Genomic DNA, 252,990 nt, shown 5'->3' with positions numbered 1-252,990 from the left:
GGCAATGTGATCCGCTACACGCTGCAGACGCCGTGCACGCCAGGTCCATCTTCTACGTTAGTCACATCGAAACCCTTCTTGAAATTTTCGAGGTACGCGTCCGAGTCTCGCTTTCTTTGCTCATCTACAGGAAGTGCGGCTGCGCCATGATCCCAGATATCGTTCAAGTCATATTCCGGAAGCGCTCCGGTGTTGCAGTCACCGTTCTTTGACTTCACATGAACAATATACAGTTCACTTCCCGGTCCGGCCTGCCCATATTAGAACTGGAAGTCGTCACCGCTCTCCTCCTCATTACGCATGCGCCACTCATCGTCCTGGTTTTCAAGCTCGAAACCGCCTTTGAGCTTCACAAAGTCAGCCTCGCTGATATTCACATCCGAAGACGCGGTAGCAGGCTCCAGCATGACGTATCTACAGACTATGGGGTTCTTTACATGTGGAGTCAATATCGCAGCTACCTAGATTGTTCTTCTGAGTCGATGGCTAGCTAGCGCTGAAGTAGATGAGATCTGCTTGGACCCAAATTGCGTCAGGCGTTGGCGGGCATTCCCGAAAACAACCTAATCTAGGTAGCGAGGCGGATAAGGCTGAGCGAAGAGGCCGCCCGCGGGCGGATATGTTCGTATATGCTGATGCTGAAACTGAATGTCTCTTCATCCCTGACCATCTGGGCATGACGTGACGGGGCGAAGATCACGGCCTGTAGGTACGCGTATAGACCTAGGTGTAAGCGCCGCGGTCCTTCGCGACAAGACCTACGTCAGCTGCGAGGCACAGCATTACACATTTCTTTCCTCTTCGAGAAGATTGTATTTCCGATACATCATCTTACGTCTTTGGCTATCGAGACATGGAGTAGGCCTGTTACTGTAGTCACATCGAGTATCTTTCAAGGCAACTTTGGGGCCATTCGCAAGAAGGGATGTTTCGCGGCTGGTGTCCGAAAATGGACGCTTCGCCGTCTTACTGTTCTTCCCCCGCGCGATTCACTTTGAAACAGCTTTTACGAAAGATGGCCGATTGACATGCCTTGGCCCCTCGGACTCTCTGCCTGATTTCACATCCTTTGTATACTTTCGTTCCAGTTTAGAGCGTTGTTGACCTCATCGCCAATTCGGCGCGGCGTTCCATAGCTGCAGGGCGTATTCGCTGACAGGAACGCAGGGCAGTCGGCAAAGGGATACACGCAAGGCACCGAAGGTCATGGAGAGCTATGGATGAAGGAAGTTGCATTACGATGTCTACGGCGATCTCCCCGCATAATCCATCGCTTGCGTCCACCGATTAGCATGAATGTGAGCTTCCACGCCCACAATTTCCACCTCAGCGCGCAAGCTCTCGCATCGGGCTTTCAAAGCTTCGTCGGCAGACCAATGGCAAGACATGCGTATTTCTTTGAGGCAAGGTAACTGCTCGTCCTTTTTCTCAGCAAAGCCGTGAAACATGGTTTCGAGGGTTTGCTTGTGCTGTTGCGGTCTCCCCTCAAATACTTGAACCCCGTCGATTGTCTCTGACACGGTTGTGGAGTTGATGTCATCATCACGGCTTTTCCACTCTTCTGATGTTAGAAACAACCGAGTGACCGAAGCGGGGACTAGGCCACACATCAGAAGATTGACATGAGACTGATCTGCAGGATCCGTTCCGAGGTGGGCAGCGGATCTAATGACGCATGTCGCAAGGTCAAGAGGGATCTCTAGCTTGTGCAGACGCGGGAAGTTCCGCATGGTCGTTGTTCCAAGCGCGATCTTGCCGCTAAATTCGCGCTTTGTGATAGACAGCTCTTCGAGATGGCTGCCAGCTTCCTTGCCGATAGTCGTAACGAGGTCGCAAATATCCCAAACTCGACTAAGTTGCTTGTCAGAGTGGGAATAAACGAGCGTTTTCAGGCGCGGCGTGTAGCGCAGGAAGTGTTGCATAGCGGGACCATCGAGGTTGCAGCCGCGCAGATAGGCTATTTCCAATGTTCCGCCCACAGGGGGCGGGATTGATTGACCTGGAGAAGAAGGCTCGGAGGCTTCGATGTCGGATATGGAGGTGGGGCCGTGGAACGTGTGGATGCGTGGAAGGGCCAGGAGCGGAGTGATCTTGTTCAGGACAAGGCCTTGCCGCATCGCAAATGAGGACCCAGTCTTCAGAGTAGTAACTAGAGCGAGACTGGCATTGGTCGAAGTGGCGTTTGGTAGACGCGCGTGGTGGACGATGGCCTCAAAAAGCTTATCGGTTTCTTTGTCGTGAGTCCAGCGAAAGGGAAGAACCACGGTCTTGACGTTGGGCAGCAGTGTTAGAAGAAACGACGAGGCAGCCTGAGTATATTGGTTGTCTTCCAGACCTCGTTCATACTTTTCGAAGTAGTCCCGCCATTCGTTGCCTGACAAGTACTTGGAACTGGCAAACAAGTCGCGAACGGTCTCAGGACGATAGCCATCCCTTTCCATGATCCAGAGGCGTCCGCCAACAGGTAGCCGAAGGTCCGCCTTGAAATCTGCATGCTCGATGTAGCGCGCAACAACTGGCTCTTCAGCGATTCGGGCTATGAGTTCAAACGGCGTCCTGATGGTGAGGGAAGGGTATTTGTCCTTGAGAAGATAATCGAAGTTGCGAAAGTGCGAGCGGAGTTCGTTGTGGTGCTTGAGCAAGGGCTTGCAAAGCGTGTGGAACTTGCGGCAGGACAGACATAGGCTCTCGAAACCCTCTGGAATCGTATGGTCGACGATGAGCGCGAGGAGTTCGTCGGCTAATTCCAGTAAAGCCATAGCGACGTTGTAGACGACTTCGTGAGAGCAAGAACCCTGGAAACAGTGGGATATGCAACGTCTAGTTACGAGGAGAATGCGACTTTGACTCAGCTTGGGGTCTGAATTTGGTCCGGGCTGGCCATTGAAGGTGTACTCTTGAGGGACGCGGTATGATTACAATAGCCTTGGGGTAAGTCTAGTTAGGCGCGCAGTATCAAGCGAGAGATTTGGGGTCCGCGATATGTATAGCAGACGTTGTCTCGGGCTGACGTCATGCCCCTGGGACAGACCCTGCTGAAGCCTTTAGCGACTAAGGAAGGGAGGCCATTGGACGGCCCTGCCCAGGCTTACTACCTCGCCAAGCCGGCCTCGCCCTACGCTTCAGGTTTGTTCTGAACTGACTCCTACTCCTCCCCAAACCAACTCAACAGACAAGAAAAAGCGCCTTTGACTCAGACGGGGCGTTCACAATCCTGCTTTGCGACTTACAGTGATTCAGACTGGGGCCTTGTCTCTCCCTCAACCGATTCCTCTTCTCCACCATCGCTTCATCTTCGCCCCCGAAATACACAACTTTCCATTGTCTTCGTCATGTCTCCTTCGTATTCTTATTTTGATCATCAGCTTCTTCTAAGCAAAAGCCTCCATTGCAACAAGATGGGGCGGCCGTCTGCCCGCACCACGCGAGCCATGAGGAAGTCATTCTCGGGGATGCTATTTCCAGCATTCAATCTCAGCATGAGGGGGCTCAATGCGATCGTCAGCATTGGTATTTATCTCCATTTCAGGGCTATAAAGAGGACATGTTTTGGCTCTCTTTTCAACACAAGTCATCACAGCCAGTTTCTCACTGCTTCATCATCACCTCTATTATCGTTAACTCCTACTTCCTTTATCCGTTATCAATTTCCCTACTCTTCGCCATGCGCGCCAAGCGAGCCTCTGCGATGCGGTTCCTACTATGTTCCTCAGTTGTCCTTACAGCGTCTGCAGCTGTGATCCGTACGCCTCTGCAACGGCGCCTAGAGGAATGCCAGCTAGACATCCAAGATGGAATGGCCGACGATCCCGACAGAGTCAATACGGATGGGACGGCCGGGATTGGTGCCGAGTTTGAGAGTCCGGACTTCCGCCTTACAAAGTCGGGATGTAGCGCAGACGATACAAACGCCGCAAAGAGAAAGGTCATTGCCGAACGAACAGGCACGAACTGGGAGCTCACTGCAGACTCTGTCAACGAACCTGGAGCACTCCAGGCTGAGTACATCATTGATGGTGTCAAGGTCAAAGTAGGCAGCACAGATGATGCGACCAACGGCGCGAAGGTCGCGGCAGCTATGGCCCAGGATCTCGTAGGTGCCACCCAGCAGACCCGTGATCAATCTTGCTAACCCCTTCAGATTGACTGGTACCCATGGAACGGAAAACTTGACGCAGATTCACGAAAGGTCAACGTAGCCGAAAACAAATGCAATAAGTGGACGATCATCACCCGCCAAGATAGGAAACCAGAGAAGATATCTTACCAGCCCCAAATCACCACGCCGATGCCATTAGAGGCACTGTACAGCCTGATGAAGGAACAATTCGATGAGAGCGATCCAAATATCCTCAATGGGCTCGATCGTTTTCAAAACAAGAAGCTTGATTTCGTAACGAAGAATCACTTCCAGTCCAGCCCAGGCGGCATCGGTCCGGAAGCGGCCACGGATGACGTGCTGGCCTTTTGCACCCTGGTCTTATCGTACGCCAAAAACGCAAAGGATCCTCTCCAACCGGGTTCAAGTCCCAAGATCTTCACATCGTTCACGCCTCGAACAAATTTTAACGTGATGCTGTCGCATGTCAGCTCCAAGTTGGCATCAAAGGGGGACAAACTTTGGGATTTGTTCAACATCCTTGCGTGCTACCAGAGTGGCGGAACCGAGTAAGTTATGGCTTGACCTATAGATGGTTTGACCAGTCTAACCAAACGTAGAATTGATACAGACGTATGTGGAGGTACCCCCGAAAGTCCCGAGCCTACCGACAACAAATTTGGCGACTACACTTTTGCTCAAGGCGATACCAAATGCAACATCCGTGACTGGATCCATGGTCTAGACCCAGAATCGGATGAAAACGATAAGCTCACCGAGTTCGACAAGGAAATCGACGGGTCCATTGGAAGACTAGGCAAAACCCAAGAAAAGATGTTCAATTCTGAGCGCTCTGTGCCCCTCTTCGAATTCCGCGATCTCAATACCCTCCAGACTGAAGGAATGGAGAAATTCATGGGCGATGTAGACCAGGCCATCCAAGACCTCCACAATAAGTTTCGAGAATCACCTACAAAGAAGGCCAGGCGTGGCGTCTGCGATGATTTTGAGCCGGAGCCGGAGCAAGAGCCAGAGCCGACTGGCCCGACCAAGCAGCTCGCAGTCCTCGGTGCCTATGTCCCAGGCGCCCCCACGATGGACTGGCTCTTCCTCGAAGCCGACTATGAGCAGGGTGTCGAGTGCCGCGAAGACTTCCTCCGGCCCTTTGAGACTGTACCGTGGGATGAGTCTGGCACAACGTACCCTGGCGGCACCAAAGAGCTCGATCTCGAGATTGACGGAGAGGTGTGCGAGTACCGCAACGACGGCGACGACCCGGGAGCGCTATGGTGTGGCGAGAGGGTCATTGGCTGCGTGAACGATCCGGCCGACAAGGATCCCAACGATGTGAACGCGGAGAAGGGCGAGTACCAGTGCGGCGATTACACGCGACAGCCTGTGTTTGTCTGCCCTTGGTAGTTGCGCATTACATGACGTTGTTCGGTGTTTCTAGATTGTTCCGCACACGCGAGATTGGGAGGAGTTCTTGGGTCTTTTGTACGGTAGTTTTGTCGCTCTCTTCGTGTTTGTGTTGTTGTTGGTGTTCCGGTGGCTCAGGTGGTGCGAGATCGGGGTCTGTGCTCGACGCTAGATTCCGGCGGCAGAAGATGGATCTCAACACCATCATGTCGGCACCACCTCACCTATGTTGTAGGATTATGTAGAACAAGAATCTTTTACCGAGGCCTGTTTCCCCAGCTTTGCGTTCATGCACTTTCTACATGACCATGCAGTCAGCTGACAAGGCTGAAAACGCCACGACGCGCGATTGCTGCACAGCCCCGCATTGCCTCAGCTGCCATAGACGATAACAAGATCTCGTCTGCCTAGAATGCATCCTCGCCTTAACACGGAACTCATCTCGATAACGACGCACTCGAAACTTCAACAGCCAAAGACAATGCGCGATGTGCGAACGGGATGCGACAATCATCGGAGAGCCTCACGAGGCATGTCTTGAGCCGCCAACGGAGCCCGCAACATACATGCACCAACCACTTAGTCGTTCTCTTGACGAGATACGCCTGCTCAAGCTTCGCAAAGAAGAACACGGCCCCGTACACTGCGAAGTTGAAGTATTCCCGCTCGAGCAGGCCCCGGAATACATCGCGCTATCCTACCGGTGGGGCCCGCCGTCGCCATCGCATGATATCTTCATCGCAGACCAGAGACTCAAGATCCGAGACATTCTGCACGCATGCTTGTTGGAGTTGCGAGAAGATGTGGATACATGGCTATGGATCGATCAAATCTGCATTGCGCAGGCGGATACAGCGGAACGAAACCACCAGGTCGGAATGATGTCGCGTATCTACAGCGACGCCACCTCTGTCATTGTCTGGCTAGGCGACATACCTATAGCGAGCCCAGAAGAGGTTGATCGTTTCAACGATAAAGACCTGCGTAGTGAGGATGTTGTATCGTTGTTGGAGAACATATACTTCACGCGACTGTGGATAGTGCAGGAAATACTGGTTGCCAGACGAATTAAGATCCGTATCAATGGGAATCGTTGCGTCACATGGAACTGTTTACACCTCAAGGGCTTACCAGCATCCCCGATATGGGACCTCTACGTTGAACCCGCGGCCAAATATCTTCTTAAGATCAGTCACGGTTATCACCGTAGTGGTCAGGATCATTCCATGCCGTTAATGGACTGCATCCAGAACTTCAGAGACAGCAAATGTCAAGACCCCAGAGACAAAGTTTACGGTTTCATGGGTGTCGTAAGAGTGGAGGATAGGATTGCAGTTGATTACAACAAGACCGTACAGGGAGTATTCCTAGATTTTATCAATGTTGTTGTCAATGAACTGACGGTCTCATCATCTTCGACGACCTTGGTGTGCGGCTACATTTATGGTTTGGGTTTGCAAATGGGGATTGAAGAGTTCTTGCTGAAACGCCTGAACCCACTACTAGAAGATCGTCTTGGGGACCATAGATACGAAATAGTGCTCACTGTAGGTCTCGAGAAGGCAAATCTTGTGCGAAGGTATGATCGTTGGTGGTTCGAGTACAAAAGTGGGAGATTCTTTTGGTTTTTTTAATCCAAGCTAGTCACATCGACACAGCTTGGGAAGGATCTTGATAACAGATTTTGTACAAACTCTTCGTTCTTTCGCAACCTTCTTCTGCGCAGATGTCGCAGTTAGGTAGGCCAACTATCCAAACGCAAGTTACCAGCACCGGCTCTATATATGGAAGGACTAGTGAACGCAGTTGAAGACTAGCTGAGGTCACCGGGATGTAGCCACTGGAGCAGGTGTGTTTAGACAGTTTCTCGAGATGCTGCGCGTAGTCACGATTTGGCTCGAGCAGTCGGTGCGACTTTGCTCATCGGCCGACTAGCCACACTTTCACGGATGGCGGCGAGAAGTCAGCATTCACGGACGAGCGTCTGCACGACGGTAACACGAGAAGGTCTCAGTGGTTGGCGTTGAGCCAGCCTGCTGTCAACAAGGACCGGAAGAGCTTTTGTCCATGTTGGCAGAGATCTCGAAGCCGTCAGTACAGCATCACAAATGATCACGCTCTCACCCGGGGCCAGTCGAGTGCACGATCAATCATTATGAAGAGCTGAATAGTGATGTGTGGGGTTAGAAAGCAAGCTTCTTCCTCAAGCAACTGGCAAGCCAGAAGTCTTAATGAAAAAGTGGTCGCGTCAGCCAGAGATAGTGCGATACTGGCGACACTGTGGTCCGGAGTATGAGCAAGCCCAGGGACCCAAGACCCGAGTACAAAAATAAGAATAATCTTGAAGTCACCGTAGTGACCTGAGAAATATTAGCGCGATGCCGAAAAGGGTAATGGGTGAGAGAAGGCTTACGTTTCAGAGATTAAACTGAAAAGAACAGATACTACACTTGATCTGAAGGGGTGAGTCAGCAGGTGTCTCAAGGGTGTTTGTAGAAGGGGGACGTACCTAAGCCAAAAGGCAAAGAGAGCTAAGGAGCGAAGGAGGGGACGGGCTGCGCGAGGTTGATATGGGCGCTGCGGGCTTGGCGCGCTAGCGGTCACATGATCGCTTGCTAGCGCTACAAGCTGCGCTTTGGCCCTGTGAAGGTGGGTGACCATGGACCCTGCACCGACGTTCTGCCGGCCGGGCACAGCGGCGATTATGGCACGGTGTTTTTGGACAAGAGAGACGGGTGCGTCTAAAGTGCACACGCACCCAATACAGCCCTAGCAGGAGACACATGCGACCGACAGCTGCACTTGCTACAAGAACTCCACCGGCACTATAGACGGGGTCCAGCTGAACTCCGTATCAACGACACACTTCCCTCAGCGACCGAACCCTTCCAAGGTTGCCTTCACACTCGAAAGCTCCAGCATCGGATCCGCTGTTTTGATAGCCTACAACATCGCTCTCCTCTCATTCGATGTCCTTCAACGTGCGCCGCCCACCACTGCAGGTGCTTCAGAGCTCTCCACGCCGCTCCAAGGGTTAGGAGCACCCTCGCATTCCACCGAGAACAGGGGGACCTACAACGATCGTCCAGCTGGTGTCCGCGAACACCAGATAAACTGCTGCTTGTCACCGTTGCAAGTTCGTACCACCGCTCCTGATTGGTACACGTCTCTGCTTATATGCATCATGCGGGAAGCTGAACGTGTCAATGGCCAAGCATCTTGCGCGCAAAGCCCCACGGCTGAGAGTTCGCGCAACTTTGCGCGTTCAAGGTAGGTGCTTGAACGTCTCAGCACATTTCTGGAAGTGATGCTCGCCTGATCAGTACAACTGTAGCCTTCTCGTCGACTTTAGGGCCTAAGATATCCGCGACTCCAACATATCGTCATCATGGAAACCTTATTTGATACATTCGACTTCCCGCGCAGCTCTACCGACGCGATAGCCCCTCCAGTTCCTGATTATTCGAAGACGACACCCTCAAATTCGACCATCTTCCGTTCCGGAGGCACACACTGGCGATGCGCGCACTGCGCAGAGAGCGTACTCTACTCGCTTGCGAACGGGCACGTCGAGCACTTGCGCATGTGGACATGTTGTCAATGCGGCTTCGCTGAGAACCGTGTTTCACTATGGGCTGCATGCTCCATGTGCGACGCTACCAGCTTTCTTGACAATTACGCCTGTCACTACCCTTCCGTCCTGGACATTGCAACGGACGGCGCAATGAACGATATCGTGACCTACGAGGCTTCAGGAATGACACGTGTACATGTGCCAAAGATGAGAAGTTCTCTAGAACTCCATACAGCTGACGATTTGGTCTCTGCGGTTCAGCAGAATTTGTCGTCATTTCCATCATTCTATGATGGCTGCCGGGAGCTGAAACCTGTGGAGGTGTTTGACAGTCACAATAACACGAGAACGCTGATGTCGATCGATGATGAGAGACTGCCTGGCCTCGGGGTTGATAGAGCGGCCCTGGCTCATGGATGTCACATCAACTTGCCGGTAACATATGGTATTGACGAGCCTCTCACCGCAAATGCCCGCAACAATGCCGAAATCAAAACGACCAGTTCATGCGGCGCGTCATCATCAATAACCTCGGCCCTAACGAAAACGAGTTTGACGTCACCCACGCTCACCACCGTGACACAGCAAGACCTCGACAGCGGCTACGGCTCTCACAGTAAGACACCTAGCGTAGACAAAGCATCACGCAAACGCGCAAACGAAGCCGACCGCCATATACCGCCCAAATCAGACACCATTACCAACGATACGAACCCACCGTCCCGCAAAAAGCCCCGACGCCGTCGTTGCGATACCACCAACCCCGGTCTCGCTTGCCCTTTCTACGTACGCAACCCACAACGCTGTGAAAACGACTCTTGCGTCGGGCCAGGCTTCCTCGGCATCCACAGACTCAAACAACATCTGGAACGTGTGCACCTATACTATACATGTGAACGATGCGGGGCTACATTTCAGGGAAACGCAAGAGGAAAACAAGACCTAGCCATGCATCAACGCAATATCCAGCCATGCCAGCTTATGCAAAAGCCGAGCCCAGAGATCTCGACTGTAAGCCATGCGACACTCGAAGTGATGCGGTCCAAGAAAGGTGCAGCGGGGAAGTCGGAAGAGGAGCGATGGCGTGAGATCTACCGGCTCATATTCGTAGACGCTGATGAGAAGGAGCTGAGAAGAGCTTGTGAGTTTTATGCCTCCCTATTATTGTATTGGCCTACTAACCGTGATTGGATGTCGGCACGCAAAGCGCAGTACCGGGATATCCAGATCGCGATGATAGGTTATCGCAATGCGAAGAGTTGCACAACACCTCTCGACAACTGCTTCGCGTGTTACCCGAACGATTGGACGCATCCATCAAGAGTCGCTTGCACGATGACAGGCTAGCCGCTATATGGCGTGAATTTGCGGATGACCAATTACACGACTTGATAGAAACTATTCTTGCCGACTTGTCTTCCCCAGGCCACACAATGGATCGATACAAAGCGTGTGACAAGACTGATGATCTGCCTTGGTTTGATTTGGTAGACTACAACAAACTGTAACGAGCATCACACCTGGCCCGCCACGATTTCGTAACTCGACCCTGCCAATTTTCCGAATCTCCCCTCCCAAATCCCTTTGGCAAAGGCGTAAAGTCTATCAAGCCGACACTGCATCATCCACCGACATCCAGTCTTCTCGAGGTTGAAACTCAGTGGCGCATTTGCGTCGCACCCGTGATCAAAGACATCATTGTAAAGGTCTTTACCCTCCCTGCTGAACGCAAGACGTAGCCTCTGCTGGAAGGCTGCAGCATAAAGGGTTTTGTAATCCTCATTGTGGTGGCAATGTGTTCGCAAAAGCCTCCTGAGTTCCACTTCGTATAGCTCCTTTTCATACGCAATAGCCTTTTCCCACGGATCTGGGTCCGGTGTGGTAGTCCTGGTGATGACACCATGCTCAGCCTTGACCAAATTCGCGCGTATACCTTCCTCCGCAATCTCGTAAAAAGAGGGACCTGGATCCTGGTGCCGCCGTACATATCTCTCCTCCATGAACAGCGCATTCATCAACGCTTTCCAGTCGCATGTGACTCGGCAGCTGAAACACCCGTCTTGCTCGAGTGCAGGAAACTTGAGGTCGAAAGCACGCGTTTCCGCACCACCGACGAAAGTATATCGTCCATCCGGCGTATCAAACCAGATGGCCTGTACAAGCTCTTCAAAGCCATAGCCAGCTGTCCACATAGCCACGTCACCGTACGCTTTGATCCACGTGGCATCGTGCTCCAACCTCCCACATGAGGCAGTATCTTGCCACAGGGTAGACAGTTCCTCCGGACGCGGCTGACCTGGTCGTAGAAGGAGAGAGAGCGTTGAAGATTGTGGGTCGATGGAATGTTCGTCTGTGGTAGCGATGAGGTTTTTCTCTATCCGACCAAATTGAATGTGGGTCCACTCGATGTGAAGGATGGGAAGAAAGGTCGCTCGGAATGTGCGCTCGGCCTCTTTTCTCCAGGCTTGCGATACTTGACGGCATGTAACCCAGAGCACGAATGGGTCGTCGACGCTTTGGAGGACTTGGATGAACAACTCGTCCGGAAGGCGGGGTAGGCAGGTGTTGGCCATCTTTGACCTGGTTGTAATAGAAGAATGATATTGCTGCGAGTCGATTTCGAGTTTCCAGGGTGGACGTCGCGTGAGCTTTAACGCGCCAATCTCGTAAATGAGGATTGCTGCCTGTTAAGCGAAATGCAACCTTGGAAGGATGCGCTTCTTGCCTTGATTCGGTCTGTAGCGTCACGCATCATCAGCGCTAAATGAGAATGTAGTTAGGCTTCTACAAATCTTCGTAAATAGGCGGAAGATATTGCGAGCTTTATCGCCAAAGTCTACGACGGATGCGGCGTTTGGCAGTCCAGGCTGTCGTGGCGGAGTGGGCGTTGTAGATAGAATAAAGAATAGAAGAACTGCGCGTAGCGCGGTAACGTTTTAAGAAACTAGGCTAAGCACTATAGAGAGTGTGTGTACGACATAGTCGCTCTAATAGACTAGACTGAGCACTATCGCTCGTATACAGAGCATAAGAGCTTACGCTACAAATGGAACTACTCTCTTCGTGTTCTTCAAGGCCGGGTCTTGCAACTGGGGACTTTTTTCCAACCCGAGTAATTCCCTGATCGCATGAGTCTGATAGACCGTGCCGTTGCTCATAGAGTAGAAGATCGCATCGTCGTAAGAGGCAGTTAAATCACGCGTCGCAAGTACAGTGCGGCTACCATCTGCTAAGAGAAATTCGCGGCGGAGATGAGGAGGGAAGTAGTCGGCTGGGTCTGCCTTGTGTAGCCCCCATCCGTCGTCCTCGGTAGCGTTTGAGTCTGCAATCTGCGTCAATAATGATCAGGCTCAAATATAGATGTAGCATGCGCCTACCTCTGCTATGAAGGTTGTAATTTCCATTGCCCTGGTACACGTACTGGTACCCATCGTTTGCACCACCTCCATCAAGACAGTATGGACTGGGCACTGGTTAGCCAAATGAAACGAGGAGACTGGGGAGCACGAAATCTTACGTGTTGCCTGTACCGGGATTTCCGAACGTAAGATCGAAAGTGCAGGGTTCGTTGCCGCAGGTGGAACTGAAGAATCCACTCAAGCGACTACCCTCTGCCGTGTTCTCCCCCGACTCGGTGCACCGAAGAAGTGCTCCACTGCCGCCTTCGACAACGGACGCGTAAGGATATTCGTCACAAGTGTCCTCGTCAGGACCCGGCGTTGCCATCTTGCCATTGCGACATGGCGTAGGGGAGACACAACCAGCCGCCCTCCGACGTGCGGCAGACTGACCATCGGGCCCATTGTAGTTAAGGATCTGAGGACAGAAGTCAGCGCCCAAATATCCTCCTGAGCTAGGCGATCCTTCCATACCCTTGGCTTGTTAGCGACATATATCGCGTAGCAGTCGTTGTTGCAAGGCCCCGGATACTCGGAACAATCCAGGTTCAGCATATACTGCTGGCCGAGGGCAAATGGGACAAGAGCAATCAATGCGAGAGCGAGCATACTGGGTGGTCTCAATCGGGAAGACCAAAAGAAACTGTACAGACACAGCTGATGAAGAACGTGGAAAGAGGTGTCGTAGAATGAAGATCTCGGAAGAAAGTGGAAGGAAAGTTTAAAGCAAGCCAGGCCACTTCTTATACGTAGCAGTGACATGATGGGGTTCAAAGTCAATTATCAGGCGTCCCGAGCTAACAGAATTGGAACGTGTGTTGTCATATGTACATGTATCATGTGCTACTAACGCATTGCCGATCGAGAGTGATAAGGTGGAGGAGGAACGTATGTCACATTTTAGCATAGAGAATGTACAGTGGCGTACGTAAGATGAACCATGCAGGCTGAAGTAAGTGAGATGAAGGATGTGGGGTAAAGTATATTTGCTGATGTGCCATGCTTTACAGACTAGAAATCTTAGTTATGAGCAGGCTGTGAAGATACGTTGTACCGCTATCCACAAGCTTTGCAAACGTTGAACGCGTCCGCGGGTAGTTGGGAGAACGCTGGATAGTAGGTACAGTATAAACCGGGTTGTATAGTATGAACTCAACCGGTCAATACGATCTGCAAATGTTGCGAGGACTAGAACGAATAGACGCTTGCGATTCGATGCGCGGGCATGAGGGATGTTTTCCAAGCGCTTACGTGCAACCACGCCTGATTGGACCCGATTACGCCCAGTTTCGCCCAGTTTCGCCCGTTTTCGCTCATTTTCGCTCAAAGTCGCTAGCTTGGTGGTGCAGGAAGCCAGATGAGGGAGAAAAGGATCGGCGCGGGAGGGGCGGGGTACCTAAGCAGGCGGCCGTGATAGCCGGAAGCTAGCGGGGAGTTACCGTAGCGTGCCCCGCACGCGGAATGATCCTTCATCAGGAAACATTAGAAACCTAAGAGGGGAATTACGTCACATTGCTAAAATCCCACATGCTGTGTTACACACGTTCTCCTTCGATCACGCCGAATGTTCATACCACTGTACTAACGTGAGAGCTTGCTGAATTCTTTCGTCCTGGTCGATACCTGATCTTTCTGATCTCCCTTCCGCCTAAACTTCGAAAAATGGGTTTAATGTACCCTGTAGTTTGCGCCGCCCGGCTACCCGAAGAGGTCAGTGGGGTGTATCCTCTCCCTAGCTTCGGCTCAGCACTGACTTCAAGCGAGGGTTGCAGACTATAGATCTTTTCATCAAGGAAACTCGCGACGAGGTCGACATGTGGCGAATTGTTTTCGTGGACAGCGTTGACGATTATTACGACGAGGCATCAGGGGTACCAGGACAAGACGGAAGCGACCCAAACTCCCCATTCATTGGAAAGACGCCCCAGGAATGTCACCAACTGCTCTTGAAGCTTCGCGAGGATACAGAGTCGGAAATCTTTACGGACCTTTTTGCCATCATGGACGAGAGATCAACAGAAGACAACACTGTACTGCTCGTGTGCGCAGAGAGGGACTCCGGCGGGGAGAACGAAGTCTTGGCCCTGGCGACTGTCCGTGCTACCTTCAAGGCTGCACCTACAGCGCTAATGCTATATGAAACGGGACACAGCAGTGTAGAGGAGGATGCGGAGCGTGCTGCACGTGAAAAAGACAATGTTTATCGTGGAAGGTAGTCTACTCACGCATAACGTGGACTAAATGGCATCGATCGTTTTGCAAGGCCGGAAGAGCTATCTTCTAGCGTCCACAGGGGATAGCGATTGAGTGTATAAAGGCCGCAGTACGTTTGGTCGTGCGGAGCGACGTGAGCCGCAACGTTGTCGCTCTGGAGCTCGTAGATCGCACAGAGGCCGCGCTAAGTAGCTTTTGTTGTTGTGTTGGAGGGCGTTGAACGTACAAATACGGTAACGTTCGATTGTGGTGCGACTTGCAACGGTATCGAAACCAAACTTTAGACTGCGTTCAGGAGGACGCATTGGTTAGGTATAGGAGGATGCGCAACAGAGGGGTAACTGACAAACCTCGTCGCGCTAAGTCACATGTCTTCGCGTTTAGCGTGACACCTCAAATTAGCGTGTAAGCTTCCCCGCGTCTTTTTACTGACACCTCAGCATCCAACTCCAAATTCGAGTATCAGGCTGAAGCAGATCTTGCTGCCATCGACAAAACCATTGTCCATATAACCTCTCTTTCTTCCAATTTACCAGGCAATTTCCCGACTTGCCGTATCCGCGATGGCTGGCCCGACGCCGTCGACCCCATTCCGCTTTCGCGACCTCCCCGGAGAGGTAGGACTCTTCGAATCTCCACAATATGATGCGTGCTGACTCCTATTTCCCGCAGATACGCAACAAGATCTATCGTATCGCATTATGCAGCTTCAGCCCACCACCAACTACCGTCACGATACAGCCCTCGTCCTTTCTCACCGCGACACTCGCAGAACATCAGGTCGAGACCGCGATACTGCTAGTGTCCAAAGAAACATACCGTGAGGCCTATAGTGTCATGGTCAAAACCAATCGCTTCGTAAAGGTCACATCGTCGCGAGGGCTTCCCATGCGCCTTGCTATGGCAGGCCAAGCGGTCCGGATGATCGCCATCGACAGAGACATTGTTGATAGATTCAAGGGATACGTGCTTGGTGTGCACATTGGTTTCAAACAACCACGATTCGCTCGTTCCCCACATGACTCCGAGAGTCTACGTGAACCTGTCACCGCGATGATCCTTTACAGCGATCTGGACCGGTTTTGCAAGGCATTAAACGATGGGGACTTACATGATCCGGGGTTCAGCGAAAAGATCAAGATCTCAATCACCATGGCGCCTGTCTTAGACGTTGCGTCAAGTAGCACACTATCACCCGACCTCAACGATTTCTTCACCAAGAAGACGCAGGAAACGCTTTTCATGCCGTTCATGGCCAATTTGTTTGGATACGGGGCCGTCGAAATTAGTGGCCATGTCGACAATGCTCTGGCAGCTACCGTTCGTCAAAGTCTTGGGCAAGACAGATGTTTCAATCCGGCGGCTGTTCTCGCCGAGTTTGCGGCCGCGAAAGATCGCGGGTCACAACAGTTTAAAGACCGCCAATTTGAGGAGGCCGTCATTGGTTGGCAGGACGCCGTTTACGATCTAGAGCAGTTACGTGATTCCAGTTCCTGGCCAAATCTAATTCGCAAGGGAGGTGATGCATTCGTTGAGGAAATCGCTCCGCTATATTTCTTGATGCAGCTCAACATCGCCCACATTCAGATCGCGAATATGCAGAAGAACGCGTTTGGCGCCGAGCTATTGGCCGATGGCGCGCTGAACTCTGCAACTCGGTCGTTGAAGCCAGGCTTCTGGAAACCTGGTTACAAGTACAGACCTTCGCTTCAGCAGTTCGCCAAGCTGCGCTATCGGTACGCAATGTTCATGAGGCTGGAAGGAAACCCACAGAATGCGAATCGCGCTTTGAGCTTCATCGACAAAGCTCTCGTGTCTCAGCCGGGTGACGGTGTACTTCTGAGAGAGCGTGAGAACATTCTGGGGTGGATACAACGGCTCTGATTCCGCATTCAACAGTCTCTGAAATGCTCTGAAATGCCTTTCACAATCTCTTATATTGGTGCCTGGGAAAGCTAGGACCTCTTGGCTCGTGCTCGAGAGCCCGCCACAGACGACCCCAAATTGATATTACCTGTCGTTCTCTCTTCCGTGCTATCATCGCTTCTCCGCCGGAATTGATATATGAAATCCCGCAAGCACGCCCGCCGTCTCAAGCGGCGCGCAAAAGCCATGGTATCCAATTCGACTCAGCCCTTCCGCTTCATGGACTTACCCGGAGAACTGCGCAATCAAGTCTACACCCTGTTGCTATGTTCGTTCGGATCTCCAGTCGAACAGACTTGGGAAAATTACCCATTGCCTATTGAATCTGCTGGCCACTGCGCAGACACAGCCATCCTCCTCACCAGTCGTCAAGTCCATCTTGAAGCCTACGACGTCATGGTGAAGGCGAATCGTTTCGTCGTTGTCCGCGCATTCCCGCCTTTACCGCTCATGGAAGTCCTCCAGGTGGGTGACGTAACGGTCATCACCCTCAATGATCTGCATATCTCTCAGTTCAAAGGCCACATGCTCGCAGTCACATTATCAACGTCAACGCCTTCGCATGAGCCGCCAATGAGTGTTATGCTCCTCGCCAGAGACATGGAACCTTTCTGTGCGACCATCAATCGAATCGGTTTTGACACGACTCTCATAATCGATGTGGACGTCGCGCCTCTGCTCGGCGAGCCCACTCCAGTCCACAAAGATTCTTTCGACGCTTTTGTCTCGGAAGAAATACAACTCAGCCTGCTCTCCCCATTCAAGACCTGCATGCGAGGCTTCAAAAATGTCCATGTACACGGTCGCGTGTCGTCCGAAATTGCGACCGCAACGGCGGCAAACATGTGCAAGGATGAATGGCCGGAGTCTGTTGAAGCTCTTCACCAAATCCAAGGACTGAAAGATCACGCTGATGTGGAGTGGGACCACGGCTCTCGTAAGGAAGCATCAGGGTTATGGGATGAGTGTTTGATGGAGATCGGCCGTATGCGCGCATCTTCGTCGTGGGGCAACCTCGTCTTGTTGGGAGGGGATTCATTCGTCGATGCAATGATTGAGCTAAGGTACTCTTGCTGCCTGAGTCTTTGCTACGCTATCATAGCGATGTTCAAGGACGAGATGGAGAACGGCAAAACTGAAAGGATTCTGGACACTCTCGACATGATCTTAAGGCGTACCATGACTGCCACGGAAGAATGCATGGAGCCAAATCTTTGGCAAGAAGGTCGCGAATGGGAGCCCTCAGATGCTCGATTCGCTAAGCTAATCTACCGACAAGCCATAATGATTCTCCTAGGCGGCAATATTCGCAACGCGAGCCTCGCACTCGATCTCATCAGAGGCGCCCTCGAACTCTCGCCTCACGATAGGGATATCATGAAAGCACATGAGGCCATGCTCAGATGGAGAGCTTCTGGCTGCAACTTCGATGCCAATGGGGATTCGATTCGCATCCATCTGTGTGAAAATGGAGACATTACAATCGATATGTAATGTAACGGTTGCGCTCACATCCAGTCTTTTCCTACGAGACGCGCTGGTACCTACGTTTCTGCGTCTCAGGCAGAACTCTTTAGCAGATACATGTACGAATAAAGTGTTTGAAGTTGATCTGATATTCTGTCGTATTCGTCTACTCCATCTGTTAATTGTGTAGCTGTGCGTACTGTTCTTCATGTCTTCTTAACTCAAGGTTGCATGCAATGGCTTGTGCAATGTGGATTGATGTCACAGCAATGACGTAAAAAATGCTCGTTCATCTCTGTCTCGCCTCCGACGTGCGCCTTAGTGAGCTGCCGCTGCGTCACCGCCACGCTCGGACTCCAATGTTTGTTTATCGAGCGCTAGACCGCCTTACACGCACGTGGGATAGCAAACCACAAACTGCCCCCACCTTCGACCTTTGCACAACAACTCCCCACTCGATTCCAATCCAATCGTCGCGAAGATGACTGCCACTGTCGACGCTGATATGGCTACCGCCGATACCGATACGCCCTTTCGCTTCATGGACCTTCCCGGAGAGCTCAGAAACAAAGTCTATACTTTGCTGCTCTGCTCGTTTGGACCCGCCCCACCTCCTGCCCGCAAGATTCCCGAGGATCTGTTTACCAAGAACAGCTATGAGTTCAAACATCTCCCCGCTCAACAGTGGAACGACTCTGCCATCCTTCGTGTGAACAGCCAGGTTCATCGTGAAGCCTACGACATCATGGTAAAAACCAACAGATTCGTTCGGATCAGCTGCCCGGGCAAGCGCACTCTCCATAACATCATCGCTGGCCAAAACGTCCCCGTCGTCGCAAGTGGACAACGCGCAGCGCAGTTCAATGAGTACGTCAAAGCAACAAGGTCTCTTATTCTGACTGAGTTTCCTAACATCTGATCGCAGACAACTTGTCGATATCACTATGTCTGCCGCAGATGAGGAGCTCACTATGCCTTCCGCAGATGGAGGCTCGAGTTCGCACGTAGGCGCCAGTCAACCAGCCAGCGTAGTCATCTTAGGTCAGCAACTTGAGAAGTTCTGTGGCAGCTTCGAGATGGCAAAAACCATTGTACCAGGGCTCGCCAAGAATGCGACTTTCATCATAACTGTGGCTCCGATGCTCGCTCATAAAGGCCCATGGTACCAAGACGACTTGACAGACTTCTTCTCCGAGGCTACCCAGAGGATCTTGCTCTGGGAATTGACCTGTCTGCGAGACTTCAAGAAAGTCGAAGTGCATGGTCATGTCTCACCTGATGTCGCAACGGAGCTGAAAAGGTTGATGATGTTGGAAAAGTGGAATGACCCACACCATATCGTCAAACTCATGAGGGAGAGCAAAGACCGCGGTGCCCAACTCTACCGCGAAGGCCGACTGATGGAGGCGTTCTCCGCTTGGGGAACAAGCATGCATGAGATCGATCGTATGCGCGAGGGCAACTCCTGGGCTAAGCTCATCAAGATTGGCGGTGAGCCTTGGATCGACCAGATGGCTGAGCTGCAGTGCTCACTTGGACTCAATTCGGCACTGGTCAACATCATGCAGTGGGGCCCGGACTCCAAGAACGAATCCATACCGCTGGCAATTCGGCAATCGTACAGGAACCTCACCCTCTCCTGCCTTGAGACGTCTGCCAAGTGTGTTGAACCAGGACATTGGAAAGAAGGGTACACATGGGTATGTCCTACGATGCTCCAGGCAAAGATCTTGTACCGCCGCGCTGTGTGCATTCGGATTTGGGGTGATAGATTGCAAGCTGTCTACGCTCTGGAGCTTATCCGTGGAGCTATATCACTTGTACCGAACGACCCCGTCGTCCGTAAGGAGGCGGAGGCGATCGTGATGTGGGCAGGCGGTATGTAGGAGAGCTGTGAGCATCTCCGGGTGCGTCCGACGGCATACAACACCCTGATTTTGGATGTTTGGAAGACGCGTATGAAAACAGGTACCACAGTCGAGGACGTGTGCGCTCAGGGCATGTTCAGTGGCCATGATGATTCATACTTCTTCTTGTACAATGTCAAAGAATCTCCTCTCAGTTCCATGCTGATTAATACACCGCATCACCCCAGTCTTCCCTAATCATCTCACTACCCTTCTCAGCCACCATATAGATACTCGCCAAGATATTAGCATCCGGAAGTACCGGTACAATACTGCAATCAACAACTCTCAGCCCATCAACCCCATACACTCTCAGCCTACTATCCACAACACCGCCATCTTCCTGCGGCAGCATCTGATTCGTACCGGTAGCATGCCAGTTGGGAATGGTATTCGCCTTGATATACTCGAGGATGGCTTCGTCGTCGTCATCAGCGACCGCGGGACCTGGGCTGACTTCACCGGAATTCGGGCCGATAGTGAAGCGCGACAGAGCCGGGTGGCGAAGGATAGCGCGGAGGTACTTGAATGAAGCGATACCGATGGCGCTGTCGGTGGGGTCGGCATAGTAGTTACTGTTGATGAGGGGGCTGTCGGACATGGAAGCGCTGCGGAGGCTGACTGTGCCGCGGGAGAGCTGGACCATGCTTGATGCGGTGACTGAGATGTAGGAGTCGTTTGATAGCGGCGCCCAGTATGGTGTTGGGATCCATGGGTACCATACACTCTCGAATAGATACTCGATGTGTGTTTGGTTCGCGAGGCCAGCGTCGATGACAGCCTGAGCGCCGATGTCGCGCAGTTGCTGCTCGCTGAGCTTTTGGAAGCCGTTAGTGACACCAGAAGGCGCGGTATATTGGCCGGTGAGGTTTTGATAGAATGCTTCCTGAGCAGCGCGCAGATTCTGGGGCGTGCGAGACATGTCCGTAGTGGAAGCATTGTCCTGGGCACGCGCCATGATACTGAAGACTGAGTGGTCATTGAGATGATGGCCAACATTCTCATTGACGACGACAGGCGTTATGCCAACCTTCTCGAGTTCGTCGGCCGGACCAATACCTGAGACCATGAGGAGCTGCGGTGAGTGGAAGGCACCCATGCTGACGATGACTTCATTGCGTGCTCTCGCTTGGCTCACGAAACCAGTGATTTGGTTGATGTAGCTGACACCAATGGCACGTGGCTTACTGGTGGAGTTCGTCGATGATGGCTTGCTCATGACGATACCGGTGACAGGAGCGTCATGCAGCACCTTGAGGTTCGTTCGATTGCGAGCTTGCTGATAGAAGCTGTCGTAGCTGGAGCTCCTCCGCAGCATGCTGTCCATCGTCGTTGTTCCATGCTTCACACCTTCGCCATCTCCGAGGTTAAGATCTTCGACGATAGGAATATCAGCGGCTTCGCTACAAGCGACGACGAATCCTTCGGTAGACGGTGGAACGTATCCTTGGAAACCTAGCTGGAGCGGCCCGTCGCTATAAGCATCTTCGTTGAACGTCTTGTACTCTTGGCTGAACGCCGAAAGCTCCGCCGTCGAGGTGGGCGCATTCAACTTCGTACTCTTCTTGAAGAGGCGGTAGACATCGTTCCAGTTCCATCCAGGGTTACCCAACTTGGCCCAATGATCGTATACACTGGCTGAGCCTCGCGCATAGTAAAGACCGTTTGTCGTGCTAGAGCCACCAAGAGTTCGTCCGCGGAGATACTGAAGGGTGCGGTTGTTCAGATGCTCTTGTGGTGTGGTAAGCAGACCCCAGTCGATTACGCTGCCTTTGATGAATTGGTTGCCGCCAGGCGATTCGTATGCCAGAACTTGTTCGGGACTGGGCCCAGCTTCGAGGACCAGCACGGAGAAGTGTCCAGACTCAGTAAGGCGATTAGCTAAGACGAGACCAGCCGTTCCTCCTGGTTGATGTTAGCAGGGTCTATGAGATGATCTAACCTAGTGGACAGTATCCACGGGTATGATCCGTTTGCCGATGATCTCATGCGGCGGGCAAAGAGTTGACGTACCACCCGCGACGATGAAGTCGTACTCTTCGTTGAAGACTGGCTCTTCAGTTTGACCTCCCTGGGAAGGAAGATCTCCTGGGCCTTGACGTTTCGCGAATTGGGAGTTGTGCAAGTTGTACGATGGCCAGGCAGAGGCGATGGACGAAAACGAAAGCAAGGCATATGTAGATGCCTTGGTGGCTGTGAGGCACCGCATGTTGAAGCCTTACTTGCTTTTCCTCTGGTGTGATTACTACAGACAGTTGCAATACTGTTAGGGAAGCTCAGCCCAGAATAGAGCAATCCGGCTATTCGGTACTGGGATGAGCAGATGGTACAATTGATACGACGAGAGTGAGTACATCTCTTTATATCATGTCCATTGTACTGCCACCGGAAGCTGAACCAAGGCAGCGGAAGCCAAGACCTTGGGTATAGACTTCCTGCGCCTTGGTAAAAGCCGTCTCATGTTGGAATGAACAAGTCAAAGTAGCCCTAGACTTGCTGTCAGCCACGCCGTGATTTCCGGCTGACTCCGAGAAAACCGGTGATGCTCGCCTTTCATGTCGTACAGAGTTTCTAGATAAGCTTGGAGCTGTTTACGATCAACCCTGGATCCTGGTCCATTGCAAGAGTGGTATAAGATCCGGTGGGTGGTGTAAGATCAAGGCTGCTTTGCTTACGCGAGCAGACGACGACGAGGTGGCGGAACAACACGTGCAGCACGGCGATGTACTTTGCCACAGTCTTGGTACTACCAAAGCTTGATAGAAGAAGGCGATATGTGGCACCGCATGAGAACGCGTGGGCATCCTCGTAAAGTGGAAGGCTATGTCTAGCCAAGGCAGAATCGTCATTGCCGAGCCTGGGGCAACACGAGATCACGGTCCAGCGTCGATCTACGTACTCCAATGTAAGCACGCCCAGCGCGTCGGGCCGAAGCTTACAGCTGATGTCGCATTTTTGACAATGCCAATGATAGGTGCCAATGCGACGGCTCGAAGAGCGCTTTCCAGAAGTGCGGGGAAGCTAAGCCACCGCGAAAACGACCGGTGGAGGACAACACGGACTTGCTCGGTACATGCGGAAGTATCTGGCCATCCAGGAGGAACTACGCGTACGAAGAAGGTTATTTGGTATCACCAAACACGTTGCGCGCTGTCATCTGCCAGAGCTGATGTTCCTGTTGAGTTTTAGGTGCCGCTGAACCCGTGTTTTGGCATGTGCATCTAGCTACTGGCTAGTGTCGTAGCAACTGGAGCCTCCTTTGCCGATGAGGTAGAATCGTAGTCATTCCATCGTGCTTGATGAAGGAGATGACGGCATGTTTTGTTGAGGTGGGGCTGTGTCGTCAGAGTATCGCCCGTTGAAGGCATACATGGATACCCAGGGAGACGCTGCTCATCGCAATATGAGGACCTTGATTTGGATAAACGCCGATCCATGACGAGGAGCTGATACGTTCGATCTGAAAATAAATCGCGAGATTTTGGTGCGCACATACTCAAGGCACATGGCATCGGTGGAAGCGGAGATGGAAGGATGAAGAGGGGTGTCGCGTCGGACGCGTCCAGCTCACAAGCAAGCCACGTGGGTTACATAAGCAGGCCCCACACAATCTGACCGGCGCTGCGTTTAATAACGTTTGCCGCGATACCAAGCAGAGTTCCATTCTGCGAGGCTTATCAAATTGCAGGTATCACTATCATCCACGAAGTGACATTCACACTTTCGTGTAGCCATAGAAGCATTCTTACACAGTTAGCCTTTTGCTTCTACACCTATTACGTTGTTATATAAAGTCTTTAAGAATATTTTAAAATACCTTATTAATTTTACTAAAAGCTAGTTTATTACTACTTTACTACTTTTAGCTACGCTACTTAACTTATATTATATAATTTATTTTTAATAATAATTTACTAATTTTATTAAATACTATATAGCTTATATAAAGCTAATAAAATTTTTATTTATAAAAATAAAAAAGTAGTAAAATACTTATATTTTTATAAAAATAAAGATACTAATAATATATAAATTTTATTATATAGTATTATAATTACTATAAGTTTAGTATTTTTTTTTATTTTTTAACTTAGCTTTTAAACTTTAGCTATTAGTATTTATTATATAATAACTAAAGTATTTTTTATATACTATAAGTACTTTTTTAGTACTAAATTCTATAGTTATACTACTAAAGTCTTTTTTTTATTAAAGTTTTTATAGTATTATTTATAACTATTATTATATAAAAGTACTTATATACTATAATTATTAGGTATATATCTTTATTAAAGTAAGATATTATATATAAGTAGATCTACCTATATAGCTAAACTTTTAATATTTCTTACTTAATTAGAGCTAGGCCTAATTAGATAGAGATTATAAGTTTAATCTATAACACTACCTTTTTCTTTAAAAAGAGTAAGTTCTATTACTTAAACTTAATTTATAAAACTATTATTAGCTTATATTATAAAAGCTATAGTAAGTCTAAATATTAAACGTAGTATAGAAATAATCTAACTATTATACTAATTATAGCCTTAATTACGTATATTATAATTCTAGCTTATTTTATTTATACTATTATATTATTATAATTATTATATATATTTATCTAACTTAAAAAGTAAAGAATAAAAAATAAAAGTAAGTAAAAGAGAATAGTAGTTACGTTATATCTACTATAAGTGCGTACTTAGTATACTAAAGTCTATTAGCTCTTAGGCGCGCTATTATAGAGGTAATATATAATAGATTAATATAGGCGTATTAAGTCTATTAACTAGGCGTAGTATAAAGCCTTTAGTTTATATCTCTAACCTCTTATCTATAGATTATATAATACACTTTATAATAATAGCTAGCTTACTATATACTATTACTTTATTCTTATACGTGTAATAAAAGTGTTCTAATAAAATAGATAGTAGAGGTATTCTTCTTACTATAGGTTAATAGATATAGTAAGATATTATATAAATACTTACTATATAACTATTAAGATGTCTATTTATTACTAACTACTAGATTTTAGAGCTATATATATTATAAGTAAGTCTTACTTATCTAAGAGTATTATAAACTATTTATATAGTCTAGGTAGTACTAGTTTTATCTTATAAAACTAGTTAATAATATTAGATAAACTAATTAGGTTTATATAAGACTTCTAGAAAGAGTTATTATTACTTTCTAGGTAGTTTATCTACTTAATAAAGTACTAGAGTAGTCTACTATAAGTGTAAAGATTTTAATAATACTTATTAATTTAGAAGTTTAATATAGCTTTAACTTTATAGTTAGTACTATCTTTATTATTAGAGTTAGTAAACTACGCTAAAGTATTATTATAAACCTATTTAAGTAAGAGAGCTTTATTATAAAAGTAAAGTAACTATAAATAGAATATATTATATAACTTACCTATTTTTAGTAGTAGTAGTAGCTTATAAGCTATATTATTAATAACTTATATAATAGTAAATAGTTTATAGTTCTTATAGTCTAGTAAAGAGCTAAACCTAGTAGTATAGAAGTTTCTTATATTTAGTATAACCTAGTTACTAACTTTAAATTTAGAAGTAGGTAGCTAGCTATTATTAGCGTACTCTACTTACTTAGCTTATAACTATTAAAGTTTAAGTTAAAAAGTATAGTAGAGTATATTAAGCTTATCTATAAACTTATCTATATTAGCTTAATTACATTAAGCTAGTATAGTAAGTCTCTAGGTAAGCTAGAAAGATTCTAGGCTATACTTAGAATTATATCTTTTTATTAGCTAAAACGCTATTATCTCTATACTAGTATTAATAGTGTTATTTACTTTAAACTCTACTATTAGTAAAAAGAGCGTCTAGTTATTTTAGTTATAGTTAATATATAAACAAAAGTACTATTTTAGCTAGGTATTTATATTTTCTATTTATTTATTAGTTTCTAGGTAATAGCTTATAAATAGTTTAAGCTTTATTTTTAATTATTAATATAACTAAGTCTAAAAGTAAAAAAGAAACTAAGCTCTATAGTTACTTATAATATTATCTAGATAGCTCTTCTTATACTATATATATTTAATAAAAGTACGTATAAAAGTATCTACCTTAAGATTAATAATAAGAATAAACTTTTTCTTCTTACTAAAATAGTCTATAATAATAAGAATATTAATATAGGTATAGCTATTATTAGTATAGAGTAGTAGATATATAATATAATTTATACTAATACTACTCTAATAGTATTTAGGTACTAGTAAGAAATATAATAAGCTATACTTACTATTTTAATATAGCTTAGAGTGTTAATAAAATAAGTAGTTCTTAATATACTAAGTAATATTATTAATTATCTAGAGCTAATAGTACTATTAGTTAATAGTGTTATAGCTTTTATATTTACTACTATAGCCTCTATAGAAGAACTAATAAACTCTTTTAATAATATAGGTTTATAGAGTACTAGAGTTAGAAATATAAATCTTTTCTTTAATATAAAGTATACTATTATATATAAAGTAGTTACCTAACTTAATCTATAATTAGTTAGTACTATATATAAGGTAATATAAGATATAATACTACTCTTAAGTCTTAGCGTTTAATACTTTTATAGTAATAGCGTTATTTTTATAAGTATTATAAACTATTTATAGTATATTAGCTTTATCTAGTATAGTGTCTTACGTATTAGTTACTAGAGAAACGTTCTTAATAGTATTACTATTTTCTAGAGTAAAAAGATACTTATTACTAAAGTTATCTATCTTAGTGTTATAATATATTATAGTAGCTAGAGTAATAAGCGTTTCTTATATATTCTCTTAGAGTATCTAAGTAAAGTAGATAGTATATTAACTTCTACTATTAGAAGTAAACTTTATAGTACTAATTCTATAAGTAGAGTTAACCTAGTTAGACTTTAGAATAACTTATACCTAATACTAATAATATTTATCTTTAGTATTAGCTAGTAAATTACTAGAGTAATAGATAAGAGTATTAGGCTTAGTACTCTACTTTCTAAGTTAATATTTAATCTTAAAGTTAAACTTAGTAAAAAACTTAGCCTATTAAGCTTATTAGTAGTTTAACTACTTATTAGTTATAAAAGTTTATAAAGCTTAATAGTCTAATAATACTTAAATTAGATTACTAGTTTCTAATAGTTTAAAACGCTATTCTTTAAAAGTATAAATAATTATAAGAAGCTTTTTATTATAAATCTTATAATTATACTTAGCTAGCGTTATCTTATATAATAGAAACGTAACTAGCTTTAATATATTATAGTATATCTAAAATAAGATAGTAGTAGTAATAAAGTTAGATATATTAGTTTCTAACTAGATCTCTAAGTCTAGATTAAAGTAGATAAAAACTCTAGCGTCTTTAAACACTTATTTAAAGTACTTAAAAGTATAAGTAGTAGCTTTATTAGAATCTAAAAAGAAGTATTATTAACTACTATCTTTAGTAAGTTCTATAAGAAGCTTTACTATATATAAGAACTCTTTTATAAAGTAATAGTAGAAGTTATAGAATCTAAGAAATAACTAAATATTCTTTACTAACCTAGAAAGCTTCTATTCTAGAATAGTAAAGACTTTATTAGAATCTATCTCTATACTCTTAGTAGTAAAGATAAGTCTAAAATACTTAATATAAGTTACTTTAAACTTATACTTTATAGAATCTAAAGATAGACTAGCGCTCTAAATTTTATAAAGAACTTTTAGAATATAAGTATAATAGTTATTTATATTTTTACTATAAATAAGAATATTATCTAAGTAAGTACTATATAAAACGTTTAAGTATTCTCTTAGTACTTTATTAATAAAGTTCTAGAACATTCTAGAAGTATTATATAAGCTAAAGAGTATAATATTATACTTATATAGTCTATATTAAGTAAGAAAAGCTATTTTTTTCTTATTATCTACTTTAATTTATATAGTATTAAAAGTAGTAATAATATCTACTAGTATTATAATCTTAACTTTTACTATTTAAGCTATAGTTTTTTTAATTACTAGTAAAGTATTCTAATTCTTCTTTATAATATTATTAAAAGTATAATAGTTTACGTACACTTATAAGCTTCTTTTAGGTTTATATATAATTAAGACTAGTAAAGTATATAAAGAGTTACTAGCTTTAATAAAACCTTTCTATAATATATTATTAATATACTTCTTAACTATCTTAGTCTTTATATATATAAGTCTATAAACGTAGAGCTTTAGCGTAGTAGTATTTAGTAGAATATCTATTAAGTAATCTACTCTAAGTCTTTACTTAGAGAGTTAGTAAGTAAAATAAAAGTTAAATAAGTCTAGTAACTTATCTAAGATCTAACTAGAAACTATCTTACTAATCTACTCTTAGGTTATTAGTAGTTACTCTATCTTATTTATATACTTCTTAAAGTTATTCTATAATATAGTAGCTACTTCTATACCTTTATAATCTTTATTAGAAGAATTTTTAGAATATATCTAATATACTAGATTAATCTAGATTACGTATTTAGAATATTTAGTAATAAGTATAGTAGTAGCTTAGGTAGAGATAAGATAGATATTAGCTATAGTTTTCTTAGAGGTATTATTTTCTTACTTATTAGTTATTATTATAGTTTTTCTAGTCTTATATTCTTCTTTAATAATATAGATATAGCTATAATATACTCTATTATTATAGACTATTTTAGATAGACTCTTATAGAGGTAGTTAAGCTTATAGTCTACTTCTAAAAAGGTAAAAGACTACTAATTACTAAAGTAGAGTAAAGATTAGTAATAGTTTATCTAATTTATTCTAAGAATAACGTTATACTTACTAATATTTATAATATAATATATAATATAGCTAGTATAAGTGCTATATTAGATAAAAAAGTTAATAGTAGTAGTAAGTTTTATAACTTTTTCTCTATCTATAAGAAATAAGTAGATAAGTTTTACTACTAGAATTATTTTAAGATAATAGTTATTAGCTTATACCTTATTAATAAAGTAAGCGCTTACTTTAGTATTAATAAAAGTAGAGATAGGCTACTAATAATCTAGTTAGATTATAGTAAACTCTAGAAACTTAAGCTACTAACTAAAGTCTTTAGAAGCTTTACTACTAATAGCTATAGTAAAGATAAAGAAAGTTTTCTTTATTACAAAAGTTTTATAAAGGCTAGCTAGTAAAGTAGTAGTAATCTTAATATAGTAAAACTAGTCTTAAGCGTAATACTAATATTAGCTTACTATATACTAGTTAAGCTCTTATACATAATTCTATATAAAAGTGTCTAGTTTAAATAACTAAGAAGCGCCTTATTATTAACGTAGAAACTCTTATTATTAACTAAGTTATTATTATCTAGCTTTACTTTATCTTTTATAGTTATATTCTTATTCTTAGTATTAAAAGTATTAATATAGATTATAGTAAGAGTAGAGATTTAACTAGAAGGTGTAAAGAGCTTTTTATAATATAGAGCTAACTAGTAATATATCTAATAGTTATTCTTACTATATTTAAAGTATAGCTTTAGTTTAGCTAAACACTTTTTATTCTTATCTAATTACTTAAAAGCTATCTTTCTATAGATATATATACTAGTAGTGTTATTATATTAACTAGTGTTAGGTACCTAGAAAAATACTAACTTTACTATCTATTTAGTTATAGAGGTAGCTAACTTTATTACTAAAGTAGTAGTTTTATAGCTAGCGTTAATTTATTAATATTTCTAATTAATATACTAGGTATAAAGAAGAAATAAGTAAATAGTTTTATTCTTATAAAACTTTATAGTAGTAGTAATAGCTAAACTAGGTTATATAAATTTATAAGCATAGTAAATCTAAGTAGTATTCTTATACTTAAGAATACGCATATAAGATATAAACTTTAACTTCTACTTAGTAAACTTTTAGCTAGGCTTATACTATAGTAATTTATTAGTAATTATTATCTTAGCGTCTACCTCTTAGTTATATATTAAGTACTAACTATCTAGAACTTTAAAGTAATCTAGAAAGTACTTAGCCTTAATATTATAGATATATTTATATACTTTCTATTAAATATAAAACTTTAAGTAATCTATAGCTTACTAATTCTCTAAGTATATTTTATACTTAGTAATAGCTATTTTACGCTAGCGTTTATAATTATTATTAGTCTTACTCTTAAAGAGCTTAAGCTTAGATAGCTTATAGATATATTTACTACTACTAATAGTAGACGTAGAAACTAGTAGAGAATAAAATAGTATAGTAGTAGTACCTATATAAAGGTTTATAAGCGCTAGAGAAGAAGTATTTAGTAGAGAGAAAGGTAGCTATAAGAACTTTTATATTAGCGTATATCTACTTTATTAATAGTTAATGCTTAGGTAGTTAAGTATAGATATAGGCTATTATTATAGCTACTATCTAATAAGTTTATATAAGTATTTATAATAGAATAGAGTATATAGCTTATAGTTAGATTTATAATAAAGAAAATAATTAGTAATAGCTTTAGTTTTATAATAAGCTTTAGTAAAGATATTATTAAGCTTATTATACGCCTTATTCTTATTCTTAATTATATTAGTATAGTTAATATTATAGTTATAAAGCTTTACGCTATAATAGTCTACTTAACTTTTATACTTATCTTAAAGTTTAGATATAGCTTTAGCTTTATCTATCTACTAGTTTATACTCTTAACTTTCTTTTAAAGATTCTCTTTAAGTTATATATAAGTAAGTCTATCTTTAGACTTATTACTATAGTAACTAAGATTCTTAATCTATTACTTAAGGTTATTACGCTTAGTATATATAGTATTACGTTTCTAAATAAAGGCCTTATAAGTAGAGTTACTATAAATATTAGTTATAGTAAAAGTAAGCTTCTTAAGTTAGCTTACTTTAGAAGTAAGATAATAAATCTTAGTAAGCTTTTTATAATAAATAGTACTAGTTATAGATCTAGTAGGCTATAACTATAAAGTATTATTAAAAGTAAATTTAACTTTCTATAGTTATACGCGTATATTATTAATAGTTTATTTATTACTTTTATTCTTAAAAAGGTAAGTGTAGATAGTATTAGTGTAATTACGTAAGTTAATAAAAAAAGTAATAATAAATATCTACTAAAAGTCTAGACACTAAATAATATTCTTTTAGAGATTAGAGATATTAGTAATAGTAACGTTTATTACGTTATATTAGATATTACTTTTAGTATAAAGTTAGCCTATACTTATAAAGTAGAAGTATTTACTATATTTATTAGTATTAAAGTTCTTTTAGAGCTTATACTACTTATTATTAGTAGTCTAGCGTAAGTATATATAGTTAGTATTCTTAAGATATTCTAAAAGAGCGTTACTAATATTAATACTAATAAGTTCTTACTTATATATAGTTATAAACTCTTAGCCTTTACTATCTAGATTTAAAAACGTAGATAAATAGGCTATCTAAAGTATACTCTTCTAGCGCTAGAAAATACGCGCTTATACTTAGTAGAGAAGTAGTAGTAGGTCTATTAATAATAATTAGTCTTAAGTATATTTAAAAGTTATACTAGTAATAGTAGTATTCTAAGTTCTAGTTACTATTATAATAGTCTTAGTTACGTTTATATAGAGCTTACTATAGAGTTATACTTATATAAGCTAGCCTTTACTCTTTACTTACTTATCTATTATTAGATAGACTTATTCTCTACTAGTATTAGTAATTACTCTTATAAGTAATAGTAATATTTACTTACTAAGTCTAGCGTTTCTCTACTTATAGACTTCTAGTATAATACTTATATAATTCTTATTATTATAATATAATACGTTATAAACTATTCTAATAAGTTACTTACTAACTTACCTAACTATTACGCGTAGGTATAGTACTTATAGCTATTATAAGTATTAGTAATAATAATCTTAGATATTCTACTTAATATAGTAAGTAGTTACTTAATTAGTAGTAGTAGTAATAATAGACTATTATTACGCGTAAGCGTATTTCTAATTTTTTTTTTTTTTTTTTTTTTTTTTTTTTTTTTTTTTTTTTTATTTAGAGTCTTAAGCTTTTACTCGTTAGAGTATACTACTATTCTGTTATAAATCCTGTGTTTTTAGTAATAATAAAAGCGTATTTCTAATAACTAAGTCTAATATAAAGTATTCTAAAGATATAAGTTAATATAATATAGTATAAAGATACTTATATACTATAATTATTAGGTATATACCTTTATTAAAGTAAGATATTATATATAGGTAAATTTACTTATATAGCTAAACTTTTAATATTTTTTACTTAATTAAAGCTAGGCCTAATTAAGTAGAGATTATAAGTTTAATTTATAATAATTATTTTAAGTTTAGTATTATTAGCTTTTAGCTTTAAAAGTACTAGCTTAAGTATAATTATATTAAAGTTAATACTTAATAAAGTTATTAAAGCTAGTATTTTAAAAGTTATAGCTATTATAGTTTTAGTATTATATAAAAAAAAAATATTACTAGTATACTACTTTATATACTATTATACTTAAAATTTTTTAACTTATTATATTTACTTAAAACTAAAAAATACTATTTTTAAAGTTACTAGTATTTTTTTTAACTAATAGTATTTCTTTAAATTATTAAAAGCTTTTATATATACTTATAGTACTATAGTAATATACTAAATACTTTAATAAATAATATTAAAGCTATTATAATTATACTATATACTAAAGTATAATTTTAAAAACTAAGCTTAATTTAGAACTAGACTATAGTCTAAGTTAAAGGCGCACTTTATTCTTTCCTGTCGCGTTGTTGCGAATGCCGAATGCAATTATTACAACTGACAGCACTAATCCCAAATCGCAAAGAGTGGTTTCATGTAATAAAGGTTATGATGTTCAACATTGCATCCTCTCAAGAAGGATATCTATGCATGACCTGGCTTTTGCGCTGCTACCTTGGCACGCGCATCCGCACTCTTTTCCCTTTCTCTAAGCATCTTCTCCAAATACTGGAACAAGATATTCTCCTTCCTGATTGGGTCTTTGAGCTTCTTCCAGTCCTGAGTCATGGCGCGCTCTGCTTTATAAACATCTCTACGATCCTGCCATTCCAATCGGTTCCAATCACCGAAATCGCTCTTCTCTCGACCCCGCCAGGCAATCCTTTGGTTGGCTTTGAACGCGTTCTCGTTTCGCGCAAAGTCTTGCTTTAGCCTCTTGAACTGTCGTTGCTGTCCTTCTCGCTCCACGCGTTTCGCCTCAGCTCCTTTGTCCTGTTCCGCGGGACGTTTGCGTTGAGGGGGCGCACAAGCGGCATGCGACTTTACATATCGGTCTAGCAGCCATGGGCTGAGTGCAACGTCCGTGATGGACTTGCTGAGCTGTTCTCCATCATTGGAGGCTGCAAGCGCGCGGCGAAGTCGTGTTGATGATAGTGGTTCCTCTTTGTAGCCGAGAAACCAGACACCGCCTGTCATACCGAAGAAGCGTGTGGGCACATAACGCAGCCATTCTGTAGGTGGTCCTGTAGAGCGGTGACACATTCGCGTATGTCCAAGGCGCCAGATACCTGTACGTAGTCGATCCTTGATCGTCTGGAGCCGCTCGTCGCCTGGATCAAGATTAGCTGTGGTTGTGCAAGACATGGCATCGTACGTACGGTCGCCCGGAAGATTCGTCATTGCGCGCGGAAAAAGCATTGATAACTTCTGCTCCAGCCACGTCAAGTTACCGCCAGCTCCCAACTGCTGGATAAAAAGTTCTTCGAGTGTTTCGGTGCGCCAGTCGTTGTAAGCTGTCAATTTTCGTAGTCCCGTTTCCGTCTCCGTGCGTAGACTGGTGCGTTCTGGATCCCCAGTACCAACGACTATAGTAGGCCCCCAGTATCCGGGGGACCCATATTCTTGATCAACGTGATCAGGTCCAATTAAAGTGATGAACCGTACGTTGAAGCCATCTGTTGCGGCCTCTGATATGAGTCGGTCCTTGAATGCTTCGGAGCCTGGCTCACCACGTGGGTGACACCAGTGCCAGCCACCATGGATACCACTATTGTCGATGAGGTTAAGACGCTCTTGGAGGGTAAGAACTAGGTCCTTTGAACCCGATTTTCCGCGGCTGTACTTCGAGGCTACGGAATAGTCGTCCAAAGGGAAGATGATGGCGGCTATCAGGTGTATACCCTCCCCACCTCGAAAGAAGGCGTGGCATAATGTTTCCTTGTGTCCTTGATGAGGCGGATTGAAGCAGCCCCGGAAGGTCAAGATGTAGTTGAACCTCCCCTTGATCAAATATGGCGGTGGCATGTGAATGCTGGGCCTGAATATAGTGGCAGTGGGATCTCCTAAGGCTCGCTTGATGTACACCTCCAAGGGAGCAGTTGAGCTCATGACTACGGGTGAGTGCTTGGATCAAGTCGGTGGAGGTTGCCCATTCCTGTAGTGGGCAGTACTTCTATCCTCTCAGGGTTGCTGTGAATAATATTGATTGCTCCATCGAGTCTCCGCCGTGGACAGCCATGGCCCGAGAGCCATCTGCGACAAGCACTTTCATCCATATAGTTCTACACATTCATTCATCCTAGGTTTGAAGCGAATGCGGGTACGCGCTGCTGACGGTCGAGCGAAGTCGTGGTCGCCTGCGACATGAACGGTCGTTCAACGGATAGGACTGTTGTAGATACATGCGAGACTATGTCGCATCTTTCCATCATACCTATCGCGCAGGTGAGCGCGGAAGAACTCGTACTCATTGAATCCCCGTGCCGCCTGTTCAAAGAGCATGGCACAAGCCATCTCGGTACCAACACTTGAGCTCATCAGTCTTTGGTGCTCTACGTGCTGTTGGCGGTTTCATTGAATATGCGACCGAAATTTCACAGGTCCTCAGTCCCTAGCTAGGCCTCCGATCTCGTGATCCATGCTCTAGATCTTTGCTTCCTGGTGAAAGTCAGATTCCGCGCCGGTCATAAGCCGTTGTACAAGGCATGCCAGCTTTCACCAGAACGTACCGACGGCAGGTCCGCGATCACCAAACGGAATGACGCGCTTCCACGAGGCAGTGGGGCTGGGCTAGCTTGAAGACTTCGGGTGCGAAACTATATCTCGATGCTGCAGTTGCCCGTGGAAAGTTTCGAACGTGCTCTTTTTAGAATGCACTGCTGACGTGAACCCGGTAGCACACGTCATCGCGAGGCCAGAATCTTTCTCTTGCGTACTGTTACTGTAGTGACCCAGTGGTACAGATCTGCGCACGTAGTAGAACCCTCGCGAGTACTCGTGGTGAGTGAAGTAGGGGTTGGCGGTGCATTGCGACCTGCTGGAGAGTGCTGCCGAGTTTGACAAGATCTGTAAATGCGTCGTTGATCTGAGGGCACCATGCCACGAAGAGGACAGCTTCCTTAGGGCTGAACGCACAAGATCCATCGAAGACGGATTCTCGATGGTGGGAAGCCGAGGCTGGACGCATCGTGTAGCAAACTATGTTGCGCCTTCCACGAGGTTGGGAGGCGGCTCTTTCGGATTCTGCGGGGCTGCGCTAAGCGTTTCTGAACTAGCGCATGTGTCCAAAGGGGTGAGGCTTGTCGCGGAAAGGCTTCCGTGCATCATCATCGGCATCCACCAAATATCTGAGCTTCGCGCTCGAGGCTGAAGTCTTTTCGCGAGCTACCTTTGGTGTGCATATTGGGCATCTACGAGGTGACTGATAATAATTTCGACCACAGCTCGCCACAGTCAAAGCTTAGAGTCAGCTTGCATACCTAGGCAGGTGGCCTTGGGCTGAAGGCTGAAGGCTCATGCAAGTTCAGCACAGTGGCAAGACCGTTCGGGCTGGCATAGAGAAGCGCAGTGGCAGTAGCTCATTTGTAAGACGCAGTAGTTTGTATTATGTTGAAGCCAGCTTCATCGGCGAAGGTATTGTACAGGCAGAGTGTTTGTAAATATCCGTATTCCTATTCATTGTTCTGCAGTGGGGTATTACAATGTCGTAAGGACAAAAAGGAAATCAGGCTGGTGTGGGTGTGGGTATGCGCAATAACAACAACGCTATCATCATTCGACCGTATGCTCCGCTGCCAACCTCGGTAGAGTTCCTCGTGAATGGATCGTCTCGCTCAATCCCATGGGTCTTTCATCCAGCAGCCTCCCATCGTTCTCTTCATCGACCTTTTTGAAGCTGTCGTGGACCAACCCCCTTCGAGGGTCTTCATGTTTGCCGCTGAGCTTGCTCTTTGTACGGCCAGAGATTGGAGATGGGAATGTAGTACCGTCGCTCAGCACCATGGCGGAGGGGGGTGCAGCAGGCATCTGGCGCGGTAGGTCGAGGGAGCTACTGTCCAGAGAAACGTGGTCTTGCGTGCGTCGGACGATTGGGTTCTGTGATGTCGCGGTCGGTGCGTCGCTTTCTCCACGAGAGTGCCGTTGGCCGTTTGCGTTGTTCTTACGTCTGCGCAACCACCAGACCAGAGCGACAATTAGAAGTGCACCGACGATGCCCCCGATCGCTGCTCCAACTATGGGGCCGATCTGAGTCTTTGCCTTTGCGCCTGGCAAGACGCGACACACTTGCTTGACCTTCGCATCGGCGCCTTTGGGGTCGGCTGCCGTGACAACTGCAGGTGCGAGCTGGAAGTTTTGCGCATCGGGATCGACGATGAGGTAGTTTTGCGTGAAGAAGGGTAAGCCTAAAGTTCCGATAGTCATAGTGCTAGGACCGGTTTGGTTCGTCACAGCCATGTTGAAGACTGTTGCATTATCCACTTCGTACAGGCCAGCGGCGTTGTATGCTCGGGGCCGACTGTAGAGCTCAGTTGCAGGAATGACCGACTTGTAAGTTGCGACTGAGGGTTTGGATGCGTCGCCGCCGGGGGTGCCCATATCCGACAGCGTGACGGTGATAGTGCCTGCAGGAGCTGGGTCGGTAGGAAGCTCGAAGTGACGCGAGGTTTCGTTCCAAAAGGCAGTAGTCTCCGCCGCAGCAAGGTTGTCCAGCATCGCAGCTGGTAGCCTAATATCAGATGAGAAAGGGTCTAGATGTACTACAAGAGTGTCCTTTGCGTCCGCGAAGAGCGTGGTGCTCTTACCGCCAACATCGTACGTGATGGCCGTAAGGATAGCGCATGTTGGACAGTCGGAAAACATAGGAAAGGTAGTGGCGGCACTTTTGAGACGGCTTTCGTCGTAGCCACCAACGACTATCAAGCCATCTTGAGGTGCTTCCTCAGATTCTGATCCAGCCCATAGTCCATACGTTCGGGAAGATGCTTGGCCGGCATCCACGAGGTAGTTCAAGAAGCTCGAGTCCATTCCTAGAGGCAGAGTTGCTCGATAGCTTGGCTCGTTCTTCATGAGCGCGTCTGCGCTTGCTACAACGCGTCAGTGCTGTAACGACCCAATTTTCTCATGGACTTACTATCAGTGGAACCATTGGTATACATGGGAAAGGTCGCAAACTTGTTTGCGTCCGGTTTGAGACCAAAAGCCGCAGCATCGTCGAAAAAGATGTAAGAGCTCGCGTATGCTAGATCGACGGACTCTCTGCTGCCAGTCCATGTCGCGTAGTCTACCTCTTTGAACGTAGTCGAAGTTGCACTATCGTAGATGCCACCGAGCTGGCCAATGCAGCTGGTGTTCGTAGCTGCCACGCACTCCGCTGCATTGTTGATGAAGAGATTGTCGGAAAGCGTCGATGGCGTCAAGGAAAAGGGTTGCGGAGGAGTGCCGATAGCGAAAGAAATGCCTCTAGTGAGGACAGTGCCGTCAGCGGAGACAGTGTTGTTTGCCCAGGGCAGGAGCAACGGCTTGGAGCCGTTTGCGCAGGCCATCGTCCCTTGGTAACGATGGATGTCCCCCAAAAATGTAAGATCTGGTGTTGTGTATTTGTGACAGCGTCAGCCTCGCACGGGTATTTTTGGGGACAGCCATGACTGTCCCTGATATGGATTGCAGGGACGCATTAACAAGGGGATGATCTGCTAAGCTTGGGCATGGGCACCTAGGCTATGGGGATCGGGCGTTGACGACACCTGCAGACCTGAAAACTCGGGTAAGGAAAAGAACCCTATTGGATTGGTCCGTCATGATGTACTTCGGGTACATACTACCTAGAGTCTCAGAATGGTCGGTACCTGGGCGACGAGACACATGCGCTTTTCCACAGCTTCAACTCGTTCTTTTACTCCAAGGTACGCAACGAACACCCTCATCTCCATCTCCAAAGTAATCCGGCGACCGCCGATGCTCTGCGTAGAGTGGTGACGTCACAGCGTAGGTGCAGGCGCAGGCCTTGGTTTGTTGACATCCGCGAGTCGCCCTCATCTTAGATTCAAGGAATCTTGCTGTTCGTGTCGCAATTCTCCTGACAGGACGGGCCTTTTGCGGCGAAGGAAAATGTTAATTCGGACCGTTGACGTCGGAACGTTGTTCAGCCACGCGCTGTCCCGTCCATCGAGCCAATCAGCACTTGCCGACTCACTAGCGTCTTTCGGGGACATGTTTCGCGTACGCAAATCTCGCTCGCTTCTCTGATAACTCCGTCGATCGTGTGCCCAACCTCATAGTCGGGGTACATGCCCAAGTTCGCCTCTCCCTGTCTTTGCGTGTTCGAGCCTCGATGGATTTTCGATGAGACCGGAGGTGGTGGGTACCGTGGTCGCGCATCATTTTTTGACAACGCACTGTGATTGGAAGGCAATAATTTCCAGTCCGATAAGATGAGGTCTCGTAACCTACGTTCACCGACCTTTGGCGTTACGAGAGTCCGCATCACGCATGAAGGCCTGACCTTGAGTAGGTGCATGGAGATTTTAGCAAGCTCAGCTCCCTACATGATTACTGATGTGTGTCATAAACCGCCACTCGACCTCAGCTCTCAGTCCTCAATGTCCTGAAGTGCATCTTGGGCATCTGCTCGTGATTTGAAGACATTTGACTTTACGTCTCTCCTTTTCGTATTCTCCAATTCACCCGTGACACCTCGGAGTTGCCGATCAGCAAACGGAGGTCTGCTCGTTGTGTCGCATTGGATGCGTCGTGCTGTAGTTTGTAGTCTTGTCGCCGAAAGGTTGTGGCCTTTTCACTTGGTCATTTAGCCCAAATGAGAACGCAGGCTTTGATCTACTGAGGCTCGGGATCAGGCTCGAAGTACCTGACTCAGTAGATGTACCTGAACCTTCCGTGTCATTGCGGCTTTTTTTGTGAACTTTTGCTCGCGGGATGTCTAAATCAGGTGTATTGTTTGTAAACTGCATCTTCTGTCCACCAAGTTGATAGTATGGGACCGTATGCGCAGCCCGGACATGGTAAGTCGGGGGAGAGTCATGATGAGACGAAATTCTTGAGAGTGTCACAATGCCTCCACCGACACGGTTCGGCGTGGAGAATTTCGGTGATCAGGGGAGATGGAAACGAAGATGGGTTTCGATAGCATGACTCAGTGCTTTGCCGATACAGATAACTGGTTCGTGAAGGCGAAGGTGCCGGGTGATGTGCTTGCCCAATGTAAATGGCTGCAGCGCCCAGTGCCGTCTTCATTGGGGTCGCGTTGTTGCTAATTTCTGTAGATCAATCCTTCGTCGTGAAAGAGCAAGATCAACAAAAATTATAGTAATACTGATACTGACCAACTCGTGACATCGAAAAGTCTCTTCTCGGCCAAGAAGCCTGGTGACAAGATCTTCAATTGAAGATTTGCGCAGAGCGATGAACTCGAGACAAAAGTCTAAATGAAGGACGACTGTGGAGTTGGATGAGTAAAATACTGCACACGAAGACACTTAGAGCAATGCGACCGATCATGTCATTCACAGTCGCTGCAGCCGAGTTTCGCCGGCTGTGTGCAGCAGTACGGTAGACGTGAATACCATCTTCCTGGATTATTAGCACCCATCGGTACTGTGGCCGGTGTAGAGCCCGCTATAAATTCATGTCCGTGTCGGTAGCCGTCAGCATGAACAATTTGTTCCCTCCCGTCGTCTTTGGGGCGGCTCCCGCAATTTATGCGATACGTCTGCTGATACTTGGAACTCAAAGTGTACGTCGTGTCCGGATCTTTGAAGCTTCATGGAAGTGAACAGCGACGTGATCCAGATCATAGAGCAGACGTGTTCTGATCGCAGAGGATTCCAACACTTCTCATAACGGGTATCCGAGAAGGCGTTGTAGACATGGGATGTTTGGATAAGGACACCAGCTGGATAGATCAAGGTAGAAGAACTCGTCGACCGTAGGCTCTCTAAATATCGTACAACGCGGAATGCTTAGCTGGAAACCATATATAAACGAACTGAGAGGTGATGAGATGGATGGTGTTGATGAGCATTCTGCCCGCATTGTCACGAGGGAACGCGCGTCGAGTCATGGCACTGATCTCGGCCCCATTACTCCGGTTGCCACTTCTACGGACTCTTCCGCACCTGGCACTCGACCAAGTTCCCTTGACTGAGGCAAACTCAATGTCATCGGTGTCATTTTACTGAAGAGACGCCCAGAATGCGATCTGAGGAAGTTGATGCGGCGCCGGTTAAAATGGCTAAAGTGCGATCTTGGTCATTGGGGCGGGACACGCACAAGTAAACATTCGCGCTAAAAAAGGAAACGATGCCCAGGTGGTTCGTGGCTTTACGGGTGGGCTAAATCTCCACGGCTTCTCCTGTCGTCATCGAGTTTAATGAGATCTGCCGGAGGACTGGAGTGTAAGGTTGGGGGACAGAGAATGCAATGAGTGATGCGACGTGAGAGAAGAAGGATAATAATAAACAGAATGTTGGATTGACGTAGATTGAATGCGCGATATATTGATGTGCATGTTGATCGCAGTTTACGGTGTTGTGGGTCGTCAATCAACCGTGAGCGCGGACCCTGAGCGGCCAAACCCAGCAACCAGGCATCTTCCCCTCATTTCTTCCATCTCTTCCACCATCATCACCACCGCCGCCGACAAGTGCATCAGATTCTCGGATGGATGGAGTGAGCGCTTGAGGCTGAGGATTACTTGACATTAACCGGCCAGTCTCCATTAACGCAGCCGTATCTGCACCTGCGTTGTCGACATGAGTGGGACCTGCATCTCACGTGCCTGTCTACCCCGGATGTGCATTTCGCTTAGGCAATGGCCAGCGGCGCCCAGAACGTCTACCCCAGAAGTAGGACCAGACCCCGATGATCCCGAGGTCCAAGCCGGTTGATTTGTGGATTAGTCTGGAGAAACTCCGCAACCCGCAAGCAGGTGGCGCCATGCAGCCAGGTCAAAGGACTTACAGCGGCGAAGGACAAGTTCGCACATGAGCCACGAGCCCGGTTAAACAAAACTACTGGGGTGAAGATGAACCGCGAGAGCGGATAGATTGATTGAGCATGCATACGCTAGACTTCTAGAATAACCGTCGAAGAATATATAGGATGACAGGCTCGCCGTGTCTTTAAGGGTATCCGTGGCAGACAACCTCGAATCAGTCAACACTCTAAGTCTCAATCACCATGCGTTTCTCCAGCATTGTCGCCAGTCTGGCGATTGCCAGCTCCGCTGTTGCCAGCCCGTAAGTCACCCGCATTCTCGCCACTATTGTAGCTGGCTAACATTGAGATAGTACCTACGGTCATGGCAAGCCCAAGGAGGACAGTCTCTACAAGGCCATGAAGAAGGCAGGACGGGAGTTCATCGGCACAGCTCTGACCCTCCGCAACGAGACCCGCGAAGGCGAGATCATCAAGGCCGACTTCAACTCCTTCACTCCCGAGAACGCCATGAAGTTTGAGTCTGTTCACCCAAACCAGGGCAACTACACCTTTGCGGATGCCGACCGTTATGCGGCATACGCCAAAGCGAACAAGCTTGAGGTCCACTGCCACACCTTGGTTTGGCACTCTCAGCTGCCCGCCTGGGTATCTGAGGGCGGATTCGACAACAAGACCCTCATTGGCATTATGGAGGACCATATCAAGACCGTCATGACCCGCTACAAGAGCGTCTGCACACGCTGGGACGTAGTCAACGAGGCCTTGAACGAGAACGGTACCTACCGCTCCAGCGTCTGGTACGACACCATCGGCGATGCCTTCCTTCCCATCGCTTTCCGCTTCGCCAACAAGTACCGCGGCAAGGCTGAGCTCTTCTACAACGACTACAACCTCGAGTACAACGCGGAGAAGACCCAGGGTGCGCAGCGTATCGTCAAGCTCATCAAGTCCTACGGCGTCCGCATCGACGGTGTTGGCTACCAGGCCCATCTTGCCAGCGAGCCCACCCCTTCCGCTCCTGGCGCCGCTCCCGATCAAGCAACACTCGAGGCTGCCCTCCGTGCGACTGCTGACCTCGGCGTTGACGTCGTCTACACCGAAATCGACCTCCGCATGCTCACACCCGCCACTCCCGAGAAGCTCCAGGTCCAGGCCGATGCTTTCGAGCGTGTCGCCAAGTCGTGCATGAACGTCAAGCGATGCATTGGTATGACTGTCTGGGGTATCTCCGACAAGTACTCTTGGATCCCTGGTGTCTTTGAGAACGAGGGTGCTGCCCTTCTCTGGGACGACAACTACATGAAGAAGCCTGCCTATGCTGGCTTCCTCAAGGGCATCAAGGCCAAGAAGGGTCACTACTAGACGAAAAAGAGAAAGACTGTATGACTTTGTAGATATTGAGTAATGTATACAATGTATGAAGAGCATTTACATCAAAACGAACATCACATGACCCTTTCGTTCAAGTGCCTCGAAAATCTCTTATTGCATCTATGCTGGAGGTCGTTGCTACTGCTACGGTTTGGTAACGCGCTATCAGCACGCGAGATAACCTGCGTTCACAACGAGACCTAGCGCGAATCATCACAATGTCGTATCAGCGCTGTTGAATCACCGAGCAAATGCGGTATAATATGTGGTCCCAACTCTAGATTCACGATTCACGATTCACGCCTCCCTCGATCACGAGATCTGTCTCGGGTATCTTCCACGCTCTTTACCATGGAAGACACAGGGTCTCTCAAAGAACTGCGTCGCGCAGTCGCAGAACACGAGAGAACGCTAGAGAAAGACCATCGGCGTTCTAACTTGACGACGCTCTGCATAAGCATACAGGATCGTACCGAGCCTTGCTATAGTGGCGCATCACACTTGCATTGCCTAGCATGTGGCCATACCGTTCACACTAAGCAGGTGTCATTATGCGGACGGAACTGTTCGACGCCCATCACGAACTCCACAGCTTTCGCGTGTACTTTATGCGAACGTCAAAAGATGATCCAATATGGCCGGATCAGATATCGTAGTTCAAGAGTGAGTGAGCTCATCTTACCGAACTTTCCGCCTTTCCATCAATCGCACGTGCCGGTGATGATGCGCGCTCGTGAGTGCGAGATCGCAGTGGTGACGTCTTCGAAGCACTTCTTCGTACCTAGCACGCCCGAAGATATTGCTGCGTACAGGGTCAGCGATGACCGACGATTGGAAGGTCTTCTCGAAGATGTAATCGATGTTGCGAAAGATATGGGCTTCTCTCAGACCACTACTAAAGGCATCACAGACGGATTGACTACATGCGTTGATCATCAGCATCTGTGGGTGAACGCGACATATGAACAGCTCGCTACCGTTGTGTTGTACCTGAGCGCCGTACGGGCCGGCATCGAACAGCCTGGTATATTGAACCAGCTGTCAATGTGCTTCGGTGCGTCGATGAAAGGTATCAAGCAGTTACTTCCAGCAGTATTGAAACTGCTCATCAATACCAGCGCAAGTTTCGCCATTGCTGACTTCATGCAAACATTCGCAAAGACATATCCTGCCTATCAAAAGCACTCAAAAGATCTTGCTCGGCTACAGTTGAAGCTATGGCGTCTGGTACTAGACCGCTGCCTTTTCCCGTTTGAGGTTATCACGACGAACTGGCGACACGTCGTGACATCGTGCATCTATGCAGTGACTACAGTGAACGACGTCTTCCTGGATACTGAAGAGATTAGCGCAGCGGTAGGTGCGAGTAGCCCTAGCATTGGTGGCGAGGACATGAATACATACCTGCTCTCCGCTATTGTGGACAACAAAGCCTACCAAATGAAGACTACGACTACCAAAGCACGGCGCCAACGTAAGCTCGAAGCCCGCTCAGGGAGACGGTTCGCACTTGATGTCGTTGCCGCCTATCTCACACCAGACTCGGTCATCGGTTTAGATCGGAGCTTTGAGACGATCTCAATCAATGAGTCTAGGAGATGGCTCGATAACAGCTCGCCCGGCTTTTGCAAGTTTAGCATCCTCCTCTAGCAGGTTCATGAGATGGGGAGTCATGCTCTCAAGGCGGTGTCGAGCCGCGAGGCAAGGTTGGGCAGAGCTTCCCCGACCCAGGATATATCGCATTCACTCTTGTTTTACGAACTTTTGGATACTGGTAGAGGCCTACATCAGACTTAGCATCTCGACTTGTGATACACATGCGCCTATGTATTCATCCCGGGACTCCCAGTACTTCGTGCATCATGATAGATTGGATAGCGGAAGAAGCGTTTATTTGGGAAGACTTTTATGACTAGTGCAGGCAAGTGGCCATTTACCACGTTTCCAAAGCGATATGCGCTCGCCTTTCCCATCCTGTCTATGCTGCCGGGCCGTGTACCAAATCCATGTCGCTGATGTGTCCCGCGATCATACCAGCAACCCAAGAGGATCACGACTTAGAGGTCGACCCTGTAGCCTTCACCGTGATGCTCGCGTTCGTAAGCTTGGGCAGCCTGGAACTCCGCTTTGTAGTCATGGGTCTTAACGTGAGCGCGGATCGCGACATTCATGGTCTGTAGTAGCTCTGAGCTAGCCTGCTCATACGTCTCTTTGTTGAGGTCAAGGAGAGCCGCGAGTGACAAGCCGCTTTTAGCTTTCCACCCGTGCACGACTTCGTCAAGATGGTCTGCTACCATCCTCATCAGTCTGTGTTCCAGACCTGGGTTACCGGGGTTCTTGGCAAGCTTCTCGAACATAGCTTTGTTGTCGCCGATAGGATCCACGTCGTGCGTCTTCGTAAGATACTTGTTCGTATATTCTTCCCAACTCCAGAAGGTCTGATAAATCCCAAATTGAGCGCCGGTGATGTCCATGATCCACTGCTTCTTGGTCTTTGTCGCGGTAACGCGGATGATCTTGTGGTCGCAATAGGGCCAGGTCAGGTTGTCGATTTTACCAAGTCTATCGTGAAAGATGATCTTTCGCGGGACAGTTCCTAGCGTGGCGAGAACCTCATCGACCTTGATGTTCAGTCCTGTGATAGTTTAGTCAGCGTGGGAAAACAAGTTAGATTTAGGACATATCTTACCTTCGAGTAGACCAACAAGAGTATCATGTAACCAAGCCGTCGGCTCATTACATGACCATGCGCAAAGCAGTGCCTTCTTACAACGAACGTTTGTAACAAGATGATGCGGAAAGTCGACGAAGAACTTCTTCTTCTCGCTCTTGGACTCGTCGTAAATGACTAGAGCGTCGTTACGATCGTGGATCTTGATCACAGGTTGAACCCAAGTGTTCTCGCGGAAGTCGTAGTAGGCCTGCTGAACGATCTCGGCTACACGCGCAAGCTTCTTCTCGAGGTTGGCGTTCTGAACGTCTTTGCATGCTTTCTTGTGGGTCGGCCAATCTTTCACCTAATTTGACGACATATGAAGTCAGTGTATAACTCACATGCAGTCCGTACATGGGAGGGTTTACCTGGCAGGCCTTGCCGCAGTATTGGCGCGATGAGATATCTGAACTGCAGGCGCCGCATTTGCTGTGAGCCGGCTCGCCACAGACGGCGCACGCTGCTTGTACTTCTGGAGCCATAGTTTTCTTTGTTGTCGTAAACAGCGCAAAGGAGTTGTGGGTGCAGCAAAGTAATCAGCGAAGCCGGGCAATATTTGTTCCGATCTCACGAGTTGAGCTATGACGCTTTTGGCTTGCAGCCTAGATGAATAGATTGGATAGGTCTGCAGACTACACCAAGATTAAAACATGCAAAGTGGGTGACGCGACGTCGATGTAGGCTCTAGGGTGTTCAGCATTTTTCTAGATTGACGCGAAGGGGACCATATCGTGGCTACCAACCCCCAAGCGAAGCGATTCAAGATTGGATGTGTGAAGGACGACAGCTATCGTATAATTCTGATTGAGAGGTGAATTACAACTCGCATCAATTGTTCGCCACTCGTGGCCATGCACCGTGAGCATCTCTAACTAAAGAGACTTAAACTCCCTATCACCATATCCACGCCAGGGCCCTTGTGTTGTTGCTCGAACCTCGCCAGATCCAAAGCTACGCTAGGGCGGTTCGCTTTCTCCTCGTCCGTCATAGCATCGCCAAGAATGCTAGCGTGATGAAAATGCCTCCTCGTCATTTCTTGCGTCAGACTCAATGGCTCATGGATGATCTGAGACATGAGTCCACCGACGTTGTAGTTGGAGATGTACCCATGAACAGCCTGAGACAAAGCCTCAACCAACGGTTGTGTCCAGCTCGTCGAGTCTGCGAAGCTCCTCTTGCGAAGATTTCTCAAGTCATTTCCAGGCTGCTGCAAGAAGGTCAGTAGTGCTGTTTCCATCCGTGATGAGGCCTGAAAGCCAATGCGCTCTGTGTGCGCAAACCAGCCTGGCATAGTTGAGCAAGTCCAGATGTATTCTCTACATTTACCGAACTCGAAGACTGCACAAAGCCTCTGCATGTGCTTGGATTCGAAGTCGGCAGCGGTAAAGAATGCTTGCGTGAGCCCGAGCTCAGCACCGGATAGGTTGATGTACCATTGCTTTCGACTCCCAATGGCGGTAATTCGTAACAGTGAAATATTGTGCTCAGGCCAATTCTCGCTCTCTGTACCGTCATCTGCGAGGACAAGAACGGTCCGTGATGCTGTCTTGATCTTTACCATGACTTCGTGGATGTCAACATGTTTGGCTGGTCAAATGTCAGCTGATCGTTAAATCGCGCGCAGATATATGCCGGGCCACTTACTCTTGATGAGCTTTTTGAGCAATAGATGTATATATGCTAGGGGTAAGAAACGCGCATTGCAGCACAGCACCGCGTGTTTGGTGGCTGTATCAGGGAACACATTGTCAGTGAGCTTCGGGAACGGGTTGTTGCTAAAGTTAACACCCTTGTAGGCGACGATCTTCTGATTGTCCAGTTCAATTTTCGTAATCAGCATCATGTTTGTAGCTTCGAGGAGCGCAAGAGAAGCCGACTGAATGACGTTGGCGACTTGTGGCAGAAAGGCTTCAAGCCGGATGTCGTGGCAGGTGTGCTTGTGATTTGTCCAATCAGCCTTTTGGTGATCCTGGTTGCAGTAGTAGCGTTGTTTGCAGCCGCATCTTAGTGTTGCTGGCCCGTGGCAATAAGAGCAGAATGTAGAAGCCATGGGCAGAGAATTGCAGAAGACTTTTTGAGAGATGATGTGAGAAGCCAGAAAATGCGGCCACTTCCAAGCTACATGTACTTCCATCTTCTCGTCATGTGTCGACTTGTTAGCAGCTGACCGCAGTCACGATCATAACGAAAGCAACAAATATCGACTCACACAAACAACGAGACTATCCTTATGTTAGCAGATACGGGATTCTGTAAAATTTAGAGTGGTGAGAAATGCGAAATTGAGGTCATTGGATGTATGGAAGCTTGCAAGGGTGTGTGAGCGCGCCACGTCAAAAGTGCCGTGCTGGCTAGCTGTCGGAGGCAGGAGCAGAGAGAAAGGCGAAGACCAGGCCAATGAAGCGTATTGACGCGCCGATTGCACCCCGGTGATGATGGAATCGTGTAAAAAGGTATAAGTTCGGCCTGACAGTGTAGCTGATGATAGCTGCGATGAAGAAGACGCGATGGAAGGGAAGACGCGACTTCCGGAAGGTTGACGGCAGCCAGGGTCCACGCTAAACCATATACGCACTAGTCCTTTGTCTCACCCGCGGAGCTTTCTCGTGACATCGGAGCGGACACCTTATGCATCTTGAGGAGATAATGAGTACCGCAATGTTTGGGTCGGCATGTCAATTAGAATCCAGCAGTTCAGTCCAAACTATGTGTGGGAGGCTCTACCATCTAAGCCTGGTACATTGGCGCTCCAAGTAACAACCCATGTAGACTACCACCCCCAATGAAACGGGTATTCAACACCTGATGTAACTCCATCGCAGATACACGATTAACAGGTAGGAATTCGAGACATTTCTTCAAGATATCGTTGAGCATAGGTGTGTAAGTTGCCCCAGCTGGGCTACTTTGAAACGACTGCGAGTAAAGGCTTGGCATCGTGGTCAGTCTACACAGCGCAACGATAACCAATCCTACCTGAAATACATCACTTCTTTTGTTGTTCGGCGGTTCGAATGGCGGTGGGCTAAAGTCCCGTTGCTGTCGCAGCTCAATGGTTTGCCAGTCGTCGGTGCGCGATATGCTTGAGCCAAAGTCCCCGAGGACGACCTTCGGCCATGATGGTTCGTGGGAAGCAGGGAGGCCGAGGAAGATGTTGCGTGGATAGATATCTCGATGGATTATCCAGTCATATGTATCGCTCAGAGCCGGAGGATCGCCCCGTTGCATATGTCGGAGAGCCCGGGCTAGCGACCTGAAGACGTGCCAGATGAAGCTCTCGGAAAAGGGCTTGCGTTGTCTGACATGCTTTTCGAGCAAAGCCCATAGATCGCCATATGCATACACATCCATGACAAGTGCACCAATTCCTTTCGCTAAGTTTAGTTCATGCTCGCGGTAGGTGCAGATATTAGCGCAGTTCGATAGACGTATGAGATGGCTTATCTCGCGCGCAGCAAAACCCGATGCAACGTCTCCAGGAGTGAATTCCTTGCGCACAGCAAGCTGGCCAGTTGTTTTGTTCCTGAGGAGCCATATCGCTTTGTTGAAATTGCCAACGGCCTGTATTTGGCGTACGCGGTCATATTGGTTGCGCGTCGGGACGCTGGCACGTTGTAAATCCATTATGTCGCTGCTCACCCCATATAAAACCGGTCTCTCAGCGTGAGATGGTTAATAAATACTGGTCCGGTGTGTTGGCGACGCGTTTGTTGCCTGTTGGCGCTGCGTTTTCCTGATGCAATGGCAGCTCGCGATCATCATAAGTGCCACATCTCGTGGGCATGACGAACGAGATCCGATGGTGAGTCTGCAGTGCTCTCGTGGCGTGGCCACCTCTTCGTCTCCGCCCGCTCATCCGGGCGCGCTATCGCCTGGATGGTCTCTGAACGCGCTCTCACCTCCGCTCTCTCACCTCACAACAGCCGCCACGCGACCGCACCAACGCGTCTCTCTCACCTGCTCCTAAATTCCCTGTTCCTACCTCCACGTCCACATACCCCGCAGTTATAACCCACCCAATCCCCGAATCCACCATCGAAACCACCTTTACCTGCCAACAAAAGGGTGGCGGCTAGCACACAGAAAAAACATTCAGCACTCCAGCCGGTTATAGCCGAAGCCAGAGGAAGCTCAAGGCCACAAACAAGAATCGAACAAGAAGCCAATCAGAAAAAACATCAAGCTAGTCGTGATAAACTGCCATCAAAGAAGCAAGTTTCGTACCTGGATAGAATACAAGGTTCCATGGTATCTTTTTGCTGGTGGAGGGTGAGGGTTCGAGGCTGATGAGAGGAGGAATGGGAAGTTCTCTTTTTGCTTAGTTTTTTTTTAACAAATGAAAAGTTGAAATGCGCATAGTCTGATGCGGGCGAGCGTCTGTAACAGTGCATTGCGCGAGCAAAGGTTTGGTAGATTCGAGCTCGTTTACAGACGCGGAATATCAACGCAGACATCGATAGGGTCTTTTAGCCCTTTCTCGAAGGTAGCTCTCTCAGCGTCTTGAAACTATGAAGCGCAAAGTACGCGGAAGAAAGCGAGGAGTCCTTGAGAAGACTGCTGCGCCCGATATGGTTGCAGGCAAAGGTGATGAAAGCATAGGGTAAGACGGCAACTGGAAATGACGACAGAGTGAATAACGTTACATTCAAATACCGACTGCGCATGCGAACAGCATAGGAATGTTGCGAGCGACGTAGATAGAAGTAAGGTGGATGGAAGTATGACGGAAGAACGTCTGTGGTGGTGCGCGCTACGAACTAGCCAATCAGGCTTGGCATAGCTCCGAGTGGGGCAGGCACTCCTCGAAGCCCGCGTCTTTCTCGTCCGCGACTTGAACATCTGCAGAAGCGTTGCTTTCATGCAGGCTGAACCGCTTCGCATATGTGCATACTCCTTAAACGTCGAAGGATCGGCTGATTTGTTGTTCCCGTGCAATGCGTCAAAGTTGGGGCACTGGAAGCGCATAGCACAATGACCTCTGGGATGAAATGCACAACGCGGAGAGCCGGACATGGCAAAAGCAAAACAAGAGCATGAAGGAACGGCAAACTTGACATTGCAATGATGATTAGTGGGCCGAGGCGACGTCTTCACATGACGATCAGGCACAAGACAAGGATTCTAGCGCGCTCGCTAGCCCCTACGTCATCATTCTCCGCAACCCAGCAACATAACACGACATCTTTTCGTCCACTTGACACCATCACACAACCATTGCAAAATCAATTCCCACACTCTCAACTCAACTATAACCCCTCTTCACCCACCACAAACCACCTCAAATCAATCACAATGGGTTGGTTCAGCTCCGACGAGAAGTCCTCCCTCGCGACTCACCCCGTCAACGTCGATGTCACCACAAAGCACGGCTCCGCCGCTGAGCAAGATCGCTTCGGCGAGCACTTCGGCGCTTCCACAGATGCCATCCGCCGCGGCGTCGACAAGGGCCTCAACAAGCTGCAACAAGCTGCCCTGGCCAAGGGCGATGGCGCTGAGCAGGACCGCTACGGCGACCACATGAGCATCGGCGACCGTGGCTACAACGCCATGAAGTCAGCGGCCAAGTACAAGGGCGATGGTGCCGAACAAGACCGATACAACGCACACTTCAGCCCTGCGCTGCACAGCATCGATGCTGCCAAGGCGATACAAGCTGCGGGAAGCGTGGCTGCCAACGGAGAGAAGAACGCCAAGTACTTTGGCCTTGGATACGATGGTCAGCAGAGGGCGAAGCTGATGGCCGGTAGCGGCATGGGCGCTGAGCAGGTAAGCTACTAGCTATATCCGCTGCCTTGGACACAATACTAACACTCTCGCAGGACCGTCTCGGTCAGCATTTCCACCTCACCAGGGACGCCGTCGCCGATGCCGCACAACGGGTCAAGGACGGTGCAAAGGATGTTCTCCCCAGGAGGTAGATGGATAACTTCATGACGCGAGCATGACTATAGCGATGACCTTGGCTAAGACTGCGACGGCCGTATACGTGGACAAACCAGTATCTGCCTACGATGTATCAATACAAAACAATAATTTCATATCAGAGTTCAATGTGTTTGGTTTGATCCACGTGAATGGGATGCGACACAGCTGCTCCAGTGGTGACTGTCGTCAGCCATATAGTAACGCAAGGATGGATGTTCTCGGCCAATGCTGACAAAGAAATTGACTAGTTTGCACATCTTCCTGGCATGCAGCAACCAGGCCTGGGATGCGGCCCAAAGCTGCAAACGATCTATTCTATCCTTTGTTGATCCCCTTGGTCATTGTGTGCGCATCGGCTGCACGCCACGCCGCTGCATCGCTATGCAGGTCGTGGCATCACATCCTTGCATCATGGTGGCACACTCCAGAGCTGCACATGTACTACACACTCAACGCATCCCTTGGCTCCGTACCACGTTGTGGTTTTAGGCACATACCTAGATACGGCTCCTCATGTTCACATGCCCCGCCTTACGTACCCCACATCTACCACTTGTGGTCTGACATCAGCCGTCTTAACAACTAACGCGTCCCATCCCAGAATAGTGCAAACAATGACCAAATTAATATCCAGGGTTCCAAATCTGCCCACGTTGACATGGTTGTCATCACGTACGTAGTACAGAGTTATTAACCAAGTCTCAACAGCAGATGTTTCTTACGAAAACGTAGGATTGCGCGTTGCGCGAATTGATGCGGGTGATGTTGTTGGTGCTTGGACAAGTTGGGCAGGTGAGTAAGAATAGTTGTGTTAGCAACAGTGCCCAGGTAGGCTGAGCAGAGACAGCCGGATAGGAAGTCTAAGAAAAGAACGGAACGAGAGCTCACCGTGTACGAATGTACGGTAGCGGTATGCAAAGAAGATATAAAATCGACATACCATCTTCTCCTCTTCTTCTCGCCCACATCATATCCAACACGCCCTTCTACATCATCCATATCCTCTACACCACACCACACTCACCAACCAACTCTACCACACCCTTTCCACCACCCTAAACATGCAGCTCACCTTCCTCCTCGCCCCTCTCCTCGCGGTCTCCGCTCTCGCAGCCCCGACCGACATATCCACGCGCCAAACCCGCACCCTGCGCGTCCAACTCTCTAACGACGCCACCGACACCGCTGTCCAGCGTGAAATCCCCGCAAATGGCAAGTATCATCCGTGTACGAACCGTTGTGACACATCCGCTGACTTCCCACACCATCTTCTAGGCTTGCGCATCTCCATCCGCGCCAATTTCGCTAATCTGGGGACGCCCATTCGCGCGAACCGCGCACTGATTGTGGGGAGCGGGAGTGGGAGTTGTAGCATCTTTACTGATGCTGCGGCTACGAAGAGGATTGCTACTATTGTGTAAGTGTGCTTCTCCCTACACCTCAGTTCTTAGATTAGGTCGCAGTAATAATGTTGGAATGTGAGCAAGAGCTAATTCAATGATAGACCTGGTGGCGCTGATGCGGAGTTTGGTAACACGAACCTGGATAATGGGGTAATTATTTGCCAGTAAGCTATAATTGCATCTTGGCTTTTTGAATTGGAGGTGTGATGGACTCATTCTGGGAGAGACGTGCTGAACAGCGATGGGACTGAGTTACGAGCTCTTGTTTACTCGCGTGTAATGGTTATGGTATTGATATTTTCTTCGCAGTCTTTCATTAATTTTGTCTTAGACATTTGATTTAGATGATTCCTTGCACGTACAAAAACGTATCCCTTTCGATAGTGTACCATATGCGCTGCATCTACTACATGCACACATGGCCACCGTCTTGGCATAGCTGAGTGATCTCACTAACGGTGTCGTCGAGCAACCGTGACACAAGTGGTATCCAATGTGCCAGAAGAGTCGCACCCTCCATGCTTCCAAGTCAATCCTTCCACGACGTGCTTTCAAACCTCTGAGGTTTACTTCGCCCACATCGACGAGAACCTCCTACTAATGCGCCGACCGAGCGACTTCTTTGGCTTCTCTTTCGCTTCTACCGCCGCAGACTCCGGGCCCTTCTTGCCGAAAGCACCAAGCAACTTCCCAAAAGATTTACGACGCGCATGTTTCTTTGCCTGAGTACCTGCAGCAGAAGGTGGAGGAAATATGGGCATGCTGACACCGCGCTGCTGCTGGAGACTTCGAGCCGGAAACTGGAAGTCGAGGTTCAGAACACCAGTGTTGGTTGGGGGTGGAGGGTTCAGAACATGGCTAATGGTTGGGAGTGGGCGACGGGTGATCGAGCCAAAAGGTGCGGGTTCTTTGATAACATCTGCATTTGAGCACGGCTCAATGAACTTGCCGACAGAGTTCGCGGTTTGCTCATGTGTGGTCCTCAAGCCATTGCGTTTGTGCCTCTTCTCGATGTGGATTGGCTCCATGTCAGCGTCGCGGTCATCCAACTCATCGCGGTGGTGACGGCCCGAGGCTCCCGTATTCGTCGGAACGCCGCTGCAGGGTTTCGTCCAGAGATCCTCCTCGCTATCGTTCCCATCATGCACCACCCAGTTTGAAGAGCTGGGAGACGGGGCAGGAGATTGAGGCGACTCCTCTTTGGCCTTTCGCAGTATCGGCTTCCGCTTAATTGCCGACGCGTTTTCCAGTGCGTTCCCAGAATTCGCATCATAAGTCAGTGGGAGAAGACGCATAAGTTCATCGCTACCAGTCGCATTGTATGTGCGTGAAGGAAGAGTCATCCTATCGTCGTCGGAATTCGCATTGTACGTCCGCGGAAGAAGGATGGTCATCTCTGATCCAGCATCCGGGTAGTAGGAAACTGGTGCGAGGGTCGTCAGCCCATCATCTTGTGCCTGAGGGTGAGCGTTGACAGCACGGAGCGGACTCGTTCGTGGCTCAGGACCATGCTCGTCCAGATCGAGGAGATTCTGCAGAGAAGGATAGTCATCTGATTCTGACTCGTAGTGCATGGAGGGTGCAAAGTCTGGTCGGGAAGCAAAGCGGAGGAGTTTCTTCACAGGCTGCTCCGAAGGCCACGGGGATGCCCAGTCATGGACGGCGCAACCATCTTGAGCGCTTGCTTGGGTAAAAGCTTCCAATGGGTAGAGTTCGCGAACATCATCGCTATCCATGTCCGAGAGCGAGAGCGCATATTCGTATTGTGAGAAGGGGCTTGTGTGGGTGTTGAAGCTTTCGGTGTCATTGAACTTCTCGACCCTACGAAGCGGCAAATGTGGCTCAGCCGCTGGGGATGTTGCTCTAACTCCCGTAGAAGATTTGGCGGAGCTAGGGGTGTATGATTGAATGGACTGTGTGCGCTCGTTCTCTTTGGTTTCGTCCGCTGTCGTGCTCGGTGATAGAGTGCAATCGTGGAGCTCTTCCAACCTGCCTGACTCCATAGTGGGGGTTGTACTGCTGTAGCCTGACAGCGACTTTCGTTTCGTAGTACGCACCTCAGTAGACGTGTCGCAGCTGAACACGTCCATACCTGAGTAGTCGTCTGGGGAGGAAGTATGGTGTGGATCTGTCGGCCAATGGCTATACTGTCCTGCTGTCGCGCGAAACGATTCCGTACCGTATGTAGCTCCCTTTAGCGGGTCACTGCGTGAGACTACCTGTGATAAGCTTGTCTTGTTTCGTCGATGGCCACGGTGGAATGGTGTACTACCCGCTGTTGAGTCCTCTGATTCTGTGAAGGGTTCATCGGTAGAGGCCTCGCTCTTGACAATGCCTTTGTTACTAGACGGGGCGAGGTTCAATGCAGCTAGTATAGCGTCCTGATCAGCTTCGTTTGCGGACACGGTCGGCGGGGGCGGCGGAAGAGCGAAGTCGTCGATCTTGCATTTGCTCTTCCGCGGGGAGCTATGAGCCGAGCGTGCACCGGGGCGATTTTGAGGCGTTGACGTCGGTGAAGAGGGCTTTGCCTGAGATGGCAGTGTGTCGGGGTCACTGTGTGCGGGAACGACTACATCAGTCAGTGGGCTAACCATGTTGATGGTATTGACCCGTGATGCGACGAGACCACGTGGGGGAAGACCGCTCGATAGTGATCGGGCACGATGTCGCAGAATCGGTGAACGTGATACGGGGCCAGCTTTCCTACGCATTTGGTTCTTGGTGCTGGCAAACGGTGTGTCGGGCGGAGACATAGTCATAAGCTTAGTGTTGGTGGGAGTGCTTGAAGGTGAGCTGGTAGCCGGCTCATCCTTCATTCTCGGCGGTGACGCGGTGTCGTCAGATGGACCGACGATTCCTAAATCGCGATAATGTTAAATAGCAAGACCCGGCCCACGATATGCGAAGTCGAGGTCGGTGGAATAGATCTGTTGAGATGCGTAAGGCGCTGTAGTCCTGGTAGATAGGCGCCGCCAGCGAAGGGGTGAGCCGCGCCAAAAGGACGAGTAGCTGCTGTTATATCGTATAAGCGTGGGAGCCACACGTGCTCAGGTGTCTGTGCGCCTTGCGCAGGTGTATATACAAGTGGGGAGTGAAATCAATCCGCAAGCACACCATCTCGGCGGTCATTCCGCGGCGGTGTCGTCTGGTGAATCAACCTCATGCTGAAGGGTTGCGCGATTAGGCTCTCATTTGGCCCCAATCAAATCTCCTTTATTGCAAACGATTCTTGCACACCAAACCACCTCGCACCGCAACTGTAGCAATCTTTCCAATGCAACCCTTCAGGAGCCAACGACCACAATTTGCAACCTTACAACCCAAAATGCAAGCCCACGAAGATGCCTTGGCACTACTCACGGGTAGTGCGGTAAAGACCACTGAGACGGGAATGGAGCATCTTTTGAGTGTATACGGCGCCCAAGAGATCTGCGAGCTAGCAAACGAGACGTGCCCTACAACCCAGCGTAAAACGATACTGGATGAACTCGCGGAGATTCTACATCTGCGTGGTCGGTTACAACAGATGGGTGCTGCTTTCTCTGACAATGGAGAGCTTCTCACTTACGGCAACCCATACGCGTCCACGGAGTTCCAGACCATGCTACGTCTCGGTCCGATGTACGAAGAGCAATGGAACGGTTTCTTCATCGACAACTATGAGCCTCCTGAGCACGGAGGTGCCGACAGACAACTATGGTCTGGCCTGCGCACTCTGAAAAGAGCTCTCCGAAATGAGGGCATCGTATTTGGCCGCGAGCATCAGCGCTATTCGTTTGGTAACTCCAGCACAAAGCTTCGAAGACTGTGCTGTGCGTATGACGAACTGCGAATTCAATGGTTGACAATGATGCGATCGAGCCTCCCAGCACTCGGAGACAGACAACTGTACACCCTTCTTGGGGATTCGTCTGGTGATGACGATTCGGAATCTGGCGACGATGCGAAGCGAAGTAGAGATGGTATCGTCGTTATAGACGGCGACCAGTCACGCGACAAGGCTGGCCGGCCTCGAATGCTGCGGCACCGAAGCAGCGGCGTTCCGCAAGCCCTTGGCTGGCGTTTCAGTGACGATTCGAAGTCACCGCGCCACAAAAATGACTGGTGGAGGTTCAGCGACGACCTGGAGTCTGTACCGGTGTGGGGAAACATCGAACGTGCTGACGCAGAGGATACCCAAGTCGTACCGCAGGCTGTTCCGATGACAGTAGATCGCGACGCCAAAGAGGCCACCAACGTTCAACTTGTGTCCAAAGCAGCGGCTTTGCGACCACCAACTCCCCAACCTCTGATGCTATACAGCCCATCGCCATTGCAAGTGAGTAACACGGCCTCTCAAACTGCTCGGCTTCATTTACCAACACCCTCGCAGCACATGAACACCCAGCGCACGATACCTCGAGCGGAACCTATGCCAAGCCAGAGAGAAGAGAATGTTGTCAACACCAACGCAAAGCCGATTTGGGCCCGAGAACTGAGCAAAGATGATAGGAAGACTAAGAAGTGGGGCAAAGTTCGCCATTGGTTCCGACATGCATTCAGTCGCAAGTAGGTCAAGGTAAGGTAGTAGAACCTCATCGCGTGCCGTAGAGTAGATTCAGAACAGTTCGCTTCCCTTTTGATCTGTTCCCTGTTGTTCCTTCTTGGAGTGAACCGTGTTGCGGATGATGAAGTGAATGTGAATGCTTGCGTTGCCGGCCCGGATGGTGATGCAGACTTCGTGAACTCAATGATTGTGTGTCTGCTTCCGAGTCGCGAATGGCCCAGTTGCTTCTTCACTGTGAGCTTCCATGTGAGGTATTGAATATAGAAATCTACACCAGCACACCAGCAAGACCGTGATTGTGTACATCAACCAGGAAACCTGCTTCTACTTCAACTCGCCCGCCACTTCCAGTATAGCGATCGCGTCGACATCCAAGATGAACGAAGAACGTAGACATACGAGCCGTCAGCCCAGGGATCCGTCTCGGCCATCAATGACAAAGGAAGACATTGGACAAGCCGAGCGTATGGTTGCAGACGCCGTCCAGATGGTTGACGCAGCCAAGTCCAGACATGCTACCAAAGCTCTTGCAAAGGAGAAGAAGGCGTCAAGCGACGTTTGCAAATCTGCGGAGTTCAAATCTGGAGTGGCGGCTTTTCGGCGAGACATTGTAGGCTTCACACCAAAGGTGAAGAAGCTTCGTCGCTAACAAATTCTAGCTTGCCAAAGAAGCTTTTCTGCCTCCAGACTCCGAGCTGGCCAGGGAGATCGCGCGCGAACGTATCGATAAACGGGTGCACGACTTCGAGAAAAAGCTGCAACGGGATATGCTTGATGAGCAGGCCCGACGGCCCGCTGAAACTTCGAACAAGCCTCCTCACAGCCACAAGCCGAAAATGCCGAGGTCTCATCGAAAGGCTCCATTATCCGGGAACTTGCAAAGCGAGAAGTGTGAAGGGTTTCACCACAGTATCGATGGTATGGCACCCATTGAGGTGAGTTCTACCGGCTTCGTCCACTTCCCACGGCATCCTGACGACGAGAATGACTGGGAACGTGTATCCCGCCATTCGACACCGGAGCCAGAAGAGAAGAAAAAGGTCGGAGGCGACGTCAGCGGATCGAAGGCATTATTGCAGTGCTGGTTTGGCAAGTAAGCTCCCGGAGATGATGAGCGCCTTGCCACGAAACGGGTTGGATCCATGTAGCGCAGTTGCACCCTTGAGTTGAAGAGAATCTAGTCAGACCATATGCGGCATCGTTTGTGATGAGTCGTGAACTGTTGAAGTCGTCTGAGTCCATCATCTTTCGTATGCGGGTGTCGGCCTTCCAATCCGCAGCTGAGCAAAGCTGGGCAATGTACTACGGAACGCGCTATTGCCTCAAGATGCGTTATGCTAGATACTGGCAGGCGTTTCGAACGCATTCTCGAAGACTTGCATTGTGCGCCGGGCTTGCCGTTATGGCGTGTGTGTAAGTGTTCCATGGCTCTGAACGTGGTGCATGGCATGAGAACTTAACAGAGAATCTCAGTAGTGGACGTAGAGTGAAGGGCTCTGGGGTCGCGTGGCTCGAGACGGCGAGCTGCGGCACGCGTGACGTAATCGCGCGATTTAGCGTGTTGCTAGCGTCGCTCCCTCTTTTCCCCTAGCTGCATCATGACCACCCAACATAGCACGACTTCGCTGCCAGCATCAGAACAGGTGTCGCATTCTTGGGCATAACGTCGTTGGGTCTACTACATATGTTTTCATCAAACCATTCGGATCACCCTGGCTTCCGCGACGACATCGTCTCCACGCCCTAAAGCTCGCTGTCATACGCGTTCGACCGCTTATACCAGGTCATGGGTCGCAACATTCATCCAAGCATGAATTCCGTATACAGCCAACGTCGACATGACGCTCCATCAATACGTGTCAGCTGTTCCGGTCGTCTCTGCTAGAAGTTTGGACTTCGCTGCCGCATCTGGTGGTCACGAAGCGCCTTGTGCACGACCATCAGCTTGCGGCTACGAAGAATGAGCACCGTACGGCTCCCATTTCGAAGCTAGATCCTTTGTCAGACTTTCCATGGCGCTATTCTTGCTGATGTCGATCTTGACGTCTGTGAGTCGCTCGCTCAGATCCCTGACGCTGGAATCGTTGGCTTTTTGCCCTTTCTGGGCTGTTGATGAAGCGGCGGGATTGGTATTCGGTTGTTTCAATGACATGCTGTCCAGCTGCCGGAGTGACTCGAAGGGGTAGCGATTCGGATCGTGTATGCCGGATGTGAAAACCAGCAGACCAAGTCACTAAGATGTATCATGCGGAGTTGTTGGTTGCTTCAGTCATGTGCGACGGGGTGAAGGTTTGTTCAGGTAGCCTGCATGTGCTTAGGTATACCGTGGGCTGGAGAAAGATTTGGGAAATATTCACTGCGATGCCGCGTGAGTCGGAGTAGAAGTACTCTTGTTTCATTGACAAAGATCGGCGCACGGAGGTAGCCTGGGTAATACTCTCAGACCTCGCGATACAAATTCGCCACGCTCGAACGTATCGTTATCCTTTTCAGCACCCGACAAACAACGGTGCGACAATCAACACGGTTTGCTGCCACGTTTGCGATCCACCTCAAAGCAAACGGAAGCAATTCTACGCCAGCGGCAGCTGCGCTGCTTCATCTGCACCTGGCTTGTTGTTCGAGATCGCGATCTCTCGCATCGACAGCCATGAATCCATCTAGGCAAAGCGCGGTCTTTTCCGTCGGTTCAGATTCGTCGTCTGTGTATAGCGACGATGAGCACAAGTCGGACTCTAATCCGGTGGACGTGCAGACCCCCAACGAGTCGGATTCGAGAACCAACATTCAGTGTACTCGCCCGGAAAGTGCGAAAACCTGCGAAGGATCATCAACTGTGTCACTTCCAAGACACATCACCACTCTGCCCTTAGGCAACGAACGGAGCTCTAGCCGAGATGAATCGAGTAGTCTTACCGCTGCATACCGCTTTGAGACATCGGAAGAAGCTGAAGAGCGCCGTCGACGAATCGCAGCTCAGGCAAGGTTGGGGCAGCCCAACTGGTGTGACACTACCTTGAACGAGCCCAGGACATATATGCAGCAGGTTCTCGCCGAACATGATGCTGCCACTGCAAAAGATCACATCGATGAATGTCGGTCAGAACACAAGAATGATGAAGAACCTATCGCTCGACACCTGATGCCTTCTCATCGGCACTTCCGTGTGGTTAGTGCTGACGACGTCTCACCGCGACATACGCGCATCGTGCCCACATCGAAGACACCATTAGCCTCGTCTAATTCCGGATGGAGAATAGAAGAATTAGATCGCGACACTGAGCCGGAAGAATGCATTTCACAAGGAAATATGGATAGTCCAGAAGCTACCCGTGTTCGTTCTACACCTATCACGCCTAGGCCACGAGCGAAGTCACTTCCGAACTCCCCACCAGCGCTGCGCTTAGATGAGCATAATTCATTCGCACTGGATCACGATAAATATCAATCCGCCACATTCTCGGCTCTAGCTGGAGGTAACAGGGAGCCTGGTGAGGCCTTCTCTCGCGAATCATCTGGTCAGTGGCTCGGAGGACCAGCTCGCCGATCATTGCTCGCTGCGCGGCCTCGCGGACGGGCGGACTGGCAGAAGAGCGGGTTCTTTTCATCGACAGGCCCAGCAATATGGGCTTGGGGTTCGTGACGAAGGTTACTTGGCCGGCAAGTATGTGACATCCCTTAGAGATGATGTATCGCCGGAGAAAGGAAATCGGAAACGTGACGCATGGAGGCGTGTGTTGTGCTTCTCATGATGGTAGGGTATAGTGAGAAATGAAAGTATCTCCCGGATATGTATGTCCCTCAACAATACTTGTGAAGTCTAGTAATGCGCTGCAGTGAGGTTCTGGAGAACCCATGTTGTGGCCACAGGCGTTCGAAGGGTCATTGTTCGATGCTGGATGCATTTCGACTGCATGAGACATTTTTTCGTTGCATTGACGTTATATTCCTTACGATTTGTGAGTCGCAGATGCTCCATAGTATGCATGAGCGTTGAGTGTGTGTCTATCCGTCTGTCTAGGTAACCTCTGGATACCACACGTGATAGTGTCTTGGCGCGGTGTTTCACCTAAGTTCCGGTAAGTGTAGCCGAATCAGGTATAGACGCGGGCTTGGCACAAGCGACCTGCAGCATCGACTATCCTTCACCCTTTCACTCCACGTCCCTCCATCAACAACACTGTTCCGCAACACCGCCGTCGCATTGTCAATAATCATTAATAATTCACAGTAGCCCTGTCGCTTCACGCTGCTATGTGTTCTCTCGCTATAGACTACATAGCGGGCGCACAACCCGCCTCTCGCATCCAGCACACTCACAATCAAGACAGTTCGACTGGTTCGGTGGCAAACTCGATATTTGAATTTGCTCCAAGCCGCAGAAGTTCTTTCGACTCCGTCACCTCTACCCTCTGTTTCGACAGTCAGCCATCACCCACATCGCGAAACCAGAAGGGAGCAACATCACCCAAAATGACGACGTACTATCATTATGACTCTGACGGTACCATCACGGCATCGAAGTTGCATCCTAAGGCTGCGGTCTTTACGCCTGGTCACCCAGATGCGGAAGCGTATGAGCGGAATGGAGACGTCGTTGGAGCCTATCTTGCACGTCGTGACAAAGGCTACCCCGCACATGGCACCTCAGAAGCACAGCAGAGTTGCAGTCCTACTCTTTACCCGCTAGTAAAACCTTTCAACGGCAGTATAGATGGGCAAATGGCCAACCAAAGCTACCGGCCCGGCGATGAAGATGAACTGTCAGGGTATAACACCTCTCCAGTCGAGGCGTTCAGTACACTTGGGTGGGTAGGCTGGGCGGCGTATTCAGGTATGGAGCGCCCGTACCCGAATCCTGAGGACATACGCCACCTACACACCCTGCAAAGTCTGCTGCCTTATCTCCAGCCTGAGCGGAAGATGAACGCGCTCAACGGCCCGGTATTGGACATCGTAGAACAGGACACAGGAGTCACGCTCGCTTATCAGGTGCCAAAGAAGATGCTTGTGCTGTTCCTGGGTCGTAAGGTGGTCAACAAGTTCATCCGCACAACACACCGCGAGGACGATGTAAACTGGAAGGGCGCGCCAGTATGTCAAGAGATGGATTTACCCCGAGGAGTGGCTAGCAAGGCCGCTATGAAAGCCCTCATAGCTTGGATGCTGCGAGCTTGCAACTACCAGACGATGAGCTCGATGAAGCAGATCCGCGTCCCAAAGAACACGTTTGTCGCATGCTCGTTGGCTCGCACGATGGAGCTCTTCGATCTACACAAAGATGCGTTGAGGGTAGATCATTACATCGCCGAGTGCCATCTGGCTCGACCAATCTTTGCGGTAGAGTTGAAGACGCTCTGGAACTGCCTCGGCAAGAATAGCCGGTACACCTACGCAGCGATCAAGGCGGTGGGTCAACGACTCCGCGAGTTTGAGGCCGATAGCAAAGGTCAGGAGGTACCGGGAATCGATGAAGATATGCTAGCTCTGCTAAAGGAGTATCCGAATCTTGAAGCGCGCGTACGCGATCCGGAGGTGAATGAACAGCACCGCCCAGTATTTAACACCAACTGGATGAAGCGATTGGGCGATAAGCACGACCATAACCGGGAGGGATGTGGCAAGCAGTTGAAGAAGAAGTCCTTTAAGCCAGCTGCAAGGCGCTTACAGGAACGTCAGCCAATAGCAGAACCGACTGTGGAGCCACAGCTACCGGCTAGTCCAGGAGGCATGGTACGCAAGTTCGCAGTCTTGCGGATCGTAGCGGAAGATACGAAAGCAACGGAAAGCGATACGCAAAGCAGCGCCGAGCCGGATGAACATGTCAAGAAGCCCTAATGGCGGACAGAGGGGCTGTCGCAGGACGATAGTAGTCACATCCACGACAATGCGGTGTTAAGAACCGCTGAGCTTCTACGATGCCGAAGCCAAGAGTGACGAGGTTATTAGCTTACTTGTTGAGTAGCGAGGCATGATTGGAGGCGTATTGGCATGTTCAGGAGCGGGTTTTCCTTTGTACACATTGCATAGCGTGGCGTTTGAAAGGCAGAGATGACATCTGGTCTGGCGCATTCGATGATGATCGCCAACGAACTGCGCCGAGCTTGGGAGGACACAGCGACGAGAATACACAGCATTTATGGCACTTTGTCAAATTGGAAAATATATGGCGTGTACGCCAAATGAATTGAAATAGAAGTATTTACACAAGAATCGTCTCTTTCAGACCTTGACATCGTCTCCCATCCGCAGTATTATTGCCCATTCGTCTTCCATATTATCGATGCGTCCAACGCTTAAAAGTAGCGTCCAAGCGCGCGACGGAACTTGGAAGAGCTGTTGATGCACTGAGAGTACCAGTCATTGCTCTTCACACATGTAGCGGGAGCCTCGCACTCAGTAGGGCCAGTGAAACCCTGACCACCGCACTGAGCGTAGAGCTTGGCAGCGCCAGTAGAGGACCCAGATCCAGTGGAAGCAGCAGGTGCTGGCGCAGCAGCAGCGGTAGTGGTAGCCGCCGGCTTGGGCTTGGTAGCGCTGCTAGTGGCAACGGTAGGCTTGGTGACTTTGGCTGGGGCATCAGCATCGACGACCTTTTCCGCAGCGGGGGCAGATGAAGACGAAGCACCGAGGTTTGCGGGACCAGCGTTGGCCTTGACGTAGGCGGCGACCTTGCTGGCTTCCATGGGCTCGGGAACGTCGATCTTTCCGAGCTTCGCAATGAAGCCGGAGGATGAGCCTGGGGAGAGCTCGCCGCTGGAAGAGTCGACGCTGTTCTCGAGACACGCGCGGCCGAAGACGGATGAGCAGGCATCGCCACCCTTGCTAACAAAGGTGGTAACACCGGCAGCGTGCTCGGTATTGGGCTGGTCAACGGCGACAAAAGCGTTGCCCTCTACAAGGGCGCTAACGCCATCGTAAGCATCAAAGGCATGGCCCTTCATGTTCTCGAAGTAGTTGTTGACGGCGTGGAAGTAGCTGTTGACACCATCCTGACCAAGCTTGGGAGCGCGACCAGAAACGTCGTGGAAGTAGTTCTTGTCGAGAGTAAACTTCTCGGTCTTTCCAATCATCATCATCGTCCAGTAGTGGTTGTCGTTGCAGGTAGCAGATGTGGTAGTGACACCATCGAATTCGTTGTTGGAAAGGGTAGCCTCGGAGCCGTCGTAGTGGCTGACGACGAACATGCGGCCGACGAGCGAGAACTTGCAGTGGTCTACCCAGATCTTGGTGTTTCCTCCCTGCATGTCGAGAGCATCGCCACCCCATACAACGCCGGGGTTGATGGTGGTGAATTCAACGCCCTGGATGATGACGTTGCTGGCATCTTTGGCGATGGAGAGACCTTTGCCCTTGATCACACCCTTTCCGCCAACACCAAGAATGGACTTGTTCGATCCAACCTTCAAGGCGGATGAACCGCCTGCGTCGTAGGTGATGGAGCTGACGGGCGTCATATCCGAGCCACCGCAAGAGAGGTCGCCCAAGTAGTACTGTCCACCGCCGCTCTTAGCTGAGCAAGTGGTCTTGTCGCAACCGGCACCAGAGGTGGTTTTGCCAGTGAAGTCGAACTGCTGAGTGAGAAGAATGACGCGCTCGGTGTCGTCGGACAGGTACTTCTCCAGCTCCTCGTTTGACGTTGGGGTGACAGCAGCAGCCTTTCCTCCACCAGTCGCGCCAGCACCGTAGCCATAAGCTGTACCGACGACCGATTGAGCGGACGAGGTGGCAGCTGCTGCCAGGAGTGCGATAATTTCGAAACGCATGTTGTAGTCTTGTCAAAGGGGTTTGAAAGAGGCAAATGTAGTATGGGCGAGAAGGTAAAGAACGTCACTCAGACCAGCCGAAGATTCCGCTCAAGATGTTCAACGAGAGAAAATGAGAGGATATCCGGAAGGTAATCGAAAGAATGAGTGTAGCGGATGACAACAGTTCACATCTCGAGCAGCCCAAATCCTAATATACCTACCGCTCTGTAACCGCATACACCTGCTTCGTATCCATATTGGTTACGATCCTTCCCGCAACGGTCATGTTGCCAAATACGTGATGGCATGAACCAATGTCAAGGGCGTCACGATGCTAGTGCCCGTCTGGCAGCGGCTTTGTTTCAATCGTCTTGCCACGCGTGCGCCAAGCCGGACATTGTTTCCATCAGCGCGCTTCTCAGTGCCAGATCAAGCGTTCGTAGGACGTTGTGGTATGGCGCAAGGATGCGTTGGGTCGCGAACGATGAGTCGTTGGTGGAAACAGCGGAGATGTGGGAAGGATGAAACATCAGATAGGGCGTCTCGCGTACCTAGCTAGCGCACCACGTGATTTTCGCGGGCTAGGGGTGTTCATCACCACGCAACCGGTAGACACGCATGAGCACGATGTGTAAGGTAAACTTTGCGATGGTGTTCTTGGCTCACCAAGGGTTGCGCAGTGTAGCAAACAAGTTCCACGATGGCGCGGACGAAGTTGACCCGCTCAGTTTGCCTGGGTGTGGCGCGCGCCACAACACCCCCTCCTGCAATTTACACGTCTCCACCTCTCCACGCATTTGAGGTGACCGATGGATGAGCTCTCTTCCTGTATAGTAATCATATTCGCCCCTTACCTTTGCTTGAGAATCACCGAGGTATACTGCGTAATTCGGTCGCCATTGCGCTGAGTGACACACAATTGTCCTCCAGGCGCGCTACATTGGAAGAAACATTCACAAACCGCGACATCACAGCAGCGCATGGCGATATCATGGCAAAGATTCAACTCCGGTGGGATTTGCATCGATACAGATTCACTGCAAGGGCCACGCTATCGATAGCGATTGTCACGCACGACGATGTCAATGAAATGGCTACGCAAGCGCGTTGTCTGAGTTGGCCGTGTCGTAGCTTTGCCAAAACATCGCTGGAGCAGGACTGCCAGCAACACCGCGCCTCATCTATTTGAGAGCTTACATCTTCAGTCGAAAATTTTGCGCATTCCATCTTGCTCAGCGATACAGTACCTTTGCTCACTTCTCAACATGTCGCAAGATCAGTCACATCCCAGTCGGCAGGACTCGCTTTCTGCTACGGCTCGCGCCCGCCACAGGCAGCTCATTCGCCTCGCCATGTTCCCGTCCGTACCTCACCCGAGCGCTGTAGCGCCCGATGTAACGCAAGCACCAATAGATCGGCATAGCCTGCGCTCGAGGATATACTACGGCACACAAGAGTTGCGGCCAAACGCAGTAAATCCTCAGCCCAGTGCTGAAGATATAGCACGCAGATCACGGAAATCTGGAGTTCGGTTTGGTACACACGACACACCCATACGTGATGCATCGGGAAGACGCCAATCTAAGATCGGGGACATGGAAGACATCACTTCCGGCCTCAATACTGCGCTGACGTCAAGGAGCAAAGGCGTTGGTCAGATCCGTGGGCCACGTGAGCCCCTTCAAGGTATCGATAAATTTGGCCAGGTATTTACTTACTCACAATGTGACGAACAAGCTATGAACGCCAATGAGACGCAGAACGGGACCACGGAAGAGCCGAAATTGCCGGACGCGCCACGCACAAGAATGAAGACATGTCATGATGAAGAACAAGGCTTAGGTGAGAGCTTTGAGATGGTACAGTATGAGGACGAATTGACTGAAGACTTTGAAGAGGTCGACCGAGACATTCCGACGGCCTTCAATGGCAAGGTGCCACGTTGACACTGGCGGTATGAAGAGAAGCTGTTCTGAGTAATTAGGGGTTGATGGAAAGACCTTGTTGTAAGATTGATTGATCGGTATGACAGGATGATTGCTGAAGTGATCACTAGAAGAACAGCTATGTGCTATTACTGATGGCCTTCTGCGGCGCTGACTTCCAATCTTATGACGTGACATCTCTTAGCTTCAAGACCTGCGCACATTCTCCAACACTATCTTTCATCAGTGATCAAAATCACCAGAGCAACAGGCGGCCAGCACAACGCACAACAACCCCCATTCATTCACTCACACAATACTCACATACGGCGCGCCCATCCGTCTACCTCGCCGCAGGGGAACCTCGTTCCTCTTTCGTACTCCACACTCTACTCACCACCTCCTGCAAGCAAGTCAAAAGACCCATTACCCTTACATTGTGAAACTACTGCACTTGGCTGTCCCCTCAACCCGCGCACCCTAGATATATCCTTCCAACCTCCAAAAATGACACAGCCAGACCCGAACTGGAACCCGCCTCGCGGACCCAGAAACCGATATCCACACCGCCGAGGCCACGTTCAAGCATCAAGTGATCCAAACCCCGCCCCGCAGATCTCGCAACCTCAAAGTCAGCATACTGAGTCGACTCGGAATCCGCAGCAGCGGAATAGCGATCCCTTCCAATATGACACGCAGACGATGCCATACTGGGATGATGCAAGCGGCGCAATCCACGAGATGTCTAATGCAACACCCCGGAATCTAGATCGAGCATACGCGAAGGACGTTGGTGGTGAGACTGGAGCTACGCAGGACCAGCAACAGCAACAGCAGGATCAAGTTGCGGGTCTTCAAACGTATGGTCAACATCAGTGGCATAATCCTTATGCAGAGATCGTTGGCGGTGGACCGTATGCACAAGATCAAGCAACCCATCCAACATCTCCACCACCGAAGAACACATCTAGGACCGCTGCTACCAAAGAAAACAAGGGCAATAAGAGGAATTTTACGCCCTACTTCGACGCCGCAGACCCGCGGAACCACACCGATCTGAAAAGTCCAGAGAAATACAACTTCCTCGGCACAAAAGACGTGAATCAGAAGCTGCGCCAGGACAGCACTGATGCGATCAAACTAGCAACAGAGAAGCGTGGAAAGGTCAAGGCAGATCAGGCATTACCTTCGCTACCTGAACATGAGCCAAAGACAACACTAGTAAAGAGGAAGAGCGCGCCTCTTCCCCCGATTCTACCTAGATTCGCTTTCGAGAACCCGGCAATGATATCGGCGAAGCAGGTGAAGTCTAGGACAGCTTCGTTTGGGAAGAGTGCAGAAACTCCAACCCAACAACACCGCACACCTCTTTCTGCAATCGTCGAAGCGCCGTCTCCGCTCACCACTCCAAACAAGCGACAAAGCGTCGACCGCACACCCACACTCGACCGCGTCCTCGCCCTCCGCGCAGAAGAACAAGCGAAAGCGCTTGCGCAACTCGAGGGCGATGTGGTAGAAGATAAGTCCGTGGATGACAGCGAACGACATGTCCCCCGCGAGTTGGTCAAGAGGATAAGCGACGAGGAAAGTCGGTGTATTCCTAGAGTTACGTCGCGGGAAGAGAAGAGGCATGCGTCTGAGTTTATTCCGGGTATGAAGATGCCGGGGCTGGATGGACGGGAGGGGGGTTGTGTGATGGATGATCCGGACGTTCGAGCCAAGGGGGAGAATGATGATGCTCAAGAAGACGAGATTGAGAAGTTGACGAAAGCGATAGCGGGGTTGAAGCCGTTCCAGGATCTACCGCCTCCGTCGTCGTCGCCGAAGAAGAAAGCGTTCGAGCGGCAGAGCGCTGTGCCGGTGGGGTTGGATGTAGGGAAGATTGGAAAGGGGAAAGAGGGGCCAAAAGACGGAGCAGAATCGAAGCAAAAGCCGGAAGAACTAGGCGGACGGACGCAAGCTGAAGCAGAAGCGGAGCTTCTAACGGTACTCAATGCGACGGATAAAGGTACTGGTAGGGGTAGCGCGGGCGTGGGAACGTCGCAGGAGAACTCATCGGCGGAGTCTTTTGCGACGGTGTCGTCGGATGACTACGAACAGATTCGGGCGGAGGATGAGCTGGCGTCGGAGCAGAATGGCGTGAAGAGGCGGTGGTATAAAGGCTTTCGGAAGGTTTGAGTGTTGACGCGCGGGGTAGTAGGAGTATACGAGATGAGTGAAGTTGACGTTGTTTGAGTTCAGATTTCAGACTGAAGCCATACATGATATTGTGTCTTGGTATTTTGCTGGTGTGATACCCCATCAGTACATTCAGAGCGAGCTTCTTGTCGCCGAGCTGTAGATAGACTGCATTTACTGGTATTTCCAGTCAGTGTCGTTTATGCACTATTGGGTATCCGCCGCTGCTATTCCACCTCCCGAATTCTTTGCGCTGGCATCGGATGACACGATGTTGTTACTATGCAGAGACCTCAGTCTTGAGGTTCTTCCTTATACGTCAGCTCACCATCGTAGTGAAGCAGTTTCTTGAATTCCTGACAATGGTCTCTGTAATCTGCGTATCGAAGTTAGTGGAAACCCTAGAGGAGCATAACGATAGGTACTTACAAACCCTCATACGTTCCACAGCATCTTCAATATCAGCGTTAGTCTTGATAGACTTATCAAGCGTAATGGCCGCAGCAATATACCAGTTTGGCTTGTGCCACGGGAGGCCTTGTGGTTGCTGCTCATCTTCAACAGGGCGGGGTAGCAATCCAGTATGGAGAGCCTGCCAGGCAGCGATGCACCTAACCTGAGCCGTCGCTGACATGCGCTTCTCGAAGTTGTCTTTATCGAAGTCGAATATGTCCAAGCCTTTGGGCTGAGGAATGTTGGTGGCGTCCAGTAGGTGCATTGCTAGCCTTGCTAAGTTGTTGCGATAGCTGATCATATCGTGAATGGCGTCAAGGTTCTCTTCTGTTGGCTCAACCGTTCCACTGATAAATCCCCTGATAGCCGGATGAAATGTGTGATTGCCAGATATACTGTCTCTGCCCGGGAAGCCGTTCATATAGAGCTCGCACTCTCGCACAATGCTGCTTGCCCTGAGCTCGATAGTGCCTTGATGGTCTCGAAGAGAGGTAGATTTTTGCGCAGTGTCAGTGTCTTTGGCGTCATGTTCCAGGCCGGCATTTCCAGTAGATGACTCGACTGGTGACTGGGGGGTCACAACTGGATCCAGTGGTTCGGACATAGCGGGAAGGCGAGAATTCATGGCAGGCTAGATCTCAGTGCAGTTGATAAAAGAAGAAGTAAATCTAGTACGAGCCGATTTATATGCGTACGGGTTATTGCCGAAGCCCATACGTTGGTAGCGAAAGCAGGATGAGTGGAAGAAATCCGTGCTGAACCGTGGTTGAAAAGGTAGCAAACTATGTACCACGAGGATATCTGATGCGTTTTTGTTTGTGATACATACAGTACGAATGAAATTATATGCGGGTTGGCGTAGAATGACTACTGGATGCAGTTCAAGATGAACCGATGTTTTCGCCGCAAGAGACTTAGCTATGGCGTGTCAGACGATGCGAGATGTCGACCACCCAGCTTTTCTAAATTTCCGATTCTCAGTTTGCTGACAGTGGTGTATATCGCAGGAAGACTGTGGCGTATTGTAAAGTTTGCGGTGTCTGATCGGACGCAATCTGCGCCCGTCTCGTCTCAGGGCTCTCATGGCTTGCAAGGTCATTGCTGCGGGTTGGGAGATGGTATATCGGCAGCCGCAAGGGCGGGACAGAAGTCTGCTCTCGGACGCGACCCTGGCGACTAGACACGGTGTTCATGATTGGGGATGTCGTGCCTGCGTTACTCGCGTTCTGGGTGATGGGTTGAGGCGCGCCCGCGAAGGCCGAGGTCAACTCCGCCTGGCCTGTGCTTCTTTCCCCGCAAAGCAGCGCTCCTGGAACAGCAACTCCACGACTGAGAGCAAGCGAGTCATCAAGATGCGCGTCCCGAAGCTTGCCCTTATACCGCGAGCTTCTAGCTTGAAGCCCCCACTCGACAAATATCCAGAACGCTGATAGAGCGTCGGCGCCATCAATCCCATCCTCCACGAATTGTACCCATCGAGACCCACCACTATGTCGCTGTCGCACACGATGAACTTCTCCATCCCCGATGATCTGAAGCAATACCTCGCCGATCTCGACAAGTTCATCGACGAGAAGATCACTCCGCTCCAACACAAAGACGACAATAACCGCTTCTTCGACCACCGCCGCGAGCACGCTCGAACGGATTGGGACAACGGCGGCCTGCCGCGCAAGGAATGGGAGGAGCTATTGGCGGAGTCAAGGAGGCTGGCCGATGAAGCCGGCTTCTACAGACTGTCGCTTCCAAAGCAATACGGCGGTCAGAACAGTGCCGATGGACGAGGGAGCAACCTCTGGATGGCCGTCATCCGAGAGCATCTCGCTGCAAAGGGACTGGGCCTGTTCAACGACCTGCAGACGGAGCACTCGATGGTTGGCAACTTCCCCGACGTCATCATGCTCATGAACTTTGGCAACGAGCAGCAGAAGAAGGAGTTCATACCGCTGCGGCTGCAGGGCAAGTTCAGGATGACGTTCGGCTTGACGGAGCCCGGTCATGGCTCGGATGCGACACACATGGCGACAAAGGGGCGGCCGGAGACGAGAGATGGTGTGAAGGGATGGGTGTTGAATGGATACAAGCGGTGGCAGACTGGCATGCATCACGCTACACACTGCTCGGTCTTTGCGAGGACGTCTGGAAAGGACGGGGAGATCAAGGGCATCTCGTGCTTCGTCGTACCGGTAGAGACACCAGGCCTCAGGGCAGAGTCGTATGAGTGGTACGTCGTTTGTCCCATAGCGCTCGATACTGTTTGTTAACAACGCCCAGGACACTGAACATGCCCACCGACCACGCCACCGTCTCAATCAAAGACGTCTGGGTCCCCGAGACCGCCTTACTAGGCCCCATCCACAACGGCCTCGGCGTCGCCCAAGCCTTCGTCCACGAAAACCGCATCCGCCAAGCCGCCTCCTCGCTCGGCGCCGCCGTATACTGCGTCCAACAATCCGTCGAATACGCCAACGAGCGCGCGCCCTTCGGAACCCCTCTCTCCCACAACCAAGGCATCCAATTCCCGCTCGTCGAACTCGCCACGCAATGCGAGATGCTGCGACAGCTGATCCGGAAAACGGCGCTGGAGATGGACTCTATGCCGCACAGCGAGATTGAGAAGAAGATTGGCGATAAGGTGTCCATGTGTAATTACTACGCGAATAGGCTGTGTACGCAGGCGGCGGACCGCGCGATCCAGGTCCATGGTGGGAATGGGTATTCGCGACATTATCCGTTTGAGCATATTTGGAGACACCATCGCCGGTATAGGATTACTGAGGGGAGTGAGGAGATTCAGATGCGGAAGGTTGCTGCGTATTTGTTTGGGTTTGGGGGGAGGAAGAGTTTGGTGGATGCTACGAAGGCGGAGTCGAAGTTGTAGACCTTTCTTGTGGGGTCATGGAGGGTTTTAAAAGGCTATCCTGGCCACGTAGCTTTGTTCATAGCAGCGTACGAAGCCATTTGTTGAAACCGGGCATTGCGTCTTTCTCTGTAATCACAGGTAGTAATACCACGATTAGGAGAAACCACACGCAGAAGGCTGCGACCCAGAGCAAGGTCAATCGCAATGTGGCGCTCTTTGGTGGTGCCGGGAGCGGCTTTATTTGTTGTTTCTTCGTGACTGAAGCCGCTACTGGCGAACGAGGCACTGACGAAAGCGGTTTGGTGAGCTTGTACAAGTTCAAGGGACTGGGTGCGGCGACACGTTTGATGGATGTGCTGAGAGTCTTTGGTGGCACGGGCGGGCCTTGGTTCTGTATGCGTGGTTTTCGGTTTCGTACGTGTTGATCGCCACATCGGTTGTCAGACATTGTCGACTTGTTTGAGAGGAGAAACAGTAGAGTACACGTCTCAGGTGCTTAATGCTCATGGTATCCTCCGGTGCTGCCCAGGTGGGCTGGTGAGACGCGCGACGCTACACCGAATGCCGTTAGTAGGTGACGTAGCGGCCCAGCTGGAGAAAGAGCTGCCGACATCATCTCAACTCTCACACTTCGATGATATGCACGACAGTATGCAGTCGTATTGAAAAGCGCGTTCTTCAGTTCTGTTTCGTGTTCTTGATACTACCTTACTATATCTTCTTCAACAGACTGCATAAAGCAGCAATGTCAACGAAAAAAAGGTGGGTGTTGGTTCCGCCGTTCGATCGTCAGTAAAGGCCCCAATAAGCCTCTACCTTAGGTCTCGAGACTTTCGTTGTGGTAACCGGGCTCACGTTCCCGCATCTTCAACTATCCACTCGACGAGCCGGTTTCCCGTAGGTACCTGTCACTCAGAAGCTGGACCGGAGTCCATTGCTGGAGACGAGCTCCGCCTGCTTCCTGCCGTGTGAGATGAGCAATCCCGAAGGATATCGTTGCTCACCACCTCCCGGCGAGACCACAAACGGGCAAAGGGTAGACGCGAAGTCGCACTTCCCTTTGGCGGAGTGTGGAGAAGGTGCATGGATGTCGCCGTTCCGTCGATCGTAGGTAGCACTGCAAAAACCACAGATCGAATTCGAGCGTTGAGGTGCCGACACATAATGCTCGTCAGCGCAACGACACCTCGTGAGACCAGGGTCGTAAGCGTCCGTCAACGTCTCCACCCCAGTCCTTAACGCTTGTGAGCCGAGGTATCAGGAAGTATTGGAGAAGCTGTGTGAAAAGAGTGGAAGAAGACTTGTTAGCGAGGACGGCTGGAGCCCGCCTGCGGCTCCAGATAATGTGAACGAGGGGCTCTCGTGAAGATGACGTTACCTTGTCGGACTCTCCGATATCGTTGAGCTCGGGTCGAGCTCTTCTCGACTTCTCTCAGTCCACAGCCGAAGACGGTGTGAGGTGGAGGGTGGTGAGCAGAGTAGTTGGAAGACGGTGGGCAGACTCTTATAGACAGAAGAGCTACGGCGCGCAAGGCTGCCGCCTCCGGGCTTGGCCTTCTCCCGTCGTTCCATTGGCTGTCGCGTCTGTTTGCATTCACCTGCGCACAGACCACGCGACTGGCTAGATCCCACCAAGGGATATTCGCCAGGCTCTGAGCCCATTCTTCAACGCGAGCAGTTGTATTTTCAATTCTTTGCGACAATGGCGCCGCGAAAGTCTTCCGCAGATCCCGGAGATGGCGCGACCAAAGGCGCACTGAGCAAGCGACGATGGCAGTTCATTGAGAGCAAGCCTACCTCTGCGGGTGCCACCACTTCGACACCTGTTTCCAAGAGGCTGAAGCGACCGCCGAAATCTAAGGGAAGGAACAAAACTCAGCTCCTTGACCTCGACACCGCCTTGGTCCTCCAGATCGCCAAAGCAGTAAGTCTGATGATTATAACATGGCGTGGAGGCTGGACTACCCACATCTCTGCTCATTCAAGCTTGAGATAGCTCTGTAGTCTGCGAGCACCGATGAGAACTGGAGCTAACATTGTTCAGGTTGGTCAACACGATCTGCCCAACTTCATGCGCAGTTGTCAAGCCCTTTGGACGATCGGTCTCGAAGCCCTATACAAGAGCGCCATTCGGGTCCGCCTAGGCCCTAATTTCCCCTCAGCTAGCAGCCTCATAGGCCACGAACCGACGTTCATGTACATCGATCGCTTTACCCGAGATCTGACAATCGACATCACAGCATCTCCTTACGCGCAGGCCTATTTCCAGCTCCTGGCGCGATGCCTACAACACCTCCCATTGACTTCGTTGGTATTCACACAGCCCGGGTTATCACATGGACAACAAGACCCGATCATATCCATATTGAACGGGCTATCTTGGCTGATGCTGGAAAGCCTTCTGTGTCACCCAGCCCGTGGGAAGACTCTCCGAGCATCCTTGAGAAAGATTGACCTTCCGGAGATGTGCAATCCAATCAAGTGCCCCGGTCAATACAACGATGAAACTGTCATGGACAGCCGACTCATCCTCAAGTTCGTGTCTACCTTACTGCAGCCTGGGAAGCTTTTTGAATTTGCTTCCGCGGGTAGGAGGGGATCAGTTCATCACAACGTGGCTGGTACGCTTAGGAGAGTCGCTCGCCGTCTACTTGAGTACATCGGTGTAGGAAATCATATCGATTACTTCTACATGCGAGCTACCTTCGGCTTCCCCGACGGAGTTACCGGGACATATCGCAATCCCTTCTGGGACTTGGGATTAGAACAGACGTTCGCTGTCACTAAGCTCGTTTTTCACGATGTCAATTTCAGACATTTTCCCTTGGGCGTCTTTGGTATGTCTATCGACATATCCAGTGTGCGCTCACTTCATCTCATCCAGTCGCTATTCCTCTCGGACCTTTTCGGGCTCCTCATGACATCAAATCCCGAATCGAAGATCAACATTGAAGATCTGTGTATCCAGATAATTTGCTGGGACGAGCCCTTCCTTTGGGAAACCCACGACTCGGGGTTTACGAACTTCATCACCAGCTTTCATAGCCTACAGTCAGTTAGGATGAAAGTATGCAATAGTTGGGGTGCGCCCAGGTCCGAATACCCCAGGTTGATCGACATCTGGAGCTACCATTCCGGGCTGCGCGTTTACGACGTCGATCTCGGTAATGACAACGATCTTTCGCTTCGCTACATGGATAGCCTTGCGTCCTACTGCCCTGGGATTGAGGTCTATGGCTCTCGCGACGTTGTGCTCGGTGCTCCGATTCACGATGGAGATTGGAGCGAATTCGATGATGAAGCTCCTTATATCACCGAAACTCTCGCCGCCGGATTCCCAGAACTGAAGACGTGGAAAGTCTACTACAACACAGGACCCCTCTTCAAAAATGAAGAGGGAGATGACTTTCACCACCTTGTGGCAACCTGCCTCTTCGACTTCTTCCGCGAGGCTTGCGTGGAGTACAAGGCCGAGTGCAAGCTCAAAACCATCATCTTGATCGCACAAGATGACGTCATCCCTGAGCACATCTTCCTCCGTGAAGGCCTGTCACAGGGTCTCACGTTCAAATTTTGAGGTATACGTTGGACACAGGTGTTGTGGGCGGTCTGGAGGTTTGGGGGTTGAGGCTTACATGATGGAAATGCTTTGTATATAACTGTTCTAGAGAGGTTTGTAGGCATCTGGGTGGTTTGTTCGCGTCTTCTCGGAAGCTGGCGATGAGGTTGTAGGGTGTAACTACATATATAAACTTCAACTTCACGATATCCTGGGTTGATGTAGACGTCTCGGGTGGCCGTACTACCCGAAACTCTGGCGACCATGTGGGGGTGATCAGGTCGCTAATCTGCCAAGACGGCAAGCGCGATGACGTACCCCGCGTCGCAGGCGCAGCCGCGTCAACCATCTCTCACGTAGCCAACTATGGAGCCATTCCAAGATTCTGGTCCTACCATACTTCACTCTCCACCACAATGTCGACCCCCAAACCGCTTACGCCCGCGCAGACGCACGCCCTCTTCGATATCCTGATCCACCACCAAGTCTACTCCGAAATCGAAGCCTTCAAATACCCCCACACCATCGATCAGTATGGCTACCCCTTCCGGAAGGCAGACGGCGTCCAGTCGACGAGCCCCTTGCTACAGAACATGCTCAACAAGTTTGCGCTATGCAACCCCGCCATAAGAAACTTTGGCGAGAGCTGGTGGTCGGACAAAATCCAGACGCTAGTCGCGAGAATGGCCGAGGCGGAACTGAGTGAGAGTTACGATAAAGGCGCTATTGGAAGTCGGAAGGCCCTTGCGACGGCGGCGAGTAGCATCGCCGAGTACGTCGCAAGAGGCATGCTGGGTGGATACTCAGCAACGAAGAAGAAGGAAAGCAAGAAGGAATACGACACAAGCAAGCCGGAAGACGTCATACAAGGCTTTGAGGAATTAGTCAAGGATGCGATATACGGGGATGCTTTGGATGATCTGTATGAGAAAGTCAAGGCGACGCCAAGGCTGGAGGACCATTCCAGCAGTCTGCAGGCAGCGCACGAGTATATGCTGCTGAAGTGAGTACTCTAGATGGGTCTTCTATTCGCAAACTGACAGCCTCAGTGCCGCATCTTTCCTCCACCACGTCTTCGTCATGTCGCCCGACGGCCAATACCTCGTTCGCCTCCTCGAGAACCTGCACCGCCTCATCCCATACACCGTCGTCAAGCAGACGTTGCGCGTTGGAAATGCAGCGACGATGATCAATGGCATGGTCAGATTAGTACTGGCAAAGCTATCAGTGACGGCCATGACCAACTGGATAGGCCTTACCAACAACACCAACGACGGCATGAATCTTCTACAGCAAATTCTGTCGACAGTACTAGCATGGGACACATCCGAATTCCAAAAGCGAGCGACAAAGTTAGAGTCATCGCGTAATGCGCCCGACAAGAAGGTCTTCAAGGCACTCAAGACATACGTCTACTCTTCACGAGAGAAGCATGAGGCGGCGCGAAGCCAGTCAATATCTGAATCGAAGTCCATCGCAGCCGTCATCCTCGAAACATCCGACCCTCCATACAAGATCGATGCCGAGACCCTGAGCGAACACCAACATAGCGTAGCCATGGAATACCTCAGCACATACCTTTCGATTCGCGACCGCGAGGAACTCACCAAGGTTCTCTGCAAATCCAACCCCGATGTCTTGACTTCCACCATACGCGACGCGGTCACCGGCATGGATCCCGTCATCCGAGCCATACACAACGCTGTCGATCTTTCGGGCACTATAACCGACGCGGAAGCTTTCATCACCGACCTAATCAAGACTGCCAAGCCAAAGAAGAAGGGCACAAGGAGCCGCGAAACTTCTAAGTCAAGACCGAGCTCACCAGACCCAGCAAGCATTCTCGATCAAGAGGCAAGCGACGCCCCTACCGTGGAAGACTTCGTCCAACTACTCAAAAAGCACGCCCCTTCTATGCACAAGTTCCTACATCAAGTTACGAAGAACGCACCCGACCTCGCGCAAGATTACCTCGTCTACGCCAAACGCATATTCTCTGAATTCCGTGTCGACGAGCGCGCCAAAGAAGCCGAAGAAAGAGGCGAAGGCGGCGCAGGCAACATGACAGCACCCCTCCACTCACTCTTCGAAACTCTCAGCAAAGACAAACAAGAAGAACTAAAAACACTCCTTGACCAACACGAAAAGCATCTCACCACCCTAAAGTCCACATCACAAACCCGCCTTGAGTCAATCATGAAGCCCGCCCCCTCATCCCAAAACGGAAAAGGCACAACGCACGGCCCCGGCATGTACCTCTCGCGCTGGAACGCACTCCTCGACAGCACGCTCATCTCCCCTGCCACCATCCACGGCCCCGTGCGCAAGGGCTGGGAAGTAAAAGGCGAGCTCGACGGCAAGGGTCTCAAGACAAATAGCTCGTTACTGGATAAGGACAAGAAACGGGATCGCGTTACCGCTATGATGGCGGATGGGACGGGGGACAAGGTCGAGCGGAAAGAAAGGAAGAGAGATGGGTTAGAGGAAGAGAGTATGGAGGTTGTTTGGGAGGGCATGAGGGATGGGTGGGTGGGTGTTTGTAGGGGGTTGGAGGTTATGGGGCCGGAGTAGGGGGGGTTTCTTGATGGGAAGGGAGGGGGTTGTTGTTGTTGGGTATGGTGAGGTGGGTTACGAGGGTGCTTGCTTGTATAGACACAGACAGACGGGGAAGGGTATACGGTATACGCTACATACATCGATGGTCAAAGGCTGTAATTACTACAATTGGATAAATCGTCTCGACTGCACACACCCGTCTTCCTTGCCAAAGTTCACGCGTAACCCAACAACGGGGCATCAGCCCGTACTTCGTTAGCCAAGCCGCGACATCCTGCATCTCGTGCGTAATGGCGCTCGGGAAGACTGTCTTACCGCAGGAACCCACGGATCCGCCGGCTGGGTGCTTCGACGTCGTTCGTGCAGATCACCGGATGCCGGGTGAAGCCGAGAACCGAGCCAGGAGATTGCCTTTGTCTCGTGACTTTAGCTACTGATATCGTTTTGGTCATGGTACTTGTGGTTTACGGGATGTGTTGAATCATGGTGCTTGTGGTTTACAGGATTTGTGGTCTTGTGATTGTGTTGGTTTTGTGATGGCGGGTGACGTGTGCTCGAGCACATCATAGGGATGGGTGCGGGACGTTGCGGATCTGAGCTTTGAGCGTTAACGCCTTTGTTCTGCATATGAGAGTTCAAACATCGTTTTTGAGAAGAAAATGCTGTGTATGTGTGTAGAAGTATCATATTCATATCCTTTACTAGTCTAAATCATAAAAGTGTGAATGGTATCTCGTTAAACATGCATACAACCCAACCCCGTCGTCTAAAACAAGAAGAGAAAATAACGCCTCGAACCTCCCTATTGGTAGCTATATGAGGTAAATGTTTAAACCAGGACCATCTTTCCCAAAGCGTCCAGATCAGGTACTCGGAACCCGGACTCACCCTCACCCCAAGCTACCACTCCTACACTGACTGTCCACGCCACAACCACCATACGCGCAACAAAAGCAATGGTACCAACGTCCAGCGGCAGGTCGGATTTGAGCACATGCTCTATCTGCTTCGCTAGACTCCTCTCTTTCTCATCCATCGATGTTGTGAGCGCTGGGCTCGCCTCCGTGATATCAGATGAAAAGGTGCTGGAACGGTTCGAATAACGAGTACTGCGACGTGATGATGTGGATTGGCGCTTGCGCTGTTGCTGTTGTGGGTCAGATGGCGATGCTGATACCGGCGAACACACTGTCTCTGCGCTTTTACTAGCAGGAGTGGAGGAAGTGTGCGCCGCGACGGCTTGTTGGTACGCCCGTCGCAATTCTTGCTTCGTTGCTTCCTGGACTGCAGCGAGTGCGTCTTGCGCCTTCAGGTCTGGAACAAGGGCCATGAGGCGCTCTAGGAGGGTGGTGTAGCGTGACATGCGGGCTGTCTTGTCGGCGAGAGAGTCAGGTGTTGTTGGGTCGCTGGCGAGTCTACCGAGGCGTTCGCGCTCGCGGAAGAGGAGACCCGCGTTTTGAGGTTCGTAGAGAGGCCCGAAGATGTTGAGGTGGGGTGTGTGGCGGTGCACTTTGTCCACGAGCTGCTCGAGGCGCTGGAGTAGCCGGGCGTGAGGGAGGCCAGCGGAAGCGATGAACTGAACGGTCTTGATCAGTGGTGAGGACGCTAGGGGTGCAAGGCCGCCGGAGAACGGTAGTGATGCTATGGCGTCTAGTAAGGTGTTTGAGGTATGGACTTCGGTCGATGTGGCGAGGATGTGGAATCGTGCTTCGCGGGAACTGGGTAGCGAAGCGAGGAACTTGGATTGTGGCGTTCTTGCGACATATGGGTGTGTGTATAGAGACGCTCCTGCTTGTAATGCCTCAAAAGATTCATCTGTAATGAGAATGCTGTGAACGCCGATCTTGTCTTGCGAGTATGGAAGAGAGCCAGCTGCAAGGTGCTTTGCGAAGAGTGGTGAAGTGCCTGAGCCTTGGGCGTGCCGTTGCGATCTGCTGCGCTTTTGTTGTGTGAGCGTGACCTGGTGTTTGGCGTCTGTCGTTGGCGAAAGAGCCATCGAGATGCCGAAGGCACCAGTCTCCGATGACGCGTCTTGTTGGTCAGCGCTGTTGATCAACTGGCTTCCCAGTATTACTGAGAGTGCCGCAAGTTCGGCAGCTGAGACCTTGATGCTCAATTTTCCATCTTCGTACTTTGCAGTCTGACCATCTTTCACCCAAGCCCGCTGTATAGCCTTCTGATCATCGTCTCGCAGTCCATTGTGCATCGATACCAAGGCAGACGCCGGCTTCTTAACGGATAAGCCCCTAGCCAAACCCATCTCAACCACCGATAAATCTAAGCTCTTTCTCGCAGTCTTTGGGCTAGGGTCCGCTCGCCGAACATTGGACATCGACTTTGACCGCCCCACGCCGCCCGCAGGTTTCTTTGCTCGAGCAAGGAACTTCGTCATGTCTCCGGGGTATGACGATCGCTCTGAGATTGGTCTGTTTCGAACTTCGTTCGCGAACGCATCGTACAAGGTTTCGAGTGGTATCCGTCCGGGATGTCCTTGGAGGTTGGTAAACAATGCGGAGGAAAACAAACCCTCATCGCCAGCCTTGATGATGCCCGACAATGTTGGCACCCAATGTCCTTTGCTATGGCTTTGCTTTGGGGTCAAGAATCTCTTCCACGAGCTGGAGATTTGCGTGAGCTGAACCTGTCGTTCAGTCTTGCCGTCCGTAGTGAACATTTCGTCTGTTGTTGTAGTCTTGGGCTGCTTGTGCAGGAGGAAGCGTGTAACGAGTGCCATGGCAGCGACAAAGCAGAGTCCAAGTACGACGCTCGCTGCGACTATTTCTTTCGTGTGCATTCTAGATTTGGCGGGTGTTGTCTCTTATACAAAATGTCGCTTGTTGTTAGTAGGCCGTTAGACCCTGGCAGGTCTGACAGGAGGTAACCTTGTCGCCCAATCGGAATGCAGGGAAGCGGCAACTAATCCCTGGGTCGCTGTCTCGGACATGCTGGCAGCCGCTTCCTTCGTGAAGATGGTGCCAGGCGGCCAGGAGTCATCCATCATTCGTCAGCGCATCGTCCTGTCCCGTGGTTCGCTTCATTTGTCAGATAGTCATCGAAGCGGTCCTCTTCCTGCAGAGACAGCACGCTGACCGTCAAGTCAAATAGCGAGCACGTGTATCGCGGGTACTGTAAGCTTCAGGAATGCCTGCAATAGCCACGTCTGGATGTTTGCATATCCAAAACAACGTGCGCCTTTGGCTGCTGTCTCAAACAGTCCGGCAGCCAGACCTGTGAGATCAGAACATGATTTCCAACGACGCAGATCCTGATATCCACGCGACCCCACACGTCAAATCAGAGTTTGGCTCCACGGTTGCAACTGTTTCTGCCCTACAGGATCATCGTGGCCAGCGGAGCGTCGGACAAGGAAGGGACGAAAAGAGGCTCGACGCACGGGCCCTCTATGATGGCATCCCCACGAGGTTTGGGTTGGAGAAGCGCCGAAATCGCCAAAGCGAATTACCGTTTCCTAGGTTTCAATGCGATGTAAACAACCGTGCCTGATGGAATAGGAGACAGGCATAGTTGCGACGTCATAAGAGGTCGGGATAAGATGGGAGCCGCGAAGCTTAGCAGGTGAGTTGCAACCCCTCAGATCCAGGGTGCAAAATGCTCCGCCGGCCCACATCGGTACGCAGCGAAGATCTCCGAACACCACCAATAAAATTCAGTGCAAGGAACAGATTTTTTGTCCGCAACTGCGATCGTCTGTTCTGGAACTGCAGAACACATCGCGACCGGATCTTGCGGATGGTCGCGACCCGAGACGCCCGGGAACTTCAGCTCGGCCTCTCGTGATGCGCGCGGAGTAGGAAAGTCAGAGTATTCGGCCAACCGCACATCACGCAACAAGAACTTCCTGGACGTTCCTTCCAAAGCCGGATATGCAGTGACTGACTGAACGGTGAAAGAACTAACCGGAGTTGGCCGCGTGGATAAGTGCGTTCCTCTGATTCATACGGCTTTCGGTGTTTACGGGAGCGCAACCATCTTCGTCAGCAGCCCGCTTCTGACTCTAGCTTAGATCGCTTTGCTATGAATGTTTATCACAAGAGATGGATGCACCGCTCGGCTTGAATTCCACCCTCTTTAGGTGCAGATGTCGTCGCATTAGAGGCCTGTGGAATCCAGAGAGGTTCCAGGTGACTGCTTAGTGTTGCGACCTTGGCGATATGTTCCAATAAGCTCTTGTACCCTGAGGAGTTTCTTCTGAGATAGCAGGATGGGTATGGGATGGTTGAAGATCAAGATGACATGTGCGCGGACGGAAAACATGGTCAGACACTGTCGAACCCGGAACTTGCATGTCGTGCTATACGGGAGTCGCTGTGACAGGCCGGACAAGCGGGGCGAACGAGCTGCAGCAGCGCCAACGGTACATATCCAATATAGCACTCCAACCATACCATTCCACACGTTTGCGAGGTCGGTACGTTCTAGAGTCTGCATCAACTCTTCGCAGATGTGGGTTGTAAGTGAGATCTGGCTGCTATGTGGCTCAGCTCCAGTTTGGACACAAAACGGGTAGCGACTTGATGTCGCAGCAACAGAGAAAGGCAAGCGGCGTACGATAGAAGTCGTGTAGATCGTGGCAGCGAGACGACACGCCTCATAGACCCAATCGCAGGAGTTTGGGTGATCTGGAGTGTAAGCCGGGGGTAGATTTGCTAATCGATCGCAAATTCCAGCCACTCTTGTCTTATATTCGACTTCTTTGGAAGGCGGATAGGCTAGATGAACGTCTTTAGCATCGCCAGCGGGCTCAAGTGCTGTGTTTTGCGCCAGGAATAGGTCGGTCAAGTCGCGCATATCTCGAAGTAGGCCATATGTGGTAGATGAGCAACGCTCTTCGTTGAGAAGATTTCGGAACTCAGGCCCTGGGCAGAATAATGGGGATTCTGGTATTGCGACATCTGCGTTATCGTTGACCGATTCATACTTTGCAGGCTCACACAACGCAAAGGTCGGCAGGGGTTGGGCTTCGTAAATTAGGTCGCAGTGGAAACAACACCTGAAAGCATTATTAGTCTGCACTCTTTATCAGGAGGTCATGAAGCTTACGCAGTAGTAAATTGCGCGATCATCGCCCTACCGGTCTTTTCCAGGTCGCCGCACAGGAGTATCATTTGTTCGATGCCTCGTTCGTGACACCGGATCGTGGGCTCATCACAGCTCCACATGTCGCCTCCCAGCAAGTGAAGCATCACCAGGAGGGTTGACACGGTGTCCTCCCGGGTGAACGACTGAAGCCGAAGCCTGATCATGACCAGGGTTTCATCCCTGACAAGCCTAGTCCTTGTACTTTCGCCTGGAATCTTTGCGAGCATATCGAGCCAAGTACATGTCACGGACCCGATACCACTGAGCATTACATGGGGATGAACATTCATTTCGGGTGCCCATGCCTTGACAAATGCTTCTGTCCCGAACGCCCGCATGACTGTAAGTGTCAGCCATTGAACCAGAGCATATGACGTGAAAAGTCTGGAAGATTTTGTACACCTACATGCACGCAAGATGAAACCGCTGTTCAAACTAGGGTTCTCGAATTGGGGCAACACCTTGAAAGGGTCAAACCCGTCTCCGATCTGAGAGAAAGTGGTCGTGAATAACCGAATCTTGCGTTCTTCTTGGCTCTCAGTGTACTCGTATCCAACAACCTTTTGGAAGCTTATACTCTGCCTTCGGCCTGAGCGAGTTTGCCGACAGCGTTCAAACGCAGCATCACAAGCCTCAGCACCGCTCGCTTCCTTTGGGGACCTCGTAGTCGGTACATGAGTTTGCTGATCATATTCATAAGGAACAAGCGCTCTCAGTGTTCTTTCTGGGGAAAGTAATTGAGCTTGAGTCGTCGTGAGCTCGACCTGCTCGCCGACTATTGGTTCAGTGTAAAGAGGTGGTACTATTTTGTGCTGTTCCCGAGGTGCTGCGTGGCTGTTGTTCATCTTGTTCCTATGATACCTCATCGCCTGCGAACGGACGCTTCGTCTTGTCTCCCCGTCCTTGAATTGAGTAGGGTCTGTCGCGGTAAGGAAGCGAAGTTGAAAAGGTCCATCGAGCTTTCCACGGCGACGCGCCGCTCTCGTTGTGGCGCGAACAGTCTTTGGCCAAGCATCGTTTCCAGACTGGCGATTTGTGACAGCGGGTAAAGCGATATCAAGCTGGGAGGTCGCGATGTCACTTTTGCTGGTCGGGGTTATGCTGGAAGCCATGGATATTGGCGTGGTGTGGTGCCCCAGAATGCCAAGAGAAAGCGGGGTCTGGCTCAGCGAGGGAAGTAGCCACGATGCCACGCAGCATCCAGCGCCCACAATACCTCTACACCTATGTGTTCGTCGCCGAAGAAGGAACCGCGCTTTTATATGAAGCTGGGGCCGGGGTTTGTATCAGCCGAGGCTGGCATGTCGGTGAGCCGCCCATGCAAGGCACTACATGCGTTCACGGGTAGTACGCCACCGCATCGCTTGCGTCGGGGGACCACGCCGCGATATGATAGAGCAATAAGCGTACAGCCTCGCACTAGCCAAGACAATGGTGGCCTGACGATACTAGAGTTCCGACCAATCCAATGGATTAAGAGAAAAGCTTCCAGGATCACCGACATCCTTTTAACACGCGCATTGGGACGTCAACAACTTAGCCAAGATCTTCCGCACAGCCCTCCCAAAGTCAATGAGCAACTGCCACAATATAACACCATCGCTCTGATCAGTAATCCGACTCTGGTCCGCTGTCAATAGAGGCGAATCCTCCGCTATCGACACAGCCGCGTCCCCATGCCATGCGACACCAGCTGGCCGTATCGTCTCGTTGCTACCAAACGACTCCACCATCCTGCGTTCATCAACGAACATGTAGTCACAAGGCAGGATAACTCCTAGAATCTCGTGAGCTTCTCAATTTTCCTCCCTCCGGTCCTGTACAACACACCTTCACGCCTCAGCTTCACTCGAGCTTCGTGCCACCGCTCCTCGTCGATCAAGCTCGGCGCATCGTACAAGCTTGGCGACAGCGAATTGGGGCTGAACGGCGCAGGTATGAACCGGCGCACGTGCTCCAGAGCTTGCGATGCGGTTTCGCCTTTGTAGAACATGCGCCGCTTAACTTGTGGCGCAACATAACGGCCGTCTGGCAAGTCGTATAGCAGGCGATACTGCTCTTCGAGATTGAAATTGTCGAGGTCGTCGATATAATAGTTCGCGACGTAGCCGTGGGTAGTCATGGTGCTTCGGCTCATGGCGCAAGCGGTATACGCGTGGAATTTGAGAACTCACCCAGAAAGTCGAAGAAAGAGCCGTGGCTCAATAGCATCTTCCGATTGCGTTTATTGAAGTAGACATGTCGTCGAAGCATCTTCGTTGGTCCTCTGACGGCGTCAAACGGCACCCTTGCAAACCGCGCGCTGCGACGAACGGAAGACGAACGAGAGAAAGAAAGAAGGAGATGGTCTAAGTGCATCCGCAAACCTACGCGACTATTACTACCTCATACACAAAACAAACTGAACAGGTCTGCGGACTACATTAAGACAAAAACCTATAAAGTAGGTAATCTAAGGTTAACGTAGGCTCAAGGGTGTTTATTTTTTACTAGGTTAACGTGTTACTATACTGTTGTTCCCCAGAACGTCGCCCTCACACCTCCAACGCACTACCATCCAGCGTCACCCCCATCACCCCGACTCTCCTCCCAAACCTCACTAACCGCCGACCTATCTGGATGTGACTGCATCCTCGGCATTCCAACCGATTCTGTCTCAACATAATACCCCTCTTCCTCCTTGAACTCAAGGAGGTATCTCCCATTAACAGGCCCAAATTGCTGGACTATCCGTATCTTGTTGAAGAAAGTTTGATTTGGTCTTCGGTGTGGGAATTCGCCTAGAGGGAGGCATGTCTGATCAGAGACATTCGATAGCCATTTTTCGATTCGGGGGCTCGTGGCCATTGCTTTGTATGCGACGAGCGTGCGGAAGCTGTTTGCTGGTTCGAGGATTTGTGTTGTGGTAGTTTGCTGGCTATCGGAGGTTGTTGAGTAGCTTGTTTCTGACGCCATCTTGGGGGTTGATGAGTACAGAGAGTTTGCGCGGCGTGGGTGGTGCGGTGTTCGAATACACCTAGCTGCTACGTAGGGTTTGTAGTAGTGTACGCTATGCAGTGCGCGACCTTTGTATGCTCTTGGAGGTGCTGAACGTGTTCGATTCAAATTTGGTGAAGTGTTTGTAGTTGTGGGAAGGGTTTTGGTATCTGAGTGTGGAACGGCGAGAGAAGACCATACTTATGAAATTCCTGTCTCTCATTCTTTGGTTACCACGCGACCCACCCATACGCAACGAGCCACTCACAACTTTCCTAAAGCTTTGAATGCGAGCCGAATTTCCTTCCTATAGAAATCCTCGGCAATGTAATATCTCTCCCCTCTCAAAATCTCCTTCACTCGCTTAGGCTTTGCTCGTAGTTCCACGCGCCTCTCTACTGGCTCGTATTTCTCAACTTTCTCTCCGCCTGCGCCAGAGCTATCGGTGACGATAGCGAAGATCTTGATCACTGCAACTCTATCCTGGAATACGATTTCTTCCGCCTCAATACCAATTTGAGTATTTCGCAAGATATCCGCACCGGTATACTCGATCACGCCGGGCGCGGATGTGAAGTAGTTACCAATGCAGGTGCCGAAGTAGTTGATAGCCTTGTTGAAGAGGGAGGAGAGACGACTCGGAGGTACCGGGACTGATTCCGCATGCGTTCGCGAGGAAGGGCTGTTCGCTGCTTCCCGAGATGGTGTTGAGTCCAGATGAAAGTCAGGTGGGCCGGCAAGGCCTGCGAGGGCATTCGGGCTGGGTAGCGTTGGTGCAGCCCAGGGTGCGCGTTCGTGCCATACACCTTCATCGATATCTGCACCTGCAGCTCCACTAGTCTCAAACTTTTCCATGTCGTTCAATGGTGTGCGATCGTTGTCTTTAGCCTCGACGGCATCAGAATACGGCGTGATAACTTCTCTGTCCGTCATCAGGTCAACCAAGTGTTTTGTGCGATCCATGAATGGTGATTGTGGAGAAAGCGCGCCCATTCTTGACTGTGCCTCGGGTTCTATGACTCGCTGCTCTTTTGGCGGTGACTGGTCTGCTTCATCCATGGTTGAGATGGCTGAATGCCAATGAAACGCGGCTCATACGTTTAGGAAAAGCTCGAGGCAGCCGCGCTATGGCGTTGTAGGGCTATGCTGCGCAGTTGCAAGTAGTGAATGAGACTCAATGGAAGTTAAAACTCGAAGTTCTAAGAGTGAAGATCGCACATGAAGAAAGCGGTGGCATTGAAATGAACACAGCGTGTGAGCGATGAGTGGTGAATGTCTCATAGCTAGAGACACATCGAGAGTGTGTACACTCAATTCTGCTATCCACATGTCGTGGCAGATGCGTCACAACACCTATTCCTGAGTTAACATACACACAACTACTAAATTGCTGGCAGACAGTGACATGTACACTATATTTGCCCGCTAATTCATACCCAGGTAGTGGTCGATAAATAAGTCTCGAAGTCTCTTCTTACCAAATGTCTCAACCGCTACGACTACACCTCACGACGCCAATATGTCAGACTCGCCAAAAACTCCAGATGCACTCAAAAAAGCACTCCCCAGTAATCCTCGGTTAGAGATCCCTCGCCCCTTGTTTCAACGCGAGACTACCGCCGTTGACCCCTCGGAATGGCAAGCTTACACACCGAAGACTTCGCATGGGTTCATAGCCATGCATACCTCCACACCCGAGGACATGCATGAGAACAGGGGTAATGGAACGCCTACAGCAGTCAAGGATTACTTCTCAGTGCCAAAAAAGAAGCATAATCCTATTCTTTCTCCTAACCCTGCGCCGTACGAACCGCATGGTTTCTTGCCACTTTGTTCTGTTGCGGCCGTTGAAGTGGATACGACCGATTACTTCGGGCCCTCAGACATGACTGGTAAAAGTGATATTGGAAGTGCAAGCTGCGCTGCTCCGGGTATGGCCAAGGATGTCGAGTGTAACGATGCTCGTCTACTAGAAAGTCATTATAGCGAGCGCGATGTCGCGCCTAAGCCAGAAGAAGAACAAGGTGCTGCAAAGGAACCTGAGGTCGGATTGCGCGGTGGCAGTGGCGAAGAACTTTGCGACGGAGACAAAGAGACGGTCGATCATCCACCTGCAGGCGACGTGCCCGACCCGAGACACCATCAACGCACAGTCGAAGCTAATTCCGCGATCGCTTTATCGCCCACCGAAATAGCCCAGAAAGATTATACCGAAGAATGGAATCCTGTTCCGGCGCTCAATAGAGCGCTCGAACAGATGTTACAAGAGGTCGCAACCGTTTGTAATCTGGCATTAGAGATGAACGTGGCCGCCAACGTTCCTCCCAGCACAGAAGACGCGGTCGACAACACTTCGGAATGTGACGACGCTGAAACGCCATCACAGCTGCCAACAGATCGATCTGATGATTCTGACAGCGCTCATGTGGCATGACTACATGATAGCCCAGAATACGACGAGATCAAGCCAGTATCCACAGAGATGAGCGCTGCGAACATGGACGAGACCACTCTTCCAGAAACCGAGAAACCATCTCCAGTGATCCGCCGAAAGCTCAGAAAGAACTGGAAGAGGCTGGCGCCGCTCGAAGGCCACACTGGAAGACTCTTTGACACGATGCAGCATACAGACAATCGAACACTCATCGCATTGAAGTCCGGGTTCACAGTCGACATCGTGAATGCCGACACTAAGAAACCATACGTTCGCAACGTTCCGCTTCGCATGCTATGGCATTTCTGCGGCACCTCCGTCCTCGATCGCTTCATACCAGACCGGGACGGGCGCCCTGATCAGTTGAAGATACCCGTGGAAGAAGCCGAGAAAGCTGGAGTCGCAAGAGTAATGCGATACATGCGTCGCGCGTGCAAAGCAGCTAGCGTACGGCCCACAGGTGAGCTACGCGTACCACCCAGCCTGGCCGCCGGTATCGAGACCATCCGCGCATGCCGTGTATTTAGTTTGCACGCTGATGCCGACCGGCTCGAAGACGTGATGATCGACGAGTGGATAGGCAACGAAGCTTGGTACATGACGGACGAGCATGTCGAGCTGATCTGGGATGGGTATCACGGTAGTCTTCGCGACACCGTTTTCGGGGATGTAATTGTCTGGTTCGTATTAACAGAAGTGCAAGATAAGTCGCATCCTCTCGCGGAGGAGATACGGTGGATGCTGGAGCAAGACGAGTACGAGACGTTGAAGGCAAGGGTTACGGAGGAGGTGCAGAGGAAGATATGGAGACTGGAGGATCATGACCAGTTCTTGGGACGATGCCAGTGGGAGCGGGCGGAGCAGGTGCGGAAGGAGGAAGAGCGTGCCAATCGGTTATTGCGAGGTCATCATCAAGGCCCGCTTTCGATGTCTGACGAAGAGCAGGCGGATTTCCATCATGGAACCAGCGCGAAAGCTCTTGGTATCGAGATGATGCAAGCGGGATCATGGGATGGCGGAGGCATAGGGGTCCTTCCAGATGTTCCAGTCCAATCTCCTGATCTGACGAGGGCTGGAGCTGACACCCCTGTCCCGCATTCGCTTGGTCGATATTGATGTGAGCTTTTGGTATCATGGGCGGGCCAAAACTTTGGGACTCGCTGGTAGTTTTGTGTTTTGTGTTTGACCGACGTTAGTTTCTTAGCTAGTATCAATATGCTCGTGTTACATCTGCAATGCCAACTACTGGAACGGTGCGATCGTGAGAAGATGCGGTCCAAGAGAAATCCTCCACATTTTGAGGTGCAAGATGACATGAGAAAGAGACGAATTGCGAGGTTGCTGCGCGCGTGGCAATTCAGTCACCGTGGTTTTGTGAGGGTCGAGCTGATGTTCGCAGCCGCGGAAACATGCGGAAGGTAGGTAGCATCAATTGAGGTGCGAGCGGTGACGTCACATGTGTGCGAAACCACCAACCGGGCAACACCCAACCCGTCAATGTCACCGTAATGTGATCCCACATAGACGACCCATCAAGACATCGCTAGAAACCTACAGCTATTACATCCTGATCTCAATCCTTGCGCCCTTCAAACCCCTTGTCCATTTCTCTCCTCATCCATATACTTCTGCAACACCTCCAAAGCTCTTGCTTCAAACAGCCTCCGCAGATGTCGGCGGCCTGTCTCCATTATCAAAGGAGTATCCCGCTTTAAATCTTCAGCGTCAACATCCACAGCAATAGTCATGGTTGCACGCGCAGTGGGCACCAGTGAGTCAGGCAGTCGTCCAAATCCGCAACCACTTACATCGAGCATATAGCTACTGTTCCACGGGTCGCCGCTTCGATGCAATTGTCCGTCTTGGCCACGTCGGTAGAACGTTCGCTCTGAGGAAGAGTTTGCGAAGGTGTTAACGAGAGGGTTGTAATCATCGTATGCAGGCCCATTGAGCGGAGCTGGCAGCAGACCATCGTTTGAAATTGCAGGAGTCGCGTTGAGTTCGGCGTTGTTGGTTGGTTGCTGCGTCGGGAAAGCTGTGTTGCTTGTATCCATCTCTGATATTTTGTCAAGTTGGCAAATAGGACGCAGTCGTTGGAGGTGTAGGCTTATGTTTGGATAATGAGCGCAGGTCTGCGTCTTATACATGATGTACGATGTGAGTGATCACGCATGATGGTCTCTTAGTCATGAGAGTCCGGGGTGTTGTGATATGTCTTGTGGATACGGCAGATAAAGCATATGACCCCTTGAAAATGTAGGAGTGTACTGATGTCATCTATTAGTAACTGAGAAAGTATCGTCGGTGTCGAGCTCCGGTAGATACTGAAAGTTCGATGTTCGTATGAATCGGCGGCGTTCTATGGGGGTATGTTTGTTAACAGATGCGGACGCCTCGGAACCTTTGCCAGGTCATGTAAAATCGTAGACAACCAACGCCTGACTGCCCTCGCTCTTCTCTCTCAGCACTATGACGTTCTGTTCGTCGAAGCCGACCCAACCACGACTGACGGAAGAGTCGTCAAAGCCTTGGTCAAGCGCAAACCGTAGGCCCACTTGCTGCCCCGAGTCGTCGTCCTGGGTGTACTCTTCACTGGTTTTGGATGGCTGTACGCGAACGCTTAATTGTCCATTTCTTGAGCGCTTGCGGTTCGCGGAGGAGTTCATACCGCCCTCTAGATCCCATACCCGTAGCTCGTCCCCTCGTCTGCTCACGGACACAGCCTTGCCGCGCATGCCGACATGGGCGCCGGATATCGAAGACGTGTGACCCCAGAGGCGGTTGCCGGAGCTGATCGATAGTGCTTGTGATGTCGATCGGACGAGGTAGAGCGATAGTGTGTTATCGGGATGCGCGACGAGAAGATACGGATGGGAGTACGACATGGAGGTAGGTTTCGATCTGCTCGGCCCGCTCGGTGCTAGGGCTTCATCGGCGCGATCTGGTAAAGGTGACGACGAGCGTGCTGATGAAGAGGCCGCGCGGTATGTAGAGAGTGTAAATGAGTGTTCGTCCGCCGCAGTAGCCAGCCGTGACTCGATTAGGTCGCCTTTGTGTGACAGTATGAGCTCCTGCACACCAACAGTCCAGCCGGACAAGTACGTCGGCAAAGAGTATGCGATCGCGGCGGTCATGGTATGTGCTGTTGTGCGCAGCGATAACGAGACAGGTGGCCATGCGGTGTTCGATCGTAGGGAGTATAGCAGCTTCGGTGCCTCTAATAGCCCGAACGTGCCAGGCACCTCTTCAAAAGCGTATAATGAGAGGAGGTGGTCTTCGGTCATCGTAAGGAGATAAGGCGACGAGTATGCGAGGGCCGACAGCATTCCGTTTGTTGACGGCGGATGGGTGAAGACATTCGTGAACTTCTTGCGATTCGTCCTAAGTGCGTAAATGGAGAAGGAGCCGTCTTCGAAGCCTATGACAACTCGCTCCGTGCCATCGTCCGTATTCGAGGCATCTATGGCCATGGATATCGGTAACCGAGCCATATCTGTTTCACCAGATAGTTCCGTGGATGCCAGTAGCTCCCTATCATTCTTCGACTTCCATGCTCGCAAGCCCGACATGGAGTCGGCAGCATAGATGATGCTGTTAGACATCATGACGAGCAGCGGTGGGTCTGGAGGCCTTTCAGCGACCACAATCTCACTGACGGCGCATTGTCCCTGAGTCCAGTTATGCCGCAACCGATATTGCTGCTTCCAGTTCGTCTGTGTCCCATCTTTGACTAAGTAGCCGTCTTCTAGCCATTTCGATAGCCGCGAGGAGTAGTGTAGCCGATTCGGGTTGGCAGGGCCTCTGATGCCTGGTATGCGCGACGCTCGAGGGAGGACGAATGTGCGGTAGTAAGCGGCTTTCCATAATTCCGAATCGACCGAAAGGCGACTGAACTTCTTCGACACCCTGTAACAGTTAGCGAATGTCGCCATGTAGCGAAGATGACGTTACCTACCTTTGGCATACTAGCAGCGAGGGTACGGGCACGAAAGACAGTATGCGCACAAGCAACTCCTCGCTCAATCGAGAGAGTTTGTCGGGATGTAAAAGCCGCTGTACTTTGGCTGGATGCTCGCCGTCATCATCGCCATCGTATGCGCGCTTCATAATACCGGGCTATGGCTGTCGTGTCGGCGGCGAATGCGCCTCGGGATGTCGGAATGGCACCATGTCTTATCGCTATCGCAGAGTGTCTGTGCGTACGCGTGACTGCGCGCTCCACTAGCGCGTATCTTTCGTAGTTGCCGCCTAATGCTGCAACCTGTTCAGGACACACGCGAACATCGAGTCATCTCTTGTCACACCTGTCGTTTTCATGCCTTGTCGGACCGGTCCAATATGGCGGAGTTTTCAGCCTGGGTAGAGCAGAACAAAGGGCTCTGGACACGCGTATACGATGAGGTCATCAAGCCTGACCTCGAGAAGGAATGGAAGACGAGTACGTATGGTCATTTAACGCGTCGACCTTTGCTAAGAATGAATCAGGAGAAGAGAAACATCATAAGGAGCTAGATCAAAGTACGCGTTTTGTCTTAGTCACAGAGTTACATACTGACCTGCTGCAGAGGAGGAGAACCAACAAATACTGTTCCAACATCTGAATGACGAGATTCTGAAATCAGCGCGTCTTGCCAAGGAGAACGAGCACCTGAAAGAACAGCTCGAAATTAGGGGGCCAGTCGACCAGCATGTCTCTGAACTTGATGCACCAAGTGCGTCCGACGACTATCGCCACCTCGCTACCGAGAATGAGGAGTTGAAGCAACGACTCGCGGCTTTACAAGAGGCCGCTGCACCATTACCAGATCACGGGGTTGCGAACGAGGCTACCGAAGAAGAGTATCACGACCTTGCTGCCCGGTTTACCGACTTGACTAAGAAGTACCGGGACATGTCTCAACAAGTGAAGTATCTCCAGAAGAAGAATGCGAACGTCATGCAAAAGAACAGGGACATGAAAGAGAGCGTGCGCGCATGGCAAGAGTACGCAGATCGGCAAGCAGTGAAACAAAAGTCGAAGAGCGAGGCCAGAGACGGGGCCGACAAGTCACATATGGCGACAGCTCACCTTCTTCCCGAAGAACGGCCTCATCTACCTTCCAGTCCAGTTTCATTGGCCACCGTGCGAACCCCCGGATCCATCGCTAATCCAGATCGCTCCTCTCCCGCTCCCATAGCCCCGCTTCCGCGTTCAGTTCTAGGGATGACGAGTCGGTTGGCGTCTCCGACTACGGTCAGCGGCGAGGAACCTCGGAGCCCCACCACAACTGTCACTCCAAAGGCCAGCACTCGGTCAGGGAACGTTGAGTTACAACAGCATCAAGAACACAACGGCGGTGTCTCTTCGCACGTCCAGCGCATCATCTCAGAGGACGAAGGCCATCGTTCAGCGATTCCAAGCTCTAGTCAAACAACAGTGGATGAGCAGGTCGAGCCGCGGAGCATATTTGAACAGGTTATGGAAGCTGAAGACGACGATGATTTCCCCGAATTTGTTTCCGAGAGGTCACTAAAACGCAAACGAGGTCAGCCGTCAAAATCCAGATTCGAGATATACGCAGATCATTCTTCAGATGGTACGCCGATAAAGCCCCATCGTGTGAAAGAGGAGCCGCACAGTAGTCCTCCGCTCCCCGCCTTCAACATGACTCGGAACGAGACGATGGATCTGGACGATCCTGCGCCCCATGGGATCAAGACTCCTCGTCAAGCCCGGACGCGTATCTTACATGACACAGATCCTGTGGAAACGCCTCATCAGCAGAGACGTAACAGCGCGCCACTTACGCAGGCCGTTAAGAACGAAAATCTGGATGACACTGATCTGCACGATCTATACGATCAGATGGGCGAGCCTCAAGCCACCGCGAGTATCGAAGCACGAGCCTTTAGTGAGCCGAATGAACCCACGCAAGCAGGAGACGGTGTGTTGAGACCCCTTGATCCCAACGTGGTGAGCAGTGCGTCTGAGGAACCTCCTACGAAGCGTTCACGGCAAGCCCAAGCGTATCAACAAGACAAGCATTCTTTCCTCGCAGAGTCGGGCGAAGCATTACCCGCGAATAATCGTAGGTCGAGGCTGCCGCCCCACCTTGCTCGAGCGCAGATGAACCAAAGATTACAAGCTTTGAAGAGTCCTCAGACACCAAGGAAGACATCGCCGAAAACTCCCAAATCAGGTTCGGTAAAGATCAAAACCGAGCAGAACCCAACCCCTCCCGCAAGCTCCTCACGTACTACCGAGACACGTTCCGTCAGTAAGGGTGCGCGCAGCGCAAAGTCAAAGACCCGCGCGAGCCCTCGTGAGGATCCGACACCCGACGGCCCTATATGGACCATGAGAGCTCCCGAGACCCGCTCTGGTACTCGCAGAAGTCGTGCATCACCATTGAAAGATCAGGTTCGCCTCCGAGATAAGCCGGTCGGCGAGCTCAGCGTCAAGGACTTCAAGCCAAACCCCGAATACAACCAAGGCTTCAGCTACGCATTCTCCGAGACTGTACGCAAGCGAGGAGATCGCATGTGTCTTCCAGGCTGCACTAACCCGCAATGTTGTGGCTCCACTTTTCGAGCTTTTGCGGAGGCGCAAGGCCCTCTCAGCCCCTCGGAAGAAGAGGCTTTACTCGAGGACTATCTGGGCGATGCATACAGCAACATGCAGCTCACGCAGATGTCATCCGAAGAGCGGCAAGAGCTCGTTCTGCAAGCTCGGACGAAGAAGATGGCGAAAGAGTCAGGGAAGCATCGCGAAGCCTACGAGCGACGAAGAACACCGCCAGGGTTCTGGCGAGTGGACTTTCCGACGACACAGGAACAGCAGGAAGATAGGGAACGTGCAAAGGAACAAGAGAAGGCGATTGTGCAAGAGCGCTGGTTGGATGCACATAGGAGAGGTGGGAAGTGGATCTTCAGAGATGAGTAGGTCGTTAGTAAGGCGCGTTCTGAGTGGATGTGGGAAGGACCTCCGCGCTACGAGATCCGTGGTACGGGGCCATTGCAACCAGAGGTGTTGCAAGCACCATAGTATTATACGAAGTATTATCCATGGGTAGGAGCAGCCGCAAAATGCAGTGATTCTAAGCATTGTGAGTATAAAACATATCCCTTCTCTGAACTATCTTCCTAGTCTAAACCAACTCTTTACGACTTTCACCTCTACTCCAAACCAAACCTTCAAGACTTTCACCTACTCCACCACAATCCACCACCACAGTCAAAACTCACCCACCAGGAGAAACCCTCCTCATATCCATCACAATGTCCCTCCCCACACGCTCGCACTTCCTCGCCCACAACATCACACCCACCACTCCCTCTCCCTCCTCCGACACCGACACCTCCTGCGCAATCTGCAAAGAAGACTACAACACCACCACCGGCCACCCCGCCGTAACCTTCTCCAACACCACAAGCTGCAACCACGTCTTCTGCGAACCCTGCATCGTTGCATGGTTGAGCGCTAAAGGGACAAATACGTGCCCGTTGTGCAGACAAGAGCTTTTTGTTTTGGATGACGGGGAGGGGGAGGTGGAGTATGAGGGGGGTGTTGAGTTTGGGGGGTTTGGTGAGGAAGATGATGGGGATGGGGATGTTGAGTATTATTTTGCGGGGGGAGGGGTGTGGGATGGTGAGGAAGGGGAGGATGAGGATGAGGATGAGGAAGAAGACGATGAATTTCCATTTGAAGAGGAAGACGAAGTCGAAGGTGGAGATGGATTGGAAGACATCCCACTATCCTACCTCTACCGCAACACCCTCCTTCCTCTCCAAACCACCCCCTTGGAGACAACAGCCCTCCACCAAACAATCTGGCACAAAATCTGGAACCTATCATCTACATACCGCACCGCAGTCACACAAGCGGTCGAGCAAGCGAAGCGGGACGACAAGCCGCTTCCTAATTGGGACCATGCCAGTTTCAGCAGGCACCTCCCCACAACAACTACCATGGTGGCTTCTCTTGTTGAAGCTGTTTTGGCTCATACGGGGACAGATCTGTCGGGTAGGCTGACAGCGGAGATGCTGGGAAGGTTGGAGGGGGTGTTGAAGATTGCGCTGGAGGAGCAGCTTGAGCGGGTTCATGAAGCTGGGGGGTGGGAGGATGAGATGCGCGTGCCGGATTTTGAGGGGGGGTGGAAGGCTGAGTGGTGTAGAGAGAGGTTGTGTTTGCTTTTGGGGTTGGCGTTGCCGCGTGAGACGGCGGTGGAATAGGTATATCGGGGTATGTAGTCAAGGCAGCGTATACTCCAGCATCCTTTTTCGTACTTGAACTTGTGATTAAAACGCTGCTATGTAGACTGTAACCTCTGTGATACGACTTGGTTTGTAAAAGGTTGAGCGATTTATATACTCCAGCCTTAGCTATGTTTATTAAAGTAACAAACAACGAGCTTGTTGTAGTCGTTATAACAAATTTCATTTTTGCTAGCTTTTGACTATCTAGTTGGTGTTTTGGGGGAAGAGATAGTAGCAAGCAGCTACTGTGACGGCGGTAGACGATCACGGTACAAGGCCGGTCTCGTCTGTGTATTCGGAGGCGGAGTCAGCTTGAAGTTACATGTGTAGGTTGAAGTCAATTCCATTCCACCACCCAAGCTGCCACGTGGCTGCTTACCCTGATCTCCCCTCTCGACCAACGTGGTTCTCCGATATACCTGTCCTGTCATCCCCCTATTCGGAGTTCCGATCACAGCTCCTCCAGATCCTCATCCCCCATGTCGAGGGCGGGGAAATCGCCGGCCTCGCAGCGTTCAGGTCGCACAAAGGCGCCGTAATTGCTGCCGCACTCAAAGTATCGCTTGCCCTTGACGCTGCCATCGTTCTTGCCTGTCGGTTCGTCGAGAGTGACGCCGATCCAGACGCCTATACCCGGTATCTCAGGGACAAGGCCAATATAGGAGATGGTTCCCCGACGCGCATCTGACTCGGGTTGGAGGCGAACACGACCGTTTAGAGAAAGACCTAATAAGGGTTTTGCGTTAGTTGAATCGATTCGCTTCGCAAGTATACATGCGGTAAAGGGGACCAAAGTGTAAGTATGAATGCAGCCAGGATAATCGTACGAGATCAGCTCCGTTCGCTGTTCAGTGGAGCCCAACCTATCGAACCCTCGTATTCGTCCATGGTTTGGGCAAAGACAGGAGGTATACGCGAAAGCGAGCAAAAGAAGCAAACCTATGCCCAGGCGGAACGGAACAGGTAAGTGGACAACAACGTCCCGACGGCCGGGCGGGCAGTTTGGCAACTAGCATCGCGTATGCGCGGAAACCCAAGATCATTGCACGCCTAATCGGTCCCTCATGCACACCGATCACATCTTACTCGAGATGTGGTGGCGACGGCGAGGCTCAAGCGGGGAAGGCGGCCTGATTGTTCGAGACAGATGCAGGCGCTGCCCAATGCAATGCTATAGCGAGGCAGTGATGCGCGAATATCGAGGCGTGGTGCGGCGTTGGATCCATCAACACAAATCTCCAACACATCCTTCGGGGATAATGGCATTCAGCGGAGCAAACGATGCGTAACGTGCTGATGTGTTTTGGAAAGCAAGGAAAAATGCGGGCCGCGCCATCCGAGGATCTGGTGCCCTAAACCACCCTGACGATCTCGCTCGGGCGAGCAGGAAGAGGGAGATTTCAGGAAATGGACCATGTCGTAGTCGAAGTGTATTACCGAGAGACTTGGTCGACGAATGAAGCTGGAGAATGGGGAGAAGAATGAGGCTGGGTGGCAAGGAAGGCGTCGATCGCTTATTTTGAGAATTGAGTTTAGGGTTTCGGCGACTTGCACCCTTTGCCGCTGCCCGGTCCCTGCCAGAAACGGGTAACCTAGCGGAGCGACGACAGTCGTTGGAGGACGGCAACACTCGAAGCGATTTCCGAGTGTTAATCGGTTTACTATGGCATTTTGCCTAACGGATGTGCTTCCAGCGCCATACGCTCGGCTGTGGAGGTCTGGGCCAAGGGTTGGATGCAGGGGGCCGAAAAGGGTAGTCGTGTATGACGGGTTTGGTCAGAGGATACTCGATATGCGAGATTGCCTTGCCTGTCGCTCAGATGTCCTTGTCGGAGGGTAATGACAGGCTGAGACATAGTGAATCCTGTTATGATGAGGCGGCAACCTTGGAGGTATGCAGCAGTCCGGTTTGGGAAGAGTTTGAAGCATCTCCGTTTTGCACGTTGGAACGACATGGATGACTACAAGGCTGCAATGCGATGGTTGATGTCCGGGTTCCGGCGTTCGCTCTGCCGCGCAAACGTACGGCTCAACGGTGTGGGTGAAACATGCGGGAGATATACGGCTTACCTCGTTCCTCTACCTCCCGTTCTGAGGCGCGGATCTTTTGCTGCTCGATGCTGGGAGCCTCGGGGTCAAAACGACCCAGCTTTTGCGCCTTCTTCCATGCAAGCACGCTGTCGGTCCGATGCTCGTACTCAGCAGCGGGCATTTCGTACTTCTCAACGGACGACAGGTCGGTGAAGTCCGTCCTCGCACCCGGCGGACGAGTGTCGACGACCTAGACGTGGCTGTCAGCTCGGGAGCATGTTTGCGAGCATTCATTTGCTCGGGGATGTCAGTTGAGATTGCTCTAGCAAGGTGGCCGGTACAAGGGGTGATTCATGAGGCCATGTAAGGCATTGGAGTAGGGCCGAAGCGCCGAAAAAGAAATGGCAAGACAGCAGCGAAAGGCTATCCGGTATTGCGAAAGTTTATGTTGTCGGTATTGAATGCCGAGTGCCAGCAGCGTCCCGGCGTGCCCAACGCTTGCAGACGATCTGGTAACTCAGATGAAACGAAGGATGGCTTCCGCGCGGATCGCGTGCCAAGGCGCAGCAATTGGGAAGAGAGGGGCAGTGCGGGGCATGCAAATATGCAGGCATGACCTGACTGGAGCGCGCAGCCTCAACGTCGGACCTGACAACGAATGGGGCAGTCGAGCAGAGCGACGCATGAAACTGCTAGGCGTGGGTGTAGAGTAGATACAAGGAAGTAGAGAGGCGAGCCGGGGTGGCAGAGATGTGGCAGCTCGCGAGAGGACGGCAGCGTCGACACAGCCAGGACAGGGCTGCGGCGCGCGTGCAATGAGAAAGCAGAAGAAGCACTTACGGTTATCTCCGCATACGGCTGCAGCGGGAAGGCAGCAAGACGCGTCTGTTCCTCGTCGGCGGCCGTGAGGGCAACGGCATCCTGAGAGCCCACGCGCAGCGACAGCTGTTGACTGCTGGCGGGCACACCGGTGATGGGCTCCAGGCGGGCCTTGAGCTGCGCAAGCGACCACGACGGCGATATACGGCGCTCTGAGGACGAATTGGGAGAGCTAATGAGAAGCGGCACGTCTGCCGCGCTCTGGAGTGACATGGCGAGCGAGGGGCAGAGCCGAGGTGCACTAGAGGGGTAATGTATGTATATAGAAGGACTCTGCGCTGTTGGTGGTGGTGATGGTGTACGGTTGACAGGTGACCCGCTCCGTATGCGGGATGGTTACGAGTGGTGTAGGGCCGAAGAAAAGCATTGGAGAGGGTTGCGCAGGGCCGTATCGAGTATCCTAAGCGATGCCAAGGCCGTGGTTGTCAACCACAGTGAATGTCTCAGGACACGGCGAACCGCGACGAACGGCAACACCCACGCACCCCACGCCTCGAACGATGTGAGATGCGTGGGACAGTATTTACCCACGCCGTGCGCTGGCATCGTTCGCGCGTGGGCGGTTATTTCTGATGATCTTCGTCGAGGGAAGGCCTGCTCCGGGTCGAGCTGCCTCATCCAACTAATGCAAAACCATGCGCTCGTCAGCCAAGACGTGGTGATTGCACTTGATCAGATGCAGATGTCGGTACTCGACGGCTGTCTGCGGGCGCCTGCCAGCACCCCATCATAGCAGCCAGCGTCAACGAGACAAGTCATTTCCTCCAATGCCTCCAATACCTCCAACTAACTCCAACTGGGGCCTTCACCGCTCTTGTATGCGATGTATGCAATGCACGCGTCTGTAAATATAGAGTGCTGCGCCTTATAGATTCATGTAGAGGCTGTGGCACCTGCAAGACACCTGCAAGGCGACCGAGAGGACCAAGCAGACAAAGACCCCCCAAAGCGGCAGATAGAGGCGATAGAGGCAGACTCGACCAGACCGACCAGACTGACCAGGGCTGCGGAAGTGCAGTTCGCATGCCGTCGGCGCGGTGAGATTGTGTGCTCGTCTGGTCTGTGGGGAGTCTTTTGATCCTTCAATCACTCAGCAGGCCGTGGGCGCCGCCGAGGAAAGGCCCTTTGCCCTAGCGCTGGCCAGCGCACGGGGATGGTTCATGGCTAATGCACCTGCATGTCGGCTCCCACTGGCCCAAGGGCCTGCTATATCCAACCTCATTCAAAACATCCATCCAGTTCGGCCTCTCCTCACCGCCTCATGCGCATCATCGCGCGCCCTGGTCCCGTGATGCAATCTGCCACGCCGATGACATGGCAGGGCGGCGCCTCCTCGTAGCAAAACACAACGTGGCTCGCGAACACGAAGACAACACAGCAGCACCGCCCCTCACGTGCGCGCACAACATCGTCGCATAAACACCAGCGGGCCAACATCGTGTCCATCGTGCTAATCGTGCCATTCGTGTTGATGCCATGGCGCGCGCTAGACGTCACGCCCACGGCCGCCGGCAGTTCACCGCAGTTCACCGCTCCTCCTGCGCATGCTGCGACGCTGCTAGATCGCCGCCCACAGTGGGGTTCTTGACCGGACACATGAACGCAGGAATTGCACAGGTGGAGCCCGTCTTGAACGTTGTCGACGTTGGCGTGAACACATCACCACCTGCACCGCCTTAATGAAGTCAGCCGTTCGCAAGGCTTCGGTAGCGACGCTTCTGGCGTCAGATAGCCGGAGCAGGGCGAGCATGCTGCAGATCTTCCATGTCATCGCGCTTGTGCTCTTCCGAACCATCAGCGAATCCCTGAGACTGTTCACCGCTCATCACAATCCTTGATTCGTTGCCTCAAGCACTGAAAACACGCTCCAGCCGCTTCCTCGACGATCGTGAACGCGGCCCTGCTACCTGCAAACGCCGCAGCCCCGTCTTGGGCGCATTGAGGCCTGACGGAAAGGAGGGCAGCAAATGACGCCCAGTACACCACGCCGGCGAAGCCAATATCAAACCGCAGTAATGCAAATGCACCGGAGTCGTCTCCCACGTCAAAGACTGCGAGTAGGTTGCTGATAGCTACCACCACCTTCGTGACCTCCGTGACCTCCCAAGTGGGGGACACGTCATCGCAGTACTCACCACGCAAGAACGGGTGTCGTGCTTTTTGTGTCAAGCTAACGCTGCCAATTTGGCCTGTCCTTTTCTTTTTGGTCTCGCTAAAATCTCCGGCAGACATGCTTCCTTAGATCGGATCAGCTGTGGTACGCAAGTGGTCTGTGGGTCGTTAATGTGGCGCGCCGCCAGCACGAGTCGCCAAAGCGTTAAGCGCAGAGGTAGTGGGTGTCAAGTCAGAAACGCAAAGGGTACATCCTGATCCCAAGCCCCCGGATCCCTACCGCGGCGGACGATGAGGCGGCGCCAGCCCAGGGCTTCAAGGGATGCCTGCTATTAGTATTACAGTCGCACGCTAACTCTCTCTACTGACACATCCATGCTCACTCCCTCAGACCCTACCTACCTTTGCTCCTACCAGTCTGTATCCACCACTCCCCTACGCTACTCCTCTACCTTCTCGACCTGAAAAGTCAGTGGCTAAGCACGCCCGTCATTCATCAGACCGAGTGGTTGGCCTGTTTCACCCCCTGCTCCGAAAGCCCCGGCCCATAGCCCAAATAGCTCGAGTCGATCGACCACTTAGAGCGTGAATCATCCAAAGTACCTCGCAACTGGCTACTTGGGTCATCGTCGGCACATTTAGTCTATCCGAACCTCATCACCTTACCACTGTCCTCTCCTGTTCATCCTCATACACAGCTACCCATAACACGTTTCGCCTCCCTGTTGTTGTTTACCAACTTCACCTGCACATCAACACCCACACGACACGGATACAACCTCAGTTTCTGCCTTGCCTTTGCCCAACGCCACACCTGGGCTGATCAAACGACGGTTTCCTGTCAATCATCTGCGAGGCTACCTTACGACAACGCCCGACCTGATCGGTACACATTCGACTTATAGATAGCCATCTATCTGCTGTACTCCACACCCTACAGCCGTCTACCCCAACACCGCTACTGACTGACCGACTGTACATCTTTCGGTAACTTGAGCTTTCCAAGGACGCAGGTCTCTTGACAACCTTCTCCATTTTATGGGCTGGCTAGAAGCTAGTCCCTCACCGTCATCCTGGATATCAACCTCCTCCTTGAGCCTCGCGCTCGGGGCTCAGAGTCACCTGCGAGCAAGAAGAGCACCATATCAAATGTGTCCCACTCGACAGGAGCGACCAGAGGATACACAACCGCACCTTCAGCATACACACAGTCACCATCGCAAAGAGCGTCGCCGGCGTATGCCTCTGGACCACCCGCGTACCCAGGCCCCCCGCACTACGCGCCAATGTCTGCATACCAACAGGCACCGACATCAGCACCCCAAGGACCCGGATCAATGCTAGGAGGACCTGTTCTACCTGCCATCTCCGAACTTCACCGCCACGCTGAACCCGCACCACTCCCACACTTTCGCCCGCTTTACTCCGGCCCACATGGACCTTCCCCACCCCGTCACCCGCAAAATACTAATGGCTCCCCTCCTTCAACACTCAAGCGACAGGCATCTCAAACCCCGCTACCCGACGAAAGCCCGGCCAAGAAACAGTCCAAATGGACACCAGAGGAGGACAACCTGACCATCGAGCTGCGGGGTCAGGGAATGAAGTGGGACGACATTGCGAAACGACTACCCGGAAGAAGCTCCATTTCCTGCCGACTACGATACCAGAACTACCTCGAGAAGCGAGCCATTTGGGACGAGGAGAAGAAAAACAAGCTCGCAAGACTCTACGCTCGGTATGTACCACTCGACAAATCCGGATGGCCAGACTTCTCCATCTTGGTCATCCGTTCCTTCGTTTTGAGCCCACCTCTTTGGTTTCAGATCTACCCCAGCCCACTCTGCCGCACGCGTATGCGACGCATTTCCGCGCACTCTACCCAAAATCAATACTGACTCTTCTTAGATTCAAGGACCAAATGTGGCAGAAGGTCGCTACCGAGATGGGCATTCCCTGGCGGTCCGCCGAATCGATGCACTGGCAGCTGGGTGAGCAGGAGATGAGCGCGCGTGCGAATGCGCCGGTGTTTCAGCTCCACCCATCTGCAACCGGCACAGGCATGAGCTCGCCATCGCAAGTGCCCGTTATACCAGCCTCTGCCCCGCATGGCTTCACGCCTGCCAACGCCCCTCAACTGATGCCAAACCCGCCGCCGATGCCGCCGCAGCTGCATCAGGTGCCCCCGCCCATGCCCCAAGGTCCGATGCACGGCTACCACCAGCGGACCGACAGCGGTTCCAGCGCGGGCGGACGAAGGAGGAGGAACAGCTCATTCAGTCGCAGGCGCGCAGACCCTCGCAACCGGTCCAGCGTGCCCCCTCAACTAGGCCAACCTCTTCCCCAGATTCAACCCCAGTCGGAAGAAGACCTGATCAGCGGAGCCAGGACAGCACCTGTACCAGGCATGCAGTCGATTATCAAGCAAGAGGGCAGCATCCCCAGCTACATGGAGGCGTACCACCAGAGGAGAAGGGAAGAAGAGGCTGCAGGCCCGTCACGAGCAGAGCACCACACACGGAGTGAGGGCATGAGGAGTCCCGACCGCATGTCGCAGCGCAGCGGCACCGGCAGCATCAAGAGCATGAAGCGCGAGGAAAGCGACCGACCATCGCCACCCCAACCGTCGACACCTTACGAGCGACCCGCATCGGCAGTCGCATAGACACGTCTCGCACTCGCATTATTCAACGATTTCTTTACTTGTAGTAGATGGGATATAGACATATTTCGGGACGCATGCATACACAAACATTCGGGCAGGAACCGTAATGAAGCGTGGGTATACCCAGGGGTTTCGGCGCAAACAAAGAGAGAAGGGTTCAGGAGTCACACGGGGTATACCACGAAAGCTTAGAATAGGGAACACCGCGCTGCAGAGCCTGGATGAAGATCAACGCAGGGGCATTGTTCCGCACGACTGTGGCATTTAGCGTGGGTTGGTTGTCAACATCTTTTTCCGCATGGATATCAATCTCGTCTGGCATTCTGTTTTTCTCGCATTTTGCTGAACATCATAGCGTTTGTTTCTCCCTCTAGACTCGCATTCTGTTCCATTATCATGGTTGTTTTTTCCATGAACCTGTTTGTCACAGCACTGTTTTGGTGTGGTTCATTCGCATTTCTCTATATTCAATCATCCATCTCAACACAAGCACACCCAGCGGCATAGCGTGGCGAGTATACCTTTACACCGATGTTTTCCCCCCTCTTAGATATTACGTGTCGAACTACGTGTTCAACCAGCTAGTTTACGGCCTCGAAGTGTATCAAAGACTACGTTGGAAAGACTTTTTTTCGCGCTCGCCACCTGTACCCTGCCAGCCAGCATGGCCAGCACATCGTAGCAAGATTATAATACAACATGAACCAAACGGTTCCGTTCATCTCCGAGAAGCAAAACCCGCCCTCCATCCCTCCATCCCTCCCTAATTACGTTTCTTTCGGACCCTCCAAAGTTACCGTGTCCCTCAACATAGCAACAGGCCGTCCGGCATGACCCTGCACGTACGAGGTGTGTGGCGTGGCGGTGAACAGCAAACGAGATTCCCACCGCCGGGAAAACAACGTTCGTCTACCCCGGATCATCGTATGATGACGTAGCGGCCATGGGTGCCACACTTGCTCATGCCTGAGCAAAAGGTCGGTCAAACAGGTACCTACGTGGCCGACTCAGCGTGCGCGGAGCGCTGCGCTGTCACCGCTTCAGGGTGTGTTCAGCAAAGCTTAGCTCCAGTCGGAAATTTTTCGCCTCCTGGGTGGGTGGGGGAGTGTGGTGGCTGTCTCACGCAGTGTCTGTCTACTACACGTTCGCCAGGAGGGTGTGGTAAAGGTGCGTTGTTCACGATCATCACGTCTGTCTCCACTAGCACAGCCTCGTAGCCTCACTTTTGGGCCACGCGATTGGGCAACACGGGGGCTGCTTTGCATGAACTTGTCTTTAGAACGGTTCGCTGTCCTTGCATGGCGCTGCAATGCGTAAGTGTGTATGCAAACTATTTTAGGGCTTGGGCTGCTGGGTGTCGTGTCATCGGTTCTGCTGTGCAGGCAAAGAGGGTGTTGCGCCCCGCAAAAAGCAGGCGGCGCACGTGATTGGCGGGCTGGCGTGTTTGAGGATGCCGTAGGGCTGCGTGGCTGCTAATCGATAAGCCTGGCCAAATTCCATCATTCCCATGGTTGCCGCCTTTGCCTGCAGTTGCCAAAGCTAATCGGCCTCGACAAAGTTTGGTTTACGCCCAAGGCACCAATTCATGTGCGCGCGCTCTCCGCTCCCGTCCCACTCGGAGCACAAGGCTGAGATGGTGCTCGCACGTGCCCCAGCCCTCACGAACCGCTTTGAAACAGCCTAGTTCAACCCGCCCAAGGCACGCCCTTTCAGTGCTTTCACCACCCAACCTGCCCAGTGCGTGCCTTTGCAGAAAAAAACCTTCCATGATGCTTCTAGAAGGCCACGCCTAGTCCAAAGTCTATGCCCATGACATATTCCCCTTGCCGTCGCCGCCACGCCCACCCACCTACCCGCCAGTTCGTTCGCGCCAATATCCACGACATCGCATTCAGGCAGATTGTGTCATTCATCTACGTGCCGTCAGGCGAGTCGGCATAAAAAACCAAAACACGGCGCAATGCCGAACTAAAGCCAAAGCAGCGTGACCTGGCGCATGGGACGACAAAACTCGAACCATGCAACATGACACAAACGGAACGGTAATGGGCAGACGAACCAAGACGGCGACCATGGGCACCGCTCCTTACGTTACTTTTTTCCCCGGGGCTCGGCCATGCGACGCAATAGGTGTTCGCATGATCGGGGAACGGATGGGTGAACTATTGTCAAACGGCCGAGCCGCTCCTCGGCGCTGCTCGTGTTGCGTTGCATAAACAAATCACGGCGCAAAAGAGGTTATGCATGAACAGTGTCGTTATTCTCGCGGGCACTGACCGGCGATCGCAGCCCTTCGAGAAGCCTTCCCGATGCGGCATGGAGGGCATGGGTAGTCGAGGGCCAAATCTCCCACCTGTTCGCCAAACGCGAATCATGGGCGCTGACATGCCACCATTCACAGAATGACTGTGCACATGACGACACCCTTTCACTTGACACATACACAGATCCACCCCAGGGCCTGCCACCACCCATCCCTTTCTGCGTTCAGTGCACACCAGGAGTGTGCGGCTAGGAGTGCCTGGCGTCGCCTTACCCGCGCGAACCTTCTCATCGGCTTTGCCACATCGTACGACAATTATGACATGTTGGTTCACATATCGTTGTCGCAAGATTACGACCCTCCTGCATGCTGGTTCTCTGATCGCCCGGGATCGCTGCCTTAGGCCGAAACAACTGACAAGGGCGAGCATGGCAATTGAATGGGTCAATCGCAGGAGCGAGAAAAAACCGTTCCGTGACATGTGTGTGGGCCAGGCACGTCCGCCGCTTGCATCAGGGCTGTTCCATGGAAACAGTGTCGAGGGCGCTGTCCCTTACTTCTTGCTGCCCACGCGTTTGGCGGCGAACTGGCTCCGCGTTCCATGTCATGCGACATGGGGGCTGGTCCTGAAGCAGGCTAAGCCGTGCGGGCGGGAAGACCAAATCGAACGTCTCAAGAATGTTCTTTGCATCATCCCTCCCCACGTGCCATCTAATTTCGGCCTTTGGCTTGAGCTTGCGAGCAGCGCGCGAACAGATGAGATTAAGCCGATCGGAGCCTTCTCCGTCGCCCGCCATGCGCACATTGACATTGCGATGTGGTCATGTCGTTATTTTGGGGATCGGAACCTTTCGCTCAATGTCATCATCCCTCGACGAGGCAGCTGAACAGACCTCGGGCTGCTGAGACAGGCGTCCGTCTGTTCGCGCAAAGCTGCATGGGGCTTTGGCCAAAAGTAAATGGGAAATCGGCTCACATCAGCTCATACAGCAAGCCACCAGCCAGCGCTCGTCGCCTCCTGCGTCAAAGAAGCAGCCCAATGCAAATAAACGTGCAAACACTCGCCAATCCATACAACCCAACAAGCAAGTATTGCACTAGGTGTACAGTAACAGTATTGTACATGCAGTAGTAGATCTATAGTTTGGTTCAGCATCCGAAACCCACACATCGGCATCCGACACATGCCCAACGGCTTTCCCACGGTGTATCCCGCAACCGCATTCCTCATCCGCAATGACAATGGAAATTATCACCGCCGAAATCGCGATACCATGACGATCGCAAACCTGAGACATAGCGCCCAAGTGGGACGACGTGACACTCCACACACCGCAGAATTTCGGTGCGATTTCGAGTCAGAAAGGGAAAGGACAGACGAGTGCGAGATTAGTGGCGCCGATCGAATAGTTCACGCCCTGTTCACCCAGACATGCTCGCCCGCCCCTCCATCCCCCCAAAGGGGAGAATGAACGAACCGTAGCCCGCTAAAGGACCCGAGACCAGGCACCAAGACTAAACAAGACCGAGATGCCTTTTGCTTTTTTGACAAAGCACGCGACAGGTGAGCGACTACACGATTCATGTTTTGCATCTTGCTGGTTTACTAAGTAGCTTACCTACGCAAGACAGTAAACCTTGGTCCTTCGACCTCGGGCAGTCCTCCATCGCGCAATTCGCTCCGGCATTCAAAGCCGACCGCATACCGCGCGAGTTTGGTACTTTTGGCGTCGGTTTTCGCCGGTCCCACACCGTTCTTGTGAGAGAATCGCGACTTGCACTAGGTTAATCCCTCGTCACGAGTTCCAACCATTATGATGAGACACCAGGAATCAGCGCATCATTTCACCCACTCATCAAATCTGGAGTACCTATGGATGGAGTAAAGTCCATGAATGCCAGATTGGCAGGATAATGGAATGCCTTAAAACTTGGGTTTCCGTTTTGAATTACCCCGCTTAGTTACGGTCCCAGTCCTGGGAATTAAGGCTCTCCGAACTTCTGCGACAAGTGACAGCTGGATCTGTGTGTGACTGGCCTATGGCACGACAGCGGACGAGGCGCATGTGAGGCTGAACACAATATCATGTGATTGTGATTGTTTTAGGTATGCCGATTGGCTGTCGGTTGCGCGTTTGGAAATTGTTTTGAAACGTGGTGTCTCGTGGTTAACATTTCGATGACCCAAAGCTTAGTGGGGTTGATGAGGTATGATGAGGTAGTTGGTGGGGTGATGATGGAGGAAAGAGATGGCAGGACAGCTTACAACCCATACTGCCAAACTGCCAAACACGACACAGATGCCATGGAGGCCTCAGGCTGGTCTGGGTCTGGTATTCAATTGCGCAAAGGAGCGGTGTCACGGACTTTTCTTCCACACCTTCAATCTCTGTCAACGTCTTGGTTCGAGGCGAGGTAACGGCGAGCTAGGCTTGCATCTTCATCCTTACTAACATCGTTGCCCTTGCATTGCTCCTCCACCGTCTAGAACGGCATGAAACTCCATGGTTTCTTTCGTTACCGGCCGAGATATTTCCCTCCGGCGGGAAGGAAACAGAACGCAAATACTCTCTACTGTTAGCGAGATAAGTAGTGCAAGGTACCACACCCGTGGTGTGTGTGTATCCATCTTCACCGGACGTCACAAAGTCGTTTAGTTCGAAGTTCGGATCAAGGCTGGTGGCGGCGCAAGGGTCTAGTCGGGACTGACTACACTATTACAGTGTTCTACACCGCTCCACACCGCTACAACAACAATAACTCGACTATACCAGGGCGAGAACTGGGCGAGAACTGTTGTTGGATAAGTGGCTTTCTGTAGGTTTCCGGTATGTATCCTCCACCGGATTGTGGCAATGTACATTATCTCGGAGGCTGCGAAATCTTATTTTAGACATGCAGATTGCAGATGGATGTTTTTACACCGCTTCTCACCGCTCGATATCGCCATGGGAGAGGCTGTGTAGGAGTAGTGTGTGCAGGTGGAGATTACGGTAGTGGTAATGGTAGTGGTACTGTATCTTGGATGCAGGTCTCGGTACTTCTATCATGGTAGCCGTAATGTACGAGGTGTAGGGGAGGCATACATCTGAACTACCCATGAACGTTTCGCTTGTGGACTACACTACACTGTGTCCAGGGCGGATGGAGAGTGAAATGGAGATAGGCAAGGTGGAGGGCGTACAACACATGGCTGGCACACCGCTTCCACACGCAGTTGGAGTTAGGTTTGAACGTGGCGAATGTGTACTTCGATGAGATTCTATGCGTTACTGTGGATGTAGGAAGTTAGGCCGTAGAGGCAGTGATGACAACGCGTGATAAACTGGCATAGGTGTACTGCGTAGCCTCACTACGCGTAATATTGTAATGTTCTACTTCATCATGATGTCTCCAAGAACTACATCCCCTGAACATCAGCTCGGGTGTGGTTTTCTCCTCGTTCTCGTGTGCTAATTTCACATGCAGCGATAGGTAAGTACCTCAAAACGAGGCTGAAAGCTGATCACTTGCTCACGGCGTGACACGAAGTGCAATGGAACCCACATAGATGCATGGTGATATATACATTGGGGAAAGCTGACAGCCAGTCAATCTTGTGTAACAGCTGACTGATTGGATGACATGATTTCGGCATACAAGCCGCAGGCTGAGTGATACAAGACGCGGATGCAGACGTAGATGCAGTGATAGGTGCAGCTGCAAGATGTACAGAATAGACCCGGTGAATGTAACGATGGAAGAGCTACATTAACGATATGAGTGTATGAGAACGAGGCTGAGGATGTTGGAGTGACTGGGGGAATGCCGACGTAGATTGCCGTCGAGATACCGAAGGGTCACTCCAACTCCACTGCAATTGGTCGCGGTGTCTCTGCCAGACGAGAGTGACTGAGACTGGTGACGTAGGAGCCAGTCGATGAAAACACTTCTCCTTCGCCATACGACATGTACCTTGCTAGCCTCCATCTAACGTCCTCCAAGTTATGGACGCCCAGGTTCCATGTTCTCAAGATTTTTCGCAGAGTCAGTATGTAGTCCGTCACTGTCACGTCGTTGTACCACAACTCGCATCTACCCATCATCCGACACCTTCCCCATCTCATACTGATCTCCCTGACCATGCCTTCCCGCGCAACGGCAGCTCGCAGCTCGCAGCACATCAAACCGCCAAAAACAAAGCACGAGAACCCGGTAAATGAGCGGTGAACCTGCGTTCTCTTCTCTCATCTGTAGCGATAGATTATGCGTACGGGAAGCCGCAGTCCCTCCCGCGGAAGCAAATAATTCCGAATCGAGCGAACACGCATAATCAGATCCGCTGGAAGCATAGTTTGCAAGGACAAATCGACATATGTCATCATCCACATCCCTGACTATATCTCGACGCGTACTCGTATCTATTCCCTATTCCTCTAGCTTAGCCTATCCCAATCGGGCCACGATATTCTACAAGACTATCGTGTCGATAGTAGAGAGAGAGGCAACCGCGCTTCACCCGCTTCCCAAACCCTCACTAAAAGCGAGAAAGAAACCCCGGCGCTTAGCCTTTCTCAAGTATCACCGGGCCAAAACACCTGCAGCATGCGCCCCACCCACACCATCTCCACCTCAGCGCGAACACGTCGACAAGCGCGCGAACAATGCAGGGAAATCGGAAGAAGAACACAGAAGAACGACAGACCATCAAGGTGTCCTTTTTCGCATTTGTGAGAGCCAAAAAAGAAGCTTCGAAAAACCCATGATGCTGCACACATACGAACGTTGACCGCTACATGGGGAGCATCTCCAATGTTCTACACCGCTACTGAATTCAAACATGTGTATGCAAAGATGATTTCCTGCCTGTCTGTCTGTCGTCAAAGGCAACATGTAACTCGACACCATCCATCATCATCATTATTCCGCCTCTTCGACATGCAGTTCCCTCGCCTGAGCGAAGAACACACGAGCCGTCCCGCTGCCGATGTTCTTGATACTATAAGTATTGCCTGTTGTGATTGAACACTTCGTTAGCTGCGTGTGCTTTTTGACCAATGAGAGCGCGAGAAAGGGTTTGAGCAAGGAAACAGCGGCAAAGTGAGCGCCACGCGAAGCGATGGTTGGCTGACAGCTTTGAGGGCGGGGGAATTTGCGAAACGAAAAGAAAAGACTGGGGTTGGAGAGCGCAAGCGGATCGGAGAGGCGCCGGTTTGTTGTGCTCAGTGTTTGTGGCGCGCCGTAACCGCGCTCTTCTCTCTCTCTTTGCCTGATGGCTTAGAGCAAGTTTGGTAACCGCCACAAGAGCAAGCGAACGACAATGCTGTGCACCGTCGGTTGGGCGAGGCTTCAGCGTCAATGGTTACACAGCATGCTGCAGTCAGCGCCACGCCCATGCGGGTGACGAGAATCGGGTTCGCTTCGCCAGTGTGCTCGCTTGCCCTGGTTGCTTGTCGGACGCGCCCCTGGTCCCCCCAATGTCGTGCCATGTTGCAGAGCAGGACCGTACAACGCGGGCATGCAAGTGTGGTGTGAGATGGGGATATGCAAACACCCGGATGGCGTCGAGCATAATGCAACGGCTGTCGTACAGAGACGGGGGAAGTAAGGGAAGTGGGATGGGGGCTGTTGTAGCGGGGGGCATGCATGGAAGGAAGTGAAGGAGCACGGCGACAGGTCTTTTCATGCTGCCGTGCGTCTTCGAGAATGTGCTGAAGTGACGGAGAATAATGGTGAGAAAGAACGTACCTCGAGGGACTTGCCAAACACCTTGCTTGTGGACTGTGAACTCGTTCTCATGCACACGTACTTCCACAGTACCAGACTGTACGTTGAAGATCATGTGCATGTACCGTGAATTCTTCGTGCGCTTCATCTGATCCGGACCGAGTTCGATGAGACCCCAGTTGAAGAAGTTGCCGATGGATCCAATCTTTGCGTATTTGAAGCCGCCATCTCCGACGGCTACGGGCTCGACACCCCTTTCGTTCCATGCGATGGCTGTGATATGGTTAGTGACAATTGATCGTTCTTGAGGTTTGAGGCCACTTACTGTCCTCGATGATGTCGTTGGAGGGAACATCACCAACAGTGTCGAAACCTCTAAAGTTGCCAACAAGAGTGCCTTGCTCTTCCCAGGGGTCGAGCTCGATTTCCTCTTCTTCGACAACAGTGAGCGCCCTCTTTTTGCTCTTGTAGCTGGACTTCTTGGTGGGTCTCCTCTCTTCTTCCACTGCTTGACTCTTCACAATCGACGACATGCTGCCGTCGGGGTCGTAGGAGATGTGGTCGTTCTTCCAGAAGTCGATGGGCGCAACACGATGTCTGCCTGTCCGTCCTATGCGAGCGACATTGTCGGGATCCATCTCGCGGAATACTGAAAGATGTCGTCCCCGTCCGAAGCGTGAGCCAGCTGATGTCGCAGATATTTGGTCGATATCCTTTCTGCTGAGAGGATTTCCGTACGCATCTACCAGCTTACCGGCCTCCTCACTCTCCGCCTGTGGAGTCTTGGATTTTGATACTCCATTGGACCTTGGCTCTGCACTTGCCGATTTCGCTTTGGACTCTGCGTTTGCTTTCGGTCTGCCTACAGGTTTCGCGGGCTTTGTGAATTCTGCATTGGGCTTCGCTGGTTTGGCTGATGCTGATGCCGATGCTGAAGATGTTGCTTTGTCGCCATTTGGCTGCGCTTTAGCTGGCCGTCCGCGCTTCTTTTGTGCAGGCGCTTCCTCGACTTGTTCCGACTGATCTACTGGGTCGTCGGCCGGCGCTTCAACGATACTGTCGTCCTGTTCCCCATTTGGCTGCGCTTTCGCGGGTCGGCCGCGCTTCTTCGGTGCAGGCGCTTCCTCGACCTGTTCCGATTGATCTACTGAGTCGTCGACTGGCGCTTCAACGATGCTGTTCTCTTGTTCGCTAACCGGTTGCACCTTGGGTGGCCGTCCTCGTCGTTTCGGCGCAACGGGTGCTTCCTCAACCTGCTCAGATTGATCGATCGAGTCATCCACGGGCGCGTCCAGTTCGCTGACGTCGGATACACGTTGTGAGCGTCGGCGCTCGGCTGGCGCAGTCTTCTTGCTCTTCTGTGACTCCAAAGCTTGCGCTGCGGTAGGGCGGCCCCGTTTGCGCGGCTTCTCTGCTGGTTCCTGCTCCCCTTCTGAAATCTCCACCACATCGCTCTTTCGTTTTCTACCCCTCTTGGCCTTCTCTTTTGGTGGGTCTGGAACAATTTCAGACTCCTCCTCACGATCCAGCTCCTCAAGGTCCTCAACGACCTGGTCATCGGCCATGCTCTCGTCGCCTCCGATTTGCGCAACGAAACTCTCCTCAGCGGCTATCCCCAACTCGTTGGCAGTGATTTCTTCCTGCACAATGCTCTCTTCAAATATCGCACTCTCTGCCGGGCCCGGCGATTCTTCTTCCGGTATATCGTACACATCTGATCGTTTTCCTCGTCGCGCGCCTGAGCCGCTCAGCGCTGGCGTCTCTTGTAGGCTTGATTCGTCCTGTTCGAAGTCGAGGCGTCGCGCAATCGGCTGTGCGGAGTCGCGGATGGGGCTGGATGGGGGAGGAGAGCTTCCCCTCGGCGCCATGGAGGATTGCCGTCGCGGCGAGGAGCCGAGGTTGGTCTTCTTGGGCGATCGCGATCGGGGTGGAGGGAGGAGCGTTCGGTTGTTGCGCAAGATCTGGTGGGATGTGGTGAGTTCTGGCATTGAACCTGGCGGGCCTGTTAGTGACATCCCTCGCGATTGCGTCGACATCTGCGCACTCTCTTGTATTTCCATCGAGCCTGATCCTGTCGCATCATTCCCTTGTTTGGGTGGGGATCTCTCTGGCGACGAGAAGATGCCGGAAATTGGTTCGAGGCCATGTTCGTCGTATACGCCTTTGTCTGCGAGTGTGATGCCAGTCTTCCTGCGCAATGTCAGTTATTGTTTACGCGCATACATCAGAGCGTCTCTCTGCCTACCTTCCCTGCACGCCAACGTTGTAGTAATTGTTTTCGCGCGCTTCGCGTTTCTTTGTGGGCGCCATCTTCAGAGTCGTGTCCGCAAGGAATGAATGCGCGTGTGGGTGCGGGTGACGCGTCGGTGGTGTCGCGGTTGGATCGCGAGGGCGCTGTCGATAAGTTGTTTGGGTTTAGGCGGGATGTAAACTAACCGTTAACGGCGGGAAGGCACAGGGTCTTGGCGCCTTCCCCTCCAACTCCAATCCGCCATCGCCATCACACAGGCCATCACGAGATGTAGTACAGCGTCTATATTTACTTCTTAGTCTAATGCAATCTGCTCCTTGTGACTTTTAACATCACTGTCAGGAATTCGGTTGCCAAGTCTGACATCACGGAGCCACCCAAGAGTACATGCATGGCAGCATCCCACCCACCGTGACAAACTAGTTTAGCGCACATCCATCACGGTGCATGAAAACGGCGCAGTATAAGTTGAGGAGCCCACCCAATCGTGGGGACTTTTCCGGTTTCTTCATTCAACCTCAGCCGGCTCTCAGTTGCTAATTCGCATCCCAGACACCAGTCATCCGCCAAAACGAGAGAACACTCGCTCTCCTACAGCCACAGTCGTCGTGCAGACCACGCACTGCTTCATTCATTGCTCGCATCAAGCATCCGCTCTCCCATCCACCCACATTGTATCTCCCACCAAACGCTCTTCCTGGATCAAGACTTTTTCCCATAACCAACTCTCTTGACGTACAGCCAAAACAGGAAAAGGCCGTCCAATCATGCCCGGGCGACGATGTGCTTTTCGTGAAGCGTCGAAAAACGGCAGCGAGCCGCTGAATGAAAATATACAAGAAAAGAAATCGTAAGCATGTCGATGATTCGTCACATCGTGGGCGCAATCTCCAACGTCGCTCATGCTATCAGAGCGACTTGGAAGTTCGAAACTCGTTCCAGATCAAAACATCGACGGCATCTGGAACACCCTACTGGGGGCAGGCGCTCTGGACGTGGCCGGGCTGCTTGCAGCGGTAGCACACGCGCTCAGATGAAGTCTCCTGGGGGCAGTCGCGCGACAGATGGCCAACCTCGCCGCCTACAAAAGGTTAGTCATGCTCTTCCAAGTTCATCGCCGTGTACTTACAGTTGTAGCACTTCTGTCCCTGGGTGCAGTCACGGCTCATGTGACCGAAACCACCGCACGAATAACACGTGGTTTGGCGAGCACCTCCGTAGCCACCGGCACCACCGCCGTAGCCTCCACGACCGCCGCCGTAGCCGCCAGCAGCACCGCCGTAGCCACCGCCCTGGGAGCAGTTGCGGGCAATGTGACCGACCTGGCCGCACTTGTAGCACTCTTGGCTGGGGGCGCCACGGCCACCCATCTGGGCACCGCCGTCCTTGGTGCACTCGCGCGAGATGTGGCCGGTGCCACCGCAGCGGTAGCAGGTCTTCTCAGCCTGGGGAGAAGTGCACTCGCGGCTCACGTGGCCCTTCTCGCCGCAGTTGTAGCAGGTTGGGGTACCCTTGGTGGGGCACTCGGCAGCGCGGTGAGAGGAGTCTCCGCCTGGACATGGTCAGCGCGTGTTCAGAGATGCAGTTCTGAGTCAGGAATGGTCGTCTCCGCGCTTGAATACCGATCTGGACCTGTCGCTGGACCCTGAGGCGTGACGCTCTCGCGATCTGATATTCAAAGCGGGGCCGCATTCGGACCGTGTCACCGCATCGTGGGTATAGAATCAACTTACAGTTGTAGCAGCCACGGCCACCGGCAGCGGGAGCAGGTGCTTGGTAATCCATTTTGTAGAGTTGGAAGACTGGTGAGTGTTAGCTGTAGTCCGCACGCGCCATGCCATGATGTTGGGCTTTGTTCTTACCGGAGTATCGAAAGGGTAAGGGAGTGACGTTAGAAGATGATTGTCTTCTAAAAAGGTATTGAAATAGTCGTTCAAAAGTCGAACACCACCAATTGTTTGATTATCGGAAGCTGAGGGGTTGGATCGTTGGAGAGAGAGAGCGAGGGGCACAAAGTCGACTGCTGAAAATATCTGTTCGGGCTGGGTTGTGCTTGCCGCTAGTCTAAGCGAAATACGGTCTAGCTTCACCGTTCATTCTTGCCTTCAAGGTGGGTCTGGTGTTTGCGCAAAATCAGGGACGGCGTCGCTGTGGTTTGTGTTCCTGTGGGGGTCCGGAACAATAAGGCTTTGACTTCACGCACATTGCAGATATGCGCGTGATTGGAACTGCTGTTCATGGTACCTAAGTCGGCTTCGACGTCATTGGAAGGGGAAGCATCGCTTGACAGGCCTCGTGCAGATCTCGGGATGCATATGCAGCTAACCTGGCGTGGAAAGATTGAGTAACCGAACGATCGCACACGTGGCTGCATGTAATATTGATGCCGAGGCACGAACAGGTGGTCAGAGAGATGAATATTCAACACCGCAGATACAAAGGAGTGATCGGAATGTGCTGTGTTTGGAGGTATTCTCGTGCTGACCTCCGAGACCATCCGTGTGCGCATTGAACAGACTCGCGCACGCAACAGTGCGTCAAGCAGCGTTCGCAAAATCATCTTCATGTTCCTGAGGTAGACCCTGAGATCTCGGAAAGATATTTCGATGTTCTAGACCCGCGCAAAAAATTAGGTGGTGTCGTGACGTCCCCACTTCCGCCCAAGACCGAAAAAAAACCTCCCATCTCTCCACCACCCACATCAGCACCACAACGAGAACAAAAAAAAGTTGCTCATGCAGCGACGTGAGCAAAAGGATGGACGATCAGGGAATCGAACCCTGGACCACTCCCATGCTAAGGGAGTATTATACCACTAAACCAATCGCCCGATTTTGCACTTGGGGCTGTTGACGCAACTCGAGGAGCTGCTTGTTGATGGAGGATTTGAAAATAGGTTCGTACATAATTCAAGGCAATCGAGGTACAGAGCAGGTTGTTGGATTCGTGTTGGTAGGTTGGGAGGTCTAGTAAGATTGTGGAATAGTGTCAGACATCGCGAAGGGGTATTCACGAACAAGCCCCACTTCCAAGGTAAATGCCCTTCTATTCCGATTCAAGAAAGGCTTCATTGCGTATCTGTTCATGATTAAGAAGCCTACGTGTCCACAATTCTTATTCGCAGAGGACATGGCAGTCCCGCAGTTCACTTCCAACGAGGCAAGCATTGCGACTTCTTCATGAAAGAACTTGACCTCGTGCATGTAAATTACGCAGAAGTCCGCAATACTCTTTGATAAATCGAGATGAGATCTTGAAGGATGGATAAGATGTTGCGTTAACTATGGAACATATGAGCAAGTGGGTAGGTATCGTCGAAAAGATCGTAAGAAGTTGCATCTAACGACTACAATGATCTTGCTGCTCGTGATTGTGATGGGACTGCGGAGGCAGGCGTATACATACTAGTGCCTAGTGTACAAACTAAGTGGCATGTTTAGAGTTGAAGCATGCACAGTACCGAGACTTTTACGGATTGAATTGTACTACGAGTGTTGGAGTATATATGGTCTTCTGTCGTGCTGGTTTCTCTAGGGTTGATACCGCGAATGCTTCTACGGCAGATCGTACGGAGTTCTGTCCAAGTAAAGGCAAAGTGATTCTAAGCAGTGTGATTCTGGAGAGTGTAAAAATGGTATCAACATGTCTTGTGGGGGATGTAAGCAGCGTTAAAGAATCTGACTACCGTCACTATATGCTTAATAGCAGGAAATAATGTAAAGTAGAAGACTACCTTAAACAGCTTTGGCAAGAAGTGTTGGGCTATGCGCTCGAAGACTCTTGAGTAGCGAAAGAGTTAACTGCAGCAGTCTCCCTGCTAGGCATGCATGTCTGTGATAGCATAGAAGTAAGCCGCACTTAAGAGACTCTAAAAAACAGTCGTGCAATGCGAGTAGAGCTCACATCTGTAAGTAGACTATAGTGCTAGGTCTAGCCAACCGGCGCGAAACGATTGCCGTTCGTGTCATATGTGGCAACTCCTTCTAATACTAGAACACGTCTAACAGTAAGAAGGTAAAGGTACGGTAGTGTACAAAAAGCTAGAGAGTGTTTTGTAGTATAGTAGCAGCGCCGATACTTAAAATTCAGCCTAACGCCTAGTCATGATAAAGACAGGCGACGAAGAGACCGTGCTAAGTGTCTTCATACCAATCAGCGCGCCATACCGCAGGCTTTAGTGCGAAGGATGTCTGTTGCCTATGTCTTCCCAGACATGTTCCAGGGCGTATAACTATGCTTGCGCATGCGATCTTGCTTTGCAATAGCATACGCGCTACGTTGTTCTACTTTCGCACGGAGAATGTATACTACGCGTTTGTGAAAAGACTGACTAAAAGACACATCTCTACGCTCCATCTTCATAACATAGGAAGCGCGCTATGCTTAGTTATTCCAATGCGGAGAAGACTTGCGCACGAGTTCATGAAAAATGAACACAAGCAATTCCGAGAGGCTAATAACGCAGATTACGACTTAGTCTAGCTTCGAAGTAGGAATTTATGTTTCTCGTTGCCTCCGGAACAAGTAGAACAGTGATTCAACATCAATCCATTTGTCGACGGCCGCGGTGTTTTGTCCCAGCGCTATACCTTGCAGACCTTGAATACACAGACAATCTACAGATTGAGAAGATGTATATGTTAAGAGATATACTTACTGCGCGAGTATACGAACGCGCCCGGCTGAATGATTTCAGCGCGAAGTGGAGCAGCAGCCAGGCAGAACATGGAAGGAAATCGCAGATCAGCACGAAACCTTGGTTATACAGACAAATCGGGGCGCCGAACGTGGTAACTTCAGCACAGGAATATGCGAACTGTGTCAATGTGGATGAAGAGAGAGAAGACAGCAGCAGGTGGCAGAATATGGTAAGCGATATCGTAAATGTACTGCGCTCGTTCTGATGATTTGACCGAGCAGTAGGGCCGTCGCATTCGCAGATAACATATTGTATCTTGTGACCATACGATCTTCATTCGACATACTACTGACTAGAACACTCTCACAAGTTCTCAAAGTCAGAATCTTTATCGCCATCGTTCTCTACCTCCTCCTCCCACCCTCCTCCTTCAACCAAAGCTCCTCGCGGTGATGACGCTCAAGGTGAATCAGCGACTTGGCTGCAGTCGTGTACGACCAGTCTAGGCACAGGGGACATGACGCGCTACCTGTGCATCCGACAATCTTCAACTCGTTGAACGCCCTCATAAGCTCTTCACGGCGCGTGTGTACCTTTCCCTTCATGAGTTTCTCGAGTTGCGCACGGTTCCCTTTCTTGTCTTTGGCGGCCTGCGAAATCGTTTGATCAAACTGGCAGAGCCAACACTTCAACCCAGAGATGGTCGGACTTGTATGCGCACTGATGGCCCGAAGGAATGCTGCACGTTCTTCTTTTGTAGCCGCATCGCATTCCTCAACCCCATCAGCAATGTTCACCCGAATGTCCTCTTATGGTAAACCTCGCCGATGCAACGGCTCACCCCGTGGGTGTTGCTTGCCGTCATTTTCCTCGAGTGAATCGGCGTCCAGACCCTCTTCCTGGTCAACATCCTGTTCGGTTGTCTCATCCTGTTCGTTGCGCCGCTTCAAGGCCTCAATAGCGCTCAAGCGCTCAATGTAGAGACCCTCAAGCTCGGTTTGGGCATCTTTAGCCTCTTTACGGATCGATTTTGGTGCAACACCTTAACCGGCGGTCAGTCCTGTAGTTGTTGATTTGGTGGAAGTGTTCAGCAAAGATCGCATCTCTTCGGTAAGATCTTCTAGTATAGTGTTCCGTTTACTTTTGTGGATCTTGTTCAGTACCAGCCTTCGCTTGTAGAAGACAGCCTCAAGCCTCTTGAGGACAACTCCAGCTGCAGAGTCTCCATCCCTCAACATAACCTTGTAAGCGCCAGTGACACTGCCGGTATAGCCTCACGATCTGGGTGTATCATCGCCGCTGTTTCCGTATCAGAAACTCGCGCATGTCGTCGATCGTTGTCTTGAAGGATTGGACTATCTCGACTAACTTGGAGTCTGCTCGCTCGCGTTCGCGAAACCGCTCTTCGACCTCAGCGCGAAGCGTGATCTCGTAGTTCTCGTGCTGTACGTATCCTGTCTGAGCTGCCTGCTCAAACATCTTTCTTGCTTCTCGCCGACTCATCTGCAAATCTGAAGTCAGTATACCTAGATGCTTTCGCAGCGCAAAGCCTTGACTCACCCTCTCTCTGCCTAGTATGTAGGACTGAATATCGATGTCACCGACGCCGACCGCATCGTAGTATTCGTGGGCGTTCGAGTCGTCGGCATGTGCTGCAATTGCCCGCGCCGCCGCCTCTCCGTGTTCATGTTTGGTTTCGATGATACGTGTTCGACGAAAGCAATACATTGTATTGCGTTGTGGAAAGCCTAAGTCGATGCATACCTCGCGCAGGCGAGAATTCAGCGCAGTAGACTTCATCGGCTCCCCAGACGTGATGGTCGAGTGGCGGTTAGCTGCCAGGAACACCGCTTGGTTCGAAGCGATGAACTCAATCTCGAGCCAGACGTCGTCCGTGCGAAGAATAGAAGAAGCCAGTCATATCAGGGGGTCCCCAGGTAGCATTGCTACCTTCATTACATCATCAATCGCTAGAGGTTTCTTGCTGAAGTAGCTAGGAGGTCGTCAGCCATGAACGGAGCAACGCGGCTCTTCCGTCCACACATGTGTAGTTGGCACACTAGTCTTAGGATAGTGAACTCATCGTCGTCAGAGTTACATGTAGTCAATATAGTGCTCTATTGAAGTGTTTTTATCGATGATGGGAGTTGATGTAGTCAGCACGCGGGTTCCACAATTGCAAGGATTTCCAATATAACGTCGATGTAGCAGCCTGCGGATTGTATTTTTATCATCATTAAGCTAGATCTGCGGTCTTGGCTGCCATGGCGACAAGAAAGGGTATCTTCCTGTATTCGCGCGTGTAGACCTCGCCTGGCATCCATGCTGAGGTCAAGCCGACGAAGTCCTTGACATATTTGGCGACATTCAACCCAACTTTGACGCCATCTGTCCACTCACCCTCTTTGTTCTTGTCCTGCTTGTAGACGTCGCCCTCCTCTTTGATTGTACTGTTCACGGCCATGTTCATGATGACGCTCGATTTTGGGATAAAGCAATCTGTGGCCAGCCTTTTTGTGTTTTTCCGGCAAAGAATGCACGTCGGGTAGCCATAACCATGTAGGGGACGAGATTGGCAAGCGTGGTCAGCTGTACAAATCCAGGCGGTGACGGAGTGATCATCATCTAGTGGTTTCGCATCCGACGGATAGATGACGTTGTATTGTGTGAAATGGGAGCGGCCGGTAGCGAAGCTTAGCTAAAAGATCAAGGTCAGTATACATGCTCGTGTTATGAATTAGGGATTACTCACTGTGCGTTGGATATCCTCAGTTGTGACGTCCAATACCCAATACGTGTCGGCCCTTTCGATCATTCTCTTCAGCTCTGTCTCGGCAACTTCGGGACCCAGTTTTCCTTTTTTCTTCTCATCTTTAGGCGCCGAAATGACCTGATCGTGCGCCGGTTCGGTCAAAGATTCGCGCTTCGGATCGGTCAACGGAAGCCAGATTGCGCCGCATCGAGAGGGTTCTCGCGCGCCATGAGTAGATCGAACATGGCATTCGATGCGTCGTTTGGAAATGATACGGGGACGTCCCAGAGTGAGGGTAGACGAGCACACATGGTTTCGGTTTCTTGATCTTTTGACACAAGACCAAGGTCTGGAGACCGCGCCACATGTTTTCAATTTTTCTTCTTTTTGGAAAATCCTCGTTTTGAGAAGGTGAGTGTGTAAGAAGGAAGAAAGAGTCGTAGGCAAGTTGCTTTTATACGTCGGCAGACCGAGAAGCTAAGAGTGATGTCGGCAGGGTACTACGGCCTTTCGTACGCGCCGGCAGGAAGCTCATTTGGCGCCGGGGTGGGGTTTCCTCAATAATGGTGAGAGTCATGCTGCTGTCCACCAGTACATCTCTGGCAGCGTCCCTCCAGTGGTCACTGATCTTCTCAAACCACGATCTATCGCCAGGTAGATCGTACGCCTGCGTAACGATGGTCTCGTCGATGCCGAATTCTTCGAGGTTCGCGCCGGTAGCCGCCAGTGTGGCGCCTTTCAAGTCTTTGATACAGTCGTCCTTGTGCAGATTGAGGATATGCTGTGCCTCTTGTGGTGTGAATGATCCTGGTGCTTTCCCGGTGTACTGTGTCTGTGTCTGCGGGTCAGTCCAGATCGATGGTTGACAAACCCTTCCTGCGATCGCCCTCGAAGCTTCGAACGCCGCTTCAGAATTTCACAATAGCATCTGCGCTCCATTGGCGAGGGATTGGCGCGAGTCGACTACTTGGCGGCGTGCGTTCTTCTCCTTGCTGTCTTGATCGACAAGGATGGAGATGTGTTCATGTCTCAAAGCCATATACGCTCCTGTCAGCCTGTCATATTCTTTCGCCGACTCTTCTTTTGTCCAGGACTTGATGGAAGATTTCGCAAAGAACATGTCGTGGGGATCGTATGCCTGCATGGCGACTGGGTACTTGATATCGATTCCGCGTTTCACCTACGAAGTCAGTATATGTTTACGGGTATTGCGCCAAAACTTACCTCTGCTTCATGCTTCTTGTTTCCTCTATCCGCGTTCTCAGGTGTGGGGTAAGGTCCGGATGGTGTAAGGGCTGTCGCTTGCGCTACTCCAAGGGGAGCAGGCGCGGTAGGCTTTGTGGGCCTGTTTTGTCGTGAACTGCATGTCGTGTAAGACAGCTTCAAAGCTCTCTACAAACAGTGCCGTTCTCAACATCCATGCTTGGGTGTGGAAGGCGCGTGATCATCAATGGAATGTGGTGAGCTTATTGTCGGCGTTGGAAATGGCGCGCTGACTTGCGCGCCATTTCCGGCCATGGCGGCGTCTGGGGAGATCGTCACCGCTTGTGATAGGAATTGTCTGGTGTTTTAGGTTGCTGAAGTGGTTTCACTTGGGCAGTGGTCTTGCAATACTACCTAGGTAGTCAGAGCTTGTGCAGATGATGCCCGGGTGGTGCAGAAGAAGAAGTTGGAAGTAGTGGGTTGAAGGAGTGATGGAGGAGATGTGCGAGAGTTATTGTATTTGTATGCGCTGCTTGATGCTGTTGCAGGTTGCAGGTGAGAGAGCTCCGGTATCGCGGTGCAGCCCGGCACGTGGCGGTGGAGTCCGCGCTATCACGTGCGGGCACTCGCAAGATAGCCACCACGTCCACTTACATATATGAGGTCTGCTAGTCTTATCAGTTTCTTCACATATGTGTATGTTCCCCCGATGGTGTATATATCTAGCCTTGTCTTGTTTGTTCAGTCCAGGTTCCCGGGGGCTGGGTATGACTTCAATGCTGCCGTTGATGATTTTGAGCGAATGCTAATGGTTGGCCTCGGGCCTGCTGTAATATGTGCGAATATCAATCATCTTGGATGTGGTCTTAATGCTCCCTTCACGATCGTGTGGTACCAAAGTAGCTGCAGATCATGGTGATAGTGCCCGGAAGAAGCTGCGCACCGTCGCTCATCACATCATGTATCCGTGGATATTGGCTACAGACGTGGCGCATTTGGATGACACCCAATGCAGTATGATACTTTCGCACTAAAAAAGCTCAGTCGTAGGAATCTCACAATGTAAGATCTTGGGTACATGATTTTAGGTAATGTCTGGACTGCGCAGGCAATTTCTGCGTATGTACTAATCGTGACTTTGTGGTAACAGTGTTCTGATCGTCAGGTGTAGTAACAACATAAGTTCGTGCTGCTTCCGATCGCGGAGCGGCTGGCTGTGAATACCTAGGTAAAGGTAAAGGTAAAGGCAGATGGGGCAGGGTGGCGAAAAGACAGCAAAACGACAGCGAAAGGAGGCAAAACTTGACACTAGGTGGGGCAAGGGGGGAAAGGACGTCGCGGTATGTGCGTGATAGCTGGACTAGCGGTGTAGCACGTGGTAGCTCTGTTGCGCTGGTTGACTTTCCAGTTTCGGCACGGCTGTCCCTTGCGAAGATGTATGTTAGATGACAGCAGTGCTTACTCTTTAGTAGTGTACGATTGCAAAGGCCTTGCATGTTTGCTTTCGTGAGCTTTACTGTAGTGATCCGCCAAAGGCCCTGACCCATGTATACCTAGGTACCCCTCAAGTCTTCGCGCCGATACCTATCAGCTACGGCGCTACTCGCGTCCACTCGACTGCTTTGGCCACGCCCGGGTGGTAAGTTGCCCTTGATAACGATCCTGCGACGGTTTGTACTTGTGGAAAAACCAGGTAACAGGGCAGTATCCAGGTATTGAACGAGGAATCTGGCCTTATCGGCGTTTGCGGCAGTAGTAGTAGTAGACAGAGCCTGTGATGGATCAGTCGTGATCATCAAAACTTCTGTAACTCGAATAGCGTTTCCAATCATCACTGTAACGCCATCGCGACCTTGCTATTGTTGGTGGTAGATCCACTCGGTAGACGACTAAAGCTTTCGGAATCAACCAGTCGGCAGCATCTATTCCCTGTCCTATGTCTTGATGAAAAGATCGGATTCCTAGTTTGTAACCATTTCAGATATAAGCACGAGATCTTGCAGCACCTGAACGAAGCCGGCTCCGAACGAGTGGATGCCACGCGCGGTCGATGACCGCATCAATGTAATCGACCGGAAACGACGAACAGCGATGCAGAGAGGCCATACTGCTCGTGCCATAGTGGAGGTGGTCGAGAATGGAGTGTTTTACTTGTGGAATCCGTGAATACTATTGCTCGTAATGCGAGCACAGCATTATGCTATTATGTTTCATCGGAGACACCATCAGACGACGAGTTCGATAATTACCTGTGGATTGCTCGATCAGAGGTGCAAAATGCGAGCAAAGTGGCAACAGGAGTGGCTGAATATCGTGTCACATTTTATCTTGCTGCATACGCACTATTAAACGTGAGCAAATGAGTTCTTCTTAGGACAATGTATACCTCAGTATTGATGAAATTTTGGCGGAATGCGATACGAATTGCAGTCACCCCTGATCTCAGCTGGCGGAGCGTTGAGAGTCGAGATTGCTCCGTCGTAGAAGTGATCGCATTGGGCCGATGTCAATGGGCTTGCCAAGTATTCCTTCCAGGCGTCGATCTTTCAAGTCATGTGTTGTTGAGAATGTAAGACTGCGCCGTGGTCTTGGTGCGTTGGCATGTTGTCGCGTCCTGATCACTATTGTTCATCAATACCGAACGAGCCGCTCGAACGACATGACGAGACTGCTGCGGATCCGGGGAAAGTGAGTCTTCGCGGGGTAGTCTGTCGCGGGGTATCGTCCGATTTACGTTCATGGTGTATCTTGATATCGAACTTGGGTATCGGACTGGGTTACATCTTCGAGATGGCGTTGCGTGTCTGTCGAGACCGTGTCCAACCAAGACCCTAACCCTGAGCAAGATTACGTGGTCCTTGGGAATTTGTTCTGGAGTGCGTCTGTAGTAACCCAAGCTCCAATAGAACTACCAGACGACGTGCTGTAGCGACCAATCGTTGAAGACGCAGAAAAACGCGCTCTCCGCGGGATATTGACGGGTACGAAACGTGGAGGAAGGCGTAGGTAACGTGAACACGCGAGGCTATCTGTGTCAACGTCCGTGCTGTTGAGCACAGTGTCACGGCAGCCCCGAAGCTTAACGAGAACAATGGCTTTTGTCGATAGTCTGGAAGCGAAGGAAGGAAGTCACATCATCTCCACAAGATGAGAGTGCGAGTGTGGTTCAGCTGCACCTGACATTCTCGGCTATCGTTTCGTTATTGCGTAATGACATCAGAGCTGCCCATGGATTGCCTTGCGCAACATCGCTAGGTAATCACCTTTATCGCCGCGCAATACGGTAAATACGACAGAGTTCAGGTCGCGACAGAGTTCAAGAAACAAACCGTTGGCCCCGCGCCTAAAGCTGCACGCCTATGCTTTTTGCCTTTTCGCCAGACATTCTTGGGAAGCTGTGGCAACTCAGTTACTGATCAGTAGTGCTGGGTAAACCGCGGGAACTCTGCATCAGTTCATCCGAACCCAACACCGTGTTTCGAGACAACGGCGCCGAAGTATTGACCGCTGCAGATGTGCCCAGAGAAAATTATCGCACCGAGGCCGCACATGTCAGCATCACGGCGTCGATCTGAATTCGCTCAGGAAATTCGGTGGAGAACCACGTTACATACAGAGAGTTCAGAAAGAGCTACACGTGCGAGCAAGGCCATCCACGTACCATATGTCTCTTGTTAGGCAACCCGCCGGGTTATTTAAAGAGTCTGGAGTAGAGCGACGGAATCTGGGCCGTCCCCAAAGGCCAGGACCACGGATCTATCTACGCGAAATCTCGGGCGCTAACGTGATCTACACGCCCGATTTGGCAACGACCCAGGGGTATGTCTTGGCTTATGACCGCCACAAAGCCTCCGAGGCGAAGACAGCACCTGCATGCTCCTTCGCGACATTGTGCCATACGCGCGTTGCGAGCTGGAATCATGTCCGGATTCCGAGAAAGCCAGAAGCCGTGGAAGCCCGCATGCGCTTGAGTGTCTGTCGTAGACTTGATCAAAGACCTCATCTTACTCATCTTCCTACACAGCACACTCCCTGTCAAGACTTACATTATTAACTCTCCGCTAGCGGGCTACCTCCTGTATCGCAGTCTCAGTGTCAGCCTCGACCAAATCTGACACGCGCGGCGGCTGACCCGTCCCATAGCCAAGCACACTACACGCTCCACGGGCGTCGTGGGCATCTTTTTCTAATGTCTGGGCATGCGGTAGTTCAGTTCGCCTCTTATATGGAATTCGCACCCACATCCCTTTGTTGCTTTCTCTTGGTCTATCTTTTTTTCCTTGCTCACTTTGTGAAAAGGTCAAAAGGCGTCTGTTCACTCTTTACAGTGTCGTCTTTACCTTTTGTTCGGACTTAATATCGGTCGATCTATTTGATCTTACACTCGTTTATTCCTACGATTAGGAGTTTTATTTTAGGTGGAGAGATAAACACGTTATCATAATGCGCTACACTGGACTATACGCTGCGGCTCTGGTCGCACCCCTCGTGGCTGCTCACGGCGGCGGCGACTTCCCTGTACCGAAGATTGTCGGTCTAGGACCCCGAGAGATTGGTCAACTTAGGAGCAGGAACATTCTTGGTGGACATGCGGCGCACGTTGCAGGGCCCAATCTACGTTTGACGGCACGTCAAGGTGGTATTGATGGCCGGTGCGGACCGAACAACGGCGGTGCAAGCTGCGCTGAGGGCTACTGCTGCTCTGTGGAGGGCTACTGTGGTCAGGGAGGTAAGGTATTCGGGTACAACTTGAGAGACCAATGCTAATCTTCATAGGCGACTACTGTGAAGCACCCGACTGCCAGTTCCAGTACGGCCCTGCTTGTGATGCCAACAAACTCCCTACTGGCGGCAGCACTCGCAACATTGCTCGTCCCAAGCTCGGCAACCAGCCATACGGTGGAGAGGGCATCTACGACTGCACTGAGCCGAACACGATTGCCATCACATACGATGACGGTCCTTACATCTACACTGAGGGTGTGTTGGATCAGTTCAAAGCTGCCGGAGCAAAGGCCACTTTCTTCGTCACCGGTGTCAACATCAACAAGGGCGCAATTGACGACACAAGCAAGCCGTGGGCTGCTACCATCAAGCGCATGATCGCCGAGGGACATCAAGTTGCCAGTCACACATGGTCGCATCAAGATCTGAGCGCAATCACCAGTCAACAGCGATACGACCAGATGGTCAGGAACGAGGTACGATTTAATAATCTGAATCATCCATGAGAAGTACTAATCAATTCGTAGATGGCGTTCGCCAACATCATGGGCAAATTCCCCACATACATGCGCCCCCCATACTCCTCTTGCACCGCAGCCTCAGGATGCCAAAAGGACCTCGCTGATCTAGGATACGTCGTGTCGTACTTCGACCTCGACACCGACGACTACAACAACGTGACCCCGGACAAGATCCAGAATGCCAAGGACAACGTCAAGAAGGCCATCGACCCCAGCAACCCCCAGACGGACGCTTTCCAGGCCATCGCACACGACATCCACGAGCAGACCGCCAAGAACCTGACTGGCTACATGATCCAAACCATGCAGGCGAAGGGATACAAGCTGGTGACTCTCGGCGAGTGCTTGGGCGAGCCTCAGACCAACTGGTACCGAGACGCTTCTTCCGGTCGCGTAGCCACCACCTCTGTCTTCACACCACCTGTCGCGGGTCCTACATCATCTGGAAGTGTCAGCTCCGCTGCACCTGCTGCCACCCCTACGGGCGTTTCCACGGATGCCACCTGCGGAGGCACATCTGGCTTCACCTGCCTTGGTACGACTTCTTGATTTGGACATACAATCTCCCCCAACTGACATCCACGCAGGCTTCGCCCAAGGCGAATGCTGCTCTCGTTACGGCTTCTGTGGAAACACCGACGGTCACTGCGGAGTAGGCTGCCAGGCCGGTTTCGGAAAATGCGGTAACAATGGCACTGCTCCTTCATCTGGAAGTGGCAGTGCTTCTCAGCCAGCCGCTACTGGTGCTTCTTCATCTGCGTCGGCTCCTACCTCTGCTCCCAGCGGTCTCGTCACTACAACTGATGGATCCTGCGGAGGTACATCTGGCTTCACGTGTGTTGGCTTCGCAGACGGCGAGTGCTGCTCTCAGTACGGCTTCTGCGGTAAGACGACTGACTACTGTGGAACGGGCTGCAACGCGCTCTTTGGAAACTGCGCTGGTTCTTCTGGGTCCCCGGTACCTTCGAGCGCTGCTCCTTCCACGGCGGCTCCTTCGACCGCCGCACCTACTACCGTATCCACATCTACCCGTCCCGTCACCACGAGCACCAGTACCAGCACTCGCGCGACTACCACCAGCACACGCACTTCCACTGCTGCGGCCGCTACTTCCTCCCCCGCGGGCCTCAAGGTCAGCAAGAACCGCCTGTGCGGTGCGCGCACCCAGCAGACGTGCAAGGGCTCTGCTTATGGTAACTGCTGCAGCCCCGCTGGCATTTGCGGAAACAGCCTGCTGTCCTGCATGAAGATGTTTGGATGCCAGCCTGGGTTTGGTGACTGCCGGTAGATGTGTTTGGTGGGGTTGTTGTTCACTTCTTATGTATTCTAGTTTTGGGGTGTAGGTGGTCTTTCAAAATGCATCGGGGCTTTAATGTTTTCTGAATATATCCTTTTCATAATTTCTTCCAAATAATTCGGACTAAGGCACATGTGATGATATGCAGGGTATAAGATGGCAAAAGTAAAGGTGGTAAAAGAAATGAAGTTTGGCATGTGCCGGGTACGTTGAACCTGCGTCGCTCTTTCCAGTCCAGTCTGCTCGCATTCCAGTCAATGCGGAAACTCATGCGATATCGACGTGAGTGATGCATCGACGCCAGGTAATAGACGTGACGATTGATGTGACTCGACGATGAGCTGTCACTTCTGGATGATGTGGTGAGTGCAGGCCAAGTGAGTGGCGCCGTCTCCACAAGTTCCCAATACGCTAGCCTAGCTCGTCTGCGGCGCCAGCGATATCACGTCGAGCTGTCGCCCTTCCTCTTGCATCGCCAATTGACCTCTGCGCATCACCGCAGCCCGTCACCACTCTCCCCCGTCTGCTCGTCAGCGTTCTCTTCGTCCCTTGTCTGTTTGTCACCGGCAGCTTCGCGCTTTCCTCATCTGGGCTTCGGCCGCGCACTCGAATTTTGGGTCCTGAGTAAAGTACGTCGGTTTGTCCATGGCGTCACTGTGCTGGCCATCGCGGCGGTGACAGCGCGCCTGTATCCACTCGCATTCATTAACGTCGCCCAGATCTGCCCTAGTCTCCTTCACCATGTCGGACCTGCAGGAGCTGCTTGCCCGTCTCAACGGCGGCGCATCTGGCAACCAGCAACAAGCACACGGCTACCAGCACCCGTCTGTCTCGTCGCCTCTCTTCTCCCCCCAGCCCGGCGGCCCGCAGCCTCATCACCAGTCTGCTGTCATGTCGCCCAACTCGTCCATGGCCAACACGCCCGCGCCCGAGCCCGTGTCGCAGCCCACGCCGCAGCAGCAGTCGACCAACCTGCTCAACCTCCTCCGCTTCAACTCGCAGGGCGGCGGCCCGTCTCGACGTGTCTCGCAGCAGTCGCAGGCGCCCGACATCGCGACCAGCATGGCCAGTGTCATGGGCAGTAGGACGCCCTCTCACAGCGCCGCCGCCCCAGCGCAGTCGCCTGCCGCCGCCCAGCAGAACCCCCAGGACCTGCTCCTGCGCCTGCTGAACCACCCCAAGCCCGCCCAGACCAGCGGCCGCTCGTCTCGCGCTGCCTCCGTGCTCTCTCCGCGTGCGTCCAACAAGCCTGAAACGGTTGTGGACGACCTCGCGCAGGACCTCGCAGACGCCGAGCTCGAGCACGTCTCGTCTGACCCCACTGTACACACCCCGGGAGCCTCTTCCCCCATGAGGATGTTCGGCTCCGACAGCAAGGAGCAGTCGTCTCGCTTCCAGCCCGACGCCGCCTCGCTGGCCCCCAAGTTCACCTACGTCAACCCCTTCGACCAGCTCGAAGCTGCCAGCCCCCGCAAGCACACCCCGATCCAGCAGGGCTCCAAGCCTCCTGCCCCCAAGATGGAGATCCTCAAGAAGAGGGCAGTCGATGCTTCCTCGCCCGCTCTCCAAGACGACGCTCCTGCCCATACACACGAAACTGTGGCTGAGGCCGTGAGCGACCTGGGCGAGCAGGTCGGTCAGCAGATCGAGGACGCGCTTGCTGAAGCCGAAGCCGAGGCTTCTGCTCTGCCCCAACCTGAGGAGCTTGCAGAGGTCCAGGAGGTCATGGCTGAGATTGCAACCGAAATCAAGGACGAGTTTGCCGACCCAAGCACAGCCAAGGACATCGAGGCCAGCTTGCCCAAGCCCATCGCAGCTGCCTTGAAGGAAGTTGCTACCGAAATCGCTCAAGACAACGTGGCGGAAGACTGGGAGACTGCCGAAGCCGAGGAGAGCCTCGCAAAGGGTGAGGACCAGACGGTAATAGTCTACAGGTTCCCCATGCGCGCCTTTGCCTCCATCCAGGTCAACCAGATGCCGCCTCGTCGTCTCTACTTCGCCAACGAGCTCTTTATGGACATTGCTCGCTTGAAGAAGGACTTTGACCAGATCGACCGCTCCCTGGTTTCCGCCAGCAAGAACTTCATCGTATACGCACTCGTCAAGAAGGGCGGCTTCCGCATCATCCGCCAGGAGAACGGCCAATACCGCCAGGTCTTTGAGAACCACCAAGAGCGCATCTTCAACATCGCCCTGTGCACCTCCGCAGACGACTCACAACAACCGCTCGAGAGCATCCTGGGTATCGGTGTCAACGGCACTGTCTTCTGGACCTCTCTCGACCCCGCTCGTGAGGACCAATTTGGCGAGAACCTCGATTCGCAGGGTTTGATGCTTCCCCCGTCGCCATCTCAAGATGATAACACATCTGGAGGCCAGCTCAAGACTCGCGCGAAACCATCTTCGCGTCACCCAGAGTTCTTTGCTGTTGGCAGGGGCAAGTCCATCCACATCGTCTTTCCCAAGGTCGCCGCTGAGTATGCTCGGTCTAAGAGCCGCATCTGCCACACGGAAAAGTACCTCAAGGAGCGCTCCCTCAAGATCCTCACTGGCAAGGCTGGTAAGGACTTCACTTTCAGTGAGGACGACACCATCATCGTCTCACTCGACAAGGCCGGCCGCATGCGCTTCTGGGACATCCGTACCCTCACCGAGCCAGACCTAGGCAACCCCCACAGCCCTCCCCGCCAGGTCGAGGTCTCCGAGACTCTGCTTGAGTTCCACACGACCACACCCAATGCCAAGTCGTGGCCCACTTCCGTCTTCTTCTTTGACAAAGACAAGCCATATACTAAGGGTATTGCGCTGCGTTATGTCATGGTCGGCATGAAGCAAAACCACGCCTTCCAGCTGTGGGACCTGGGTCTCAACAAGGCGGTGCAGGAGATTCACCTGCCTCACGAGAACGAATCGGACGCCATCTGCAGCGTATCGTTCCATCCCCGCACTGGCATCATGGCTGTCGCCCACCCTACCAGAAACTCGATCTTCTTCGTCCACGTCTCCTGCCCGAGGTACAACCTTCCTGCTCTTAGCCAGGCTGCCTACATCTCCCGTCTGGCAAACAAGGGCGACAGGGGCCAGAACAATCTGCCTCCAGTCAACGCTACTGCCATCATGACTAGCATCACGGAGTACTCTTTCGCCTCCAAGGGACAGATTAGGAGCCTGCACATGCTCAACGAGCCCGCTGGACCTTCTGATGTCGACGACCCCGACAACGCCGCTCTCTTCGAGCTGTACGTCATGCACTCCAAGGGTGTCTGCGTCTTGCGCATCCGCCGAAGCGATCTTGGCTGGAAGAAGGAGGGCGAGCCCATTCACCCCAAGGAAGCTGAGGAAGAAGGCGTCATCACCATCTCGCAGCTCAAGCCACCTCAACCTGTCACCGATGAGTCATCTACTGCTGGTGACACTCCTGCGCCCAAGTCTGTCTCTGACCGATCTGCGCGTGAGCCATTGAAGAGGGAGAGTAGCACCGCGTCCAAGCAGTCCATCAACCCCGAAGCAGCGATGCGCGCATCTACTCTCGCTAAGGTCGAGAGCAAGCAAGACGCAGCTCGTGCAGCTATCATCAACGGTGGTGACAAGTCGGAAAAGAAGAAGAAGAAGCGCGCGGCCGCCACAGAGACATCTTCCCAAGTCTCTACAGCGCCTTCAGCTGTGGCTTCCACTGCTCCTTCCGCTCGTATGCCTGCACCTGCACCCGCGGCTCTGCCCCCGTCTTACGCGCAAGCTGCTCAAGCGACTGCGCAGTCCAAGTCTCCGGCACCACCTGAGCCAGCCGTTGCGCAGGAGCCTGCCAAGTCCAAGGCTGCTGACACCACCGAAGCGCCGGAGTGGGCCAAGCAGCTCATCAGCAAGCACCTCCAACGCCCAAGTGCCGCACCTACCGCTGCTCATCCCGCAGAGGTTGATGCTAAGAAGCTTGAGGAGGTCGTACAGGCTGAGATCACCAAGGGGTTCTCGCGCGAGCTGGACATCATGTACAAGCGCTTCGACGAGGACAAGCGCGTTATGAACGCAGCCAACGGTGCCCATCAGCAGGCTATCCTGCGCCAGGTGTCTAGCACACTCAACGAGAACGTCGAGGGTGTCATTGGCAAGATGGTCAATGACAACATCCGCAACGTTGTGCTTCCTGAGGTGCTGGCTAAGACCACTGCTACCGTTGAGCAGGGTCTGAGCGCCAACCTCAAGCCCATCCTGGCTCAGCAGTTGTCCAAGGAAGTTCCTGATGCCGTATCTCGATCCCTGAAGCAGCCCCAGATGTTCCAGTCACTCTCTGACCAGGTCGCGAAGAAGGTTGCTGGTAACTTCGAGCCTATGATCGCTGCCTCAGTTGCCACCGTCGTCAACCCCGCCATGTCGAACTTGACCAACATGATCGAGCGTCAGATCGGTGGTGAGCTCCGACAAGCCCATGCTCAACGCCGTGAAGATGCTATCAAGATCTCCGCGTTGACCGAGACTGTGCAGACATGCCTAGAGACTATTCAGACTATGGCTGCCAACCAGATTGAACTTCAATCCCAGGTCGCAAAGCTCCTCGAGGCCCGCCAGGCTCCAGCTCCTCGACAGGTACAAGACTCGCCTGCTGCTCCACGTACCCCTCCCAAGAAGTCACAGGAGGAGCTTGAGATCGAGTCTATCCACCGTCTCATGTCCGAAGGCAACTATGAGATGGGTACCATGCAGTGGTTGCAGTCGCCCCGCAGCGCTGCGCTCTTCGACTCTGTTTTCGTCCGCTACGATCCTGCCTACCTCAGCCAGGTGAGCCCGCTGCTCGCGCTGTCCACTGGTGCGGTCGTATCTGAGCATTTGGGACGCAACCTGACGGAGCGCCTTGTCTGGCTCAACGCTGTATTCCAGAGCGTCAACCCCAACGTAAGTACACCGCTGCAAAGCCATCGTGCTCCTACTAATGAGACATCACAGGACCAGGAAATTCGCGACATCATCCCAAAGATCATGGACGTCGTCATCCAGCGCTTGACTGCCGCATACATACAGCTCAACGAGAGCACCCCTGGCAGCCCGCTCCTTCGCGCCATCTCTCAGCTGGTCAACAAGTGCAACGAGATGACTCGCGCCGCTCAGCCCTTCAGCCCCCGTGGTTGAAGACCGAGGTGATAGGGCAGCAATCTATTCGTACAGTAATGAGCGTCATGTGCTGAGAATGCCTTGACATGTATCATTGCTCAAGGTGTTTGGGCTTTTGCTTGCGCCTTCAGTATCGTTTGATCATCACCTCTTTGCAAGTCTTCGTTGCCTTGTCTTCGACGTCATGATCACAGGCATACACGGAGTGCGCATATACCGCGGCAGGCCTACTACACCCGATACTTTACACTCTCCTTTTTAGTTCGATTTTTCTTTTCTTTCCTTTCCAAATGTACACATAGATTCATTTCCTTTCCCTTCAGATACCCACTGTCTTTACCTTTCCAGTGATCCACTCACCGAGCGCCTTGTCAGTAAACAGTCTAGTGGTGCTGGAATGCTCACGTCTTTTGACTGTTTCTGCACTTGTGTTCTCACGACGAAACCGCTGGATTTGGGGTTGATGGGGTGTGTGGGCGGCCTATGATCTTTCTCACGATCTGGCATGCTATGAGTGAAGTATCGGTTTGACGACTCTTTTTTGACGAGATGTCGGCCTTTGAGCTCAAGCGTTAGGGAGGATGAAGGCATGTGTACGATATTTTCTTGCGATGGTGGATGGGTATAGTAACGGCATGGGTAATGGCTGGAGTAATACACCGGTTACTGGAATTGTGTTTTTGATGATGTTGAGGTGTGGCGTGAACCACAACCTGCACGGGGTGAACTTGCACAATAATAGCCATCGATCTGCGCACACGCATCCTTCCCGCTCACGCTGCTCGCGTGCTCACGTGCTCCTTGTGGGTGTTCGGCAGAGCAAATGCAGACAATGGGGCGATCACGATGAGACATGCCCCGCGATCCTCCGTCCGTCGCATGAATCGTCGCAGATTGCCCACCCTATCCACTTTAAGCATGCCTGAAACACCACATGAAGCCAGTCACAGCTGCGTATCGGCGTGCCGCATAGAGTTTTGTGAGCTGGGTGTTCGCTGTTCCGTGGGCTGGCACAACGGCAGATGGGCGCATTTTGCATTGTGCCGCAACGTGGGTGTCAAGAAATAGTATGCGCGTTGCGTGGTATGGGCGAGCAGATGGTGGGTGCGCGTAATGGGTGATGCTTACTGATACTGCTATGACTGAGGAATCCATAGATGAGAGATGCCTGGCTTGGTTTTACTCGGCTTGTTGGTGTTGTGGAACTGGTTTCCTCCATTCTCCGTTTTTCGCTTCCTTTCCTTCTTTCCTCGTGTCCTCAGTTTCTCTTCTTCCTTACCCAGGTACATACTGTTCTTATCTTTCTTGACACTCTTTTAATAGCGAATTATACGAACGAGGCTTTCAACGCACTACGCCGCACATTATAGACGGGAACTAGGTGTGGCACGACACGATACCATACGTTCGCTATACTATACACATACGCCTCCGCCACTTCCTTCTGAAGAGATCGAGACCAGGACGGAAGCGGAAAGAACGTAGTAGGAAAAAGGAAAGAAGAGAGGCACAGTCACAGTCACAATGGCGATCAACTGGATCCTACCCGTTCGCGCGGCTCAAGCTGTACTTTCCATCGTTGTACTCGGATTGATGGCTTATGGTACGTCTCCCACCATCCCTCTCCCTTATCGCATCCCTCCCCATCCTCACCATCCACGCGCACCAACTAACACTCTCCAGTATCATCATGGTGGTCAACGCACTGGCGCCAATCCTCCCCGCTGGAGATAAACTACCTCATCTTCGCGCCCTCCTGGACCATCCTCAGTCTCATTCCCCTCCTACTCACCTCCCTGCCTAAATTCTCTCACTTGACTGAGAAAGGCAGTGTGAAATGGGCGTTGTTGGGGCTGGAGGGACTGACCATGTTGTTCTGGTTCAGTGGGTTTGTGGCGCTGGCGGTGTTTTTGAGTGGGAGGATTTGCTTTGGTATGGTGAGTACACGCCGAAGAAGAATCGTCACAAGGCAGAGGATTGAGATGCTAACATGTGGGACGAATAGGTCTGTGACGTAGCCCGCGCGAGTACGGCTATCAGCGCGGTTTCATGGCTTGCTTGGGCTGTCACTTTTGCTTTTGGTGTTGTTGGTGTTGTTAAGGGACGACGTGGTGGTATGGGTATGACGTTCGGTGGCAAGGCGCCGAAGAGCAAGGAGGTGGATATGCATCAGGGTGTATAGAGATGTGATAGTGGTAGTGGGGCAGAGGTGATGTGTATATGACTTGGGAACTTGCGATCATCAGGTATGATTGCGGCGCTTGGTGGCTTTTTGGATATCCTGCTTTGCTTTGAGCATTGGTTTAGTCGTAATGCATACTTCTTTTGAGTATGATGTCTTGTCACCTAGTGCTGTGTGTGACGTAATGCTCATGATCGTTGGGGAAATTTATCTTTTTAGCTAGGCTAATCATTCTAGAATTCTCTTGGGCGAAGGTATAGAAAGAACCTGAGAAGCTGTGAGCTGGCTGCCCGCGACTGCTTATTGTAGTGAGGTTGGAACTCGTGGATGTTTGTCTCGGTGCTACCATCATCGTCTCGTACATCGCGGAGCATACATCTGGGCACAAGTTTAATGACCAGCGCGGACCAAGTCAAGGCCCAGTGCCGAGTCAAAGATGCGTTCTTTTCTTCGCAGGGCCTCACGACCATACCTTCGTCACCGGTGCGGAGACAGCCAATATTAACATCTAAGCGTTAAGAGCAGGAAAGCTCTCGGCAGATGTGTCGCCATCTGTCACTTTGTAAGTATTCCAGATAATTCTGATGGACCCTAGATTATCAGTACTGTACATGACTGCATTAACGGCACATTTGTCATAGAAGCATGCGATGCCTTGGTTATAAGGAATTGAGGATGTCGACATCCGGCCCGGGTGGTCGATGGCGAATTCTAGCCTCGTTTCGAAACGCTTGGTATGTAGCAGTGTGCCGAGGAGGAGATTTTGTGGATGCCTTATAACATGCGTTGTATGCCTGATGAAGCCATGCTGAAACGTAACAGAGACGCAAACCGCCTGGAACGGCAGCCTCGTCCGCGACGTTCGATGCGGACGGCAACAAGACACTTCATTCTTCGATAGATGAGATTGACGTCGTGCAGTAGGAATTCGATACGTCGAAATGCTGGCTGTTGTAATTGATGACCGCGTTGGTAGATGCGTTCACGAAGATAACTGTCAGCAACCCCTCAATAGTTCATCGGCACTGCTTGATTGGTCATAGCGCGAGCGCTAGCGTCTAACGTACCTGCGGCGGATCTGCTCCAGGATTCTGAGACCTGCAACACCACGCCACTGATTCTCGTCACAGGACAAGAACTTCTGCATCTCGGCTGACACCATCTGACAGCGTTCTACTCGCGTTTCTCGGTTCTCGGCAACGCGTTTTCCACGACGATGCCAGTAAGAGCATGCTCTGTCCACCGGGGCCCGCATAGAAACAAAGCGGCCAGATGCCATCCGACTGAATATAGCAACGATGGCAGGGAACACAATTCCAATGATTGCCACAAACGGCAATGATGCCGCTCTCGACTTGTTGGCGGGGAGCTTGGCGGGGAGCTGTCAGTTCCCAAACCTTCCGCAAATCTGGATGCAGGGGCTTTTTTCAAGCTGCGCTCGAGCGCTCGCCTGATACGTGTGCGAAGCGTGTCAGCGGCCATGGCTGGATGGATCTGATGGCCTGCGAAACAAGTACATCTTCTCTCGCTGCTTCGCTGTCCAAACATTCTTCTTTCCACTTCTCCAGCTTCACGCGCGCGTAAACATTGATCGTATCCGCAGCGGTTTTCTTGAAACATCAGTCCGGAGAAGAACGACTCGTACCTCGAGAGAAAGCAATCATGCCGAAGACCGCTGTCTTCACCACCATCACGCCGTTGCCGGCGGGCATCACAAGGAAGAGTGTGCTCGACATGTACCGCGATCATCTAGCTATGATTGACCTGAATCCATTGGTTGTGGAACGGTTCAAGTGCAGACCACCTAGCTATGCGCCGACTGACGAGTACTGGTCGATGTGGTACACTATCAAAGGTGAGTACTTTTCAACATATCCACCATGCAGCCGCTAACATCTCCTAGACAAGGTCTCATATCTACCGGGTGGCCTGGCGACAGGTTCTGTGTCATACCACGCCTGCTTCAACGATACGGCGGAAGGTCTCAACACACATGTGTACGCACCGCTTGGTCTCGATATCCAAGGAAAGTGGACCGTAGGAGGACGGCTGCCTGGCGAGCCAAAGCCTCCGGCCGAGCCTGGCCTAAAGACTCCAAGACACGGACTGTATATCCGGGAAGATGTCAAGATGACCTGTTCATCGCTACTGTTGAGCTTCGTCAAGAGGACATTCAAGGACTCGCACGGCAAGCTTGTGGACAAACTGGTCGAGAGAGCGCACATCCTGGAGTCAAACTTTGCGAACGAGAGATTGCAAGCACTTCGGAATGTTGCGCCTGGCGAGCGAATGGGACACGGTGACATCTTCATCGCACCACCACCAGACTACGACTACCAGCCTTCCCCCAGATACCTGCAGGTCCCCTCCCCTCGCTTCGTATCACATACGCGAAGCCAAAGCGACCCGGTACTCTCTCCTGGCTTTTCTTCTTCCTCGACGCTCAACGGTTCCAACGACAACTCCCCTAACCCAAAAGACCGTCCGATGTCCTTCACCTTCGTACGCGAAGAGAGGGAGGTAGCTTCCTCTGCACCCGAGCAAGGCTCCTTCCTGCTACCAGCGACAACATACGATGGCGGCTTTGCACAAGTGCGCGAGCGATCGCAATCTTTGTTCCCTGGTAACGCCCCAGACGAAGATCTCGAGCGCATCTACTCAGAGCGCATGATCTCTCTGGCCCCATTGAGCCCAACACAATCCCCAAAAGACTGGACACCGGAATACGCACCGAGAGTGTCGTACACACCTAACGAGCGACCCATTTCTTTCACATTTCCCTTCGACCCAAAGCATCCCTTTGACCGCAAGTCGACATCCGAGACGTCGCAATCGGACCAACAAAACCTTCTCGACGACATCGACGACGCGATTGACGAATTCATGTACACTTTACCCGCAACCACATACAAGACGCTTCCTGCGACTACGTACGACCCCAAGCCGACTGCCGAACCCACACTCTCCAGCGCAACATACAACCCAGAGCCAACGCTTTCGAACGCTACCTACAAGCCCGAGCCGATATTGTCAAGCGCAACCTACGACCCAAGGCACGCGCGGAAGGACTCCGTCATGCCGTCGCAGTCCTACGCCGACGAACCACCACCAGTGCCGCTCAAGGACGACAAGTACAGGAAGGGTAGCATTAGGGGATAGTACGGTATAACGCAGCTGGTGATGCTTTGATGATCTTTTCTGTAACAAAATTTCTTCTGTCTCGATATTTTTCGATTTGGGAAAAAGCGGGTTTGGTGTTTGAGCGTTTGGATCTTTTATATATACCCTCTTGTATCAGGCTACCGGATAGGCTGGATGGAGTACCTTGTACTGTTTTGTACAACAATGGATTATGACGGCGGAAACGCTACGATACTATACTGCTCTTACAATCAAGTTGATTTGAAAAACCTGTTTAAGCTACACCAAGGCCCATCGTTGCAGCGACATGTACTACTCACACAACGGCACCCGACGCTTCACCACCACACTCCAAATCCGGAGTCTTCCTACCCGGAAACGTGGCTTCCCAAAGCCTCGCAACATCCAAAAGCAACGCCTCCTTGTACTTCACCCCAACAACAAGCAACCCAAACGGCCGTCCATTCCAATCCAGATAACCCAGCGGCAGAGTCACCGAAGGATATCCTGTGCACGTGGTCAGAAACGCTCGTTTAACATACACGGCAGTACCTACTAGCTAAAGCAACAACATCGGGTAGACGGCTATCTGCTGGCCCTATTATCACGTTGACATTGTGCTCACGAAGCATCTTATCGATCGCATCATCAGCGGCCGACGCGGTCGCCTTTACATCAAGACGGTGATACTCTGCATCCGTGAGCGAGTTGGCATCTTCCAGACTTTGGGTGAGCTTGTCTTGTCGAGGGGAGTCTGGCGATAGCTGGCTTCAGTGATGGGCAGGAGATGAGGATGGCATTGCTGGGTTGTTCTTACAGTCTGGTAACTCGATGTCGCGATTTGTTTCGTTGAAATTGATTAGTTCCGCGAGGGTCTTGACTTTGGGGGTGACCAGGCCGTTTGTGTAGGCTTCGAAGAGGGTGGAGAAATCGTTTTCTGGGATGTGCTTAGTGTGGATTTTGCACCTTGGTGTTCTTGAGCTCACTGATTGTGGCTAGGACGTCGTTCATGCTTTCGTCTAATGTTTCATCAGAGACCAAGCTGACTAGGCCGACGACGAGTTTGGCTAGGGTTGATATCTTCTTGTAGGCTGCAAGTGTCTCTCGTATCTGTTCGCTGAGTAAGGCATGGTTCTGTTTCATTAGGAATGCACTTACAATTTGATCCAAAGCTCCAGGTTGCGGCTTCTGAACGGCTTCTGGTAGACGCCAGTGGCTTGGATTCAAGGTGCCGAAAGAGATATCTTTCCAGTCGCGAGAAAGAGACGTGTTATACCCTCGGTCGGGCACTTCCGAGTGTGAAAGATCCACGACGACATTAAGCAAACCAACAAGATCCTCCACACTCTTCGCCATAGGCCCAACACTATCCCTGTTCTTCGAGAACGGGAATGCCCCATGTTCCGATACTATACCGGGCGTAGTGCGTATAGTAAACAGGGCAGCACGGGTAGCTGGGTTCGTGAGAGAACCGTTAAAGTCAGCACCGATGGATACAGGCGCAAAGCCTGCACTCACGGCTACAGCCGATCCTGTTGATGAGCCGGATGGGTTCTGTTGGGGTAGTGAGCACCATGATACGCGTCAATCGCGGAGAAGCTTTACCGAATGGCCGTAGATACCGTCGTTGACTACACCGCCGCGTACATATGCGGATTGTGTCTGGCCTCCACGTGCAGACCAGCCGCCGCTCATGCCGGATGCCCTGGAGAGATTAATCAATAATGTTTCGCGTCTCCGTGCTTTACTCACTTCCAGTTTCCGAATTGCTGTCGGGGTTAGATCGGAACCTCCAGAAACCAACCACAAACATACAGAAAGATTCGCCTTCCCCATCAAGATCATCCCAGCATCCACCGTCATCCTAACAACCCTAGCAGTCTCTCTCGGCTGAGACCCCACAAACGCCCACCCACCATTCGTGGATTCGAGCTGGAACTCGCTTGACGTATCCATAGCATCCTTGTAATTCGGTCAATTTAGCCAATAATCCCTTGCTATGTACTTACCTTAACGATGAATGGTATACCATGCAGCGCACTCCTCACAACCCCCCTCCTTCTTTCATCATCCAGCTTAACCGCAATCATCTCTAGATGTGGAAGCGGCGAGATCGATATCATAGCCTTGAGTCTGTCGTTGTGTTTGAAGATCTGGTTGTGGTATTGGCGTACAAGATCGAGGCTGGTGATGCGTCCGTCGGTCAGTAGGCGCTGCAGCTCACTCGCTGTGACGTTCAACAGGTCGGGTTTCATGTTGAACATGACTTAGATAAAGGAAAGCGCAAGGAGACTCGTCTTGAGACGGTAATGAAACCCAGAGTAGAAAGCGGACGGAGGATGTGCACCAGTGAGCTTATCGGTGGAGGAGCGGCTACTACCTAGGCTGGGGACATGTGGTTCGAACGCAAAGGGCCGCCCTTGCTTAAATTTCACGAAGGCTACGTTGAGTTGGCTCAAGCAATGCGAGATATATCAACAGACATCGGGTTATCATAAACTTCCACCACCACCCCTCCTTTACCCCACCCACCCATCACTCTTACTCTAACCCCACGGCAGTTACTTCCAGTTGGCTTAGCCAGCGCGCGATAACAGCAGCACGATAGAAAAGACTGACTAAGCAAATGATCAAACTCTGAGCGCCTGCAGTCCTTGCTATGGTGATCTGTATTGCTCTTACTATGCAAATACTAGGACATTTCTCATTCCATCACAACTTCACCCCACTGAGTCACGCATACCCATTCGCACCCAACCACTCCCTAACAACCCCCGCATCCCTCTCAGCATAAGCCGCATAACTCCTAATAGTATCATCCACAACCTCAAGCCCCTTATTATACCCCCTCGTATCCTTCCCCTTAAAGAACTCCTGAATCTCATCCGCCACCTTACTATCCGTAAACTTATTCAGACCAAACCTGAGGAACCTCTCTAGGACAACCGGGTTACCAGCAAGCGCAGGATGCACCTTGGAGTCCCAGTTATCGCGAATGTAGTGCCAGACCTCCGGGCGGACTTTGGAGTTGTTGGCGAGGGCAATGGTGGAGCTGTGCTTGTCTTGCATGGCGACGGCGTCGGAGAAGACAAAGTCCATGACTTGCTTTGCGAGGTCGGGGGTTTGGACGCGGCCGAGGGAGCCGAGGCAGATTTCTTTGCCGTCGATGGACGTAGTGTGGAGGTATTCGTTTTGGACGGCTTTGAGGGCTGGCTCGCCGCGATTCTTGATGGCGGTGGCGAAGACGGCGCGGCGGAGGGAGGGGTGGATGGCCTTGTTGTCTCCATTGATGTAGGCGTCGAAACGCTTGAGGGCCTCGTCGACGGTGGCTTTGTGGCCGACGATGCCGGCGGAGAGGATGAGGCTGGCGCGAAGTTGGCCGACGAGGTAGTTCTCGCCATCCTTGAACTCCCAGCCGACCTTATCGACTGCTGGGGTGATGAGCTTGAGGTGGTACTTCCTCAGTCCCTCGCTGATATCTTCGCTGCCGGAGAAGACGCTGCGGACGTTGCCAATGTTGGTCAGAATCTGAGACCATACAAGGTAGTCAGACTCGTCCTGGAAGCGCTCTGCCAGTGCGAGGAGACCAGCGGTGGAGCCGTAACCTGCTACTGCGTTGGCGTAGGCGTCACCTACGAGGCCAATCTTGTCTTGCACGGTGAGCTGATCGCGGTCCTCTCCGAGCTTCTTCAAGCGGTCCGCAGGGTAGTTGGTGCGGTAGAAGCCAGTGAGATCCTTGTTGAGAAGGTAGAAGCTGTCGCTAACATTGCGGATTGTGTCTTCCTTCTGTGTCATAGCAGTGGTCTCGTGAACAGACGCGCTGGAAGCTGACTCGCCAGAGTGAAGGCCAAGCGGAATCCACCAGGTAGTTTGGTCCTCTTCGGGCTTGACGTTACCCGCAAGAAGGAAGCGCTGTTGACGCAGTCCAATTTGACCAGGCTCTTCAGCTACGGTGACTACTGGGAAACCGATCCTGCGAACCCAGAGGTCCATGAAGGTGTTGACGTTTTGACCAGACGCCTTGCTCAGGGCAGACCACAGGTCGTTGGTAGTGGCGTTGGAGTACTGGTGGGCCTTGAGATAGTCGGCAACACCCTGCAAGAAGACCTTCTCGCCAAGGTGAGCGCTCAGCATGCGGATGACTGAGGAACCCTTGAGGTAGGAGATGTGGTCAAAGATCTGGTCGACCTCAAGACCGTCATATACGGGTACTTCGATGGGATGCGATGTTCGTAGCGCGTCAAGGGCGAAAGCTTGTTGGACGGATTCAGTCTAGAGAAACAGTCAATAGGCTGGTAGTAGATACCTCGAGATTTGTGACGTACGACAAACTGTCCCCAGACGTTCCATTCTAATGAGAGTTAGCAGAGTTCTGCCGTGGTAGTGATTTGACGTACCTGGGTAGAGATGATCAATTGCAAGCCATCCGACCCATGTCGCGAAACCCTCGTTGAGCCAAAGCTCACTCCACCAGTCCATGGTGACAAGGTTACCGAACCACTGATGGGCAAGTTCGTGGGCGACAACGTAGGCAACCCTGTTGCGGTAGCTGTCGGCAGATGTAGCGGGATCGAAGAGCACGGCAGTAGTCCTAGGTACGTTAACATAAAATCCAGTTTGTTCAAGCACTTGACGCACCTGTAGGTAATGAGGCCCCAGTTCTCCATAGCACCGTGCGAGAACTCGTGAACAGCCAGCAGATCGACCTTGGGAAGCGGGTAGTCAATCTGGAAGACCTCGGAGAAGTAGTCGACAATCTTGTGGCAGTTGTCCAGAGCAAAACGACCCTGCTCCTTCAGACCACGGGTAGTGTAGACCCTGACGGGAATGTTCTTTCCGTTGTACTTGCGCTCGGTGAAAGCCTCGACGTACTCAAAGTCACCAATCGCCCACGCCAGCAGGTATGTGGACATGATGGGCGATCGCTCGAAGACGACAGTGTGGAAGCCGTCCCGCTTGCTGGGCTTGATCTCCTTCTCGGGCATGTTGCTAAGGGCGACCTGGTCCTTGGGCACTTCGAGCTCGACATCGAAGGTAGCCTTCAGGTTGGGCTCGTCGAAGCAGGGGAAGGCGCGGCGGGCGTCGCAGGCCTCGAACTGGGTGCTGAACATGTAGTGGAACTCGTCGTCCTTTGCGACGGAAGCGGGGACGTCGCCCTTGGGCTTGTACTTGGAGCGGTAGAAGCCGGCCATGATGTTGTTGACGAAGCCCTCGAACTTGATCTCCAGCTGTGCTTCGCCTGAGTAGCTGATCTTCTCGCCAAAGTCGAGTGTGACCTGTTGCCTCTTCTCATCGTATGAGATGTCCTTTGCTGACAGTGTCTTGTCGCCAGCCTTCAACTCGGCGGTTTGCAGCTTCAGCTGATGTGCGTTGAGGACGAGGGTGTTGAAGCCATCGTCCTTGGTGATCTTGGTGGTGATGTTGACGGTGCCCTTGTAGGCAAACTTGCCGCCGAATTCGAGGTCGTGGAGGGAGAGGGCGTAGTGCGATGGTTTGGCCCTGGATGTGTCAGCGTAGCTATATTAGAGAGAAATTAACTAACCACGCGGGGAGGACATCGCGATCTGAAGCCATGTTGACGAAACTGCTGGTGACTTCGCTCTGGCAGAACCTCTTTTGTGCTGCAAAGGTGTTTGTGTTTGCTACGGCAAGCCTCGGTCTTAGGCGTAGTTGGGTACGTGGGGCAGAATCAAGCTCTCTAGCTGCAGAAGAGAAGCTTCTAGAGCGGGTGAGGTGGGTCGGGGAAAGTGAATAGCGTTGAGCAGACTGCGTGGTAGATACAGCAGAATACAGACGCGTCGAAGAACTAGCTCTACACCTCGTCAATTGTCGAGAGCAGAGTCTCGCAGAGGCAGATAGAGCAGCCAGGGTGAAGGTCCGCGGGGTAGATAACCTCAAGCGAAAGAGGAAAGAGGGGTGTCTATGTTTCAATTGGACTGGTATGAGATGATGCGTGTAGGCTTAGAGGGGAAGGTGCGCGTGCGGCACGCCGAAGCGCCCCACCTAGGCTGAATCCCTGCGTTCGGCTTTCCAAGGTTAGCGCGGGGTCTTGGGTGCATTTATCTAGATCCAGATGGGAGGATGCTGGAACAGCATTCCATCTTGCTGTTCTTTTATGTATGCGTTGTGATGGTTGAAGCGCGTTGTCCCCCGAGGTCTGCAGTGCCTTCCTCTCTCCATCTGCTCGAAGCATGTGTATCACGCACAAGCTGATGAATATCAATCCTGAAAGTGGCATGCCATTGACGCCTGCAAATGCTTCAGTATACGCCCCAGCCATGCGATAGTATCCTTTCCACCACGCCTAACAGCCACAAACGCCTCGCACACCTCTACATTGCAGACCCGCACCCCCATCTCCCAATGCCCTCCCCCCATTCAAACCCTAATCAAAACATCCAAACATTGTATCCTCCACTCCTTCTTCCCCAACAACCCCTTAACCCACTCATAACTCTGCCCTTCACTCTGGCCCAATCCAACCCTCCCCCTAACCCCCTCAACCGCCCCCCTCACCACCGCCTTGGCCGTATGATTCGCCGCCTGCGCCAACACACCCGCTGTCTCTGCAACAGTGCCGTTCAGCGCCAGCTCCGCGCTATCAGACAGCGGCGCATCGAACCACGGGGTGTGGAAGTCGAAGAGGGCGACGACGAGGATGAAGAGGAGGAGCGAGCAGTACACGCATGGCCGGTTTAGGAAGTAGGTTGCTGAGATGAAGAGGACGAGGTAGACGGGGGAGGCGTGCGTTCGTAATCTGTGGGGGAGATGTTAAGGAGGGAATGCGCGTGGAGTGGGAGGGAGATGGGGGTGGGTGGGTGCTTACAAGAAGAACAGGACGGGGATCCAGCTGCGGAGGCAGAACATGGCGGGTTGGTGGGTTGTGGGTGTGACTGTGGGTGTAGGTAGGTAGGGAGCCTCGCGTGCGCACGCTGCAGCCCTAATGGCCCTGACGTATCTCGGTCGGTCGGTCGTGTGAGGCGCGCACTTTACGGCGATAACTGAGGCGGAGGCGATAATCGTCGACGGCGGACGTGGATGCGCTGACTAATGCGATAAGTCGGCGAGGCGAACGGGCAAAGTGAAAACAGCGAGCGGACGAAGAAATAGCAAGTGGGTTTATTAGGATAACAAAGTATCAAAGGTAAGAGGGCTGACGGCTGCGAGATCCATGGATGGTGCGGAGTCCTGGCCGCCGAATTAGCGTCCGCTGATTGGCAGTGCGCCTCCAGGTAAGCATTCGGCTCCCCTTGATGCCTCGAGCCTGCAGTCGGTGGCGCACATGCATGCGCTGCTTTTCTCCTGTCTCAGCCTTATCGCTTGCATGTTCAGTACACTCCTCTGACCATCTCACGTCTATTCATTTCAAGGTATCTTCCTACATGCCCATTCACCCGTCGTGTGATGTCGTCCAACTCGTCCAACGCCCAACCAGCCAACTATCAGAGGCTACCTCCTTCCATAAAAATGCCACAAAACGCCCACCTAACACAAATATGCCCAGATACGAAGCAGAGTAGGACCGAACTCGGCCGCCAACAGCAGAAGGGAGCAGCGTCCATGCGCGCGCGGTCTATACGGGCAGGTTGAACTTCTTGCCTTGGATGACCCTAAACATTCAATTAGCATGTCGATGCGCCTTCAATGGCGGTTGGAGACGTACTTGGTGTAGTAAATGTAGAAGAAATCAGAGTACAGGATCGTCTGGATGATGCCGGCAATCACCGCTATCGGGTCGTAGAACTTGGGCACCTCGAAGAAGTAGCGGTAGATCCAGTTGGGGATGTACAGCGCCCGGTACGCACCCAGCGCGAACAGGTAGTGTGTCGTGATTGTTTCCGCCTCGCCGGTCCTTTGCAGCATGAAGAGCTGGGGCAGAATGGCGACGGATTCCAGCCAGATGGAGAAAGCCCAGAGGATCTACTTCAGTCAGCACCTTCCTCTTCCAGTACAAGTCCTGCTGCTACCCACCTCAGAAAACGTGTATTTGTACGGAAACAGTATCGCCAGCACCGCGCTCGCTCCCAGCAGATATTGCACCTTGAACGTGTCGAGATTGGGGTCGTGCGTCGGCTTGTAGTCGTTGAGCATGAGGTAGACGGTGTAGGCGGATGTGCTGATGAAGATGATTTTGAAAATGGTATTGTAGAGCGACTTGGGTTCGTAGAAGGTCCACAGCAGGTCGACGTAACGCGTGAGATAGACCATCAGATAGAGGAATTGTGACTTGAACGAGATGCCGGACGCGCTCTATGCCGTGTCAGTATATGCGGCGCATTACGTGTGCACCTCGGATATACATACGCTCGACACCTTCATCTTATGCAGCAGAATCAGGATGGATAGCAGGTGGGATAAATCCCCTAGACGTGTTAGCCCATCATACACAAAGCATCATTTGGTGTCGCGAGGCCTACCCAGCAGTCGGAAGAGATTCATCATGGCGGTGCGTGGGTCGCTGGTCGCGGCGAAAGGAGCGGCAGAGGTTTGGCGACGTGAGGCGTGGTGGGAGGTGGTGGTTGAGTGCCTGACATAAAAGACACGTTCCGCCAGCTGCTTCACGTAGGGATGGAGCTGTGGAGCCTTGCACGCCAAGACATGCCCCTGCCGCCAACGTCATCCCGATCGCCGCTACTTCCCGCAGCAGTTCGCACCACTGTCGCCATACACTCACCACTTGCACCACCAGTCAGACATGGCCAATCTTCTCGGGTGGAAAGACATCCTCAGGCCGATTCGTGATGGTTACCGCCATCTGTTTCCCACCCCGGACACGGGACCTACACCGGAAGAGAGACGCCATCAGCGCGCATTAGATCGACTAAAGGGCTTCGCCTACTTCGATACCTTTGAGCAATTGGAATCGTGGATCGAGGCTGACTCTGACCCTCTGCAAAGAGCCAATACACCGTTATTGCGAGCCACCGGTGGAGTCCAGACCGAAGACCACAAAACTGGTGTTCTGCTGATTCATGACTATTCTGGCAACTACCACGACTATGAAAGCGTACAGGCCGTCGGTGTAGACAAGGAACTCCACTCGTTTGAATATCTCCAGTTTGTTGATGCTTTTGTCTACTTCTCTCATAAGCTAGTCTGTGTGCCACCACCCACATGGACGAATACGCTGCACAGAAACGGTGTGGAATCGCTGGGCACCTTCTTGATTGAACCACAAACTGAAGGCTCGGAACGTTTGCTGAAGCATATGACAGAAGAGTCTGGGGAGATGAACTTCCCCATGGCGAAGAAATTGGCCTCCATTGCAACACACTTCGGCTTTGACGGCTGGCTCATCAACATCGAGAAGCCGTTCCCAAGCGATGTGTGGAATCCAGAGGTCCTTGAAAGGTTTCTACGCCAGCTGAAGGCTGAACTAGGGGTCGATAAACGGCTCATATGGTAATAACCTCACATCCACTATCACGCATGACTGACGCATGACTCTAACCCAGGTACGATGCGCTCACCACTTCCAACAAAATATCATACCAGAACGCGCTGACCAGCTCCAACCTCAAATTTGCCGACGCGTGCGAAAACCTACTCACCAATTATTGCTGGACGGATATCCATGTTTCTGAATCAATGAAGCTCGCACAGTACGCTGGCTTTCATGGCCCTTTCGCCAAAGGCAAGAAGAAGAGTATCTACTTTGGCGTGGACGTCTGGGCACAGAACAAGTCTAGTTTTACCCACCCTCGCGTCACATATCCTGAATATGGGGGCGGTGGTACAAACACTGGAGTCGCATTGGCCAGACTCTCGGATACGGGTCAATCGGTTGGCATCTTTGCACCAGCATGGTCGTTCGAGCATTTTCCAGGCCATGAGCGGGACGTCGAACGCACCGTCTGGGAAGGTACTCCACTACCGGAGGGCATCGAGTGCACCTGCGGAGATTGCACATCGCGTCACCCACCAAACAAAGACTCTCCAATTCTACATACAGCCAAAGAGCGCGTGGCAGGTTCAGAACACTTCTTCTACACCGACTTCACCCGCGCATTCTCTCCACATGATGACGACGCAAAACACCTATTCAACAACAGCAACACACACTCACAACTAGGTTCGCAATCCATCCTCCCTCGTCCAGCAAGCCTCTTCCCCGAAGGCGAAGACGTCGCGCTCTCCCATCACATAGAACACTCTCACAACCGCAACGTCCTAGTCATCTCCTTCATCTCCCTAGTCCCACAACAGCCAACCGAAGACTTTGACGTAGAAGTCTTCCTTCCCCTCTACAAACTCGACATGCCAGCCGATGGATCCCTGCAACTCTCAATGGTACTAGACAGCTACGAGGATCCTAGACCACCGGAAATGGAGGACATGACGGTTTTTCTGTACTTCAAGTCGGGTAGAACGATGCATTATCACACGTTGCATCTATCGCGGAAGCCGATCGTGTTGCTGGATGATGTGCCGGGAGCGAGGATACAAGAGCTGGGTGTGCAGGTTAAAGGCCCGTTGAGGGGGACTGTGAAAGGGCTTGTGCGGTTGATGGGTATTAAGGAGATTTGTGTCTCGCCGGTAGCTGATTTGCCGAAGAATTCTTCTCTTAGGATAAAGGAAGTACGGGTTGAAAAGCGCGGTGAAGGGGGCGGTAAGCATGTTAGGCTGTGCTGGGAGTACGAGGATGACATGGACCCTGAGCGGTGGAAAAAGGCGGGTATGCCATGGAGTCATATCACCGGCTCTTTTGCGCACTTTACGATTCGAAGTCAAGGGCTGTTGGAGGCGAGAGCGTATGCGCTGGAGCATGTTATCAACGATAAGTTTGTGGAACGGTATGCTGGCCGAGAGATCGAGTTTGAAATTTTGGGAATTGGATTCGATGGGCGTACACTCGCGGAGACTAAAGTCACGTTGGAGCTGTAACGTGGTTGAATCCACTTCCTTCCACGGTACTGCGGTGACGCAGAGCAGACGAACCACTCACGATAGGGTGGGTGGTGGATGTCATCACAATGCTAACTTTTAGTTTATTGGGAGTTAGGGTGGTGGGTTACAAAGCTACCCAACGCGTTGGTTGATGTCAATTTCATTCACATCTTCCCATGGTACTGTCGCGACGCGGAGCAGACCAACCACTTACGACTTCTGAAATTCACATGACACCTGCTGAAAATCAGGAATCCGGTTCAGACGCGCCAACCTAGCACGAAGGCCGAGGTAGCGCACTAGAGGTATATAAACCTCTGTTCGCTACCCTCCCCTCTCGACCCCAAAACTCCTCCACCATGCAGTCTCCACAGAAAGACCAACCATCTCCTTCCGAGCCAATTTGGGAGACTCACCAAGAACGCCCCTGTCCTTCAACGATAGATATAGATGCCCTTAAGTGCGAGTGCGAATTCTACCTCAACAGCTTCCCAGGTAGAGATAGCCTAGCCCCAAACACAGCGTTCAACGGTCGTATAAGAAAATGTCTCAACGGAGCCTACGACGACCACGCCCATGCCCCAGAGATCCTAGCGGGGATCACCAAAATGGTTTCATACCGCAACAACTTGACTCGGTTAGCAACACAACTATTAACCCACGCGGGCATATTCAAGCCCAACGGACTAGACTGCGCACAATTCGACTTTGAGACTTTCCAAGAATCGCAGGCATACAAGAATAAGAGGGGCAAATACGAACATGCCTTCAGACAGGTCGCTCGATTCGACTTGATCTTTTTTCCTGCTCCGGATGACGAGGAGGGGAGGCCGTGGGCTAAGCCTGTCAAGTATGTTGCTGCGGCTTTGACGCTGGATGATAATATCGACTCGAGCGAGGAGATTGCGGATGCGGTGCAACGGATTACATCGAGTATGTACATGAGCCTCTTCATTCTGCAATGGCGCTAACGACAATATGTACATAGGCTACCTGAAGTCTCTTCTTCATAAAGATGAAAAGGAAGCCAACAACTCTACGGCCCAAAACGAGGTGCCCAAAAGCCTCCCAGCACCAAAGTACGCGCACTCTCAACCCGAGTAAACCGCCGGTCCCGGACTAACATACTTGAAGCTAGAATCATAAATCGCCTTCGTAAAGACCGGATCACTAGTCTTGTAACCCCCCGGAAAGCTAACACCACTCGGCGTCGCACTGCCACCCCCAGTAACCTTAACCTGGAAGCAACTAACATACGGCTGCGGGTTATTCGCACCAGCATGCAGCGCAATCGCCTCGGCGCGGACCAGATAATCCCCGCTCGCAATGTTCTTGGGCACAGTAAAGGCGCGCTTTCCGCAGTTCGCATTAAGGATCTCGGTGCCCCAGGAGGCTGTTGTGCCCGTGTACCCGTCTTCGGCGACTTTGAAGAAGGAACCCGAGGTGGCGGTTTTGGCGTCGGCGACTTTGGCCATGTAGACGAAGACGGGGCCGTAGTGGTTGCCGCCGATGGCGGGTTGGGAGCAGGAGCGTGCGTTGGGTTGGGCGTGCATTTCGACGGTTAGGGAACTGCCGGCTGTGGGGGTTTTGTTAGTATTTCATACAGTTCCACATAATATCCCTATCACATATTGCCTTGCTGGGCAAAGGATTGTGAAATGAACTTGGGGAGCTTACCAGCGACTTCGCAAACCCCAGATGTGGAAGCTGGGCCACGTCCGCAGAACATGTCGGGAGAGGTCAGACTGGTGATGGGGCTGTTGTCCTTGACAGTTCGCACACAGGTGCCCGCTTTGTCTTCACTGCCGACCCAAAGTTCTTGCCAGGTCGAGTGAGCGGAGACGGTGGCCGCCGCAGCGAGGAAAACGGTGGCGTACTTCATCTTCGGATAGTTAACGGGATGAGATGGCAGAAAGCGCAAAGAGGGTAGGATGATTCGTACTGAGTCTTTTTTTCGACCACTGGCACCACTCTCAGTATTTATTCACCACTTTCGATTCTTTTGGTCATGCATACACCGTAGTACACTTCACCACAGCAATCTAACAGCGACGTTTAACATCCACCCGGGCCGCTGTACCAGTCTTTCCCTCGTCATCTCCGCACCTAGTCGTGGCTTCCGACCACCTATCTTCTTCCATGTTCGCCCCGACCACTTAGATAGATTAACATCGCCAGCATCAAGCTTTCCTTGGCACCTGTCGGGTAGCGCGTGCCCCGTCAGGCCGTCAGCACTCAATTTGCACGACACGCGCTCATTCGCCGGGATAGGGGAAAACGGAGGCGCAAGTGTAGATGGAGGAGATTTTGAACTTGCATGCGGGCCATGTCGCCCCCAGGTTTCAGCGTTTTACCTGATTGGGCACGGCATTGGTGGTTTGGTACCGATGTCACATGGCGCAATGGGGGCGGGTTTTGGGTGCAGGTTTGCAACGGTGAGGCTTGGCTATATGGAGGTTGTATATTATGTGCGTCATGGTGGTCACTGGGGCGGCTGCGTTTGGGCGGCGCGAGGCCCTCGTGTAAGCGTTGGTATCTAACCTGTTCCAAGGTGTGGTGGCTTTGGGCTCTGGCGTAAAGCTCTCGATTTTTTGTGCCTGAGCTATCAGGTGCGTCTCGAAAGGTCGTTGTGATGATCCTCTCATGTTCCTGATCGAGAATGCCGATCTTTCGGCAATTTGGGCCTGGAGCCGCTCGCCAGGCTAGTCGGTATTTAATTCGAAACGGTGTAAAAACGCTAGAACATCCATCATTGGTTTGAGCGTGTCAATACCCACAGCTGTTTTTTTTCTTTTCGCCTTGAGTTTGTCTAGAGAAATGAGTAACGAAGGCCACTGGCGGAGAAAGAGTGTGGACGGGCATGGGCCTGAACGCCATCGACTCCTCCCTGCAAGTTCCTCTCGATTCCGATCTTCGATAGATGGAGTATTGTTTAATCTTGGTCTGAGCGTATGATAGTGTAGTGCATGCGAGGCGGTCCCAACCCGGATTCCTTCACGCCTCTTCCGTAGTGGCATAATCGAGATTGCTTCAGATTGGCAACGTAGGAAGTGTTTGGCATCGCACCCCTATCGGAATTGACGCCAGTGGTATCCTCATCACGCACAGCGCAGAGTTTACCAGGCTTGCCTCGGCGCCTTTCCCGTGTGTAGTCGTAGATGCCGATCCGTTGGTTGTTCTCGAAGGAAGGAAGACGTCTGGTGTGCTATCGCCGCTCAGAGTCTAAGCACCTTCCACCTTGACGCTCTTATCCTTCTTCCCGAAGTAGTTCGCCAAAGTATTCTTCTGCGTCGGCTTCTCCTCCTTCTTTCCATCCGCCTTCTTCTTCGCTTCCCCTACACCCATCAACTTCTTAAACTCTTGCCATTCGGTCTTCCCCACAATCCCCCCACTGGCCTCTTTGTGACCCCTCGCAAAGCTCTCTCCAAGGCGGTTCCTCAGCTCCTCGTCGCCTGCGACTATGCCCTCAAGCTTCTTGATGATGTCGACCTTCTCCTCTCCTTCGCGCGCTCTCGCACATTTCGCAACGCGGCATGAGAAGTTGACTTTGTCGGGGAGATAGCCTTCGTTTGCGCACATGACGATCTCTAATTTGTTGGACTTGAGGGTGCCAGACCAGCGTGTCGCGATGACGGGATGTATTTGCGCGGCGCTTGATATAGTCAGAACGGCAATCGTCGCGTCAGCAGAGAACTTCGGGGCTGTGTGGGTGCAGCGTTCGGTCTCCCGTCTGACCTCCATGCTTGCATCTTTCAGCTTGTCGACTTTCGAGATGTCTCCGGGACTGCTCGCGGAAACGACGGCGTCCCAGGCGTCGTGCACGTTGTATGCTGCTGATCTACGTGGTGCATTGGCTAAAGCTACGGCATCGTTGATGGACTTCTTCGGGTGTTGCTTGAATGTTGCCACCATGTCTGGAAAGGGGGGTTCCCACTTTATGCTGCTTCCGAGATCACCGTGGGTTCCTAGTGCTGCTAACCATGATATCTTGTCGTGAAGGTCTGGATGGAGTGGGAGGCAGATTGTGTATGTCAGTAGTGCGCTGGTTGCCACAGGTGGGCAGTCGTGTGCAGTCACATAATCACTTCCTTCTGGGAATCCGCCCTCATCTGCAAAGTGATGGTCTACCACGAGGCATGTATGTGGTGAGTCGATGACAGGCGGTGTTTTCCGACTGCCTTGGTCTAGAATGAAGATATAGGACGGCTTCATGGCTGTGAGAGCTTGCCTTGTGCTTTCATCATGTACATTAGAGCCTTTTGGTGGGAAGTAAACGGATATTAGATTAGGTGAGAGACCTAGAGCGGTGAGAGTATGATGAAGTATGGCACCAGAGGAAAGTCCGTCTGCATCCTTGTCGGGTAAGATGACTGTTGGCTTTTGCGCTTCAGCACTGTGGCAGATTAGCACCTAAAATCTCATCCGTCGACTGCGTCTTGATTTACCATTCTCTGATGATCTCTCGCGCGCGTTCAATTTGCTCCTTCCTGGCCGGCCAGACATTCTCTCCTGACTCGTCCTGTCTTGATGGTGTAAGATGATACGCGGGAATCTCAGTCTTGGCCTTCGTCGCTGTCTTAGTCTTCTTTGGTTTTGGTGGCGATATATCCTTCTCAGCTTTCCGTTTCGCTGGACTTGACATGATAGTAGATGCGTGGAATTGCCGGGGTTGGATGAGATTGGCGAGTAGTGGCGATAATCGTGGCGAATACAGACTTAGTGAAGAGATGTTCGATAATTGCGCCAATCGACAGACGGGAAATCTCATTGTACAGGTTCGACAAGATGGTTTGCAGAGCGAAACGACTGGATGCAAGGGTGAAAGGTAGGAGTATCGATGACGTCGTTGACACGCTAGTCTCTTTTTCGCCCAACCTCCCCATCATACCCCAGCACCGCATCAAGCAAAACCTGCGCTCCCAACGCGCAATGCTCAGGACTCGTGTACTCCTCCGGATTGTGACTTATCCCACCTCTGCTCGGCACGAAGATCATACTCGTCGGACACACTCTGCTCGTCCACGCACTATCATGTCCTGCTCTACTCTTCATCTGCATAACCTGACGTTCACCCACTAATTCAACCGCTGCCTTCCTCACAGCCTCGATACAATCCGGATGGAACTTCGATTCGGGTAATCCCCACGTACGCTCCACGGAATACTTGGTCCCGTTGTCTTCTTCCTTGATGACTTGATCGAATGCGCGTAAGATGGACTCGGAAAGCTGATCGACGAGATCATCAGTGTCGCATCTAACATCCACCACGAATCCTACGCCAGCGGGTATAGTAGCTTGCGAACTTGTATCACTGCTGATGACACCCACGGTAGCTACACCCAGGCCAGTCTGCACGGCGGTGTCTCTTACGGCGGTGATGAGCCGTGCAGCTGTGACTAGAGCGTCTGCTCTTCCTTCCATGGGCGTTGTGCCTGAATGGCCTTCTCGTCCTGTAACGCGAATGGCGAACCATTTCATCCCTTGTACGCTAGTCACAACACCGACTTCCTTTCCCTCACGCTCAAGGATTGGGCCTTGCTCGATGTGCAGTTCGAAATGGGCGGACAGTTTGTTCTCGCGGTAATCGCACGGCGTTGGACCAAGGTATCCGGTTTCCTGTAAAGCAGTTGCCATGGATATTCTGTCTGTATCGCGAAGAGCGTGGCATGCAGATAGATCCGTGCTACTATGCGTGCTCCACACACCGGACGCCATCATTGCACCAGGGAAACGCGCGCCTTCTTCGTTCGTCCAGTTTATCAGGGCGATGGGATGGTGGGTTTGGATGTTGTTTTCGTGCAGGGTACGGAGGACTTCTAGGGCTGATTGAACGCCTAGAATGCCGTCGTATCTATGTTCCAATCAGACTTTGATCAGTTTGTTAGTCGCTGTGGTGTCGGTGCGCGTACCTCCCGCCTGCTGGCTGTGTATCCATGTGACTACCCATGCCAATTGGCGCTTTATCGATAGCGGTACCGGGGCGTATGGCGAAGACGTTTCCCATTTGATCAATTTTGATGTCGCATCCTAGACTCTTGCATTCGCTGACTAGCCAGTCTCGAGCCGCTTTGTCGTAGGGAGTTAAGGTGAGGCGGCACATGCCTGTTGATGGCGCTGGGAGAGCGCCGTAGGAGGTGCATGTTTCCTGTAGTGTGCTGTTTAGCCTCCCGCCGTTGATTTTGAGAGTCTTGGAAGACATAGTGGTACAGGCGTATGTTGGTAGGTCGAAGACTGATCCCGAGGGCTACGCATGATAGACGATAGCGCCAAAGTCGCAGTAGTTACATCCGACGCGTCCGCGTGCGAAGAACGCGTCTTCATCATCTATGACCAATGTCTATGACTGTGCAGAATATCTATATCCTTCTCGAGCGCGTTTATACCGCGAATAGGCGTCGTGGTTGATAAGAACGAAGACGGGAGGAAGGTGGGGCTGCGCGAAAGAGGGGTCGAGATACGCACCTCACAAACCTGGACTAGCTTTCTTTCCACTACCATGATAACCGCTGAGATGTATCCTCCCGTGATCGTGTATGACTGGGAAGTATATTCCGTGTTATTGTTCTGCTCGGAAAAAGGTTGAAAAGAAAAGTTGCAATGGAGTACGATCTAATCATCATCAATGGGGTGGTAGTGTCTGAGACTGAAGTTCAAGAGCGGGATATTGCTATCAAAGACGAAAAGATCGCAAAGGTAGTTCCAAGAGGAGGTCTGAAAGATGCACAAGCAACGAGAACAATAGACGCCGAAGGTGGCTATGTAATGCCAGGAGGTGTGGACGCTCATGTTCATCTGCAAGAACCTCCATTGTTTGGAAACGGCTCAACGGCAGACAACTACGAGACTGGCAGTCGATCGGCGGTATGCGGTGGTACCACTACCATGGTGACCTTTGCGCCTCAAAAGAAGACCGAGGATACTCTTCTCGACATTCTGGCGGCCACTCATGAACGAGCGAAGGACAACTGCTACATCGACTACTCATTCCATATAATCGTCGGCAACCCGTCAGAAAAGGCGCTCTCAGAGTTCAAGACCCTGCGAGAGGAAGGCATATCCTCACTCAAGATCTACATGACCTACGAGGCCCTTCAACTGCACGATGGCCAGATCCTAGACATCCTCCTCGAGGCCCGGAAACAGGGCATAACGACCATGATCCACGCGGAGAACGGACAGGTAATCGACTGGATGACCGCGCAACTCGAAAAGAAGAAGCTGTTCGCGCCAAAATACCACGGCTCATCCCATCCGCCCATGGCAGAGACAGAAGCCACCTACCGTGCCATTAGCTTATCAGAGTTCATGGACACACCCATCCTCATCGTTCACGTATCCACACCCGCAGCAGCCGCACACATAAAAGCAGCGCAAGACCGCGGTCTACCCATCTACGCGGAGACCTGCCCGCAATACCTCTTCCTCACGAAGCTAGATCTTGATCAGCCTGGTTTCGAAGGCGCGAAATGTGTATGCTCGCCCCCACCCCGCGAAAGCGAAGCAGACTGCGATGTAATCTGGGAGGGCCTGGCGAACGGCACTTTTACCATCCTCTCTTCAGACCACTGTCCCTTCCGCTATGACGACCCTGAGATGGGCAAGAAGTCTAGCATCAGCGCAGAGTACCCACTCGGCCACTTCAAATACATCCCGAACGGCTGTCCAGGAATCGAGACACGCCTCTCCCTCACGCTCAGCGCAAACCGGCTCAAGCTCACCAAATTCGTCGAAGTCACATCTGCGAACCCTGCGAAACTATACGGTCTCTACCCAAAGAAAGGCGCGCTGATAGAGGGCGAGTCGGATGCTGATATCAATATTTGGTATCCGGATGGCAAGATGGAGGAGTTTGAACTGACGAACAGTATGTTGCATCACGATGTTGATTATACGCCTTTTGAGGGGAGGAAGTTGAAGCAGTGGCCGAGGTGGACGTTGCTGAGGGGGAAGGTGGTCTGGGATAGGGACAATGGCGGGTTGTTGGGGGAGAAGGGGTATGGCAGGTTTACGAAGAGGGATACGAGTAGTCTCGCGAAGCCGATGAGGGAGGGGGAGTGGGTGTTGCCGCTGTAGGTGTGATGCGCGTGCGTTGTCATCGGACTCGTAGATTGATCATCGACGCGTTAAATGTTCTTCATTCTATCGTGAGGTGAGATGACTTGGTATCTCCATAATGTATTCCGTGTTGTTGCCTTGGACGAACGGCTGGGCTTACAGCTTGAGGTTTGCCACGGTTGCATCCTTATCTTATCAGCCCCCCTGTTCACCTCGCGCCACCTCGCGTCCCACCCCATTCTTGCTTCCACCTTCCTTTGCGACAGCGCGTGTATTGCGCACATCTCCATCATGTCACATTGAGCATGCATGACTAATGCCATGCTATCGTCTTATCAACGCGGCAGCTTCTGTTTGCCGTTCCTGATGCAGCTATCAGGCCCATTAGGCTTAGAGCTGGCCAACATGGGTGTACATGGGCTTGAGGAAGCTTCTCATGCGCCCAAGCTGAACATGTCCATTTCCTAGGGAAGATGACGACCTCAGATTTACCGGTAGAGAATGTAGATGTACTTGTGGTAGGTGGAGGGCCAGTAGGTACACAACCCCAGCATCTATCTTTTAGACCATCATACTGACAAGTCATTCTAGGCCTCGTAACCGCCTACCAACTCGCGCGCAACCTCCCTCGCTCTACGCATCGCATCAAGACCATAGAACAACATCCTAAGTCGTCCCAAGACAACTATGGACGCGCCATTACCCTCTTCCCAAGAACGACTGAGATGCTCGATCAGCTTTCTCTGGCTGATTCCCTTGCTCAGCAGTGTTTTGCTTGTCGCGAAACCGTGAACTACGATAAGCATGGCAACGAGGTCGAAGGAAGAGGTTGGGCGTTCATGGAGAACATGAAGGATACCAAGTGGGACTTCGCGTTGGTGCTACGTCAGAAGTACCAGGAAGAAGTGTTTAGGAAAGCATTGGCGAAGGAGGGGGTACAACTTGATGCGCCGTATACCCTGGTGGGCATCGAGATTATAGACGGGGTGGAGATGGGTGGATATCGCACACTGGCTACTATCGAACATGGCGAGAGCAAGGTGAAGAGCGTAGTCAGATGTCGATATCTGGTCGGCGCGGACGGTGGGCGGTCTTTCGTACGACGAGCGATGAAGATTCCCTTCGATGGCTCCTCTAGCGAAGACAAGTGGGTACGCGTCGACGGTGTCATCGAAACTGACCTCCCCAAACCGCGAACGTACTGCGCCATCGAATCGCCGACACACGGAAACGTCCTCTGGGCCGCATTGGACCGAGGGGCAACACGGATAGGATTCGCGTTCACAGCGGAGCGTCAGAAAGCATACAAGGTGTTCAACGAAGAAGCCGCCGTCAAGGAAGCCATCGCATCCGTCAAGCCGTTCAACCTCAAGTTCAAGCAGGTGGATTGGTGGACCATCTACGTTGTCGGGCAGCGAATCGCGCGCTCATTCTTCGTGAATGACTGCATCTTCCTCGCCGGCGACGCATGCCACACGCATAGTTCAGGTGCAGCACAAGGCATGAATACCGGCATGCATGATGCCGTCAACCTCGGTTGGAAGCTTTCGCTCGTGCTCCAAGGTCTCGCCAAACCCGATCTGCTACACTCGTACGAAGCAGAGCGACTCCCCAACGTCCAGCGATTGATCAAATACGACAAAGACATCTCCCGCCTCATGACAATGCAGTTACCCGAGGGCTGGACTGGCGATCCAAACGCCGACCCAAACGAGGTACTAGGAGTTGTCATGGCCGAAGCAGCGACATTCAGTAGCGGACTGGGTATCTACTACGAGCCAGACTCCTACCTCAACCTCGCCCAGTGTTCGGGTGTGTCATCCGTGCAGCCTGGTCGACGCGCACCAGATGTTACCTTACAGAAACCGGCAACCTTCGAAGCTACGCGACTCCAGAGCGAGACGCCGAATAAGGCTACCTTTTACATTGCGCTGTTTGCTGGGGAAGTGTCGCGCACGAAGCTCGCTTTGGCGTCGTTCACTGCTGCGATGTCTGCAGTGCCTTGGCTTAATGATGAGGATGTCCCGGTATCGTGTCTTTCCATTATCGCAGGACCGGGTGGACCGTCAGCGTATGAGACACTGGGTGGTATGCCATTCGGTCGTGTGTTTTACGATAGGGATTGTAGTGCGCATATGCGCTATGGTGTTGCGACTGAGAAGGGGGCCATCGTGGTGCTGAGACCTGATGGGTGGGTTGGCACGGTTGTTGAGCTGGATGGGGATGCGGGGCCGAAGCTGGAGAGGTACTTTGGACGGTTTCTGCTTGCTGCAGCGGAAGGCAACAAGGCTGAGGCGAAACTGTAAAGACGTGACGGGATCACCAAGCTCTGCCGGTGGACTCATGCGCGTCGTGTCGCTCGTTTAACAAGCTCACCTGAGTGCTTTCCATAACAGGGTTCTCTCACTTGTCATGCTTCGGTGGATAGCCGGTTGCGCGGGCGAATGCACAGGGCTGAGATGGTCCCCCGCTTTGCGATGTACACAATTATGCGATTGGGATGGGGTTCTCGATTAGTAGGCGACAAGGCTGGCCCCCATTCATCGCAAGCCATCTCGCAGTGGCTGCTTATCTGCACGAGCTTCTTCAACTCGCTCACAGCCAATCTTTTAGCGCCTGAGGCATTTTCTTGATAGCAGTGTATGGTTTTGTTACACCGCGGGATGGAGTTGTTGTCATGCAGATCCTGGGCCTTGCATACATGTGGTACTCTTGGCAGCTGAGCTGGAGTCATATATTCTCTCATGTGGTCCAGCCCCGTATCGTCCAATTTTTCCATGGTCTTAGTTGCCCAAGACACCGACAAAGAGATGCGACGATGTCGACAACAAACTCTTCAACATCGCCCGATCGTGAAGAGCTTGAGGCTCGCAGAAGCGTATTTATCTACGACGGTAACGTGAAACGCTTTGTCTTAAAGTCCTCTGAGAGTGTCACCTTCAGGAACTTGACAAAGATTCTCGATCTCTTTTCCACATCCACGTCTGCCACCCAGACCAGCGAAGCAATGCCATCAATTCAAACACAAGCCTCTGCCTTTTCCAACAGCGTTACATTTCTTGAGCTACCTTTCTTGGAAAAAATATCGGGAGGCTTTATCGCAGAGGTTGCAAGACAGAATGTCTACCCTTCGTTATACGATCCGCGACATCCTCCTACCACAACTACCGGTCGCCTTGTCTCGCAAGACGATAGTATTCTGCTCGAGACACCCAAAGACTCTGTGCCCTACATACAATTCTCGGTCAAGAAAATTCACGCTAGAGGTCTCGAAGGAAGATGGCTGGCAGTACTCTCCTATGATAAAGAGAGTGGGTTGGGAGCACATGGCTTTGAGACGTTCAAACAGCGGATAAAGATGCACAGATACACCGATGATACGCACCCAAAAATAGCGAAAGCACCCATCTACGCTTTCACTCATGTTGCTCATGCGCTTGTGCGCCTGTACATACAAACGGTTGGGGGGCAGTTGAAGGCATTCATGACAGCGATACAAGGTGTAGAAGACTCTCTGGAATTGGAAAGACGTCCAAGCAAATTGCTTCGCCAGCTTAATACTATCGGCCGCGAGGTTAGGGCTGCAAGCCTAAATGAAAAGTTTGTGTTCAGTATGGACGTTGCAAAGTGGGGAGATACTGTCTTGGAGCCGACAATATACGCGGCTTCGAAGAGAGACTTGCTACTGTTGGCTCGAGGGATGGAGCAGTACGATCCACGTAATCTAAGAGTGGTCATAGGGGAGGTTCACCAAATCATTGAGGATACTATTGCAGAAAGGCAGCAGAAAAGACAGGAGCAGCTTGAACTACGCGAATGGGAACTTCTGGAACAAAACCTCAACATTGCGAGAGCAACGCAAAGAGACAGTCGCCTGATGAGTGGAGTCGCGTGGGTCACCATGGCGTTCCTCCCAGCCACCTTCGTGTCTTCGTTCTTTGGCATGAACTTCTTCAACGGCATCGCCGGGAATGTCCCATTCGATGAAGCGAGTCGTAGCGTCTGGTTGTTCTTTGCGATAGCAATACCTACCAGTGCTTTTGTTTTACTTACATTCCACTTCTGGAATGTGCAACACACGAAGAAGGATAACCACGCATTAGAGTTGCCAGAGCTGCTATGATGGCAGACCAAAACGACGCTTCAACAGCAAAATCTTCAAACAATGATTTGGAACTATCAGCATTTCCAAGGAGATCATCGCGCTTTTAGAAGCCCACCACAACCCCGAACCTCCACCGAGCCACCAACCCCCTCCCTGCACCTCCCTTAGCCTCACACAGTGGGGCCTGATCTACCGAGCCGGTGCGGGTCTCACAACCCGCCCCACCCAAACTTCCTACGCTGGCGCAATGTCACGATTCAAGAACCGCCGTAGCTGCCTTGTTTTCCTGGCTGGTGTTGTTGGTGCGGCAAGTGGGCGAGGCGTGCCGGCACGCGTCAGGCCGCTGCGCTGGTGCTTGGGTCGTTGGCTTTCGTTATGAGGTTGGCAGGCTTGGCTTTTCTGCTTACCTGAGAGTATGGTATTTGTAACTTTTCGATAGGTGAGGATGGCTGTTTGGGGGTGCGGCGGGTTGGCGAGCTGCGGTGTAGTGACCGAATGAAGATGCTTGTGTGTTGGTAGAGCGCCTTTTGAGGGGTGCGCAAAGCGCAAGAACAGTGTACGGGGGCTATAGCACATTGAGGGTTGAAAGTCGTACTTTGATGCATTAATATGTATTATTGGGTATCTGCTAAAGTTCATAGATCGTAGAAAGTCGCTTTACTACACCATCGCGTTTCAAAGCCACCTCCTCGCATCCAATGACTTCTCCTTCTTATGCTGAATCGGTGGTAAAGCCTGCAAACTCGGATGCGAGCTCCCCCGATCAACACTGTACTCCGACTGCACCATAATACCTCCCATTGGCGAGCCAACCACCGGCGCCGGCGCCGCAACATCGGCCAACGGCTGCACATCCTCATTCGACTTGAACGACCGATCCAGCGACCCTTCCGAGGAGTTTTCTGGCGAATTCCTATCTGTGAGGACGTCGTCTTTTCCGCCCATGCCAACGCCCATCTCGTACTCGTCTAGACGGACAAAGTCGTCTTTGTCCATCTTGCTCCGGCCCAGAGTGCTCAGTTGAGAGCGATCGGTCTTTGGTAGCCAGATGCGAGACTTGAGGTCTCTGCTGCCGTTGTTCTTCTTGCTGCTGTTTCCCGAGTTCTCTGCGTAGTAGTATTGGCTTGGTGTCTTCTCTTTGGGCCAGATGCGTTCGCGGATGGAGCGCTGCAGCTGGCGGATAGCGGGTGCGCAGGCGACGATGGCGCCGACGTGGGCTTCGATGGCGGACCAGTATCCGATGGGTAGGTAGTCCCAGGTCACATTGGTGGTTTGGGCGAATTGGATCATGTATTTGAGGCGGAGGATGCTGACGATGGTGACACTGAGGAGGTATTAGCAGAGATAAGATTGAGATATGGGGACTGGACTTACAAGCCTCCACCGAGGAACATGCACATGATGCCGAACTTGCGCCGGCGGGTCATGGCAAGCTTGCTGAGCTCTCTCATAGGGATAACAATGACAACTAGATCGAGAAGGATGTTGACGGCGGCAGAAGCCCAGGCATCGGCGTTGAGATTGATGCATTTTCCGTGATGCTCGCCGTCCCAGTGTTCCCACGCAATGCGTATCGGAATGCATTGCAGCGCGGTTGCTGTGACGAATGCGATGATGTACATGATGCAGATTACAATCGTGACGTGGATGACGCGTCGGAGTCCCTGGTGAGGGAAGATGCGCAGGTAAAAGAGCAAGACTGCTATCTTGGTCAATGCGATTGACGCGAGGTAGAGAAGTTCCGTGTAGTAGAAGATCTATCATCGAACATTGGTTAGCGCAGGACATCATGGCTTGCATAACTCATCACATACCTCGAGAATCTTGGTGATATTTTCGAAAGACACCATCCACATATCCGTACCCAACCCCAAAAGGTTCAGTAGGTACGCGCATATGGTGAGTGGGATGATGAGTATGATGGCCGCAGTCATAACCCAATCGTCAATGCCCCAGTTTCCGCCGAACCAGGGAAGGCGTGCGATGACGCGTAGGATGTAGGCTCCCAAGGATAGTACTCCAAAGACTATTGTAGTGACTGTTCCTTGTTCCGTCTTGTTGCGGATAGGCGCATCCATCAGCTCAGTAAGAAACCTCTTCGCCACTGCAGAGGCAATTAGCAGAAAGCTCAATAAGTGAATAAGAGGGAGGACCTACTCAGTGCTTCTTTTGGCTTACAGCTAGCCAAGACACATTTGCTCAAGTCATCGAGAAGCTTCTCGTTGCCTTTGATGCAGTCGATGTCTGTGAGCTGACATGTTGATGACGAGATTATTGTGAGGGTGCAATCTAACTATATGACCGAAATTAGTATGGAGTCTTCTATGTTGACATGTATACATACCGCGCATGGAGGCAGATTCTTGACTGCAGACGCGAGCACATCGTTCCCGCTCTGACTTTGCGCAAACGACAAAGGTGCAAAGGCAAGGAGCAGTACTGCGGAGAGAAACTTCATGTCGGAAGCCGCATGTGACGAGGCTGTACCCCAGATTGTTTCCGACAGTACGTATCGAGACAACGCCGTACGAGAAGCCCTGCGCGAGAAAACAAAAGAGGAAGGAGTATTATGTTAAGCGACGGATTGCGGATCAAACAGGGTAAAACAAAAAGCCATATGAACCAGGATAAGAACAGGGGCTTATACACGGCAGGTACAGGTTACGCAGAGGCGGCAATGGACGTCAGAATCCTAGCCTCCCGAACATCAAAGCACCGTTAGTATGTTACAAGCACCACGTAGTGCAGCTGCCATCCTCGTCACGGAGTGTCTTCCACAAGGCGCGCCACACAAAACGTGCTCGGCCGCAATCGGCAGTCTATGAGCTAGACGGTGCCCTGACTTTAGTTCGCTGCTGTGCCGCTGTTACGGCGAATTCCACGTGGATCTTGAGCCCAACGAGCGACAAACCCTCCGATGTCTTGCCTTTACCTTTGCTGGCTTCACACGTTGAACGTGTCGGAAACTCACATACTTTGTGTATGAGGTATGACGTTTGTAAGTGAGGAAGATTGTGCCAAGATATGTATGACGCGCTCAAGCGAGATTATCGGGGTCGGTAGCTGTATGAGCACCCATGCTCTCACAGTACTGAATGTCGGCCTGTTAGGCATCACGAGGAGGTGAACATGATGCGAACCTGATCGGCGTTTGACGTGGCAATCATTCTGGCGTTCTGCCAATTGCCACAAGGCTTGCCTAGTGTATACAGTTATAAGGCTTCGCTAGTGGAAAAGCCCTCGAACAGTTCCAACACCAGCAGCGTCGATCATCGGAGGTACATGAACCCGGTGAAGAACGGTATTCCACTGCTCCCAAGTAATGGCAATCGTCTTTGCGAAAACGTGGTTCGGCCCTGCATGTGAGTTTTAGAGTTTAGCTCCGCATGTAGATCTAGTCTAGCACGGTCTTTAATAAAGCTCGGAAACACTAGGCTAGTCAGTCACCCATGGTCGCTGTGATAAAACCGAATGTTCTTTGGACACGGCAGATGCAAGCGCCGTGGACAGAAAGATTGGCGAGTTTTGGCGAATCCTTCGTTCTGCAGCGATTCTAGGGGAATGTGGTATATGCTCAAGTGATCTGTAATAGCTGCAGCGACTTATAGATTCGTCGTTCGGCCATGATTCACGTGGTGGAGAGGATGACCGCAAGCCGCCCTGCCGGTCTGCAATGTGGGGCCTTAGAGCTCCATCGTTTCTTGTTGACCATACTTCCTATTCGACCCCCTCTTCTGATCCACTCTTGTGAGATTCACGCGGAAAGCCGGTAGCTCTAGTGTTTCGAAATGACCGTCTTTTTGCTCGTCCCAGAACACCGCTGTGTTCAAAGGTATGCCGGCGTAACTGGACATTTCCCAGTCCTCCACGCAGAAGTCGTCCCAAATAGAGCCCAGCCCTTCTGCGCGCTCTTCGAAGATCAATGCACGCCACTCCTCCCCCTGCCGTTCTTCCTCGTTGCGATAGAGAAGCGTTGGGCTAAGCTGCGCATAACGGGGCGTAGTCGTCACGTCTTTCGTGATCGGTGCTTCGAAGACAACCGTCCCATTAGAAACAAAGGATGTAACAACAAGACCGCGGTAATCAGCTTTCAGTGTGGCTGTAGAGTTCACTTCTGGATCTGAAGCGCTGTAGGTGCCCGCATAGCGATTACGCATTTGCTGTATGGCAAGCTTTTCGGCTGTTTGCACTATCGTTACTGTAACAATGTCCCTGATCTTGGATAACATCGCGTTGGGGCCCGCGACTAGAATAGTGATACCCAAGTCGTACTCCGGCACTGTTATGATGATGGAGGTATAGCCTGGCAGCCCTCCACTCTTAGTGACAAAGCGTACTGTACGTTTCGACTGCTCAAGTATGCGGTCTGTTTGGTAGATCTCCCACGGCATGCCATAGAAGGAGTTCAATCCGCGAGACGAAGAGACGGGATGCAGCCAGTTTACTGCGTGGGTAATGGCATTGTAGTGGGTGAGGATATATCGGAGGTACTTCGAAAGGTCGCTCGACGAACTGTAGATGCCGCCGGTAGGATTTTGGATGCCTTCGTCCACACCCCAGAATTGTGGACCGGCCGGAATGACGCCAGCAGAATCGGCAGGCTTGGAGAGAGTGCTGGTAGACATGTTCAAGGGCTTGAAGATGGCTTCATCGATGTAGGTCTCATAGGTCTGGTTTGTCACCCGCGAGAGAACGAGACCAAGCAGTTCGAAAGCGACGTTGGAATATGACGATTCTTGGTTTGGCGCGAATAACGGTGCGAACTTCTTGAGCTGTCGAAACATATCTAAGCACAATCAGATCAACACTCTACTCTCACGATCAATTAGTGAAATGCGAACCTTTCGCTGTGCAGGGTGTCTCATAATTTGGTGAGTACTCGTCACAGGTTGGCAACCCTTCCCGTGACACATCAGGAGGCAGACCCAGGGAGCTTCGATCCAACTCAGGGTAGTTGTTATTGATCAGATCACCTTGAGCCCCTGTAAAGGAAATTAGCACGCGTACCTTCTTCTGTGTGGCACACTCCGAACAGATTCTGCTTCTTTCCAAGAGGCATCTTACATTCGGGGGGAAGGCCGCTCAGTTGACTGGCCAGACTGCGCAATGTAATGTCTTTCCACGGTATACCACCATTCGACTTGTCTCCTAACTCCTTGAGGTATGTATTCACTGTAGCGTCCAAGCTCAAATTGCCTGCTGCATGCTGATACAGTATACCGAGTACGGTGAAGGTCTTGGTGATGCTAGCGATGCGGTACAGCGCGTCGCCGTTGACTTCGGGGATATCTGGGCGAGAGGCATTACGTTCGCGCGCCGTATGATGACGCGACCATAGCGTGTCTTTCGACGAGGTTATCTCTACAGAGAAGGAGGTTCGGTCGAACTCCGGCGCTGCGACGGCTGCCGTGAGTGCCGTGTTGATAGACTTGAACGCGTCTTGAAGCAGAGGATCGCCAACATTGTACCGAGGCGGCGGATGCGCGATGGTAGGTTCGAAGCATTTGGCACTGGCCAAAGCAACTAGCAGGAAAGAAGACAGCGGCACCATTTCGGCGTTGAGCTGGGAGAACTACATGATAGAGTTTGACATGAGGTTGCCTAGATGTGCGACATGTCGCTCCCCGCACTGAGGGGAGCTTGGACCTCGCGGCTTATCATGATCGCCGATGCAACCTCAACTCCCTTACTCCAGACCAACATTGATGTTCATCAAAGGGCTTGAACACGTGGAATCCTCCTGACCGAAAATTCTAGTCTCAAGGTTGGGCTGTGCCAGCTTCTCGAAGAGTGGCGTTTCGACGCGTTGTCGTGCAGTCACGTGCGAGAGTAAGGCTGCCCAGGTGGCACCTGGGCACAGCAATACGACAGGTGCAATTACCTCTACTAGCACGCTCATCTCCATCATCTCGGGATGAATACTTCCGCAAGAGCGAAATCTCGGGTTATTTTTGATTGCCTTACTTCGCCCCGTTGATGCGACGTCTGGGTCGACCCTTTATCCGTCGATATGGCTATATGAGAGCCCCACAAACAGCTTGACAGCATCAAGCCGTGTCGATTTAGGACAGTTTGGCTTCATTAACTCCACTAGGACTCACAATCGCCAAGGATCATCGTAATATGGGCTCAGGATGACCTCCATCACTCTGGGGCGTGTATTCCTTAGTCCGGAAGCATATATGCTACTTCAGTTTCTTCTCGGAATTCAGTCACCTTACCCCGTAGTTCCAATTCCGTCTAGTTTTGGAAATTGAAAGCGTCTAGGAACATGCGCACCAGCCTTATCACTACTGTGGCCCTGGCGGCCATGAGCGGCAGCACGCCGCTGGGAGCCCACAGCGAGCATTTTGCGGACATCATTGCTCGCCAGACCAATGTAACCTGTCCAGTAACACCGAGCCCCATGCCCAAAGCGGCGGTATTCCCCCCCATAAAGACAATGCCGGACCCATTCCTCTATCTCGATGGCAAAACACGTGTTCAAAGCAAAGACGAATGGATCCAATGCCGTCAGCCTGAGATCCTCAAACTCCTCCAGGAATATCAATATGGCTACTATCCTGATCACTCGCAAGAGACTGTCTCCGCAACTCGAAGTGGTAACACCTTGACTGTCACTGTCACCGCAGGAGGGAAGACCGCTAGCATTGCAGCTTCTATGAACTTGCCGAGTGGAGGCGGGCCGTTCCCAGTAGTCATCTCGATCGGCGGCATGGACGTCAAGAGTTATGTAAACGCGGGGATTGCGGTAGTCACGTTCGATTATAGCAAAGTTGCAGCAGACAGCAACAGTAAGACTGGCTCGTTTTGGACGCTGTATAGTGGTAGAGACATTGGTAAGTAGACATTCTTGCTTACTGCAATGCACGCTCACAGTCAACAGGAGTACTTACTGCATGGGCGTGGGGCTTCCATCGCGTTCTTGACGGCATCGAACTTAAGGTCCCAGAAATCGATGCAAGCAAATCTGGCGTCACCGGTTGCTCTCGTCTGGGAAAAGCTGCTCTGGCCGCTGGGCTATTCGACAAGCGTATCGCTGTCACTATGCCCATGTGCTCTGGCGTTCAGGGTGCGGGGCCCTACCGATACAGCTTGAGTGGGCAAGGAGAGAACCTGGAGAATGCTGTAAGTACTAGGTCTCATCGAGAACTTCACAATCTTTTGAGATGTGCGCACTGACGATTATCCAGAAATCTGGAGCAGGATGGTGGACTTCCTCAGGTATCTCGCAGTTCGTCGGCAAATCCTCCCAGCTCCCTTATGACGCCCACACGATCGTTGCAGCCATCGCTCCACGCGCGGTTATCCTATCTCAGAACGTAAACGATCAGTTCACGGACTCCAAAGGGACCGCTCAGGTCACCTTCCCTGCGGCCAAGGTCGTGTACAATTGGTTAGGCGTGGACGAGAAGCTGGGTATGAGTGTACCGTCTGGTGGACACTGCGACATGAGTGGGTACGCGGATATTTTGCCTTTTGTGCAAAAGGTACTGCAGAATAAGAGCACGACGCGGAATTATGACGATTTGAAGACGTGGAAGGCTATGCCTGAGGCTTACCCTTGGGGCAGCGATGTACCGAAGGCAACCTGAGCAACAGGCTTATCTATGTCTACCACTGTAAGAAACGAATCTGAACACGTCTTTTTCACGATAGACAGCCCGTGGTCATGGGTACATGAGTCATCATCGAAGTCATGTATGCGCTTCTAATGTTGCTATTTCTTTACCGAAGTAATGCTATGCTATATAGTAGACCAGGCATTATCGATCGGTATCATTGCGCCGTTGATCATAGTCGACTCTTCTGAAGCGAGGAAAGCAATGCCACGCGCGACATTGTCTACTCCGATATAGGGAACCGGTGTACCCTCACTGTCTTTTGACACGTGCATTTGCACAATGGGGCTGTTTGAGTAAGCAAAGAACAAGACGTACAGGTAAAGCCCATCAGAACTTACAAGAACGCGTTGAAGCCGGCGGAATCGAAATGTTCCATCTGCACCGACGAGGCGATGTTAGTTGCAACACCGCCGGGCAGCACACCATTGCACCGAATGCCTTCCTTGTGGAAGCGCCAGGCCACATTCTTCGTAGCGCCGACCTATCAATTCTCAGCATTGACGGAATCTCACTTGAGAAGGGTGTTTCTTACCAGACCGTGTTTGCTAGCAGTATACGCGATTCCCGCACTCGCCCCCGAAGTCCCCGCTTTGCTACCCACGTTGACAATCGCACCACCCTTCTGCTCCTTCATAGCCGGCAGAACCGCCTTCATCATGCGAATAGGTACTGTCAGGTTGATCGACATCACCCTCTCCCACTCTTCCTCGTGAATCGTGTCCGCACTACTCCAGCCATCGCTCACGCCTGCGCAGTTGACCAAGACATCAATGCGGTTGTGCTTGCCGACGCACTTCGCCACCGCATGTTCCGCAGCTTGGGACTCGGTGAGATCAGTCTGGTAGAATGTGAATGTCGAATAGTCTTCCGCGAGCTTCTGCGGCTGTGCGCCAATGTCTATGCCGAAAACTGAGGCGCCTCGCTCGAGGAACAGACGCGTTGTTGCTAGGCCGATACCGGAGCTGCAGCCGGTCACTATTGCGACTTTGTCTTGGAGGGTGGAAATGGACATGTTGGATTGGGGTTGATATTAATTAATGTATGAATGCGGATTGATAGATGAATCATACGCTATTGGCGTTGCCCGCTGGTGGAAAACTTGGGATGACGTCAACGGTTAGCGCGAAGACGAGACCCACTTTTGGCGGTACCCTTTTGAGCGCGTCCTCTTCGGCGCCACCTCATCTCCATCATCGACATCTCATTGCACAACAGACCGCAAAGGGAAAGGAATACAGAATTAACAAAAGAAATGGGTATATTGTGACCTATTATGACAGCCATGGCACACGACCACGCCTTCCAAAAGCCTTGCAAACGCAGCTTCTCCCCACGCATCAACGCGTCAACGCGCTGCCACTGACCATCTAGATCACTTCTTCCATGCGATGGACATCACTGTCCTTCGTCCATCGCCTAATCCTCTTGCCCAACCCGAAGTACAACGGGAATACGAACAGCGCAGGTCCCATTGCACAAGCGAAAATGACCATGGCGGGGGTAATCCACCCATTCTTGCTCACGTGCGCAAGGTCGAAAACCCAGTAACTGTACGAGAAACCGATGAAGTTCTTGCAAACTGTAGCGACGACCATGATCTCTCCGGAGATGGGCTTGTAGCAGTCGATCGCGTAGGCGATGGCAATAGTGGGCACTGTGGTGACGCTGAGGCCAGCCAGCCCGTAGCCCCAAACCACGATGTGACCCCATGCCCACTGCTGCTGGTATGCAACACCACCGAGGATTATTGAGAGCATCATGATTACCACGTAGATGAACAATGCCGGAAGGCGCATCTCCGCTTCGCGCACGCCGCCATTCCTACGTGCTGCGCGGGCAGATACCCAGTCGGAGTATGGACCAGCTGTTGCCAGCCCGAACAAAGCGCCAATTGCAAATGCGAAGTTTGTGTATCCGACCTGGTCTGGTCTGAAGAGATAAGGAGGTGCAGCGAGGACAGGCGACTCGGTAAGATTGAAGAAGAGGAGGATGTCGGCTGGGCCAGCAAGCATCAAACCTGCCCATAGGATGATCGGGTTGAAGAAGACCTTGATGGGCGTCCAGGTGTCGCGCACGACAAACATCTTCCACCTCGCATCTGGCTTCATGAACGGCATGAACTGGGCGCGAGATGGGCGCCCCTGCACAGTGATGGGCTGCTCGAGTGAGCTCCGCTCCGAGTCTTGAATTCCGGCCTCCGTTGCTTGTTTTTCGAGCTTGGTCTGGTCCTCGTTGCTGGCGTTGCTGCTGGTGGATTGGATGATTGTTGTGTTGCCGCGATGGTATTTGGTCTCGGGGAAGGTGAGTGCGATCAGAATGACTGAAACACCAGACAATGCGGTCTCTAGCCAGAAGAACGACTGCCAGCCATAATGAGCTGCCATGGAACCAGCCATGATCGGACCCAGGAAAGCTCCCATGAAGTAGCCGGTGCTGCAGTATCTGTTAGATGGAGCTCGACCGCGCGAAGGAGCATCGCTTACAAGTATACACCCGTCCAGAGACCCCTCTCGTGCTGGTAGAAGACATCGGCAATCATCTGCACAGGGATACTCTCGCTCGTCGCACAGGCCAAACCATTGACAGCACGCGCCGCCAGCAGACTGCTATGACTGGTCACCATCGCCTGCCATACGCAAGACAAGAGAATGAACACGGAAAAGGTCAAGCTGATAGCGCGTCGACCGAAGATGTTGGAGAGCGGCACGATGATGAAGTTGGCGAAACCGAGTGTGATGACAGTTATGCCAGTCAGCATAGCCAACTGATTGTTGTTAAGGTGGAACTGGGCGCCCAGAAGAGGGAACATTGGCGCAATGGATAGTGCGCCGGTAACGGAGATCCAGGTGAAGAGCCATTGTGAGGCCATCACCATGACTGTGGTATCTGTCAGCGAAGACTCAGGCGTTGGTGAAGGGTCAATATACGCTTCCATTTCCGGGTCCAATTCAAAGGGTCGCGAGGATCAGAAGAGGGCCTGGGTATGAGCGTCGTCTGCGCGGAGCTATCCTCATTGATAATCTCCGTACCAGGGATAAGTTCAACATCGCTGTGGTTAGTCGCCATCTTGAAGTCGTTCGTCGCGATCTATCTTTCGTGTCTTGATCCTTCCAGCACGAACGCGCGGCGAGCCTCTTAACTTATAAGCCCCCTCCATGCTCGGCAATGTTGCACTCCACGGTTCATGGTAGTCTAGTTTCCCGCGGATGATGCATCACTCGGCTTCCAGTGCCCATGTAGTGAGACACCATTTGCTGCGACGATCAGCAGTCACCGTTGATCCATGTATTGAACTAGTGGGTGTCAGCTAACGCAATATCTGGCTATAGTAGCGAATGATGGTGTCGTGAAACCAACGACATTCGTGCCTGCAAGACGATTATTGGACCTGTTCGCACTTCCGTAGCGCATTCACATATCCTTGCTGCACGATCATTGGGGAACCGCTGGCTGGTTGATACAGGGACTGCATATGCTTTTCGAGCTATAAAGTTCATGCGCTGGGTCCGCGAGGAAGGGAAAGTTGCTTGTCGTGCAGTTGCTAAATCCGCCAATCCTATTCCTCCACCTGCATCATGCGAGGTACAAGGCTGACGTCCCGAAAAACCTTATCAATAAGCTTGTGCATGGCGCATTTTACCCTGTCTTCAGCCGAACCATAGCATACTGTTGCAATGACTTGGAGTAGTCTTCCTCTCCGACGCAATTTGTTTTGCATCCGCTCTAGCGTGTTATTTGCTTCGTCTTCAACCCAGGAGGCGCAACTCGACGTTGAAGGTCTTCCAGGGCATTGCTGAAAGTACACGACTTCCAAGTATCCCACCGATATCACCTGCAAGGTTGTCTAGTAATCACGAAGCTTTACTCTTCTCGGCATTGCAAGTGGAGACCCATCGTGCTGATGGCGGGCGCGCCATTCGGGAGGTCGCATCCTGGGACCACCGGAGAATGTGGGGATGCGCGCTGACGGACTCCCGCTTTACGGGGACGCCACTAGGCAAAACATCTTGTCAAAGTTATTAGGGCTACTCGAACAACAGCTGTCTGGTCTGAACCTTGGAGCTGGACTGTTGCGGAAGACTTGGCGGGAATGTTTCGTTTTGCAGATTGCGGGTCGTGCCGAATGCGTCGCGGAAGTGCCGTTTCGAGCGCACTGTCGCATCCTGCGTATCTGGTATCTACGGTACTGCAGGGCGCATGGGAAAAGGTACGATCGGATTATCGTGGTCTATTTAATGCACGTTTGCGAAACAGATGATAACGATTAGCACCGGTAAGACGCAACGCTGCAATCCCGATAAGAAGTTGCGATAATCGAGGACACGCCTCGCCTCCAGTTCTACCTTGCAGGAAAGTTGTGCCGCAACATCTGGTACATCGATAGCTGACAGCAAAAGTAACCACGCTTCAATAGTTTCACAAGATGAAGCATCGGATAATTTAACTCCGCGGTCTATGAAGCGCGGTTTTGTTTTGGCATCCTACCAATAGTAGCTGGATGTTTCCAGGGCTTTGTTGCGCAACCAATCGCATCCCTCGCAACTACGCTTGCCTCAGAGCTTTGCTGAAACACTGACGGCTGCTTCCGTTGTTCCAAGGAAGATGCGCTTGTCCATTCTCGACAGTTTTTTCCAATCTCGAGAGCGCGGATGCGTTTGTGGCGAAAGTGCCTTCAGGTGGATCCATCGTACTGCGATCTCTTGTGCAACAGCGTCTGGGTTTGCTTGCGCATCGTACATCAGCGCGACGCTGCTGGCGATGACCTCGAGATGCTGTAGAACTTCTCGTCCACGATATAACAGCTCTTCTTTCTGTGCATTACGAACAACGTCGTTGAGCGCCTGAAGTCTTTCTTCGACAATCGAGACTTGATCTTGGAAGATGGGAGCACATCGACCGAGCACGTCCCTGACCCACGGCGTGAAGATGTTCTTCATGATATCGCCGCCGCCCATTCGCTTGTCAGTGAGTACCCGAACGGCATCTTCTGCCATGACGCTGACGGTGCCTTCCCATATCGGATTGACGAGGTTGTCGCGATAGATCTTCGCGATGTTCATCAGCCCGCCGTCCTCGTTGTTCTCGCAGTACCCGACACCACCGAGGCATTCCATGCACTGTCGCAAGCCATCAACGGATGCGACGCTCACTTGAGCTTTCATCGCCGGCAGCAACAATCTCAGTAAAGCCGCTACCGTGGTCTTGTCGTTCGGTAACAGATACACGGCTTTTGTATTCGCGACCATCTCGTCCCAATCTTGTTCCAAAGCGCCCTGCAGAGCAACACCCAGATAGGTGAAGTGCGCACTGGCCCAGTACTTGACTGTTTCTTCAGCCATCCATGCGAGATGCGCTGGGTTGTCTTGGAGTAGTCCGCCGCGCACTTTGCGTACTTTGCTGTAGGCGCGGGAAATTGCCAGACCTCGCGCCCAACTCCCTACACTACCAGCTGCGGTGTATAGGCGCGTGATGTTAAGAATGGCGGAAATTTCTTTCACACCCTGGCCTTCCTTACCAATGAGCCAACCGCGTGCGCCGTTGAGCTCGAGCTCCGCAGTTGGTAGTGACTTGGTTCCGAGTTTGTTCTTCAGACGCTGGATGCGAACGCCGTTGAGTTCGGTTAGAGGCGGGGCTTCTTCGTTTAGGGTATGACTCTCCAGCGATTGACTGCCCACGCGTCGTCGCATGGGCATGTAGAAGGCAGACAGAGCGCCTTTGTCTGTTCGCGCGAGGAGTACAGCCATCTCTGAGTCCGTTGCGCTGCTGAACCACTTGAAACCATGTATCTTCCAGGGGCCCAGTTGCATACCAACTGCATCGCGATCTTTCCCTTGTTTTGCCTCCTCGTCCAGCTCCCCCGGTGTCATGCGTCGAGCAAGTGTCTCCGTGCCAGATACATCGCTTCCGCCCGATCGCTCAGTCATCCATTGTCCACTTGTCCAAGCCACATCAGGGTCGCGACTACATACTCGCCGATACGCTTCCCGTAGCACTTCGCCTCGACCCGGCTGATCGCCATCTTCGTCGTTCTTGTGTTTGTTCAACAATGTCGCGGCGCCGTCGGTCATGCTTTGAGGGCATGCGGTCATAGTTCCGGTGGGGCCCCATACATGGCCTCCGACAAATTGTCCCACGCGTCTATTGAAGCGGCGATGAGACTTTTCGTAAGCTACCGAGACGACACCTTCACGATAGCCGATCTCCTTTAGCTTCTGCCATCCTGTCGTCGTCCACAAGGGATCATTCTTGTTTTCCGCGCCGAAGGTAGAGAGCGGACGCAGTACCGGGTGGTTGGTCTCCGCATCCGTGGCGTACTTCAAACTAGATGGATTAAGTGATAGACGTGCTAGGTGATGGACACGCTTGGTAGCCTCCGTTGCATCCTGTGGCAGGTAGAGATCCAATATTCGCGCGATGACTTTGTCATCGGAAGCTTGTGTTGACTCCGAGTGCGGACTACGGAAAGCCTTTGGTAGCAAAGTCGGACTGGTATATTGTGGCGGAAGTACCGGAAGGGCTTGGAAGAAGCCTGATGTTGAGGAGGAAGCCTGAGGCGGCTGTTGCGTCATGCTGGCATGCAAAGCAATTACGCAATTGAGGTAGAGACGTAAAGAAGTACCTGTCTCCAGAGAAGAGACGATACTTCCCCGACGCACATGGTGCCCAGCTTCATGGTGTAGAAGTATTGGCGCTCGGATGTCGCAGACATCCTCGGTTCACCCCCGCAAACCGCCCAATGGGGCAGTCGCAGCCGGACTGCAGCAAATCCGCCGAAAGCAACACGATACTTTGACAACCCTATGTCTCCTCAGACCTTGGAGTCCATGGCATTAGTTGGAAGGATGGGAGAGCGAAGACAGAGGCCGCTGCCGTACGGCTTCCACTCGCGGTACCAACTCCCGAGATCCTCTACCGGATTATCTTGCCCTGGACTTGTTCTCCCATGCTTCACACATGCCGATAGCTGCAGCAATCAATATCAGACCTGTACAATGACCGACTGTACACAACAACATCCCTGTCGGCAGTCTCGGAAGCGAAAGCTTGTCGTGATTTGCCTTCGGTATTGTAGCTGCAACTGCCGGTAAGTTGTGTTAATTAACGACTTCATCCAAATGATCGAGTCGAACAATCGCCACAGCTTCGTTCTGGAATGAACGTCACAAGATGTACGACTAGGGACTCTGTCGCGTTCCTATTGGTATGACTGGGAGGAGAAGTACTACTGCCGTCATACCGCAATATACTCACTGATAGCAAGCCTCCACCTTGGATGGACGTCGTGAAGGCTCCTTGGCTTAAGAAGCCTCGTAACTTCGACCTGATGGCTTTCGCAACTCACCAGTAGCTAGTCATACCATTTTCGTCATGATCTGGTCCACCGTTTTCGCCAGCGCGCTCTTGACGCAATGCGTCTCTGCGCAGAACATGCTGCGCTTCGCATGCTCGCAGCTCACCGTCGAGAGGGCCGATCCGTTGGTGAACCCCGGCCAGCGACCCTCACCACACACGCATCAGATTATCGGAGGAAACTCCTTCAATCTTACCGTAATGCTCTACCCGACCCATGAGCGATACGTGTACTGACAGTCCATAGATGGAGCCTGGTGTCTTTGATCCTCCGACACGTTCGACTTGTACGTCTTGCACATACAGCGAGGACTTCAGCAATTACTGGACTGCCTCGCTATACTTCAAATCGCCGGAGAATGGCACATTCCAACGTGTGCCCCAGTTCGCCAACGTAGGGCTCCAGCAAGACGGTGGTATGACAGTGTACTACATGCCGTACTCCGCGAAGAACAACAAGATGACAGCCTTCAAGCCTGGGTTCCGCATGATCGCGGGTGATCCCATGGCCAAGAAGCCTAATCGCGCAAGCATCTGCCATCGTTGCTTGCAAAATGGAGAAGGCTTTGCACCATGTGACGCGAAAGACACCGCAGAACTGCCCAACAAGTACTGTCCTGGTGGCATCAGAGCGACTGTCATCTTTCCGTCTTGCTGGGATGGGAAGAACCTCGATTCGCCAGATCACAAGAGCCACGTCGCATACTCCAACGGCGGAGGTCTAGGCACCCCAAATTGTCCCAGTACACACCCGGTAGCTATCCCGCAGGTGATGTACGAGATTATGTGGGACACCGGCCGGTACAAGAACAACGCATGGTACGGCAACAACAAGCAGCCGTTCGTGTACAGCTTTGGCGATGGGTAAGCCTCCTCTTTGTGCTTCTTTGAAGATAACTGACCAGAGACAGGACGGGCTACGGACAGCATGGTGACTACCTCTTTGGCTGGAAAGACGACTCGCTCCAGAAAGCCATAGATGCTTTGCCTAGCGGCAAGTGTGCGAACGCCAACTGTCAGGTGTTGAAGATCCAGTCTGCGCAAGACTCAATGAAATGCAAGAAGCCGCAACAGGCAGTCGAAGATGTCGGAGTAAGCGGTGACTAGCTGACAGAGCTTCCTAGTGGTATAGCAGTCACCTATTAAGGATGTGTTACATAACTGCTAAGCATAGCACATGCTAGGTATATAGAGCTTAACTCTTTCTAGTTTAGTCTATTAGACTTATTACACTATTTATATTAAACCTACCTATCTATAATAGTTAGTAGCTAATCTTAGGTTTACAAGTTCTAGTCTTATACTCTCTATTTCTAGCGTTGCAATTCTTCTTGCGCGCCTCCCGCTTATCTCTATTAAGTACACCTACTATATTACTAGATTACTATAAAGAACTAGTATTCTTACTAAGGCGCTTTATAGAGGTTAAAGTAACTAATATATCTACTAGGTACCTAGCAACCTATATTTTATAATATAGTAATTTTGTATAGATAGCTCTTTTTGCAAATAGGCTAACGTCTAGATAGCTATAGTAATAGGTATCTTTAGTTAAATAAACATAAGTGCAACGCTTCTACTAGATTTCTCTACTTTTAATAATAGTTAGTAGTGTCTACTTCTCTTGTTAAGCTCTTTAGAAAGAACTCTTTCTAATACACCTAATTAGCTCTTTTTACTTTTATTACTAGTTTATAAGTCTATAGTAACTAACTAGTGTAGTTAGTAGAACTACTCTACCTCTTCTCTTAATTTACAGTTTCTATTTACTAGCGCTATACCTTCTATAGTTCTAATAAATAACTACTAGATTTACAAGAGCTACTTCTAATTTAATAATACTCTCTAAACACTTCTTCTCTTCTTATATATCTAGTATATATACGTTATATATACGCTACTTAGGTTTCTACTAGCTAGCTAATAGGTATAAGAACACTTGTATTATTCCTCTTTTTCTTTTCTTCTCTTTCTTTATACACTACTACACCTCTATTATAGGCTCTACTACTATAGTAGTATTTCTTACTACGCTCTTATTACTATTACGTTTTCTCTAAAAACTACTTTATATTAGTACTAAGGTGTATACAAAGTACACTTACTACTTTAGTTTCTTCGCTACTACTATTAGTCTAGCTCTAGCTATAACTAACTAGCTCTATTCTCTTTATAATACCTAACTCTCTATCTATTACTATAATTAATGTAGTATGCGCTTATAATCTTATAGTATATTTAAATAGCGCTTCTAAGCACTAAGAGCTTATCTCTTATAGTAAGCTTAAAGTTACTTAGGCTATTCTTAAACTATATAAAACTTCTACACCTTTTAAAGGTTATAGTTAGGCTAGTATAACTCTTCTTATCTATAGTACTTAGTCTCTTTCTTCTCTAAGACGCGCTTCTTTTAAAGATAACCTAGAATAAGGCTACTCTTAGCACTAGGTACTAGCTATTAAAGAACTTAGAGCTGCTAGATAAGTTATTAATAAGAAGATTACTAACTTTAGAGCTCTAACTAGTAGTTTTCGCACATCTACTACTTTTACTACCTAGAAGGTACTCTAATAAAATTCTTCTGCGCTATAAGCTACAGAACTTACACCTTTACTAGTTTTTTCTCTCTAGCTAGTTACTTCTACTATTAAACTAGAAGTTTTCTTACTACCTATTGCCTAGCTATTTGTCTTACCTCTACTATAGCTTCTATTACTAGAGTTACTTCTAGTTTATAGATTACCTTATAACTTATAGTATTTACGCGCGTCTATACTTAACTCTTTTATTAAGGCTCTCTCTTTATTAATATACTATAAGACTACTTAGAATAATAGTAAATTAGACACTTCTATTTAATAGTTACCTGCCTAATAATAGGTCTAAAGCTTCTTACTATCTATTACTAATATAGTATAACTTTAGCTACTATACTTCTCTCTTCTAGATGTTCTGCTAATAGTTAAGCGCTTATCTAAGAATTAATAATAGAAGCGTAACCTTAGAGCCTAGTAGAAAGATTAGGTTTAATACTTTTTAGAAAGAATAGACTATACTTTTAATATAAGTAATTGTAGTAATAGGCCTTAGAAAGCTTAGCCTTAGACTACTCTATACGCATCTTAGGTTCTAATAGTATAGAAAGTGTTTCTATAAGAGCTTACTTACACTAACTCTACTCTTTATCTTAATATTATAGCACTACTTACTAGAAACTCTACTTATCTACTACTCTCTCTATAGTCTTATAACTCTACTCTACTAGAAAACTTTAAGAATATACTATTAAGGCTGCCTATTACTTAAGACTCTTTCTAAAGTACCTACTAGAATTCTTCTCTACGTGTCTCTAACTAGCTCTTTCTTCTATATAATTAAGGTAACTTTATAGAACGTTTTCTATATTATACACTATAAAATATCTATTTTAAAACTTTATAACATTATACTATATAGCTAAGACCTAACTAGATACTCTATATTATAGCTTCTCTATAAGCTTCTATACCTATTTCTTCTAGACTTTCTTAAGAATAGAATAGTCTAGCTCTTAAGCTCTCTAACTAGCTTGCTAAGAGGCTTCTAAACCTAGTAGCTTTATTGCGTAGATATTACCTATACATTCTAACCTAGCTAGCCTCTTCTATAGTATATTATTCTACTAGAGATAACTATAATAGTTTTATAACTAGTAGCGCTAGCCTAGCTCTCTGCTAATAGTCTTAGTAGAATATTCTACTCTACTATAAATACGTTAATAGGCCTTTTAACTACCTTAGAAATAGTAGTTTCTTCTAGCCTAGTTTCTCTACCTACTCTCTACATTAAGACTCTAGAGTAACTATATTCTAACCTGCTTAGTAAGGTAAGAGTAATAACTACACTTAGCGCGCGCTAGCTATATTATAATAGAACGCTAATAACTAGAGTTTAACGCCTAAGTAGTCTAAGATTATAGATAATAATGCTTACATTAAGTCTATAAAAGAGTTACTTAAGTTTACACCTAAGTAAGTTAGTTTCTTTTAGCCTAATATACTAAAGGCCTAGTACCTAGATAATGTAGTAGAAGTCTCTAGTAAGATACACTACTATAACGTCTGTAACTTTCTAGACTCTGCAAGAGTAACTATTACTATAGAATCTATAGCTAAATATACTATACGCTACTACCTACACTAATACTTTAAGAGCACTACGCTTCTATAGTACTAGTTAAATCTTAAGGTTAATTAGCGCTTAGACGTTATTAGTAGTAAGAGTCTTAAGCGCTAGAAGTAGGTTCTTAAGCTATTTTATATTTAACCTACTCTAGTAATAAAGAAACTCTAGAAGAAGCGTTTTATGCCTAAGAATCTTCTTAATAGTTACTTACTAGCTAAGTAGTATCTTAAGGTTAAGCGCCTTTACTAGAACGCTAGCTATAGATATAATAATAATAACTACTACGTTATATAAGCATAGAATCTTCTTAATACGCGTATTTAAGTCTATCTACGTAATAACGTTACCTATATAATATCTAATACTTTTCTCTTTATACTTAAAAAGCGTAAGTACGTTTTAAAAGTAGTCTTCTACGTAGATAATACTATAGGTAAGTAGAATAATTCTTATTAGAATAATAATTGCGGTTTTAGTAGAGTAGGTAACCTAGCTTAGAGCAACGCTAGCAGTTCTAACTATTAGTAGCTCTATAGTTCTACTTCTCTAAGTAATAGTTTTTATAATAATAACTTCTAGCGCGCCTATAGTAGACTCTCTAACACGTATATATAGTAAAGTAGAAATAAAACGTAATAGTAGTTCTGTCTATAGAATATAAGCTACTTAAATAGGTATAGATTACAGCTCTAATAAAACTAAAGTAGTAGAACTTATAGTAATAGTAATCTATAAAGTAATATATATTAATAAAGTAATAGCTAACCTAGTATAGAGTTATAAATATACTCTTAGCTATAAGGCGCGTACTATAACTAGAATCTTAGATATATTAAAGCTAGCAGAGACTTCTATCTTACACTCTTAGGTATAAACACTACTATAGATTTAAGTATAATATTACAGAACGCTACTTTACTACTATATTATAAAGGCGTTTTATTCTATAATCTTGCAGAATAAGCTAACGCCTTTATTACTTCTAGCTAACTAGTAAGTAACTAGAATTACTTCTTAAATAATTCTAATAATTATAATTCTATATTCTAGGCCTCTTATAAGCCTTAGATCTACTCTAATAATAAAGATAATAGTAGCTACGCTTACTTTATTAGTTATGTTCTATAAGATCTCTAAGTAAATAAGTAAGTTTATAACTAGCCTTTTATTTATACTTAGTGCTACTTATTATTTACTTTAAATAATAAACTTTATAAGTATATCTACTATAATTACAGCTTCTACGCCTTAGAGTACTAACTAAGTAACGTGTTTGCTAATACTCTAGTTTCTATAGAAGGTACGCAGCTTTTTTAGTAGCCTAAGGTTACTCTAGTAAAGCTAAATAAGCTTCTAGCACTACGCTCTTAGATTATAAAGTTTACAGCTTTGCTACTAGTTAATAGAGCTACTATAGTTTGTAATTAGTATAAGATAAAGCTTATAGTGCGCGCTAGTAAGAATAGACCTAACCTTACTATTATACCTAATATAGGTACTACTATTAGCCTTATAAACAAGGCCTTCTTAGATAAATATTTTAAGACTACTATATAGAAGAATCTGCAAGAGCCTATCTAATACGTAGGTATAAAACTAGAAAAGATATAAGCCTCTTAGGTTGCTTACCTAACACTTTACGTACTTTCTAGAACTAAGTCTAGTAAATAGGTTTTTGCGCTGTAGCAGATCTAAGTATTTATTATAGAATATCTTAGCTCTAACCTTCTCTTAGAAATAGATACGTTAGTTCTATAGAACGTTACTCTTAATATTAAGAAGTATATAATAACATAGCCTTTATGTAAAGAAGTTATTACTAGATTAATTATTAAAGCTAAAGATAGTAACGCCTAGAAAAAGCAAAAGGTTACTATTGCTAACGTAGTTATAATTCTACTCTACTCTGCAATTAAGGTTTAGGCGCTTACTTTACACCTACTCTTAGACTTATATAACTATCTTTTTAAGCCTCTTAATACTATAAGTTAGAATTTCTGCGCCTATAGTATACTAATAAAGAGTAGCTCTTTTAACGTTATTTTATAGAATAATATAAATAAGCTAGTACGTCTCTAACGCTAAGCTTCTATTAGTTACGCTGCGCTACTATATACTAATACTATTTACTCTATTAACTCTAGTAATTATACACTTATAGCCTTACTAGATTTATAGAACTTTTTCTCTACTAAGTCTAAGATAGCGCTTAGCGTTACTATATATAAAACTCTAGTAACTAAGAAACTTCTTAGCTAGGTAGTTATATAATACCTCTATATCTAAACAAACTAAGAATCTATTACTAATATTCTACTAGAGTACGCTATGCTAATTAAGCTTTATAAGAGTTAGTAGAGTATTAAGGTTTTCTTAAAGGTATATAATAGTAGTTCTTAAGACTAGAAAGTTATTAACAAGGTATTTAACAAGCTTACCTACAACTAAAAAATAGAGTTAGCTTATCTACTAGTACCTTTTTCTATTTTAGTGTTTATAGTCTAGAAGAAAGTATATACTAATAAAGCTAATAGCACTACTACTAATATTAAGTAGAAAGGTTAGCCTATACTTAATATGCGTAAGATTAATTACTAGGTAATTTACAACACTTACTCTCTTATAACCTAAGTAGATATTCTTACTAGACTATAGAAAGTAAACTATATTATAGTAGTTAATAGGTTGTTTTATTTCTACTAATTTGCTATATAACCTAAGAACTACTATATATTTACTATTAACACGCACTAAGGCGCTAAGATCTTAAATATATGCGTAATAGGTTTTAAAAACTTAGTCTTCTATATTTAACGCTGCAGCAATCTCTTCTTATATAATATAGTAGTATTTGCAAAAGCCTATATTAATAACTTTGTTATCTTCTCTAAGACACTTAAGAATTACGCAATTTACCTTAAGTAATTCTTTTACTAGATTTATAATATAAACATTTCTCTAGCTTCTAGTAAGGCGTTTATAGGCTACCTAACTATAAAGCTGCTAGGTTACTACGTTAATGCTTTTAGCGTTGCATCTACTAATAAGCAAATCTAAGCGCTTTAGAGAATATAGTTTCTCTAGTACGCTAAGAATATAGAGATGTATTATAGAGCTATTAACTTTCTTAATAAGTAAACTCTATACCTAGCGTAGATCTTAGAGCCTCTTATAATACTTAAGATAGAGCTTTTACACTTTATACCTAAGGTAAAGAGTAGAGCATAGATAGCTATAATAACTAGAGTAATAATTCTAGTAGACAGCCTTATCTACAAAGCTTTTAACAACGTTTAGTTATTATAGAATAGCACTATTTGTCTATTATACTAGAATTACGCTTAGCCTCTCTATATAGATGTTAACTTATCTAAATAACATAGTATAGTAGCTATAGTCTACTATATAGTAAAAGACTCTAAGCTAAAGATAGTTAATTCTAACGTCTCTACTAGGTATAATAATAATAGTTCTTTACCTACTGCCTAGCTAAAGAAGTCTGTTAACTTTAAGAAGTACTCTATTAAATCTTTTACTTTCTTATTAAAGTATTTATTAGCTATAGAGAAATGCTATTTTCTAACTAAGCTTAAGATAGTAGGCTTATATTAGATAATTAAGAAACTCTAGTATATAGTTAAAGCTACTCTAAAGATCTTTATTTTTATAGATTACGCTATAGTAACTACTATTACCTACTAACGTTACCTTACTATAATAGAGTCTTTAGAGAGTCTTAATCTAAGATTAGCTAAAGCCTCTATCTACCTATAGTAGTTTAACCTAGACGTTTACTACAAACCTAGAAAGCTATATCTTGTTTCTAACGCTCTCTTAAGGCTCTAGCCTATCTTAGTGCTAGAGTCTAACCTAGATATAGATATTCTAAATAACGTTGCGCACGTCTTCTACGCTCTTATTATAGATATAGATAATAACCTTAAGGCCTAGCTTAAGCAGGCATATAAGAATAATACACTATAGTAATAAGTACTTATAGTTATCTCTAGTAAGTAACCTAATAAGAATAACTCTAAGTAATCTATACGTAGGCTTTATTTTCTCTTTAAGAACAACCTTATCTATTACTAGAATTAATAAGATAGCGCTAAGTAGCTCTATATGCTAAAAGCTCTTATATATAAGGTTTTCTACTAGGCTTATAATAGCTTTTACTACTAAGAGCTAAACTAGACTTATAACTATATTAAAGCTTTATTTTTTATTTAAAAGCTTACAAAGTACCTTAAGATATATCTTAAGTACTACCTCTAATATAAGGTTAATTAAACCTAGCAGCATAAAAGCTATAGTTTTCTAGAACCTATTAATTAATTAGCCTAGCTATTTAAGGTTGTCTATATTAATATTATTATATATTTACTAAAAACAGAGAATAGCTTTAATATAATACTTATAGAGATATATTAGGCCTTAAAGATAGTAATTATAGTACCTAGTAAAGATTATTAGTCTAGTAAATAGTAGTCTATTGCCTTAATAAAGACTAACTACCTTTATAATTAGAGTAACTAGCGCGTTATTATTAGTAACTACGCACCTACCTTTATCTAAGAAATGTTTAGCTACTAATACCTTATAATAGGTATAAGATTTTAGACTATATCTATCTAGTACCTCTAAGCTAATAGTTAGTTAGAGCGTACTAACTAGACAGTAGAAATTACCTTACGTTTTTTTATTACCGCAAACTAGAATAAGAACTAGACTAAAGCACTTCTATACTTATAGTTCTCTTTAAATATAAGCAAGAATACCTCTTTAGAATATATACCTTATAAGTACGTTATAGGTTTTAATCTCTATTATAGTTTTAATCTTATTTACGCGTAACGTACACTTTTAAAAGAGAATTACTAGAGTCTCTAACTATATTACTAGAAAGAAGTAGAAGAAGCTCTTGCGTTTGCAAGAGTTACTTAGAAAGTATACTATAACGCTTACTACTAACTACTTAATCTCTAGCCTAGTAATTACGTTACTCTTCTTCTTATAAAAGATTATAAGTTAAAAAAGAATTTTCTATAGAAGATTAGCTTCTAACGTTATAGTCTACTTAGAGTTCTTAAAAAGATTAGCTATAATACCTATTATATTAAGTAACTACCTAGATTCTATATTTATAACGTTGTAAACGCCTTATAGTTAGAACTCTACTATACTACTAATAAAGACTCTTTCTATTATTTATTTCTAGCGCTGTCTTTTACTATTACTAATAAACCTAGTAAGAGAGAGCTTAAGCTAATTAAATATATTCTAAAGCGTTAAGTAAACACTATAACTAGTAGGCTAGAGTATTTTGTTAAATAGATAAATAGAGGCGCAGCTTATAATTAGTAGCTTACTTTATTATAACTTAGAACTATCTATAAGATATAAAGTAATTTTAATACGTAATATCTACTTACTAACTAAGACTAGTGTAAGTTATAATAATACTAAAAGTAAAAGTCTAAATAGATAGCGTAGAACTAAAAAGCTGTAATAGCGCTACTAGGTATAGCTACTACACTAAAGCTTTCTTAACTAGCTATAAAAGTATTACTTCTATAGCTTAATATAGAGGCTCGCCTACTATAGCTATCTATAGCTTTACCTTAGAATAATAATAAGGTTAGCGTTTCTATATATACGCTATCTTCTCTACGTTACTAGAAGAACTCTTGCCTCTATAATAGGCTTAACTAATATAGTATTAATACCTTCTATAACTCTAGTAATTAGAACTCTATAGTAGTTAGTAAGACTCTAACTTAGCTTTCTAAGCCTAGCAAAGTGTATTATAACGCCTATAGCCTTAATACTAGTAATAAGGCTCTCTAGGCTAAGAATCTAGTAGTTCTCTAGCTAGTTGCGTATTGCTATAGGCTAAGAGCTTACTCTTAGTAAGAACACTAGTTCTTAAATATTATTTTACAATATTAGTACTATTATATTATTACTACTTATTACTACTCTTAATAGTTTCTTTTTCTTTTAGTAATTTTTAATTTAGCGTTTTTTAAGCTTTTGTTTTAGTGTTTCTAACTTTTCTTTTTAGCGTATCTCTAAACTACTAGACTATATAACTTAGGCTTACTTATATTTTATTTTCTCTATAGATTTAATAGTAATAGTGTTTTGCTATTATATTGTCTACTAGGTTTGTTAGGCTCTATATATTTCTATAAATATTATACTCTATAACTTAAATCTAGTAAACTATATCTAGCACTTTCTATAATAAGCTTTTTAGAAATACATCTTACTATAGCACCTTACTACTAAAATATCTTACTACTATTAAATATTTATTATAAACTACATTACTATATATAGTTTTTAATATCTTATTTACCTAATAGGTAAGAGAGTAGCTAGCTCTCTTACCTATATATCTTAATACCTACTACTATACCTCTATATATAAAGTAAACCTTACGCTTATAATCTTTGTTTTTTCTACACTATACTTCTATTATTATAACTTATTTATTACTTTTTACTACTAATATTCTAGCTCTTACGTAGTCTACTATATTACGCGTTCTTACGCTTTAAGAGTAAGCTTTTAGTATAGATATAATATTACTCTTACCTACCTATAAGGCTCTTACTAGAGAGCCTAACTTATATTTAATATCTATTAATATTCTCTCTTTAGATATAGACATTATCTTATCTCTTACTATAAAGTTCTTCTTAATTAATGCTCTTATTAATATTAGTTAGAATAATACTTTATAGCCTTAACCTAAGAAGAAGAAGTATAAGAGAAATAGAAGCTATAAGAGAAGCAAGCGCTATAGCTCTACTACATTATAGTCTACCTAGCGTAACTCTTCTCTATTAGCTAAGCGCATTAAGAATAAACTATAGGTTACTAACACTTCTAATATTAAGCCTTATAGTTATCTATATATATAGAACCTAGAATATAATAAGATACCTTGCTGCTTAACGTTATAACTAATATTAACTCTTAGTATAAATAATATTATTAAGACACACTAGCTTATAAGTGCTATTACTACTTTTTCTATATAAACACTTTATTATAATCTTCTTTCTATTAATAATAATACGTAAGAATATCTATAAGATATAAATAAGGCTATTTATTTTTACCTTACTACTATATAAAAGTACCTACAGAACATTACTACTACTACTAGAGGTACTTCTACTAAGGTCTCTATCTAGAATTCTAAGAAGGTAGAGAGTTAGAGTTTTAACGCTAGAGCACTAACTACTATAGACATACTTCTTAACTAACTTAGCTAGCGCAACGCTTAACGTAGTATTCTTAAAGTTAATAACTTCTTTGCTTTATCTTTATATAGTAAGCTTACCTATAATAATTTAGAGGTTACTTTAGACGCTTCTTACATTATTACTAAGAACACCTAGTAAGATATCTATAATAAGTAGTTAACTAGAGAGCTTACTATATAAGAACACTAAGTTATTTAACTAGGCTAGTCTATAGATACTACTCTTAAGAAGCTTACTAATAAGAATTAGGCGTACGCACAGGTTGTTAATTAACTCTCTATCTATATTACTCTTCTAGCTTATCTTAACTAGAAAGATCTAGAGAATATTTAGCTAGCTTCTAAGAAATAGTAGATTATTTACAATACGTTTAGAATTAATAGTAAGAGCAAAGTAAAGCTGTACTATTACCTAAAAGAAGACTCTAAGATAACTAAGCTAAAGAGAAAGTCTACTAAGCTTATTTCTAAGAATTATTAAACGCCGCTAATAGCTATCTTTCTAGATAAGAGTGTTAAGTAGAAAGACTCTTAATGCGCATAGGTTTGCAAATCTTACTATACTAAGAGTATTATTATAGAAGGCTGCTACTATAACCTATCTAGTGTTAACTTCTATTTTAGTTACTAGTTATAATAGTATAAGTTTAAAATAGTTAAAGACTCTAATAGTAAGCTCTATAAGAAGGCTAAGAATAATAGTAAGTTTAAAGTTCTTAAGAATTATAGAGTTACTATAGATTTTAACATCTCTAATAACGTAAGAATCTAGTAAATTAATAATAAGTTCTTTATAGATACTTATAGAATAATTTAGCTTAGCTATAAGTTTCTTAAGGTATAAGGTAATAAATAGAATATATTTAAGAAGTATAACCTAGTCTAGACTAGAATGTAAAAGATACCTAAGAACTATTTTTTTAGTATTATCTACTAGTCTATAGTAGACATTAACGCTTAATATCTAAAACTTAAAGCTATATATAATAAGAAAGTTGCTAAGAGAAAGGCTAAATAAGTAGTGCGCTTCTCTCTAGCATTCTAGCAGCGCAAGAGAAAGGCTATTATTCTTAATAATAATACTAGAGATAAATTCTAATTATAGAAATCTTTTAGTATTACTTATAAGAATAATACTAAGTTAGAGGATCTTTGCAATAGCTCTATTAAAGAAGAGAACCTTAACTTTCTTAACCTTAGTAAGAGTAATAAGAACTTTATTTCTCTAGTCTATAAGCCTACCTAGCCTGTAAACTCTACTCTATCTCTGCTTTAGTAGACTCTTCTTAATTCTTTAGAAAATAGTAGCTACTTTAACTTATCTTATTACTATAGTTATATTACTACTATTTCTAAGTTAGAGAAAGTAACTACTAAGCGTTCTTCTTTCTATACTAACACTACTAAGTCTACACTAAAGAAACCTACTACTAAAGCAAAGTTAACTACTAAAGCAAAGCTAAGCGCTAAGGCAAAGCCTACTACTAAAACAAAGAATGCTAGAAACATATCTCTAAAGAAGAAGCTTAAGACATCTCTAACGCTAAAGCTTATAGTAGTAGCTTCTTAAAAAGAAGTTACTAATAAGGCTACTATAGAGAACATTAACTCTACTCTAGTATCTCTAACTTCTACTTAGACAGCTATAATTACTTCTACTAAAGATAATATACTTATAGAGAAAGCAGGCTCTATTACAAATACACTACTTTCTACGCCTTTAGAATCTATATATAATAGTAATAACTTTTCTACTCTAGTAACTAGAGAAGACAATAGCGCTTCTAATAGTATAACTTTCTAAGAGAGGTATATAATTACACTCTAAATATACTATTATTCTAGTATAATATTTAAAGTGTAACTAGAACTACTTTAAAGAAAGTTTACTTATCTAGCGTACTTTCTCTAACTTTCTAGTAGTTTATAGGTTAGGCTACCTAGCAGAACTTTCTATTAATAGATATAGCTACTTACAAAAGTTTCTTTCTTACTATATATTACTATTAGTTTCTTTTATAAGTTGCATTTATAGTTTATAACTCTTTTCTACTTTATAGTTTCTATCTTTATAGCTCTATAGTATCTATACTATATTTTCTTAGTATACAAAAGTTATCTCTGTAACTTTACAAATTCTAATTACTACCTACTATAGATAATAGTTACTTCTACTGTAGTTTTCTAGTATTATTTTATTTCTCTCTTAGCTACTTTTAGCGCTATACCTTTTCTTAAGCTTTTTAGTTATACTTACTAAAGTAAGAATATAGTACCTTCTCTATATTAGAATAGCGCTGCTTTTATTACTAGACTTATAGACCTATAGATAGAGTAGAAGAATAACTATAAAATAATATTTTTACTATCTATCTCTACAGAGTAACTCTACCTTTATTACTATTTACTTTATAAGCCTTATTTTTTGTTTCTGCTATTTTGCGTAGAAAAGAAAAAAGTTTTATTAAAGAATGTATTCTTTACTAGGCTGTAATAGTAGATAAGGCTCTCTAGAGAATAGTAGAAAACATGTTTATTAAGAATAGACTTCTAGCTTCTTAACTAATAAGAGGAAGCTATTACATAACTACTAAGTATAGCACATACTAAGTATATAGAGCTTAACTCTTTCTAGTTTAGCCTGTTAGACTTATTACACTATTTATATTAAACCTACCTATCTATAATAGAATGTTTTATTAGCATAACTAAGTAGATGTGAGCGCGCCTAGGAATGTAAGCGCTACCTATTGTGTCGCGATCACAAAGCGCATATTTGGCATACTCGCTTCTATGTAAACATGATGTGTTTGGATAAGTGCAGAGGCAGTGCTAGCTGCCGCGTGTGTTGCGAGACGGGCGTGTTGTTTTGTTGGGAGACCCGAGATTTGCCCGTGAAGGAACGCCTTGGCCCCGCCAAGCCTTACCCCTCAATCCTCCATCTCCCCCGTGTTTCTCTCACGATAGCTCCTCGGGAGGCCTGGAACATCACGGGATACATCCACACATATTGTGATTCGAGGAAAAACGCGCGACCGTACTTTTACGCGATTGGGCTCCCACTCGTCGGCCGTCAAAATGGTCTCAGCCTCATCCGCAGACGCGGCATGCGGCTCACAGCGGAAGATGGCAGCCGCGGTGCAATTGGCGTATATACTCAAGCCTTTGAGCCTCATCCCACATTGAATTCCCCCAAACCAAAATTCGGGTAGCAACTTTCGCCATGACTGCTTTTACCAACCCAGTTCTCCCTGGCTTCAACCCAGACCCGTCCGTCATTCGCGTGGGTAGCGACTACTTCTGTGTCACCTCGTCATTCGAATACTTTCCTGGCGCGCCCATATATCACAGCAAGGATCTCATCAAATGGAAGCTAATCGGCCATGCTCTCACGCGCAAGTCACAACTGGATATCAAGACTCCTGAGCCGGGAGGCGGTATCTGGGCAACAACGATTCGTTATCATAAGGGTACATTCTATATCATTACCAACTCTTTCGACCGATACAGACCGCAAAACGACGATCGAGTATGGCCCCGAGGCTTCTACGTCAAAACCACCAACATCTGGAACGACAGTACGTGGTCCGAACCTGTGTACTTCGACCAGATTGGCTTCGACTTCGACCTGTTCTGGGACGACGATGGTCAGGTATACTTGTCTTCTACCTACAGAAAGCTTGATCGGACTCCTGGGGGCAAATTGAAAGACTTTGCGATACACATATCTACTGTCGATCTGGAAACTGGCACTTTGAAGTCTACGCCTAAGATGGTTCGGGAGTCGGAGTCTGGTATATCAGAGGGGTCGCATCTTTTCAAGTTGAACGGCTACTACTATCTCTTCACGGCGGAAGGAGGCACAGAGTCTGGGCACTGCGAATATGTGAGCCGGAGTCGGGAAAGCCCCTTCGGACCTTGGGAGCAAGCACCGCACAACCCGCTTTGGCGCAACACAACAGACGACGAGATCCAAAATACTGGTCATTGCGATATTGTTGAGGACACCCAAGGCCAATGGTGGGCCATGTGTTTAGGCGTGCGACCAAGGAAGGAAGAGGGAGGTGACGAATGGCGAACTTCGGTTTTCGGGCGCGAGTCAATGTTACTCCCAATTCGTTGGGAAAACGACTGGCCAATCTTTAACGAAGGGAAACCGGTCACACTGCAGATGAACGGGCCGAAAGAGTCCACTCTTGATGACAACAAGGCTTGGAGGGACGATTTCAGTGGGGTCAGGCTCGGCCTTGGCTGGTACAGGAAGAGTAAGCAATGCAAGAAGCTTGTGTACGGTACAAAGCTAATGCACGCCTAGATACACCCGTGAAGAAGGACTACTCGATGACAGCGCGACACGATTCTCTTACCCTAAATGGCGGTCCATACACCCTCTCGATGCCAGCATGTCCGACGCTATTCCTGCGAAAGCAAAGACATTGGCCGGTGACTTGGGAGACTCAACTAGACTTCCAACCGAACGTTTCACGCGTCGAGGCTGGAACTGTATTGTACTGGAATCACACTTGCTACTCTAGCATTGGCATTGCTTTTGCAGATCGCAACGGTCAGCCTCAACGAATCATTCGACTTACCCGTCCGGACATGGAGACTTTGGAGCAACCCATCTCAGAGAAGGGTGAGATAAAACTCGCCATCGACAGTACGGCTACGTCCTACCGGTTTGGCTATCGGGAAGTCGGCGGTGAGGCACAGCAGAGCGCTGAATGGACATGGCTGGGCGAGATCGATACCCAGATCATGACGCGTAACCCAGACATTGGGCAGCCTTTCACTGGCATAATGATGGGCCTGTATTCCTATGGCGAACTGCAGCCTGTACTGACCCCGGCGCATTTCGCTTATGCCGAATTTCGGTAGTTTTACGGGGTCATTGCCTTGTCTGAGCATGACTTATCTCACAACCTGCACCGCGATTCAGGCATACATCACGTCACTCGTGAGGTACTCTAATCAACATCTTATTACAACACGCTATTTGAAATGATAATGCTGAAAGGCTACATGGTCTAGTTGATAGAGATGTGTCCCACACTACTACCCCAAGTGGCTACGCCTCTTCAATGGTGGACGCACTCATTTCTCTTCCTCAGTTTTGCTGCATTCACGGCTCCCCTCATCGACACCTGCTTGCGGTCCAAGCCGCCGATTGCCTTGCGATCCAGAGCGACACTCGCTTCGTCATCGTTAGGATACTTGGCTGTGATATTTCCAAACTTCTGATCAGCTTCGTTGGCAATATACACCACCTCACCCCCCACCATCGTGAGCTGAACACGTTGACGACCAATCATCTCTTCCGGCACAGTGAAGTAGTCGTTCTCCAAGACGATCAAATCGGCAAATTTGCCAACCTCCAGGGATCCAATGTACTTGTCGGCCCTCAGGAACTTGGCGCCGTTGATGGTAATGGCGCGAAGAGCAGCTTCGCGGGAGATGCCTTCACCAGGAAACGTGCCATTGTAAGGGGCGCCCTGAGATGCCGAGGAATGTGGATTACCAGGATCACCTGACCGCGTGACTGCTATCTTCAGAGCGAGGAACTCGTCGAGAGGATCGACTGGCCAGTCACTCCCGTAGGTAACGGGTCGACCGGCTTTCTCAATCTCGGCATAGGCTTGCAGGTTCTGGCGGCGGTATTCGGCTAGCGATGGGAACGTGTTTGGGAGGTATGAAGGGGCGAGCTGAGACCACTGGAAGCTCATGATGGCGTCGACTTCAAGTTCTTTGAACCGGCGCCAGTCGTCCTGGTGAGAGAGCTCGTCGTGCGCTAGACCAAGGCGGAAGTCGTGTCCGGGATGCGCTTTACGGAACGATTCGGCGGCGTCAAGACCAACGCGGACAGCAAGGTCGCCGTCGGCATGGAGTTGTGCGTCTATACCTGCGAGGAAGAAGCCCGAGAGAGTACGTGCAAGGATCTCAGGTTCCCAGTATGTCTTCCTGAGTGTGCTTGGATCTGGTGCCCATGTCGTGTTAGACCCATTGACCAGACTCCAGTATGGCTCGATGAGAGCTGCCGTCCTTGCCGGATACGTGATGACTCCATCCAAGAACGCTTTCACAGCCTGCCATTTGAGGGATGGAGTAGGTTGCATGGTAGAGTTGTTGTCGAAACCGCGAATGACCTCGACAGTCTTGGCCACTAGATCAGGTACTTCGGCGACAGAGCTTGGGGCGTCGACACGGTAGTCGAAGAACGCTCGTGCGCTCAAGCCTCCTCCCTGCTGGACAGCCTGGAACACCTGGTCGAACTCATCCAAAGCCATTGCCTCCTGGAAGGTAGTGATACCCGATTGCCGTAGCAGCTGCATCGCAGCCAGGGCGGCCTTGACGGCCTCTTCTGGTGAAGGCAGTGGTATATCGAGTAGATCAGACGCATTGTCCTGAAGTACACCTGAAGGCTCCTGGCTTCCGGGTAGTCGTTCGATAACGCCATTGGATGGGCTTGGAGTCGCAGCGGTGATGTTGGATATCTCCAAAGCCCGAGAATTCACCAGGACGCTGTGGTAGTCGCTCGAGCGGACGACTACGGGTCGCTTCGTCTTGAGCGCATCGATGCTTGTTTTGTCGACTGATCCACTCCGAGATGTGAGAGTGGAATAGTCCACGTTCACCGCTTCCATCCAAGCGTCGTCCGGTTTATCCGGTTCGTCGTCAATGCAGCGTTGGATGTGCTGAAGAACTCCAGGTAGGTCGAGAGGTTGGTAGTTGAGATCGCATTTCAGAAGAAAAATGCCACCACCGAGGACGTGCATGTGAGAGTCGATCAAGCCTGGAATAGCAGCGTGGCCTTGAAGGTTGACCACCTGGGTCGTATTGCCAATACGTACTTTGGCATCTTCGTTCGATCCGACAAAGGTGATGACGCCGTCCTTGATTGCCAGCGCTTCGACCTTTGACGAATACGCGTCCAGCGTGTAGATGGAGCCGTTGTGGAATACGGTGTCCGCGAAGGATGGCTGTCGTGCTGGTATGGCGGCCGTTGCGGCATACAGCGCTGCCGTAGTGAGTATTCGCATGAGCATAGTGGTTCCAGAGGCAGACATAGAGAAGCTGGTATGTAGAACTTGATGGTGAGAATGCTCATCCTTGGTCTCGATACCATATATAAGAAATCACCCATCATACCGGTGATTCCAGAGTCCGCAACGCGCGAAGCGTATGCTTGCAGTATATTCTCTCGGCCGTAAGTGATGTTGTATCTCTTGCCTAGACAGGAAAGTACACGCGTTTCTGGAGTGGCTGATTGCTACGAAGTATCGCCGACAGCCTCATGTTCGGATATCTTGGCACGCCGAACCCTCAGCGACAACACGATGGGATGACACGGAACATAAGCAAACTTCGTACGAATTTATGTACGAGGACATTCGGGGTTTCGGAGTCCGGAGGAGAGATCGTTCATGCAATTTGAGGATAATAAGTATTTCTTGAAGAGTGGAGGAGCGGCCAAAAACAGCGAACGGAGTCTACACACCAACGCGTCTCAGTACATCGCGCATCAATGAGATGTGTACACCGATGGCCCGAGAATGTGTCAGCATCGCGTCCTCTTGGTAAAACGTAGACATTGATTGTCCAGGCATATCAGCCTTTGATGGCATCCGCCAATGGCTGAAACCACGCTTTGGCCAGCTTCTTATTACCCGCATCATTCGGATGAACGCCATCGCCCGTCATAGTCTTCGTGTCGAACCCAGTCCACGCGTCTACGACCATGATGGGGCTGTCTGCACTCGTCTTGGTTGCCGCCCAAGCTTGAATCGCAGTGTTCAGGGCAACGACACGTTGTCCACACTCAGCGCAGTTCGAAGGGCTCATGGGAATGATCTTCGCGGCGAGAACCTTCATCGTGGGCTTCGAGGCGCGCATCTGGTCCACGAGCTTGCTGAATGCGGTGGTGATCTCTTGAGGCGAGCGGTTGCTCCACACGTCGTTCGTACCGAGGTGCATCATGACGATGTCGGGTTTGGCGGATGAGAGCCAACCGGGAAGCTGGTTCTGGTTCGCGATGTTTACTGCTAGAAAGCCGCCCTGCCGTTCCGGATTAGCCATGCAATGGGCGCGTGACGATAAGCTTACATGTCCCTCGTTCTCTCCGTCGTATGGAAAGCCACAGCCCTGGCCAGCCAGACTGCCAACAAAGTCGGTGTTCTTGATACCGGCTTCTTGAAGGTTTTGCCAGAGGTAAGCCCGCCAGCAGCCCTGTGTAGTGTTTAAGTACGTATTGCAGTAGTATTGGTGCAAGGTACATACTGGGCTACCGGTGATCGAATCGCCGAGAGTCATGATCTTCACCGTCGATTGGCGATTTGTCAGTTCCATTGGAGTTGCTGATGCTGCTACTGCCAAGGCTGCGATAGCCAGCCATGCCGAGCGGATAGTGACGCGCATGTTGGTAGGGTGTATACTTTTCGTACCGTGTTGGGCGGAGCGCAACTTCTAGATTGTTATCGAACGCCTATGTAGTGCAATCTTTGTGTCCTTCGAAATCATCAAGATATACCTAGGTATACACCGAAGGGCTCAGCTCCGCTTATCCCAAGAATAAGCCGGCTGGTCCAGCTGAAGGTCTTGGTATAGTGTCTAGTTGGCGGTAATGACACTTTCTCCGATGATCATGGGGTGCTCACTTCCAGTTTTCATACCTCGCCTTGCCAAAGAAACACGTAAAATGGCCTCAAAGAAGTCGCTCCATGGATCCACAGTTCATCTCGAAATGACGCACCCCGCAATATGTTAATCAATCTTGCACGAGAAGACCCACCAATGGTAATCGTTAAAGACAAGGTCTTCCGTATTTTGTGTACCCGCGATCCAACTGGAATGCATCTCTCTTTGCAGATGCGACGGCCAAGGCGAGGTGAATAAACAGGTGCTATATGCGATGCAACCAGCGCGGCCCACCGAGCTCCGCGCCGAAGTGGGATGACAACTACACGATCACGTCGGAAGGCGTGACAGGGGAGACACGCACACTCCTAATGGCGATGGTGTTGTCGCAGACGATATTGATGTTGATGAGAGTGGGTGTGAGTGATGCGAAGAAAGGAAGTAGACGACCAGGTGGGACGATGCTGCGGCGCTCAAGGCCCCTGGGGCCGGAGCGGGTCGCGCACTTCCCCGCTGCCCAGGCCGTCATCGACACTAACGGCAAAGGATTCTAGCGAACTGTTGTTACATGCCCAGGTACCTACAAGGAAGCAACTGTGCAAAGATTAGTCATTTTTGATTTATCGTGTTCCTCAACCCCAAGACAAGCGTTCTACCACGTCGGACGGTCGGATGATAGCCCCCGAGCCGTACCTGGGTACCTACCTAGGTAGTCTTGCTGGATGATGCAAAACTCAACGCCACGATAGATCGCGATGTTCGACCAGTCACCTTATTTACATCTCACGAGGAGCGGTCCAGCAAATGATGAAACACGAGCTCTTGCTCAATTGCAAGTCCCTCAGCGCAATACCTAGGCACTTTGCATTGCCTAGTTAGTGTAGAAGGTGAGGTATATACCAGCCTGCTGTTTCCTCGGTCTCGACATCAAGGAGACTAAAGAGAAGAAGCTTGATAGTGGTACACCTATTCCCCTGCGTGTTCAGGATAGATTCTAGTGGTTATGCTAGACGCCTGCTTCTTGTCGATCGCAATGTTGCGACAACCGCAAAACCAGCACGTAGTGACCGAGATAGAGTTTAGACAGATCATGAAGGTTTATTATACGCGATCTAAATAAAAGCTCCGTTGATATTCACATTCCGCTAGACGCTACAGGTGTTTTCGCCGTGCCATGACATGTCAGATCTGCGATCGGGCTGGGTTTGAGTTCGCAACCAGGAGGACGGCTCGGAGGTCTGGGTATAATGGGGATTGAGAGCCGTTGCAAGGAAGCCCTGGGCGGAGTGAATGTACGTGATTCTTTCCGCGGCCATGGGTACATGTTCACGGAATCTTTCGCCATAGGACGCGGTGCAGAAGTCCGATCAGATTCGCATCCCGGGTATGAGATTGTCCCATCCATGACATAGCGTATTGGAGATTCCCATTGATGAGTAAACATCGTACGATTGAAGTCGATGATCTCGTGAATTGTCACCGTTGGGGCGTGATGGGAAGCGTCACAGAACATTAGCGCATAAGCGAACGTACTCGGATGTCCTCGAGATAGTGTCCTCCGATAGTATTCTCCTGGAAACACTAGAAGCTGCCCCTTTGGCACGTCGAACATTGCTGTCCTTCCATTCTGATCTGCTAAGGCACGTCAGTCGTCAGGGTCAATGAAACCCGGTACACTGGTGAGATCCAGTGTCACCGGCCCTTCTTCTGCCGGTTTCCGATCTATGTATATGAGAGATGCGATTCGTCTAACACAAGGTGTTTTGCTACTGTACTCAACTACGCGAGGACGCCCGGGAGGCAGAGCGCCGATCGTTCGGAACACTCTCCGACAGGTATGGAAACGACCAGCGATCCGGTTCGCGGACCGATTGAGATTGCTATAAGTACATACGCGATTCACGTTCGCGAAAGGGAGGCAACGGATATAAGAAGCGACCGGCATGCTGGTGCGCAATCGGGCCGTTACCGAGGTGCCAGGCTCGAACGGGCTAGCGAGAGATGCCTGTGGAGATGCCGGAGGGTGATCGACAGCTCCGTCGGCATCGTCGACGTTGCGTGCCACAGGGAGCATCTCCGTCAGACGCGTGGCTCACGTGTCATGCAGATGACGGCGGCAGGTCGGTTCAAAGCGTCCGTCGATGTTGAGGCCTCATGCTTGGCCGTGTTAGGCAGGCGGCATGTTGTAGCCCAGCGCTCAGGTACGTACCTTGGTGCGCTATCCACGAACCCCTTAGGCACTGGGGCTGGGGCTATACTCGAAGGATATCAAATTCAAGCCTTCCGGCGGGTGGCGCTGCATTCTCGCCCGAGTCCATGATCGCGGCTAATAGTGGAGGCCAAGACTGGCATTAGCCATTCAGCGCGCGGCGGAGTTCGACTGTATGAACGAGTGGTGGGTATAGGAAAGAGGCGTTTTGCGCACTGCGCCCTCGGGCTCAGGAGATGGTAACCGAGATGCGTTCCCTGGCAGGCGGCACGTCGCGAGGTACCGTGCGCTGTTCCGTTGGGAGCTTTCAACATCAGACCGGGAAGTGGAGAGGAGAGGAGACGGGTTCATGCATGAGCAGGTTTCGGAAGAAAAATGTCAAATTCTATGTTACAATCGCTCAGTGAAGTACCGAGTTTGGCTCAGCGACGAGATCCTTCTGGCTCTCGCTGTCGCTGATACGCGAGCTCTGCTCGAAATGCTGCTCGAAATGTCGCGAAACGTATATGTTCTTGCCATACATGCCTCCTTCTTCAGAAGTTGTCTGGTATGGTGTCGTGCTACCTGGTCGACCCAATTCGAAATCATCGTCCATGCGCCTTGCTGTGCTCCTGACACCAATTTGCTTCGTGCTGGCTCCAGTTCCCGTGCCATTTCCGTAGATTGCTCTGCTGGCGTTGAGCGATGAAGAGAATCCGGGAATGATTTTGACGACCAGTGGCTTAAGTGCAGGAAGTGATGCGCACACGATAGCAAGGTTCATCTCGATCGCGGACCAGTAGGCTGTTGGTGCACTGTAATAAGTGTTGTCATCGGGATGTGCAACCAGGACGACGAGGGCGTGGAGCCGAAGGATCGACACGACACACACGAACCAACCGATAGTAAGGATGGCGAGGAGAGCAACCTTCTGACGCATGGCGATTTGCAGGGTCCAGATGACTCGAACGGGAAGGAAGGCGACGAGAAGATCGGTTACGATGTTGATGCTAGCGTTCACATACCAAATCCTATTGTCAAATTAGCATTGCGCATCGTAAGGCTGAGCAAGTTGGTAGCACTCACGTCTTGTTGTCGATACACTTCGAAGTCGGCTGCTCAAGGATCTTCCAGTAAGCGTGGATAGGGACGCATGTGAAGATCGAAGTGATGATCGTAGATACACCCCAAAGAATGCAAATGGCCATAACGATGTGGAGAGGGATGCGCATTTCTCGCACAGTGAAGATTCGGCCGTACTGCAGAAGGATAGACACTTTGGTGAACATGAGGCTGGCGTTGTAGCAAATGATACTCCAGAAGAGGTACTGGGATATATTAGCTTGATACTATGAAGAAAGGATAGTTCCTCACCTTCAAGATGATTTCAACTCCGGTAGGGAACTCGATGAGGGGAGCGTGTTTGCCGTTGCCAGCGTTGGCTTGCATGACCTGAAGTATACCGGTCGCGATGGAGAGAGCCATAGAGACTACGATGGTGTAGTCTTCCCATCCTAATGCTCGTCCCAGGTATCGAAGCCGAGTGAAGAGACGTAGGCCAACGCATATCACCGCGATGCATGTAAAGGCAACGACGATAGACTTGGTGAGTGGACCTCGATCGTCCTTGGCCAAGGCAGCCGACTGTTCGGGTGTTAAAGGATCCATGGCGGTTGCAAAAAGGTACAGACGATGCCACACGTAGCTTGTCGATGTGTCGGACAGGTACGATGAGGCGACCAAGGCAATCCTTTACATATGTATTCGCGGTTCCCTGTGTGTGGAAGAGTACATGTGTCAGGCACTGCGCCCAGAGGTACCTGCACTGCAGGCTGCACGGGCTAGTGCGCCAGTTCACACAGAACCGGGATGCTACGTCGTTTGAGGAGGTATCCGAAACTCAAAACCGATGGATAAACATGACCCTGGAAGCAGCGGTAGGGAAGATCTGGGGAGATGCTGTGCCTAACGAAGGAGCTAGACTTAGCGGACGGCAAGAAGTTGGCTCGGGCCAATGAGACTATGGACTCCTCACTAAACACGCAAATAGTCTAGATTTGAGGGGCGTGTTCTCATGGCGAACCGCTGCAGTCAGCAAGACGACATACGAGGCCACTTGCATGATGCAGTCTATGCGTTTCTCATGGCGGATGCTGATCTTTGCCGTCAACCGAATGAACTTCTCCCAAGCCAGGAACTCGTCCCTCGGTTCACCGGGTGAAGATCATGCAGGTGCTTTGACGAACGAGCTTTCGCGTGGCGCACCCGATGTTACACAAGAAATCGTCTTGGTCGAATACGCGACGTCCGTTGCTGAATGACCAGGCTGGCTAAGTCCGTACGGAATGGCTTTCATGATCAGGCGAGAGCCCAGCACGAAGCTGTCGGCGCGAGCATACTGCGATTGTTTCTTGTACGGTCGAGCAGCATTGTTGTTCATTGGCCGTATCCTCAGCAAATCTTTCCGCCTCCGGTCTTGGCTGGTGAAGTTGTGCGTCCGCGTCAAGATAATATCTTCACATGCTGAGGGGTACACCAGCACGGAATACCGACCAGGGTACCACTCGAAGTTGGTAGCGTCATGCACGAAAGCCACCAAATACCGGCTAATTTGTGTGGTGTAATCTGCCCGTAGTCCTAGTGCGACACTAAAGTAGAAGATGGCGAGTCTTGATGTTCGGAAGCATCCCTGCGGATCGGACTTCAAACTCTATGATCGTTAGCTGCCTTACCGCGTACCAACCTGGTGCGCTCTGGTCCGCCGTTCAAGACAGGCCCTGCAAAATAACTGATTAGAAGGATACATCGTATAGTGCTTGTAAGGCGGGCCGCCTTTGTCCGTGTTGTAGACCGCGGGTTGAAAGAAACTCCAGTGTATTGATGAGGCGCAACGCCACGCCATGATTCCACCGTGTCCGCAGTTGTCTCAACAGGCGCGGAAGGCCTCGCAGCTGTACGCACACTCTTGTGCGTCGCAAACACCGTGCGAGATCATCTCGCCTAACAAAGCCCTGTTGAGTGTACTGCTGAGTCTTGTTACCGATCAGGCGTCACACAACATCGTGACGCATATGCAATTTTGGCATACCAAGCAATGCAGCATGTGTCGTTCGCGTGGGAAAGATTTGCTGAAGGATCATCCATGAGGTAACGTCCGTTTCAAACTCGAGTACTGCCTCAGGAACCGTGATCTCGTGCAGATATTGTGCTGGCAGCGACATAACGCGGGGTGCGGCAGGAATCCTACAGCTGAGGTGTGCCCGGACAGGGTCGGTTACAAAGTTTGCGCTACGTCAGCGATGCAGCCAGACGAACGCCCATGCAACATCAGTTGATTTGTGATCTGTCGCGCAGTACGAAAAAAGTTTTGTAGAAGTGCGTCATGATCTTGCCATGTAGAGTGCGTGCAAGCAAGTGGATGCCTGAGAACCTTGGAAGGGAGAAGATACCGGAACCTCGGAAGCATCTCGTGAAACGTGATCTCAGCCGGAACGGGTCGGTAGCGCCAAATTGTCTCCTTGGCGCACTAGTCTAGTTCGAGACCGCAGCAATGATTCTTTGAGAGCTGACCCGAACACCAGCCATAGACTGTGGTGTCTTTACTAGCCACGCAGATCTCCGAACCTCCTCAACGATGCAGGATTAGCGTGCGTATCTGAGTTGTAACGTGTGCTGCGTTGTGGCACGCATGTCGATTGCTGTTCTTATCCTACAGTACCGCGCCTCTGGCACCTTCACGTTTCGATAGCTTGAGTATGTATAGCCAGGGTCTTTCGAGATCCTGCACGAAGATGGGTTCGCCGTTGGATCGACATATGGCATGGCATCTTCGCGATTGACATAAGTAAGCGAAAACGGCGTAAGGCGCCCCGCAGTAGGTGTGAGCTGACCCGGACGAACAGTTCAAGCACAAGCCAACGTCTTCTCAGCAGTCTCGGAGCTCCAGTTCAGCGATCGTCGGCCCCTGATCTGCGGTCACTGGTCACTACCCAGAGAGTCACAGACCTTCGAACCAACATGTCACCTCGCATTAACACACCATTCCACGTCTGCCAGAACTTTATCTTCTTGATGTCATCTGCATGTCGCCGTTTCGGTCTCAATGGCGTTTGAGAATGCTGTGAACGAGCACAACTGTGCTCCACATGAACCGCGCCACTCGAATGACGTTGCTGAGAGGACATGTGAAGAACGAACTGATGCGGTGGGCGCTGCATGACACCCCTTTGGATACTAACAACATAGTCGATGATCCGGGAATGAACAACGATACAATTGTCATGGACGCAAGGCGGTCTACAAACGCCGGGAGAATACCATCAACACTTAGCTCGGTATCCAAACGTCGGTGGCCGGCTACCGGAACTCAAGGCTCTCCTGTGCTGGCTAGCTTCACGCCTTGCACCCGGTCCATCGTTCTTCGGAATCCGGATAAGCAAGCTGCGGGCGCATCCCGCTTGTCGGATGAGTCTCCGCTGGCGTACACTGAGATGGACGATCATTCAATAACACTGAACGTTCGTACGACTGCGTGCATCTGTGTGATTACTATACACATGTAAAGTTTCTTACTCACTGAGGTAAAACCGCATAGTGTAGAAGGACAGAAACAAATTGGTGTTGAGTTCACGCTGTCCACACACTCACATTCGCTGGACCCAGACTAAGCTACGAACGAAAAGCTTAATGAACAACAAATACCCTTTCTGCTTTCCTCTTTGCCACCATAGTCCTGTTGTGCAATGTCTCTCACTTTCAAGGGGAGAGAGTCTGAAAACGGGAGGAACCATTTTCACGACGCTCGAACCCAAGCCAATCAATGCCGCGTAGACCTATGGACTGGTCATCCAACGATGGCGACAGGATACTTACAAGACGATCTATCTGGTCTTGATTAAAGGACGCATCCCTCAGTTCGAAACCAAGCTTCAAGTAACCTCGTCCAGGGCGCCTACGGTGCTGCTGGAGTACGCTCGTATCATTTTCTGATTGCGCTATCGGTGTCAGAAGGATATTGCGCTTGTTCGGCAGCAAAGCCCACATCTTGGAGCTTATGCTTGAGCGTATTGGGTTCATCGCAATGCACCGGTAAAGGTCCTGAGTCGAGAACGAGGAGTGCCCATTCTGTTCGTGGAGCTCTTTCAATCCGTCAATCAATGCGCGCGTGAGCGACTCGGAGCCAGGAACTATTCTGTCACAGCTGCTTATCAACTCAAAACGCCTAGTAGTCTCTCGATCCCTGTAATTGGAGTCGCCTTCGTCATTGGACACATGACGTGTATCGCTGTTAGTCGCATACGTCGTGTCTAGTATCGCAAGAACGTCTCCATCGACTTCGTCCGAACAAAGAAAGTCTTCTGTCTTGTACCAGTTTATCTGACCACTGGTAGAAGTGCCAGCCGCTGATGGTTCCGAGGACGGTAAGAGCTCGAGTCGACCGGCATTCTTGTAGTGGATAGCATGGCCCGCATAGTACACGATCAACAAGGTATGAGGTTGATCGTAAGTCTCGACAAAGGTGGTCACAACTCGGTCCATCTGGTGTTGTGGTTTGCTTCGATAGCCAAGTTCAACAACGTCAATCTTAAAATGGAATCGGTCCTGGAAGACATTCCCGAGCTCTTCTACCTGTGATCAAATCAGAACACTTGCGTGAAGATTTTGGATGGTGCTAAAGTCCAACTTGAATCTAGAATCACTTACTTCGTTGCTAGTTCGGAGCTCATCCAATTCATCTTCCCATTTCAACAACAACACAGCCACTTTTGCATAGCCGCTGGGTGCCCCCATATTCCTGGCGATTGCTTCAGCCCACCAGTCCTGCATTTCCACTGAATGCTCTTGCGCCCTGTCGCCTGCAGACTGTTTCAGCCTTGAATTGCTTTTGTCTGGAAGAAACGTCTTAAAAGCTTCATCGGCGCTTCGTTTGCGTGAACCATCAAGTGCCAGCTTTCGCTGCATCTCCAATTCGAGGCGATCGAATGCATTTGCTTTGCCTTCTCCGTAGATAGGTGGCATGTGTACGTCGAAGAGGCCAAGTAGAGAGTAAATCGCGTCCTCCTCCCGTTTGGTTTCCCGCCCAGCTGCCCAGGACATGCGCTCTCCTATACTAAACTCTGAGAGATGCAGCGAGGAGGTCCCCAAAGCTCGCGAAGGAATAGTCGTTGCTTGACCGATGGCCTGCGACAGTGTTCGCTTATCACCTAGGCGATCACCATCAACAGTGAAGAACTCAACGGAAGATGGTGCGAGTAGTTCCTGTAGCGTCCAGCCTCTGGTGAACCATTTGCTCTTCTGGAAGGCAGCCTTCCAAGGCGTTCGCGGCGGGGCTGTCACATCGGAAAGATAGACGTAGCATCGGGTTGAGTGTTGATACCATGAGAACATGGAGTTTATCGCTTTCGAGAGTTCTACGCTATCTTTCTTATCAATGCAGCACGTATCCACCTAACGGGTATTAGCCGATGCGCAGAGGAACAAAACTATCGTCAGATTACCCAGGAAAACTCCAGACCATCATCGGCAGCTTGGTTAGCACAGAAGTGTAGTTTGGCATAGCCCTGCTTTTCTTTGCCCCTGCCTTTCACGATATCTTTGAACGACACTTCATCGTTATCGGAACCCCAGGTGTGTGATAGTATAGCGTAAGGCGGCAGCTGTCTGTCGTCATAGTCAGCAAGGCTGAACTCGCCGTCAGTGTCACGCCGCAGAAGGTGCATGTTGTAACAGCAGCGGAAGGAAACTGATCGAGTCGCCACCTAAGGTGGTCGCAATGGAAATTCGCAGATCGTGCGCTGACAGCAGCGAAGGAGTGGAAGATAACATGATCATGTCAGCAGTGGCGTGGCTATTCCGTTGAGGGATCGAGGTGCATCCTTCTGAAAGACATGGGTTGGCGTCGCGCGAAGCTGAAGTGGGGCGGGGCAGATTGGCAGGGTCTCCACCGGCGCTTTGCCCGCCTGGAAATATCTAACATTCCATCCACCGGACTTTAAAAACGAGAATGAATGGCGACCACCCCTCAAGCCTTGCAAATTCAGGATGTCTGCTCAGCAAGGCTGAGCTGAGCTGTGTTACCACACCCATGCGGTTATTGGCCAGCATGGTGAGCTGAGATGTGCGGCTGCGCCCCAGCCGCAGATTTCAGCCTTCCTACAACTGCCTCTCACGAACTCGTGTCTCTGGCCTCTTCTTTCGTCTGAACAATGTTGGATTCATCTATCTACTGACCAAACGCGATCGTTGATTCAAGCGCACTTGATGGCGGATCCCCTCAGTATTGCAGGGTCAGTGGTGGGGATCACTGCAGCCGGTGTACAAGCCTCAATCAGACTGTACGCAATCGCCGAGAAGGTCGTCACAGCCAGCCAGCGGGTCAGGAGTATTGCGGACGATATCAGCAGCACATGCGCCATTCTGAACCAGGTGCGCGAACTCATTATTCCTCAGCCTGATGCGCAAGGTACACTTAAGTCGGTCTTCAACTCCATCGCGCTGGGCGACATCTCACATGCTCTGCGTCGCTGCAGAGCAGTATTCACCGAAACCGAAGCTCTGTTGAGTAATGCATTTGAGCAAGTCAGAACCCGCTCTACTCCGCATTCAAAGATCGAGCTATCCAAATTCGAAAAGGCGAAATGGCCTTTTCTGCAGCCACAATTCGATGACTTACGAAACGATCTACGCGGAGCCAAAGGGGACCTCGTACTTATGATAGCCGTCGCCAGTCTTGCCCTTGCACAGAGAAATGGGCGTCAGCGACCAGTTCATGATAGGGAGAGACTGGAACTCGGATCTACGATTGTACAGCTGCAGCGAGCCCGTACCATCAAGCCGCAAGACCGGAGTACTGCAGAGACGTCTCAAAATCAGAGGCGCAGCCTGCGAAAGCTGTTTGGAATGCGTAAGAATGATGATACGGATGAACACATGATGCTCGAACGTAATCGGGGCATGGACAGCACACGAGTGTCGGTGTCTGGCAGTCTGAAACCCACGACGGCTTCTCCCCGCGAACTACGGCAAGATGCAAGATCTTCAACCCTGATCAACGACTGGGCACATGGTGTCCCTCCGAACGACGTCAATATAAGTCCCGAAGACACGTCGTCACCATCCACTGCAGGAGGAACGATCCTGGCCACGTTAGCATCGACTTCACGGCCCTTGGAACTGATGAGACGAAACGTGCCCGTTGCGCCGGACTCGCTACGGGAGCTGGATTCAGAAGAGCCAGATCCTCGAGACCAAAATTCTTTGCCAGCGACAGCAGCTTCGCCATCACCTTTCGTGCCGACTGCAATGACTCAACCAGCCCAGGAACAGCCGGAAGCGACAGTTACTTCAAGCACGCTTGCGGCCACTCCATCAATCGCAAGCGCGAGTAACGAAACGCGATACTATCAAGGCTGGGTCACCAACTACCTTGAAGGGCTGAGTACTGGTCAAGGGGATTCTCTTTCACCAGACCTGATGAAATTACCGGATCGATCGCTGGAGAAACTGGTCAAAATTTACACTGAGGAGGGTCGCGACCCACACATTGCAATATCGGAGCTCACCAAACAGCAGCAATGGCTCATTCAGCACAGCTGCTCAAAACGCCCTGACGCAGAAGTAGCATATGTGAATGTGCAGCATAACATCACTGTGCCCAGCGTATTTGGCCTACTGAAAATCGACACGCTAAAGTGGATTGTGGTGTCAAGATCACGTTTGCCGCCGATAGACTTTCATGGATATGAAACCGCATGGAGGCCTAAGAACGAGCCTATTGACTCACCCTCCAAAGTACCATTCAGCATAAGGTACTCCAGCAGGAGGAATGAGTTGGATCACGGATACATTGCCCATGGGCCATCATCTCCAGCGCCACCACTACGTGCTTACACTATCGATCATGATACGGAAGAGAAAGAGGATGATCTCAGTCGTTGGCTGTTGTCAAGGAATGGGCTACCGCAAACGAATGCGCCATCATCATCTGATAGGTTGCCGTCAACAGACGTGTTACCTGGGTGGATGAGGAGCCCGAAGCCCTATGAAGTCCCGATGCAACATGGAGGTGGGTGTGCCTATGACCCAACTCTCACGTATGGCTGTATGCAAGAAGAGCAGCAGGTATCTCCACCATCTCCGACGAATCCGACAACTCCTACTACTTCAACATACTTGGCCCAAACGCGTCGTCCGTCTGGCAGTGGAAGCCGTCCCGCCACTCGAGACGGCCAACGACCAATCAGCAATGAGATGGTCATAAAGATTGGCCAACGGCCCCGACACCCTAGAGTGGCACCTAATGACAGCAGCGGTAATTTACCGTACGTACCTACTGTAACATCAATTCTCCCTGCTCCTGGAGTCGATCGGCCGCGAAGAGTTCCTAGCAGGTTCCATCAGAACAGACCAAGCACAAGTTGGTTGTCTCCCTTCCGACGTAACAGAAACAATGCGCTGCCTCCTGTTCCGTCCACGGAACCCGTTCTGTACGCGGAGAACAAGGATGATAAAGAGGACGAAGAGGATGAGATAGTCAATGAGCTTCTTGCTCGATGGACGACATCGTGATCCAAGCTCTTTCTTTCATCTTCATTCACAGCAGGAGTAGTATATATAGGTAGCGAGACGACATTGATTGAGCAGATACAAAGAAATTCTCGTAGTGTGATTGTAGACTTTGGTCATTTCCTGGACTCTGGCTACGCAATGAAGTGGGTGCGGGGCACGTTGGAAAAGCAGAGTCTACAACTGAGCTTGGCACTGCTCGAATAACCTGACACTCTAGACAATAGACCTGAACAACGAGAGATCTCTACGTGCAAGCAAATGTCTCTCTTTTGTGCTTACTCCAGTCTATCATATCATCCACACTAATCCATCTACACACCTTTCATCGCCATCTCAGCGTCCATAAACGACCATCACCCTCAATTCCATCTCCACCACCTCAATCCTTGACCACTTTCCCAACAATCCACCCCTCAGCATACCTCTTCCCCGCCCCCGCCTCCGGAATCTCAACTTTGAACCCTCCACCCACATCACCCCTCCCCTCCTCCTCCTTACCACCACCCTCTCCAACCACCACAAAATCCTTAATCTCCTTAACCGCCAACCCCAAACTCACACAACTCGCCACCATCCTCTTAACCTCGTCCTCCCAACTCGTCTTCACACCCTCCGCCTTCGCCGTCGCAACACCCAATCTCTTGTATTCGGAAAACGCTGCTTTCGCCGCCTTGATACGGTCGTCTACTTCTTGCCAGAGCACACTATCCTTATCTTGAACGTCCTGAACGAACGCCTCGGGCGGGGGTTCTGGACTGGATGGAACCGGTCCATAAGGCTGGCTATACGCTTTGAAGTCATCGAACGGCGGTGCTTCGGGTGGTTGCAAAGCGAGGAAAGGTTTCATTCTGAGTTCATACCGTAGTTTCTCTGTGGAAAACGGAGTGCGGCGGGGCATGGGTAGTTTACCCAAGTAGCCGCAGATGACGTAGAAGCGGGCGAGAGCCAAGGCCAAGGATGCGGTTCCCTCCGTCTCGACGAGCAGGGAGTCGAGGAAGGGTGACGCTTCTTCCACGTCCTGAACCTCTCTGAAGCGTCGCGATTTAAGAAGCTCGGTGGAGATACTGAGGTAGTGTGCTTCCACCCTCTTCAGCAACTCTTTCCGTCGTGTAGCGATGAGCGAGAGGAAGAGGTACATGCCCGCGTACTCATCTGGCAGGTAGATGTCCTGTTCGAAACCGAGTAAGATGACCTTTTCAATCATCCACAGCTTCTTGTGGTAGACCCAGGTGGAGAGGGAGAATTCCATGACTTGGGCACCCTGACCAAGGGTGGCCGCCGCGGAGGAAATGTCCATGTCGATTGAGCTTGCGTCGGCTTGCAGGAGGTCCCAGCCTGTGATGACGTGCGTCAACATGCGTCTCAGTCGACAGCGGTTCTGGCCCATGGCGACCCAGAGATCGAGGTAGGCCTGACCGGCGCGGTCTACGAATTCGTCGATGAGCATGGCGAATTGGAGGCGTGGGGGTTTGGGGATGAGAGCATTGCGCGGGGGTGACATTGTCCAGTTGATGGGGTCTATGACGGGTGAAGACGGAAAGACGAGTGTCTTTACGTCGACGAGAGGGAGGGAGACGGAGGCGTTGAGGACGTCGGGGTGGAAGAGTAGAGTTGCTAGGTAGGAGCGGGCGTATGTCAGTGGCGGTGGTGAGCGAGCGGAGAAGTGCCATAAGAAGGACTGGTATTCGAGGGGGTCTTGCGGAAGAGCTGGGAAGCGCGTGGCTTCTGCGCAGTCGGTGGCTATCTGGTGTAGCTTTTCCAACGCATCCTTGAAGTCGAGTTCTACGACAGGCCGTGGGGGTACTGTGGACGCGAGACGGCGTTGCATCTTCGGACTGAAAGCACCAGGCACGGCCTTCCCAAGCTGATGCGTATTCTTCAGCGAATCGATACCTTGAAGTATTGGTGGCCATGAGTAGGATATCTGGTCGAGCGATAAATCCAAGTCGAGAGCGCGGAGGAAGTCTTTCCGGAGTTCTAGCCTGGAGGTAATAGCCTTCCGAAGCGCGTCGTTGATCTCAAAGTCGGGACTACGATGTGTTAGCAGGTCATCAACTATCCAGTCCGCGGTAAAGCATACTCCTCAATCGTCTCCATTGCCGCATCCAACTCCCTCAAAAACACATCCATCGGCACACTAACAAACAACACCCGATTATACGTATGCGTGCAAAAGTCCTCCTCTTCAAAGTAATCCCTGCCCGTAATCTTGGCAATCACGAAGTCGCATCCTTTGATCAACGCTAGACAATACGCTCTCAGTACTTCCAGCAATGGTCCAGGTCGTCTTTCATGCAGGATCTCTCCACGGTAGAACTGAGCCTGCTCGAGAATCTTAGTCTCGGGCCAGAGCAGCTTATCGATGTGCAAAGACGTGAAGAGGGTCTGGGATAACGGGTAGCCGGTATGCCAGGCCATTTCGTAGCAGAGTAGTTGGTCCATGATGCCTATTAGTTCCTCGGGTAGAAGGGGGGCCAGAGTGTCGTAGTCGTCTTCTAGGGTTTCTCCGGGCTGGAGGAAGCCGCTGTCCATTTTGGGGTCCATGATCTGTTGCATGTGAGAAAGAGAATCTGATTCTCGAAACAAGAGCGATGTACCTCGATGGCCCCGATCGACTCAAACAGCGTAAAGTATTCATCTTTGACGAGTTGACCGACTTCGAGAGCTGAATGATGTTAGTCTTTGTTGCCTGAACACATCGTCGCTACCACCGTAGTGCGACATGACGAGGCAGCCCCGCCATGCCCCTCCATGTACCTGAGATGGCAACTCACCATTACAAGCCCTCGTAAACTTGTCCGTCACATCATGAATCTTTGGCTGCGTCCCCGTGACCGGGTGTCTTGATTGTCTCAAGGGTAAATTAGCGGAAGTAGAGGCCGAGATGGTAGGCGCAGACTCTTGCGCATGCGAGGGGCCTGTGCATCATCAGTATCGACTGCTCTAACGCAGAAGTAAAAGAAACAATTACCAGCCCCGTCAACGGCTACACCTGTGTCATGATCCGGGGTGGGGGCTGTGCTGTGGCTGCTAGACGCATCTGCCATGTTGTGGTGGAGTCGATGCCGATGCGGGAAGATTTGTGACAGCCGAGTTGGACAGGCGCGCGTCCGAGGCAAGCGGCAACATTACTGGTAGTCACGACCGTGATATCACTTCTACTTCACGAGCGCATTGGATTATTGGGGAGAGTGAATGTCGGCTCAATTGTTGGTGTGCATCGGCTTTGATTCCGCTCCAGCTTGATAGTACAGCTTATACGTCTATCCTCCCCAAGCGTCATCTCTCCTCCGTTGCCCATGCCACTCCATCGTGTCTATGCCATGTCCCTTGCTCTCAATTGCTTTACGAGGTCTTGGCGGCATCGGCCTGTGCCTGGAGCGCCGCAGCGTTGAGCTCCTTCAGCTCGCCCTGCTTGCCGTTCTGCCCATTTCGTTAGCCCAGCCCAACTTCCTCATTCCATCCCATCCCCATCATCCTGACTCACCTCCCACTTGGCGAAGCGGAGTTCGCTCTCGCCCCTTCGCTCGGCAGCGATGCGCTTGTCCTCCTTGAGCGAGCGGCGCACGACGCGCGATGCGACGGCGATGTAGCGGTTGTAGCTGTTCAACAGTCAATGGCGGGTCCAAATCTGAGGCTGCAGCGGCTGCAGAGGTGGGCGGGCGTACGTGAGACCGGCGGCTTTCCACGCGAATGCCATTGTGATGGTAGGATGCGGGTTCGTGGGTGTGGACGGGGTTTGGGTTGCGGGTGCAGGTGTTGAAGTTGCTGAGCTCCGGCGAGATTTCGCGCATGCGGCTCGGAGCTGCAGATCACGTGCACATATGAGGTACGGGAAGCGTTTTGGGTAAACTGTACCCTGGCGTATACGTAACATTTTACTTGATGGAAAGCAATTACAAAAGACACTGAGTACCTCCAAGCTGTCACTGGAGCACTCCTAAGACAAACAGAAATTCGTAATCGTGTTCATTATATTTTCATAGCCAGGCAGCTACATCATGATCTACATCTCTCGTCAAGCGGGCATACTGAGTCTTGCAGGTTGCACGCTTCCCTACAACTCCATGGCCTCTCCGCCCTCGGCGTTATCATCGCCGCCTTCCCTGTTCTCAAAGGTAGCGTCCAGCCACTCAGCGACATCCTGGCCTTCGTGGTGCACAAAGTCCTCGCCAATACCGCTGATGCCGACGCTGGTGTTGTCGACAGTCAGCTCCTTGTCTTGTGACAGCGACTCCTTCAGCGCCCTCAGTGCGTGCTTGATCAACTCCTCCCTGCTAGCGCCCTCGAAGTCGTCCAGATGCCTCTCAAGGTATGTCCTCGCCATTTGACTCCTAGCACCGATACCACATGCAACCATCTCCTGTGTGACACCGCTGGGCTGGAACTCGAACAGATGCGGGCCCTTTGCGTCGACACCGGCAATCAGCAGTCCTACACCGTAAGGTCTCCGTCCGTACTGTTGGGTGTTGGTCTGGGCGCGGTCGGCGATGCGAGAGGTGATCTCAGAGAGGGGGATGGCGCGGTCGTATGTGAGGCGGGATGCCAGTGATTGTTGCTTCATGAAGTTGGAAAGCACGCGGGCGTCCGAGGCGAGACCGGCGAGCGCGACACCGAAGTGCGAATCGATGGTGATGATCTTTTTCTGGTAGGAAGAGAGTTCTTCGGCGTTTCGCTAATAGTCTGTTAGGGATCGTTGGCATAGTTGAGAGAGCGTGGGTAATTACCTTGATCGCGGCGAGTACTGCATGGGTCTTGCTGACGATTCCGACGACGACGGAACCCTGCTTGACAGCCTCTTGTGCATACTCCACTTGGAAGATGCGGCCTTGTGGTGAGAATGTGACCGAATCGTTGTCGTAGTTGTTGCGGAACATGTTGAAGGCGGGATCGTGGGGTGTGGGGTGGTTTGTGGAAAGCTAAAAGAAGGAAGTCGAGACGCAGTATGTTATACGGTGGTGCTGCAGTCTAGTGGCGAAGACGGTAGTCGTGTGGTGTGCGGCGTGGGACGAGTACCGAGAGAGTGTGGTGTTGCAGCTGGAGGCACCCGCTGTTGACGACGATGAGCTCCAGAAGCTCCAAGCTTGGCAAGGCCCTTAGCGCGTGCGACGCAACCTCACCACCAGGCGTCTAGCAGCCAGACCCCCATCACAGCAACCGAACATCTTCGCCGGACCGAGGATCGAACCGAAGGAGACGTCGGCGCATACTTTGCAACACACAATCGTCACGTGCACCCCTCTACGAATCCACCATGGCCGGCATCAAGACCATCATAGGGTTGTCCTTCGTACGTCAGCCTGTCGCATGCACGCGCGCTCGCTATGCCACTATGCACTTGCTAATGTTGTTCGACTAGGTCCTGGCGATCGGCTTCCTCCTTGTCATCCTCTCCGCTGCGCTCTTCAAGAACTACCTCACGCTTCTCGTCGTCGCAACCTACGTTATCGCGCCCCTGCCCAACTGGCTCTGCGGCCGCGCAGCAAACCGCGATGACTTTATGGAAAGCACCGGAAATGGTGTCGTGGACTTTGGACGGTTCTTGACGGGCTTCTTTGTGGTCATGGGTATCGGTGAGTACACCCGGGTGGCACAGGGACGATTCTGGGGGTATCTTGGCAGATTGCTAACACGTTGACAGCCCTCCCGACACTACTGTGGCATTCGGCAGAGATCGCGGGCGGCGCGGCGGCCATGTCCATCTTCGGCGGTCTTTTGATATACGCGACCATCATTAGCTTCACCCTGTTCTTCCAGGAGCAAGAAGACTTCTGACTCGCCGGCGGGACTCAGCAATGAGGAACCGCACACACAATCTGGTCCAGCGCGACCACTGGAGGAATGTCGAGGGCGTTGAAGGCAAATGCTGACAGCCGGAGGATTCGGATCGGTGCTGCCCATGTTTATGTTGTACCCATAGTTTGCTGAGCGTTTTTGTACAAGTATATCGAACATAATGCATAGGATGACTTTGGTTGTCCGTATTGAACATGATAACTCGAAATCGCTGAATGACTGGCATGAAACAACAAGCTGCCTATGACGAGCAGTCCCGACCCTTCAAATACTCGTACATAATTATATCCATTCCACGCGCGCGTCCAGATACAGAACGCGCGATATCCGTCCTCGATCACAGCCTTCGATCCAGCAATAGCCTACAACGCCAGGTTGTAGGTGTATTCGTCTTCCATGTTCTGCGCGATCCAGAGCACAGCGGAACTACGCAACATTAGCAGCCATCCCAAATCCTCACATATCGTACTCACCTCAGCATAAGAAGCGCATTAGCAACGACGTTTCCAACGCCCAGCCAAAGAGTCGGCCAAGTATGCCCGACAACAACAAACTTCATAACCATAACCACAACACTGCCCGCAAGACCACCAGCCAACAGCGCAAAGCCCAAGAACAACACCAGCCTCGCCTTCCACGCGACGCCGTTTCCAGAGTAGGAGAAGCTGTCGGCAGACAGACGCGACTTGTCGATGCTGTTGATGACGAGCATGCCGAGGGCGCTGCAGATGCCGGGGATCCAGTCGACGAAGGTGATGTGGACGGTTGGTTCGGAGCCGTTCATGGCCGACTTGGACCAGACCGAGATGTCGATGAGCGTGTAGAAGCCCATGGCGAACTGCGCGGCATTGTTAGTGACTGTGTTGGTGTAAGGTGAGGCATGCGAGAGGCGCGCACCAAGGCTCCCGCGATGTAGACGCCGGCAGTCCGCGTGTTGGCGCTGTTCATCCACGCGGGCTTGGGGAAGCGGAAGAGGCGATTCGAGTCCTCCATCATGCCGTGCGTATGCGTGTGCGACTCGGTGGGGAGTGGGATTGTGGTGGTGTGGGTGTGATGCAAGGAGCTAGCTAGCAGCTGGAGATGCGGTTGCGCCAGTCGAGGTTGCGGTCCACCCGGTCGCGCCTGCCCTTGGCACTTACGTGCCTGGTCGCTCGGCATCTGCAGCTCGCCAACCGCCGACGAAAAGTTCCAGACTTCCAGACTGCTTTACCACCAACACCAACTTTTGCGCCAACTTCACCCACGCACCACGTCCTTCGCTAAAATGGGTCTCTCCAAGCCCTCCACCAAGGGCAAGACCTCCTCAAAAGGCAAATCCGGCCCTGCGAAGTCCGGCGCCAATAAACCGAAAGCGAAGTCTGCGAAACCGACTGGTAGCGCGCCCGAGGGCATATCGAAGCGCAAGCAAAAGTCCATGTCCTTGGCTAAACCGGGTGGCCAGCAAAAGACCAAGAGTGTTGTTTCGAGGGATGGCAGGAAGAAGAAGCGCGTGTATACGGAGAAGGAACTGGATATCCCGGCGCTGAACGGCATTATACCTGCTGGTATTGCGAAACCGAAGGGTGTGAAGAAGGGGAAGAAGTTTGTTGATGATCCGGCTAGTATGGTATGTCAATCTAATCCTCCGTTAAATTCCTCTCTCTTTCACCTAACACTAACGTCTTCAAGATGGCCATCATGTCCGTCGTCAACGCCGAGAAGGAAGGCCACCTCGAGTCCAAGATCGCCAAAGCACGCCAGCTGGAAGAGATACGCGAGGCCAAGCGGAAAGAAGCCGAGGCGAGGAAATCAGACAAGGACCAGGCTTTCGAGGAGAGGAAACAGGATCTCAAGAAGAAGAGGAAGAGGCATAGTGAGCCTGGTGCGGGTGGAAACAAGGACGAGGGCGATAAGATCAAGGAGAAGGATCGCAAGTTCAAGCAGAGGAAGAGGGTCAGCTTTGGTTGAAGGGATGAACTGTGGGCGTGAGTTCGGTTTTGATGGGGAGGTACAAGGCAGACGGTCAGACATTGCGACGAGGCAGATGCACACCGTGTACGATATCGAGAAGGCCACTGTCGATAGGCAGCGCATGCAGCAAACGCGAGCGTAAAAGCACGGCAGAGAAGAGGAGCGTCATATGTCGCGCAACACCACAGGTCTACAAGCGATCTACGACATCTAAAAGTCTATGATACCCAAACAAATTTACAATCCAATCCAATATCGAACTCCCAACTCAATATTCTAAGCATCAGGCAATATCAACCTTCGATGATTCGGATCGAAGATCGGATACTTCTTCCCTTGCAACCCTCCCATATTCACATCTGCTCCCTCGTCCACATCTTTGGTAGCCTCAAGATCCACTTCTGCGTGCATCTTCTCCAGAAATGCCGCCGCAGCACTCGCGAACCACCGCCCCCCACCCAACTGAAAAGACCCCAAATGACCACCCCAATCCGTCGTACACAACAGCGTATTCGGATTCTGCAACACCTCCTGATACGGCAATCCCGCTTTATTGCTAATCGGATCGTCCTCCGCATTGATCCCCAAGAACGGGATCCGAATCGCCAACACCGCATCCACAGACTGCGAGTCCCTGTAGTATGCGCCTTCAGTCGGATACCCCCACGTCGGACACTGGACATGACGATCAAACTCATGGAGGTATTTACTCGCTAACAGCGCTGTCTCGTTGATACCGGGGTTCTTTAGTATCTGCGAGCGGTGCCGGTGGAAGAGATTCATGAGGTTCTTGCCCATGGTGCGGGAGTAGATGTGGAGGCCTAGGTAGGTTGATTGGAGAGTTGTGTTACAGACTTCTAGGTTCCAGGGGTTTGAACAGGATACCGCGGCTTTGAGGGTGCAGCGGGGGCCTTCTTCGCCGCAGTAGTTAGTGAGGATGTTGGCGCCGAGACTGAAGCCTATGGCGTAGAGGGGGCGGTTGGGGAAGAGGGCGTGCAGCGTTTTGATGGTCTGACGTAGGTCCCAGGTTGCGCGTGAGTTGAAGAGTTGGGGTGTGGAGATCGCGGAGAGGGCGCAGCCACGGCCGTTTACGACGCACGCGGCCCAGGGTTGGGATGTGGATGTGAGGAGCGGTTGGAGGGTTTCGCGCAGGTAGACTTCGTGGGAGCCGCCGGTTAGGCCGTGGAGGGCTATTAGCATGGGCGTGCTGTCTGAGCTGCCTATTGCGTCCCATTCTTTGGACGTGAAGTTTGTGGTTCGCTCGGGGAGTTCGGTGGTGTCCTTTTCTTCGGCCATTCGTGAAGCGGAGGCGAGTCCTTCTTCTTTTGGTACTACGAAGTCTACGGCAAAGGTGCCGGGGTAGACGGAGTGGTCGGAGTCGAAGATTTGGCGCTTGTAGTAGATTTCTGGGCCGGGGTCCTTGACGGCTGTGTACATTGTCTGGAGGTGGCCGTTGAAGAGAAAGGGGTTTAGACGGCATGGCGGGATTGAGGACTCGGCGATTTCTTTCAGGTTTGTTTTTGAGCCAGTCTTGGTCTGGAGGGGTGTTGGCGAGGCATGTGAGGTGTAGGTCGTTTTGCTGTGGCCTAGGAGCCAAGACATGATGGGTTCAGTGGGAGTGGTGTCCGGTCTAAATTCGAGAAGACGATGCGATTTTGTAGGAGTTCTCAAGACACCACTGATTAAAATCCCACCTCAGCACTATTACACGCCCTCGGTCCTGTTCGTAGCTCTTTCACGATACCCCCACTCGGTCAATCAATGGCTGGAATGTTTGGTGTACTTGTTGAATCTAGATTCTGGGAGGGCCTTCGGTGTGAATCGACCTTGACAAAGAGATGGTGAAAGTCTTATCTAGAACCACATACGTACGTAAGGTTGAAAGAATTGGGCCTCGGTCTGGCTACGACTAGGCTGCATGTGTTGGTGCAGCAAGCGCGCGTCTGTGGGCCAATGGCGCTCAACGGCGCTGGCGCGTTCGCGATTGCCCAAGTTCGCGACTGCCCATTACACGTCCTCACGTCGACACCCCGCTTTCGCCCACGATGCACCGCCTGTACCTCGTCTCCCGGTGACGATCTCCCTCCTGAGTATCCTCCGCCATGGATCCGCGATATGGCTGGCAGCCCCAGGGCTATCCCAACGGCCAGTACAATCCGTATGCGCCGCCTCCGCAACAACCGCAACAGCAGCAGCCAAATGTCTACCAACAGCATGGCTATCCGCAGTACCCTCCGATGCAGATGCAGGCGCCACAAGGATATCCTCAGTCACAGCCACAGCAGTACCAACTGCCGCCCCAGCCCAGCATGCCCCGACCCATGAGCCAGCAGTATGCGCCAATGCCTCCCCAGATGCAGCCACCACAGCAACCACAGCAACCCCAGTACCAACGACAGCCTCAAGTTGTCATTCCCCCGAGGACACAGCAATATGCCCCCATGCCGCAGATGCAGCCCCCAAGGATCCGACATGTCCAGGTGCCGGTCCAGCGAACAGGCAGCACGGGCATCGCGCAAACAGACGGCTCGGGTGACCAACAGCGGCGGTATAGCGCACAGCAGGCACCCAACACGCCCAGCTCCAAGCCAGTGCAGCGGTCGCCGTCATTTCAAGAGAATGGGCCCAGGCCACAGCAGCGACCAGTCGTCACTCCTTCGCACAGTCAAGCCCAGTCTCGCGCGCCTCTACAACCGCAGACGACGCCTCAGCAACAACGGGTACCTTCGCAGTCGACGCCTCAGCAGCAGTACATGTCCTCTCAGACCACGCCGCAACAGCAGCGACCTCCGCAATCGACGCCCCAACAACATCGTCCTCCACAGCCGACACCCCAGCAACAGCGACCCCCACAGTCACAGTCAACGCCTCAGCAGCAACGTATGCCCTCACAACCAACGCTCCAAGAACAACGTCCTCCCTCGCAATCTACGCCTCAACAACCGCGACCCCCACAGTCTACCCCTCAGCAACAGCGACCCCCTCAATCAACGCCCCAACAACAGCGCGTACCCCCACAGTCTCGGACGCCGTCGAGCCAGTATGGCAGTCCGTTCCCACAACCGCCCTCGTCCAAACCACGCATGCACCCCCAAGTCGTCATACCGAAAGCGTCGTCTTTGCACCAGCTTACGCCCACGAAGCGCGCACATCTTCCCCAGAAGGCCCTTCCTGCCGAGCTCTCCGAACTACTGCTCACGGCTGCGGACGAATACATTTCAGTCGCACGAGGCATGGGATCGCTGCTTATAAGGGAAAGGAGGGAGGCCGATGTTCGACAATACTACAAGCTAATGTCCACTGCCATGGGGTGCATGGATACTGTGCTGAAGGACTTCAATATGCCGCCTAGGGACGAAGCCAAGCTGCGGTTGAGGTACGCCAGCTTGATGATTGAAGAGACGGATATCGAGGCCGCGGACATCTCCAGTCGAATCGAGGAGATTCTGTCGAAGCAGATATCCCTCTGTGGACGCCATCGCCTGCAAGACCTCAAGTTTGCTGCCCTCCATCTTCAGGCACGATATCAGTTCAAGACCAACCACCGCGCCGGTCTCAAGTCACTCGACCAGCCTATTAAGGAGGCCGAGACCTTTCAACACATTGCCTGGGTGTATGCGCTGCGGTTTCTCAAAGTCACGCTCGCACTGCAGATACCGGGTCGTGTCGAGGTGGCATTGGCTCTACAGCAACTCCATGCTATACAAGATCACGCGGACCGGCGGGGTGATCGAGCCATCTACGTCGCTTGTCATGTACTCGAAGCGATGGTGCATCTACGCTCGGGTGCAAGCGATCGACTCGAACAAGCCCAACGTGCCATCGCAGCAGCCAGAAGCCTGCAGCTTCAAGTGTCAGCCAAACAACTAGGATCGTTTGGCACTCTCATCGACATCATTGACATTGCTAGCGGTATCCAAAAAGGCAGCCCCAACCCACAGAAGTCTACTGCGCTTCTGGAATCCATACTAGGCGACAAGAACGAACAGGGCAGCTCCCAAAGCGGCGTCTTCACTGTTCTCATTGAGCGGAGCTTTGGGGGTCACTTGACGTTTGACACTGCTGGCATCTTCCGAAAGAACGCGGAGCAAAAGGACGAACTGGTGTTTGCATGGCTTCCGAAGGAGGATCTTCAAGCGTTGTGCTTCCATATCTGCGCTCTGGACCAACATGTTCATGAGAAGGGTCTGAACTTCATGAAAGAAGCACATCAGCGCTTTCGAGAGACGGCGAAGCGACGCGTTTACAATGGCGTCCCTATATCTCTCGCGTTTGCACGTATCGAGTGGAACATGGTACTGGATTGGTATTCCATGTTCGCCATCGGCCTCATGGCGCAGACTAGGAACGATCATGCAACCGCCAACGATGCGCTAGGTTTCCTCAAGAAGAAAATCTCGACGACCCCATACAACAACCGGGAAGCATTTGCTCGTACGCTCGCCTACTTCTCCGCCATCACCGACCAGATTAACGGATCCCACAACTCCGCACTAGCAGCATTGTCCTCGGACGTCCTCGCAATACCAGAGAAGGGCCATGCAACCCCCGCCAAGACAGACATTGCAATAATGGCAGCCCTGAATCGTCTCCTCATCCTCCGCGATGCCTCACATCCACAGCACTTCCAAGCAGCCCTCCTTCTAGCCCAAATCAAACCCCTCTGTGACGACCACCCGAATCAATACATCCGCATGGCCTTCCGCCTAGTACAAGCCTACCACAGCGAAGACGCGCCCATCCTCCAACAGAAAAAGACTGTCCAGTCCGCCGTAGGCATGGCCCAAGAGATCTCGAAGCGAACGCAGAACTTTGAGTTCGTCGCCATGATGATGTGTTACTTTGTTGCGCGCTTCTTCGCGGAGACCGTCGGCGAGAAGAGTATTCAGGCTATTCGTGCGGCGAGGTCACAGGCGGTTAAGGTTCATAGACCGTTGTGGGCGGCTGTCGTCGCGGGTTTGTGTATCAACACGTATAGACGGAATGGGCTCATGGTGGAGGCGGAGATGGCGGCGAGGGAGTTTGAGAAGGTGAGGGAACAGTTGCCGCTTGCGTTGAAGGGCGCGGATGATGTGGATGCGGATGCGGATGGCGATGTTGATGCTGAGGGAGAGGAGGACGTCGATGCTGATGGCGATATTGATGTTGTGGGTTAGTTAGGTGGAGGTGATGTGTTGTGCTGGCTTCTTTTTCCTTCGACAATTCTTTTTCGAAGCATTATCTCTTGCATTTGTTGGCGCAATATGCCGAGGCTTCCATCATGTACTGTAAGGGTTCGAGATACCATGTCAGTCTATGCGCGACCATGCGCGGCGTTCAATGCACCTGTGTCACCCATGAGATGGAGAAGAGTGGCTTTTGATAGGTGAGTACGCGAAGAAAGATGTCACGCCTTACAATACGGTTTCGTGTCTACATGTATTCCTCAAAAGGCGAAATCGTGTCTCCTCACAGTCAACATTTTAGTCTCCTAGGCTGTTACGTACTTCTCCTGCAGGAGCGAAATCATAAAGAGAAAGGGCGCAGATTACGTCGTCATATGTGTACCAGTGCTACTGGCTATACCACAATGAGCTGCTACGAGGTACCCGATTACAGCACCGAGGTATACACAGTCCTTCTAATAATGTCTCTTACCGAGGAGGATAGAGAGCACACCGGGAGAGAGGTCGTTGCTCGCTGGATAACCTCTTTGCATCAGAACGTACTGGACGTATACATGCGTTCCTTCGGCTCGAGACAATGTAAGCTTTGACCGTACGAAGTGCAGATGGGACATACATTGATTCTATGCCTTCGCAGTTTCAAGCTCAAGTTAATAGCGTTGCCTCCGTGCGAGAGGACCTCGGAAGTTGCAAGGGCAGTTCAACGATGTCACTTACAAGCGAAACAATTTACAGCGGCAATTGGACGACGACAAGAGATGAGTTCATGATGCCACCACCAAGAAAGACGAGTAACAAGGTCAATCCGACGAGGGCAAGAGAGGTGGCGGCGATACTATCTCCGGGCGAGACTATTTGCAGCGGCATGTTGATGTCGACACAACACAAGGTTAAGGAGGTTATCTCTAGGCAAGACAAGTTGCAGCATCACCTGGACAGGGTTACGGCGACACAGCACAAGTCAACAAGCTCATCTCCGAGCGAGATAGGTGCAAAAGGCCAACGATAGACTTCTTCAGCAAGTTGCTGAGCTCGATAATAAGTGCGGTACCACTTGCGACAGTCGCGACCAGTCTAAGAAGTAAGTTCGGCAGCTGGAAGAGTAAGTTGAACGCTTGAAGAAAGGAGACGACTAGTCACTCTCACAAGTAATGTCTCTCGAGTTCGTTTCGACAAGCTGTGCAGATATCTTACGTGTTTGAATGAAGTAGCTGGTTCTTTAAGAATGTTGCTTCACGGAGACTACAAAGACGTTGGCGTGCTTGCATAAACCTTGGAATGATTGATAAGATGTTTCAGACATAGCAGAGCCCTAAGGACTAACATCTCCATAACTGCAAAGCCAGAGAATATGCAAAGACACGCGCGCGGTCACCGCGACTGCCCAAATCAGACTTACCTTGAGTACGATATTCACGCTAAGACGCGACTGCCTATTAAGCAATCTATCGCTCTCTCACCTCTGCTCCTCAACCCACACACAACATCGAATTGCAACTCTACTTAGCTACCTCCCAACCTCTGCATACTACCTTCATTGCCCACATTACCTCACCTCGACCGAACCATGGCGCCTTTGCCCAATGCCGTCGCTGCGTACAAGCAGAAGCGATTTGACCATGCGGCGCTCGAAGCTATGCAAGCATACGACACAGGAACTTTCAATATGCCCTACCAAGCTCAGCTCAACGCCAGCGACAAAGCAATCATTGCGCAGAACCCTCGTCAATTCAGTGTAAGTTAATCACCACAGTCTTACAGTGGATCTATCACTAAAGCATCTTTAGTTCAGCCTCTGGAGTGGACTGCCAAACCGGTGCATCGACCAATGCTTCGGAGAAGAGCTCGCCAAGCAACTTGTTGCAATCAAGTTGATCAAAAGGGAGCCCCGTCCGGTGGAGAAGCCTCCAGTTGCCCAGCATCCAGCCGAGCCGTGTCTAGAAGGGCAGCGTCTAGTCGCGCAGCGTCGCGACTTGGATATTCAGGTAGCGGAAGCAGCTGGCTTCCATCGAGCCATGAACATCTGGAACCAAGTGCTTAGTCACAAGACATTCTTTGCCCAGGAGGAACTGCGCTGTCAGGCCGCCCTGCTAGCCCACCTACTCGCTCCTTACAACATAGAGGACTCTAGTTCCCTGCCTGGCAAGTTCAGCGGTTTCTACTGTGGACTCAGGTGTCCGAACCGGCTTCAAGCAGGTGATCCCAGAGATACTGTGCCACAGTCATGTTACTACGATGAGTTCTTGAACGTTTTGAACAAGCGTCAGTTGTATTTGTCTCAATTTTCTATTGTCTAAGGAGACGAATATTCCTCGAGTTCTGGGAGAGGTGAATACTTCAAAGTCGGCGGAGGACCTCCAGGCCAAGATTGACGACTTACTGGCGGCATTGTCGGAGGGAAGTACCGGTTCCAGTCTTGGCGCCCGTGCGAAAGAACTCTCAAGTTCTGTAAGAGGTGAATACCCCTTGCGAGTTCATGCTATAGCTAGTTTCCATCCACGTCGTTTGATAACCTCCACTGCGATCTTCACCTGCAGTCAGTTTGATGGATGATCACTCATAATGTGGTGTCGAAGACGCTCATTCGCCATCTAGACCGGACCGCATCGAAGATAAATCAGTTCCATTACACCATGAGCACATACCCGGGTATCACAAACACCAAACCAAAGCCCCCAAAACGCCTGTACAATGGACCTGCCAACCTGACGGCGTCATGCCTACTCTCCGCAGTCCCATCTTCCACAGTCAATGTATCCACCCGCAAGCGCCTCGCCCATGCCCTCAAACCCACCACACTCAACCCTTGTACTTCCTCAACACATCCTCGCTAACCCTCTTGACGCTCTTGGCTGACAGTCCCCGCTCGCCGCGTTGTTTGCTCTTAATGCTTGCTTCGTTGACGAGTCTGTGGGTATTGTCAGCTCCCGTTCTCATCTTTTATCCCCTGCCTCCACCTCCATCCATCACCTGCACGAACGCGGCTCCTGGCTCTGTGCCCTTTCCCAATATCCGACCTTCGTCGCACCGTGTCGTGATGTGAATCGAGGAGGGTAGTGCATCGCATCGCATAGCATCATATCGTAGAGTGTATAACATCGTAGGTACGTACTCTTGCATAAACAGCACATAGTTCAAGTATATCTGTGCTACATGTCAGTCTCCCATCTCCACTCCAACTCCTACTCATCGAATCAAACGTACCAGTATATCCACGTTCTTGCTCAATGGCCTGTTGGAATGTGCCTTGACGATCTTCTTGACGGTGCCGCGGGGGTAGAGGGTCGGCGCCATGGTGTGCGTTTGTTGTTTGCGAGACTTGCGCAATGAATGAGGAAGGTGTTTGTGAGAGAGCTTGGGGGGTAGTCGGTGCGATGTGCGGGGTTGTTGAGCACAGTATGGGATGGATGCGTGGGTGGACGTGTCTGTTGACGTCGATGCGTGCAGCCGGGTCTGTGCGTTGACGCGCTGGCACGTGGAAGGCTAACACTGAACGCCACACTCATGAACACAGGCCTTGCACAGGGGCTATGAAATGATTGAAAACCTGATGATTGTCTCATAGAAAGACATCACATATTTGGGTCAATTGAAATGAGTCTGAACAAAAGAATTCTCATACGAGATGCATCTATCAGGGACTATCACAAGATAATGTTACACAAACGAGATTCCACATCTACTGCGCTACATAATCACTGTATTTACACCTTCAGGCCGAGATCCGCAGCGTAGGGGAGTACGAAAAGGTCACCGACGGATGATACTGAGGCGTTGTTCTCAAGTAGTTCCTTAGCAGCCTGGCGTATTTGTCAGCACATAGCACGTGGGTAATGATAGTGTAAAGACTCACCTTCTTGACGGACTCTTCTGTTACGCCGTCAATCTTCTGGGCAACCTCGTCGATCTGGTACGGTTGGGTGTTGTGGATCAGACCGTTGCCAGTAAGCTCAAGACCAGCGCGGATGTCCTGGCCGTGCTCGAGCTCCTTGAACTTGGCGGCGGCCTTTGCCTTGGAGACCTCTTCGCTCGAGATCTCGCCGGAAGCAATCTTCTTGATGGCATCAACGGCGGCCTGGGCGGTTTGGGCGACAGCCTTGGCGGATCCGGTGATGGTGGTGTAGAGGAGACCGGCGTCGGAGTAGATGGCGCTGGTGGTCTTGACCTTGGCACCCTGAGCAGCGGCCTGGCCGAGCTTGGTGAAGCCTTGCGACCACTTGACGGCGGACTCGCCTCCAAGGAGAGAGCTGAGGACGGCAATCTCGGGCTTGTAGAACTTGCCGGTGAAGGAGCTGGAGCCGGGGAAAGCAATGACCATGGCGTTGCCGCTGTCGTGGGCGATGCGCTCCTCACCACCGTAGTACTTGGACTGGTCGGCACCGGTGTTGGACTCCTGGAAAGGGGTGCTGGGGACGTTCTCGAAGAACTCGCCAACCCACTTGGAGAACTCGCCGTGGTCGGCACCGTTGGCTACGACGGCGAAGTTGGGCTTCGCGTAGGCGATCTTGGAGTACCACTCAATGGTCTCGGCGTCGAGGTACTTGGTGTAGGGCGTGGGGGCAGCGGAGGCGGTGGGGACGCCGAGGCCGCGGTGGAAGGCAAGGCTGTGGGCGGACTGGGTGGCCATGTCGGTGACGCTGGCGAGGAACTTCTTGTGGGCGAAGTGAATCATGGGGAGCACCTCCTCGGCGTAGACGTGGGCTGCACAGTGTCAATTCCATCCATCTCGTGATATCAATTGTGCCTACGCTGGTACTTGGTGGAGCTGGCGACCTCGCCGAGCAGCTCGACGAAGTAGGGCAGGTCATCGCGGAGGAACTTGGCCTCGAGCACCAGGTTCTCGCGCGAGTGGTGGGCGTTGAGGCTGGCGCCCAGGAGCTCGGATTCGCGGACAATGCGCAGCGTCGACCGTCTTTCGGTGCCCTAGAGGTCCGGAGCGTCAGTCTCGCTCTCCATAGCATCGGCAGTCTCAATTCAGCGTACCCGGAAAGCGAAGTTGGCAAGGCCCTCGGTCAGGCCGGGCAGCGGCTGGAAGCGCGTGCCGGCCTTTGCGACCAGGGCCAGCGTCGTCGTGGGGCCGGCAAAGTCTCTGCTGGCGTACTTGACGCCCTTGGCCTCGCCAGATTGGTAGTTGAAGGAGCCTGAAGCTGGGGCAGCCAGGCCGCGGCGCTGGCAGCGGGCGACGGGCTGCTGGCGGGCTGCACGCTGCGCGCCCCGGCAGGCGGTCGTTCGGGAGAGCATCGTGGTGTAGGCGCCGGGCGGAGGGCTGGGTGGTGTGCGGGGGACGGCAATGGATGGAATGCGTCTGGTGGTGCGGCTGTCGAAGATGCCCGTCACAAAGTTCGTAGGCCGCCAAGCCCCGTAATGCCATCGACCGCCGCTCCATTGGCCGGAGCTCGACTGGGAACGGTCACCCACCCCACCCAGTATCATTTTCTAGGCCGCTAAGACTGTCGCTGCTCATTCCTCGCCCTCTCTGCTCCAGCTTTGTTCTCCCCGTGCGTCGCCAATGTCTCCCCGGTAGCATTACCCCACCCTAGATATCTGGCAAATATCTAGGCTCCATCATGTCTTACAACCAGCGAGAGACTCCGGTAAGACGCGCCGCCCTTGCGCCTCGCCCATGTCACATGAATCATAACCAACCACGCTCCAGGTCCTTGCTGAACTCTGCACCTCCCTGGTGAACGATGTCTACGGCGAACTCGCGGCAGTATGTCTTGTCGAACCAAGTCCCTGCGCATCGTCGCGCGCGGGCGCAGTACTCTTCTGCATCCAGGCATGCGACGGGCGCATTCAAGAGCACTGTTCTAACTCCTTGTAGCGGGTCTTTTCGATCCTCGCGCGCCACGGACGCCAGAGTCTCGCATCTATCGCACGCGTCTCCTACCTGAACCCGCGCCAGATCAAGTACGGCCTCGTCATCCTCCTCCAGCAGCACCTCATCTTCCACTCCGGCAGCGATGCGCCCTTGACCTACTACGAGATCGACTGGCAAAACTCGTACGCAATCGTCCGCTTCGGCAAGATCGTCAAGCTCGTCCAAGACCGCGACGGCAAAAAGGCCGCCAACGTCATGTCCAACCTGCTCGCGCTCGGCCACACACGCATCGCCGACTTGAAAGAAGCCTACTTCCCCTCCGAAACCGAGAGCGACTATGACTCAGACGACGGCGCGGCCAACGGAGCCGGCTCAAAGCGGAAACGGACCAACGGCACTCACATCAACGGAACAGCCAAGACGAACGGCGTTACGAACGGCGTTACGAACGGCACACCCTCTGAGTTGGACGACGCGAAACCAGACCCTACCGAACTCACCAACGGCCACGGCAAGACCAACGGCGTGCATAAGCCCTCCAAGGTGGACAGCGTGACCCACAACAGCGCTCCAGAAGAGCCCGGACAAGAACAGGATGACAACGACATTGGCTCTGTCGAGGAGCTGTACGAAATCATTCAGCGGCTGATGGAGCGCGGCTGGATCAGGACAGTCACCGAAACACAATACCTCTCCCCCGGCGATATGCACGACATGCTCTACCAGGAGTCCATCGAGCAAGACAACAATGGCGTCACACCCACGGGCACCAAAGACAAGGACATTGTCCACAGAGGGACCTTGCAGCGTAAACGGGCAATGCGCGACGAATGGCTGACGGTCCCAAAGTTCGCCCGAAACGGACAGATGAATGGTTCCAACAAGCGAGTGAAGATCAACGGTGCGAACGGCACAAATGGATGGGCGGCACCATCATCGGACGACGACCTCGTTATTCGCGTTAACCCGGAGAAGATTGCAGTCGCCATGCGGACGGAGCAGCTGGTGAGTCTGGTACAACAACGTCTTGGTTCTATTACTGCGCGCGTTTACCAGACCATGTTGCGCATGCTCGAGTCCAAGACACCCCGCTGTTGGGAAGAGTGGCCTGATCCACCGCTACCTGCCGGCGAAGCTGGAGAGAACTCGATCGACCCCCGCTTCCTCGTAACCGCCCGCGACGTGGCCACGAAGCTCAGCCGTGAGCGTGATCTGGACATCTTCGAGGGCCTCGATCCGAACGCAGCGGCGCAAATGACTCGCAAAGGGCACATTAATCGAGCCACAATCTGGACACAGCCGGTTGACCCCGCAACCCTCAATATGGAAGACAGGACCAAGGTCGTAGACAAGCACATACAGATGCTGGCCGAAGACCCATTTCACTTTGTCACCTGGCACTCTCGCGCCGGATTTTCGCAGTGGCACATTGAGTTCGACGAGATCGCGCGGCAGATGATACAGACCGAGATCGAGAACACCATCTCTGCAAGGAAGGGATCCTTGGGCGTGAAACTGGTTCGCGCGTTGAAGAAGAAGGGCAAGCTCGACGAGCGCGCCATGTGCAACGTCATGATGATGCCCGCCGCCGACGTTCGCGGCATAGTCAACGACCTCACCATCCAGGGCTTTGTCCAGACGCAGGAGATTCCCAAAGTCGACCGACGCGAAGCGAAACACTCCCTTCATCTTGTTTGGTACGATCGGCAGCGCGCCCGCGAAAAGCTACTCCACGACACTTACAAGGGTATGGTCCGCATCCTCCAACGTATAGAATACGAACGAGAAAAGATTGAGTTTACCCTTACCAAAGCCGAGCGCTCTGACGTGGTCGGCAACGAAGAGAAGTGGTTGAGCCCACGCGAGTTGGACGACCTTCGCAAATGGAAAGAGGTACAAGAGAAGTTGTTGCTACAGCTATCCCGCGAAGATGACCTGGTCGCTACATTGAGAGATTTCCACGGGCCGCTGGTCTCCGCTTAGAGGAGACGAATATCACGGCCTGTCGTTACGTGAGGAGAACGATGGATTTGGCGTTTCATGGGGGCATGCATAGGTCTGGTTCCGTCCAGCCATCAAAAGCATTCGGTACAAACGATACCCTTCGAGCATATGGGCGGCGTTTATTTCTTGCATTGCATTTAGGTATTCTTTTCGTACCAGCTTACGCGATCTGAAAGGAAGATTTTGACAAGTTGATCTTTGCTGTAGATCACAATCTGTAGTATATACTTCAATGACATCGGAAACATTATCGCACCTTGTGCTTCTTTGACTCGTTGGCTAGAGTATTTGATGCAGGCGTATAGCCTGACACGTTTGAGACTGCTTCCCCGACGTGACCCGGACTGGGAGAAGGCTTCTCTCTTGCGGGTTGACCTTACGCGCGATGAGAAGCAGACATCACATCTATAGCCTCCAGGAGTTCATGAAGGAAGTCAATGTATGCCTTTGGGCTTTCGTGATCATGCGCACAAGAGATTGTATTCGATCGAAGCCGACTAAGCACTGATGTTCCAGCCGTTCTGGCCTCAATATTCGAGTATTCGGGCTATTTTGGACTATTATTTTCCTACGAAGTGGACCTGTGGTTTGGTTGATGATACCTTGGGTGTGTCTTTGCGAACCATGGTGCCCCTCTGGCCATGGTGCCAGTCTACGAATACTGCCGTTACCCACTCCTGAATGGCGAACATTACGCTCAAAGTTGATTAATAACTTGCTCGCCCCAAGTATCCGGAGTCGCAGGCGATTAGTCGTGAGACGTCATATGACCCCTTGGTTGGCAGCGCGAGCAATATACATGCCGCAGCAGATTAGATTAATGTGGCCGAGGTGAACCGGGAAACAAAACCTCGCCAGGCAGCACTGAGCCCTGTCTTCATATACTGAACCGGGTTGCAGGTAGGCGCCTATTTGAGGCGCATCTGACGTCGCGACGTCGAGCAACGATGAAGGCATATCGTTGCATCGCGATGGATGTTGAGGAAGGACGGCTAGGTGTAGGGCAACGTGAGTTTGGTGTCGAAGCGCGCTAGTGGCTCAAAGCAGCCGAGCTCCGCCTTCGCTCGACTGTGCCCAACCACATCACCAATCCCTTCACATCTACAGCCACGCTAAGTACCGTTGTGTCTGCAACGACCGACCGCCATGAACGCGACAACCTTCCGATATGAAGTCAAGGCGATCTAGTACCCAGACGTCTCTAGTCAGCCTCAGTCCTGCGTTCGCTCTGGCAGACGACAAGTCATTCCAAGTATCCATCCCACGAGCCACCGGTTGACAGACCTGGGACCCTGCTCGGCAGCCGGAGTGCATTGCCTAGTACCCGTTGTAGGACCCCCGCAGCAATACACCTTCATCAAATGTGGAGGCGGGCCGAGTCATGAGCATGGACGTTCTTCGCGGGCTTCGAGAAGATCCGGGGGCGCAGGTACCACTTGATCATATCAAATGACCGAGCGTTGTCTGGAGAAGACTTGAAACATATCAGCGGCGGCATCACGGACATTCACACCGGCTGAAGTAATTTGGATATTGATGAAGACTTCATGATCGCCAGCACCGGGGTTGAGCTCCAGCATACAAATATGTGTGCCCGCCAGATGTTTCATTCTTCACGCACTCCTCATCACACTCTCTTCTCTAGTCACGATGCTGTCTAACCTTCTCTTCACTGCTGCGCTCGCAGCTGGCGTGGCTCAGGCCCTGCCTCAAGCGACCACGTCGCGGGCTACCACTACCACTCGCGCCACGACGACAACAGCCGCTCCGGCAGCGACTGGAAACCCCTTCGCTGGCAAAGACTTCTACGCCAACCCATACTACTCTTCCGAAGTCTACACCCTGGCCATGCCATCTCTTGCCGCATCTCTGAAGCCCGCTGCTTCCGCCGTGGCCAAGGTCGGCTCGTTCGTGTGGATGGACACGATGGCCAAGGTTCCTCTTATGGACACCTACCTGGCAGACATCAAGGCCAAGAACGCCGCTGGTGCGAAGCTGATGGGTACCTTTGTCGTCTACGATCTGCCCGACCGTGACTGCGCGGCCCTTGCCTCCAACGGCGAGCTCAAGATTGACGATGGTGGTGTAGAGAAGTACAAGACGCAGTACATTGACAAGATTGCCGCCATCATCAAGAAGTACCCCGATGTCAAGATCAACCTTGCCATCGAGCCCGACTCCCTGGCCAACATGATCACCAACATGGGCGTCCAAAAGTGCTCGCGCGCTGCCCCCTACTACAAGGAACTCACCGCCTACGCCCTCAAGAGCCTCAACTTCGCCAACGTCGACATGTACCTCGACGGAGGCCATGCTGGCTGGCTCGGCTGGGACGCCAACATTGGCCCGGCCGCAAAGCTCTACGCCGAGGTCTACAAGGCGGCTGGCTCGCCCCGCGCTGTCCGTGGTATCGTCACCAACGTCAGCAACTACAACGCTTTCCGCATTGCTACCTGCCCTTCCATCACCCAGGGCAGCAAGAACTGCGACGAGGAGCGCTACATCAACGCCTTCGCTCCCCTGCTCAAGGCCGAGGGCTTCCCAGCTCACTTCATTGTCGACACTGGCCGCAGCGGCAAGCAGCCTACTGGCCAGCAGGCTTGGGGAGATTGGTGCAACGTCAAGGGTGCTGGCTTCGGTATCCGTCCTACTACCAACACCGACAACGCGCTTGTCGATGCTTTTGTCTGGGTTAAGCCCGGTGGCGAGGTATGTAACCTATTCTTGAATGATTGAGAAGGAGAATGCTAACGAGGATACAGTCTGACGGTACATCCGACCAATCTGCTGCCCGCTACGATGGCTTCTGCGGCAAGGACTCGGCGTTCAAGCCTGCGCCTGAGGCTGGTACTTGGTTCCAGGACTACTTTGCGATGTTGCTTCAGAACGCTAGCCCCGCTCTTGCATAGATGGCTGACTAGTAGGAAACACGGTACCTGCATCCAAGCTTTTGTCAGGAGGGAGGTTGTCAAGAAGATGCACTGTATATAGCCGCGATCGCATCTCGCTCGTTCCAGGTTAGTGAGAACTGTATATATCAATCAACGTGTACATGACCATTGTGCATGTATGCAATAAGTGATTCCGTGTCCGACATGGTGATGGGTGGTGTAACGGTGATGCTGCCCGCGTGGGGGCTGGACTCGGGAAGGCACATGTCTTGGCAGGGCGCAGGCGAGCAAAGGATCAGCCGTTGCGCGAGTACTACCACGCCCCGCCAAACCTTCTTTGCCCTTAGACCTCCCGACCTACATCATCCTTTGCGCGCATCGCTCTCTTTACACGTGCGACCACCCGACGCTCGTTCCCCTCCCAGCGCAACCTCTGCGCCCACCACCCACCCATGCGGCCCCGGTTCTATCGATAAGGCAGCGGAGAGGGCAATGCAACGCCCCAGGCTTTTACCTCTGCAGTCGCGACTGCTCGCATACCTCGTCGCTACCGGCGCCTGTATCGCGCTATGGACGCCTTCCTTACCTCTTGTCCACGCCGCCGAAGTTCTCGTGACGCCCGATCACGACGCCCTTGACAGCCTCGCGCTGCACGCCTTCACCAGCGGAGATATACCACACATTGGAGATGAAGCATTCGATCGCGAAGAGAGCGATGGCTACGAGCCGGAGTTCAGCTATCTCGACCGGAGTCTGATTGGACGGCAGACAGATGCGCCGGAGCCGCTGAAGAACAACGAGAAGACGGAAAAGGACATCGATCCCGAAACGACGTTACACTTTGTGTTTGAGAAGGGTCAATTGCGGCTGAGGAGCGTGGTTGATGTTCCCTTGGATGCTCTGGAAGCACGGGGAATAGACAACGCCTCTGATGAAGCTGGCTTGGGAGATACAACACTAGTACCCGGAAAAGAAGGCGATGTTGGTGACGATGAGATGGGAGAGCTGGCAAAGCGACAGGCTGGCAGTAGTCGCGTCTGGCTGACCGCCAACACCTGCCGCCAACCTATGCCGAACGGAGACGCGAAGGAGGCAAGGAAGAACCACCCGCAGCTGGTCATGTACGTCTCTACATCGCCGCGCAACAAGCAACCAGGCCCGGATGCGACACAAGATACCCTCACCAACATTACGGGCGTGCTCTTCGATGGCGGCTACGCAAGCTTCGAGCTCAACACCACATCGGATGTTTACATTGGTATCGGGGCGCCCAAGCTCGAGGAAGACTGGTTTGGTAGCTGGCATTTTGAACTCGCCGCAAGCACAGACGGACCGTACCATAGCTACGACGACGCTACACCTTTCCTCTACATGATCGACACCGACAGCGAGTCCACCCTCTTCATATCACAAAACCTGAGCAGTTCGAACGACACAGTGGAAGTCGATAGATGGAGGGCGCAAAACCCCTTCCATATGTACGCCTTTCCGGACGGCGAATGGACTCCAGTTACGGGCTTGGAACGCTCTTACTGTGCGCTTAAGGAGCAGTTCAACGTCAACGCGACAAGGAACTTCACCATCGACACAAGCATCACTACTAAGTTCAATAAGATTGGCGGTGACGACAACATGCCCAAGAGCCAATTCCATGTCAGGAATCTGCAGAGTGCGAAGACATATAACGGGTTCGTCGTCATTGAAGGGAGCCAACAGCCACTCACCATTCCTGGCACGGGCACCACGAGAGGCGGAGGCAGGGTCTTCCAGGCTTTCAACTGGACGACCAAAGCTGGTGAGTGTTCCACGATACGTTCTACAAAATCATGCTAACAACATGCAAAGACGACTCCTGCCAAGTCCTCTTCGACCTCGAATTCTGCGACATGGTCGCCTACGCCGTCCCCTCCAACACCAAATTCAAGCTCAACGACTCCGCCCTCGCCGAGATCTACGAAAACCAAGCTCGCACATACTACGACAATTTCAACAAGTCCCTGGCCCAGGTTGCCTGCGACACAGTCTCCGAAGCCCAATACTCCCTCGCCGTAACCTGCGAAGACTGCGCAAAGACATACAAAAACTGGCTTTGCATGGTCCTCATGCCCCGCTGCGAAGACTGGACCGCTACAGACCCGTCTCTCGTACCGCGGAATATTAAGACGCCCTTTGCCAACGGCTCTCTGCCCGAGATGATTCCTGGGTTTAACGATAGCGCGGCTTTTAGCCAGTCGAGAAATCCGAAGATCGATAGTGAGATTGAGCCGGGTCCGTATAAAGAGCTCAAGCCGTGTGAGGATATGTGCTTCGATATTGTGAGGACTTGTCCGGCGCAGATGGGGTTTGCGTGCCCGAATGGGGTGCAGAGGATGGGCATGTATGGGCAGAGAGACGAGAACCCGGATCGGTTGACGTGTAGTTTTCCGGGGGCGGTTGTTAAGTTGAATGCGAAGGGTGGCTCAGGTATGTTAGGTGTGCATCTGCCCACCATTACGAGTATTGCTGGATTGGTCGCAGTAATGTTATTGGGCTAAGACGGCGCATTCTTCATCGCGCAGTAGCTTCATAGTTATTTTTTCCAGCAGCATTCTCGTGGCGTTAAAAGCGAAAGTCAATTCCCATTCCATTCTTCCTTCCTCCCTCACAAACTGAACTCCAGTCTGTTCCCTGCAAAGTCCCTCGCAAAAAACCTCGTCGGATACTCCACTCCCTCCGCCCCACTATTCTTCGCACCAGGTCTATCTGCTTCCAACGGTGCCGCCTCTCCACCCCTCTCATAATGTTCCCATACCTTTGCTCTCAGCTCATCCAGCGCTTTTACACTGCCAACCCGGAAACATGGATGCCGGGATGATGAGTGTGTGAAATCTTCAGGCTTGCCGATCGCGATGTGCACTTGTTGACCTGAGCTGCCAATGTCGAACCACGCGAGCGTTTCGCGTTGTAGGTGTGGTACTGGCCGTGGTGAAAGCCCGAGGGTTGAAGCGTAGAAGGAGGTGGCTAGGTGGAGCGTATTTGGTGGGACTACGAGGTTGATGTGGTGGATGCCGGTTATCATGGTGGTTGTAGAATGGATGCACGTTGGTTTTGTTTGGGAGGGGAGTTGGTGATGGGGTGGTATGCGACTTGGCGCGGAGGGATGGGGTGAAGGCTAATTGCGGGGTGAGGTTGGTGCGGGCATGCGAGGCGGGGGCTGATTGACTGAGCTAGCGGGCCGTTGAAGACGACATCTTGTTCCACGTCGAACGTCGTTTTTTCACGCGCAGTCTCATCACGCTTGCGGACACATGTACTTACGATTAGACATCAAGAGCAGTTTCCAGGCTTACGCGCGCGCGAGAGAAGCAAACATATTGCAATGTCATTGTTCTCATCGCTCAGCCTTCGCTATCTAACGTTACAGCAGGCACAGTCGACGTGATGGCGCGATAGCATCTCAAAAAGAGAAGGTTTACCAGACTTTGCGACGCATGTAAGCCAGCCTCGGATGTAAGGTAGACAACATTCATCTGATTGGGTTGATGGGAGTACTCGTACGATTCATGGTTGATGTTGCACCAGCATCATCGTGAAACGGCCCACATGGTGGCTGCCGAGGCCCGGATCGCAACGTCGCAATGTCGCATCGTCGACATGGATGGGACAGCCTTACGGGATTCTGATTAATTACCTGGCGTTCTCTGCTTCGAGAAGACTATGGCTGGTAAATGAAGGATGCTTGGTCTTTTTAGCGGATGATGCCATCTTGCACATTTCGATCGCTGGCGAGTTCCAGAACATGCAAGGCATTGATAGCCGAGCCGACTTGGCCTGCTGAGAAACAGCGACGCAAAGGTTCTGTCTGCGGACATGTTTGACAGCGGAGTCTTTCGCGTGAACTGCTCCGAAAGACTGTGTGTAGCTCAAATCATACATTCAGCTTCCAACAAGTAAACGAAGTACTGTCGCATGTCTGGACGCGATACGAGATGTCGAAGAGGATATTGCGCACAACATCCAAAACTCATGACATGTACTACCTGTCGCGATTGCTACAGCCTGCACCCTAGCATCCTATCCGCCGCTAACGCAACGAGAATCCTGCTCGACGATCGAAACCGTTACTAGAGTCATGCGCCCACATCTATCCTTGATCGCAGAAACGCGCGCTCTACTCCTCCCAATCGCATGCCAGCAAAACACGAAACATGCAAAGATCACCCGACCAATTCAGTAATCAGACATGGCATGATGGTGAAAACCATGGGCACGCTTCCCTGTACACATCAGCCTCTTCCCGCAAAACGGGGCCACGACTCCACAATAACGTCCCGAGGTCGCGTTGATGGATAACGCCATGGCATTCCTTTCATCACACTCCGCCGCAGAAGCAATGTTTCGAGACTTCGCTGCGATGGTGCTCCGAGGAAGGCAGCCGTAGACTTTTGTATAAGATGGAGGGCTCCAACAGAAGTTTGATGGGGCATCGACTTCGATCCGCACTTTCGCTTCCATCTTTACTACATTCGCTTTCCGCGCCGCTCTTGTTCTTTGTTGTGCTGTGCACCTACATTCTTTTTTTCAAACGACTTGCTCTATACATACGCGGACGACTTATCCAACGATATATCGCAAGATGAAGTTCTACGCCGCTCAAGCTTTCGCTCTTGCTAGCATTGCAACTGCTTTCCCGCATCCCCAGCTTCCCTCGCTACCATCCTTCTCGCTACCGACTGGTGGATCGGGCTCTGGTCTCGGTGGCCTTGGTGGACTTGGTGGAGGCTCGGGACTGGGTGGCCTTGGTGGAGGATCGGGAATTAGCCTCCCAACCAACATCCCCTCTCTCGGAGGTGGAGGCTCAGGACTTGGTGGACTTGGTGGAGGCTCGGGGCTTGGTGGCCTTGGTGGCCTTGGAGGAGGATCAGGATTCAGCTTGCCAACCGGTATCCCCTCCCTCGGAGGTGGAGGTTTCTCACTTCCGACCAGCCCTCCCAGCCTAGGTGGAGGCAGCACCGGTACGGGTGGCTCGGGGTTGAGCAGCTGGCTCAGCGGCCTAGGTGGAGGTTCCAGCGGAAGTTCCAGTGGAGGTCTCGGGGGTCTCAGTGGCCTCGGAGGTCTTGGAGGTCTTGGAGGCCTCGGAGGCGGTGCTGGTGGTGCTACGACAACAGCTGACGCCGCTGTTCCCGTACCTTCCAAGACTGGTGCCGCTGAAGCACCTGCAGCAACGAGCGGAGGCAACACTGGTGGCGCCGGCACGATTGGCACAGATTGCAAGCCCCAATCTGGATCGTCCAACGCCTTCGGAGGAAGCGAAAACGGTATCGTGGACAAGAACTGCTGCACCGATATGACCATCGTCTTCGCACGTGGTACCGGAGAGATGGGCAACGTCGGATCCGTGTCCGGACCACCCATGTTCAAGGCTATCCGCCAGAAGCTGGGTAATGACCGTGTTACCGTTCAGGGTGTTGACTACGCTGCCTCTGCTGCTGGTAACGCCAACCTCGGTGGCGACGGTGGTCAGAAGATGGCCGATCTGGTCAAGCAGGCCAAGTCTCAATGTCCCGACACCAAGGTCATCGTATCAGGCTACTCTCAAGGTGCCATGGTCGTTCACAATGCTTTCAGCAAGGGCATGTCTGCTACTGATGTTAGCGGCGCTGTCATGTTCGGAGACCCATTGAAGCGCCAGGCTATCAGCGGTCTTTCAGCCGACAAGATCAAGCAGTTCTGCGGTACTGCTGATCAGATCTGCGGTGGTGGTGGTGATGGCGGTGCTACTGGAAGCCATCTCAGCTACGGCAGCAGTGCAGATGCGGCGGCTTCTTTCGCTATCCAGGCCGCTGGGCTTGCTTAGGCGGATCGAGGTTGTCTTGTAAACTCGTATTGCTGGTCCGTGTGAGCTACAAGACGAGACATACGCGATTGTTGAGGTTAGAGCGACAGAAAGCTGGTGTACATTCAAATGTAGATACTTGACCACTCGTTGTCACTCTATCAATTCTTTGACTTATCCTTCACCACCATACTTCGTGACAAGATCTCGCATGATACTGACCGCGCCGCTCCGATAACTTCCCCCGAACATTGCATAGTGGTTGAGATGATGGTAGAGCTCATATAGCTTCACTCTGTCTTCGTATTCCTCCACGGGCTCCGTCTTTGGACACAGCTGATGGTACTCTTCCAGGAAACTTCCACCGAAGCCACCAAACATCTTCATGGCGCCTAGCTCAAACTCGCTGTGCGCGTAGCATGCCGACGAGTCGTATACCACGTCTTCAACCTCGCCCTTCTTATTACCAATGACGCCTGCGCTTGCATTGCCGCTCCATAAGTCGCCATGCACAACGACAGGTGTAACTCCCTTGCCGTTATTGAGATGTTCATCGCCGATCAAGCGGGGTACTACCATGGCCGCGGTCTGCTCAACCAGCTTCTTGACGTCGCCGTCCCTGCGCCCGTTCTGCTCCGCGCATCGCAGTATAGATCTGAGACGGTTTTCCGCATAAAAGTCTGCCCAGCTCCCCTTGTAGCTATTATCTTGTGGTGTATCGCCGCAACACGTTGTCACTGGAAACCCAAACACAGGCTTGTCACAGCCTTCTGGTATGGGCGCGGGCGTGGTATGTAGCTTTGCGAGCTTAGCTGCCAGCGATGGCGCTTTCGACTTTGAACTCGATCGACCCGTGAGGTGAAGGAACTCAGTCACGAGGAAAGATGTGGATGGTTGCGATTCGCATCGTCCGTGACCGAGGGGTTGAGGACATAGAGATGGTACGGCATCGTGGATGGCTTGGAGGGATGCGTACTCGCCTTCATCGCGCTGTCAGTTGATTAGCCAGCCCGGAGGTGCTAGAGGTTGCGCTTACCTTGGAACATGACCTCGGCCTCTTCCCCGCTCCCAGTCTTCATGAAGAATGTCTGATCTGTGCCATCGTCGAGTTGTGACGTGATCTTCAACGTCGATGCTGAGCTCGAGCCGCCTCCGCCTGCGGAAGAGACGTGCGTCTTGTCAAGGTTCAGGCCGAGGAGCCTGATGACTGCCGGATCGAGCTTCATGGTGGATGTTGTCATAAGAGAGCGCGCGATCTTGGATAGAAACATGACATTGTGACGATGGCGCCTGTGGTGTTTTGAGGTGGGTTGGTGGTGACGTCAGCCTTACCATCCCGCGCGGTGGAAGCTCGAGTCGCGCCGACGCGTCCTTAGCGTTACGACCACGACCTCCGGCACTCACAATATCAGATCGTGCTGTTGGAAGACACCTACGCGCCTGATATCAAACGCGTACCCGACGCGCGCCGCTGCCGCCACCATCATTGCATGACGTGACAGCCTTGCGTCCATGCATCTGCGACTCGACTTCGCTACGCAACCTTGGCGGTGCTTAGAAATGCGACAACTATCGGAAGGCTGTTGGCGATGAATCCTACACATGCAGGTACGAAGTTCGTACATGGCTTACAACCGTTCGTACGCCGATATGTCATCTTCGCGTTGGACGCCTTGTCCTTTTGGCACGTTCCTGATGTTCGTATAGCCTATCTGGCCCAAGGTCCTAAAGCTACAAATATCTTCCCACCCACCGAGAAAGAGATGTATATTCTACCGTGGAGCCAGAGATCTACCTCTTGTCCCTTTGAGCCGACTTCATCTCAATTGTAACTCACCAGCAACTCGCGGAAACGCCAACTGCAAACCCGTCTCACCAACATGTCCTCCACCATAGTCCTCATCACAGGCGCCAATCGAGGCATCGGTCTCGGTCTTACCGAGCGCTTCCTGGCAAAGCCCTCGCACACCGTCATTGCCGCAGTACGCAACCCGGAGCACGCGACCGCGCATGCGCTACAAGACCTGCCCAAGGGTTCCGACAGCCAGCTCATTGTTGTGAAGCTCGACGCAAGCATCGAGCAGGACGCGCATGATGCCGTCGCCGAGCTACAGCAAAAGCACCAAATCTATCGCCTCGACATTGTGATTGCGAACGCCGGCATCAGCTACATCTTGCCCACTGTCGCAGAGGTCAAGATTGCGGACATCAGGGCGCACATGGAGCCCAACGTCTATGGCGTGATAGCGCTATACCAAGCGACGCGCCAACTCCTGAAGAAGTCGACGCGCGAGCCAATCTTTCTGCCCATGGGCTCATCGGCGGGATTGTTGGTGTAAGTACATTCGACATCTCTCTCGCGCACCCATTTGACCATGCCCTAGCAACCACCTGCCCATTCCCAACGCGGCGTATGCGCCAACCAAGACAGCGCTCAATTGGTACACGATTCGTATCAACGCCGAGGAGGACTGGCTCAACTGCTTTGCGTTCGACCCGGGTCATGTTGCGACGGACATGGGCAACGGCGCGTCCCTAGCTTTGGGTATAGGCGAGACGGCGCCGGTTTCGGTGAAGGATTCCTGTGAAGGCATGATGCGGGTGTTTGCGAAGGCTTCGAAGAAGGAGCACGGCGGCAAGTTGGTTGTGTATACTGGGGAGATATCGGGGTGGTGAGGTAGTTCGGAGATTCACCACCTGTCGTACGAGCCCGGCGCAAACAATTGCATATCACATCTAACATTGCTCTTCTTACAACGTCTTTGCCTAACGTATACGCAACACTGCTAACAGCTACCTCGCTTTACAAGGTAAAGCTCGGCATATATCTTTACTTAATAGCTAGTACGCGTAAGAAGCTATCACTATAGTAGTTAGACTTCTAGCACAGCTTATCTAAGGTAGTCTACCTACCTAGAATAAAAATTATATAATAACGTTATATTACGTAATATAGTATTACGTAAGTAGTATTACTACTAGTTTATATAGTAATAATAGTATAAAAACCTAGTCTTAGACTACTAGACTAATACAATCTAAAAAGGTAAGAATAACTAAGATAGTATTCTTAGTCTAAGATAATATATATATAAATAGTAAGATCTAAGCCTAATAAGTTCTAGTATATTCTACTAAGCTCTATTAGGCTTTAGATCTTATACTATTCTCTCTCTTAAATTCTAGCTAAACCTCTAGCTAGATATATATATACTAGTCTTAAAGTAGTTTTATATATATAAATAGAAGCTTATTTATTAGCTAAAACTACTAATCTAGTTCTAGATAGCCTTTACTCTAGACTATATATAAATCTCTAAAAGAGATACTAAGCTTTCTCTTCTAGAGTAAAGATTTAAACTCTAGATCTAGAAAAGGTTATCTTAGTTATTATATAAGAATCTAGTTTTAGACTACTAAACTAATATAATCTAAAAAGATAAAAATAACTAAGATAGTATTCTTAGTCTAAGATAATATATATAGATAGTAAAATCTAAGTCTAATAAGCTTTAGTATATTTTACTAAGCTTTATTAGGCCTTAAGCTTTATAAATAGCTAGCTATTCTAAGAAATAAACTTACTACTTAATAAGTTTAAACTTACTTTAGAGTTAATACTATATATACTATATATATATTATATTTATAATTAGATTTATTATACTAGCTCTAGAAGCTATAATATTAAGTTAAAAGCTAATTATATATCTATATATATCTTCTACTTCTATTATAATAACTTACTCTAAATTCTATATATTTCTTTATATATTTTATATAAAGTATACTTTACTAATAATACTTATATTACTAATAATACTATTTTTTTATAGATTACTTATAATTAGAAATAGAATTTTATACTTATAACTATTTTTACTTTATACTAAAAGTAATAGATTTTATAAATTTATAAAGATAAACTAATACTATAAAAGTTTATTTATTTTCTTTTTATAATTATTCTACTAGTTAATATATATTATCTTAGTATATAAAAGCTACTTACTTTTATATATATCTACTAGATAGCGCTCTAAAATAGTATATATTTAGTAGCTTAGTATTAGTACTTTTAAATAAAATATACTATAAAAACTACTATTTAGAGCTATTAGAGCTATTAAGTAGAATAAGTAATATATAGTTAACTTTTTAACTATATTCTCTACTAATATCTTATATAGTTTATAGTTTTATACTACTCTAAGTAGATATTTTATAAATATATTACTAATATAACTAATTATAGATATAGTATAATATATATATAGAATAATATTAGTATACTACTAAACTAGCGCTTATTCTAACTATACTATAGTATAGTTTAGTAACTTAAACTCTAAAAGCTATATTTAAAAATCTTTTTACTTTATTAGCTATATTTTATTTTACTACTTTTATAATATACTTTATATAAATAAAACTAAAATATAAGTATATATAAAAGTTATATTAATTAATTACTACTAGTAATAATAGTAATAGTTCTAGATATTATAAAAAGTTTATAAACTCTATTTAGAAAATAAACTAAGTTAAAACTAGTATTATTATAGTTTATAGTAAAAGATCTATAGTAAAAACTAGATTATTTATTAAAGTAGTACTTAGATCTATACTATTTATAGTACTTTTATAACTTTACTCTACTATAGTTATATTTACTAAAGTTATAACTAGTTTTAAAGTAGTATTTATTTAGAATTAAACTATAAACTTTATATAATAAATACTACTTATCTATAGCTATAGTAGTGTAGAAAGTATATATAAATAAGTTTAATATATAAGATTCTATGTATAGGTTTATATATAAAAGTAAGTAAACTTTAATATTTTTTACTTAATTAGTACTAGATCTAATTAGAATAGAGTTATAAGTTTAATTTATAATACTACTTCTCTCTTAAAAGAAAGTAAGTTCTAATACTTATAATATTCTTTTTACTTTAGTATAATATATAAGTTATATATAATTATAAATATAAATATATAAAAAAGATACTTATATTATAAAAGCTATATAAACTAAATATAAGTTCTATACTAGTAATAGCCTTTCTATAATTTTTATTAGTCTATTATTATATTCTTCTATATATATATTATAGTACTAATATACTATCTAATAGCTTATTTATAAAGAATATAGTAGTTATATATAATAATAAAAGATATAGTAGCTAATAGTAAGCTAATTACTATAAAAAAACTTCTAGTTTAGTAGTTAGTAAGTAAATAAGCTATTACTTTCTTTATTATATTATTTAAGATTCTAGCTAGATCTAGTATAGTAAGTATAATTAGTAACTCTCTAAAAGCTAAATTACTTTCTTAAGTTATATTACTAAACTTCTAGTTTCTCTAGTAATAGTAGTATTAGTAGTAATATTTACTCTAGATTTCTATATATATTAGTTAACTAACTTATAGTAGATATTCTTATTATATATTAAGATAAAGAATATAGAAGTACTTTTTTTAATTATAAGATAAGCGTATTAAGGTAGAACGTAGATACTTATACTAAGCTATTAGTAATAATTATTTCTATAGTATAAAGATTAAGTATTATTATTATAAAATTTTATTAGCTTACTAAGATTTTAAACTTAGAGTATAGTTTTAGTTTTATAAAATAGTAATAGTAATAGTTAATAACTATTTTAGTACTTTTTATTAGTAAACTAATAATTCTATAGTAGAAGCTAGTCTAAAAAGAGTAAGATCTATTACTAGTATATAAAAAGATATATTTCTAAAAAGATTAAAATCTTACGTTTAGAGGTATAGATATTAGATAGACTAAAGCTTAGATTCTTAGCGCTACTACTTCTAACTCTATTATATAAAGAATTAGAGTTAAATTCTTTACTTTTACTAATAAATCGCTAGCGCCTACACTAGCTACCTACTATATTTCTTTATTCTTTATAGCTATAATTATTTATACTTAACTATTAAAATATATTTTTAGATTTTAATAGTAGTATTATAATTATATATACTCTCTTTCTTAATACTTACTATACTTTATATACTATTATATATTATTATTAGAGTTATACTAATATAAAGAGTTAAAGTTTATATATAACTCTAAGTAGGCTATATAGGCGTTTTATAGTATATTAAGAATACTAAGTCTATATATATTATCTTTCTACTTACTCTTTAGTATTAGTACTTTTATATTTACTTTATAATAGATAGACTTACTATATAATATCTAGCGCTTCTATTTACTAATTACTAGTTTTAGTATTATTATTACTATAGCGCACGCTTACGTTATACTTACTACCTACTATAGTAAGCTTATACTAGGTATTATAGGTTACCTCTATTTACTTAAGATATATCTTATCTTAGTATAATAAATTAATACTTATAATACTTTATAGTTTACTTATATATAGCGTATCTATTATTTTTCTTATTAACGCTACTATATTAAATAAGTAGATTTTATTTTTTAGGTTTATATAACACTACGTAAGTTACTCTATTTATATTATTATAATATCTATATAAATTACTTTATTTATATTATTATAACGCTTATACTAGTTACTTTATTTATACTCTTACTACATCTACACTATTACTTTACTTAAGTTTCTACGCTATCTTTACTAGTTCTTTAATCTATACTTTTATAATACTTATAAAGTTTATATCTTTTTAGTTTCTACTTTACTAGTGTAGATTATCTAATCTTTATTACTATATTATTATATATATTAGTATACCTCTTTTACTTTATTTTAACTATAAGTATTTCTATCTATATTATTAAAGTATATATATTAATCTTTTATTTATATTATCTAATACTAGTTTATCTAGCGTATAAGATTAGAGAACGCTAATAGTTTTACTAAGATAATTATATTACGTCTTACTTTATAAAAGACTAAAAGTAAGTATACTATATTTCTAAAGAATAACTTAATCTACTATAATAGAGTATTAGAAAAATAATATATATAGTTTTTTTTTATAAGTTATCTTAACTATATAAGTTATTATATTTATTTTATCTAACTATATATATAAAGTACTTTTATACTATCTTCTCTTCTATTAGAGTTAACTCTATTACGTATAAGCTAATATTATATATAAGCTAACACTACGTATAAGCTAACGCTGCGTATAAGATAATATTATATATAATATAATATTATATATAATACTAGAATACTCTATAACTCTATTATAGCTTCTAGAGCTATAGCTTTTTATATTATATAGCGTAAAGTATATAGGTTTTACCTTAAGTCTAATATATTTTTCTTTTTCTAGCCTATCTATTAAACTACACCTTGTCTATATTATAATATAAACTAGTAACGCTAATATTAGCGTAAATTCTACTCTTCTATAGATACCTAGGTATTAGAAATAATACTCTACACTTATAGCTCTCTTTACTCTACGCTAAGAATAATATATTCTATAAACTTATAAAGATTAAGTAGTAGTGTAGAAGTATATTATTCTTAGTAGTACTATTATTCTACTACTAGATCTATATTATCTTTACGTGCGTAAGCTACCTTTTCTTTCTTATATCTACTAAGTATTAATCTAGAATTAAGTATATTCTATAACCCTCTACTAGCTTCTTTAAATAGAATATATAGCGTAGATTACTATTTAGAGTAGTAAGAGCTAATAATTAGAAAAGGTAATAAATACATAATTCTCTTAGCGCGTTCTTAATAACTACTTATTCTAGCTTATAGTCTTAAATTACGCTAAATAGCTACTTAGTAAATATATTACTAATATAGCTAATTATTAAAGTACTATTATATATATATAGAATAAGGTATATATACTATTTTACTAGCGTAAGTCTAAGACTTACTATAGCGCGTCTTAGTAATTTAAACCTAGATAGAGCTACTCTTAGACTCTTTAATAGTTATTAGCTAGAACTAATACTTATAGTAGTAGAATATACTTTATATATATAAAACTAAAGTGCGCGTATACGCTAAAGTTATATTAATTAATAGCTACTAGTAATAATAGCTAAATCTAAAGGTATTATAGAAAATTCTAAAACTTAATTTAAAAGTTAGACTAAGTTAACACTACTACTATTATAGTCTATAAGAGAAGGTCTACTATAAAGGCTATATTATTTATTAAAGTAGAAGCCTTCTCTCTACTATCTACGTAACTTTTATAACTCTACTTCTAAGAAGTTAAATTTACTAAAGTAATAATAACTTATAAAGTTCTATTCTTTCTAAAAGAAATAAAAAACTTTATATAATACGTACTATACTACTAGAGGTAAAATAGATAATAGATTATTCTATTTCTACACTTATAAAGCTCTCTAGTTAGTTCTTATACTATAGGCTAGCTTTTAATACTTCTAGAATCTATAATCTACGTAGACTTAATAAAGCTAAGTTATATTATCTCTATTAACTATATTAGATGCTACGTATAGAAGTATAAAACTACTTTATTTATAAACTTAATATTAAGAAGCTTATCTAATATAATATTCTTATACTAAGAGTTATCTAATAACTAAATAGTATACACGCCTAGTAAGAAAAATAACTTAGGTATAAAGAAATACCTTTTAGAGTACCTTAGTAGAGTATTTAGGCGCTATTATTATAAATATAGAAAAGATAAGGTATTCTCTTTATAGAGGCGTTTATTAAAGTAGACGTAAGCTAGCTTATACACTAGTAGACTTAGTAGTATTAAGAGTATATAATAATATTATAGAGAGTTATTATCTTAAGTAAGATTAATATAAACTACGTACTATATTTTATTAGAAGTCTTTAGTAAAGAGGTGCTTACTTTAGTTATATTCTTAAAAGTAGTTAGTAGATATAATATAAAGTCTAACACTTACTATATTTATAATAGCGTATATTCTTTTTATAATACTAGTGTATAATATTTACTATAGTATATAGATTAGCTATCTATTCTAGCGTACGTAGTATACTACTACGCCTTTTTTACTACTTATACGCTATAGTAGTATAGAGATTAGTTTTTAATTATACTATATACTATACGCTAAAGCGCTACTCTTACTATATATAAACTATATTATATAAGTACTCTACATGCGTATGCTAATAGTACGTAGGTACTATACTTATAATTTTCTACTATTCTATTTCTACTACTTTCTAACTTATATAGTTACTACTTAGTTATAAATATTATTTCTACTTCTAAAGCTATAATATTATAAAAGAGTCTATACCTATAAGTTTAGTAGTAAACTATAGAGTTACTTTTCTATAAGAAGCTACTATACAGAAGTTAAATAAGTATACCTCTATCTACCTAGTAGTATAGTAGCTAGTAACTATAGCTACTTAGTAATAAGTAATCTTATACGCTAGACTAAGCTACTACTTAACTAGTACCTATTAAAGATCTAGTGCGTTACCTTTAGAGAAGAGCTATTAGCGTTAGTAGTATTATTATTATTAGACATATTTAATTTTTAAAGTATACTTAAATATTAGTTATATTATATTAGCTTCTCTTAATAGTTATAAGATATTTATATTCTAATACTTAACTATACTAGATTAGTATAAAAATATAAAAGGTTTACTAGTTTACTAACACTTAGATAGTTACTAATATTTATAAGCTATAGCTCTACCTAGTAAGAAAGAAAACTAATAAAATAAAATATACTATAAGAAAGAAGTAAGTATATTCTAATAAATAAGTTTAGCGATAAAAAGTCTAAGTTTAACTTACTATTACCTTAACCTATCTAAGATATAAAGCGCCTAATACTAAGAAAAACTTATTAGAAAAAGAATTTCTAGAATAAGTTTAATAAGAAAACTATTAACCTAAGTATTAAGAGTAAAAAAGATAATTCTAATTTACTATTTATATAATATATTAACTCTCTAGTAAGTATCTTATTACTTTATTATAATACTTTAGCTTACTTTCTTAAGCTTAATATACGCCTACTCTAAGAGAAATACACTAATAGCTATAACATCTTTTATAAAATAGCTAGTAGTATTATACACTATATATATATATATAATATATTTTATATTTATATTATAATAATATATTTATAGGTAACTTACGTAAAGAAGTAAGTATATACTATATTTCTCTTAGTAATAAGGCGTAGCTACTCTATACATAGAATATATATATACTTTTACTTCTTACTCTAGATATATATATAACACTATATAGTACACAAAATATTTCTTCTATATACTTATAATCTCTAGAGTATATAATAGCGCTTAATCTTAATAATAGGCCTTACTAGCTCTATTATGTTATAGTATACTATATATCTATAGAATGTCTAAGAAAATACTCTATATACTCTAAACTAAGACCTTTATATATAAAGCCTTCTACTAGTAGATATAATTAGAATATTTATATCTATAAGTAGCTTCTTCTTTTTAATAGCTATTCTCTTTTTTATTTAATATTAGTATTTTTATAGCTTAGATAGTCTCTATAATAACTTTATTCTAGTTAGCTAGTATAGATTTACTAGTAACTTAAGCTCTATCTACCTAGTTATCTATACTATTACTATCTAACGTATTATCTTCTATAATAATTAAATTATTAGCTAAACTCTATTTACTAAGCGTTATAGCTTACTTTTCTCTAGATACTAAAGCTTTAGATACTATAATTAAGATAGAATAGATAGTATAGGTAGTATAGATAGCGTAAGTAGCGTAAGTAGCGTAAGTAGCGTAAGTAGCGTAGATAGTGTAGATAGTATAGAGTTAGAAGTTAAGCGTAGAAAAGTAAACTCTAAATTATAAAAAACCTAATTTTATAGTACTTTCTATCTTATCTACTAGTAGTTAAATTATAGAGTAGGCTAGATACTCTTACTCTTAGATTTAAAGATAGAAGTAATAGAATTAGACTAATATCTTTACTATTATATTAGTACTATTACTCTTAGGTTTAAAAATAGAAGTAATAGTTTTAGGCTATTATCTTTACTAGTGTCTAGATATTATTACTCTCTCTTAGTGCTATTACCTTTAGCTTTAAAAATAGAAGTAATAGTATTAGACTATTATCTTTATCTATACGCCTATTAAACTCTAAATAAGAAACCTTAATATTTATTCTTACTATAAGTTAGTAATAAAGCTATATATAAAAAGAAAAAGTACTATAGTATAAGAGAAGAGAATATCTATATTTATATAGTTAGTAAAAGTAAAGATAAAAGAAAAAAGCTTTATATACTACTACTCTTAGCTTCTCTAGAAGCTTTTAGTATAGTAAGAATAACTTACTACTAGCGCTAAGCCTCTAAGTAGATACTAGAAAAGCATCTACCTTTTTAAGAATAGAAGTAATAGAATTAGACTATTATTCTACTTTCTCTTTTATTAGCTAAATAGCGCGCTTTAATAAGAATCTCTTACTTTCTCTTTTTTTTTTATATTCTCTATACTTAGAAAAACTATCTTCTAATAGTATAATATAGTACTTAACCTATACTAGTTATACTTCTTTTCTAACCTATACGCTAGGTTCTATTATTATTAAGGTATCTTTACACTTTCTAGGCTTATATTCTAGAAAGTAATATACTTAAGCTATATAGATATAAAAGATAAAAGTAGACACTTTTTATTATTTATACACTAGGCTAGCTATTTAGAAAGACTAGTAGCTTTAAGATAAGTTTAGAGTATTTAGAAAAGAGTATTTATTAGAAAGAAATAGAAGATAGGTAGAAGATAAAATTACTTAAGAATAAATCTCTATATTAATCTAAGTAGTAAGTATATATTAATAGAACTTTAATTATATCTATTATATAGTACTTATACTTACTACTAATTTTAAATAAAGTCTATTTAAATACTAAGGTCTATAATAGATTAGAGGTATATAATTTATAAAGAGAAAATATAAGGTAGATAAAAGAAATCTCTATTTTTATATAGTTAGTAATAGTAAAGATAAAAAAAGCTTTAGAAAAGAGTAGAGTATAGAAAGACTTACTATAAGATAAGTAGAGAAAATAAAAAAAACTTTAGTTTCTATTTACTTTTGTAAGCTTTCTAGAGTAGAAGAGTTAGTAGTATTCTAGACGTAATTACGCAAGAGAAGAAAAGTCTTATAATATCTATAGCCTAAATACTTAACCTTACGTTTTCTTACTCTAAGCTATTTTTTTCTTTCTAGAAGTCTTCTTCTATATCTATTTTATACCTCTAGCCTTTTTACTTACCTAAAGATATTTAAAGAAGAAGATATTATTTATAAAGTATTTCTAATTCTAAGTAACCTACTTATAATAAAGTTATCTAACTTTTTTTTTATTATTATTAAAGCTATAAGCTATATTTAGCTTATATACTATATAGTTATCTTCTAGAAATAGTGTTTAGTTAATTAGTCTTCTATAATAGTTATATAACACTTATATACTATATAGTTATCTTTTAGAAATAGCGCCTAGTTAATTAGTCTTCTATAATAGTTATATAATACTTATATCTAGATACTAAACTTTATATAGTTAGTGTAATAGTATAAGTAGTATATTAATTTACTAATACGTAGATAATCTCTTTTCTTCTAAGTAGGTTCTTCTTCTTAAGAGACATTCTCTTTCTTATCTAATATTAGTACTTTTATAGCTTATATAGTTTCTATATCTACTCTATCTTAGTTTCTAGCTATTAACTTACTTATAAATCTATTCTTTAGAGGCTTATTATTATCTTAAAAAGAGTAACGCTAAACCTATTAGACTTAAAGTTACTAATAATATACTTAATAATATTAGCTAATATCTTTATTATTATAAACACTACTAGTCTTACTAGCTAGAGTCTCTAGTGTAAATAAGATCTGTATAAGAGCTAGTTCTTTAATACCTACTATAGTAAAGTTATAATAGATACTAAAGCTATATATTATAAA

General features: G+C 49.5%; 81 protein-coding genes and 1 non-coding gene across 82 annotated transcripts; 40 read left to right on the top strand and 42 right to left on the bottom strand.

Annotated features, from left to right (window-relative positions):
• Positions 1–1,244: 1,244 nt before the first annotated feature.
• On the bottom strand, positions 1,245–2,759 carry J4E85_008041 (uncharacterized protein; the record flags this gene model as incomplete). Its single annotated transcript, XM_051472270.1, has 1 exon — positions 1,245–2,759. One exon carries the CDS (start codon positions 2,757–2,759, stop codon positions 1,245–1,247), a length of 1,515 nt encoding a protein of 504 aa, XP_051323735.1.
• A 905-nt stretch (positions 2,760–3,664) lies between these two features.
• J4E85_008040 (uncharacterized protein) lies at positions 3,665–5,518 on the top strand (the record flags this gene model as incomplete). The annotated part of the gene is made up of 3 exons (XM_051472269.1): positions 3,665–4,093; positions 4,142–4,668; positions 4,720–5,518. 3 exons carry the CDS (start codon positions 3,665–3,667, stop codon positions 5,516–5,518), a joined length of 1,755 nt encoding a protein of 584 aa, XP_051323734.1.
• A 488-nt stretch (positions 5,519–6,006) lies between these two features.
• On the top strand, positions 6,007–7,152 carry J4E85_008039 (uncharacterized protein; the record flags this gene model as incomplete). Its single annotated transcript, XM_051472268.1, has 1 exon — positions 6,007–7,152. One exon carries the CDS (start codon positions 6,007–6,009, stop codon positions 7,150–7,152), a length of 1,146 nt encoding a protein of 381 aa, XP_051323733.1.
• Positions 7,153–10,606: 3,454 nt separating this feature from the next.
• On the bottom strand, positions 10,607–11,665 carry J4E85_008038 (uncharacterized protein; the record flags this gene model as incomplete). The annotated part of the gene is made up of 1 exon (XM_051472267.1): positions 10,607–11,665. One exon carries the CDS (start codon positions 11,663–11,665, stop codon positions 10,607–10,609), a length of 1,059 nt encoding a protein of 352 aa, XP_051323732.1.
• Positions 11,666–15,267: 3,602 nt separating this feature from the next.
• Positions 15,268–16,588, top strand: J4E85_008037 (uncharacterized protein; the record flags this gene model as incomplete). The annotated part of the gene is made up of 2 exons (XM_051472266.1): positions 15,268–15,321; positions 15,377–16,588. The coding sequence occupies 2 exons, from the start codon at positions 15,268–15,270 to the stop codon at positions 16,586–16,588; spliced, it is 1,266 nt and encodes a 421-aa protein (XP_051323731.1).
• Positions 16,589–16,816: 228 nt separating this feature from the next.
• Positions 16,817–18,124, top strand: J4E85_008036 (uncharacterized protein; the record flags this gene model as incomplete). The annotated part of the gene is made up of 1 exon (XM_051472265.1): positions 16,817–18,124. The coding sequence occupies one exon, from the start codon at positions 16,817–16,819 to the stop codon at positions 18,122–18,124; it is 1,308 nt and encodes a 435-aa protein (XP_051323730.1).
• Positions 18,125–18,578: 454 nt separating this feature from the next.
• On the top strand, positions 18,579–19,983 carry J4E85_008035 (uncharacterized protein; the record flags this gene model as incomplete). The annotated part of the gene is made up of 2 exons (XM_051472264.1): positions 18,579–18,964; positions 19,023–19,983. 2 exons carry the CDS (start codon positions 18,579–18,581, stop codon positions 19,981–19,983), a joined length of 1,347 nt encoding a protein of 448 aa, XP_051323729.1.
• A 187-nt stretch (positions 19,984–20,170) lies between these two features.
• J4E85_008034 (uncharacterized protein) lies at positions 20,171–22,213 on the bottom strand (the record flags this gene model as incomplete). The annotated part of the gene is made up of 2 exons (XM_051472263.1): positions 20,171–21,909; positions 22,018–22,213. 2 exons carry the CDS (start codon positions 22,211–22,213, stop codon positions 20,171–20,173), a joined length of 1,935 nt encoding a protein of 644 aa, XP_051323728.1.
• A 10,743-nt stretch (positions 22,214–32,956) lies between these two features.
• J4E85_008033 (uncharacterized protein) lies at positions 32,957–34,420 on the bottom strand (the record flags this gene model as incomplete). Its single annotated transcript, XM_051472262.1, has 3 exons — positions 32,957–33,555; positions 33,601–33,642; positions 33,691–34,420. The coding sequence occupies 3 exons, from the start codon at positions 34,418–34,420 to the stop codon at positions 32,957–32,959; spliced, it is 1,371 nt and encodes a 456-aa protein (XP_051323727.1).
• A 1,662-nt stretch (positions 34,421–36,082) lies between these two features.
• On the bottom strand, positions 36,083–37,854 carry J4E85_008032 (uncharacterized protein; the record flags this gene model as incomplete). The annotated part of the gene is made up of 2 exons (XM_051472261.1): positions 36,083–37,395; positions 37,443–37,854. 2 exons carry the CDS (start codon positions 37,852–37,854, stop codon positions 36,083–36,085), a joined length of 1,725 nt encoding a protein of 574 aa, XP_051323726.1.
• Positions 37,855–41,506: 3,652 nt separating this feature from the next.
• On the top strand, positions 41,507–42,628 carry J4E85_008031 (uncharacterized protein; the record flags this gene model as incomplete). Its single annotated transcript, XM_051472260.1, has 2 exons — positions 41,507–41,565; positions 41,617–42,628. 2 exons carry the CDS (start codon positions 41,507–41,509, stop codon positions 42,626–42,628), a joined length of 1,071 nt encoding a protein of 356 aa, XP_051323725.1.
• Positions 42,629–43,357: 729 nt separating this feature from the next.
• J4E85_008030 (uncharacterized protein) lies at positions 43,358–44,287 on the top strand (the record flags this gene model as incomplete). The annotated part of the gene is made up of 1 exon (XM_051472259.1): positions 43,358–44,287. The coding sequence occupies one exon, from the start codon at positions 43,358–43,360 to the stop codon at positions 44,285–44,287; it is 930 nt and encodes a 309-aa protein (XP_051323724.1).
• A 407-nt stretch (positions 44,288–44,694) lies between these two features.
• Positions 44,695–45,706, bottom strand: J4E85_008029 (uncharacterized protein; the record flags this gene model as incomplete). The annotated part of the gene is made up of 3 exons (XM_051472258.1): positions 44,695–45,272; positions 45,327–45,609; positions 45,692–45,706. The coding sequence occupies 3 exons, from the start codon at positions 45,704–45,706 to the stop codon at positions 44,695–44,697; spliced, it is 876 nt and encodes a 291-aa protein (XP_051323723.1).
• Positions 45,707–46,218: 512 nt separating this feature from the next.
• Positions 46,219–47,193, bottom strand: J4E85_008028 (uncharacterized protein; the record flags this gene model as incomplete). The annotated part of the gene is made up of 2 exons (XM_051472257.1): positions 46,219–46,937; positions 46,995–47,193. The coding sequence occupies 2 exons, from the start codon at positions 47,191–47,193 to the stop codon at positions 46,219–46,221; spliced, it is 918 nt and encodes a 305-aa protein (XP_051323722.1).
• Positions 47,194–50,642: 3,449 nt separating this feature from the next.
• J4E85_008027 (uncharacterized protein) lies at positions 50,643–51,268 on the top strand (the record flags this gene model as incomplete). Its single annotated transcript, XM_051472256.1, has 2 exons — positions 50,643–51,116; positions 51,170–51,268. The coding sequence occupies 2 exons, from the start codon at positions 50,643–50,645 to the stop codon at positions 51,266–51,268; spliced, it is 573 nt and encodes a 190-aa protein (XP_051323721.1).
• A 1,976-nt stretch (positions 51,269–53,244) lies between these two features.
• J4E85_008026 (uncharacterized protein) lies at positions 53,245–55,494 on the bottom strand (the record flags this gene model as incomplete). The annotated part of the gene is made up of 1 exon (XM_051472255.1): positions 53,245–55,494. One exon carries the CDS (start codon positions 55,492–55,494, stop codon positions 53,245–53,247), a length of 2,250 nt encoding a protein of 749 aa, XP_051323720.1.
• A 509-nt stretch (positions 55,495–56,003) lies between these two features.
• J4E85_008025 (uncharacterized protein) lies at positions 56,004–57,230 on the top strand (the record flags this gene model as incomplete). The annotated part of the gene is made up of 2 exons (XM_051472254.1): positions 56,004–56,996; positions 57,051–57,230. The coding sequence occupies 2 exons, from the start codon at positions 56,004–56,006 to the stop codon at positions 57,228–57,230; spliced, it is 1,173 nt and encodes a 390-aa protein (XP_051323719.1).
• A 370-nt stretch (positions 57,231–57,600) lies between these two features.
• On the top strand, positions 57,601–58,321 carry J4E85_008024 (uncharacterized protein; the record flags this gene model as incomplete). The annotated part of the gene is made up of 2 exons (XM_051472253.1): positions 57,601–57,834; positions 57,884–58,321. The coding sequence occupies 2 exons, from the start codon at positions 57,601–57,603 to the stop codon at positions 58,319–58,321; spliced, it is 672 nt and encodes a 223-aa protein (XP_051323718.1).
• A 3,376-nt stretch (positions 58,322–61,697) lies between these two features.
• On the top strand, positions 61,698–63,062 carry J4E85_008023 (uncharacterized protein; the record flags this gene model as incomplete). The annotated part of the gene is made up of 1 exon (XM_051472252.1): positions 61,698–63,062. The coding sequence occupies one exon, from the start codon at positions 61,698–61,700 to the stop codon at positions 63,060–63,062; it is 1,365 nt and encodes a 454-aa protein (XP_051323717.1).
• A 458-nt stretch (positions 63,063–63,520) lies between these two features.
• On the bottom strand, positions 63,521–64,990 carry J4E85_008022 (uncharacterized protein; the record flags this gene model as incomplete). The annotated part of the gene is made up of 1 exon (XM_051472251.1): positions 63,521–64,990. One exon carries the CDS (start codon positions 64,988–64,990, stop codon positions 63,521–63,523), a length of 1,470 nt encoding a protein of 489 aa, XP_051323716.1.
• A 1,247-nt stretch (positions 64,991–66,237) lies between these two features.
• Positions 66,238–66,918, top strand: J4E85_008021 (uncharacterized protein; the record flags this gene model as incomplete). Its single annotated transcript, XM_051472250.1, has 2 exons — positions 66,238–66,621; positions 66,679–66,918. The coding sequence occupies 2 exons, from the start codon at positions 66,238–66,240 to the stop codon at positions 66,916–66,918; spliced, it is 624 nt and encodes a 207-aa protein (XP_051323715.1).
• A 486-nt stretch (positions 66,919–67,404) lies between these two features.
• Positions 67,405–69,075, top strand: J4E85_008020 (uncharacterized protein; the record flags this gene model as incomplete). The annotated part of the gene is made up of 2 exons (XM_051472249.1): positions 67,405–67,811; positions 67,869–69,075. 2 exons carry the CDS (start codon positions 67,405–67,407, stop codon positions 69,073–69,075), a joined length of 1,614 nt encoding a protein of 537 aa, XP_051323714.1.
• A 293-nt stretch (positions 69,076–69,368) lies between these two features.
• J4E85_008019 (uncharacterized protein) lies at positions 69,369–70,132 on the bottom strand (the record flags this gene model as incomplete). Its single annotated transcript, XM_051472248.1, has 2 exons — positions 69,369–69,451; positions 69,505–70,132. 2 exons carry the CDS (start codon positions 70,130–70,132, stop codon positions 69,369–69,371), a joined length of 711 nt encoding a protein of 236 aa, XP_051323713.1.
• An 886-nt stretch (positions 70,133–71,018) lies between these two features.
• J4E85_008018 (uncharacterized protein) lies at positions 71,019–72,409 on the top strand (the record flags this gene model as incomplete). The annotated part of the gene is made up of 2 exons (XM_051472247.1): positions 71,019–71,752; positions 71,803–72,409. The coding sequence occupies 2 exons, from the start codon at positions 71,019–71,021 to the stop codon at positions 72,407–72,409; spliced, it is 1,341 nt and encodes a 446-aa protein (XP_051323712.1).
• Positions 72,410–74,093: 1,684 nt separating this feature from the next.
• J4E85_008017 (uncharacterized protein) lies at positions 74,094–75,968 on the top strand (the record flags this gene model as incomplete). The annotated part of the gene is made up of 2 exons (XM_051472246.1): positions 74,094–74,315; positions 74,436–75,968. The coding sequence occupies 2 exons, from the start codon at positions 74,094–74,096 to the stop codon at positions 75,966–75,968; spliced, it is 1,755 nt and encodes a 584-aa protein (XP_051323711.1).
• Positions 75,969–76,366: 398 nt separating this feature from the next.
• Positions 76,367–78,521, top strand: J4E85_008016 (uncharacterized protein; the record flags this gene model as incomplete). Its single annotated transcript, XM_051472245.1, has 2 exons — positions 76,367–76,953; positions 77,000–78,521. The coding sequence occupies 2 exons, from the start codon at positions 76,367–76,369 to the stop codon at positions 78,519–78,521; spliced, it is 2,109 nt and encodes a 702-aa protein (XP_051323710.1).
• An 814-nt stretch (positions 78,522–79,335) lies between these two features.
• Positions 79,336–81,300, bottom strand: J4E85_008015 (uncharacterized protein; the record flags this gene model as incomplete). The annotated part of the gene is made up of 1 exon (XM_051472244.1): positions 79,336–81,300. One exon carries the CDS (start codon positions 81,298–81,300, stop codon positions 79,336–79,338), a length of 1,965 nt encoding a protein of 654 aa, XP_051323709.1.
• A 4,138-nt stretch (positions 81,301–85,438) lies between these two features.
• Positions 85,439–85,728, bottom strand: J4E85_008014 (uncharacterized protein; the record flags this gene model as incomplete). The annotated part of the gene is made up of 2 exons (XM_051472243.1): positions 85,439–85,528; positions 85,558–85,728. 2 exons carry the CDS (start codon positions 85,726–85,728, stop codon positions 85,439–85,441), a joined length of 261 nt encoding a protein of 86 aa, XP_051323708.1.
• A 1,118-nt stretch (positions 85,729–86,846) lies between these two features.
• J4E85_008013 (uncharacterized protein) lies at positions 86,847–87,641 on the bottom strand (the record flags this gene model as incomplete). Its single annotated transcript, XM_051472242.1, has 1 exon — positions 86,847–87,641. One exon carries the CDS (start codon positions 87,639–87,641, stop codon positions 86,847–86,849), a length of 795 nt encoding a protein of 264 aa, XP_051323707.1.
• Positions 87,642–88,101: 460 nt separating this feature from the next.
• J4E85_008012 (uncharacterized protein) lies at positions 88,102–89,016 on the top strand (the record flags this gene model as incomplete). Its single annotated transcript, XM_051472241.1, has 1 exon — positions 88,102–89,016. The coding sequence occupies one exon, from the start codon at positions 88,102–88,104 to the stop codon at positions 89,014–89,016; it is 915 nt and encodes a 304-aa protein (XP_051323706.1).
• A 48-nt stretch (positions 89,017–89,064) lies between these two features.
• On the top strand, positions 89,065–90,132 carry J4E85_008011 (uncharacterized protein; the record flags this gene model as incomplete). The annotated part of the gene is made up of 1 exon (XM_051472240.1): positions 89,065–90,132. One exon carries the CDS (start codon positions 89,065–89,067, stop codon positions 90,130–90,132), a length of 1,068 nt encoding a protein of 355 aa, XP_051323705.1.
• A 1,295-nt stretch (positions 90,133–91,427) lies between these two features.
• J4E85_008010 (uncharacterized protein) lies at positions 91,428–93,123 on the bottom strand (the record flags this gene model as incomplete). The annotated part of the gene is made up of 2 exons (XM_051472239.1): positions 91,428–92,922; positions 92,972–93,123. 2 exons carry the CDS (start codon positions 93,121–93,123, stop codon positions 91,428–91,430), a joined length of 1,647 nt encoding a protein of 548 aa, XP_051323704.1.
• Positions 93,124–93,354: 231 nt separating this feature from the next.
• On the top strand, positions 93,355–95,938 carry J4E85_008009 (uncharacterized protein; the record flags this gene model as incomplete). Its single annotated transcript, XM_051472238.1, has 2 exons — positions 93,355–93,454; positions 93,582–95,938. The coding sequence occupies 2 exons, from the start codon at positions 93,355–93,357 to the stop codon at positions 95,936–95,938; spliced, it is 2,457 nt and encodes an 818-aa protein (XP_051323703.1).
• A 1,764-nt stretch (positions 95,939–97,702) lies between these two features.
• On the bottom strand, positions 97,703–100,374 carry J4E85_008008 (uncharacterized protein; the record flags this gene model as incomplete). The annotated part of the gene is made up of 3 exons (XM_051472237.1): positions 97,703–97,977; positions 99,322–99,532; positions 100,123–100,374. The coding sequence occupies 3 exons, from the start codon at positions 100,372–100,374 to the stop codon at positions 97,703–97,705; spliced, it is 738 nt and encodes a 245-aa protein (XP_051323702.1).
• Positions 100,375–103,559: 3,185 nt separating this feature from the next.
• On the top strand, positions 103,560–104,938 carry J4E85_008007 (uncharacterized protein; the record flags this gene model as incomplete). The annotated part of the gene is made up of 2 exons (XM_051472236.1): positions 103,560–104,011; positions 104,182–104,938. The coding sequence occupies 2 exons, from the start codon at positions 103,560–103,562 to the stop codon at positions 104,936–104,938; spliced, it is 1,209 nt and encodes a 402-aa protein (XP_051323701.1).
• A 7,162-nt stretch (positions 104,939–112,100) lies between these two features.
• J4E85_008006 (uncharacterized protein) lies at positions 112,101–115,217 on the bottom strand (the record flags this gene model as incomplete). The annotated part of the gene is made up of 4 exons (XM_051472235.1): positions 112,101–112,192; positions 112,929–113,180; positions 113,233–115,097; positions 115,153–115,217. The coding sequence occupies 4 exons, from the start codon at positions 115,215–115,217 to the stop codon at positions 112,101–112,103; spliced, it is 2,274 nt and encodes a 757-aa protein (XP_051323700.1).
• Positions 115,218–116,129: 912 nt separating this feature from the next.
• J4E85_008005 (uncharacterized protein) lies at positions 116,130–116,943 on the bottom strand (the record flags this gene model as incomplete). Its single annotated transcript, XM_051472234.1, has 3 exons — positions 116,130–116,239; positions 116,288–116,710; positions 116,892–116,943. 3 exons carry the CDS (start codon positions 116,941–116,943, stop codon positions 116,130–116,132), a joined length of 585 nt encoding a protein of 194 aa, XP_051323699.1.
• Positions 116,944–117,916: 973 nt separating this feature from the next.
• J4E85_008004 lies at positions 117,917–117,988 on the bottom strand. Its single transcript has one exon. It is a non-coding gene; the product is annotated as a tRNA-Ala (tRNA).
• Positions 117,989–121,087: 3,099 nt separating this feature from the next.
• J4E85_008003 (uncharacterized protein) lies at positions 121,088–121,525 on the bottom strand (the record flags this gene model as incomplete). The annotated part of the gene is made up of 2 exons (XM_051472233.1): positions 121,088–121,300; positions 121,358–121,525. 2 exons carry the CDS (start codon positions 121,523–121,525, stop codon positions 121,088–121,090), a joined length of 381 nt encoding a protein of 126 aa, XP_051323698.1.
• A 508-nt stretch (positions 121,526–122,033) lies between these two features.
• On the bottom strand, positions 122,034–123,970 carry J4E85_008002 (uncharacterized protein; the record flags this gene model as incomplete). The annotated part of the gene is made up of 7 exons (XM_051472232.1): positions 122,034–122,296; positions 122,393–122,495; positions 122,550–122,687; positions 123,145–123,381; positions 123,514–123,729; positions 123,774–123,884; positions 123,950–123,970. 7 exons carry the CDS (start codon positions 123,968–123,970, stop codon positions 122,034–122,036), a joined length of 1,089 nt encoding a protein of 362 aa, XP_051323697.1.
• Positions 123,971–128,195: 4,225 nt separating this feature from the next.
• On the top strand, positions 128,196–130,286 carry J4E85_008001 (uncharacterized protein; the record flags this gene model as incomplete). Its single annotated transcript, XM_051472231.1, has 4 exons — positions 128,196–128,481; positions 128,529–128,953; positions 129,005–129,533; positions 129,586–130,286. The coding sequence occupies 4 exons, from the start codon at positions 128,196–128,198 to the stop codon at positions 130,284–130,286; spliced, it is 1,941 nt and encodes a 646-aa protein (XP_051323696.1).
• Positions 130,287–131,036: 750 nt separating this feature from the next.
• Positions 131,037–135,416, top strand: J4E85_008000 (uncharacterized protein; the record flags this gene model as incomplete). The annotated part of the gene is made up of 2 exons (XM_051472230.1): positions 131,037–135,182; positions 135,234–135,416. 2 exons carry the CDS (start codon positions 131,037–131,039, stop codon positions 135,414–135,416), a joined length of 4,329 nt encoding a protein of 1,442 aa, XP_051323695.1.
• A 3,826-nt stretch (positions 135,417–139,242) lies between these two features.
• Positions 139,243–140,739, top strand: J4E85_007999 (uncharacterized protein; the record flags this gene model as incomplete). Its single annotated transcript, XM_051472229.1, has 2 exons — positions 139,243–139,435; positions 139,484–140,739. 2 exons carry the CDS (start codon positions 139,243–139,245, stop codon positions 140,737–140,739), a joined length of 1,449 nt encoding a protein of 482 aa, XP_051323694.1.
• Positions 140,740–141,254: 515 nt separating this feature from the next.
• Positions 141,255–142,985, bottom strand: J4E85_007998 (uncharacterized protein; the record flags this gene model as incomplete). The annotated part of the gene is made up of 8 exons (XM_051472228.1): positions 141,255–141,475; positions 141,539–141,658; positions 141,708–141,831; positions 141,880–142,275; positions 142,327–142,426; positions 142,474–142,490; positions 142,537–142,683; positions 142,731–142,985. 8 exons carry the CDS (start codon positions 142,983–142,985, stop codon positions 141,255–141,257), a joined length of 1,380 nt encoding a protein of 459 aa, XP_051323693.1.
• Positions 142,986–143,454: 469 nt separating this feature from the next.
• On the bottom strand, positions 143,455–147,588 carry J4E85_007997 (uncharacterized protein; the record flags this gene model as incomplete). Its single annotated transcript, XM_051472227.1, has 6 exons — positions 143,455–144,993; positions 145,047–145,072; positions 145,119–145,312; positions 145,360–146,220; positions 147,140–147,478; positions 147,548–147,588. The coding sequence occupies 6 exons, from the start codon at positions 147,586–147,588 to the stop codon at positions 143,455–143,457; spliced, it is 3,000 nt and encodes a 999-aa protein (XP_051323692.1).
• Positions 147,589–148,294: 706 nt separating this feature from the next.
• Positions 148,295–149,160, bottom strand: J4E85_007996 (uncharacterized protein; the record flags this gene model as incomplete). The annotated part of the gene is made up of 5 exons (XM_051472226.1): positions 148,295–148,331; positions 148,385–148,641; positions 148,693–148,971; positions 149,026–149,084; positions 149,139–149,160. The coding sequence occupies 5 exons, from the start codon at positions 149,158–149,160 to the stop codon at positions 148,295–148,297; spliced, it is 654 nt and encodes a 217-aa protein (XP_051323691.1).
• Positions 149,161–149,416: 256 nt separating this feature from the next.
• Positions 149,417–151,605, top strand: J4E85_007995 (uncharacterized protein; the record flags this gene model as incomplete). The annotated part of the gene is made up of 2 exons (XM_051472225.1): positions 149,417–150,123; positions 150,177–151,605. 2 exons carry the CDS (start codon positions 149,417–149,419, stop codon positions 151,603–151,605), a joined length of 2,136 nt encoding a protein of 711 aa, XP_051323690.1.
• A 362-nt stretch (positions 151,606–151,967) lies between these two features.
• J4E85_007994 (uncharacterized protein) lies at positions 151,968–152,579 on the top strand (the record flags this gene model as incomplete). The annotated part of the gene is made up of 1 exon (XM_051472224.1): positions 151,968–152,579. The coding sequence occupies one exon, from the start codon at positions 151,968–151,970 to the stop codon at positions 152,577–152,579; it is 612 nt and encodes a 203-aa protein (XP_051323689.1).
• A 120-nt stretch (positions 152,580–152,699) lies between these two features.
• Positions 152,700–153,490, bottom strand: J4E85_007993 (uncharacterized protein; the record flags this gene model as incomplete). Its single annotated transcript, XM_051472223.1, has 2 exons — positions 152,700–153,184; positions 153,286–153,490. The coding sequence occupies 2 exons, from the start codon at positions 153,488–153,490 to the stop codon at positions 152,700–152,702; spliced, it is 690 nt and encodes a 229-aa protein (XP_051323688.1).
• A 1,340-nt stretch (positions 153,491–154,830) lies between these two features.
• J4E85_007992 (uncharacterized protein) lies at positions 154,831–156,250 on the bottom strand (the record flags this gene model as incomplete). Its single annotated transcript, XM_051472222.1, has 3 exons — positions 154,831–155,609; positions 155,694–156,001; positions 156,054–156,250. The coding sequence occupies 3 exons, from the start codon at positions 156,248–156,250 to the stop codon at positions 154,831–154,833; spliced, it is 1,284 nt and encodes a 427-aa protein (XP_051323687.1).
• Positions 156,251–156,541: 291 nt separating this feature from the next.
• On the bottom strand, positions 156,542–157,807 carry J4E85_007991 (uncharacterized protein; the record flags this gene model as incomplete). The annotated part of the gene is made up of 3 exons (XM_051472221.1): positions 156,542–156,634; positions 156,685–157,459; positions 157,518–157,807. 3 exons carry the CDS (start codon positions 157,805–157,807, stop codon positions 156,542–156,544), a joined length of 1,158 nt encoding a protein of 385 aa, XP_051323686.1.
• A 398-nt stretch (positions 157,808–158,205) lies between these two features.
• J4E85_007990 (uncharacterized protein) lies at positions 158,206–159,572 on the top strand (the record flags this gene model as incomplete). Its single annotated transcript, XM_051472220.1, has 2 exons — positions 158,206–159,472; positions 159,511–159,572. 2 exons carry the CDS (start codon positions 158,206–158,208, stop codon positions 159,570–159,572), a joined length of 1,329 nt encoding a protein of 442 aa, XP_051323685.1.
• A 564-nt stretch (positions 159,573–160,136) lies between these two features.
• J4E85_007989 (uncharacterized protein) lies at positions 160,137–161,969 on the top strand (the record flags this gene model as incomplete). The annotated part of the gene is made up of 2 exons (XM_051472219.1): positions 160,137–160,200; positions 160,255–161,969. The coding sequence occupies 2 exons, from the start codon at positions 160,137–160,139 to the stop codon at positions 161,967–161,969; spliced, it is 1,779 nt and encodes a 592-aa protein (XP_051323684.1).
• A 2,474-nt stretch (positions 161,970–164,443) lies between these two features.
• J4E85_007988 (uncharacterized protein) lies at positions 164,444–166,226 on the bottom strand (the record flags this gene model as incomplete). The annotated part of the gene is made up of 5 exons (XM_051472218.1): positions 164,444–165,092; positions 165,143–165,525; positions 165,583–165,872; positions 165,926–166,019; positions 166,113–166,226. 5 exons carry the CDS (start codon positions 166,224–166,226, stop codon positions 164,444–164,446), a joined length of 1,530 nt encoding a protein of 509 aa, XP_051323683.1.
• Positions 166,227–167,451: 1,225 nt separating this feature from the next.
• J4E85_007987 (uncharacterized protein) lies at positions 167,452–169,319 on the bottom strand (the record flags this gene model as incomplete). The annotated part of the gene is made up of 3 exons (XM_051472217.1): positions 167,452–168,554; positions 168,610–168,750; positions 168,776–169,319. 3 exons carry the CDS (start codon positions 169,317–169,319, stop codon positions 167,452–167,454), a joined length of 1,788 nt encoding a protein of 595 aa, XP_051323682.1.
• Positions 169,320–170,174: 855 nt separating this feature from the next.
• On the top strand, positions 170,175–171,363 carry J4E85_007986 (uncharacterized protein; the record flags this gene model as incomplete). The annotated part of the gene is made up of 3 exons (XM_051472216.1): positions 170,175–170,607; positions 170,655–170,896; positions 170,962–171,363. 3 exons carry the CDS (start codon positions 170,175–170,177, stop codon positions 171,361–171,363), a joined length of 1,077 nt encoding a protein of 358 aa, XP_051323681.1.
• A 152-nt stretch (positions 171,364–171,515) lies between these two features.
• Positions 171,516–172,405, bottom strand: J4E85_007985 (uncharacterized protein; the record flags this gene model as incomplete). The annotated part of the gene is made up of 3 exons (XM_051472215.1): positions 171,516–171,678; positions 171,732–171,874; positions 171,926–172,405. 3 exons carry the CDS (start codon positions 172,403–172,405, stop codon positions 171,516–171,518), a joined length of 786 nt encoding a protein of 261 aa, XP_051323680.1.
• A 355-nt stretch (positions 172,406–172,760) lies between these two features.
• On the bottom strand, positions 172,761–174,268 carry J4E85_007984 (uncharacterized protein; the record flags this gene model as incomplete). Its single annotated transcript, XM_051472214.1, has 2 exons — positions 172,761–173,826; positions 173,877–174,268. 2 exons carry the CDS (start codon positions 174,266–174,268, stop codon positions 172,761–172,763), a joined length of 1,458 nt encoding a protein of 485 aa, XP_051323679.1.
• Positions 174,269–175,946: 1,678 nt separating this feature from the next.
• On the bottom strand, positions 175,947–177,962 carry J4E85_007983 (uncharacterized protein; the record flags this gene model as incomplete). The annotated part of the gene is made up of 1 exon (XM_051472213.1): positions 175,947–177,962. The coding sequence occupies one exon, from the start codon at positions 177,960–177,962 to the stop codon at positions 175,947–175,949; it is 2,016 nt and encodes a 671-aa protein (XP_051323678.1).
• A 799-nt stretch (positions 177,963–178,761) lies between these two features.
• J4E85_007982 (uncharacterized protein) lies at positions 178,762–179,850 on the top strand (the record flags this gene model as incomplete). The annotated part of the gene is made up of 3 exons (XM_051472212.1): positions 178,762–178,941; positions 178,991–179,607; positions 179,655–179,850. 3 exons carry the CDS (start codon positions 178,762–178,764, stop codon positions 179,848–179,850), a joined length of 993 nt encoding a protein of 330 aa, XP_051323677.1.
• A 13,557-nt stretch (positions 179,851–193,407) lies between these two features.
• Positions 193,408–195,062, top strand: J4E85_007981 (uncharacterized protein; the record flags this gene model as incomplete). The annotated part of the gene is made up of 2 exons (XM_051472211.1): positions 193,408–194,449; positions 194,500–195,062. 2 exons carry the CDS (start codon positions 193,408–193,410, stop codon positions 195,060–195,062), a joined length of 1,605 nt encoding a protein of 534 aa, XP_051323676.1.
• A 200-nt stretch (positions 195,063–195,262) lies between these two features.
• On the bottom strand, positions 195,263–197,248 carry J4E85_007980 (uncharacterized protein; the record flags this gene model as incomplete). Its single annotated transcript, XM_051472210.1, has 1 exon — positions 195,263–197,248. The coding sequence occupies one exon, from the start codon at positions 197,246–197,248 to the stop codon at positions 195,263–195,265; it is 1,986 nt and encodes a 661-aa protein (XP_051323675.1).
• Positions 197,249–197,789: 541 nt separating this feature from the next.
• J4E85_007979 (uncharacterized protein) lies at positions 197,790–198,596 on the bottom strand (the record flags this gene model as incomplete). Its single annotated transcript, XM_051472209.1, has 2 exons — positions 197,790–198,407; positions 198,459–198,596. The coding sequence occupies 2 exons, from the start codon at positions 198,594–198,596 to the stop codon at positions 197,790–197,792; spliced, it is 756 nt and encodes a 251-aa protein (XP_051323674.1).
• A 2,828-nt stretch (positions 198,597–201,424) lies between these two features.
• On the bottom strand, positions 201,425–202,671 carry J4E85_007978 (uncharacterized protein; the record flags this gene model as incomplete). The annotated part of the gene is made up of 3 exons (XM_051472208.1): positions 201,425–202,034; positions 202,090–202,331; positions 202,378–202,671. The coding sequence occupies 3 exons, from the start codon at positions 202,669–202,671 to the stop codon at positions 201,425–201,427; spliced, it is 1,146 nt and encodes a 381-aa protein (XP_051323673.1).
• A 5,592-nt stretch (positions 202,672–208,263) lies between these two features.
• Positions 208,264–209,831, top strand: J4E85_007977 (uncharacterized protein; the record flags this gene model as incomplete). Its single annotated transcript, XM_051472207.1, is given in 2 exon segments — positions 208,264–209,793; positions 209,805–209,831. The coding sequence occupies 2 exon segments, from the start codon at positions 208,264–208,266 to the stop codon at positions 209,829–209,831; spliced, it is 1,557 nt and encodes a 518-aa protein (XP_051323672.1).
• Positions 209,832–210,949: 1,118 nt separating this feature from the next.
• J4E85_007976 (uncharacterized protein) lies at positions 210,950–213,294 on the bottom strand (the record flags this gene model as incomplete). Its single annotated transcript, XM_051472206.1, has 4 exons — positions 210,950–212,600; positions 212,651–213,117; positions 213,168–213,235; positions 213,279–213,294. 4 exons carry the CDS (start codon positions 213,292–213,294, stop codon positions 210,950–210,952), a joined length of 2,202 nt encoding a protein of 733 aa, XP_051323671.1.
• Positions 213,295–213,915: 621 nt separating this feature from the next.
• Positions 213,916–214,270, bottom strand: J4E85_007975 (uncharacterized protein; the record flags this gene model as incomplete). The annotated part of the gene is made up of 3 exons (XM_051472205.1): positions 213,916–213,993; positions 214,058–214,172; positions 214,239–214,270. The coding sequence occupies 3 exons, from the start codon at positions 214,268–214,270 to the stop codon at positions 213,916–213,918; spliced, it is 225 nt and encodes a 74-aa protein (XP_051323670.1).
• A 357-nt stretch (positions 214,271–214,627) lies between these two features.
• J4E85_007974 (uncharacterized protein) lies at positions 214,628–215,447 on the bottom strand (the record flags this gene model as incomplete). Its single annotated transcript, XM_051472204.1, has 2 exons — positions 214,628–215,245; positions 215,298–215,447. The coding sequence occupies 2 exons, from the start codon at positions 215,445–215,447 to the stop codon at positions 214,628–214,630; spliced, it is 768 nt and encodes a 255-aa protein (XP_051323669.1).
• Positions 215,448–215,824: 377 nt separating this feature from the next.
• J4E85_007973 (uncharacterized protein) lies at positions 215,825–216,345 on the top strand (the record flags this gene model as incomplete). Its single annotated transcript, XM_051472203.1, has 3 exons — positions 215,825–215,860; positions 215,930–216,143; positions 216,212–216,345. The coding sequence occupies 3 exons, from the start codon at positions 215,825–215,827 to the stop codon at positions 216,343–216,345; spliced, it is 384 nt and encodes a 127-aa protein (XP_051323668.1).
• A 383-nt stretch (positions 216,346–216,728) lies between these two features.
• Positions 216,729–217,359, bottom strand: J4E85_007972 (uncharacterized protein; the record flags this gene model as incomplete). The annotated part of the gene is made up of 3 exons (XM_051472202.1): positions 216,729–216,792; positions 216,840–217,204; positions 217,264–217,359. The coding sequence occupies 3 exons, from the start codon at positions 217,357–217,359 to the stop codon at positions 216,729–216,731; spliced, it is 525 nt and encodes a 174-aa protein (XP_051323667.1).
• A 271-nt stretch (positions 217,360–217,630) lies between these two features.
• Positions 217,631–218,313, top strand: LOC1 (60S ribosomal subunit assembly/export protein; the record flags this gene model as incomplete). Its single annotated transcript, XM_051472201.1, has 2 exons — positions 217,631–217,972; positions 218,035–218,313. 2 exons carry the CDS (start codon positions 217,631–217,633, stop codon positions 218,311–218,313), a joined length of 621 nt encoding a protein of 206 aa, XP_051323666.1.
• Positions 218,314–218,592: 279 nt separating this feature from the next.
• J4E85_007970 (uncharacterized protein) lies at positions 218,593–219,918 on the bottom strand (the record flags this gene model as incomplete). The annotated part of the gene is made up of 1 exon (XM_051472200.1): positions 218,593–219,918. The coding sequence occupies one exon, from the start codon at positions 219,916–219,918 to the stop codon at positions 218,593–218,595; it is 1,326 nt and encodes a 441-aa protein (XP_051323665.1).
• Positions 219,919–220,418: 500 nt separating this feature from the next.
• J4E85_007969 (uncharacterized protein) lies at positions 220,419–223,472 on the top strand (the record flags this gene model as incomplete). Its single annotated transcript, XM_051472199.1, has 1 exon — positions 220,419–223,472. The coding sequence occupies one exon, from the start codon at positions 220,419–220,421 to the stop codon at positions 223,470–223,472; it is 3,054 nt and encodes a 1,017-aa protein (XP_051323664.1).
• Positions 223,473–225,048: 1,576 nt separating this feature from the next.
• Positions 225,049–225,778, top strand: J4E85_007968 (uncharacterized protein; the record flags this gene model as incomplete). The annotated part of the gene is made up of 2 exons (XM_051472198.1): positions 225,049–225,216; positions 225,269–225,778. 2 exons carry the CDS (start codon positions 225,049–225,051, stop codon positions 225,776–225,778), a joined length of 678 nt encoding a protein of 225 aa, XP_051323663.1.
• Positions 225,779–226,280: 502 nt separating this feature from the next.
• J4E85_007967 (uncharacterized protein) lies at positions 226,281–226,775 on the bottom strand (the record flags this gene model as incomplete). The annotated part of the gene is made up of 3 exons (XM_051472197.1): positions 226,281–226,389; positions 226,594–226,625; positions 226,686–226,775. The coding sequence occupies 3 exons, from the start codon at positions 226,773–226,775 to the stop codon at positions 226,281–226,283; spliced, it is 231 nt and encodes a 76-aa protein (XP_051323662.1).
• A 410-nt stretch (positions 226,776–227,185) lies between these two features.
• Positions 227,186–228,722, bottom strand: J4E85_007966 (uncharacterized protein; the record flags this gene model as incomplete). The annotated part of the gene is made up of 4 exons (XM_051472196.1): positions 227,186–227,281; positions 227,335–228,182; positions 228,230–228,404; positions 228,465–228,722. The coding sequence occupies 4 exons, from the start codon at positions 228,720–228,722 to the stop codon at positions 227,186–227,188; spliced, it is 1,377 nt and encodes a 458-aa protein (XP_051323661.1).
• A 326-nt stretch (positions 228,723–229,048) lies between these two features.
• On the top strand, positions 229,049–231,285 carry J4E85_007965 (uncharacterized protein; the record flags this gene model as incomplete). The annotated part of the gene is made up of 3 exons (XM_051472195.1): positions 229,049–229,075; positions 229,138–229,194; positions 229,306–231,285. 3 exons carry the CDS (start codon positions 229,049–229,051, stop codon positions 231,283–231,285), a joined length of 2,064 nt encoding a protein of 687 aa, XP_051323660.1.
• A 1,671-nt stretch (positions 231,286–232,956) lies between these two features.
• On the top strand, positions 232,957–234,215 carry J4E85_007964 (uncharacterized protein; the record flags this gene model as incomplete). The annotated part of the gene is made up of 2 exons (XM_051472194.1): positions 232,957–234,015; positions 234,069–234,215. 2 exons carry the CDS (start codon positions 232,957–232,959, stop codon positions 234,213–234,215), a joined length of 1,206 nt encoding a protein of 401 aa, XP_051323659.1.
• Positions 234,216–234,689: 474 nt separating this feature from the next.
• Positions 234,690–236,731, top strand: J4E85_007963 (uncharacterized protein; the record flags this gene model as incomplete). Its single annotated transcript, XM_051472193.1, has 2 exons — positions 234,690–235,992; positions 236,043–236,731. 2 exons carry the CDS (start codon positions 234,690–234,692, stop codon positions 236,729–236,731), a joined length of 1,992 nt encoding a protein of 663 aa, XP_051323658.1.
• A 2,081-nt stretch (positions 236,732–238,812) lies between these two features.
• On the top strand, positions 238,813–240,033 carry J4E85_007962 (uncharacterized protein; the record flags this gene model as incomplete). The annotated part of the gene is made up of 2 exons (XM_051472192.1): positions 238,813–239,119; positions 239,177–240,033. The coding sequence occupies 2 exons, from the start codon at positions 238,813–238,815 to the stop codon at positions 240,031–240,033; spliced, it is 1,164 nt and encodes a 387-aa protein (XP_051323657.1).
• Positions 240,034–240,186: 153 nt separating this feature from the next.
• On the bottom strand, positions 240,187–241,238 carry J4E85_007961 (uncharacterized protein; the record flags this gene model as incomplete). Its single annotated transcript, XM_051472191.1, has 2 exons — positions 240,187–240,992; positions 241,049–241,238. 2 exons carry the CDS (start codon positions 241,236–241,238, stop codon positions 240,187–240,189), a joined length of 996 nt encoding a protein of 331 aa, XP_051323656.1.
• Positions 241,239–241,892: 654 nt separating this feature from the next.
• On the top strand, positions 241,893–242,688 carry J4E85_007960 (uncharacterized protein; the record flags this gene model as incomplete). The annotated part of the gene is made up of 2 exons (XM_051472190.1): positions 241,893–242,347; positions 242,397–242,688. 2 exons carry the CDS (start codon positions 241,893–241,895, stop codon positions 242,686–242,688), a joined length of 747 nt encoding a protein of 248 aa, XP_051323655.1.
• Positions 242,689–252,990: the final 10,302 nt, after the last annotated feature.

This window comes from Alternaria conjuncta (assembly GCF_024043145.1).
Source record: "Alternaria conjuncta strain BMP 0040 chromosome Unknown scaffold_12, whole genome shotgun sequence".
NCBI lineage: Eukaryota > Fungi > Ascomycota > Dothideomycetes > Pleosporales > Pleosporaceae > Alternaria > Alternaria conjuncta.
This window is presented reverse-complemented; position numbering and strand designations above follow the sequence as displayed.